Source organism: Diorhabda sublineata, chromosome 1 (assembly GCF_026230105.1).
Source record: "Diorhabda sublineata isolate icDioSubl1.1 chromosome 1, icDioSubl1.1, whole genome shotgun sequence".
Taxonomy (NCBI): domain Eukaryota; kingdom Metazoa; phylum Arthropoda; class Insecta; order Coleoptera; family Chrysomelidae; genus Diorhabda; species Diorhabda sublineata.
The window spans coordinates 35,027,063-35,315,420 of NC_079474.1; the positions used below are offsets into that span (position 1 = coordinate 35,027,063).

The 288,358-nt window shown below is 29.6% G+C and overlaps 25 protein-coding genes and 1 long non-coding RNA gene across 85 annotated transcripts; 10 read left to right on the forward strand and 16 right to left on the reverse strand.

The window, feature by feature from the left end:
* The first annotated feature begins 4,687 nt into the window (after window positions 1-4,687).
* On the forward strand, window positions 4,688-14,778 carry LOC130450243 (peroxidase). Its single transcript, XM_056788535.1, has 13 exons — window positions 4,688-7,645; window positions 7,706-7,782; window positions 7,850-7,943; window positions 8,011-8,202; window positions 9,120-9,316; window positions 9,373-9,625; window positions 10,783-10,928; window positions 11,209-11,450; window positions 11,509-11,641; window positions 12,320-12,650; window positions 14,055-14,186; window positions 14,245-14,391; window positions 14,450-14,778. Exons 1-13 carry the CDS (start codon window positions 7,440-7,442, stop codon window positions 14,559-14,561), a joined length of 2,262 nt encoding a protein of 753 aa, XP_056644513.1. The 5' UTR covers window positions 4,688-7,439; the 3' UTR covers window positions 14,562-14,778.
* Window positions 14,779-15,690: 912 nt separating this feature from the next.
* LOC130450234 (DNA replication licensing factor Mcm2) lies at window positions 15,691-24,558 on the reverse strand. The gene is made up of 13 exons (XM_056788526.1): window positions 24,457-24,558; window positions 24,242-24,396; window positions 24,060-24,182; window positions 23,693-24,005; window positions 22,297-22,508; window positions 22,047-22,239; window positions 21,555-21,990; window positions 20,359-20,609; window positions 19,099-19,355; window positions 17,208-17,415; window positions 16,958-17,140; window positions 16,740-16,895; window positions 15,691-15,932 (listed from the first exon to the last, which is right to left on the reverse strand). Exons 1-13 carry the CDS (start codon window positions 24,466-24,468, stop codon window positions 15,798-15,800), a joined length of 2,634 nt encoding a protein of 877 aa, XP_056644504.1. The 5' UTR covers window positions 24,469-24,558; the 3' UTR covers window positions 15,691-15,797.
* A 223-nt stretch (window positions 24,559-24,781) lies between these two features.
* Window positions 24,782-25,956, forward strand: LOC130448307 (replication protein A 32 kDa subunit). Its single transcript, XM_056785598.1, has 5 exons — window positions 24,782-24,961; window positions 25,017-25,115; window positions 25,168-25,476; window positions 25,529-25,737; window positions 25,798-25,956. Exons 1-5 carry the CDS (start codon window positions 24,866-24,868, stop codon window positions 25,877-25,879), a joined length of 795 nt encoding a protein of 264 aa, XP_056641576.1. The 5' UTR covers window positions 24,782-24,865; the 3' UTR covers window positions 25,880-25,956.
* A 490-nt stretch (window positions 25,957-26,446) lies between these two features.
* On the forward strand, window positions 26,447-27,916 carry LOC130448297 (uncharacterized). The gene is made up of 3 exons (XM_056785586.1): window positions 26,447-26,453; window positions 26,767-26,870; window positions 26,925-27,916. The coding sequence occupies exon 3, from the start codon at window positions 26,942-26,944 to the stop codon at window positions 27,872-27,874; it is 933 nt and encodes a 310-aa protein (XP_056641564.1). The 5' UTR covers window positions 26,447-26,453; window positions 26,767-26,870; window positions 26,925-26,941; the 3' UTR covers window positions 27,875-27,916.
* A 1,274-nt stretch (window positions 27,917-29,190) lies between these two features.
* On the reverse strand, window positions 29,191-32,090 carry LOC130440462 (cyclin-dependent kinase 2-like). Its single transcript, XM_056773620.1, has 5 exons — window positions 31,865-32,090; window positions 31,228-31,438; window positions 30,904-31,176; window positions 30,647-30,850; window positions 29,191-30,587 (listed from the first exon to the last, which is right to left on the reverse strand). Exons 1-5 carry the CDS (start codon window positions 31,987-31,989, stop codon window positions 30,456-30,458), a joined length of 945 nt encoding a protein of 314 aa, XP_056629598.1. The 5' UTR covers window positions 31,990-32,090; the 3' UTR covers window positions 29,191-30,455.
* A 794-nt stretch (window positions 32,091-32,884) lies between these two features.
* Window positions 32,885-112,018, forward strand: LOC130449791 (modifier of mdg4-like). 50 transcript variants are annotated; one of them, XM_056787833.1, is made up of 7 exons: window positions 32,890-33,082; window positions 33,195-33,559; window positions 36,105-36,414; window positions 38,704-38,847; window positions 55,151-55,265; window positions 55,321-55,539; window positions 57,520-57,704. In XM_056787833.1, the coding sequence occupies exons 2-7, from the start codon at window positions 33,203-33,205 to the stop codon at window positions 57,596-57,598; spliced, it is 1,224 nt and encodes a 407-aa protein (XP_056643811.1). In that variant the 5' UTR covers window positions 32,890-33,082; window positions 33,195-33,202; the 3' UTR covers window positions 57,599-57,704. The 50 variants fall into 50 exon arrangements, with proteins under 50 accessions (XP_056644046.1, XP_056643811.1, XP_056644110.1 ...); XM_056787856.1 differs by lacking the exons at window positions 55,151-55,265; window positions 55,321-55,539; window positions 57,520-57,704 and adding exons at window positions 48,348-48,423; window positions 49,113-49,328; window positions 53,754-54,065 and having other exon boundaries at window positions 32,898-33,082; XM_056787825.1 differs by lacking the exons at window positions 55,151-55,265; window positions 55,321-55,539; window positions 57,520-57,704 and adding exons at window positions 43,064-43,184; window positions 44,704-44,928; window positions 46,795-46,925 and having other exon boundaries at window positions 32,898-33,082.
* Window positions 89,175-104,915, reverse strand: LOC130450024 (uncharacterized). Its single transcript, XR_008910532.1, has 3 exons — window positions 104,791-104,915; window positions 90,701-90,801; window positions 89,175-89,242 (listed from the first exon to the last, which is right to left on the reverse strand). It is a non-coding gene; the product is annotated as an uncharacterized LOC130450024 (long non-coding RNA).
* A 986-nt stretch (window positions 112,019-113,004) lies between the features above and the next one.
* On the forward strand, window positions 113,005-114,761 carry LOC130450030 (leucine repeat adapter protein 25-like). Its single transcript, XM_056788191.1, has one exon. The coding sequence runs from the start codon at window positions 113,109-113,111 to the stop codon at window positions 113,607-113,609; it is 501 nt and encodes a 166-aa protein (XP_056644169.1). The 5' UTR covers window positions 113,005-113,108; the 3' UTR covers window positions 113,610-114,761.
* Window positions 113,750-115,554, reverse strand: LOC130450036 (mediator of RNA polymerase II transcription subunit 22). Its single transcript, XM_056788199.1, has 3 exons — window positions 115,363-115,554; window positions 115,096-115,309; window positions 113,750-115,049 (listed from the first exon to the last, which is right to left on the reverse strand). Exons 1-3 carry the CDS (start codon window positions 115,463-115,465, stop codon window positions 114,944-114,946), a joined length of 423 nt encoding a protein of 140 aa, XP_056644177.1. The 5' UTR covers window positions 115,466-115,554; the 3' UTR covers window positions 113,750-114,943.
* A 207-nt stretch (window positions 115,555-115,761) lies between these two features.
* LOC130445094 (organic cation transporter protein-like) lies at window positions 115,762-121,455 on the forward strand. The gene is made up of 10 exons (XM_056780597.1): window positions 115,762-116,083; window positions 117,167-117,338; window positions 118,461-118,680; window positions 118,739-118,845; window positions 118,901-119,055; window positions 119,109-119,223; window positions 119,277-119,531; window positions 120,643-120,884; window positions 120,939-121,120; window positions 121,174-121,455. Exons 2-10 carry the CDS (start codon window positions 117,175-117,177, stop codon window positions 121,333-121,335), a joined length of 1,602 nt encoding a protein of 533 aa, XP_056636575.1. The 5' UTR covers window positions 115,762-116,083; window positions 117,167-117,174; the 3' UTR covers window positions 121,336-121,455.
* A 240-nt stretch (window positions 121,456-121,695) lies between these two features.
* LOC130444930 (calaxin) lies at window positions 121,696-123,597 on the reverse strand. The gene is made up of 4 exons (XM_056780321.1): window positions 123,286-123,597; window positions 122,988-123,117; window positions 122,303-122,556; window positions 121,696-122,244 (listed from the first exon to the last, which is right to left on the reverse strand). The coding sequence occupies exons 1-4, from the start codon at window positions 123,528-123,530 to the stop codon at window positions 122,022-122,024; spliced, it is 852 nt and encodes a 283-aa protein (XP_056636299.1). The 5' UTR covers window positions 123,531-123,597; the 3' UTR covers window positions 121,696-122,021.
* A 2,584-nt stretch (window positions 123,598-126,181) lies between these two features.
* LOC130440493 (kelch-like protein 30) lies at window positions 126,182-129,724 on the forward strand. Of its 2 annotated transcripts, XM_056773679.1 has the most exons (6): window positions 126,182-126,448; window positions 126,504-127,215; window positions 128,438-128,515; window positions 128,728-128,970; window positions 129,029-129,310; window positions 129,364-129,724. In XM_056773679.1, the coding sequence occupies exons 1-6, from the start codon at window positions 126,305-126,307 to the stop codon at window positions 129,690-129,692; spliced, it is 1,788 nt and encodes a 595-aa protein (XP_056629657.1). In that variant the 5' UTR covers window positions 126,182-126,304; the 3' UTR covers window positions 129,693-129,724. The 2 variants fall into 2 exon arrangements, with proteins under 2 accessions (XP_056629657.1, XP_056629665.1); XM_056773687.1 differs by lacking the exon at window positions 128,438-128,515.
* Window positions 129,725-131,451: 1,727 nt separating this feature from the next.
* LOC130442429 (uncharacterized MFS-type transporter C09D4.1-like) lies at window positions 131,452-137,218 on the reverse strand. 2 transcript variants are annotated; one of them, XM_056776529.1, is made up of 7 exons: window positions 136,821-137,218; window positions 136,058-136,243; window positions 135,792-135,972; window positions 133,999-134,213; window positions 132,979-133,082; window positions 132,815-132,925; window positions 131,452-131,821 (listed from the first exon to the last, which is right to left on the reverse strand). In XM_056776529.1, the coding sequence occupies exons 1-7, from the start codon at window positions 137,100-137,102 to the stop codon at window positions 131,512-131,514; spliced, it is 1,389 nt and encodes a 462-aa protein (XP_056632507.1). In that variant the 5' UTR covers window positions 137,103-137,218; the 3' UTR covers window positions 131,452-131,511. The 2 variants fall into 2 exon arrangements, with proteins under 2 accessions (XP_056632507.1, XP_056632515.1); XM_056776537.1 differs by having other exon boundaries at window positions 131,689-132,701; window positions 136,821-137,212.
* Window positions 137,219-138,288: 1,070 nt separating this feature from the next.
* On the reverse strand, window positions 138,289-142,402 carry LOC130445781 (uncharacterized MFS-type transporter C09D4.1-like). 2 transcript variants are annotated; one of them, XM_056781643.1, is made up of 7 exons: window positions 142,052-142,402; window positions 141,185-141,370; window positions 140,465-140,645; window positions 140,007-140,221; window positions 139,669-139,772; window positions 138,951-139,061; window positions 138,289-138,891 (listed from the first exon to the last, which is right to left on the reverse strand). In XM_056781643.1, exons 1-7 carry the CDS (start codon window positions 142,280-142,282, stop codon window positions 138,594-138,596), a joined length of 1,326 nt encoding a protein of 441 aa, XP_056637621.1. In that variant the 5' UTR covers window positions 142,283-142,402; the 3' UTR covers window positions 138,289-138,593. The 2 variants fall into 2 exon arrangements, with proteins under 2 accessions (XP_056637621.1, XP_056637627.1); XM_056781649.1 differs by having other exon boundaries at window positions 138,380-138,891; window positions 142,145-142,402.
* A 2,340-nt stretch (window positions 142,403-144,742) lies between these two features.
* On the reverse strand, window positions 144,743-148,687 carry LOC130445788 (aarF domain-containing kinase 1). The gene is made up of 5 exons (XM_056781662.1): window positions 147,983-148,687; window positions 147,600-147,931; window positions 145,866-146,115; window positions 145,625-145,803; window positions 144,743-145,548 (listed from the first exon to the last, which is right to left on the reverse strand). Exons 1-5 carry the CDS (start codon window positions 148,415-148,417, stop codon window positions 145,197-145,199), a joined length of 1,548 nt encoding a protein of 515 aa, XP_056637640.1. The 5' UTR covers window positions 148,418-148,687; the 3' UTR covers window positions 144,743-145,196.
* Window positions 148,688-149,280: 593 nt separating this feature from the next.
* LOC130449630 (DNL-type zinc finger protein-like) lies at window positions 149,281-149,833 on the forward strand. Its single transcript, XM_056787579.1, has one exon. The coding sequence runs from the start codon at window positions 149,308-149,310 to the stop codon at window positions 149,746-149,748; it is 441 nt and encodes a 146-aa protein (XP_056643557.1). The 5' UTR covers window positions 149,281-149,307; the 3' UTR covers window positions 149,749-149,833.
* On the reverse strand, window positions 149,783-155,159 carry LOC130449621 (docking protein 2). The gene is made up of 3 exons (XM_056787567.1): window positions 154,959-155,159; window positions 154,049-154,626; window positions 149,783-153,967 (listed from the first exon to the last, which is right to left on the reverse strand). Exons 1-3 carry the CDS (start codon window positions 155,037-155,039, stop codon window positions 153,211-153,213), a joined length of 1,416 nt encoding a protein of 471 aa, XP_056643545.1. The 5' UTR covers window positions 155,040-155,159; the 3' UTR covers window positions 149,783-153,210.
* A 338-nt stretch (window positions 155,160-155,497) lies between these two features.
* Window positions 155,498-167,035, forward strand: LOC130441179 (5'-3' exonuclease PLD3-like). Of its 2 annotated transcripts, XM_056774743.1 has the most exons (11): window positions 155,498-155,998; window positions 156,058-156,377; window positions 157,641-157,738; window positions 157,987-158,151; window positions 158,865-159,045; window positions 159,985-160,242; window positions 162,170-162,238; window positions 162,295-162,426; window positions 162,484-162,681; window positions 165,076-165,183; window positions 165,246-167,035. In XM_056774743.1, exons 2-11 carry the CDS (start codon window positions 156,069-156,071, stop codon window positions 165,534-165,536), a joined length of 1,809 nt encoding a protein of 602 aa, XP_056630721.1. In that variant the 5' UTR covers window positions 155,498-155,998; window positions 156,058-156,068; the 3' UTR covers window positions 165,537-167,035. The 2 variants fall into 2 exon arrangements, with proteins under 2 accessions (XP_056630721.1, XP_056630729.1); XM_056774751.1 differs by lacking the exons at window positions 155,498-155,998; window positions 156,058-156,377 and adding an exon at window positions 157,269-157,458.
* Window positions 167,036-167,998: 963 nt separating this feature from the next.
* On the reverse strand, window positions 167,999-171,817 carry LOC130443535 (high mobility group protein 20A-like). The gene is made up of 4 exons (XM_056778246.1): window positions 171,569-171,817; window positions 170,754-171,519; window positions 168,438-168,729; window positions 167,999-168,338 (listed from the first exon to the last, which is right to left on the reverse strand). Exons 1-4 carry the CDS (start codon window positions 171,682-171,684, stop codon window positions 168,112-168,114), a joined length of 1,401 nt encoding a protein of 466 aa, XP_056634224.1. The 5' UTR covers window positions 171,685-171,817; the 3' UTR covers window positions 167,999-168,111.
* Window positions 171,818-172,525: 708 nt separating this feature from the next.
* LOC130452613 (structural maintenance of chromosomes protein 3) lies at window positions 172,526-180,962 on the reverse strand. Its single transcript, XM_056791963.1, has 14 exons — window positions 180,634-180,962; window positions 180,466-180,580; window positions 180,266-180,405; window positions 180,048-180,206; window positions 179,696-179,989; window positions 178,156-178,841; window positions 176,646-177,051; window positions 175,539-175,710; window positions 175,283-175,482; window positions 174,671-175,162; window positions 173,717-173,932; window positions 173,506-173,642; window positions 173,064-173,450; window positions 172,526-172,843 (listed from the first exon to the last, which is right to left on the reverse strand). The coding sequence occupies exons 1-14, from the start codon at window positions 180,646-180,648 to the stop codon at window positions 172,651-172,653; spliced, it is 3,612 nt and encodes a 1,203-aa protein (XP_056647941.1). The 5' UTR covers window positions 180,649-180,962; the 3' UTR covers window positions 172,526-172,650.
* An 858-nt stretch (window positions 180,963-181,820) lies between these two features.
* LOC130444211 (26S proteasome non-ATPase regulatory subunit 9) lies at window positions 181,821-182,821 on the reverse strand. Its single transcript, XM_056779272.1, has 2 exons — window positions 182,694-182,821; window positions 181,821-182,466 (listed from the first exon to the last, which is right to left on the reverse strand). Exon 2 carries the CDS (start codon window positions 182,461-182,463, stop codon window positions 181,864-181,866), a length of 600 nt encoding a protein of 199 aa, XP_056635250.1. The 5' UTR covers window positions 182,464-182,466; window positions 182,694-182,821; the 3' UTR covers window positions 181,821-181,863.
* Window positions 182,822-185,524: 2,703 nt separating this feature from the next.
* Window positions 185,525-194,650, reverse strand: LOC130448443 (CD151 antigen-like). Its single transcript, XM_056785832.1, has 5 exons — window positions 194,256-194,650; window positions 193,323-193,517; window positions 190,784-190,957; window positions 189,237-189,395; window positions 185,525-189,174 (listed from the first exon to the last, which is right to left on the reverse strand). Exons 1-5 carry the CDS (start codon window positions 194,313-194,315, stop codon window positions 188,983-188,985), a joined length of 780 nt encoding a protein of 259 aa, XP_056641810.1. The 5' UTR covers window positions 194,316-194,650; the 3' UTR covers window positions 185,525-188,982.
* A 737-nt stretch (window positions 194,651-195,387) lies between these two features.
* On the forward strand, window positions 195,388-204,152 carry LOC130449905 (uncharacterized). Of its 4 annotated transcripts, none has more exons than XM_056788107.1 (9): window positions 195,388-195,545; window positions 195,625-195,761; window positions 195,813-197,549; window positions 198,985-199,132; window positions 199,189-199,411; window positions 199,474-199,619; window positions 199,680-200,101; window positions 201,817-202,080; window positions 202,589-204,152. In XM_056788107.1, exons 2-9 carry the CDS (start codon window positions 195,663-195,665, stop codon window positions 202,736-202,738), a joined length of 3,189 nt encoding a protein of 1,062 aa, XP_056644085.1. In that variant the 5' UTR covers window positions 195,388-195,545; window positions 195,625-195,662; the 3' UTR covers window positions 202,739-204,152. The 4 variants fall into 4 exon arrangements, with proteins under 4 accessions (XP_056644085.1, XP_056644154.1, XP_056644205.1 ...); XM_056788020.1 differs by having other exon boundaries at window positions 195,426-195,545; window positions 195,658-195,761; XM_056788176.1 differs by lacking the exon at window positions 202,589-204,152 and having other exon boundaries at window positions 195,402-195,545; window positions 199,680-200,105; window positions 201,817-201,868.
* A 109-nt stretch (window positions 204,153-204,261) lies between these two features.
* On the reverse strand, window positions 204,262-237,103 carry LOC130449690 (protein unc-13 homolog 4B). 4 transcript variants are annotated; one of them, XM_056787756.1, is made up of 17 exons: window positions 236,979-237,103; window positions 226,394-226,658; window positions 216,553-216,744; window positions 216,347-216,498; window positions 215,968-216,175; window positions 214,582-214,761; window positions 214,183-214,518; window positions 213,790-214,088; window positions 212,222-212,442; window positions 211,951-212,162; window positions 211,042-211,116; window positions 210,651-210,974; window positions 209,277-209,486; window positions 209,040-209,201; window positions 205,967-206,235; window positions 205,714-205,907; window positions 204,262-204,469 (listed from the first exon to the last, which is right to left on the reverse strand). In XM_056787756.1, the coding sequence occupies exons 1-17, from the start codon at window positions 237,044-237,046 to the stop codon at window positions 204,372-204,374; spliced, it is 3,465 nt and encodes a 1,154-aa protein (XP_056643734.1). In that variant the 5' UTR covers window positions 237,047-237,103; the 3' UTR covers window positions 204,262-204,371. The 4 variants fall into 4 exon arrangements, with proteins under 4 accessions (XP_056643734.1, XP_056643816.1, XP_056643664.1 ...); XM_056787838.1 differs by lacking the exon at window positions 236,979-237,103 and adding an exon at window positions 234,086-234,303; XM_056787686.1 differs by lacking the exon at window positions 236,979-237,103 and adding an exon at window positions 232,534-232,883.
* LOC130450107 (glutarate-semialdehyde dehydrogenase) lies at window positions 227,089-231,101 on the reverse strand. The gene is made up of 2 exons (XM_056788339.1): window positions 230,377-231,101; window positions 227,089-230,321 (listed from the first exon to the last, which is right to left on the reverse strand). The coding sequence occupies exons 1-2, from the start codon at window positions 230,861-230,863 to the stop codon at window positions 229,297-229,299; spliced, it is 1,512 nt and encodes a 503-aa protein (XP_056644317.1). The 5' UTR covers window positions 230,864-231,101; the 3' UTR covers window positions 227,089-229,296.
* Window positions 237,104-260,999: 23,896 nt separating the features above from the next.
* Window positions 261,000-281,748, reverse strand: LOC130440464 (probable ATP-dependent RNA helicase CG8611). The gene is made up of 9 exons (XM_056773634.1): window positions 281,009-281,748; window positions 280,787-280,957; window positions 280,510-280,730; window positions 270,729-271,104; window positions 270,413-270,673; window positions 266,120-266,310; window positions 263,927-264,075; window positions 263,666-263,867; window positions 261,000-261,168 (listed from the first exon to the last, which is right to left on the reverse strand). Exons 1-9 carry the CDS (start codon window positions 281,633-281,635, stop codon window positions 261,039-261,041), a joined length of 2,328 nt encoding a protein of 775 aa, XP_056629612.1. The 5' UTR covers window positions 281,636-281,748; the 3' UTR covers window positions 261,000-261,038.
* Window positions 281,749-288,358: the final 6,610 nt, after the last annotated feature.

Sequence of the window (288,358 nt, forward strand, 5' to 3'; positions counted from 1 at the left end):
CAATTTAAGTAAATAATAATTCATTGCTTGAACAACTTTTCTTAGAATAAAAGATACAGTGTGTTCCATAAGTTATATTATACTAACATTCACATTATTTGATACCTTTCTTATTTTCAGTCAACTTTTAAAAACATTTTACACAACGTGTCAACATCGCGTTTTATAAACTTTGTTAGGCGAATGTACCTCGAATATTTGGACTGTTCCGTGGTTAGAAAATCAGCACTCATTTTGTTTTTTGCATAGAATTTATACTCGGTGTTATTTCTATGGTTTTTTACTAACACTTTTCGAAATAAATTCAATATCTTATAGCTTTATGGTTTTTATTTCTTACAGGACCGCACTAGTCCTTAACATATCAATTTATTTTCGATTCTAAAAGAGTTTAGTATAAGAAATATAAAAAATAATTATTTTGATTATTCGAAATGCAACGAAATTAATATTTAAATTCTTTTTTCAACCATCCTGTGATAAGATGTTATAAAACATTTATATTTACTAATCTTTCTGTAAAAGTTCGTCCATAAAACGATTTAACACAACTGACCCAGTTGGTAAATAGTTTTTTTTTTACTTTTACATAATATTGAATCACGCCCAAAAGAAGCGCCAATTACGTAATGTTAAAATGATGAGGACTGTGAGAAATGAGAGAAAGGTGACTAACATTAAGAACTTTAAAGTCGACGTTCATTTTTCAACTTTAAAATTTTAATACCCCGTTTATGAGTCCTTATATTTTCCGTAATATTCCCCATGGCGTACTGTTTGATTTTTTTCTATATACTTACAGCCATTGAAAACCATTTCGTATAATATGAACTCAGTATCTAACATATTTCGACTTTTATTTAAATGGTGCTCTTAATATTTTCAATAATGGATTTTTGTTGTCTTGAGTACTCGACTACCTACACTTGAACACGATTTTGATACATAAAATTTAAGAAAAAATATTAATGGCTGCATTAATTCAGTTGTCACAAAGTTGCAAAATCATATTTATGAAATTATAAACAAGCCGGCAACAGCGCGTAACTACTCGGATCACTACAACAGAGAAATAACAATACAAATTTAAGCGAAACGTTTTTAAGGAATACAATACAATTTAAATCTTTTTCAAATTTAACAATTTTAGCTATCGATATATTTATCAAATGGGAAATACCAATTTTGAATATACGAATAGACAAATCGAAAACATAGAGAGGGAATTGATTAGTGTACACTGTGTAATAACGTAACTTTACACCGTTCCTAGGGTTAATACTGTGTAAAAAGTCTGTGATACAATATATAGCGTCACACATTGTTGTCTAATTTATTTAATATTGTATTAATGAGAAATGTTTTTAAAGAATAAAAGTTTTTTTATAACTTTTCATAATCCAATTTTATCTTTGGAAATATTTATCAAATGAAAAATACAAATTGCATTTTAATCTCATTAAAGAAGTAGAGTTTTGACGTGGTTGGCAAAATAGACAAATCGAAAACATAGAGGAGGAGAATTGAATAGTGTACACTTCAAGATCGGGAGACATATACTATGTTTTTTTTTTGTTGCTATTTGCTATTTCAAGTAATTTCACCACAAATTTCAAAACTAAAATATATCATGTATTATTGGACTAGTTTTGTTTTATTTACATAAATTATAATAAAAAAGGTCAACAATGGATTATATAATTTGAAATATTCCGAGAAATTGCATTAATTGCTTGTGTGACTAATCTACAATTTAGGTGATCAAGTAACCTTTTAATAAGACAAAGCGGAACTGCATAAAGAACTAAATATTAGTTTTCATTTCTTTGTGTCAAAATGCATCATATAAACGACAGGGCAGGACTAGAACTAGATGTTAAATAAACAGCACCACGATGCTTTCTTGGATAGATTTTTAAATACGTAACCGAACTACTGTTAAAATTTAATGAATCGTGATATGCGGCGATCTTGAATGATTCTTCATCGTTAAATCAAATTGATTGATGAATAGTCCATGTCTAAAGTCATATGAAATCAACCTTTTTTGTGGATATCCAAATTTAATTTGATGTAAACAACTCATTTATCGTATGTCAAAAACATGTGATGACAATATGGGGACGACAGTTTCACTTGAAATCAATGTTGCCAAAAGTTTTTTTACAATTGACCGATAAATTATAAATAAGTTAATATTTAAAAATGCGGTCCTGAATTTTAAATTTCGCAATAAATACTCAGGATTTATTTTTGTTATGCTCCATGGTTAATTATGTTACAAGGTGTGTATGAAGGATTGTCGACAACTTTTAATTTGAAGCTATCGTATTAACAAAGTTCCTGTAAAATACTTGATTTATTGCTATAGCAAACTTAATATTACAGTCATCTTTCAATGTCAAAAAACAATTTAAACAAGATCCTCAATGACGTAATATATTATACACGTTTCTTAATCCAACTGCTTCTCTTATCTAATTTTTTATGGTTAAAACTTGCCTGATGGTTGATAATAATATTTTTAAAAACCACTAGATGTAATTTGAGAATGTTATTGTTCGAAATTCATTCCCTATTCGTAATACGACTTTCATTAATTAGCCGAAGCAATCAAAAATATTTTGTACAACATGGCAACGTGGTCTTCTATAATATAACGAACTTACCCGAAATATTTGAACTATTCCGTTGCTAGGAGACGAGAATATGGAACGATTAGATGGCGTGTTGTTATTTAATTTGATATTTTCTAAACTTTTCGAAAAAATAAATAAATGAATTGATCATTTTATAATAGAACTTACTATTTTTATTTCATTTATTATAGTTCATTTCCACACTATCATAGAAATAATAATGTATAGAGATTTGTTAAATAACATCCATGTTATTATTGACAGGACAGTAATAGCCCTTAGCACATTCAATAATTTTTTATTATAAAATTATAATTCGAACTAATATTAATAATAATAATTATTATAGTTTTTATTCTCAAACTCGGGATTTTTTTTCATCCCAACTAAATATTTCAATTCAAAAATTCCACAAGGCAAAAGAAAAACGTTCTCCTTGAATGTCTGCCGTTATTTAAGTAAATAATTTGAAGTACTTTCACTTTATTACGTTTATCACGTTGATTTTCGTTGTTTAGTCACTGGTTGAATTGTTAATTCCCAAACGTTTTATTATATATTAAGATCTTTAATTATTTACATTTCGTTGTTTTATGTTTTTACACATCATTCAGACAAAAAATCGAAATACATACTATTGGTATTAAAATTGGAGGGATTGAATCCTTTCCTCCCAATATCGTAAGGAAGAAAGTAACAGTTCTTCACGAAGCTAACGTGAGCCTAATTCATTTTCAATTCTCTTTTGCTGTGCGTGGTGGTACGACGTATTTTTTTTGTGATACTGACACTGATTATACGTCTGTGAAGAAATAGTGTACGGGGTTAACAATATTTCGATTGGTATGACGATATTGAGGTTAGTATAATTTTATTATTCACATTATTATATTTTTTCTGCTTATTTTTTATAAATATTCGTAATGTTTATATTTTATTTTTTTTTAATTATAATTTTATTGAATGGTAATCCAAAAACAAAATTTAATTTTCAAATTATAGCACATTTGCTTAGGGTGTTTAAAAAAATTGGTAATTTTGGTACTTACAATCATATTGTATCAATTTACGAATTTTTTGACAATTTGTAGAATTATTTAGTCCCTATTTCATATTCTTTTTGCTTTTATAATTAAAATGTATCATTTATTCATTAAAAAAGCTGAAATATTTAGAAATAATAATTCATAAAAACATTTCGGCAGTAAAAACACCTGTGTCTCAATCGATTTGAAAACAGGGGCGTATTTAGGAAAAAAGTCTATCAAAAAAATTGAATTTTAAATCAAATTGATATGTGATATTTATAATCTATTACAATAGAATTTGTTTTTTCCATATAATTAAAAAAAGCAACGTTTATAATCGATTACCGTCTTTCAATTGACCTATTTTATCATCATAAGCTGATAAAATCATTGTTTCATTATATCTTTAGCTATTAAACTAAGTCACGATTATTATAATCTCAAATAACAGCTTCTCGGCTACCAGTTACTATTTCAACTCATTGGTAATAATTGAGTCGTGTTATAAAAATAACTACCACTTAATAATTTTTTCAACTAATACGTAGCAAACAAAGTAAATTAAATAAAAAATAATTATTAAAATTTGTTGGAAATAAAATAAATTCCAAGTTCGTCTCTGTTCTCTCCAATATTCGCAATTTATTACATCATTGTTACCAATATAAAACACCAACATCTCATCTGATTCTGATCATTTAGATCACGATTAATACGTCAAAATTTAACGGTGTGATTTTCAACAGTGTAAGTCACGTAATTGTGCTTTTTATTACAAAAAGAATTCCTCTTACATATATGGTTATCCAATTCATCTACGTGTTGGTGAACAATTAAAAAAAAGTGTGCCAATGAATTAATATCTAGTTCGATTCAGAATGTATATACGTTCGTTTCATAAATTATCATAGATAATAAATTAGTCTATGGAATGTATCGATATGTAGTTACTCGAACACGGCGGCAAGCCATCGAAATCAATCATTTTATATCAATAGATGATTTATGTGAAACAGGGTTGTCAGATCAAACTATTTTATATTCAATATGTAAATATTATACGAGTTATAATAAATTGTTAATACTATTTTTAAAATTTTGTTAGTTCATTAATGTCTTGAAGTAAAATAATAGTTTTATTATTTTAATTATAAACGTGGCAACCTGTTTGTCATTCAAGATTTCTTCTATGCATTTATCATCTGCTATTCACTATGAATGTATATAGAGTATTTACTGCCCACTTTCACATTTCTGTGTATTTTTATTTCGAACGTAAATCGAAGAAGATACTTTTCATTTCGACCTAATGATATAATAGATTTATGTAAGTTATACGGTATACATGTAATGAGAAATATATAGTTTCAACATCAATAAAAACATCAACCGTTTACTTTCATTTTTATTACAATGTACTTATATTATCATCGCTCGATTTACTTTATTGTTTATGGGGGAGATAGGGACAAAATAAACAAAGATCTGTACTTGATTTTTATATTGGATACTTTAAGCAGGCCCGGAGTAGGCCTATTTGGAGTAAAATTTGACAAACAAAACACAAAAAAATATCAGGTTTCTAGCTGTGAATCAAGTGAATCTATTTTTAAATGATTGTAAAATAATTATTTTATAACTAATTTTTTTTCTTTTTTGTTTTTATTTAATATTTTAAACACGTGTATATGTAACGTGGCCCAACTTATTTATATGAAACTTTCTTATTCTTGTTATAGTTTTCTTTGTTCGTGTTAGGATTAACTATGGTATGTAAATTCGCCTACTACACACAAATAAAAACGAAAGTAGGTTAAATATATGATCTCATATTTCATGGCGAATGCATCAACCGTGTAAATATTGAACTGCCATTTTTATAAATGCATATCGTACTTTATGTTCCATTAATTTCATTAACATAAAAAAATTTTGTATTTGTTTGAATAATTTTAACAAAAACATGTCCAAATGTCTCAAGGTCATTTTTTAATAAAACACAATAGATCGCGCAACACTGTTGAGTCTAGCAGCTTGATCTCGTTATAGTCAGGACCGTATTCTATAATAAAATTTATTTATTTATTTATTCGATTTAGTGTTCAGCGATTAGATTTTTTTATCGTTGGTTTTTATAAATAAAGCAAAATTTTTAAAAACAATATATCTACGGTTACAAGCAAAAAATAGAAATGATCACGTGTTTATCATTCCTTTGAGACCAATACAAATACTACATCAAATTTTATTGCTTTATGTAGTAAAACATATTTTTATCAATGAAAATTTCGTAATAACACAATCGACGATTATTATATATATTTCTCTTGGTAAAACACTTAAAAACAGAATTTAACTATAAAAATAATTTGCCAATTTCAAAAAAGAAGATAAAACTAATAAGGAGCACTTAAATGAATCGACTATAAAGCGATACCTTGACCTACTGCAATTTAAAAACAATTCTCCAAGTCTTGCATCAGTTCAATATGTAATATAATGTGGTGCAATCCCGAACGCGTTTCTACAAGATGGATGGAAGTAAATAGATAAGAATCTGAGAATTTTTTACGTATTAAAATTCATTACTATTTCATAAAGAATACAAGAATTATGGCCGTTAAAATATTTTTTTAAATATTTAAATTTTTCTCAGTGTATTCTGTTATATACATAATAATTGTACGCGTCAACGGATTTTCGCCTCTATTGATTAGTGGTTCTATGACGATGTAACATAATCTTCTTTTTTTATTTGAGACAAAGGACAGTGGTAACTCACGATATTTAATTTAATGTGTAAAAATTTATTCTTGGAACTATCAATTAACAAGATATGTATTTATAAAATTGAATTAAAATTCCTTGAATGAATTTATTACCACAGACTATAAGAACCACAGATATACATTGACATTTAAGTCATGCTGCTAATTAATAGGCAAATTTTCGTGATCAACCCGTGGAAAAAACGGTGTTTTATGACCATCAATATCTAATATAGAAAAATGCGGGCCCGGCTTTTAAAAAAGTTGAAACGATGATAAATTTTAATTAATTTGAAAAATACCAATACCATGTATATTCGAGTTACGATATTTATACACCAATTCAATCTCTAAAAATTTTAGTTGATATAAATTTGTGGTTTAAGTGTGAAGGTAACAAACTACAAAAATATTCTCTAGTTGGGACATCCTTTATATCCTCGGTTATTTCCAAGGCGAGAGAAATGTTGCAAACCTTGTCTAGACTGCAGAACTGATCTTAACGATAAAGTTTTATTGTTAATACAATCATTAAACTCAATTAACTAGTCGTTAAAGTTGTTATAAAATTTTATAATCGATTCGGAATGTTTATAATTCCAATTAATTTATTTTATGAATAATTATTAGAAGATTTGACCTATTTATAGTTAGCTAGTTATTTCTAGTTTTTTGTTATACATTATTTTCATTCATTTGAAAACATCCTGAATTCAGTGGCGTAGTTATTTTTTTTATAAATTTCAAATTACTTTTAACTTAACTTCAAATTTTATATATATTTCGAATCTAAATAAATCACCTTGTATATCACTTTTATTTTTCCAATAAACAATCATAAATTCGTCAAATATATCAATTTCAGTGAAAACAAAATAAAGCGCTACCCAGAGTATTATTAATAACCACACGAATGAAGTAACTTAAATACAGTTCTACTATGTTGCCAATTTTAACTATCCATCAGGGATACTTGAAATAATTATTTCAAATGGATATAAAATATGTCTTATGTTTATTATAGGGCTACTATGCCTTCAATACGATGTTTTATATTCTTCTTTTTACAAATTCAATGGGTTTTGAGTATACAGCTGCAGTCATTTGAAATACCATTGCATGGAGACGGTGATTGCGCTTTGATATTAGAAGGTCCTGGTAGAAGTAGTAGTTTTGATTATTCTTTCAATCTATTACGTGGAAGTACTTCGTAAGTGATAAATGATTTCATATTTTACACTAAGAAACGTAATTTATTATAATTTTTTAGAAATTACGATGGTTCTAGTACGTGTATAACGTATCAAGCAGTTAATGCGGCTTATTTGGACGCCAGAAAAAGGATACGTAAGGATTTTTATCATAATATAACATTATTTTAATAATTTTCGTTATCTTAACATATATATTTCAGGTATCGCTCCACCAGATGATGCCGAGAAGAAGAATGAATATGTCGCAAGTATTGGTGAATTGGTTTTTGACATTTCTATGAATTTAGCAAAAACGTAAGTCAGAAAACATAAAACTTACTTTTATATGATACATTTCTTTGAAATTTTATTGAAATTCTAGTTACGGTTTGAGTTACGAGGAAATAGAAAAAGGTCTACCTTTGATAGATACTAGCAAAACTTTAATAAGTGAAGTATGTCCTGCATTTTTATCAAACGTAGAATGTAGGGCTGGTAAATACAGAAGACTAGATGGACTTTGTACCAACATCGAACATCCAACGTGGGGAGCTAGTCACACACCTTTCACCAGGTATATAATAAACAAATTTTAAAAAATGAATAAATCGTAAATTTTCATAGAATCATATTCTTTAAACACCTCGTGGTTGAAAATGACAATTTGATTCCCTTTTATGTGGCAACCGCGCAATTACCTAAATATAGATGGTCACAAAAGAGGGTCAAAGTTAATTAATGGCACCAAATAATTTTTTTCCTAAACACATTTATAAGTTGCTTATTTTAAATCTATATTATCACAAAAATAATTGTATCTTCGTAAAAAAAACGTTAAAATATACAAATACATATAATGATTTTATTATTATTAATAATGATAATACGAATGTAATAAGTTGTTTTTATGTGAATATAAAGATATAAAGCAAAAATGGAATATATAAAGTGAAACTTATAAATTTTCAAATGAGATATTGCAGATAAAAATGGTTAATTAAAATATTACACAATATATTTAATAATATATTACAAATACCTCAATTCATTTTATTGTTCATTGAAGCAGCCATCTTGTAAATCTTTCGGAACATGTTATGACAATTATTGTATCACATAAATGCACGTGAGTTATAAAACACAATAATTAAATATCACCAAACAAATTATCACCATAATACATGAAGTAATCGAAGCAAGAAATAATACCAACATAAAATCTATTTTCACGCACCAACTTTATTTCCATTTATACTAACAGAGCCATCTAGAGGTTCGAATGTAAAACAAAAAAAATAGCTTCACCTTGTTTGAACTACAAAGTTGAATAGTAGAACTCTTTTTTTTGTTGTAAAAACTAATACCACGTTAAAAATGTGTTTGTTTGGAATATATATATATATATATATATATATATATATATATATATACAGGGTATTTAGTTTTTTAATCGAAATAAATATTTTGAGAATAGTATTTATTCTTCTGTAGATTATTAGGTCCAGTTTATGCCGATGGTATCCAAGCTCCTCGTATAGGAATATCTGGGAGGCAGTTACCATTAGCCAGAGTTGTATCCAGAACCATGCATCCAGACGAAGGATATCACGACCATGCTGGTACAGTAATGATCATAGCTTGGGGGCAGTTTATGGACCACGATTACACTCTACAGGGTACACCGTTAGGTGAATAAAAAAAATTGTTGTGATAATTGAAATTATATAAATTTTTGAATATTTAGATCCTAAAAATAAGAATGATCCAGAAGAATGTTGCGGTAGACCACAGCATTTGAAACATCCGTATTGTAACGAAATCTACGTACCGAAAGACGATTTTTTCTATAAATTGTTCAAAGTGAATTGTATAGATTTCGTGAGAACATTCCCGGCCCCTAGACCTGGATGTAGATTAGGTTCTAAGGTTCCTTTCAACACGCTTACTGCCGTTCTAGACGGTAATACCGTTTATGGGGTTACAGAATACCATAACAAGTAAGTATTAGACCAATTTACGATTCATTTCCTTTGTCAAATTAATTTAAAATAAAAAAAAAATGTACCGATGTAGAAAAACTTATTATTTTATAATAAAAGCGATAATTATGTAGTTTTTATCCGCCATGTTGGTTAAAACATAAGTCATTCGATTAAACAGCGTTGCCAGGTCTTCTAATTCAACTTACATACTTTCTAAGATAATTTTAAATAAGTACTCGTATACAACACAATAAATTTGATGTATTATGTATAAATTTATTCACAAATTTTATTTGTAACAATAATTTGACTTATAGAAACGATTTTTTCATTAGTAATCTACTTAAATACAAATATATGTCTTGGCAACACAGTAGCAAGATAACGTCACAAACAGACAAGTGTAATTATTACGAATTCAAAATCTTTTTGATAAATGTTTACGAAAATTTCCGTCTTCCATCTGCGAAACATCGACAATCCGTCATCATTTATCCTTTGATAAGGCAACGATGCCAAGTCTATTAATTCAATCTACTACTAAATATGGACTCGTATATAATGTTATTAATATATTAAATCGATGTTTAAAGCGAGGATTATTTACAAATTACATTTATTTATTAGGAATAAACTACAATAAAATTATAAAATTCACTATTAATTTACTGAATTTGAAATATATAACTTGGCAACCTTGTAGTTACTTCCGTTGCAATTCTTAAAGATAACGTCACAAACAGATACGTGTAGTTATTTCAAATTTAAAATATTTTTGATAAATATAAAAATCGTTTCTTACATATAATTTACTGTTAGAAAATTTCGTTTTTCTCTATATAAATAACGAAATTCGATAAACAACAATCCGCCATGTTTGATAAAACATTAAGAAAACGTCATATTCTTTGTGTAGGCATCGATGCCGGTTCACAAATTTAAACTATTCAATAGTAATGATCTATTCTGTGAATTCTTTACACCCGATGATTTTTTTAATATCAAACAATTTACTTAAATCGAAATAAATGCCTCGGCAACCCTGTAATTACTTCGCTCCAATGTTTAGGTCACATGCAAATTTGTTACAATATGTTTTGAAAATAAAATCATCGTTAAACAGTTTTTTAAAAATTAATAATTATTATACTTATCTGGTTTTTTCCTTCTAGTAAATTGAGAACGTTTAACGGTGGTTTATTAAGAATGCATCCTGCTTTTGAACATTTTGGCCTTAAGGATCTGTTACCACTAAAACTGGAGTATCCCGATGAAGGATGTACTAGACCTAATTCTTCTATGTACTGTTTTGAAGCCGGTTGGTATAATTTGACGATAATATAACGAATTAAATTAAATAATTAATCCTAATACAAGTAATTTCACTAAATATTTTCACTAATATCATTTTTAATGATAAATACGATGAATTGAACACATAACGACATTCCATTGGCGATTCTAACCTGAAATTAAATAGTAGGCGGATGTGGTATATCAACGCTCGCGACGTTGCCAGATCATGTATTAAAATTGTATTTCTTTGAGGTTCTCCAGTGGCGGGGTGGATTTATATAACGATTTTTTAATATTTGTAGGTGAAGTTAGAGTGAACGAACAATTAGTTTTAACTTGTATGCATACTTTAATGGCTCGCGAACATAATAGATTAGCTCGCGGTTTGGCTGAAGTTAATCCGCATTGGGATGACGAAACTCTTTTCCAAGAAGCTAGACGTATCAATATAGCTTTTATTCAACATATAACTTATAACGAATTTTTACCTATTCTACTCGGAAAAGATGTAATGGAAAAATTCGGTTTGCTTTTGCAGAAAGAAGTGAGTTCTTTCTATTCTAATATAAATAATAATTACTTTATGTTTCTATATATTTTAGGGTTACTGGAATGGTTATGATCCCAACGTAAATCCAGGAGTTATCGACGCTTTTGCGTCGGCAGCGTTCAGATTCGGACATTCTTTATTACCAACAGCAGTAGAAAGATGGAGTAAAGCACATAAATTCATCGGTAAGATGTCATAGTTTCAATGTTTTTTTTCCGATATGACAACGTTGCTATTTATAATTTTATCCAGTATGGTGTCAGGTATAAATATTACAAATAAAATAATATTTAAACGAATAATTGTAAAAGACGATTTATTTAAAAAAAATAACAATAAAAAATTAAATTGATTGTGAAATAAATTCATTGTTTTGGTTGAGAAATAACAATATAAATTAAATGTGTCCTTGACTTTAACCTAGATAGTAATCGTATTGAGATATATGGGACACGTTGCCAGATCGCGACTTTTATATGAAAATATTTTATTCGAAGTATATACCGGGTGAGAAAATAAGAACGGCTGTGGATCATGTTATTTTGACCAAAATATAAGATATAACAAATAATTCTATTATAAACATGTTATTTATTTATATAATATAAAACTATCGTTATAATATATATCGAAATCAATTATTTTTTATAATTTTCACTGATAAATAAAATTGGCAACAATGCATTAATGCGAATTAAACGAGAATCTTTGGTGGGAGTGATGTTTCACCACATCAATAAATAAACAATTATCTTCGTAAACATACATTTTTATCAATTTTCGTAAACAAATTTTATATAATTAAAAAAAAATGGTTTGACATGCTTTAAATAACGAAAAATATTTCATATATCGTGCTCTAGCATCGAAACGTTTGTCCGATTTGATCCGAAGACCGCACGATCTGTTCCGAGCTGGTATATTCGACGAATACGTCATGGGTTTGATGAACCAAGTAGCTCAAGCTATGGACGATTCCATAACTCAAGAAGTAACCAATCATTTGTTCAAAAAAGTCGGAGGGCGATTCGGTATGGATTTGGTCAGTTTCAATATGCAAAGAGGCCGGGAATTTGGGATACCTGGGTATATGGAATACAGGAAATTCTGCGGGTTACCTTGGTCCGATAGATTCGAAGATCTTTTCGGAGCTATGCCTAACGACACCGTCAGAAAATATTCGTCAATATTTGAGTAAGTTCTAATCAAATCTATTCAATAAAGGAAAAAAATCATCTATTTTTAATTAACTTCAATATAGGAAATATCTCTAATGATTATTATTTAATTAATTAACATTTTTATGTATCAACTAGACTTAATATTGGATAAATTTTGTTTAAAATATTAATTCCCAATTATGTCTGAAGTAGAATTAAACTTGGCAACGTGGTATATGTTTTTTTATCGTCAAGGTTACTCAGATTGGACTACTACTCATATTACCGCTAGCATCTATTGTTAACTATTGTATATTTTTGTTTTGATTATAAAAATCGATGACTTTTATTTCATGCAATAATTCAACGAAGTATAAAAACATTGATTCTCATAGAATCGTTAAAAGTAGACAATGTAATATATAATCGTGTATAGTCGTGCAAAATCGTTTTGACGTTATTATGTCACTCTTTTCGAATGAAGTGTCAGTTCATGCAAAGATTGGTAGCCATTTTCGAGCACATTTTTGTTTTTGAGAATTGTAATTGATTATGCAGTGGTTTTAAATAGATTTTTTGTTTTGTGTATATATAAATATTCATTAGGATCAATTAGAATAGTGATTAAAGTGTTAATACATGAATCGATTACAAACAAAATTGTTGGTTATGTAGCTTGCAGCTGCTATAAAACTATTGAAAATAAATCTTTGTGTTTTTAGCAGGTTAGTTTTTTCTTTATTCAATTTAACTACTATTAATTTTAATTATAAAAATAAAATTTGATATTTTGATAATTGACAAAGTTAAAACATAGGCGTACCATAATGATTAAAATAGTTAAAATTCAAAAAAATTAGTTGTGGACGTTTTTTTTAATAAATTGAATGGGACAAGTGAATTATCTTCTTAATATTTCATTTATGAATGTTTTCATGATGTCTCCAATCTAAAAGTTGATAATTTTTTATTAAATCATAGATTTGCTATAAATTACGCTTTAAAAAGTATAAAAATTGGAAAAATGATTTAGGAAAAAATAGATACCTAGTAAATTTGTTAAAAACAAAAACTTACTAAGTAGGAGAATAAAAATTTGATTTCAAGACACTAAATAGATTTCTGAATTAATTTTTTATATAATTTGTTACTCTATAATTTTTATTCAAGTGTGTCTGAAAGTAAGAGAAATAACATATACCACTCTCTATTCTCTTTACTTTATTCTGATTGGATCACCTTACGTCACAGTTTCGAGTGAACGGAACGAAAAAGGAGGACAATAACAAATTTTGAGTTTATTGGCGAATAGAGAGAGATGGAAAGTGGGGCTCTTTTTCTCTCGTCCAATAGTACGATTTCATTTAAACGCCACTCTATTTTTAATATATTATCTATGGGAATGATCGAGAAGTTGAATGTGGTTATGTTCTTACAGACACCCAGCTGATGTAGATCTATGGTCAGGTGGGGTATCGGAAAAACCGTTACCGGGAAGTATGCTAGGCCCGACTTTTGCTTGTATAATTGCGACACAATTTAGTTATTCACGAAGGGGAGACAGATTTTGGTAATTTTCATATATTTAATACAAATTTCATTTATTCTTTAAATATTTATCTATCTAGGTACGAATTACCTAATCAACCTTCGTCTTTTACACCTGAACAACTACAGGAAATTAGAAAAGTCAAATTAGCGAGGATAATATGCGATAATACGGATCTGATAGACACCATTCAATTATATCCTATGGTGTTACCAGATCACGAAATGTGAGTTTTTTACATTTTTTTTTATTTATAACAATTTTTTTTTCATATTTTTTTATAGTAATCCACGCGTTCCGTGCAAATCTGGTATAATCCCCAGTTTAGATTTAGCGAAATGGGCGGAATTTCCACGTGAACACGCGTTTCCATTAAACGATATTTTAGGCAAATAAAATGAAAATTATGAAATTATTTAATTTAGGGTTTAAATGTACAGCTGCCATTGTAATTATTTATTTATTAACGTGTACCAGAGGATGAGAATCGGACTACCAGAACCACGAAACAGTGCCAAGAACAGAGTAGCTTAAGACGGTCCTGTAACTTGTTGCATTTTTGTAGATTCCAAGAAACTTTTATATATTTTTTTAAATAAATTGCAAATTTTCTGTGATCTTTCATTCATTTACTTCACCTATTAAATGAGAATCAATTAATTCTTAGATCCTTCTCATTGTTTCCCATCATCTGTCGAAATAGCGCGCGAAATATAAAAAAGAAGAAGCCTTTACCAGTAAATCATCTTGCTAACGAGGCACAGACAGTAGTGACATCTATCAAATATTCATAAAAATCAGGGAATGTATCTACAGGAATCTTCTTTATTTGATGTTTATTATTTACGTTGTTGCAGAAGTTAATAAAAATTATCACAGATGTCATATAATCAACGAATTCAGATTTATGGTAAAATAATATTTGAAATGAAAGATAATTAATAAAATAGTATTTTGTTATCAACGTTTCGTAACTAAATATAGAATTATTTAATACATTTGGCAACACATACCACACCAGCTTATAACAAGATGGAGAACGGAAGCGAAATATAAAAGAGAAGAAGAGGCCTTTACTAGTAATATGTCTTGCTAACATGGCTAGATAATATTAAAAAGGTTCTTTCATATGTATACAATAGTGAGATCTATCACAGATTTATTGAAATTAGTGGCTGTATCTACAGGAATCTTCTTTATTGAAAGTTGTTGAGGAAGTTTATGGTGAAATAATATGGGCAACCAGAAAAAATTAATAAAATTGGATAGAAATTCCAATTTAAAAAATTTGGTTAAAAATTTTTTGTATATTTTTTAAAGACATTGCAAGTTTTCTTTAGTTTCCGACTAATTCTCATCCAAAATAGCATTTTGTTATTGACTAGCTTCTATAGATTTATTTGTGAGGAGAAGCCTTTTAGTTACCGACTAATCAGTAACAAATGTATAAAAATGGATGGATATGAGGATTATAGGGACAGGTCCGGATTTACCTTTGAGGATTGCGGGGAAAAATAAAAAGGAATTTTTATTAAAAAAATATATTTACAGCTAAAAAATGGTAGCTAAAATTAACACTTAAATCTAGGAAACATGAAAGAATTAATATACGAGTTAATAAAATATTTGAAATTAATCTTCTGTTCCTATTGATTCAGGTACAGTGTGTATGATAACTTTACGTTTGGCGTCGTATATGAAATTATTCGATTCGAATATTTGACTTTGATAAAACGGTTTCAGATCGTGTATATCAATTTGTTTTGCCTGAAAATTAAAAAAAAACTAATTGACTGCCTGTGACGAAATTGATCTTATGATACAAGTCATTGAATATTGATCAAAATTTTTATCTAAACCCTGTATATTAATAAAATACAGTTAAAATATGTTTATTTATTAAATAAATATTGAAATATTTGAAATTTGATATGGTCCTTATTGCCTCATTATGGCGATTCATTAATGTTAAAGGAAAGGTTTGGAAATAAGTTTTGATAATGGGCAAGTTATTTTTGATAATAAACGGAATTATTTGTTAAATTAATGTGAATTTTGATAAAAAAAAAAAAAAAAAAGTGAAAAAAACATAATAAGGAGGCGACTTATCGATTATTAGAAATAAATTTTGGTAAAGAAGTTATTTTTGATTATAAACAAAATTATTTATTGAAATGATATAAATTTTGATACTAAACGAACTGGAATCGAATAAACAATCGATTTATCGATTATTAGAAATAAGTTTTGATAAAGGGGAAGTTATTTTTGATAATAATTGGAATTATTTATTAAATTAACGTAAATTTTGATAAAAAAAAACAATAAAATGAAAAAAATATAATAAGGAGGCGACTTATCCATTATTAGAAATAAGTTTTGGTAAAGGAGAAGTTATTTTCGATTAGAATCAAAATTATTTCTTGAAGTAATATAAATTTTGATACTAAACGAACTGGATTCAAAAAATGTGACAAATAAACGATTTAATAAAGGGGAAGAATTTAATAAAGGGGATAAAGAGCGAACTGGAGTCGAAAAAATATGAAAAATACAATCAAATTCAGTCGTTACCTTATCAATGAGATCCTTTTCGTCGATTTCTATGGTTAGAGCTTCCATATCGGTGGTATTCCTCTGGAAAGTCAACTGATCTTGAGTGAGCTGTCTCAAAATATAAAACAGCAACTCGCTGTGATCTTTCTTGAACAGTAAGTACCTCTGGAACGTCTGAAAAAGTAAAAACCGTAAATTACGCGGGGATTTTCGTATTCAACACGACCATATTTTACCTGTCGCATCGATTTCATGACACTGTACTTCTGAGTTTCCACGAAACTTTCCAGCATCATTCTCACGGCCATGTTGACGTCGTCCTCGTGTACATAGTCTCTGAGGTGCATTTTGGCGTGAGCCTCGCTCATTCTTATGATACTTTCGATGTGGCGGACCGTTATAGGCAACGAACCGGTGGCCTATAAAAAAAAAAAGAAAACGCCCCAAAATGAACGGGAAACGCGGGAGAATTTTTTGTTTTTTTACCAATGATTCTTGTCTGAGTTGACAGTAAATGTTAGCGATTTTGTCTTGATCGATGTTTTGTAATTTGGGGTGTATGTTTTCCCTTGCGTAAACTATGTATTTCTTCAACATCTCCTGTGGTATTTGCATTTCGTTTTCTGGTTCTTCGTACACTTTATCTTGGTCTTTTTTGGAAGGGTGGTGACGTATATGGGAACCGACGACGAACCTGCGCAAAGGGGTGTTTAAAAATTCGATCAAATTATTTGAAATTTACGGTTCGACATTGACAGTTATCGCGAACGAGAAATTTTTAGGTTAGATGTTTTGACATTGACAGTTATCGAGAGATTTTTAGGTCACATTCTTTTACAGTGTTAATTCTAGCAAAGATAAATAAGTTTTGACACGTGACAGTTCCGACAAAGATCAAGTTTTGGCACTTGACAGTTCTCACAAATCCGAAGCTTTTGGGTTTTGACAATGACAAGTATTACGTTTGAATTTTGACACTTGACAGTTCTTAAGAGTTTTTAAGATAAGACTATCAGTGGCGACATTATCATGAATAAAATTGAATTTTAGCATTGACAATCCTCGCAAATAAAACCAAGTTTTGATAAATGACAGTTCTCGCCGAAAAGATTAAGTTACGACACTTGACAGCTCACGTAGAGATTAAGTTTTGACACATGACGTTTCTCGCAAAAATTGAGTTTTGACACACGCCATTTCGAGCAAAGATAAGTGTTGACACATGACAGTTCTCGCAAAAATTGAGTTTTGACACATGACGTTTCTCGCAAAAATTGAGTTTTGACACATGCCATTTCGAGCAAAGATAAGTGTTGACACATGTCAGTTCTCGCAAGAATTGAGTTTTGACACATGCCATATTTCGCAGATTAAGTTTTTACACATGACTGTTTTCGCAAAAATTTAGTTTTGACACATGACAATTCTCGCGAATCCGAAGTTTTTAGGTTAAGATTTTTGACAATGACAAATATCACATTTGAATTTTAACATTTGACAGTTCTTGAAAACGTACCAAGTTTTTAGGTTAAGATTTTTGACCATGACAAGTAGCACATTTGACAGTTCTTGAGAGCGAACTAAGTTTTTAGGTTAAGATTATCAGTAGTGACAATTAACATGAATAAAATTAAATTTTGGCTTTGACCATCCTCGTTAAGAAGTTTAAATTTTGATATTTGACAATTGTCGTAAATATCAAATTTGGACACTTGATGGTTCTCATAACATTAAGTTTTGACACTTGACAGTTCACGCGAATGAGAAATTAACAGGTTAAGAATTTTGAACATAGCAATTATCGTAATTGAAGTTGGATTATGACACTTGACAGGTGTCACGATTAATTTTAGGTTAAAATATGATAATTGTCGTAAGTGAATTTAAGTTTACACATTTCTCGATAGTGAGGAAAATTTTTAGGTTAAATTATTTGACAAAGACAATTATCATGAAATAGGTTAAGTTTCAACATTGACAGTAGTCTCGATGGCGATAAATTTTTAGGTTAAACTGTTTGACATTGACATTCACGACGAAATAAGTTTCACTGTCAAATTATGACAAACAAAAAATAAATAATAGAAAATACATATATAAACAATAAATTGACTCGAAAATAAAATATAAAGAAATTAAAAACTTTCCGATTATAAGATAATCAAATTTTGAAAAAATAATTAATCAAAATCACAGCTTGTTATAAATTTCGAAACCGCACCTGTCTAATAAAACATTTCGAAAGTTTAACCGGTTCGACCGGTTTTATATAAAAGAACCACTTCAGCTCAGTATTATATCCTAAACGGACGCGATAAACGAATAAAACTCAACAAAACGTGATTACAAGCATAAATACAGTGTGTTAGCATCTTACTTGGCTAAATGTTGATCTTGTATGGGATCCACTTCGTCTCTAACAACGCACAGTATATCGAAACGGGAGAGAATTGGATCTGAAAGATTCACGTTTTGGGCAAAAGTCATACTGGCATCGTAACGACCGCCGATGGGATTGGCGGCAGCTATAACGGAACATCTAGCTTGAAGACTGGTCACTATACCCGCTTTCGAGACAGATATAGATTGTTGTTCCATAGCTTCGTGGATCGAGGTACGATCTTGATCGTTCATCTAAACAGATATTGATACGATTAGAAAATACGAGATTTGCAATTACTTCCGTAATCGCCCGGTTCGGGATCGTAAGTATACGTTAGTTTGGCGTTTTCGAATTCGTACGATCCATTTATCGAAGTTCCGTACGTCCGAAATCGGTACTTAAGTTGCAGTTCAGGTTCTTGAACTGCATTTCTGAATTACACCCAACAGCTTCTTTTGATGTAAACCTAATTAAAACAAAGCTAAAATAAACCTAATTTGAACGAAGCTAATCTAAACCTAACATAAATGAAGCTGAAGTAAACTTAACTTAAAAGAAGCTTAAGTAAATTCAACTTTGGAAACGTAAAGTAAATTTAACCTAAACGAAACTACTGTAAACCTAACTGGAACGAAGCTAAAGTAAACTTAACACATAAGAAGCTTCAATAAATTTAACTTTAAGGAATTTAGAGTAAACCTAACCTCAATGGAACTAATGTAAATCTAAATTAAACGAAGCTAAAGTAAATCTAACACAATCGGGGCTAATGTAAACTTAAGTTAAACGAAGCTAAAGTAAATTTAACTTTGGGGAGGTAAACCTAAACGAAACATAAATGGAGCTAAAGGAAATTTAACCTTAAGGAAGCTAAAGTAAACTTAACCTAAACGAAACTAATGTAAACCTGACATAACCTGAAAATGGATCAGTTTTTTGATTTGCTTAACAACATCGACATTTTAAAAATAGTTAACAAAGTACCAATTTCCGAGATCTGGGATATCGATAAATGGATTATACGAAGTCGAAAACGGACAGATGAATTTTATACCGTATGGAAAGTAAAGGGAACGTAAATAAAAAAATTGATATGGTAGTCAAAAACTAATATAATGTTTCTTCTAGGTTGATGTAAAAATACGGAAATATCCATTAGAAATATATATATACAGGGTGGATCATAATGTTCAGAGTGATAAATCATATTTGTTCATGAAAAATCGTGAATATATTGATATAAATTTTGCTTACTTTATCAAATTCGTCGATTAAGCAAACGCCCTGATCGGCTAGAACTAAAGCGCCGGCTTCTAAGGTCCATTCTTTAGTGGAGGCGTTTCTTCGGACGTAAGCTGTTAGACCTACGGCACTGGCGCCCTGGCCCGTTGTGAATACCGCCCTTGGAGCGATTTTTTCGACGAATTTTAAGAATTGGGATTTTGCGGTACCCGGATCTCCGCAAATAAGTACGTTTATGTCTCCGCGAACTTTGTGCTTCTGACCTAATCATTTGATAGATAAAACATGACCAATCATATTTGGTTCCATAAATTTTCTATTTTTCGCGAATGTACGGGGTGAAAATCGAAATAAATATTTTTTTTATAGTTTACAAGAAAAAAAATTTATATTAACTACGCCTATGGTAAAAAATTAACGCTATGATATATAAAAATCGATATAGAAAAGTTCGTTCATTAAAAAAAATGAAATTGAAAAAAAATTCCAGTTTTTTGCAATAGAAATTAGTTTGAATAGAAAAATTAAAAAAAAAAATCAAGAAAATTTGACTCTCCATCATAAAAAATTTAATAACTGAAAAACTATCACAATTGGATGATTAATTATCATGTCATTCGATAGATAAAACATCAGACTACATGACCAATCATATTTGGTTTCATAACTTGTCTATTTGTCGCGAATATATAGGGTGTAAATCGAAATATATTTTTTTTTGACAATTTCCTTAAAGAAAAATTGTACGAACTACGCCTATGACAAATAGATGCTGTAATGAGTAAAAACCAAAAGCGGGATGTTTATATTACGAAAAAAATTAAAATTTTGAAAAAAATTGATTATATTTTGAGAGAAATTAGTCACAATAAAAAATTAAGAGAAAGGAAACTAAAATTTGACTCGCCCCTATAAAAAATTTGATAACTTTGAAATTATGACAGTTTTAAGATTCATTATCACGTCATTCGATAGATAAAACTACAATATACATCATCAATCATATTTGGTTTCATAACTTTTCTATTTGTCGCGAATATACAAGGAGAAAATCGAAATCATATTTTTTTGGCAAATTCCTTAAAAAAAATTGTACGAACTACGCCCAATTCACAAACTTTCCATTAATAAAAAAAATCGGAATTACAAGACAATAAAGTCGAAATTTCAAAAACAAAAATCGCAAACAACATTTTCGAAATATTTACCTGGGTTTTTAGGTTCTCCTCCGAATAAAGCCAACGCCAGAGCCCTCTTGATATAATCATGTCCATATATCGACGGTGCTATGGAAGATACAATCCTTTCCGCTATCCTGTGATCCTTACTCATCTTGATAATTGAATTAATGTCATCATCGGTTAACGACTGCACGATCTGCTTGCAATCTTTCACCAACAAATGATTCGCGAAAATCACCGTCGAAAACACCGGAAAACCGTTATCTGTATTAAGGGAACCATCGTAGCTGTTGGTGTAGATCCCAGTGATATCGACTTCATCTCCGGGTTTGCAGCGATCGCAAAGATCGGCGAGGAGGATGCAGTCCTTAGACCTGGGGACTCTCCCGGCCGGTATACGTCCCGGCGATTCTTGGAGCGTCACTTTTTGATAGTTGCGGTACAAAGTTTGTTCCATGTTGATCTGGAATCATAAAATTATCGAATTGTTTCCGTTAAATGGAGCTAGGAAGTACGAACCATGAAAGGACCGTGACTTTGACATTGTGGACAGGCGTTCGGTTGAACTTCTGTTTCCTGAGTTTGAGTGAAAGGGCCCAAGATGAACCCGCATTTCGCGCAATCGAATTTAACTACTGACAGTTGGGGTAGTACTCCTGTGGTAGCCGTTACCACCCCTAACGTCCTTACCAGTTGATTCACGTGGAGTTTCCTAAAAGGAGAAAATAATTATATGAGAAATTTTATCGAATTTGATGATGAATTTTACCTGAAGGTACGAAGTTCTTCGATGAGTGGTAAATCCGAGATTCTCACGTGAATTTCATTCGTCACTCTGTCGTAACTGGGGTACATAGAAAGTACGATGTCTTTTGCGACGTCATCGAAAGTTTCCAGCATTTGGAATGGTGCCTCCGGTAAAAAATATGCCAGAACGTGTTCTCTGTGTGCCAGACTTGGGAAATCCACGTTGAAACTTGACTTAAAAATAATAATCACGAATACGGTTCAATATAATTCGCATCAAAAGAATTGTATTATTTCAAATTTAACATTATTTTTATTGAAATATTCAGTTTTACCTTCATTGAAAGCCTATAGATGTGTTCAATAGTATTTTTTGTCGAATTACGATACAGGGTGGATCAATAATCGTGTCATATTTGAAAAAATAACATAAAAATCGAATTATTTGGAAAATACGATTATTTTCATTGAAAAATACAGTTTTACCATCAATGAAAGTTTATAGATATGTTTAGAAATAATTTCCGTCGAATTACGATACAAGAGGCGATTAATAATAATGTCATATTTGAAAAAATTATATAAAAATCAAATTATTTGGAAAATACGATTATTTCCATTGAAAAATACAGTTTTACTATCAATGAAAGCCTATAGATGTGAAAGTTTTGTTAAATTTGTTAAATTAAGATACAGGGTGATTCAGCAATCACCTAATTTTTCAGAAAAAAGAAATGAAAATAGTATGATTTGAGAAAAATGCTCATTTTTATAAGAATATACAGTTTTTACCATTGTAAAGTCAATAAATATGCTCAGTTTTTTTCATTGAGATGTTATAGAAACATACAGGGTGAACCAGAAGTTACTCCATATATAACAAGACATAAAAATAAGAAAAAATCATTGTTTTTAGGAAATTTTGTTTAAATACCTGCAGAAAACGTTGAATGTGTTCATTAATACATTTTTGTTGATCCAAAAAGTTTCTTTTTACCAAATAATTAAGAATTTTTAAAATTTACCTTTTCCCCTGTATTGTTTTTAGAAATTATTTGCTTCCAATATCAACAATTAGAAACTATTATTGTTCTAATTTATTCAAAAAGTAGTTTTTTTGAGAATTTTTTCGGTTTTTTTCAAATTTTTCTATGTTTTAACCAAACTTTTGATCAACACTCTTTTTTATACGAAAAAAATGACTAAAATGTTGCTGTAATTTTGTAAAAACATATTTTGTTTACATATATTCAAAAAATCATGAAATTATCACCAAAATTGAAAAATTATACTTAAATAGGGTAAATCAATATTATTTACTCACACTGTATTACTAAAATTAGATAATAAACGTCATTTCCCGAAAAAATACATTTTTTATCTGAAAATAATAAAATAATTAAAAATTTTGAATTTACCTGATTATTTTCACACATTCTCCTTATTTTCTCTTTATAAACATACTGCCCTTTACTATTCGTATAAGTCCTTAGGAAATTTTTAAATCTATTTGCAATTTCAGTTTTGGGACCAATCATAACAACCCAATCTTTGATCGAATACCCCTTGGTATCCTCCAAATTTTCAATAGATTCAATCATTTCCGTATCGGCTTCCTCCCCGGCTGCTGCTTTTTCCGCTTCCTTGCGCCTCCTTTGCCGCGGGTCATCTTCATCATCTCCTTCATCATAAAAAAGTTCTCTATCGTCCCTTCTTATTATTCCCAATTCTCTGCAACGACAACAATTAATAAATATATTAAAATAAATTAAGTAATCAAGTTACCTGTCCCTTCTTCTTAATTCTTCTTCTGCAGCAAGACGTTCTCCTACTGACATTTGATCGTAGTCTTCTTCATCTAATATACGCTCATCGTATCGATCTAAATGAGGCATAGGGCGGTAATCGCTGAAATAACAACGTAAATTATATAAAAAATCTCCAAACTATCAATTTTTTCATGTTACTTTTCCATGTTATCACCAAATAACTCCTCTCCATCTTCCTCTTCAACATCTGGATCGATGTCTCCAATTAATTCCCCTTCGTCTTCAAATGGGGCCATGTTTGGCGCAGGAGAAGATACATTCGAACGAGGAGTTGGTAGAGGAGATTCTTCCGGCTAAAAATAAAGAATATTAAATTAAATAAGTCCTGATTATATTATTTAATAAATACTTACTACATCCGACATATTTATAATGTTTTCTCTAAATAAATAAACAAATTATGGAACACGCACAATTTACAATAAAACTGGCGGGAAATATTTCGGATTAAGGTTAACTGTCAATGTATATTATACAGTACGTTCCAATAGGATTCTCAGATTCACAACCGTCGCTTATTCCACTCCATATGTTTTTTTTCTCGTAATGATAATAAACGGAATTATAAAACATTATTGATATAATTCTGGTTAAATTTTTAATATTATATCATATCTTCAGTTGAACTAAAGATATGTTTTGAACATCGTAATCGTGTAATGGAACGCATCCGTGATGAAAACATCATGTTTGAAAGAGAAGAAGAAAAGTTCATTAAATATATTTCGCGCCTAATAAATAATAATTTTATAGATTTTTAGAATGTGGGGCGATTATAGAAGTTTTGGAAACGATTCAACTGCTGGTGGTTTTCTTAATACGACTACTAATCAAGATGAAACAATTTCCGAAAATAAGGTACCCATGTTATAAATCAATAATTACAATTTTTTATAAATAAATTTACTTTCAGCCGGTTCGTAGATCTCAAAACGTCGTCCCACTTGTAATACAACAAATTAAAAATTGCCATGAAGACGATTTTAAGCTGTTTGGAACTCCCGTTCAAATAGTAATTAATATTAAAATATTTTGGGGTCTTGTACCTAATTAATTTTTTATAGGTAAAGTTAGTTGGAATTCTTAAGAATTTTGAAGTACAATCGACTAAAGCTACGTATACTATAGAAGATCATACTGGATCCATCAAAGCAGTACTATGGCTGGAAAGTGATGGCGATACTCCTACAAATTTACCAAATGTTAAGGAGGAAAGTTACGTTCAATTGTTTGGTTCTCTAAGACACCAGAATGGCGAAAAAACAGTTATGATATTGAGGATGTTCCCTATAAGCGACTGTAATATAATCACTTCACATCTATTGGAAACTATTTACACAAGATTATCAGCCGAAGCCGATAGTAAGAGAGTTGTAAGTAATGTTTTTTTGTATTTATTTTGTTTTAGTACGAAATTATTTACAGCTTAGCGACATTAATGTGAATAATCCAGGTGCGGCTTTAGCTAATTCTATGAGTTTCGTTGATTATGAAATGGGCGGTGGAGGCAATTCTGGACTGAGCCCAATGCAAGAGAAAGTATTTAAAATATTGGAAACTGATGATACAATGAACGGTATGAGTCGGGATACTTTGTATTCTAAATTTCCCCCCAACCAACACAAACAAGTCAAGTGAGTATTATTATTTTTATTGTATGGAATTTTAATATTTTAATTTGTTTTTTTTTCCAGTGAAGCATTGCAGTTTTTGAGTAATGAAGGTCATGTATATTCAACCATAGACGGAGATCATTTTAAAGTAACCACTATGTAATCCCCTTGAAGTTTTCATTATTTGGTGTTGTATCTATATTTAAGGTGTAAAAATAAACTTTTTTTCTAAGTGTTTTATATATATATTTTTAATGAAATTCAATTAAAAGTCACCATTTTCTATCAAATTAGTAAAATCACATCAAAAACAGTGTCATTAATAGTACAAAGCACAATTCATAGATTTTTACGTAATTAAATCGTTCATCCCGTCAAACATTCTTCCCTAGCGTCAATATATTACTAAACATTACTAATTTCTGAAGTTTAAATTATAGCGTATTTGCCGACTTTATTTACCAATAAAAATTACATGAAAATTTTTTTATAAAAACCCATCAAATTAGAAATATCTTACACAATTTTTTATTATATGATTAATTAATATGTTTTTCAATACAAATATGTATTAGAAGTCGTAATATAAATCAAAATTAATTTTAGATAAATCACTAATAATGTACGAAAAATAGTAAAAAACAAATATATTCTCGTGAAGACGGCAACATGTCAAACTTCTTTATCTATCTAGTCAATAAAGTTATAATTACGTAGTTGCTAAAACAGGTATTAAGGTATCTGTAGAATTTTTTTGATTAATTTATTTATTTTATATTACATTTAAACAAATTAAGAACTATAAAATGTAGTTTTTAATATAATCACACAAATAGTTGATTTATTGTTAGACGTAGTCCTTAAAAAAGAAGAAGTATTGTTATATATTTTGATGTATTTTTTGGGTAAATTATCCAGAATATTAAAGAATAAGGTTAGAAATTTGTTGATGTATCGTCAATTAAAAATATTCTATTTAATGTAATATATTTTTTTTTGTAATAGAATGACTGAAAAAGAATCGATTATTTACCTTGATTTTAATAATAGATTAACAAAAGAAGTTTTTGAGGATGGAAAAGAAGCTTTCATACGTATAGCGAATTTACATAGAAAAAATCCTTTGGTACAAATTAATGATACAGTATTTCAAGGTACGTTAATAAAAACTCCAAATTGTTTTCTTATGTGTAATTTTAATTTTGTAGGTTCTTACGACTATGCAATGGGTACGAATTTGTTTTTCGAAACTATATCAGGCGCTTCTCCCCAAACGAACCCTTTTATAAAAAGAGGACCTGTTCAGTATGAGAATTCATTTACCGGAATGAAGACAATCACTTTTAAAACGATGAAAGTTCCACCTAGAAAAGTTAAACTACCCCAAGACGTTAATAAAATAGAATTCAATTTGGACTGGGACTATCCTACATTATTACAAAAAATTTCAGAAGGTTCAATAAAACTGCAGGACATTTTGAAAAAAGGGAAGCAAAATGAGGAAAATGAAGAAGAAGAAGTAGAGGAAAGTGAAAGAATGGAAGTTGTAAGTGAACCGGTAGAAGAAGAAGAAGTTATTGAAGCAGACGTGGAACAAAAAGAAGAAGAAGAAGATACAGTTCCAACAGAACTTTTAGAAGATTATCAGAAGCTACAAGATCTTGCATTTAGGCCTGTGAAAAGACGAGTAGTGCTTGATAAAATAGAAAATTGTGATTCAGTGTTTAAAGAAGAATATGAATATAAAAACTTGGAAAAACAGGTTTTACAACCTTGTGGATTATTTGCTACTGAACCTGTTGTGGATATAAACGAAAAAACTCTTTCTAATTGTGTGAATATTGATCGATGCATTCTGTACGGAATTATCGAAAAGTCGACAAAAAAACCGAGAATATTGACCACAGATGAAAAACGAAAAGTTTTAACTTTGGAAAATTTCGATAATTTATCGTTAGCTGGTCGATATTACGTTTTAAAAACACACGTCGGGGATTTGGAGGACTATTTATCAACTAAAAGTGACAGTGAATTGAACACGCGTGATAAATATGGAAGAACACCCTTAAAGACGCTGGAAATTTATAAAAAATTAACAGAAGCTGTGAAAAACCGAATAGAAGAAATCAAATTTGGTTTACATGAAAATATTGTGTAAAATATGTAAATATAATTTTTTTTAATAAAATATTTCATTTTTTTCAGTTATAATTTCATAAAATACCTAGTAAATGCTCATAAAAACACAAATTTCAATATACTGTTTCAAAACATTTTTCTTTAGTATCAATATGGTAAACGTTATATGGTAAAAAGTGCTTCAATGAACTTATTAAAGATAAAGCGTACATAATCAGATCTCGTAATTTCGAGATTTATTTGAATTAAATAGATATACTCAGTTAAATAATGACAATTTGTCATAAAACTGTTAGACGTTTTTAATCTGTGATGGAATTTTCAACAAATTGTTTCATACTTTAAACAATGTTTGAAAGTAGTATCAGAACCCAAGGAAAGTGAATCAACAAAGTTATGCTCATTAAATACAAAAGAATTTTATCTAATTTTAGACGCTAGAATATGTTTGTACTATTCCACTTCTTAAAAATGGTGCGCTTTTTATAATTAAAACGTGTATGTTATCAGATACATTTTTTTATATGTGAATGAACTATAAAATAAAAAATTTTATTCATACTGTACTAAATTACAATAAAATAGATAAAAATAAGATTCAGTGGTTTCGGGATATTCTTTTACGCAATTTGTTGATATTCGTTATCAGTATGTACCCAAATTAAGTTTTTTCATAGTGATATATTCAAAATTTTATAATCTCAATTATATACAAAGCCCAATTTGACAATGGCTTAAAAATTTGAAGTCTATAAATTTAACTGTCAATTGTCAGGTGACGCTCATAGATAAATTAAAACAACGGAGACTTGAACATTGGTGTTTATTATGGAATTTTATTGGAATCATAAACATAGTAATACTATACTACGCTTTTGGTGACATCCAATATTAAAACGATATGCTAAGGAATATAATAGATCAGACTTGCATTTCACTCTTTTTTTTCACTAGTTTCATTATTTATGTCTATAAATGTCATTGCCTTCATAAAACTTCTATAATTCGAATGTATGTCCCAATATTCAATAACGTTGTTCAATAATTTGAATTGACCACTGGTCACGCGTTTCCTTTATTGGAGCCGCCATTAATTTCTTAGAGCTAGGCCAATCACGTGAACGAACGCTCTTGTCCAGACTTTCCAATACACGCCCTTTAACATAATTTTATTGATAACGCTCTCTGATGGTGTCAATAGGTACTATACATTTCAGGGTGTGGCCCAACTGCACTTAATGGCTTCCACGGGATTTGTTTTAAAGTATTTTGGTATAAATTTGAAAATGGCTTTGCATCGATTGTTATGATACAGAAGGTATAAATAAAACAACGTTTTGATTTTTTTAGTTTTAATCTTAATCAGTATACAAAAATAAATAGTCATGCAAGATTGTAAATTAACCCCGAAAATATGATTATTAATATACAGTGTGTCTCTATACTACTAAAATCTGGTAGTGAAAATCTATAGTTAATTTAGTGGAAAAATTAAAGTTTTTTGTCCAATTACCTCGATATAATATAAATTTAAGTGTAAATAATTGCATATATTATTAGGGCCGATACACACGACAAAAATGTATCATTTAAACTGCACGAACAGTTTGTTTTAAGTTGAATGTAATAATAAGAATTTATGAATATTCGTTAAGCCCGAAACACACGACAAAGTTTTAGCCTTGCGAACAAATTAGAATTTTTTTTATCAAAGCGGTAAATTATTGATCCAGAAAATGACGTAATCATTCACATTCCAGATATGATGCTTAAGGCAACAAAACTATTAAAAATTAATCCAATAGCAACTTGAGAATGCTCGTTAAGGCCCGAATACACGATAAAGATTAATAGGAACGGTTAAACTGCACAAAATTTTCATAAAATAATCCAATTCAACAGTTGAAAATATTCGTTAAGGTGCATATACACGATAGGGATTAAATTGCACTAAACCATTAAAAATTGATCAAATTGCAACTCAAGAATGTTCGTTAAGGCCTGAATACACTATAAAGATTTAGTAGCAACCGAACTGCACAAAACTAGTAAAAATTAATCCAATAATAGCTGTTAAAAGGTCTGTAATTTATTTATGTAAATATAGAATAGAAATTTCAGGCAAGTCTATGAGATTTTAATAAAGTTTTTCCAATTTTTACTCACAAATGAAGAAAAAAAATAATAAACCTAATTTTTATATGTAGCAAATTCTGATACTTTTTTCAACAACTTAGCAACACTGCAATTTATTAGTCTGTAATTAAGGCACGTTTACATGAAGAAGATTTGTAGTAAGGATTAAGCTGCACAAAACTATCAAAAATTAATCCAATAATAGCTGTTGAAAGGTCAATTTAAATAAAAATTCAAGCAAATCTATGAATTATGAGATTTTAATAAAGTTTTTCCAATTTTCAATTAAAAATCAAGAAAAAAAAAATAATGAACCGAATTTTTGATAATTTTCATACTTTTTTCAACAACTTGGCAACACTACAATGACCGAGACTTTATTACGATTCATATTGTATCAATTTCAAAAAGTTTTTAGAATAAAATATATCAAAAACCTTTTGGTGGTGAAAAAACGTTTTTTCTTAATCTGATTGTTCGTCATCAGAGGGAAAAGCGCCCATTTCGGGTGCGGTGAGTTTAGTACCTTTCAAATAATTCAATTTCAACAACTCCTTGGCGGTTTTCCTTTTAGAAGGATTGTAAACCAGCATATTCTGAACAAAAACAAAATAATTAATTCAAACACTGTGTAAATTGAAAGGAAATAACTTACCAATAGAAAATCTTCTTCTTCTTGATTATGGAATCTTATTATATCGCATAAATCAACCGCTTTCCAAATGGGGAAACTAGGTTTGTAATCCGGGTATAAAGACACCCCATCCCACGTTTCCTCCACTGGGGTTCCCATTATTTTGAAAATCTTGTACAGTTGATCGATTTCGGAATCACCCGGGAAAAGGGCTTTCTTATTCAACTGAAAAATAATCATTTGTTGAAAAAAATCACAATTTATAACGAAATATTCACCATTTCGGCCATTATACAACCCAAGCTCCATATATCTATTCCGGGACAGTACATTTTAGCCCCAAGTAGTAATTCCGGAGCGCGGTACCAAATAGTAACCACTTCGTGGGTATACGTTCGAGTCGGAAGTGAAAATGATCTCGATAAACCGAAATCAGCTAATTTAATATGACCTTCTTTATCCACCAGCAAATTTTGGGGTTTCAAATCCCTATGGAGGATCCTGTGGGAGTGTAGGTAAGCTAAAGCTTCGATTAATTGTTTCATGTAGCTCTGAAAAATTATAATTATTCCAATACAACGACGGATATTGAAGATTCTCACCCTAACTAGCTCAGATTCCATAGGTCTCTTTGTTTTATCGAGATACCTCTTTAAATCCAGATCTAAATATTCGAAAACTAAATATAATTTATCGGTTGTTTGCATAACATCTAAAAGTTCAACGATAGACGAATGTCTAAGACCTTTTAATAAACTTATTTCTCTTATAGCAGTCGGCGGAACCCCCTCAGAATCTCCTTTATTATAAAATCTATAAAAATATAATTCATGCAAAGATACCCCGTAAAAAAGCCATAATAGTCGTAGATAATTTAATATTAGTCGAAATAAAGTTACTTACGATGTTATTAGTGATGATAGCGAGTTGAACTATAAGCTGAATCATGTGGTGCTACGAGTTTAAATAACGTAAAACACTCAACAGATTCAGCTCAATGTCCCACTAGAAATTAGTACCTTGTGCTGTGTTAGTTATAAAATGAAATAAAAATTAGTTAATTCAATGTTTGAAGCCTTAAAGTTATTTTAAAAAAATGCCACAAATAAAATTTTTATTATATTAGATCATGTTGTTACATCATTTACTAGTATTAATTAGACGAAATATAGTTCTGATTTTAGTGTAAAGCATAAATGAATTATTAAGGGTTATGTTAGGATATTAAAAAAAACTTACTTTTCTAATTTAATCCGCTTAAGTGCTACATTTTTACCCGTTAGTTTATTTTTGGCTTTGTAAACGACTCCGTATGTACCTTCTCCGGCTTTTGCTAACTTAATGAACCGATCTAACTTATCCATTCTTTGAAAAAATTCAACGATCGTACAACATTTAGGTTTCCATTTAAAGCGGGAAAAATAGTTGTTTTTACAGGAACCATTTTTGTTTATTAATTATCTGCGCATGTTTTCTACAATTTACGGTCAATAATCATGAATACCAACAATGAGAAATGGAAATTGGAAAATGATTATGTCTAAGATTACAAAACTCGGACAAGCATTTGCTGACTATATATTTAATTGGTTAGTTAAGTTATATTTTTTACTTTTTAGTCCTTTTTATATATATATATATATATTTTGACGTTTCGACTTCGATATATAATCAAAATCATGAATACCAAGATAAAATAAAAATAAAAATTTATTTTAACGAGAAACATTAGTTTTTGCTCAGTTTTCACCTCTCAAAATTATGTAGTAGCCATTAATTGAATTATTCATAGTTGCATTCGTGTATTTACTTTCATTTCAAGAATTTTTTAGAATCTCTATAATTGAATATAAAATATTTATGACCTTTCAATCTATTTTCTAAATACAGAGATTCTTAGCCCATTTATTTAGCGTTACAATTATTTCGAGATACTTAATACATAATATCGCTGCTTTTCTTCTAATTATATTATTATATTTTTAATCACAGTAATTTAAATAATTAATTACTCCTATACATATGATAATAAAATTAAGACTCGCTAGTTATATTTTATTTAAATGCAAGTAATCTAGAATCGTACTGAAGATTATAATAACATTTCAAAATTGAACCATTCTGTATACTTTTAACTGTTTAACGTCAGTTATTAAGAAAATACAGTAGGAAAGAATAATAAAGGGGTATGAAAATAACGCCCTTTGGAAATGTAGTCACTTGTTTTTGTTATTGATTTTTAATTTCGGTTATGTTGGTAATCCAGTTTCCTGTAGTGTTGTTCTATGCTAGCGTCACCAACATCCTTCCTCTTAACTCTACGTTAAGGTGATTGTGGTTGTTAGAAGGGTGTGTGCCGCAAGGTACAAAAATTTAAAAATATCTATTATTTTAAATAATAATTTTAAAGTTGTGTGTATACAATATACTCTAGTGGAAAGGGAGCTCTTTACAAAGGTGAATATTACAGATATCTTGTACTACTCGAAATATTGTTCAGTTAAATTCTCTAGTAGCCGCCATTATGTGGCGTCGGTCTGAATTATAACATTTGGTATTTTAATTCCAGTACCGACCATGGCGTCGGAACAATTCTCATTATGTTGGGACAATTTCCACAAAAATATGAGTTCTGGTATGAATTCGTTACTGGAAAACGAAGATTTAGTGGATGTCACGTTAGCCGTACAAGGAAAATGTTTAAAGGCCCACAAAATGGTTCTTTCAGTTTGTAGTCCGTATTTTAAAGAACTTTTTAAATCGAATCCGTGTCAACATCCTATTGTGTTTATGAAAGACGTTAGTTACGAAGCTTTAAGTGATTTATTGCAATTTATGTACCAAGGAGAAGTTCAAGTTAGTCAAGAAAATTTATCGACGTTTATTAAGACTGCAGAGGCCTTACAAATCAAAGGTCTCACCGGGGACGGTAATGTGAGTACAATTTTTTCAATTTGCGTTTCTTCTATCCTCTTCCGTCTAGTTTTGTATGCGCAATTCCATGTTTTTACGCATTTAACAGCTCGAAATAATAAACTTATTATTCATATTGAAATTTGTATGGATTGCGAGTTTCTTTATTACAATTAGGTTTTTTTAACTTTTTACATGTTTTTAGAGATTATTCGTATTTATTTTTGTTCTTTTTCTGTAGAAAATCATTATGAATCGATTTTCCATGAAAAGAAATCTAAATTGTAGCTAAATAATCACGAAATTTACATTAATTATTGCATTGAACTTCTAAAAACTCATTATTTTTATGTTTGTTGTGATTTTTATTGTTATTACGTAGGAAATGATGAAACAGTTACTGAATTTTATTGATGTATTTTCTGTGGACGTAATTCTGATCCTACGCTATGATAATTTCTCGTAATTACAAATTTTTAGTCAAAATTTTTTAATGAAATTAAAAAAAAACGCGCTATTTTAAATTTAGTTTTTTAACGATCTTACATGAGTTATTTTCAATTCCAACTCATTTATTATTTTTAAATAGTCTTAAATGCAAAATAATTGATTTTGATAATTTAGATTGATGTTTAGTGCGATGTTGTCGTACTTCTTATAAGAAAATCTGCTGTAATTTCTTATTGATTTTTCTGATTCTATAATAAATTTACGAGATTTTAGGGTAGTATGATGTTTTATAGATGATATTAACAAATTTTTGTTTGTTTTCTCAACTAAAAATTGAATATTTTTTTGTATTTCAATAAACTAGGACAAGTGACAACAACGCAGAAAGGACGCCGTCTCAATTTCAAATAATCAATACTTGGAAACTGATTTTATGTATATAAAATTATTTCCACTAACTTTTTGATAGTATAGAACTTTTTCTCTATTTGAAAATGTGACTTTTTTTTGTTTTTATTTGGGATTATTGACATTAATTTTTGAAAAAACAAGATTTGGAAATAGGTTTGGGATACACCATATCTTTGGTCATACAAATTAATATTTTCACAATTATTTATTATATTTTGCATTCGGTGTATTTAAGATATAAATAAGACCCCCATACAAAAGAATTTGTTGTGACTAAACTGCATAAATTTGTATAAATTAATCTTATAATTATTTCTGTATTTCAAAATCAAATCCTGTTGAAAGTTACAGTTCAAAGATATTCGTTAAGGCCCGAATACACGATAAACATTAGTAGGAACGCTTAAACTGCACAAAACTATTGAAAATTAATCCAGTAGCAATTCGAGAATGTTCGTTAAGGCCCGAATACACGATAAACATTAGTAGTAATGGTTAAACTGCACAAAACTATTAAAAATTAATCCAATAGCAACTTGAGAATGTTCGTTAAGGCCCAAATACACGATAAGGATTTATGATTTCGATCAAATTTCATATAATTTTCGTGAATTAATCTAATATTAATTGAAAAATATTCGTTAAGGTCCGTATACACGACAAGTGATTTTATGAAAAGTTTAAAAATCAAAATTTGAAGATTTTTTTGACTCGCATAAAATCCAAAAACCATAAATTCCATGGTTTGCTTCCAAAAATTTCCAGGTTTGTTTCCAAAAATTATACTTGATATTTTTTTTCTACTAATCTGTCATTTTTTCTAAAAGTACATACAAAAACGTAAAATTTGAAAAAACCAATTGAGTATCATAATTTGAACAATTATGAGAAAATTTTGAAAAACTTTGAACGTTCTAAAAATTTTGTGGCAAATTTTTCGTTCCGAAATTGGATATTTGGTTTTTGGTTAGGTTTTTAAATTTTTTATTGTCCCAAAAAACGTTATAACTCTGATTTTCAAACTTAGGTCTCATTTTTATCATAGAAATGGCGAATATTGATTTCTCGATTTTTTTAAAATAATACTTCAGAATAAAACCTGATTTTCTACAGCCATAATTTTTCTATCAATCAATATACACCTCAACTAACCTATGATCACGTGTCGGTCAGTCTATATCAAATTTACAAAAACTTACTCCACACCCCAACAACCAACCCCTTGTATGAAATATCCCATACTCCATGAAGCAAAGAAGTTAAATATCATTTTCAAGGTTTACGAGGTCGCTGATTACGAATTTGATGTCAAATTTACAGGAACTTACCCCCTTCACTCCTAAATAACCTCCACTTTACATTTTCGCCTATATTCCATAAAGCAATGAAGTTACATGTCATTTCCAAAGTTTTCGGGGTCGCTGATTACGAATTAGATGTCGAATTTACGAAAAATTACTCCTAAATAACCACCCCCTACGCCCCTGTAGGTTTACACGAATGTTTCACCCTTAAAGTCGGGCGCAGTTGATTAAAATAGGCCCATAAACGCATTCTAATGGATTTATTTACAAAGTCAACCCTTTAAAACGTTTAGATAAAAATATTTTTCCATAAAACACGATTTTAACACATCCTTTGGACTGATACGTCTTTCAACAACCAAGTTATCGTCGTCAGAGATCTATTAATTAATTAATTCCAGGGTTCGACCGATAACGACGTTACTGAAGTACCGGTGGAAAAACATACTCCTCACGTTGAGGAATACAAACCCATTCCCGTTTCTCGACCAAAGAAACAACAGCTCTCGTCCGCCCCACCAACGTCTTCACCTTCGGTTAAACGTCAAAGGTTAAGTTCCAACGACGCTCAATCCATACCGCAAACTATCACCAAAGTCGAACCCGTTGCCCCTTCGCACCAATCCATCAACGTTTCGACACCTGAACCCGCCGCCGTACATTTTAAAATGGAACCGTACGATCAATCGCAGAACCTCCTCGACGAAACTGGTGAGTGATAATTACTTGATGAAATTTTATTTGAGTGACGTTTAAATTTATCTTTTACAATTATTGAAATGGGAAATGATGATGCAGTTACTGAAAATTATTGATGTTTTTTGCCGTGGACGTAATTCTGATCCCATTTTTTTTTGTACCTTTAGAACATTTATTGATTCAGAAAGGGCTTATTTGTTTGTGTCTTATTTTTCTACAATGTTTTCAAGTGTATTTATAATCATTTAAATCTTGATTTCATTCTTTAGCTTCATTCCTTTTATGATGGGTTTTGTTTGGTACCGAAAATTCCATTTTTTTTTATTTCTGGAAGTTACACAAAAATTTGTTTTTTTCGATTCAATTTTAGATGTCTATTGAGGTTATAAAGCCTTCGTGACAGTTTAGGGCTTTGTTTTTGCTTTTTTTTCACCAGATATGTTGGAAACTTTGGCTATTGTTTTAAAATGAATTATTTTTCTTGTCTTGCATTTGACCTGATTAGTTCTCCCACTATAATCTAGAGGCATCAGATAACAAATTATTTGTTGGTACATTTGAACTACTCAAATTACAAAATTGTAAGGAGCTGAGAGTCTACTGACAATTCCACGTTTTGACTGACGCCGTATTGCCGTGTTGGTGTCGTACTTGTAAAGGGTTGTCTAAAAAGGGTTAAAATGGTACCTTTTATTGGTTGATTGTATTCTATGTTGATTTAATAGACTCTATTTGGTTCATGGTATGTTTGAACTACTTGCAATGCCGTACTTAAAGGACATGAGGATCTATTTGCAATATAATGTTTTGACAGTCGCATTGACAGTTTTTTTTTCATGGGGTACAAGTAGTAAGAGGTGGAAACAGTACTGATGAATTTTTTTGTTTCTGAAACTTGTTTGAATTTTTTGAATATTGGTCTTTACTTTTATCGACTGTACTGTAGATTCATCCAATTTAAGTTCCTTTCTGGTATATTTGAACTACTTTTGGAATAATTGAGACTTTTTGGGAAATTTAATGTTTTGACATACCAAATGAGGCAGTACTAGTTTTGTTCTTTTTGGATGGGTTAAAATGGTACTGATTGATTTGTTTTAGTTCTAACTGATGACATTTGTTGAATATTGATCTCTACTTTTATAGTTTGTACTAAAATTTGAATCGATCGACTCTTTATTTGTTTTTTGTTACATTTGAACTACTACAACTATAGAATTTGAAGAAATTGGAGAGTCTAGGCATTTTAACGTTGTGTGAACTAATTGTTCTTTTTGGGTGGGTACTTGTAAAGGGCTCTTTATAAAAAGGGTTAAAATGTTACTGACTCACATTTTGGTACTAATCCAGGGTATATGTTGAACGTTTTTCTTTTTTATTGATTGTACCATAAGACTCCATTTGTAGTACATTTGAACTACTTGAATTAAAATTTAGAGGAACTAGAATTTTGTAGGCTATTTAATGCTTTGATAGTCCCATTGAGGCAGAACTGACCATGTTTTGTAAATTATTTTTTGTGTGGTATTTGTAAAATTTTGTTTAAAATGGTACTTATTTGATGTGACCAATGAAATTTGTTTATTTCATAGTAAACTACTCAGAGAATTTAGAAAAACTGAGAATTTTTTTTGGAAATTCATTGTTTTGACATTTGGCAGTACTAATTGTGCTCTTGTAAACCAACTGTTCTTATTATGTGGTACTTGTAGAGGGTTCTGTAAAAAGGGTTAGATATTGATCTTTGTTTTATAAATAGTACCATAGTTGGATTCAAAATATTATTTGTTTTTTGTTACATTTGAACTACTTTATTTAACCCTTCGATAGCCCCATTGAGCCAGGCATTTATTGTGTTTTGTGTTGTAGATGTTTTTTTTGTTCGTTCTAGTTAAGGGTTGTTTAAATTGGGTTAAAATGCTACTGATTGACATTTTTTTGTTCTGTCTAAAGAGATTTGTGTTCCGAGGGACCGAGAATCTAATTTGATAGTTTTCTGTCATTCAACAGTACTAATAAAAGTAAAAATTAGTAATTTTTTTTTAAACAAATAATGTTCATAAAATTTGAATTAATTTTGAAAAATTTATATCTTAAATAATGGTAGTTCTATTTTGAAACCTTTTTATTTTGTTTTTGATAATTTAATTATATTTAAAAATTGGAAGTTTATAAACATTTTTTTTGAAATTTTTTATTTTCAATTATATTTTAATTTCAATTTATTTAAATTCTTTAGAAACAATTTTCGTTTGTTGTAAGGGTGGAATAAAGGGATTTCTTTTTATTTTTTTATCAAAGGTGATGAAAATTTCGGCGACGATACTTTGGATGAAAACGTAGGGGACGATACGGAAGATTATTCGATGATGGAAACTGGTACCGGTGGTCCTGAGGAAGAACCACAAGCCGGTACTAGTACGGACGGAGCGGGTGAAGGACAAGGTAGGTGGTTTTGTTTTAATTGTGAATATATTTCTGATAAAAATGGGACTAAGTTTATTAATTATTATTATTTTTTAATATTGAGAAATTCTGTCGTTAATGAAAATGTTAATTGAATTTAGGATCAAAAGCTACTTTCTTTTGATTTCTAAAAAATATAATTTTTTGATTACGATGGGATTTTGAAAAATTTATTTAAAATGTTGATAAAATTTTTGAATATATTCAGAATTAGGTGACAATTCATATTATATATTTTTTCGGGTTTTCTATTTTATTCGTTTTTTTTTGCAAAATGTTGATGTTGAATAATTTTTTCTTAGTCGCATTTTTACAGAAATATTTGTATATGGAAAAACTTTGAAATAAATATTTTTAATAAAATGCGAGTTTTTCCATTTCGCTTTTTGTGTTAAATTATTTTTTATTTTGTGCTATTTTAATTGTTGTTTAATATTAATGTAAATTGTTATTAATTTAACGTTTATAATAATTATTATAAACGTTTTTTTATATTATCGCATTTTAACACAAAATTGAATTCAGTTTTGTGTTTTATTTCTCGTGTGTTTCTTAATTTTGAATCATACTAAATATATAAAAATATGGTTAATTTACTATATTTTTTAATTTTTTCAATTATTTAATATTTATTAAATAATGTAACAGGAACAGTGCCAAATACAGAAAATTTTGTAAAATGTCATTTTGACATGTTACAATTATTATTTTTTCGAAAAAACACTTTTTTTGTAATATTTCATTTGATTTATTACAAAAAGTTTTTACTAAATTTATATTTTGAATTTAGTTAATTTATTTTCGCGATATTTTTTAGTGAACTACTTTTTCATTTTGAAATAAAGCGAAAAAAATTTTTGAAACGCTGTTTATACTTTTAAAGGGCGTTAAATTGTTTTTTTCTTAAAATTATATCATATGTAGTTTTTTTAACAAATTTATTATTAAAATCGCGCGCGTTTTACCATTGGTGTTTATTTTTGGTTTTGTTAACTAGAAATCTGCGAAGAAATCGATTCGACATCACCTAAGCGATTTTTTGTGTCAAATCCGATAGTTATTGACGGTTTTACGTATCATCAAAATACTACGAAAAATGGTAAAACGAGGTAAGAGAAATCTTAGATTGTTCCTCGTATTTGAATTACCCTCGTATTTGAAATTCTTCCTTATAACAAACTGTTATTTAAAAGTGACTTGGCAACGCCGCGTTTTAACGTGGATTCTCTTGAAACAAATCATCGATCGTTAATTTTTTTATATACAGGGTGGTATACTTTGAAATCCAATATTACTAATTTGAAAATTTCGAAAAATGTGGCTAAAGAGTGGAATTTTTTAAAATGTAACGTTACAGGGGAAGTTCTGGAATTACTGATTTCATTCAATTCAAAAAAATTAAAATATACTGGTTGGTATGCTTTAAAAACCTATATTGAAAAATTTCAAATTGCGATTAACAACTCGGAATTTTTTTATAACGTAGCGTTACAGGGGGAATTCTGGAAGTACCAAATTCACAATAGAACATTTTTTATATAGAGGGTGACGTACAGTGGAAATCACAATTATTGATAACAAGTCGAATTTTTTATAATGTAGCGCTACAGGGGAACGTCTAAAAATATTGATTCGATACAAGAAAAATTCTTATATACAGGGTGGTATGCTTTAAAAACCACTATTGAAAAATTTCAAACTGCGTTTGACGACTTGGAATTTTTTTTAAAACGTAGCTTTACAGGGATAATTCTGAAAGTACCAAATTCATTATAGAACATTTTTTATATACAGGGTGAAGTACAGTTGAAATCACAATTATTGATAAGTCGAATTCTTTATAATGTACCGTTACAGGGGAAGGTCCAAAAATATTAATTTGATAGAAAGAAAATTTATATATACAGGGTGGTATACTTTAAAAACCCCCATTAAAAATTTGCGTTTGCACACTCGGCATTTTTTTTATAACGTAGCGTTACAGGGGGAATTCTAAAAGTACCAAATTCGTACCAGAAAATTTCATATATACAGGGTGATGTATTTTCGAAACCACAATTATCGATAACAAGGTCCAAAATTATTAATTTTATACAAAGAAAATTCATATATACAGGGTGGTATACTTCAAAAACCGGCAGTTATAAAACCAATTTCAAACAATGGTTAACTAGTAGAATTTTTTATGAAGTGGTGGTCTACAGGGGATGTTCTAAAAGTATCATATTCACACGGAATTTTTTTTTAACTAGTTGATTTTGTAATTGTAATAAAAAGTCAAACCACATTTCAAATATTTCATTTCATATACTTCGAGTGATTTAAAATGTTGGAATGTTGGTTTACTTTGTTTTCAAATCGACAATATCAACTAACCAATCGATCGATATTTAACGGGGGTTAAACGAAACTTTGGTAATATTTAAATTCGAATTGGGCTTTACAGATATCTTGTTTGCTCCGAATACAAACGACTTGTTTGTAAAGCTAGGGCCGTAATGCCGGCCGATGGTACTTGCGAGGGATTCGTTTTACGTAAAGAACATTGTCACGAACCTTTATTGGGGGCTTCCCAGAAAGTTGAATTTATTAAACAAATCCGACAAGCCATTCTCAGTTATCCTGATAAATCGCCTAGAAATATATACGAGGATTTAGCCGAAGTGTAAGTAGGATAAATGAAAAATTTAATTTTTGCAATTTTATTTAAAAAAAAATTGGAATTTAATCAAAAATCTAGTCGAAATATAATTTTTTTTTATGAAAAATTTCCTATTGAGAATTGATTGGGGGTGACAGGTATCCGGAAGCATCGATTTTATGTCCGTTTACTAAAATACATTCGTCGATGAGAAGATGGCGTCGTTCGGCTAATATGGCAACGTGGCAAACGAAACGTGATACCTGAGGAGTGGGTATAATGACCGAAATGTATCCTCAAAATAATTTATTAAACATTTTTTTATTTAGAACTTCTTTGTATTATTTCCAAACCTATTTTTATCATTTTTTTTTCTGATTATACAGGATGTCTCAATTATAATATCGAGTTATCATAACGCATTTTAAATAAAAAATTTATCTGATGGAAATTAAAAAAATGAAATTCAAATTAGACGAGGTTGTCATTGAATATTTGTGGTTTAAATGGTAGTCCAGGTCCGGCTTTTGGGTTTCACTCGAACTCATAAATCGAAATTCCGAAGAAATTTTTTCGAAAATAAAACCGGTCAAGATATTTTTCTGTCATTTTGTTGCTAGGTTATAAATCGCGCGAAATTTGAAATTCATTCTCTACTCACAGTGCTCCGTTTTGTCGTTCCACTAAAACCGTTGCAATGAAATAGTGTCGGGCTCTTTTAAATCTAAAATCGTACCCCAAATACCAAAAAAAAACGAAATAAATTGAAAAACTTGAAATACCGTCCGATTTTTTTTTTAATTTTTAAATGGTACAGGCTTTTGTATAAAGATAAATTTGAGCTTTCTTCAACAATTACAGTGTTTCATTAACCAATTACAGTGTTTCATTAACCAATTACAGTGTTTCATTTACCAATTATCAATTACAGTGCTAAATTTTGTTTCGATACTGAATTTTTGCAAATTAATTGCAAGGGAAGGATTTTGGGGTGATTTAATGTTTAAACTAGCTTGATAAAGGTTTAAATGGATCTTATAAATTGAAAATCCCACCCCAAACAAAAGAATATCGAAATATGATGAAATACCTCCCTTAAAATATTGTAGGAATATTTATTATTTTCTATAGTGTTCAGAAATCTCCCAAAAAGATTTGCACTCATTTTTTTTCCTATTTAAATGGTACAGTTTTCTGTAAATCGTAAGTTTTGCTATTTACAGTCCTCCATTTTCTCCAAATTTTAGTTTTTGTGCAAACTAGTAATGGAGGGCTTTAGGGTTGAGTGACTTTTAGATATAGGGTTGAATGGAGCTTGAATCTCATAAAATCGTATTCTACATAAATAAATTAGGAAAATTTATTATGGCACTACACTGTGAGAGAGTAATAAAACTCGATTTTCCCTCGTTATATTTCGACTGTTTTTTATAATCCGACGTGAAAAAATAATTTTTGAGACATACTGTATTAATATGAGTGTAAATTGTATCTGCAATAGATATAAGGTCGATAATCGTACGATTGGAGAGTAAAAAAATTTATTTTTGTCAGATTCTATCGAGAAGGCGGACAAAAAATTACCACGTAAAAAGAGAATATCTTCGAGGACGAGATTCGTCTACCAAGGATTTGTCTATCATAATAATATTGTCGCGGGGAATCCTCCTTTGCGGTACGAAATTTATGTGGATATAATTTCCCTTATCAATTGTACCAAAAATATAGCACTTTTTATCACTTTGATTTGATGGGACAAATGCAATGAAAAAACGAGATATTTTGTCGAATTATTGTGTCCTAACCTAAAATTAACTTGTCAAAACAAAACTCTAACCTCAAAGTCTTAAGTCATTTGTCAAATAAGCTGAATTTAGTTGATTTCGTAAAACAAAAGTTAGTGATGAATTATCTTATATTTCATGCTAAAAGAACCTAAAATTAACTTGCCAATATAGGAGTCAGAAATAACCTAGATTGTGAATCGTAACCTCAAAGTTTTCAGTCATCTGTCAAATAAGTTGAAATGGGTAAATTTTGTTAAAAAAAGTTATCGTTGAATTATTTATTTCCGACAAACGCTACTGTGACGTCAAGTTTTTGAGTAAACCTAACCTCAAAGTATGAAAACGCGTTTTTTTATTATGTTAGGATATTGTAGACGTTTTATCAAATTATTGCGTCCTAACCTAAAATTAACTTGTCGATACAAAAGTCAAAAATAACCACGATGGTAGATCTAACCTCAAAGTTTCCAGTCATATGTCAAATAAGCTGAATTGAGTTGATTTCGTAAAACAAAAGTTGTTGAATTATCTGATATTTCATGCAAAAAGAACACTACTATGACGTAAAGTTTCTTAGTAAACCTAACTTAAAAGTATGAAAGTGCGTTAAATTATTGCGTCCTAACCTAAAATTAACTTGCCAATACAGAAGTCAAAAATAACCTCGATTGTGAATCTAACCTCAAAGTTTTTAGTCATCTGTCAAATAAGTTGAATTGAGTTAATTCCTTAAAACAAAAGTTTGATCCGAATCGGTAAGGAGGGGGGGGGTGGGGGTAAATATCTCAGTTTATTCGATTTGAGTAAAATTGAAAGAATTCAAAATTATTTGTTATTTCATGCAAAAAGAACGTTGCTATGACGTCAAGTTTTTTAATAAACCTTACCTAAAAGTATGAAAACTAGTTTTTCATCTGTTAGGAGATTGTAGACGTTCTATCAAATTAATGCATCCTAACCTAAAATTAACTTATCAATACAAAAGTCAAAACAACCATGATTGTAAATCTAACCTCAAAGTTTTCAGTCATCTGTCAATTTTGTTACTAAACCTAACCTAAAAGTATGTTGGTACGCCTTTTATCTGTTAGGAGGTTATGTTATTTTTTTCTGTCGTTGACATACTCTTCGATCTTCCTTTATATTAGGGCAGAAGTTCCCAAACTTTCACCACTCTAGGAAACATTCATTAGAGGTTTTGTTGCCTACTGAATAATTTTTAAAAAAAAAACGTTCTCATCGAAATTAGTCCAAATATAAATATTTTGCGATGTTGCCGCGTCGTTAATACACGAAAATCAGTGTATATTTCGTAGTTATCTTTGATTTTTGAATGGCATTCGACTTGGTACAATTGAATATCCATATAAAAAAGGGAAATAAATGAAAACGTAATGGGAGGTTTAGTTATTTAGGGTGTGCGGAGCATAAAAAATCGGGTTGTCGTGGTAGAGCTACGATCCCGGTAGACGGTTGGATCAACGAGCTGAAAATTACGAAACCTCATAATCATCCACCAGATTTGAATGCCGAAGAAAAAGAAGATTTTTTGAAGGAGTTGAAGTGCGCCATTCGATCAGATTCAATGGCGAATTCTACTATGAAAAAAGTTTACGAAATTGTAGCTTCAGCGTAAGTATCTAAAGGTTAATGATGAAAAAATTTTTGTATCAATTTTATAAACACTGTTTGGTGAAAATTTGGTTTAAATTAAAACATTTTCAATGTTTTTGACCGAAAGAATCATTCAAACGAAATACAGGTTCGGCGAAACAGTCAAGCTGCCCAAGAGTTTCGAATTCTTCGTCAGTTGCAGTTCGGAGGTTGGGAAATGTGCGCGCTCCTCTTGCAAAACGCAATCTTGACATACAAGATTATTTCAATCTCTTCAAACCGGTTTCATCGCTTATTGGAGCTCATACAAAATGATCTTTATGTGTACGATCAGTTTAATCGGTTATTGGAGCTCATTCAAGATGATCTTTATATCTACGATCATTTTATCGCTTATTTGAAGCTCATTAAAGTTGATCTTGATGTCTACGATCAGTTTAATCGGTTATTGGAGCTCATTCAAGATGATCTTTATATCTACGATCATTTTATCGCTTATTTGAAGCTCATTAAGTTGATCTTTATGTGTACGATCAGTTTAATCGGTTATTGGAGCTCATTCAAGATGATCTTTATATCTACGATCATTTTATCGCTTATTTGAAGCTCATTAAAGTTGATCTTTATGTCTACGGTCAGTTTAATCGGTTATTGGAGCTCATTCAAGATGATCTTCATATCTCCGATCATTTTATCGCTTATTGAAGCTCATACAAGATGATCTTTATGCGTACGATCAGTTTAATCGCTTATTGGAGCTCATTCAAGATGATCTTTATATCTACGATCATTTTATCGCTTATTGAAGCTCATACAAGATGATCTTTATGTGTACGATCAGTTTAATCGGTTATTGGAGCTCATTCAAGATGATCTTTATATCTACGATCATTTTATCGCTTATTTGAAGCTCATTAAAGTTGATCTTTATGTCTACGGTCAGTTTAATCGGTTATTGGAGCTCATTCAAGATGATCTTCATATCTCCGATCATTTTATCGCTTATTGAAGCTCATACAAGATGATCTTTATGCGTACGATCAGTTTAATCGCTTATTGGAGCTCATTCAAGATGATCTTTATATCTACGATCATTTTATCGCTTATTGAAGCTCATACAAGATGAACTTTATGTGTACGATCAGTTTAATCGGTTATTGGAGCTCATTCAAGATGATCTTTATATCTACGATCATTTTATCGCTTATTGGAGCTCATACAAGAGGCCTGCGCTTTTTTCTTTTCGAAACTCAAAATTCAGTTCATCAAAAGGTACTGAAGGCCATTCCAAGCGACGGTTGCAACAAGTGTATGGAAAATTGAACCAAGCATACATGTATTGACTGTTTTGAGGTTATGAAAATGTTGACATTGATTACGTCATCTATACATTTACAACAGCAGATTCTTGGCCATTATCAAAAATTAGATCAGAGCCTATGTTGCCAAATTGTATAAATAGTACGAAATTACAGTAAAAAGAAAATTTAAAATAAATCAATTACAAAATTCATAATATTTTTAAACATTTAAAGGCTAGTTTAGGAATTTTCGTAAACAAACAATCCGTGAAATGAATCAAAGCGTGAATTGATGTAATTATGGAACCGAATTTGAAATTAAATTATCGCGATCCCCTCTGCAGGATTGAAATTGTCACGATAGGGTTGTTTTTAACTATCAAAATGTAATTGACAGCTTCGGAAACTTCCCTGTACTGACGAGATTCACAATATGAGACAGCAGTCTACAGATTGATTGAAGCCAAACAATCTACAATTTAGTTGACATTGCAACGATGCCAAGTGTACCTTATTCGTACTTTATTATAATAGAAAGAAAGTGCGAAAGTATGATGAAAAAATAGATTTTTCTTAATTCCAGTTTTCCCAAAGCAGCTGCGGACGTTCCTTTTAAGTCTATCAGTTCTTCTTTACATCGATGGAGAAGGAATCCTTTAATGTAAATTTTTTGTCAATAAATTCGTATATAAATAATAATTTTTGTTGAACGCATTGAGTCTCGTCGAAAATTATTTTTTCCCTAGGAACCGTCATACCCTAATGGGGCGTAGTTCAATATATTTTGATTAAAACTTTTTCTTTTGATCTCTAACATTGAAAAGAAAGATCAGAATCGGGAGGCGAGAAGAAATTCAAAACAATATACAAGGTGTCTAAAAAGACAATTAATCTTTGTTGAAAGTAGCTATTCGGAGAGACATTTTTTGGATGTATCTCCTATAATACGATTCAAGTTCAGTGAAATTAATGTGAGATTATAGCGAGGAGTGCGGTTGAAGCTGCGGCGGGGGTTTCGTTGTGTTTTTGAATCCCTCTCGGTGATCGGCGTCAGTTCTTAGTTCGTGCATTTGAATCGAACTCTTACTAGTTTTTTCAGAAAAGTTTGTTTTTAAATGAGAGAAACGAAAAACCAGAATCGACGCGGAAAAAATTGAGTGAGGTTTTCGCTTCAGGTTTTGAAGGTCCATGGCCTGCCTCTTCTTCTAATTCTCTCTCCCTCCATTTTTGTTTCTTCTTTTGATAATTTATTTCTGCTCCATGACTCATTTGTTATTTTCCTGAGCTTCTCTGACTCATATCTAGTCGGCCTGATCATTGTTTTGTACAATTTTATCTTCAAGAACCCCAATCAATCTGCCACCCTTTGCTATCCGATTTTCTACCCCTTTAGTCTCATCATTCATAATTATAATCAACCATTTAGATAGTCGAATTACTTAATTTTTTCAAAATATGCTTCGTTTTTTGTTTTCAAACTGATTCTTCTCTTCACGTTAGATTTTCATATATTTAGTTTTTCGAAATTCACCCTTTTCCAATCCATTTTTTCTAATTGCCCCCGGGATTCCTCTAGTAACACAAATCATATCCATCTGGTGATGGATCAAACCTTGAGCCTTCCCTTATGATTACCCCTAATGTGAGGTTAGAAAGTATAGCTTCAGCCTTCTTTCTTCTTTTGATCTCAATGTTACCAACGTGGAAAATACTTTGAACGTACCGAATCGGAATTCGAAGGAAACCCCTTATCAATCATCTTCTTTAGATAGTCAACTCGAGTTTTCGTTTCAGCGCCATCTCTTGGTTAATTAGCAGTACTAAACGTACATGGAAACAACAGTTTCCTTTCTGATTTTTTTTAGAAGTGTCAGATTGGGTTAAATGAAGCATAGTTTACGAAAAATGAAAAAAAAAATAGGTTGAGAACATCGATTTTGGGTTTCGACATCAGTGATGTTCAATGTGTTGTTAATATACAGAATGTCTAAGATTTCGAGTTAAAATGTTAAATAGGAAAAAACTTAATGGAAATAAACGTTTAAAAAAATTGATAATATTTTTCAATCCCCGTTTTTTATTTAATTTGATTGTTAGATTTATTAAATTCCAAATCTAATAGGGGTTTTATTTTAGGGGTGATATTTAGTAAAAAATGCTTGATTATTGACGGATTTTCTTATATCCGTGGACATAAAACCGAAAGCAATATGTAAGTAATTTTTTTTTGGAAAAAATGACGTTATTAGAAAAGTTTTCGAATATTATCTATTAAAAATCGATAAGATATTGAATATTTCCCTTCTGACTCATTTATAATGAAAAATTAGTAGAATTCTTTTTTTTTCAATTAATTTTTGTGCACGGTAGCGATTTACGGCCTAAAGTTTGACAAAAATACTGTTTAATCGAGAAATATTTGTTTTTCTATAAATTTTGAAAACTAGATTTGCAAAAACTGAAACAATTCGTACACGAACTTCATAAAAACAGTTTTCGCTGTGGGATTTGGCAAAATTAAACACGAAGCGTACTAACTTTAATATATTTTCTTTCGATTACTTCATGTATTCATCGTCTGGGAAAAATTGCGACTTTATTTCTTTGAAATATTGACAAACAATCGATGAAAATATCAACACGACGCTGTTTTTGTTCCATTTTGAGCACCCAGCTTTCTCATGTTCAAATTTTCAGTTAATACGCACTTTTTGAAATGTCTATTAAGTCGCACTTTCAGTTGTTGCTGGGACTAAACTACAATCATGAACAACGAATGAATAATTCAACGAATGGTTAATGGAATTGGGTGAAACTTTTGACTGCCAGTGTTGTATTTATTCGAAAACTTTTCTCTCAAGGAAAGTCATTATTTTCCAAAGTACCGATAAAATTTTTTAGATACGTCACTTGCGCTCATAGTACCATCAACAATTGTCGTGCTAAAGGGTACGTGCCCTTAGGAAGCGACAAAAGGGATCTGGTTCTTACCATCCCTCATTCACACGACGCGGATTCGCTTATAGGAAAAAAAGCGGAAATCTGGAATATTTTAAAGCAATTTGCTTTGACTTTACCTGGAGGAAATAAACAAGTTTATAACAGCGTCGTATCGATGTGAGTGGTTTTCTAACCAATCTATTAATAAATCGAAAACTCTAATGTCTAATATTATTCCTTGGTTAGTTTTAATGATTCCCAATACGTTGTTTGGTTTACAACTTTTGTTTGGAACACACTCATAAATCGTTGTATTTCTAAATCGAAGACTTCTCACGTTAATCCTTTGAGGAAGCTTCTAACCTCTTCTTGGACTTCATTGTTGGGTCCATTTAGGGTCCAGCGTTGCCGTCTATTCCCTCAGTCTGTCGTTCTCTCTGGTGATTCTGGCTTACTCGCTGGAATTTGGTCAATATTTCACAATATCTGTTTGAGTTTATGGTCCTCCCAACTTGCATGGTATCGATGAGGAATATCGATACCCCTAACCTTTGCTGGCGACGAAACGGAACGAGATTTTTTTGGTTCGGAGGTGTAAAAACGTTTCTGTGAAGGTTTCCTCAGGGGAAATTTAAGAGATGCGTTTAGCAAGTTCACTGATAGTCTGTTGATCTTCTGGATGATTGCATACGAAACTGGTATGGAAAATTTCGGTGCGACCTTCAACAGAAAGCTTGGGAATGGAAAATTGTATGTCAATTTCTAGCTTGTTACAAGATAGACCAGGAGATGGTGACAGAAAATGGTCTCCCATTTTCTCCTGCATGCCTTTTTAAGAATTGATAACTAACCCTAAAATATGAAAGATAGAGGGGTTACGAGTCTTTGCGCGCTTGCACGTCATAAAGAAAATGGCTTCTCTTTGTGTAACGAATTTTAGTATTATTCCGTGACATTATATTGCATGCTTTTGTAATAAAACGTAGTTGGAACAAATTTAAGCTATAATCATTGATGGCATGCAATTCGCAACAGCCGACGGGGCTCAAAAGGTTACGTGGAAATGAAAAAAAAAAAAATAGCGCATTTCCGTGTTTACAAATTGCATGCCGTTGTAAAAAATTAGTTTTTTTCATCTCAAAAATACTCTACGAAAATTGGCATGCACCCCTCGTATGACCAAGGATGGGAAATATTAGGAAAATGTTGTGAAAATTCAATACGACTTTTCCGTGATATCAAACTGCATGCGATTTGAACCATACTTAATTTTTATAATTTATTGACGTTAGCAAATTTGGCATGCACAACAGGAAGTTGTAAAGTAGTGGCATGCATGACGAAAATTGCAAAAAACGCTGTTGCAATTTCCGTGACTTTATTTTGCATGCCATTCAATATTTCCTTAAAAAAACATTATTTCAAGTTGATAAAAAAATGGCATGCGTATTACACAGGCCTGACATAAAAAACTTGTGCAAAAATAAAATTAAAAAAAAATTTTGTAACAAATTTAAAAATAAGGAAAATTTCCCTGTTTTTTTTGCATGCCTTTTTGTATATTGTCTGTAAATATTATTTTAAACTTCAATAACAAATGACATGCATGTTTATTGATAAAAAATTACTTAAATAAACAAAAAAACCGGTGCCAATACATTGGTACGTGGCTTTCTTCCAAAAACTTTTTAGGTGGTTTAGGTACTTTTTTGGCAATAAAGTATAGATAATCCAAAAAACACGATTTTAATTTCATTATCGATGTAGTTCGTGATCGTTGCTACTCTTTCAAAATTATTACTATTTACAGCTTCTGTAACGACTGAATCCCACTTGACGCTTGTATTGATCCCTTCACTATGTCCTTTAAATCTTTTATTGTTACATTTATTGCAAAAAATACAAGCAAGATTTGTCGAAGAGCCCTTATTTCCTCAAATAGATTTTTTTACATTACTTTCATGCGCAACGTCATCCACATCTGACCAATTATCTTCATCAACATCCTCAGCAGAAATATTAATAGCAACATTCGGTAAAGGACTATGAATGAATGAAACACACAATCAATTCATTGAAAAATGTAATGGTGAATAAAAAATATGGAATGGGGAGAAACCGTGAAAACGGTACATTTTTATGTATGCAATTTTTATTATTTTATAATATTCACATTTCGAAAATTGTAACAAATCAACCAAAAACTTACACTTTGCTTCCCGACGGTTTGTTTAAATCGACTTTAAATTGGGTTTTCAAAGCATTAAAATTATTTCGACATTTCGAATGATACCCAATACTATCATCGATTTCCTTTGGCAGTTCTACATCACTATATTTCAGCGAATGCTTTTTTCTCTGCTCTAAAATCGCTATAGAAGATGCTAAGGTATCGGCAGTAAAAGAAATAATTGAAGCTGTAATAGCACAACCCAAAAAACATCTTTTTTTTAACGGTTTCTTCACCCTCATCATTGTCAGACATATTTGAGAAGTAGTCTCTAAAGAATTAAAATAATAATAAGAATAAAAGATATTGTGTTAGTTTATAAAAAAAATTACTTTTTGATACAGTGTGCGTGCGTAAAATGCGTTTTCGAACTTAAGTTAAACATTAATAATGAACTATTATTATTTTTTATATAGCAGAAGTAATTTAAGCATTTAAAAAGAATTTCTTTATAACATATATGATGTTTAAGATTTATTGTAAAACAATTGTATAATAATACCGTGATAATTATTCTACAAGACTAAAAAAAATTGATTAAAATAAATTTCAAAAAGTAGAAGTCTTTTAGAGTATATAAAAGAAACTGCTATTTAAATTGTTGAAAAGAACTCTTTAAATTCTACTTTTGACATTTAAGCTTTAGATTTGAAGCTCGCTTCAATTAAAAAATTGATTTTTTGAGTAAAAATTGCTTGACTGGCACATACACACATGCACGCATTCACTCACTCATTAAAAATACGATGGTGTTATTTAATACGATGCCATTTTCGATATATAATTAAAATGTTTTTATGAAATACAAAACGGCATGCAAATAAAAAACAGGGAAATGATTATTAAATTTTTTGCAACTTTTGTTATTATTTATAATATAATGATCATGTGCAACATGCATGCCATTTGTATTTCAGAATTATTTGGTCAAAAAATTAATATTTATCTTTATTAGAAGTAGTTTGAAATCACGGAAAAGTCGTATTGAATTTTCACAACATTTTCCTAATATTTCCCAATATTGTGAATCCGACATTGGAGAAACTACGGAAGATGAATCCGTAGTTTTAATACAAGTGTACAGTTTTGCAAATAAAAAGTTTTTGGAAGAAAGCCACGTACCAATGTATTGGCACCGGTTTTTTTGTTTATTTAAGTAATTTTTTATCAATAAACATGCATGTCATTTGTTATTGAAGTTTAAAATAATATTTACAGACAATATACAAAAAGGCATGCAAAAAAAACAGGGAAATTTTCCTTATTTTTAAATTTGTTACAAAATTTTTTTTTAATTTTATTTTTGCACAAGTTTTTTATGTCAGGCCTGTGTAATACGCATGCCATTTTTTTATCAACTTGAAATAATGTTTTTTTAAGGAAATATTGAATGGCATGCAAAATAAAGTCACGGAAATTGCAACAGCGTTTTTTGCAATTTTCGTCATGCATGCCACTACTTTACAACTTCCTGTTGTGCATGCCAAATTTGCTAACGTCAATAAATTATAGAAATTAAGTATGGTTCAAATCGCATGCAGTTTGAAATCACGGAAAAGTCGTATTGAATTTTCACAACATTTTCCTAATATTTCCCATCCTTGGTCATACGAGGGGTGCATGCCAATTTTCGTAGAGTATTTTTGAGATGAAAAAAACTAATTTTTTACAACGGCATGCAATTTGTAAACACGGAAATGCGCTATTTTTTTTTTTTCATTTCCACGTAACCTTTTGAGCCCCGTCGGCTATTGCGAATTGCATGCCATCAATGATTATAGCTTAAATTTGTTCCAACTACGTTTTATTACAAAAGCATGCAATATAATGTCACGGAATAATACTAAAATTCGTTACACAAAGAGAAGCCATTTTCTTTATGACGTGCAAGCGCGCAAAGACTCGTAACCCCTCTATCTTTCATATTTTAGGGTTAGTTATCAATTCTTAAAAAGGCATGCAGGAGAAAATGGGAGACCATTTTCTGTCATCATCTCCTGGTCTAAGAGAATGTTTTGGAGACCTCGTTTTGTCGAAGATATTTGCGAGATTCTGTGAAGGTTTTTTCCGTTTTGTCATGGGAATTATGGAACTGGAATGGAAAATTTCGGTGCGACCTTCAGCAGAAAGCTTGGGAATGGAGGATTGTGAGTCAATTTCTAGTATGTTACAAGAGGGTGTCTAGGAGTCATTTCTTTTTTATGAGGAGTATGAAGACGTGTTCCCGATGTCCAAATACCTCTTTCCATGGGGTTTATTGGATTTTTCCTCGTACAAATTTTTTGTATTTCGATTTATTTTCCTCATTCGAATGATTTCAATGAATGAATTTTTTTTTGATTAACTTGAATGAAAATTTTGCGATTTTTCAGATACCCGGAAACTGAGGATTTGTTTCCTTTTGAAAAAGTCGAAAATTTTATAAGAAAGTTTAGAAAACGTTTCAGAGAATTGTCCTAGAATCTAAATCATATTTATTTTTAAAATTATATGAATAATCTCGTTTTTTTTTTTAAATTTTCAAATTATTTTTAATTTTTTAATGATCCACTGCGTATTTTTGTAAAAACGGTTTAATGGGGTTTTCCCATAGGAAAAAAAGCCGAACTTTGAAAAAAACGAAGTTATTTTCCTAAAAATTTTATGTTTTTTAATATTTTATTCAATAAAATGATGAAAAGCGATTTTAGAATTTTTTTTTACCCAAAAATACTAGATAGAAAGTGTAAATTCAAAATTTCATTTCATAGTACAAGGAAAACGCATGAGAATTTTTATGTTAATAACGTACGACCACCGTATATATTAAAATAAAATTAATTACAGTACATTTTCCATTTAAAAAATTCAGAATACTATAACCACAAACGGAAAAAAGTACGAATTTTTTCAACACCTCACGCCTTTTTTTCTAAATTTAACTACGACGGTTGCCCGAAAAATTTCACCCATTCTGCAAATCGTATAAGTGAGGTTTTTTCCGAAAATGGATTATAGAGCTGTGAGTAAATAAAACAGGATCTAGACCTGTGTTTCCCCATGCCTCATAGCGGGGAAATTTGATTGTAAAGTTTAAACCTTTTGCTCTGGACAATTCCAATGCAAAGCTAAATTTCGATGCCTGATTGGACGAAAAAAAAGAATTTTCTTTTTATGTTTCAAGTTTGAAGAACATATGTTGTTTAGTATTCATTTGGCAGCCATTAATAGCGAACGTTGTCAGTGAATTACCAAACAAGATAAATATTGCAGGCCAAATCACCTGCGAAGACCAGCATCGCAAAAATCCAGAAATAGAGTCAATTGGAACGTTTTAGGCGAAGGCTTATTTTCAAAGATTTTCTAATAATGATCAGTTTAACGATCTTGGTTCTCATCAGAACAATAGTTATAATAATATACATTTTATTAAAAATTATTTTGTTATACCAGGTACTTTTAGAACCATCCTCGTAATCTGCACCAAACAGTTTCTTGAAAATGTTTTCGGGCGACTGGCCGAACCGTTTCGAGTTTGAGATTAAAATTTCTTTGTGCGCCGGTTAATTTATAATCTATTCCGAATTGGTTTGGAACCAGTTTAGGATCGCTGTAAAGCGCACACTTGAATCAACTAATTCAGAATGTGGTTTGCGTGATTAATAGAATAAACAATTCATCCAATTTCCTGTAATTATTTTCCCATTCCCCTAAAATTACGAATAGATTTATTGAATTTTGAGTTCAAGGTCGCTTAATCGCCGATTCTATTAACAATATTCCGTTGTAGATATAAATACTAAAGATCTGTTGCAAAAAATTCGAAGAAAACCGAATATGCCACGTTATATAGTCGACGGATTCGTTTTCCACGTGAATATAACTAAAGGAAAACCGCCGATGATGTGAGTATGAATCGAGAGATGGAAATGATCGAAATAATCGATTCGATTCTTTCAGTTATCTACGATGTCTCGAATACAAACGATTGGGATGTCACGCAAGGGCCGTCATACCCTACGACGGTTCCATACATGATATAAAAGTAAACAGACCCCACAATCATCCCCCTGATCATGACGCCGAAGAAAAAATCGTATTTTTGAGGGAATTGAAAGAAGTTTTGTTGAAGAATCCGAATGTACCCAGTCGTACCGTTTACGCTACTCTATCCGAAATGTAAGAAAATACTTTTGAAAAAAGTCGTTTCATTTCCGTTTTCCTTTTCACGCCATACTTTTAGTCGTCCATTGTAGTCTCTAGGGCGTTATGTAGGTTCGGTCAGTTTTATCCCACATTTGTTTTTGTACATTTGCACACGTTATTCATACACTTAACTATTCACTATCTTTATTAATGCATCTAAATGTTTTTGATTTTAGGTCTCTTCTGTTTTAAAATTGATTTTTTTTAATAATAAAAATCGAAACGTCAAATTTTATCTTTGTTCCAAAAATTATTACAAAAAAAACTAATTTTAAAATAGAAGAGATCTAAAATCAAGAACATCTAGATGCATTAATATATAAAAAGGTCTAAGAAATGAGAAATTGAAGAAATTCACTATCTTTTATACATTACACTATTCACTAATACTTCTACACTTAACTATTCACTATCACCTTTACAATTAACTATTCACTAACTAATTTATTGAAATTTGCGATTTATTTTTCACTATTCCGATGTTTTCACTACGATATCAAATTGTTTCATATACACTATGATCATTTTCTGGAATCCTCGATTTCCTGGTAATCTCAAATCATATTGAAACAGGACCGGTTTCAGTGAACTATATTAGTACTGAAATGTACTAATGAACAAGTTCCGACATGTTCTATTGAACTGAAACATGTTTGGTCAGTTCCCTTTATGCGTTTCAGTTTTGTGAGATGGAAACGGAAATTGAAATGATCGCGTAGAAGGCATTCATTGTTTTTGAATGTCCTGTGATTATTTCTTCATATTACGAGGGTTGCCTGAGAAATTTCCTACCTAACAATAAAAAAATGTTTTAGATTTATCTACAATCTGTTTTTTTTTTAATATACTTTGAAGTCTATACACTTTTTCGGCGACGATCTGAGCTTTTTAATCGTTCGAAGTAATAGATTTTGTTTTTATTCTCAAATACGCGTTCAAATTAGCAATAACGTCCTCGTCTGACGAAAATATCTCTACTACTAGTCAAACTTTAAGATAAGGAAACAAGAAAAATCGTGGGGGGTCAGATCTGGACATGGCGGTGAATGCGGAAGAGATTGAAACCGATTTCCATCGATTTGTGACATTGTGTATTGTCTAAATGAATCAGCACTTTTTCTTTCTTCTAATGGGATCGTTTGGCGTCATTTTCGTATATAGACTCAAAAATTCGAGCATTTCCAGATAATTTTAGCCCGTCACGTGACCCTCAAATAAGTATCGATCCAAGAGACTTCCCGCAGGTTTAATTCTTCAATACAGCGTTGCCGACTACAAGTACTAGAAACCTTTCAGATAGACCTTTCATTCTGAATGCGATCGAACTGACTCAAATTCGAGGTACCGCTCGCAAAATTCCAAACTGCAAACGAAATTATCCGCGTGAAGGAGACGCAGACGATAAATTTAATAGTCATGCGTTTTAGCATGGTTCGGAACGCGACGCGTCAGTAACAGAGCCCGTTTTTAAGAATTTGTGGTACGACTTCCGCCTTGTTGAACTATCTGGTGATTAGCTATCCACGATCGTACGCAGATACGACATAGTCAAAAAAAGGGGCCTACTCGACGAGCACGTGCTATAATCACACAGACTCAACTGTTTGAAGCACGAACATGCTTCGTTTGAATCTTTTTCGACAGCATCGCCGACTATAAGCGCTGGAAACCTTTCAGACAGAATGCGGATCATCCTGACTGCATCTGAGGTACCACTCGCAAAATTCCAATCTGCGATCGAAATCATCCGCGTGGAGTAGACGAGGACGATAAATTCGATAGTAAATGCGTTTCGGCATGGTTCGGAACGCGACGCGTCGGCAACAGAGCCCGTTTTTAAGAATTTGCGCTGGAACCTTTCAGACAGTCTTCACTGAATCGTTAGATATAATTGAAATTATATATTATTTCGATCTATCAGATTACTTGTTGAGCGGTTTTTTTCGTTTTCAGGTATCCGAATGCAGCTCGGGAATTCAATTTCGAAACGATTCGGCATAAAATGAATCGTTGGAGGAAATTGAACGAATAGTCACTAGTTGGGAGTTTGATGGTTTTTACCTTGTAAAGACAACTAAAAGTCTATTAATTTATGATTGTTTTCGCTTTTTAAAATTCAAATAAAGTATTTATTTGTATAACTTTTTTTATTCTATTCGAACTTCCCTGATGCGTAATCGTTTTGGGATTGAATTCGCCGTTTAAAAATTTTGGTTTTCTAGGCATGTTTGAATTCATTTTAACTAACAAGAAACACCCGCATTTGATTTGGCACAACCAGGTGTATGAATTTATTAAAGATGTCGACGATACGACAACGTGGAGATGCTTTAAGAAAAAATGCGAGGCCAGCTGTCAAACTAGACACGGGAAAGTGATTGTCCGAATGGGATTGCACCAACATTTGGTTCCTAAAAAGTATCTAGTGAGAGCTAGGCACGATAAGAGGGTGATCAAAAGAAAATTGAACTTTTTTTCGAAATTAAATGCTCAATAACACGTACTGCCTCGATCGATAAATTATAATTATAAAATAAACAAAAATGCCTTTCTTATTAAAACAAATAAAAAAAAATGCATGGTATGAATATAGTTTTACTAATAATTGTCCATGAGCGAAACAGGAAAACTCCAAGTTGATTCCGCAAACTTCCAATGATCGCCCTTGCGATTTATTTATGGTTATCGCAATGGCCAGATCACCGGAAATTCAAAAACGTTAAAAATCGAATGGTAAATTGAAATAATCGGTATATGCGACATCGAGACATCTTTCCATTGTATTTTCCCTGTATAATTGTTGCCCCAATGGCGTTATTCATCACTTTTTCGTAGCCACATTTGATCTAAAAGGACATATATGAAATATTGTATTAGGCAACCATCATGTTGTAAAAACATGTCACAACTAATGGCTAAAAGGATGTCTTTCGTCCTGATGTTGTTTTATATTTAGATAACGCCATCTAGCGGCAATTATTACGACATTTCTCCGTAACAATGTTCCCACTTTCCCCCACGTCTTATTTGAAAACAAACTAAAAAAATGTGTAAAAAAATCAATTTTTTGACCCTGATATAGAAGTAAATTCAATTTCAAATGAATGTACGGAACTTGCCTGGGTCTGATTTTAACCTGAAACACGAGATGTCGCTAATGTCTGCTGTTTTTTTTTTGGAAATATCCCAGTATCTAACCTCCTAACCCCATATCCTCCATTTTGTTTTTATTTAATTTTCTGATTGAAGTTGTTGATGGACACCCAATAGTTTTGACTGACAGTGTATATTATATACGGAAGATAATGGTGGAAATATTTTTGTAGGTATATTGTACGTCAATCGGGGTTACAAGCACCCAAAGATAATTTTCGAAAATTACGAATACATCGTACATCGAATGAAACAAGCTCAAACGACGTGGTTTTGCAAAGATAAAAAATTTTCTTGTAGATCACGCATAACGACAATGCGCGGACAAATTTTGAAAATTTCAAACGCCAATCACAATCACGCTCCCCATTATTCGGACGAATTGGTCAAAATACGGGGGTTTGCTAAACAAATTGTTCATGTAATTCGATAATTAAAACAAAAAAAAATTAACTGAAATGTTGATTTTCAAAAGAAAAAGTTTGTTTATATTTTTTTTCTCGCCTTTATTAAACGATTTTGCAAAATTTTCTACTGGCAACACCGCATTTATCATATGCTTCTACATGTCAATTATCGTAGATCAAGACAAAAATTATATCTGGCAACAACGCAATTATCTCAAGATCTAGAGATAAAATTACATTTGGCAATAGTGCAATCTTTATATGCTTACGTATGACAATTTCTTAATATCCCCAGATTTAATGAAAAAAGCTACGTTTGGCAACATCGTAATTTTCACATATTTCCTCATTTTAATTTACAAACTACCAAAGTCTGGCAACAGCGCAATTTATAAATGCATCTGTATAGTAAACTACGTTTGGCAACAACGCTTCTGTTAATCGTTGTCCAATTTTTGCGTAGATTTGGGGAAAAAGTTAGTTTGGCAACACCACAATTCTCATCTGTGTAGCAAATTATCATTATTATACACATTTAAGTAAAAAACTACGTTTGGCAATGTCGTAATTTCCACATATTTCCTCTCTGTAGTTTATCAAGTATGAAACAAAATCAGGTAATAGCGCCATTTTTAAATACGTCTGTATAGTAAGCTACGTTTGGCAACATCGCAACCTGTATAATTAAACGCATATTGAAGTAAAAAGTTCAACAACATCGCTTCTGTTAGTCGTTTTCCTATTTTTGTGGGAAAATTAAGTTTGGCAAGACTACAATATTCTTCTGTGTAGCAAATTATCACTTTATACACATTTAAAGAAAAACTACGTTTGGCAACGTCGTATTTATTTCCTAGTTTTAGTTTATCGAGTACGAAACAAAAGTCTGGCAACAGCACAATTGTTAAATTCATCTGTATAGTAAATCACCACTTTATACATCGTAATTTCCAGATATTTTTTCGTTGTAGTTTAGTACGAAACAAAAGTCTGCAACAGCGCTATTTTTAAATGCATCTTTGAAGCTTGGCAACATCGCAAATTGAATAATTTTACACATAGGGAAAAAGTTTAACAACGACGTTATTGTTTTTCAATTTTTCGTAGATTTTGGGAAAAAGTAAGTTTGGCAACACCACAATTTTTAAAAACTACATTAGAAGAAAGCATTAACTTTAGATTGAGCATCTTTTCTTCTACTTTTTATTGATAATAATAAAAAAATAACGTTCGCAGTTAAATTGAGTAACGAAATGTACTTTCAGAGGGCGTCATCTATTACGACAAAGCTCAAAAATACCCAAAATTGATACTGGAAATGTTCGAATATACCATAGAAAGAGTGAGTAACGAAAAAACGACTTGGAGTTGCGCATTCAAAAAGAGATATAAATGTAAAGCCAGATTAATTACTTCACGACCCGATGTTGTTAAAGTCATGAACAACGATCACAATCACGACCAAGTTAGAACACTAAAATCGCTCAATTCCCCACCAATCAAAGTTAAAATTATAAAAGCCACGAAATGAAATTGTTATTTATACGTTGGGATACAAATTTAATTCGAAAATGTTATCAAAATAAGACAAATATAAAGAAAAACGCGTCTAATTCATTTTCCCCAAATTTAGGAAAAAATTACGTTTGACAACAACGCAAAATTAATTTATTTAATACTGACAATAATTTAACATCCCCAGATTTGAGGAAAAATTACATTTGACAACACCATTGTGATTTCATATTTAGAAATTTTTTGTTTTTAATTTCAACACCCGGATACGAATATCAGAATGTTGCATTCTTAGTGTATCACACTGTATACTATTAAACACAAATTATAAAATGGAATAAAAATTTTTTCAGATAAATAAATTTTGTTTTATTATACCCACGGATTTAGTTACTGTTTTCTTTGTGTGAATTATATTGAAAATAACGTGAAAGATAAAACTAATTATCGACGAGTCGTTTATACTAATTATATTTAATTTTAGTTATCGTTTACAAAAGTTTCGAAGAAGGCATCCATAGTCGCTTAGTTTTGGACGGATACGAATATAAAATGAACAAAATGGGCTTACAAAGAATCCCATGGCATTGCGTCAAAAAACGAACTTTGTCATGTCAAGCTAAATTCACAGAAATCGACGGTGCGTTCGAAATATCAGCGCACATGCGCCACAATCATCGCCCGACTTTTCGCGGGAACTTAGACGAACTAACAGTTTCCATAGTCACTTTAAAAACTATCGATGACGTAAACGGAATAGGGGGGGGTTATTTAACCAACGATAGTTCCTCAGAAGATTTTTCTGAGGAAAGAACATTTCATAATCGGAGAAGCAAAAAAAAGAGAATGGAAATCTTACCGGAAATAAACGAGGATGAATCATGTGATTGATTTAACGCGTCATAATATAATCGGTGTTATTGTCAGGTCCGGCGTGGCTCTTTGCGTATCTATAAATTTTTAATTAATAACGTAATTTAAATAATTTTTTTTGGTATTTTAAGGTTAATCTTTGACTTTAGATAAGTGATAACTTTCCACAATAACATCTAGCGGGAAATTTTTTTGGCTTACGAAAAAAAAATTCATTGAAATTTTTTTTAAATAAAGGTGACGTTCTATTTTATTTGATTATTCCAGTGTTGCATTGAAAAAATTTATTAAAAATATGGTTAGAAAAAGTTTGACGAAATAATTTCTGAAATATGGAGCGTTGAAGTTAAACAAAGCACATCGTGAGTTTTCCAGTGTCGTATTAATTCGAAAAACTGTTGAATATTTTTTTCTTTATTAACAAATGTTAGTTATAATTAGAAAAATTTCCGTTTTTTACAATGGAGTATCAGCTAATCGATCTATTACTCAAGATTTCGCCAATATTAACAAATTAGCAAGTTTTTCAATAGTTACTTTGTATTCAGTTTCCAAAGCTCGATGTGGTGATAAATCCTCAGCTAGATACGACCCTGTAGATCTACCAATTTTTGTAGTCAAGAAAAGCTTTTTTTCAGTCTAGAATCTCATGATAATTCTTCAGTGTTCTTCTTCTACACCCTGCATTTCAGGAACGACTTTCGTTTAATCATTTCATTTTGATTTTTTTCAATAATAGATAGTGTGAAGTTTTTTTTATATTTTTTTTCGAGTTTGCAATTGTAGCATATAATAAATAAGTATTGTTTTAAATATAATTTTTTTTCAACTTGTACTTTATTGTAATATATACTTATTTGATATCAAAAAATGTGGTGTGCAGTTTTTCTCCACTTCGACCTCTTCAGTGCAATGCCTAAACAGTCCTTTACTCCTTTAAATTGCAAATAATTTACGGTTTTTTGGTTCAATCAAGTGGAAATTCTTTTTACGTCATTCTACTAGATTTTTCTGAAATTTTTAAACAAAATTGACCACCTTTTTCCACTATCCGTTTTTTTACAAACAATTCCATCTAATCATCTAAAAATAACATTCAATTACTTATTGGTGTTATCTTCATCAGAATAATCCTTATGGACGATCCAGAGCTGACATAAACTTGGATATCTGTCCTGTCCTGGTACTAGAAGTACCAAACTTGACCTAGAAATGGCAGTAGTTGTAGTAAACGATTTATACAGCGTTTGTTTCAAATTTGAAGACGCCTCGTTGTTTAGTATTCGTTCCATAGTCATCAATAGTTGAAGTTTCGTTAATTATTCTGTAATTCAACTGTAAAATATCCACAAACAACTGGTGGATGATCGTGGACTTTATTTTAAAGACTTTATCCCAACCAATATGTATGCTAATTGATCTACGAAGACCAAAATCGCAGTGGTCATCCAAATGAGGTGACGATTACAGAAATGTTGAAGAAAATCCGTCGACTGGAAATGCAGACTTAAAAGGCATTTCAAAAAGTGCGTATTAATCGAAAATTTGGACATGAGAAAACTGGGTGCTCAAAATGGAACAAAAATAACGTAGTGGGGATGTTTCATGGATGGAACGTGGATCCACCCAAACCAAAAGATCTGGACTAGACTCCAAAGAAAGCAAAGACCGTTTCATGTTGCCTGCAGGTCGGTTTTTTAGAATGCGCGTGGGAAAAACGACGATTATTGAAACGTTTTAGCGAAGAGATCAAACAAAAACGCATTTGGTTAAAAAGAAACTGTTGCAATTACCAAAATTGCTTAATTATACACCCTATTCGTCAGATTTAACCCTTTGGGATTTTATTTACTGTTACCAGACTCGTTGGTCGAAGCTTTCCCAACAATGTAGAGATGATGTTGGTTATTATGACATAAAAATGGTATGGAAGTCAATGAACATCGTTGGAAAGAGTCTTTAGAGCTAAAATAAATTATTTTTTTTTTCAAAATTGTTGCGTTTTCTTTGACCAATGTAATTCTGGTACCATCTGGTTCCTGTTTGGTTTTAAATCATTTCCAGTTTCTAATTCAATAATATTTCAGCTATTATCTTTAGAAACTTCGATGAAGGTTCAAGTAGACGTATAATTTTGGACGGATATGAATTTCGAATAGAAAAGAAAGGTATGAAAAAAGTACCTTGGTGTTGTACGCAAAAAGGGCGACGTCGTTGTATGGCTAGGTTCGTTGAAAACGAGGGTTGTTTGGAAATCACCAGAAGTATCAAACATAATCATTTACCTACGTTCCGAGGAAACATCGAAGAATGTAGTATATCTATAGTTGAAATAAGAAGAAGAGACGTTGCTCAAAAGGCACGAAAAAATGGTAAACATAGGAACGTGGTACAATTGAGAAAAACAAGGGTGAAACAAGAATTTCCGGTACTGGACGAATCTGGTTTACTGGAAATTAAAAAAATTGTTAAAATTAAAAAAGAAAAATTGTGATAATATTTTTTTTCCTACCAATATTTTTTGTCATATTTCTTTACAATAAACCACTTTTTTCAAAATTATTTTTCATTTCGTCATTACTGAAACCTATACGTTTATAATTTCGATTTCCCTTCAACCCGAATTGCCTTTTCGATAGGAAAAACTACCCAAAACGCGAGGAAAGTCAAAAAACGTTCGACTACGTTTTAATCTCTTCGATTTCTAGCAGAATTTGATCCTTTCAACGATCCACGTTTCTCAATTGATTATCTTTTGTCCACTGGTGGTAGGAACTGATTTTTAATTTAACCGAAAAGAATTAATGACGAAATTAACAATATCATTGACGAATTAGAATTACTGTCAACTATAGAATCATTTAATAATAAAAAAACAGCTTCGAAAAACGACAAACATTGAAAATAAACGTATAGTATTGATCAATAAACCTAAACGACAATTCAGAAGCTCAAAACAATGACTATGGTTTTATTTTGTGTATTTCAACAGTAGAAACGAGATTGGACGTTTCGGACCTGGTTCACCAACTGCAGTCCACTCGGATCATGATTTTGATTCCGGAATGAGGTGTGGATCCATGTTTCATCATTTATTACGTGTAAACATGATCAAACACGTTATTTTTAATCGACTATAATCCACTCCATAAAAAGTTTTCTCGTAGACGGTTTTTTGGAGTAATTACCTCGATTGGACGACCAGAACCTTCAATATCATCAACTTCTGTACGAGAACGTTTAAATTCAACAAACCAAAAAAAATGGTTGTTTTCGATGGATAACACTTTGGAAACCATTACTGAGCTTGCGCAGTATATTTTTTCATCAAAAAGCTAAATCAATACACGAAAGTTAATTTCAATTAAATAACTGTCACTTTTTTTTGACTAATGGAGATGTCGTGAAATTTTGACAGTTGGTACTTCGTAAACGTCATATGGATTTGACAATGACAGCGCCATCTGCGTGTCAATCGAATATCTTTATGTATTCTACCAGCGTCAAAATTTGCACCGACCAATATTTTCATCTATAAATTTCAATTTACAAGAAAAATTGAAAATTAAACTTTTTGTTTTATTAAATTGACTCTTTGTAATTTGGGGTCATTAAACTTTTAGAACAAATCTGTCAAAAGTCAGCTTAAAAATTGATCAGGTTCAATTTTACATCAGTATCTTTATTTTCCAAAAACCGACTCAAAAAGTAAATAAAATTTTAGTGCCTTATAGAAACCAGGTTGTGGCCCCCCATTTTTTGTCACGTCCAACGTAGACCCTCGTAGGGCTCCCCTTGGGCCCCTGGTGGTCAATATTTGGGAATCACGAATGTAGATTATAAATTCTTGCATTTAATACACGAGGTTTAACCAATGATTACGTAGTTTTAATCATTTTAAAACATTTGACTAAAAAATTTGTTTTAAAATGTGATTTATATAAAGGATTATGTAGTGGGTAAAAACCGGTTTTGTAGCTGACCAATTTCTTGTTTAGTTTGTTACAAACGATTATTAATATTTTAGATATAAATCCTATAATGTAATGGTAGTTTTTTTTTTAATTAAATATACGTTTTGCAGTAATTGTTTAACATTTTACGTGGATTCGAAGTGACTATAATATTTTTCAGATCTCTTGTACAAAACCTGTGCGTGCGACGAATTAATAATAATACACGATGGACACATATTCCGACAGGAGATGCAAAAAAAATCGATGGGAAAATTTTTCTGGGTGTGCGTCAATAGCAAAATCACCGGATGTAAATTCAAATTTCGTTTATTAGAAAATCGAATGGAAATAATAAAATTGTCGAAGCATAATCACCTCCCGACGTTTAGAGGGAATTTAGACGAATGCAGCGTCGAAATAGTCAACGTTTGTTACGTTAATAAATATTCGAAACTACCCCCGACTGTATGCCTAAAAACCCAAACTTCCCAAATGTTGACGATGTTACGAAAACCCGCAGCTCAAGATCTTCTGAGCTACTTAAATTTACAATTAATTTCCGATGAAAATGACAGTAAATCGGATGTAGGTAAAATAGAAATCTGTAATTCTGTTAATAATAAAAACGAGAAATTGGAAAGTTCCTTTAAAATAACGAATTGTCGTACTGTGATTGACGATGCCGAAAAAAACGGTTTTGCCGATATTGAAATTAAACAGGAAATCGTCGATTTAAACGACGTCCAGGTCAAAAAAGAACCAGAAGATTTCGATTTGGATAATACGTTTTTCTAAATACATTACCGGTGACAACTTATGTACTTTTGAATAGAGATGGGACGGTATCGGTACTATGGATACTCGAAAAAAAAATTTTTTCCAAAAATGAATATTTACCATATTTTGAATTTTAAACAAAAAAAAATTGGTAATTATGGTAGTTTCTAATTGATGATTTGGAAAAGTAACACGAATTGAATACTATATTTTATCTACGACTTTAGTGGAAAAAAAAACGAAAACAAATGAAAAAATATTGATTTTATCATTATATCGAGTACATAAGATTGTCCCACCAACTAGATTTCGTAGATAATTAAATAATTCATTTGAATATTGTAATCGGTATCGTACTTTTTTTTTATATATATGTATACATTAATAAAAAAATTCCAAGGAAATTTTCTTTTTTATTTGTCCTAATCCTCTCGATCATCCCCAGAAACATTTTTTTTTTGTTTCGTGACGTAAATTTTCACGAGAAATATCGAATTTCAAATTGGAAATTGAATGGAAAGATTTAGATTTGGTTTAACCACGAAATAAAAAAAATTCTGTGACCGAAACACGATCTTGGGCCGCAAAAGTTTTGGTCCAAACTATAGTTCACTTGTTGTATAACTTTTCCTGGCGATGTTCAATAAGTTCATTGTTGGAAAATCGTTGACCACCAAGTCTGGAAGCAGAAAACAATCTAAGGGGGCTAAATCTGTTGATTAGGATGCTTGTGGTAGCAATTTAAACTTTAATTTATCAATTTTGTCAATTGCAATCACGGATATTTGAGCTGGTGCATCATCTTGATAAAAAATCGTTGATAGTTTTTCTATTTTCAAGTTAGTCAATGGAAATTATCCCACGCGCAATCTCCTTTTGATTCTAAAGACTTTTCCCAGCGAAAAATCATTTATTTTTCAACATAATATCCTTTTGGTTCCAAAAACTTTTCTCTGCGATGTTCAATAAGCTGGTTGTTGGAAAATCGTTGACCACAAAGTCTGGAAACAGAAAATAATCTAAGGGGGCTAAATCTGTTGATTAGGATGCTTGTGGTAGCAATTTAAAATTTAAATCATCAATTTTGTCAATTGCAATCACGGATATTTGAGCTGGTGCATCATCTTGATAAAAAATCGTTGATAGTTTTTCTATTTTCAAGTTAGTCAATGGAAATTATCCCACGCGCAATCTCCTTTTGATTCTAAAGACTTTTCCCAGCGAAAAATCATTTATTTTTCAACATAATATCCTTTTGGTTCCAAAAACTTTTCTCTGCGATGTTCAATAAGTTGATTGTTGGAAAATCGTTGACCACAAAGTCTGGAAACAGAAAATAATCTAAGGGGGCTAAATCTGTTGATTAGGATGCTTGTGGTAGCAATTTAAACTTTAATTAACCAATTTTGTCAATTGCAATCACGGATATTTGAGCTGGTGCATCATCTTGATAAAAAATCGTTGATAGTTTTTCTATTTTCAAATTAGTCAATGGAAATTATCCCACGCGCAATCTCCTTTTGATTCTAAAGACTTTTCCCAGTGAAAAATCATTTATTTTTCAACATAATATCCTTTTGGTTCCAAAAACTTTTCTCTGCGATGTTCAATAAGTTGATTGTTGGAAAATCGTTGACCACAAAGTCTGGAAACAGAAAATAATCTAAGGGGGCTAAATCTGTTGATTAGGATGCTTGTGGTAGCAATTTAAACTTTAATTAATCAATTTTGTCAATTGCAATCACGGATATTTGAGCTGGTGCATCATCTTGATAAAAAATCGTTGATAGTTTTTCTATTTTCAAATTAGTCAATGGAAATTATCCCACGCGCAATCTCCTTTTGATTCTAAAGACTTTTCCCAGCGAAAAATCATTTATTTTTCAACATAATATCCTTTTGGTTCCAAAAACTTTTCCCAGCTATGTTCAGTAAGTTCATTGTTGGAAAATCTTTGACCACCAAGCCAGGAAACAGAAAATAATCTAAGGGGGCTAAATCTGTTGATTAGGATGCTTGTGGTAGCAATTTATACTTTAAATCATCAATTTTGTCAATTGCATTCACGGATATTTGAGCTGGTGCATCATCTTGATAAAAAATCGTTGATAGTTTTTCTATTTTCAAATTAGTCAATGGAAATTATCCCACGCGCAATCTCCTTTTGATTCTAAAGACTTTTCCCAGCGAAAAATCATTTATTTTTCAACATAATATCCTTTTGGTTCCAAAAACTTTTCTCTGCGATGTTCAATAAGCTGGTTGTTGGAAAATCGTTGACCACAAAGTCTGGAAACAGAAAATAATCTAAGGGGGCTAAATCTGTTGATTAGGATGCTTGTGGTAGCAATTTAAAATTTAAATCATCAATTTTGTCAATTGCAATCACGGATATTTGAGCTGGTGCATCATCTTGATAAAAAATCGTTGATAGTTTTTCTATTTTCAAGTTAGTCAATGGAAATTATCCCACGCGCAATCTCCTTTTGATTCTAAAGACTTTTCCCAGCGAAAAATCATTTATTTTTCAACATAATATCCTTTTGGTTCCAAAAACTTTTCTCTGCGATGTTCAATAAGTTGATTGTTGGAAAATCGTTGACCACAAAGTCTGGAAACAGAAAATAATCTAAGGGGGCTAAATCTGTTGATTAGGATGCTTGTGGTAGCAATTTAAACTTTAATTAACCAATTTTGTCAATTGCAATCACGGATATTTGAGCTGGTGCATCATCTTGATAAAAAATCGTTGATAGTTTTTCTATTTTCAAATTAGTCAATGGAAATTATCCCACGCGCAATCTCCTTTTGATTCTAAAGACTTTTCCCAGTGAAAAATCATTTATTTTTCAACATAATATCCTTTTGGTTCCAAAAACTTTTCTCTGCGATGTTCAATAAGTTGATTGTTGGAAAATCGTTGACCACAAAGTCTGGAAACAGAAAATAATCTAAGGGGGCTAAATCTGTTGATTAGGATGCTTGTGGTAGCAATTTAAACTTTAATTAATCAATTTTGTCAATTGCAATCACGGATATTTGAGCTGGTGCATCATCTTGATAAAAAATCGTTGATAGTTTTTCTATTTTCAAATTAGTCAATGGAAATTATCCCACGCGCAATCTCCTTTTGATTCTAAAGACTTTTCCCAGCGAAAAATCATTTATTTTTCAACATAATATCCTTTTGGTTCCAAAAACTTTTCCCAGCTATGTTCAGTAAGTTCATTGTTGGAAAATCTTTGACCACCAAGCCAGGAAACAGAAAATAATCTAAGGGGGCTAAATCTGTTGATTAGGATGCTTGTGGTAGCAATTTATACTTTAAATCATCAATTTTGTCAATTGCATTCACGGATATTTGAGCTGGTGCATCATCTTGATAAAAAATCGTTGATAGTTTTTCTATTTTCAAATTAGTCAATGGAAATTATCCCACGCGCAATCTCCTTTTGATTCTAAAGACTTTTCCCAGCGAAAAATCATTTATTTTTCAACATAATATCCTTTTGGTTCCAAAAACTTTTCCCAGCTATGTTCAGTAAGTTCATTGTTGGAAAATCTTTGACCACCAAGCCAGGAAACAGAAAATAATCTAAGGGGGCTAAATCTGTTGATTAGGATGCTTGTGGTAGCAATTTAAACTTTAATTAATCAATTTTGTCAATTGCAATCACGGATATTTGAGCTGGTGCATCATCTTGATAAAAAATCGTTGATAGTTTTTCTATTTTCAAATTAGTCAATGGAAATTATCTCACGCGCAATCTCCTTTTGATTCTAAAGACTTTTCCCAGTGAAAAATCATTTATTTTTCAACATAATATCCTTTTGGTTCCAAAAACTTTTCTCTGCGATGTTCAATAAGTTGATTGTTGGAAAATCGTTGACCACAAAGTCTGGAAACAGAAAATAATCTAAGGGGGCTAAATCTGTTGATTAGGATGCTTGTGGTAGCAATTTAAACTTTAAATCATCAATTTTGTCAATTGCATTCACGGATATTTGAGCTGGTGCATCATCTTGATAAAAAATCGTTGATAGTTTTTCTATTTTCAAATTAGTCAATGGAAATTATCCCACGCGCAATCTCCTTTTGATTCTCTAAAGACTTTTCCCAGCGAAAAATCATTTATTTTTCAACATAATATCCTTTTGGTTCCAAAATCTTTTCTCTGCGATGTTCAATAAGTTGATTGTTGGAAAGTCGTTGACCACAAAGTCTGGAAACAGAAAATAATCTAAGGGGGCTAAATCTGTTGATTAGGATGCTTGTGGTAGCAATTTATACTTTAAATCATCAATTTTGTCAATTGCATTCACGGATATTTGAGCTGGTGCATCATCTTGATCAAACAACGTTGACAGTTTTTCTTTTTTCAAGATACTCAATGGAAATTATCCCACACGTATTCCACGAACCGTAACCTGTAGTTAGAACGATCTTCTTTGGAACCATTTCCCCATTTTCAATCCAAAGTTTTGACGTGTGAAGCGATGGACCCACGTTCCATCAATGATTATCAAAAAACTCTTTTTCCTTTCATTGGAATTCGATGGAAACATCCCCACGACGTTGTTTTTGCCCAATTTGAGCACCCAACTTTCTCATGTTCAAATTTTCAATCAAAATGTGATGTCGCGCAACCAAATGAGTTAACCATCATTTGGTCGTGCTGAAAAATAAATTTTCTACCAATCAGACATTGATCGAAATGTAATTGATAGTCCTCATAGTCTTCTTTCTTCAAAATCCCAACACAGTATGGAGAAAACCTGACTTTTTGTCGGTTTCATAGTAGAATATTTGAAGGCCAAAGATCCTTACTATCAACATTCAAAATCACCAAAGGATAATTGTATTTACTTTGAACTTAAAACTGTACTAAATGTTCACAGTTGACTTGGTCTGCATTCTGCATGAACCAATGTTCATCCCAGTTCCGTTATAACCAGTTGTCGAGTTGAAATTTGGAATGGAAAAATGGAATTTCTTATTTATTTGAAAGAAGAAGTTATTTGGTGGGTCTGTACTGCAACCAGAACCATCTTGAAAGCTCCAAATCAAACCGCCGTATCAAAAACTAAAAGGGTTCTGCGTCCATTGGTGGATTTTCAGTTCCAAATATGTCCAACGACTAAAATTCGTTGTTGCCCGGGTGATTTGGCGCCCAAACGAACTATATCGTTTCAACATCACTCCCTAGTCTTTCTAAAATCTTCAGTACATCGTTTTAGCCCTATAAACAATTTTGGACGTTTGAAATTATTTTTCTTGTGGAATCTTTTCAAGCAGTGCCATGTCAGGCTACTACGATGCGTAATAACGTATTTTTTAGACTAAAAATGGAACGAGCAACAACATAATCCGGTACTACCAGTAGATCAATTGTCAGTAAGAGAAAGTTTTTAAAAATTTTCGACGAAATATGTTTTTCGTTGAAATAAACAAGATTGAATTGAAAAAAATAGCATACGAATCGAATAAACGTCGAAACTTACTAATAACACGCCACTCCACGCTACTCGACGACGTTTCATTTAGTACAACGTTACGACTCATTTTTTTGTATAATTTTGAAAAAAACAATTTCCAGTAAATTATAATGCGATAAAACTTTTTCATACAAAAGCAAAAAAGGGAAATTCACGCGTCGGTTATATCTGAGAATTATCATTCGTCCCGCGTGGCGTGTGGTGGGGTGAACGAGTACCAGACAATTGAATCAAATGGAAAGACATATGCGTGGCGTGGCATGACGTGTTGCTAGTAGATTTCGGGTGTTGGTACGATAACATTGAACTGAATAGATGGCGCTGAAGTCTGCAGGTGCTTTGTATATTAATTGCTTTCTAATGGCGTTTTTTTTTGTTGAAATTATTAATCTCAGTATTAGTTATGTCGTTTTTTAGATCAAGAAAATTGGGAATATTGGGAATTTTTTACGGAAATGACCAAAAATACTGAAGATGAAATTCTACTCGTTATGATGGAAAAAAGTAGAATCGTTTAGTGAAAAATTTCGATTATTTTTATAGGGAAAATCAATAAAATTGTTTAATCATGTTAAAAGGTGTTTTTAACCTTTTTTTTTAAGCTTCTGTTGTTATTTTAAAACATCCCCCTATTTTCGATAATACATGATGTGGTCAAAATTGATCCGGATTAATACGAGGGCTCGCATAACCTCACTTTTTAATAAACTCATAGCCATGAACGAAGGATTAGAGTCAGCGCTGTAGAAAAAATCATTTTCGTACACCGACGAGGTACTATACGCGAATTTAACATCAGCGTTGGTAATATCGAGCAATTGCCCGGTTAGAGCAAAATTACAACCAAAAGTTGTTTAGAACGATCTTAGTACCAAAAGTCCGAACTCTGAGCATTTTCCATTCAGTGCTATCCCTCCGTGGGCTTATACACTTTTTGCCTACACATTAAACTTCTATTTTCAAAATTCTAAAATTCTCTTCGGTAAAAATGCCGCGAACCCATTGAGATTTAAAACAACTGTATGGAAAATGGGATTGAACATTGACTAGTTTCCAATTTGCGTCTGTGAAATGAACGAAGCTCCATTATCCGTTAGTCCGGCGAACCATAGACGAGCGGCTCGATGTGCTCGGGTTGATTTGACACCAGTAGTTGACTCAAATACATCTGCTTCAAGTTTTCTGACTATCCAATCACTCCTGAGCTCTTGTTGGACTTTCTAAGTGATGTGGTCGCTTCTCGTTGACTCTAACCTTGACCAGCATACGTCAAACTGTCATTTCGACTAGTCCGGATCAAATTTGATCACAGGGGAAAGTCTATTGAAAAAAAATGGTAATTAACTTTTATTTTAGGAAAAAAACTAGTAAAAGTATACATTTACTATCGCAATAATTCTGCTAGGATAATTTTGGATGGTTATACGTACGGATTAAACAGAAGGTACCACGAAAAAACGTTTTGGTTGTGCAGCCATTACGCCAAGACCCATTGCAGAGGACGAGTGATTACTTTCAGTAACAAAGCAATGAGGAAAGGTCACCACAACCACGTCGAGGATAAACATCCGAATCTATTAGATCTCAACTACAAATTAATCGAAATACTAGATCCGATAAAGACTAATCAGAAATTGTATTAAACGCATTTGAATCGATCAAAAACTATTTAAAATTAATATGGTTATGGAAAAATAAACGAATTTAATTTGTCGATTGGAGCTTATTATTTATATCAACCATTTAAACAGCTCGGAATCGTTTTTGAGTCGTAGAATATCGCGAAGCGCTTCCTGGTGACTATCGACTCGAGTTTTTGCTTACAACATTCACTATCCACACTCTCTAACTCGAATTACTTCGTGGAGAGTTTAGATCGAGCGAATAGTTTCCAAATAAGCGAGCAGAACATTCTAAAGCCCGATTTAGACTGTCGTGAAGCGTTTCCTGGAAGTTCGACACGATGTCTGGCAAGCCAAAGTAGTGGAGGTCTTAACCAAGGAAAGATCCACTTGGAGGCGACGAGAGAAGGTGATAACGCACTGTCCACACTCTCTAACTCGCATTACACCGTGGAGAGTCTAGGTTGAGCGAACAGTTTCCAAATAAGCAAGCAGAACATTCTGAAGGTCGATCTAGACTGTCGCGAAGCGTTTCCTGGAAGCTCGACACGATTTCTGGCAAGCCAAAGTAGTGGAGGTCTTAACCAAGGAAAGATCCACTTGGAGGCGACGAGAGAAGGTGATAACGCACTGTCCACACTCTCTAACTCGCATTACACCGTGGAGAGTCTAGGTTGAGCGAACAGTTTCCAAATAAGCAAGCAGAACATTCTGAAGGTCGATCTAGACTGTCGCGAAGCGTTTCCTGGAAGCTCGACACGATTTCTGGCAAGCCAAAGTAGTGGAGGTCTTAACCAAGGAAAGATCCACTTGGAGGCGACGAGAGAAGGTGATAACGCACTGTCCACACTCTCCAACTCGCATTACACCGTGGAGAGTCTAGGTTGAGCGAACAGTTTCCAAATAAGCAAGCAGAACATTCTGAAGGTCGATCTAGACTGTCGCGAAGCGTTTCCTAGAAGATCGACACGATTCCTGGCGAGAAAAAGTAGTGGAGATCTTAACCAAGGAAGGATCCACTTGGAGGCGACGAGAGAAGTTTTAGCCAAGGAAGGAACCACTAAGAGACGACGAGAGAAGGTGATAGCGCACTATCCACACTCTCCAACTCGCATTACATCGTAGAGAGTCTAGATCGGGCGAATAGTTTCCCAATAAGCGAGCAGAACGCTTTATGCCCGATCTAGACTGTCGTGAAGCGTTTCCTGGAAGCTCGACACGATTTTTTGCGAGCGATAAGAGTGTTGGACATGGAGAAACGACAGAAGGTAACAGCGCACTATCCACACTCTCACTAAGCGCCCCCTAGTGGCTCTCGAGACGAAGGAACTGCTATACGAGGAGAATAAAGGCGAGAACTCATTTTCCACACTCTTGCGCTCGTTTTCCATCGTGTAGTTTAGAGTTAGACACTAAAAGGTAACTTTTTTTGGATTTTTGCGTATTTTTTTCAAATTTCATTATAAAAAAGTCTAAAAAATTCCCTTCTCACTATAAATCGAATTGCTCTCTACTGTATTCGAGTCGAGCAACCTCAGGTTATGCTTGGGATCCGAGCTCCAAATCTACGAACAATACTCCAAAGATGGACGATTCTGAACAAAACCAGAACCGAGCTGCAGTATCAGCCTTCTGTGTAAAATAGCAGCTGTAACCTGCATTCTACAAAGAAAAGTTTTTTTGTCGAATATTCCTCCTTGTACATTTTGTTATTTGCTGTGGAATTAAATACGCAATGAAGAATTTGTTTTTTTGGCATTGAAGTGCTCGAATATTTCCGGAATTTTGATTTTTCGTGTCGTGTATCATCAGACTGTGATCTCATGTAGAACATGTGAAAACAAGTCGATTCGTGTCCAAATCGTTTTACGTTGAAATGTAATTTGTTGAAAATCGGTTCAAAATAACTAATTTTCAGGTGTGGTGCATTTTTTGAAAGGTAACAAACATCCTAAAATGATCGTTGATTCTTACGAATTTATGTTAGAAAGAAGATTCACCGATAAAAGTATTTGGTGTTGTACCCACAAGATAAAATCGAAATGTAAGGCAAGGTGCTACACGTACGGTCAAGTAGTCGATGTAAGAGTCGGAGAACACAGCCACGGACCTTCCATGAATGCTTATTCGGCTAGTTTATTTTCCCAAACTTTATCCATTATTAGACGACCCAAAAGATATTGATAAATAAATTTCATTATAAAATCACCACGAGTTTTTTTTTCTTTTCTTAAAAATCGTATTGCTCTAATCCCTCAATCGTCCTACAAGCTGTTGCGTCCATAAATAATCGAATCTCCGGAAACGTCTTTAGGGTTTTCCTGAAAAAAACTGCTGATGAATTAGTGGTAGATGGATGTTCTTCATGGGTTGATGATGAGCTTTCACTGAAGGGTTTTGGGTCAAAATAGGATAAGAACTTCTTGGACTAAAGCTGCTGCTTCTAATTAGCGTAATCGGCCATTTTGTATTTATTCATAAAGTCTTAACTTTCTACTACCTCATTGTAGACTCAATCGTTTTAAGGTAACCAATGGAGAAAGGTTATTTGAAAATTTTACATATAGAATTGCCTCAAACGGTATGTCGAACAATTTATAATTTCATTTAATGGTCTGGAACAACTTATAATATCCTAAAATGATCTTAAACAACTCGGAAGTTTCTGGAATCTTTCAGGAAAAATTAGAATTGTCTGACGAACAAATTATAATTTTATTTAATAGTCTGGAACAACTTATAATTTCCTGAAATTATCAGGAACAGTTTGAGAATGTTCCTAAATCGTTTAGAAACTATTAGAATTGTCCCAAACGGTCTGTCGAACAATTTATAATTTCATTTAATTGTATGGAACAACTTATAATTTCCTGAAATTATCAGGAACAACTTGAAAATGTCCCGAAATCGTTCAGGAACTAATAGAATTGTCTAACGAAAAATTTATAATTTTACTTAATGGTCTGGAACAACTTATAATTTCTTAAAATGATCTTAAACATCTCAGAAGTTTCCGTAATCGTTCGGGAACAATTAAAATTGCTCAAACGGTGTATCGAACAATTTATAATTTCATTTAATCGTCTGGAACAACTTATAATTTCTTGAAATGATTTTAAACAACTCAGAAGCTACCGCAATCGTTCGGGAACAATTAGAATTACCTCAAATAGCCTGGAGAACAATGTATAATTCTATTTGATGGTTTGGAACAACTTATAATTTCTTGAAATGATCTTAAACAACTCAGAAGCTTCCGTAATCGTTCGGGAACAATTATAATTACCTCAAATACCCTGGAGAACAATGTATAATTCTATTTGATGGTATGGAACAACTTATAACTTCTTAAAATGATCTTAAACAACTTAGTATTGACCGAAATCGTTAGGGGATGATTAGAATTGTCTCAAACTGTCTGTCAACCACTTTATAGTCGTGATTTATTATCTCTTTCGCTTTTGGTACCTACGAAAATCCTTTTATCCCAATGTGCCTCTTCTTTACGTTCAAACAGCTAAATGATAAAGGATATCCTTAAATCAAGCTAAATATGTACGAAAATTTCATCTTAGAGATATTTTTTTTTTCATTAGGAACGTTTTTTTAGGTATAGTCTACTTCTTGAGCGCCACCAAACATCCTAAAATAATATTCGAGGGTATCGACTATAGTTTACATATAAAATACGCCCAAAGAACCACATGGCGTTGTACCCATTACTACAGATGCAAATGCCCAGTTAAATTATCAACGTCGGGTAAACGGGTCGAAGTGCTCGGTAATCACAATCACGTTCAATCGAAACTAAATTTAGACTTTAGATCGATGGTTCCGACTATAGTAGAAGTCGTTAGATTACCCAAACCTAAATAAATACATATATTAAATTCAATTTTTACCAAACTGCAAAAATTCGCTTGACCTTCAACAATGACGTGGAGATTGGAATCTACAACTAGGAAGTCAATTTTCTTGGAACTCTGCGAATTTCTGTGCAAAACACTTTTTTTTAACTTATTTTGAAGCTTCTATAATATTTTCTTCTACTTTTCTCAAAATATTTTCACTTAACGTCATTGATTTCGAAATATTAAAGCGATGCTTGCCCTATTAACGGCATCCCCTCGTAATGAACAATGGACTCGTCCGGACAGTGTCGTAGAATAGTTTGTTTATTTTTTAGAATCTAATAGAAAATTCGATTATAAACAATAAAATCTTAATTATATGATATAAAACCATGGTTATAATTTATATTCAATTTTTTATTCATTTCCAAGTTTATAAACCTGACAATGCTGCATTAACCTCAATCAAGTATGGCGGAAATGAAAATAAAATAGGCGCGTGAAATATTAACATCAGAACTACACGTAAAACACCATCAATTATGTTTATTTTTCTCAATCAATTTTGTGCTGATTATTGTCGTAATTTCCATTAACAAAATGTAAGTTATCGCTTTTTATGAACGTATAATATATTTGTCTATGTTTAATATATTTTCAAGTGTATACGTCTTTTAGATTCAACTGGTATTATATATTTCGACGTAGGTACAAAAAACCCCAAAATAATCGTGGATGATTACGATTTTAATATGGCTAGAAAAACGAGTACGAAAACGATGTGGATTTGTTCCGGGTATTATAAAACGAAATGTAGAACTCGTGCCACGACCAGTGGTAGAATGGTACACGTGACAGGAAAACACAATCATTTTCCCAAACATAAAGGAACTAAATTCACTAATATGCTGTCACAAGAAGTGACAATTTTACGATTTGATAATACATAACAGGTTAATTACAACGTGAATAAAAATCATTTTTTTATGTAATATGAATTATTTATTTTAGAATGTTTGTTAATTTGAAGATTGTCTTGGAATAAACATTTTTTTCTGCTTTAATCTTGTTTTAATGTGCGTATAAAATAATTCTTGGATGACTATTACCTATTTGGCAACGGTGCAAGTTATTTATAGTTGTAACTTCAGCTTGTGCCGGAAGTACGAAAGTAAATTCATCTCATCAATATTTTGGAACGGTTTATCTCAAAATTAAAATTTTATCAGTTTTGTTTTAGTTTGTAGATATTATTGAGATTGCAGATCTGAATGAAAAGCACATCTATAAAGAATTGAGTACCTCAACAACAGAATTTTACTTGTCACGTTACTTTTAAATGTGTCACGTGTTTTCTTACGTAAAGATAAGTTATAACTAAAAATTCTGTCTGATTACGATGTGCTGATGCTTTGTAATCTTCAAATCATAAACTCAAATTATAATTTTTGACGCTATTTAGATGATTTTTTTGTGTAAAAAACAGTAAGCACCACTTTCGAAATTATTTGGTCGTAAAATACCGCCAACTACGATCACTGTCGATGACCTATGACGTGAACCAGCTGTTTCTCGTGTCCGAACGCAGTGTTGCTGGCCAGTTATTTATTCTTGGAATTAAATAAAAATCAGTCAGTTCTTTGTGATACCCCCTCTTTTATACGACAATTTATTAATCAGTTTAATGTATGATAATAAAAATACTAATAAATTTCAATGTTTTTCTTTTTATTTAAATAAGAATGAGAATTAAATAAAGAGTAATATCAATAATTAATTTTGTAGATATTGTCTATTTTACAGTGGGAAAGAAATACAACGCAAAATTAATTTTACACGGCTACGATTTTACTAAAGAAAGAACAACCGAAAATAAGACGTACTGGACTTGTACTAATTACTACAGAACGAAATGTCGAACTCGATTGACCAGCTCCGGCCTGGCCATTGTTGTTAATCACGATCATAACCATCCACCTACTTATAAATCTTTCGAAGGAATGTATTGCAAACATGTAAACATTTTCAAAAATAAATACATGCGTACTAAATAATTGAAAAGTTTTTTTTTTCAAATACCGAACTTTTCAGCGTACACCATTCAGAAATTTATTCAAGGTCAACGCAGTTTTTTCTATTTATCTCGAAAACCAGTTTTATCGTTAAAATATATCAGACAAGATTTTTAGATCATAAAATTCTCTATAAAAATCATTCAGACACTTCTTTTCTTACGATTCACCGTTCACGAGCCAAATCTAACAAGTTGTTCGCGCGGGAACTTCAATTCATCCGCCATCTCTAGGCCAGGCCAGGTACTTCTAGGACAATCCTCGCACTTGATTAAAATATTGAAGAAATCGCGATTGAACTATTTTTTTTGTTTAATTTTTGAAATGAAACGATAAATAACAATTTTCGTTTATTTATTCTTATACATTTATTAAAAATTCCAGGGGTTATTTATTTTGATGTCGGGCAGAAGAAACCGAAAATAATTGTTGATAATCACGAATATCTGATGCGTACAAACAAAACAGGCGAGACGCACTGGTTATGCAACCAGTATTACCACCCTAAAACGGACGTTAGATGTAAAGTTAAAGTTATAACTAGTGGGAAAATGGCGTTGATTTACGGAAAACATATACACAAGCCTAAGATGAAATCTTTAAGGGAATATATGAAATCACAAAATTTCACAGTTATCTACAATGATTAATTCAATAATACAACGAATTTGGACATATTTTTTTTGTGAAGTAACAAGAACAAATTAGAAAAGTTCGTATCTAATTTCTGTATAAATACCGCAATTTTTGTTATAATATAACCATAAACTAATCATTGTTATATATGTAATTATTTTACTGTAATAAAATTTTCAACGTCCTAACGCCGACTCTGTTCTTTGCACCGCCGACTAGAACTATTGCCAAACCAAATTAACAATCATACAAACATGGCAGCGCAGCGTTGCCACAAGCACCTCGAAAGCGTCAGTTCTTGCTACCTTATTATATATACAATGTGATATTTATACTTTTTATTATAGTTTATATTATTTATAACTTAAATCATTTGACGGATTACTTATTATTCCTACTTAATTTGGGTTTGGAATTGTTCAGTTAAGTCAAAAAAAATATTTGATCGCCGGTTTTCAGTTAAAAAATTGAATTTGCTTCAATAATAGATATAAAAATATAAACTTTGGAAATAAATCAATGAATAATAATTAAAACTTGAATGATTATATTTAATAAATATTTTTCCAATTTCTCTGCCTCTAAATGAAAAAACCTGATGGCAACACTGTGGATTTATCATTTCGTTTCATTTCAAAGCACTGTTACCAGCTTCATTACGTTGCATTAATCTTTATCCGATTTGTAGAACAGGTCTGTACTGGCCAAATGCAGTAGCTATTTTTTGTATTAATTCATCATTCATTGTTTTACTTTTTATGTTTATTAATATAAAACTATACCAAGTGCATTAAAAAAGACTATACTAACTGACTTTTTGACACCAATTAAACCTGAAGAACTTAATATTTGACTACCGTTTGACTTCTAGTACGTTATGGTGTATATCATTTTTTACCATTGAAATTGATGATATTTAGGCTTATTTTCGATAGCAGAGTTATATATGTATACATATTTCGCCCTCGAGTCCCATAATAAATGACACAATGTTTGATAGAAGTAGAAGCAGTGTTGCCTTTTAATTTAATAAGCTGAAACATGCAAAAATCACCAACTCACTCCCTCTCCCTCGTATATTTCGTGATTTTCGCATATAACTGTCAAATTGACATGAATATTTCAATAAAAACGACGTTATTTCCATAGATTTAGTGATGGTATGGAATTTTTTGTTGAAATGATGAATTTTTTAGATATCGTTTATTTTCAAATGGGTGCCAAAAATCCAAAATTAATCGTGGACGATTACGTTTTCCTATGCGCCAAAAAAACAATGACTAAAACAATATGGAGGTGTTCATTCTATTATTGTTCCCAAATGGGAAGGTGTAAAACTAAACTGATCACTACCGGGTTGATTGTACAAGTTATTGGAGTACATAATCACCCTGTACGTCTTCGGAACGAAAAGAACATTAACATGCAGTCGCAGAAAGTTACCATAATCAGAACACCACAATAATGTTTTTGCTATATGAAATTAGAACACCCTGTAGTATATATAATATCGTTTATAAGTGTTACAGGGACATTTTACGATTTTTCGTTGTGAAATTTTTGTTTTGAAAAGAGAAAAAGTATCAAGTTTTAAATTTGAGACGTCTTGTATTTGTAGGACAATCTGTATTACTAGTTTGAACTAGTTCATTTTCCTAATCAAAACAATCTTCCCAATTATTTATTTTTTTTATTTAAACTTAGTCCTACCCTGTGTGTGAATTTTCTTTTTTTTAATTTTTATTTATTTTAGTTATAAGTGAGTCGTATATATTGACTGATCCGCTCCTGTATAAGCTTAAATATCGTTTTTGCTACTTTACCCATTCAACATTCTTTTCTTATTACTGTAACCTACGAAAATGATGAAATAAACGAAAAAGTATTATAGAATGTCTTTTATTATTCCCAAATTTTATATTAACCAACAATAAAACAAATATATTTGTAAAATTATCATTAAAAAAACAATTAGTTATTTAAAACTCTAATAAAAAATGACATTTGACATTGTTTTATTTAGAAATCTGTATACATAACACCCACTATTTACGTAGATAACATTTTGAATTCAATTCTTGGCGTTTTTATATAATCAAATTTGAAAATATGCAATATTGATATATTTTTAAAAATATATACTTCTAAATAACATCAAATATTAAATTAGTAGTAAGTTTCAACTCATAGATGACGTCAATTTTGTTAAAACAAATAACTCTATGGAATATGAGAGTTCTGTGGCTTTTAGCAACCAAGTTAAACAGCCGTGGTCACAAAATATAAATCATCATAAAAGAAACAAGACGTTGCCAATTTTAAGTTACTATAAGTTATATAATCATCGTGAAAATATGTTGTTTTTCTGTCTTATGTAGAATTTGTTTGCTGTTATCAAAATCCATTCTCAAACGAATTATGACCGTTGTTGTTTAACTAAGTAAGTTCAGGGTTGGCTTAGATACTTTCGTATACAGCGATTTAAATTTTTATTTTCTTCTAAATTAACCCAAAAGATTTGACTTTTATAAAGATAATTTAGTTGTTCGAAATAAAGGGTGCTCCGACTCATACTTATTTATTTGAAAATAGAAGGATATTTACGGGAAATTACCTCGTTATCAAAATTTTTTAAATAAATTTGTCAATACAGTTAAAAATTTTCATTTTTAGATGTAATATATTTCAATATGGCGACAAAAAATCCGAAAATTATACTAGACGATCACGATTACATAGTTTTAAGAAAAGAATATAATAAAACGATATGGATGTGTTCGAAATATTTTAATGTTCCGAAACAAAATAGATGTAAATCCAAATTGATAACCAGCGGTCGAGAGGTTCACGTCAGCGGGGAACACAATCATCCACCAAGAGAACAAAGAAATTTATCCAATATGTTATCTCAAAACGTTACTATCCATAGAAAATAAACGATATATTCCAAAAAAAATTTATATTTTTATAATTTAAAACAAAAAAAAAGGAAATTGTGCCTTTTTTATTCTGTAATTGGAATACGTTTACCATCTAGTTGTTATTTAATGACATATTTGTTAAAAGTAACAAATATAACTTTAATTCGACTAAAATCTCGAAAAAACGATTTTTCTTTTAGTCAAAGTGAAAAATTCGTTCATTACATGTCAATTTGGGACGGCTAAATGCTATAACATGAGCTTTTCCGAAAGTAAACAATCGAGATAATAGATAAATAAGTGAACATCCTCAGGGCTGAGCTTCCAACGTGCAAATTTTGATTAGTAGATTTAGGTGAAGAGGTTTGTATAAATATTTATGAATATTTTGCTTAGAACTGAAATTTTTTAGGTGTTATTTACTTCGACGTCGGTACGAAGTATCCTAAAATAATTTTGGATAATTTCGAGTACAGAATTTATCGTAAAGAATCCATGAGAACTCTATGGAAATGTCGTTCTTATTTCGGTTCGAAAGAAGACAAAAACGAAAGATGCAAATCCGCTCTAATTACAACTGGTAAAATGGTTAACGTGAATAAAGAGGCACATAATCATCTTCCGCCGAAAAAAGATAATTTCAAAAATACCTTGTCTCAAATAGTGACCATAATAAGAGATACGGGGCGAGAGGCGTAAATATCGATTTATAAATTTTAAACAAGTTATTATTTGCACAAAACGATGGTGGTTTTATTTTTATTCTAGTTATTTGCAGCGTTATTCACGATTCTTATGGTGTGTTTCAAATAACCTAACCTAACCTAACCTAACTTTTTGAAATAGATCCCAAAATGTCGCCATACTCACTAATCCGGTCTTACCTTGAAGCGTTATTCACGAAAATGTTCCAAGATGAAGCTTGAGCTTATTTTTGACCATAGATTCGACGCTCTTTCTGTGTTTCGCCCATTTTAAAACTTGAAAGTCTAAATTCGCGAGAACGAAAACAATTCTTATAAGAACTTCACAACAAGATGTCACTGACCAAAAATTATGAACCGCAACACGTTCTCGCGTCTCACTGGGACTAAACTACAATCACAAATACCAAAGAAACAATCAGTTTGGATAACCCTCGTAGTAGGAAGTCCGGTGATTCAACAATAAATTCGAAAACATTTTAAACAACCCTCGTAGTAGAAAGTACAGTTATTTCTTTGTCATAAAACTGTATACGATAAATAACAGCTCAATAATATAATCGAAAATATTTTGGAAAACCCTCTTAATAGGAAGTCCGGTGATTCAACAATAAAATCGAAAACATTTTAAACAACCCTCGTAGTAGAAAATACAGTGATGTAGCATAAAAGTTATGTGAGTAATTTTTTACTTACCCTCGTATTTACTTTTTAAACCCGTTCTGGGGTTGTCAAAATGTCATTTCACTGAATATATTTCTCGGTAATTTTTAAATCAATTTAATTTTAGGTGTGATATATTTTGACGTAGCAACAAAGAATCCAAAGATAGTTTTAGACCATCACAATTATCTCATTTACAGAAAGGAATTGAACAAAACAGTTTGGAAATGTTGCCGATATTTCAGGTGTAAAGAAAATCGATGTAAATCCACTTTAGTGACCACCGGAAGAATAGTCACTGTCAGTTCTGACGTACACAACCACGAACCGGACGCCATTAAAAAAGATAGATACAAAAGTATGCTATCCCAACACGTAACAATAATTAGAGAGAAATTGAGTTCGCAATAATAAATGTTAACAAAATTTGCTTTATTTTGATTGATATTATTTATAAAAAAAATTACAAAAGCTATTTACAATGTAAAAAAGAAGAATCGGAATTCTTCTTTTTTATATAGCCAACAAAGAACACGAAAAAGTTTTAATAGAGGTGTACAAGTTATTGTTAATATAATGTGTTATTATAAGTTATTTATAATTGAAAATTGTTAAATACAAGAACTCATGATAGTTCAGTTAAATTAAATATTGAAAAAAATGTTCTTTGTTGTTAGCATATAAAATAATTCTGTAATCGTTAATTTCATTGTTTTCCATATTTAATTTTTTATGTATCTAGTCCGACCCTGATCAAAAATATCAAAACGAATATCGTATATAATTTATTTGTCTCACAACCTATAAATCAGCGGAGCCTACCCTGTATCTAAAAACTAACCTTAAATTCCAGGTTTAATATATTTTGACGTTGGAACTAAAAATCCGAAAATAATATTAGACAATCACGAATTTCTTATATACAAAAAAGAAATAAATCAAACCACTTGGATGTGTAACCATTATTTTAATAAAAGAACCGTCAGGTGTAAAGTTAAACTGATTACCAGCGGAAGAATCGTCAATGTATACGGTCAACACACTCACGAATTTTCTAGAAACAAACAAGAAAGATATAAAAATATGTTTTCTCAAGCTGTAACACTCATAAGACATGATTGTGATCCGCGATTCGTTAAAAAGTATCAGTGTTAATCATTTTAATCAGAATATTAACAAATATTTCAATAAAAATTTTGAATATGTATAATGATATTGGATACCTTTCCATTTAGTTCACGTAGCGCCATCTATTAAACGTTGTTCATAGTGTTATAGCGATACATTTTATTATTTTTTAAAAGTAATTTAATAAAAAGCTTGTTATTTTTTTATTTTTTTTTGATATTGTATATGTTTAAAACACTGTTTATGTAAAAATCTAATCAAATAATAGTTAATTTCATAAATTTAAATCTACTAGCGTCATCTATTCATGTTAATGGTAACTACAATATGTCATTACGTGTCAAGGTCGTAACGAATTGTATTTATAGTTTTAAAATGGAATGTTTATATAAGATCAATAAATTTAAGCTATTTTATAACTATTTTATTTATTATTATATAATAAACTTCTACAATAATAAAAATCTTTTATTTCCATTATGTGAATCGTACTATAACAATTATTTGTTTTATTGTTAAATTAAAATATGAATCACCGTAATGTCATTTCAGGAATGATTTATTTTGATGTCGGGATTAAAAATCCAAAAATAATGCTGGACGATTTCGATTATCGTTTATACAGAAAATTAAAAAATAAAACAGTTTGGTTATGTTCTCAATATTACGTCATCGATAAAGAAAAACGATGTAAAAATAGAATAGAAACCACGGGACGGATGGCTTACGTTAGCGGACGACACAATCACGAACCGAAAAGAAGAAGAGATAGATATACAAATATGTTATCTCAAATGGTTACTATAATAAGGCACAATTAAATTTTGATAATAAAAAAGTTGATTTGTATTTATTAAAAAGTTTTTTTTTCATATTTTCCTATCATATTACCGAGTCCTGATATACATTCAAAACACGTGAAAACCCAATAGACATGAAATGAAATTCGTAAGTCAATATACAAAGACTTTAATAAATATTTTATTTCATCAACAATATAATATCGATTTTAAAACTTTATCATTGAATCTCCTATAAATCAAAATGATTTTATCACCTAATCTAGTGACCTTATAAAGTATTTACGAATCTTATATGTAACCTTGAATCGTCTATTTAAATTCGTCAAGAGATATCACCATATTTAAAATCTATGAAACCACGCCCTCTAGTATTCATGTTTCATAATAAATTGTTTGGAATTTATGTATTTTGTATTACTGGACATTAAGGTTATAAAAATCAAAATACGCTCCCTAATGGTGGAACTACAAATCTGATGTTTAAATATTTTTCCATATAAAAACGATCGATCGTTAACCATTTTGAATCTCGTTTGGAACTAACACAGCTATTGTAACATCGTAGTTGGCTAGCTAAACAACGTTGCCAGTTTTCGCTGAACTAATTGTTCTCTAGTAATATGAATTATTCACTGTATCAATAACAGTGTTGATTATTTTTTATGATGTATGTGAGCTATAGTTATTTAATTTCGTATTTTAGGTAAAGTTTATTATAAATGTGGCAGGAATTACGCGCCGAAATTGATATATGATAACAATACGTTTAGCAGAAATAAATCGTCGATGAATTACAGTATATGGAGGTGTAACTCTTATAGGAAAACGCATTGTTTATGCACGGCAACAACTACTGCGGGAAAATTGTCGATTAGAGGTTATCACAATCACAAACCGAATTGTTTACAAGAAAATTTCAAAATATTAGAATCGAAAATCGTTTCCGTGGAATATGGAAACAAAAGAAAATATTATTCAGTATGATTTCATTTAATATAAATTGTTTTATGTACCAAATAAAAGTTTTATTTTGAATTATATATAATTTATTAAATGAAAGAATACACCATTATTCATAGACAAACAGTAAACTGTCAGTTCCAAAGGATTTTTTTATTCCTAGAATGCGTTTTCTTCCATAGATAATTGTCAACTGTCATTCAATGTACAATCGATTTTTTTCTCTATAACAGATGAAATATAAATGCTTGTACGAGGTGTAATAAAAAAATATGTTAGATTATTTTAATATTTTAATTTTTTTCGATAGACGAACTGTCAGCTGTCATTCAATATACAATCGATTTTTTTTCTATTAAAAATGAAATATAGATGCTTGTACGGTATGAGGAATGATGAAAAAATACGTTAAATTATTGTGATAAAAGCAAATAAAAGGGGTTGAATACATACCTGGAAGCATTTCTTATAAATCGATAAGTGGAAGGCTTCTCTCGTTAAGGCTTTTTTATTATCAGAAGTCGTATATTTTATTACTCATATTTTTGTTCACGCCTCGTAGATTTTCCGATATATAATAATACTAATATCGTTTCAGGTAAAATATATTTTCAAAAATCGAGATTTAAATCTTCCCCTCGTATAATTGTTGACAGAAACGCGTACGCTGTCAATAGTATTTTAGCTGGTAAAACTGTTTGGTTATGTACGGAATATAGAAAAATTGGATGCAAAGCCAGAATAACGACAACGCAAAAAACGGCCATCACCAGAGGGTCGCACAATCACACTCCTAATTGCCTAAACGCTGATTTAAGTGTATTACCTTTCCAAAATTTCAATATAATCTTTAAATAATTGTACATTTATCTATGGCAGAGTAATATAATTGTAAAGAAGAAGAAAATTGACTTATTTCAAGAATAAATAATTTATTTTAGGTATTGTTCAAATAGATGGCGTAACCTTCAAATGTCATTGATTTCCATATTTTCATATATTATAAAATATTTATATAATATTTGAAAATCCAAGTATTGAAAAAGAAGAAGAAATTTAATATATATATATATATATATATATATATATATATATATATATATAAAGGAAATAACATAAATTGGATTAATGAAAAGATGGCGTAACCTTCAAATGTCATTGAATTCTATTTATTGCGTTATATTCATAAGTGACTGCGATAAATAGTTCCTAAGCTTTTATCTTGTATAAATACAAATATAAATAAAAATTTTTTTTATTTACATCATGTACTACACATTTGAAAAAAATAAGAAATGTAAATTCTTTTGAATTCTGTAGTTTAAAACATAGATGACGTTGCCGTCAAATGTCACTTGTGTTTACGAAAAATAAAAATGTTTATAATTTTAGGCCGGATATATTTTTGTAAGAAAAACAAACTTCCTCTATTGATATTCGACAAGAATGTATATCGAGTAAACAAACGACTTCAGAATAAAACATTTTGGTTGTGCCGTTCTTATATCTACACGAAATGTAAAGGAAAAATATCCACAACCGGAAATACAGTCACCGTATCATCAGATGACCACAATCATGCTCCGAATGCTATTTGTGAAGATTTAACCAACATGCCTTTTCAAAATGTCTTAATTAAAAGAAGATAATTCGATATTTTTATACATTTACTTTTTCAAACTTCTAAAAATAATTATAATCTTATAATTACACATTAAATGATTAAAATATAAACGTAACCTCAAAAAAAACATTCAATAATATCACTGTATGAATAATCGGCCATTAATTCGCAGTAGGATACTAAAGCAATGTTGTCAGATCAAATTTATTTTCCTAGTATTATAATATACAAAATAACTAAAAAAATATTCTGTATATATATATATATATATATATATATATATATATATATATATATATATATATATACATATATATATATTTTTATCACATCCAGCGTTTCTAATATTCCCCTTTTTTCAGCTATCATATATTTTGAACCAACCGCCAAAGGGAACGCGAAAATTATATTGAACAATTACAGATACGAATTCATTAGCAAAATAACACCGGATTCGTCGTCTTGGAAATGCGTTTCATATTACAAAACCAAATGTCCCGCCAAACTGAGAACTTCTGGAAAAAAAGTTAAAGTTAGTCACATTGGACACAACCACCCTCCTAATTGTTCCACCCCCATCGGTTTACCCAGTCAGATAGTTTCAATTGAAAAATATTATTGTAGGTTGAGAAATATGAGACGATAAAATTTGTTAAACATTTTCCTTTTTTTTTTATCAAATATATAAAAAATTCGGAAGCTAGTAGGCTTAGATAGAAATTTACAACGTGACAACAGTGTAGAAGGCGTTCCTCGCAGATGCCGTAACACGTCATAGAACATTTACCTCGCCGATATTTTACAGTGTTGTAGGATCGTCCAAATAGCCGCGAAAAATAAGTTTTGAAATTTTAATAAACCGTCAAATGATAGTGATTTTTTTTAGGTTTGATATATTTCGCTGTAGCGAGAATTAACCCGAAAATAATTTTAAATAACTACGTATATAAACTCGACAACAAATTGACCGATCGGACTTATTGGAAATGCGTCTCGTATAGTAAAACCCAATGTAAATGTAGGATAACAACCAAAGGGACTTTAGTCAGGATTAACGGTGTACATAATCACCTACCGTCAAACGAAAATTGCGAAGGTCTCAAATCGCAACAAGTATTTATTAAATACGACAGAGTTGAAAGATTACGCAGAACTTATTTTCAATAACTAATTTTTTTTTCTAGAACAAATTGGTTTTTCATCAGAAAATTTAATAAAAAAGTATGAGTTAATCTGTAACTCTCATTTTACGTTGATAGTTTTTATAATTATAACTTCGATAATAAATCTGGCAACGTCACTAATATTCACGTATTTACATATTGTGCCAATAAAATTTTTGATTTAAATTAATGATTTTAAAATTATTACAAAAAAAATTACAAATGGATTGGGAAAATATTAAGATGAATATACCAGTGATGTTGGTAGAATTCAGGTAAACAAATGAGGTTAAACGATAAAAATATGAAAATTTTCAGATACTTATTTATAAATTTGTTGATGATTAAATAATACTTGGAACAATTATATTATTATTTAATAATATTTACCTTGAATTATAGTACAATAAAAACGATCTATATAAAGATATATAACGATAAATAAAACTTTTATTATCACTTTGTTGTTTACTAACCTCACTTTCTATAAACACATAATACAGACGTTCGAACTACTTCGCGCTAATATGATGTTTACAATGTTGTCAAGTGTAATTATTATATTTTCCACGCTTCCATTAATTTTTATTTTAAAAATTTACTTTTTATACAATTAATTAATCGATGAATTTGTTTGGATTATATATAAAAATGAAATGGTTTTTTAGCTTACATATATTTTTCCAAGGCTCGCATCAATCCAAAAGTAATATTAAATAATCACGTTTACAAAATTAATTCGATTAAATTGGACAGGACGTATTGGAAATGCATATTAGAACTAAAAAATAATTGTAAATGTAGACTTACGACACAAGGAGCAGTAGCTAGAATCACCGGAGAACACAATCATCCTCCTTCTGTCATTAACTGCGATGGACTCAGTTATCAACTTGTTTCCGTTATATATGCTTCAAAAAATGATTCCAAATATATATTTAAAACGAATATAAACACAAAAACTAATCGTTATAAAACTGAATAAAATTTATTGTATATATCGAAATATTGAATTTATTGGCAACAATGTCGACAGTCATATTTTCTGACTGTCTACGTGTATACAATTTGTACTTGTTGCAATACTGTGGGAGGAAGTAGAATAATGTTTCATATTGTTAATAGTTTTATTATTTTATGAATAATTCACTTCATAGAGGGTAGAACAAATTCGAGTATGCTCGATATTGATTACGAATATATATTCAAATCGGATATTAAATTCAAAATTTAATCGTTATAAAACTGAATAAAATTTATTATATATGTCGCAATATTGAATTTATTGGCAACAATGTCGACAGTCATATTTTCTGACTGTCTACGTGTATACAATTTGTACTTGTTGCAATACTGTGGGAGGAAGTAGAATAATGTTTCATATTGTTAATAGTTTTATTATTTTATGAATAATTCACTTCATAGAGGGTAGAACAAATTCGAGTATGCTCGATATTGATTACGAATATATATTCAAATCGGATTTAAATTCAAAATTTAATCGTTATAAAACTGAATAAAATTTATTATATATGTCGCAATATTGAATTTATTGGCAACAATGTCGACAGTCATATTTTCTGACCGTCCACGTGTATTCAATTTGTACTGGTTACAATACTATGGGGGGAAGTAGAGTAATGTTTCATATTGTTAATAGTTTTATTATTTTAGGAATAATTTACTTCATAGCGGGTAGAACAAATCCGAAGATTCTCGTTAATGATTACGAATATATATGCAAATCGGATTTAAATTCAAAATTTAATCGTTATAAAACTGAATAAAATTTATTATATATGTCGCAATATTGAATTTATTGGCAACAATGTCGACAGTCATATTTTCTGACTGTCTACGTGTATACAATTTGTACTTGTTGCAATACTGTGGGAGGAAGTAGAGTAATGTTTCATATTGTTAATAGTTTTATTATTTTAGGAATAATTTACTTCATAGCGGGTAGAACAAATCCGAAGATTCTCGTTAATGATTACGAATATAAACTGCATACTAAAAAATACGACAGGACCTATTGGAAATGTGTTTCGTACAAAACTAAATGTTCGGCTTTAGTAATTTCTCAAGGTAGTACCGTAAGGATTGACGATAGTAAACACAATCATCTTCCTAAACAGCAGGACTATAGAGGACTCAGTTCTCAAAATGTTATCTTAATGCAGAAAAATAGATAAAAATAATGTGATTAAACAAATTATAATATTAAACACGGTTTAGATTTATTTAAAATTACGTCGGTTTAGTTTATTTTTCGGAATTAGTGGCAACACTGTGATGAAATTTCGGGCTTAATATCGATTGATTGTTAGTTTTTTGATAATTTTGTACACACCTACTTTTTTTAGGTACTATTTATATTGGAGCGGGTACTAAGAACCCGAAAATAATATTAGACGAAAACGAATTTACTATAAATACGAAACAGGGGGCGAGGACACGTTGGAGGTGTACGCAGTATTTCAAAAGCAAATGTAGAGCTTCTCTAGTGTCCTATGGTAAAATGGTGAAAGTTAATCAGTTCCACAATCACACCCCCACGAAACCATCCAAACAAAACTTGTTACCACAAATAGTAACCATACTCAGGAATAGAAGGGTTGTGATTAAATAGTCAAAAATTGAAATAATTAATTATTATACAAAAAAAAAACTCAAATATATCATTCACCACGATCCAAGACTCGGCAACTCCGCTATATAATCTTCTAAAGCAGTTATTGAAATTTCCCCAGTTTTAGGAAAAACTTCGTTCGGCAACGTCGTAAGACTTAATGATTAAATTTCCATTATTTGAGAAAATAATTCGAATTTTCCTAGTCTAGGGAAATAATTATATCGGCAACACTGCAGTACTTATCTCTTTGATGATACTGCTTTATTTGTTTCTGAAGCATCAATTCTTCAGTTTAATTTGGCACCATTGCAAATGGATTTCCCCACTTTGGGTTTGGCAACATCGCGATATCGCTGCTTATACCGAAATATAAGTTTCTCCGTATTTGTGTATATAAATAAAATTTCCCTAATTTAGGGGAAAACTAAATTTGGCAACATTTCAATAATTTTATTTTTACCAAAAGTTCAAATCCCCGTACCTCCGTGGAAACATCACAATATTTTTGATTAAACCAAAATATAAAATTTTCCAATATATATGTATATGAATTTAATTTCGTCATTTTAGAGAAAAACTGAACTTGGCAACATTGCAATATGTTCGTCATACCAAAATATAAAATTCCCCCAAATTTCTATATATGAATAGATTTCCCCAGTTTAACGAAAAACTGAGCTTGGCAACATTGCAATATGTTTGCTTATACCAAAATATATAATTTCCCCAATCTACCGTGAAACTTAGTTTGGCAACAACGCAGTTATAACTAAATTTATTGTTGGCGTTATTGCAATTTTTATATAATTCATTAAAGAAATTATTCAAATTTGTTAAATATCATTCGGCAACACTGCAATACTTTTACTTATACTAAAACCTCAACTTTTCCTATGTTTATAAATATATGTTGAAATTGCCTAGTTTAGAAGAAGACTTAGTTTGGCAACAGCGTGGTACTTCATACTGCGGACTATCATTAAGAATAAAACGGTAGTGATTAAAATGTGTGAAATATTTTAATAATTACATAATAAATGATTTTTCAAATATACTATTTATTGAGACACCTGGTATATTTTTTACATTTTAAAACTAAATCCCGTATTTTTTTATATAGCAATGTTTTTTTTTTCATTTAATATCTTCACATATTAATCAAAATAATAAATTTAAAATGAAAATTTTATCTGATTATTACTTTTCAATATCCCTCGTATCAATAACTAAAGCTTGATAGCCATCCATTAGCAATTAACGGAAGAGACGTTCAAAATTCCTACGCATCAAAAAATCAGTGCGTAATCACTGCCCTCTGTATCATAGGTAATAACTAATGACGGTTTAATTTCATTTTCAAAATATTTTTTTTCAGTTATATATGTAATACCCGGAAAAAAGAATCCTAAAATAATAGTTAATAATGATCATTACGTCATCAATCGAAAAATGGAAGGAAGAACTATCTGGAGGTGTTCTCAATACAGAAAAATATCATGCACGTCAAGAATTATCACGTTCGGTAAAAACGTTTGGATAAAATCAGCTCATAATCATCAACCCACTTTTCCTTCGTTAAAAAATGCCGTCAAACAATTCGTTAATTTCGTATATTGTAAAAATAAACAAAATTTATATTAAATACAAGAAAATATATAAATTATATTTCATCATACATATATTTAAATTGTTTTATTCAAATTACGTGTCTGTTAACGAAAATTTGACTGTTTTATGTTAGCTAATATTTACGATTTGGTACAGTAGATGGCAGCAAAAATTTATTTTTCAACTTTCTAGTAAAAAATACTCGAAATTGTGTTGAACTATTACCTCCATTTTGTTAAAAATAATCGTGTTTTATGAATTACTCAAATTAGTTTTTAATTAACATTTTATAAAAAGCATTATAAAGCCAATAACGCCATCTGTGTGTAAGTTTTATTATTTTTAGTTTCAATCCGTGACAAATACAATAGTTCTCTGTTTTTTAAGTTAAAACACTCATTTCAGACTAATTATAAACGTAAATATGGATAGTAGTAGTGTCATTCTTCTTCTATATCGTTATTTCTTCCTATAGGTATAATCTACGTGGTGCCAGGATTAAGAAATCCGAAAATACTTTTTGGTGTACGTGAAGAACAGAAATAAAACTAGATGGCGCTGCGCCGCCTATTACAAAACAAAATGTAAATCCACTTTGGTGACGTACGGTATAGAGATGTTAAAAACCAGTATTTTCTAGTAACAGGTACGTTCCGTTCCAGTTACTAAGTCATACCTGTGACAGATACCTGTTCCAAGAACGATTCGCTCCCGCCTGACTCGTTTCGTATCGTACTTTTCGGACTCGAAACCACAAAAATACTCTTTGTTGGAACAGCGCGCCGCCGTACCATGCGTACGAGAAGTTGCCAGGAGTCTGTAGATTATGAAATATGAAATACTCCCGCGCGTATTTCGATAATCATCGTTTATAGGTGGATTCCCGATTTGGTTCACGTCCAACGGTGGCGAAGTCTCATTAGTTTTGCATTTATGTTTTGAAGCCGTTGAACGTTGAAGCTATCATCAAGTTATATCAGTAGTAGGTGATTGTTGTTATCATTCGAGAAATGAATGTCCAGAATAGGAAGTCAAGTGTTGTGTGGAATTTTTTCTCGGTAGTTCAAAACGTGAAACAGATTGCAATTTGTGATTTATGCAAACAAAAACTTTCGTGTAAATCATCCGTTTCAAATTTGAGGAAGCATTTTCAAAGAAAACATCCTACCGTAAAAATTCCTGTATCTTCTAACACTATTAGCAATGTCAATTCAGATGAGACGGAAAATAAAGTACTGGATACAGATCATGAAAATACCGGAATAACTTCTACAAAACGAACGCTGCTACCAGTAAGTTATATATTGCATATTTATGGTATTGGAATATCGAATAATATTCCGAATTCCTCTTCTTGTATGGAAACAATTACACGAAGAAAAATAGAACAAACACGGCAAAATAATAAAATTGACAATTACATACCGAGGAAACTTACCGTACCCGTAAAAAGAAAGATTGATAATGAATTTGTCAAATTGTTTTACAGTCGAACTCCAATAATTCGAACTGCAAGGGACCGTAGCAAAAGTTCGATTTATCGAGGTGTTCGAATTATCGGAGTTGTGCACATTTACATACATACATATAACTTTTTTTTCTAATCCCCAATGTCTCGTAACTTCGATAAGTTCTCTGGTTAAGTTTTCGATAGTATGACTCTCATAAAAAACTGCACATTTCGAAAGTGCCGAATGTATCTCAAACTTTTCATCTATAAAATGCACAGTTATAGCCATAAAACTGTCATTATTCAATGATGTCCAACAATCAGTAGTCAGACAAACAAAGGGATCTATTTTTTTTTTTAGTATTTCACTCAAACTAATTTGACACTTTTCATACAAATTCGGAATCATTGTTTTTGATATTAGTTGTCTGGTAGGTAATTCATAACTTGAATTCAAAGCTTTCACGAAAAGTCTGAAACCCTTATCTTATCGACTATTCTGTACGGCTGATAATCCAAATACAGTCGAACTCCGATAATTCGAACACCGATAATTCGAATTCCTCGTTAATTCGAACTTTTGCGTCGGTCCCTTGACATTCCTATACTAACACATGTAAAAAAACCTCGATAATTCGAACTTTTGAAGTTCGAATTATCAAAAACATTCGTATTTTCTGTGTTAAAATTACCGAAAAATTCGAATTTTTGGCGTTTAAATAATTGAAAAGTTCGAATTTTTTATGTTCGAATAATTGAAAAATTCGAATATTTTTCTTGTATAAATTATGTATGTACATATGTATTAAAAAATTCGAACTGTTAGTGTTGAAAAAAATTGAAAAATTCTAATCTTCAGATTCTAGGTAAGACGACGATATTTTGTCGAATCACTCGATTTGCTTCAAAGGAAAAAATCGTCAGCATGAAGCAATCTAGCATAGCTGATTTCTTTACAAAAAAATAAATATATGTATTTTTTTTTATTTTAAGATAAATAATCGGTCCTTTTTAGGACCAAAAATTCTTCAAACGTATACAAATTATTATTTTAAATAAATAAATAAATAAATAAACATGTTATATACCCATAACATATTTATTTATTTATAAAATGGAAAGATGCATCGAAATGCATACATATACAGGGTGCGGCAGCATAACTTCCTTTTTTAAAAAGTTCGCCATTTAGTCGGTAGATGTCGTAACGGAGTGCTAGTGGTCTCGTTCGAGAGGGGGGACTATAAAGTTTTGTCCCGGCACAGTTCAGTCGCCATCATGCGTTGGAACAGTGAGGAGCGTGCGTTTGCCGTTGAGGTTTACTTTTCGAGCGGATGTTCTGTGATCGCAACCCAGCGCGCCTTTCGGAATCGCTTTAATTTAGCCCCCTTGGCCCCTGTCCCGGACCGGAAATCAATTGTTACGTGGGTCACTACGTTCAGACAAACTGCAAGTGTGACAAGACGAAGAACTGGAGTCCCTCGGCCCATTAGATCACCGGAGAACATTGAGTTAGTTAGAACTTCAGTGTTGCGATCACCACGGCGTTCTGCGCGCAAACATGCGTCTGCCCTTGGACTTTCCGATCGTTCTGTGAGGAGAATACTTCATGATGATCTTCATTTTCATCCATACAAGATGGCAATTGTGCAGGAACTTTCTGAACGTGACTTCAATTCTCGGAGGAACGCGTGTGAGGTTTTTCTGGAAGTCGTTCCTGAGGACGCTATTGTTTTTTTTAGTGATGAAGCCCATTTTCATTTGTGTGGATCCGTAAACAAACAAAACATGCGCTACTGGGCTGATACCAATCCTCGACAATTGCATCAACGGCCTTTGCATTCACCTAAAGTCACAGTGTGGTGTGCAATTTACTCACGTGGAATTATTGGTCCCTGGTTCTTTGAGGAAAATGAAGTCACAGTGACAGTGAATTCGCACCGGTATGTAAACATGTTACAGGAATTTTTTTCCCACGGCTAGATGAGTTGGACTTAGGGGACACTTGGTTCCAACAAGACGGAGCAACGGCACACACTTCAAGAACATCGATGGCTGTTTTGAGGGAACACTTCCCAGAGCGCCTTATCTTAATTAGGGGCGATTTGGAGTGGCCAGCCCGCTCTCCCGATTTGACCCCTTGTGATTATTTCCTATGGGGTTTTTTGAAATCCCGTGTGTATGTGAACCGTCCAAGGACCCTACAAGATTTGAAGACGAACATCCAGGAAGAAATTGCCAACATAAACGCCTGCTATGCTGGCAAGAGTCATGACAAACGCCAGAAATCGGTTTACTCAGTGTATGGAGAATGGGGGACGTCACCTAACTGATTTGATCTTCAAAACTCAGTAAAACAAAACTTTATGTATGTGCCTGTATTATAAAAAACGAATAAAAATTTTCTGATTCATACAATAAGTTTTATTAACTTTTGAAAAAAGGAAGTTATGCTGCCGCACCCTGTACTAGCTGTATCGGATAATGCATCTAATGTTAAAGGGGCCATTAACAGCACCGGATGGAAATTTTTAGGTTGTTATGCTCACACTTTGAATCTCGTTGTTCAAGATGCTCTCAAATTACCCACAATAAAACCTATTTCGGATAAACCTAGAACTATAGTGAGTCATTTCAAACGAGGTTCCAAGGCTACTGCTAAATTGAATGAAATCCAAAAAAATTCTGGAATTCAAGTTCCAAAAAAAAAAAAATACTTCAAGATGTGGTCACCAGATGGAACTCCACATTTTATATGTTCGAGAGATTTATAGATTTGGAAGTTCCACTGCGTTCAACAATTGCTCTACTTGATGCAAATTTACCAACAACCTCAATGGCAGAATGGGGTATAATGAAAGATATATGCAAAATTCTGAAAACGCTACTCGTTCTGTAAGCGGAGAAAACTATATGTCTTTAGTTATAGTAATTACCAACGGTTCACTAGATGTGTGCAATGAATTGTCACGTATTCCAGACTTGTCAGAGATATCGAAGTTTTGTTTTGAAAAAATGTGAAACTGGACTTCGAGAACGATTGGGCAATATGGAATACAGCAATACAATGGCTATTTGTACATTTTTGGATCCAAGGTTCAAAACATTTGGTTTTAAAAATGCAGATGCCGTGGAAAGGGTTCGTAAAAATGTTATTAGCGCTTTAGTAGAAATAATAGATTCTACGGAAAAAAAAAATAAAATTGATTCCGCGGAATCAAATAATGAAATCAATTCGTCCGACGAACCTGCTTCAAAAAAACCGAAAACGAATGAAGAAAATGTCATTGCTGAATTTTCTATTTGTTCTTCACTTGACAAGATAGCGAGTGGTCATGGTAGCATGAAAAAAAATTCAACTTCAAGGGCTCTAATGGAGTTACAAAGATATATGGAGGATGATCTCTTGGAAAGGAATAAGAATCCCATGCAGTGGTGGAAAGACTGTAGCTATATGTACCCTAATTTGAGTAAGCTGGTGAGGCAAAAATGTTGCCATGTGAAAGACTATTTTCCAAAGCTGGAAATTTACTGCATGAAAAACGTACTCGTTTAAGTGCGAAAAAACTACAACAAATGTTGTTTTTGAATATGAATAGTAAGTTCATGAAGTAATTATGAAATTATTCTTCAAAGGCATTCCCGCAATCATTCAGTTCCTTTTATTTCCAAAGAAGAGTTTTATTGTTTTAAATAATTATTTTTTTAAGAATATATTTTTATTTGTTACGAAGAATATTATAAGATAAGAAATTCCCAGATGTCCGTATAACTGTTCGATTCCATTCCATTCCGATATCTCCCATATTTCAGCGTACCCTGACACGAACTTATCCGAGCCCCACCGTTCTTACCGCCGGGTCCGGAGCGGATCGACTACGTTAACGTCGTACGCACGCGTTTTCAAATATATACCCGTCTACGCTAGTAATCGAGTACGAGTACGATCCGTACCTGTTACAAGTTGTTCCTAGTCGATACCTGTTCCAAGATACCTGTGACAGGTATTTCGTACCATCTCTAGTACGTAAAAGTTAATAATCAACATAATCATATACCGTTATTGAAAGGAACTAAAATGAATAATAAATTTATACAAACTGTCGAAATTATTAGATCAAAAACGAAAATATAAAATAAATAGCTTTAAATATTTGCGTGCTGGTTAGGATGACATAAACAACTATTCTTATTTGTCATTAACAATGATTCATCAGTATTATATATTTAACACTAAATCTAGTCTGAATTGTAACCAAAATATACTCAAAATTTTCATTTTCTATTTATTTTTTTGCCAAATTTGTATTTAAGACAATGTTAGTGATATTGTGTCATGAAAAGAAATTGAATCAAACAGGGTCGGACTAGATATGGAGGCCCATCTTTAACAAATTTTTAGCGGTACGCCCAACATGTTAAAAATGAAAAGTTTATTTTTAAGTAATTATAAAATGGAAGTTTCCACTATTTTTAGTGGATTGCACGATTGGCAACATCGCTATACTTTTCTCTATTCGCCTATAGTATATACGAAGTTACCCCAGGTTTTGGAAAAATACGTTTGGCAACTCCGGATTGAATCTATACTGAAAAAATTAACTTTAACGATTCAACCAAATTCAGGAAGCCCAATTCGGCAACACCACAAAACTTTTGTTTATTAATGATATCATTATATTGTCACGACATTGGGGAAATTTCAATTTGGTTGGGCAACACTGTTTTTCTGAAACAATTTTCCAAATATTCAGTTTTTGTTAGAATTTAGTTTGGCAACATTGCAATTGTCAGATTTTTCAATTTTTAGCGAAACTTTGGCAACACTACAAACTCGACACATGTCTCTAGAGCAGTATTTTCACGAAAATATCAAATTTTCCTATTTTGGGGAAATCGAACGAATTTCCCCAGTTTAGGGAAAAAGATAGTTTTTTAATTGCTTTACGGAAATTTGGCGAAACTGCTATCTTCATATGTTTCATTAAAGCAGTTATTCAGTATTTCAAAATCCTAATTTGGCAACACCGAAATAGTTTTATAAAAAAATCAATGTTTCTTATTTAGGTGAAAATAGATCAGATTTATTCAGAGATACAGTTCGGCAACACCGCAGTACTTTTTCACGAATTTTCTGTAATTTAGATTTGGCAACACTGTAATCTCTATATTTGATATTCTTGAAATGATAATATTAATTTTAAATGATATAGTAAATAATTTCTTTAGAATTTCAGTTGAAAATTGTTTTTAGGCATAGTTTATATAATCCCAGGAACAAAACACCCCAAATTAGTGGTAGACGATAACGAATACTCCGTATACCTAAAACACGAAGATAGAACAAGATGGCGATGCAGTTGTTACTTCAAAACGAAATGTAAATCTACGTTACTGACATACGGAAGAGTAGTTCGAATCAATCACGAACACAACCACGCGCCATCGATGTCAGGAAAAGATTTAAACAATCAATTAAAACAATTTGTATCGATTATTAGAAACATACAGAACCATTAATACTCGAATAAAATATCTATATCCCTATTTTTATAAATATCATTTATTTCTATGATTCAGAGCATGTTTGATAATCGATTTTTGTAGATTTGATCTTCGTTTTACCGGGTAGAAAGTATCCGAGAATAATAGTCGATGGTTTCGAATACAACGTACATAAAAAAGAAGAAACTAAAACTCGATGGAGATGTACGAACGGATCTAAAACAAAATGTACCGCTACAATATATAGTTACGGCAATACGGTCATTATGAAACGATTACACAATCATCCTAAAAATAAAATCGATAGTTTAAATAAAATCGGCGTACCGAAATTTGTGAAGATTCTAAGACAATAATCGTTTCCCATGATATTGTACGTTGTTGCCACGTTTTGTTTTTCATTTGTTAACTATATAGAATTTAGTTTGATTTATTTTAATGTTTATATTTTGGCAGCAATTGTTATTACAAACGTCACAGTTACCAACGTAAATACCTTTTAGTAATTTCATTACTATTGATAAGAAATAAATTAATACAGGGTGTCTCAACTTATATAAATTTGTTTAATGAATAAAAATTATTTTTTTTGTATAAGATTCGTTTATTAAATTTTTTTTTATCAAATGATTTTGTTCTTCCTTTCGTTTCTATTACCTTAATTTATATACAGAGTTTTCCTAAAAACGATAAATTTATTTTTGTATTGATGATTAATTTTTAGGTATCGTGTATTTCTGTCCAGGAAGAAAACACCCCCGTTTAATTCTCAATAATTACGAGTATAATTTCCATATTAAAGAAGCTACACGAACAAGATGGCGATGTAAAAATCAAACCTCAAGTAAATGCAGCGCCACACTGTATACTTCAGGATATCAAGTGGAAATAAAAAACCGCCATAATCACGAGCCACATAAAGTTAAACAAAGTTCTTTAATTATGCCACAAGCAGTTAAAATTGTAATATTGGATAATAATTACTGACAATATTTTTTATGTTGTGTTTCATTTCAACCTAATGAAATTGTTATTTAAAAAAAATTGATTAAACAATTTTCAGGTACTATATATTTCGGACAATCTCGTAAAAATCCAACAATAATATTAGACGGTTTTGAATATCTACTTCATTATAAAGAATCTCAAAAAACTAGATGGAGATGCAAACATTATTCGAAATTCAAATGCAAAGCTAGTTTAATGACAAGCGGTAGAAAAGTTGTCGTACATCAAAATATACACAGTCACGAACGAGAACCATTGGATTATACGAATAAAAGACAAATTAATATCAATATAATAAGGCAACAATAACGGGAAACGACAATTTGTATTCTAAATGTGATAAAATAAACTTTTAAAATTTCTGTTTTATATTTGATTATACTTAACCTCACATTTCCAATCAGTGCTACGCTTCCAAAGAATCCGGTCGTTGACCTTAGTAACCGACTTCGTATCGAATTTATAGTCCAGTCACTAATGGTTAAGAATTATTTCCCATAATATCCGATATCATGAAATTTGTCATGGTAGTAGTAAATACTTTAGGTTTAAAAGTTATATTGTGCCGATGTGTATTTTTCATCCCGTTTCAGGGGTGGAAATTAATAAGAAAAAACTAATGTAAGAAATCGAAGAACGAGTCATTTTTAAGTAAAAATGTTCTGTGCATATCTATAATTGAGTCTATAGATGGAAAATTTTTCAAAAAAATTTGTAAAAGTTTTTTAAAGAGCTTACAAAATGGATGGATAAAAACCTTTTGTTTAAAAATTGATTTATTTTGAAAATGAATATTGTTGAAACCTCGTATGCCTAATACCGTGACCCCAATTAACGTCATGATTTTTTTCAATATGCATTTAATCTTTAAAAAGACTTCTCTTAAATTTCAGCTCAATATCCTAATTATTTTGGCTCGAGTCATTTTTCAAACAAGCATATGTTTTCCATTAGTATTGGAACAAAATAATTATCAATAAGCAATCTTAGTTTTTGTATGAAAGGACAAAAAAATAAAAATTACAAGTCTTTTAGATGTTCAAATTGTATTAAAAATGATTTTTTAATGGTCTAGATAGCTTAAAAATTAATTTTCATACAAATCTATGTTCGAAAAAATTACAACAATTTATTTTTATAGTTAGTGACTGGACTATATGTGAGAAACCAACTTTCACTCTTAATCCTACTAATGAATGGTTTCTAATAGTTTTCTATTCAAAATTAATTATTCTATTAAATATTGACCATTTATTATTTTCAAATACCTTCATAAAAAAATATGAAAAAACTTCAGTAAGAAGTTTCCTTCTAAAGTCAAACTTTTTTGCTTCTTCTTTTTTATTTATCAGCTGTGTGGCTAGATAGTAAATCGCGACGTTGTCGGCTTGTACCTAAAGTTCATAAAACGTCGTTATACTCAAAGTTTATTTATAAATGGTATTTAATCTCAAAAAAGTATTATTATTTATAATAAAATAATTTTTAGGTACCGTATACTTTATAAAAGGACAGAAACATCCTATGCTTATTCTGAACAACTATTGTTATACCATGCATTGGAAAGATCGAAATAAAACAAGATGGCGTTGTAGACGACATAATACTCTAAGATGCATCACGTTCTTATATACAACCGGCAACACTGTTTATATTCACAACGAACACAATCATTCTTGCGAAACGATGAATATGGCGAATTTAAGTTCCCAAAACGTCACCGTTATACATAGGGCGATCAAAAATAGATTAACGACAAAATCAATATTGAGATGATTTGATGTACATGGAGAATCGATGAGAAATATGAATTAAAATTTCTAGAATGTAATTATTAACTTAAATAAAAACTATTTAGTTAAATTATTTTCTTCCCTATATCGTGGCTGTTTCGATCTTCATATACGTCCTCAGTGTGATTGTTGTCAACGAAAATAATGTTTTTAGGTACCATTTACTTTGGGAAGGCTCAAAAATACCCGAAAATCATTCTGAATGATCACGAGTATCATATGCATATACAGGATATAGATAAAACTAGATGGCGTTGTAAGAAACATGGTAGAGGGAACAAGTGTTCGGCTGTTTTATATACAAAGGGAAAAACCGTGTACGTTCATGGTAATCACAATCATTCTGCAGATACAGTCCAATATGAAAATCTTATACCGCAAAATGTACAAATCGTATATAAAAATAAATATTAAAAATTCCTTGTATTATCATTATCATACAAATAATAACTCCGACAACAACGCATTTTCGCTCGTTACATATTCATATTCGATATTTCATCAATTATCATTGTACCTTTTAATTTTATAGATAAGATTAATTTTTAGGAACAGTTTATTTTACTAAAGGTCAAAAATATCCCAAACTTTTGCTTAACAATTATTGTTACACAATGCACTGGAAGGATTCGCTTAAAACTCGATGGCGTTGTAGACGACATACCAGTCTTAAATGTACTAACTTTCTTCATACAACCGGCAACACTGTGTATATTTTCAACGAACACAATCATTTACGGGAAGAAATAGATATTAAAAATTTATTGTCTCAAAAAGTAACCATAGTTTATAGTAAAATTAAAAGGAGACCGCTTTTAAACAAACAACGTCAAATATTTATAACTAATTAATAATTAAAACTCAAAATGATTAACTATTACTTTAATATGTTTTTACTTACCCTGTGAGCTGTAACGTCATTTCCGAAATAATAATGGATTGAATTATTTACTTAACGTTTGTAATATTTTGTAACTACATACATGTAATCAAATTTTGCTAATTTTTGTTTATTTACAGGGAAACAGGTTACCGTTTACTTTGGTAAAGCATTAAAACACCCAAGATTAATAATGGATAATTACGAATATCAGATTCATTACTTTGAACCGAATAAAACTAGATGGCGTTGTAGATTGCATACTAAACTAAAGTGTAGAGCGATTCTATACACCACCGGAAATATCGTCTATCTACATAGTAACCACAACCATAGACCTTCAATTGTAAATTGCGAAAATATGGTATCGCAAAAATTCATATTGAAACGTAAATTTATTAATAGAATTTGAAAATGTAACCGTCTTCAATTATTAAATCGTTACCTGTAACACGGTATATTTTAATTTACGTTATAACCTGTTGTTACTGTAAATATAGAGATGGGATTTCCAATTTAAAAATAACCTGTTTCAATTTCAGCTATAATATATTTAACGAAAGCTCAAAAACACCCGAAATTGATACTAAACGGCCACGGTTACCACATAGCTTTGAGGCAGTTAAATAGATCCAGATGGAGGTGTAAAAAACATAGAAGTAATAGATGTTTAGCTTTTCTTTATACTACGAACGATGGACGTAATACGGTTTATATTTATAACGATCATAATCACTCTCCAGATGAATTTCCAAAACCCCATTTGCAGTCACAGTACGTTTACGTGGTGAAGGCGTCGAAGGGGAATATACCACCTTCAGTTGCATATAATGTACAGATACCTGGTTGAGGTTGACTATTTATTTGATTAATAAAATTGTTTATAAAAAATTATTGTTTATACATTATTTTCATTTAAAGTATGACATAGTTAATTCAGAAAGTACGTGCGGGAGATGAAAACATTTTTTTACTAAAATTCCAATGCAGATTGAAAAATTTGAAAATTTTGAATTAACCTGTAAAATTCGAAATAAAATTCTAACGTATTTGAAAAGTGGAAAAAATTGGGAGTATTTATTATAAAAAATGGAAAAAAATTAAAAATTGCTGGAAATTGAGAAAAATTCAAAATAAACTCGGAAAAATTCGGAAAAAAAAACGATAAAATATAAAAAATTTCAATGAAATTTCAGGAAAATCTGGAAATTCTATAATTCACAATATAAATAAAAAAAAGTAGAAAAGTGACCGAGATTATCAAGAAAATGTATTTACAATTCAAAATAAATACAAAAAAATTGGGAAAATTATGGAAATTTGAAATAGACAAAAAATTCGACAAAAATTTGGAAAAATTAGCAGATCCGAAAAAATCCATGGAGATTCTGGAAAATCAGAAAAGTTTATGGGAAAAATTCTCATAAATAAAAATAAATAAAAAAATCGTGAGAACTACTAAAAAAAGAGAAAAAAAACCCGATGGAAATCTAAAAACTACGAAAATTGGAAAAAATTCTGAAAAAAAAAACGATAAAATATAAAAAATTTCAATGAAATTTCAGGAAAATCTGGAAATTCTATAATTCACAATATAAATAAAAAAAAGTAGAAAAGTGACCGAGATTATCAAGAAAATGTATTTACAATTCAAAATAAATACAAAAAAATTGGGAAAATTATGGAAATTTGAAATAGACAAAAAATTCGACAAAAATTTGGAAAAATTAGCAGATCCGAAAAAATCCATGGAGATTCTGGAAAATCAGAAAAGTTTATGGGAAAAATTCTCATAAATAAAAATAAATATAAAAAATCGTGAGAACTACTAAAAAAAGAGAAAAAAACCCGATGAAAACTGCGAAAATTGGAAAAAATTCTGAAAAAACAGAAATATTTCAAAAATTGAAAAATTAAAAGGGTTCAAAGAAAAAACCAAAATTTAAGAAATTTCACAGAAATTTGAAAAAAAAAAGAAAATAAGAAGTATTTCTAATTCAAAATAAATATAAGAATTTCATTAAAAAATCAAAAATAATGAAAATAGAAGAAATCGAAATAAATCGGAAAAACAAATTTGAAGAAAATTGTTAACAAATAATTGAAATAAAAACGAAAAATTCGGAAAAATGTGTATTTGAAGAAATTTTTCAAAAATAGTCGGAAAAATGTGGGAAATACAAAATATCATAATATGAATTAAATATGAAAAAATATGAAAAATTATGAAAAATTGAAACAAAAAACTATAATAAATCAAAAAATTATAAAAAATCGACGATTAATAAAAAAAATTGAAAAAATTCGAAAAAATAACCCGAAAATATTCGAAAAAAATCTTAAAAACTACAACAAAAAACAAAAAGCACGAAAATCTCGGAAATTCTGAAATTTTTGTCGTATTGATAAAATAAATATTTTTTTCTAATTTTTTTGCTTAGAATTTCTGAATTAACATTCCAAAAAAATATCCATTTTTCACATCAATACTGATTATACTTTTTAGTATACCCGCCCAACCACGTACTTCTTCAGCTTCACAGTAAAATAATTTACAAACTGTCATGATTTTCCATTTGGAAAAATCACATTTCCAATATAAATAACCTAACCTTAAATTTCAGGTATAATCTACATTGGAAAAGGCTACAAACACCCCAAAATAATCGTAGATTCATACGAATATAAAATGCAAATGAAGAAAAAAGACAAAACAAGATGGACGTGTTCAAATTACAAAAAAAGCAGATGCAACGGCACGATATACACATACGGAAAAACCGTTAAAATCATAAACTATCACAATCATCAAGCAACTGTCAAGGACACAAAAGGAATGCAACTCATCTCACAGAATGTTACCATAATTAGGCCAGACGAACCCATTCAATTCACTTGGCCATTCAAACTAGAATAAAAATATTTATCATAATATTAGTAATGTTATGACACACGAAATACTCTTTTAAATAATATTTATTCCATCAACCAAACCATAAAATCATTAAAAGAAAATGAGTTTTTATTTAATAAATCTTTATAACATATATTTTCTACAACGTATGGTAAAAATGCGTCAACCACATCCCACTAAGTAAAACAATACGTGTAAAACAGCTGGAAATACCCGCGAAATTTAATTTGATTTAAACGAACATACTAATAATAGTTTAATAAAACTATTATTAATACGATTCGTTTTATTTATTTTTTTTTTCCTATTATTCAATTAGTTATAATAATTAATTGTGCTTGGTGTGATTATAAACAATAAATCCAGATATCCAAAGTTATAATAATAAAAAATTGACGGTTGAGTTGCCTAGTTACCCGGCGAAAGTTCTTTTATATATAGTAGGTAATGCATGACGTAATCTGGCGTGATTAAAATAAAACATAATTTCGTAACGGTTTGTTTTGTTTTAGAAATAATATACATCAGTAGAGGATATAAACATCCGAAAATAATCGTAGATTTTAACGAATATAACATACAATTACAAAATAAAAACAAAACGAGATGGACGTGCGGAAATTACAGAAGAAGTCGTTGTAAATCTATAATATATACGTACGGAAAAACCGTTAAAGTCATACATTCTCACAATCACGAATCTGTCATAACTAATATCGACGAGACGAAATTAATACCACAAAAAGTACAAATTATACGTCAAACTTGAAAATAAATATAAAAATAATAGTTTATACATTCGATTGTATCAGTTACGTAATTTATTTCAATGTATACGAATATTATACATTCTGTTTTTGTTGACATGTGTTTTTGTTCATGTGTTGCTTGATTAATGGATTTATATAAATTTGGTTCTGCGCATGGAGCAAGTGGATGATCAGTTACGATCTTAAATTTGTGAATAAAACATTATATATATATATATATATATATATATATATATATATATATATATATATATATATATATATATATATATATATATATATATATATATTTATTTATTTATATTGATAATAAAAATTAAATCAAAGTAAAGAAAAACAGTTCAACAACAACCCAATTTTAGATGTAATCTACTTCACCCAAGGCTTGAAGTATCCCAAAATAGTATTTGGAGACTATCTTTTCACCGTTCATAGTCGTAATCCGAAAAGTACTAGATGGCGCTGTAGACACGTAAACAAAACCAATTGCAAAGCTAGTTTATTGACATTTGGTAGAACATTGGAGGTAATAAACACGCATAATCACGCCCCCCCTTCGGATATCAAGGAGAAATTAATTCCCAGCGTGGTAAACGTAATACGAAGTATCAAATGATATATACGAGGGGAGGATACAAAGTAAATCGATATATTTGTTTGAAAATGAGTTGTTAAATTATTAATTACGCAATAAATTATATATTTTTGTTGCTGAAAATTTATTTTTCGTTGACGTGATGAGAGATTTATGTATTTATACGGTGTATGGTAAATCGTCTATAATTTCACACCACCCCGATTTAAGATCGTAATAAAACACGTTAATTTAGCATTTTCGATATCCACTTATCGAACTACCAGATAATATTTCCGGTTTTAATATTATTTAATTGACATCCGAGTGGACATTTTGAACTGAATTTAAGAAGTATACGAAATGGTAGTAAATTAATAAAACATTACGTGTAATTTATAAATTCAGTTAAAAATTACAAACCGGAAGTAATTAAAATGATATTAAAACCGGAAGTATTGATTTCTGACATTTGTGAACCAGGAAAATGGAGTTTAAAAGTCGAAAACGCTAAACTAATGTGTTTTATTATGATTCTATACCGGATAGGTACGAAAAGTGTTTCTTATTTAATCTCTAATATGAATATTATTGTTTCAGAGACAATTTATATTTGCCAAGGTAGAAAATATCCGAAAATAGTCGTTGATATGTATCATTATATAATGCAGAAACAAAGTAATCAAAGAAGTAGATGGAGATGTTCTTATTGCAATAAAACTAAATGTAAAGCCATCCTGTATAGTTTTGGAAAAAATGTTAAAACGATGTATCAACATAACCACGAACCCCCACCACCAGTACCAATCGAAGAACTAATCCCGCAACTGGCAAATGTTATACGACATCAAAATGAATGGATAAATATTTTACATAAAAAAACTATTGTCTATGACCACCCTGTATTATGAAATGTCATCTTCTTTCCCTTATAACTTGTTCTATATAAGTATGCAGCGTATAACTGTTTTGATTAATTATAAAAAAGAAGAAGAAAGTTTATATCACGAAACGTTATGATTTCAATATTTTTTCATTCCAATAATAAATATTTTTTCTAGAAATAATATTCTTTTCCCACGGTAGAAAATATCCTAAATTGATCGTGGATTCCTATCATTACGTTATGAAAAAACAAACTGACAACCACAGCAGATGGAGGTGTTCGTATTGTAACAAATCGAAATGTAGGGCCGTACTAGAATCGTATGGAAAAACTGTGAGATTAACTTACGCTCACAATCATCCTCCCCCTTCTCAAACTAGAAACGAAACATTAATACCACAAACTGTGAACGTTATTAGAAGAATGACAAAATAAAATTTTATATTATAATACTATATATTTATTTCACTCCTCGTATATAAACAAACTACGTCCAGATGTGAAGGTAAAACGGAATACTCGATCTCATTTTATCACGTATAGTATATACTTTTCTATCTCTTTTTATTGTTATAACGAAAATCTGTGTGGTGCTGACATCGATGCCACAGTTATTGATTTTACCTACTTTCAGAAATTTGTATTTACCACGTAAAAGGAAACAAAAATCCTAAAGTTTTCGTTGAAAATTATAGTTTCGGATTACAACGTCGAGGCGAAAAGAAAAGTAGATGGCGATGTAGTTCTGTGAATAAAACTAGATGCAGGGCATTTTTAAATACATTCTGCGATACGGTTATGATCATAAACGAACACAATCACCCACCTCCTAAGATGCCTCGCATAGAACATCTCATCTGTCAAATGATTACTTTGATTAAACATTCGACGTACGGAGATAAATCTCGTAATATCCTAGACTAATTTTGTAATTTAATAAATAAATACTTTAATTATTTATTTATAATGAAGTTTTAATTATTTATTGTAATATAATCATAAATTAACATAATTTCTTTATAATGTTTTATTATTAATAAAAGTATTTTTAGGTACCATATATATAAGCAGCGGTCGTAAATATCCAAAATTGGTACTTGACGATAATCATTATTGTCTTTTATCACAAGCTAAAGATCATACAAAATGGCGTTGTTTGTATTATTACAAAACTAAGTGTAGATCTAGTTTATCTACGTCGAAAAATATCGTAACTGTTATGTACGATCATAATCATCCTGTATTTAAAAACAAAGATGGCGACACCAAACAACTCATTCCAAAAATAGTCAAAATAGTAAGAATGGAAAATACACGAAAACTACCTTATAATTATTAATTAAAAATTGTAATAATTATAATTTGTATTGAAAAAAATGATGAATAATAATATAATCATGAGTAATCGAAATGTAAAAATTACCCTTTTCAATGGCAACACTGTTCTTAAACTTCAAATCACGAGATGTGGTTATTAGTGATAATATACCGTTAAAATTGACAATGTATTGTTGGTTGCATACTTTCTTTGAATTTAATATAAATAAATTTGTATTTAGTTTGAATTTATTCGATGTATTATTAAATTTTATTATAGTTTTAGTTACATACGCTGTGGGTAAGAAACAAATGCCGGTTTTATTACTGAACGACTTCAAATATCTCAAACATAGAAGTTCGCAAAGATCCACCTATTGGAAATGTTGCATGTACGACACGGGAACCTGTAAAGCACGTTGTACCACTTACGTCAATCAAACGATCAGAATTTCCGGAAATCACAGTCATAAAAGTTTAGAACCGATCGTCAATATGCAACTGATTAGTCAAGAAATTTATACGATTGTAGATAAATTAAATGACGGTTATTAAAATCTCAATTCCGGATATTGATTTATTTATATAAATAATACTTTCAAAATCTCTAGAGATGGAAACAACCGAGTTTTTATCTGTTCTAGTCGCTTCCAGATGGAACCAAAATTAAATAGATATAATAAGAACTAAGATTTTCAAAAATCGTCAGTTTTTTATAAAAAAATCATCTTTGAAATATTTATTGTTAGCAAATTTTAATAATAAATAAAATTGTTAAAACAGTTTAACTAAATTGAATCTGAATAATGCAACGCTGTCAGAAGTTAAATTTTACCAGGTGCGTTTGAAAAGTACTTACGGTAATTTGAATTTTAGATAAAACGTATTTGAAGGTGTTATTTTCCACGACAAGACGAGGTAGAAAGTGTATGATATTTAAAAAATACAGATATTACGTAAATCAAATACATAATAATAGAATATTTTGGATGTGTGCGGATTATTACCACACGAAATGTAAAGCAAGATGTGTTACTAATGCAGAAGGGACATCTATATTTCGTTATAATGAAATACACAACCATCCACCGGATACCAACGAAACACACAACTTTACGAAAATTTCGTAAAGATTTTAAAGAAACTTTTAATTTGATCAACGCTGTACCAAATAAAATTAATATATGTCAAACTAATATAATCTAAGAATAAATTTTCTAAAAATTAGATCATTTGTATAAATTCATGGAAAAATATGTTTTCTTAAGCTTACGCCACCACCAATACATCTTTTTTGACGTAAGTCACGGTAAATCATTTTCTCATATTTAATACTTTATCTATGGTGTAGTGACGGTCCCATAACTGACGTCAATTTGTAAGATGTTTCTAAACTCTCTGTCAATGACCTTGTTTCGACTTTAGATTTCAAAGGACACTGAAAGTATGAAATAAATGTTTATTAAAACGTGTTTAATTATTATTAACAATAATTCGCAGAATTATAATCAAATTATTACTATAAACATTGAAAATCAAAGAACTAGTTGACTGCAAGGATGGTTGCATATACTTCACTAATAATTATTGCATTAAACGGTTGGGGACAGGTTGAAAAATACGTTTTAGAGCACGATAATATGAATTTTTATACTTTTGTATTTTGTTTCATAGTTGTTGCATTGCATAAACGAATATACAATATAATAGAAAACAAAACGTCACTTACTAATCTACCTTGGCTGAATAACAATTTGTACCGGTCTGTCATAGGTTAAAAAAGAATTGTATTTTTATTCATCAACTTCAATACAAAACAATGTAAATAACAGTGAATATTTTCTAACGACTCCAAAGTTTTATTGTGTTTTAAAAATAATGTCTCTCCCCGGACTACCTCCTTTACCTAAAAGTCTCAGCGGTTTCAAACTCCAAGAATATCCTTCACACCTTCCTCCAACTCCAATTCGAACCTCGTCTATCCGCTCAACTGTATCACATTCCTCTAATCAAATGTTGTATCCCGAATCAAACGTACATTTAATACCAATCGGGGGAAGTTCTCGACGATCTTCGAATCTCGATACGAAATTAGCCGTTTTAAAACAAGAAATGTACAATCTGAGACAATTAGATCTTTCAGTTCTATCTCAATTATGGTCTTTAAACGAATCGATTCAAGACTATAGACAGATGCTACAAGAACAAGAGGATAGAGTGTTGTCTCCACCATCGCCTTCGCCAACTCCATCATCGGGAGAAGATATGGACGGCGAGGAGTTTTATATGTCTGCTACTTCTTTGAGCTTCAGATCCACGGCAGCCGTTCCTCCAGGAAGGAGAACAAGTAATTCGTCGAATACTTCGAGTTTAGGTTAATTAGTGATTATTGTATGCATTCCTGTTAAATGGTGTGTAAGATTAAGTGATAATTATGTAGTGACAGCTATTTTATTGGGGTATTTTGAGGAATATGAAGCGGAAAAAGGTATTTGATGAGATTATTCATATACTTAGTATGTCAGTTTTATTTTATTATTTGTAATTGTTATTTTGATACTTTATTATATTTTTATTTACTTGAATAAAGCTCAAACAACTGTTTAATTTTAATTTTCCTGAATAATATTGGATTTAAAAGAGGAAAAGATTATTAGATAGAGAATTGGACTAAAAAACTATGAAAATTTAGTGAATTTTACTATAAAAATTGAGTTGGTGGATTGATTAAACTCAATTTATGTTATAAAGACAATTAAATAATTTATTGCTGCCAAATTTAAACGAAATTAAGTAAAATCGTGTGGTAAAACCAAAACAACATTTGTACAACAAAAACGTATAAAAATACTGAAATTAAAAGCTCAAAATGATGATGTGAAAATGTTAGGTTAGGTATTTTCTTACTACTCATGGCCACAAAAATTGAATAGGTGGCTTAGTTAAATACAATTTTTGCTATAAACACAACTAATAAAAACTTTATTTCATCCAAATTGAAGCAAATTTACTTCAAAATCGTGTAGTAAAGACAAATACTATACATATAAAAAAACTGAAATTATAAGCTTAAATAATTGTTTCATTATAATTTTATAGTTTTAGAATTAAAAATCAATATATTCTCGTAAAAACATCTAATAGAAGATTAGATTACAAAATCTATTTGAAAATACATATTTAGGGACTTTAAAATGATTTAGATGTTTGTTATATGTATAATTAAATTAAGATAAACGACTGATTAAATATTATTTTTATGTTGAATTTTCGTATTTTACGAATTTATTCAATTAATTCATCTGGAAATGATGGTGTAAAAATGTAGGTATTTAGTTATGTACTATCCATTGCCACAAAAATTGAAAAGGAGGCTTTGTTATACTGAATTTTTGCTATTAAGATAACAAGTAAAAATGTTATTGCATCCAAATTGAAACAAATTTACTTTAAAATAATGTAGTTAAACCAAAATAGCGATTAATACAAAATCGTGTAGAAAAAACTGAAAATAAAAGCTTTGAAAACCAATTTTTTATTGAATTTTTTTTTAAATTGATACATTACCCTTCCCATTATTAAAACCAATCAAAATTCCAAGTGAATTTCCAATGACAAACTTCGTTATTAGAATCTCACTGAACAAGGTGAGTATTTTGAAAATAAAACAATATAAAAAAACTTTTACTAACATTAGAAAATATATAAAGTGACTATTTATTGATACTGCTGTAATATTCCTCTTCGAGATCGTAAAGATCAGCGGCCATATCGTCACGTAAAGACATCAATTTCTGATCGCATTCTGCTTGTTTTGACCTAAAAATTTTAATTAAAAACGAAATATTTTTACTGAAATACGTACCTGAATACTTTGGAATTGTGTGTTATAGCTTCGTTAACTGAAGGAAAATCGTTTAAAATAAGATATTGTTTGATGTCAGACACCAATTTCATCAAAGATTCGCCAGCTCTAACTATATTAGCGGCTCTAACGTGCATTTCGTATGTATCTTGTTCACATTGAGTCATTCTTGATAATTGTGTATCGTGTTCACCTTTCGATAGTTTTACGATTTCTATAATAAATGAAAAATTAGATTCACTTCATTGTTTACTTTTTTTTATTTACCTTCAAAATTTTCTAACATACTCTTTACGTCGTCTTTTAAACGCGTTCTATAAGATTTTAATAATGCTTCTTTACTTTGAGGAAGCGATCTAGAAATAGACATTATTAATATTAAATATATAAATCGTTTAAACAAAACAAAAATATAAATGGTTATGTATATGGATTTGTATTCTTCTTCTTTTTTATTTGTATATTGGCCTTTTACAACCTCAATTTGAGCTATAATATTAATATTTAAATTATTTAGATAAAGTATTTCCTTTTTTATAATAAATTTTTAAATTATGAAGGTATATTATATGAACTTATCTTTAATACAAATATACCGGAAACAAATTTATATTTGTCAACCTTGTTTTCATTACATATTTATCATTGAAAATACCATTTTTAAATACATGCAAACATGACTTTAAATAGAAAAGATACTATGTATATGACTGTTAAAAAATGTTTATTCACTTAACATAAACGACATATAATGTGTCCTGTTGTTGAAATAACTAAGTACCTACGTTACTAGCATATAAAAGACACACTTAAATCTTTTTCGTGATAGTTGAACTAGTGCATCGGCAAATGTGTAGCGGGAAGTATAAAAAAGTGGAATGCCTATAATTGTGTTTTACGAAATAAATTAAATTAAACGAAATTAGTGAACAAGATTTGAATTTATTGTTACAAAAGTTTAAAAATACTATATTTGTTTGGCTTATAAGTATGTATAAGTTTCATTTTATTTTAGAAAATGTAAATGCTTTTGAAAACTTAACTTTTTCGCTGTCAAACGTATTTTAGCATAGTGGATAATTTGTTTATTGAGGGATTATTTTTCATATATATACAGCTTAAAGTTGTTTATTAAAATAAATATCAATAATTAGTCAATTATTTATGGAGAGATACGAGGAACGTGAACTCCAGTGGCGGCGTGTAAATATTATAGTAAGGGATCATTTTAAAAACCCATATTCGTAAAAAATTATACAACATATTTCCTAGTTACTTTAAAATCTGCTTTTTAATTTAACGTATTACCAGTTTTAAAATGAAGATCACTTAATTATAACACGAAATGAACAAAAATAAATACGAGTATTATGTAAGAAGTGAAAAGAAGTATTGAAAAACACATTTTTCTTTTTTATTGTACACGATTTATGTACGGCAACAGCTTTTGAGATAAATTAGTTTATGATAAATGATCTGTATCAATTCAATCACATTTGATTTTTAATAATTTGGATGCACAATACTGTATTTATTTATTAACTGCTATATTTCAGTTCAGTTTGCATATTTTTTTAAATAAAACACTAAAACAAATTACCCCACTGTACGCTCATGAAAAAATGCCTAAGATTTACGTTATCTGTAAAATAAGGTAAAGTACATCGTTGCCAAATCTAATAATACTGAAATATCACTTACTAAAAAGGTAATGCTGACATTTCTGATTACGAATAAAAACAATGCTATTGAGTTTATACTAAATGTTATTTTATTTACATAATCTACAAATATTATTTCTTCATTTTTTTTGCAATCAAACTTGTAGGCAGTCTTTATTTTCACCTTATCGATATCGATGTCAAGGTCATCTTGACTTTTTCAATAAAACGTTGTTGTAAGCTTCGAAAATGATTTATTTTAATATAATGAAACTGAAAATTATTATACAGTGTGAATTAAGATGATGTATTCGTGAAAAAAAATTAATTATGCATGTTTTTCATGATAATTCACGATCTACATTTGTATTTTAAATATTATTTTTGTTTCTGAAATAATTCAACTGTAGAAAAGAAGATGGCGGAACTTTCTAAAGATCATACTCTCGATGACGTGTTGATGAAAACAGGTGATTTTGGAAAATATCAAATTGTCGTTTTTGCCGTGGTGAATGTTGCTGTAATGTTGCATTCTGCCGTACACAATGCATTCGTTTTTACTGCGTTAAACGTTAATTACAGGTAATAATAATTATTTACGAAATAAGTAAGTAAATAGTATTTAAAATTAAATTTGATTGAGAAATACCAAATTTACTATTTAAAAACGGAAAATTACGCGTTAAATTTAAATAATTCAGTTATTTTTGTTATTAACATGACTAACTAAACAATTGTTCAAGTGTTTATGTGATTATCTTATTTAGAATTTGCTATTGTAGTTCTACAAATGACCTACTTCCATTATCCCGTTGTAAAATTACTAAAAACATGTATTAACTTCCTTATAAAGTAAGTTAATTGAGAAAAAACATCGTTTCGTAATCATATTTACGTATTTACTATTATATATACTTTCGACCTTCACTGTGTAACAAATAATATATTTCATGTCTAAAGAGAATGTAAATAACTATTGATAATTTTTAATCATCCTGTATACGACAATTTTCCTTTAATTAAAAATCTTAAATTTATTTTTTATTACTGAATTAGTCGCGCCACCTCTACTTTTAATTAAAAACCTAAAAGCCTGTCCTAGTGAAGAAAACTGCTAGAATAATATTTTTTGACAGATAAACATCACAGACTAACTATATTGAGATAATTAATTACAATTTTATTTTTTATGACCAAATTGGCGCTATCTATAGATGAAGAAAGTCTGTGGTAATTTTATTGGGGGCGATAGGGGTATTTTTCGTATAAAGAAAAGAATAACTATTTTAGATAAAAAATTATGATAAACCTCAACTACTTTCAATATAATAAAAAATATATTTTGAAATCGTGTTGAATGGTTAAATGAAATATACATAAAATTTTAATTTAGAAATGTGTATATAAGCGCGGCCATCTTGTAAAACTAAAATAAAAAATAACTTTTTTTTGAATCATCGGCATAAAATTTTTATAAAATAAGTGATTTGTACTTAAAATATCATATAAAACGTCTATAAATAACACTCAAAAATATTAATACAATTTATTTTAACAAATTTGAAATCTTTTGAAATTATTATTTCATTTATAGTTGCCTATTTCACCAACGTCATAAAAATACGATGACATTTAATATTAGCGATGATACGAAATAGTTAAACTGTTATAGAAAAACTGTTATATAATTTCTAATTGTTATAGATGTGCTATTCCAGAATGTGATTTGAATTCTACAGTATTTGAACCAACGTGGTTATCCGTTGCAGTACCGTATAATGGTAGATACCCGGAAAAATGTAAAAAATTTTTCAACACAAACGATCGATTCGATTCCTGCACTCCTGATACTTTCGATCGTAATCGACAAATAAATTGCTCTTCATTTATTTATGAAACCACAGAATATAGTATCCTACATGAGGTAGGGGGAAATAATAATTTTAAAACTATTATTTTTATTAAGAATTCGTTATTTACAGTATAATTTACAATGCGAAGAAAACCTTTGGAAATTATCTATGGTAGGTACTGTCAATAATATCGGACAGTTCGTTGGGTTGTTTATCGGTGGATTTATTTCTGATAGGTTGGTATTTATTTAAAAAACGATACAACGTTGCCAATTTTTTTGACATTTATAGATATGGACGAAAATTCCTTTTGGTGTGGGGTATGTTACTTTGTGCAGTTTTCGGTCTTTCAAGAACATTCATGCCAACTTACGAATTGTTTTTATTATTTGAATTTTTAGACGCCGCTTTTAGTGCAGGAACTTATATCTGTGGTTTCGTGTTAGGTGCGTATAATGTCGTCAAAATTAGATCGTTTTTTTATAATTATTCGTTGAAGGGGTCGAATTGGTGGGTCCTAAAAAGCGAGTTATCACAGGGATTATATCTAGTTCAACTTATGCCGTTGGAGAAATGTTCACGGCTTCGGCTGCTTGGAGTGTCCAATCTTGGAAGTAAGTTTTGACTTATCACCTTTCCGGAGTTGTTGTTTTATATTTTGTTATAGAAAAATTATATATATTCTGTATACGCCGATATTTTTGTTGATATCCTATATTTGGATAGTACCGGAATCAGTACGTTGGTTGTTATCCAAAGGACGAACAGAAGAAGCCAAAAGTATATTAAGAAAAGCCGCCAAATGGAACGGGAAACATTTGCCAGAAGAAGTTCTTGAAAAATTGAGTTACATAGATGCCAGTGAAACTACTAAAAAAAACGAAATTCTCAATGCCTTAAAATCTAGAATACTATGCGTAAGGTATTATCTCTAATAACATATTATTCATTTATTTATACTATTAAACAATTTCATTGTCACATTCTTTTAAAAAAATTATTATATTATAAATAATTAATCATTTTCATGAAGTATATATACCATATTAATTACTTACTACTAAGTAATAATTTCACACAACGGCAACATTGTGTTTCATACGCATCGCACCCGCGCATACTTGAACTGTTATGGATACAATTTAATTCGGTTGATACCAGTGTTGCTGGCTTTACGTATCTTTACGTAAAAACAGGGAATTTATATCGATTATACAATTTCTTGATATATAATAAACTTCATTTTTTTAGTTAAGGAATATTAAATTGATTAATAATGAATAGTCTACAAGTTTCTCATGCAACTGATTTATTCTCTTAGACAAGGTGTTATTTTCAAGAAATAAATTCCCAAGCAATGTATTTCAGTATATAACATATAACATTTTTTCAATATTTTTTTCTTAAAATTGTTTTTAAATGTGTACTTTTTTTGAGACACTTTGTATAAAGCTTTGAGTGTCGTATAATGTACTTTATTAATAATTTAAACTAATTAACTATGTACAGGTTTTTCGATAAAAGTCTAAAGAATTTCTAAAAGTTTATATGGCAACACTGGTTGAGGTTGTGTGCTAGCCACTTTTTGTCTCTAGTCTACGTCTAATATAATAAAAAAAGTAAAAAAAAACGATCTCGTAAATTAGAAATTATTCGATTTGTGAACAGTTTTTTCTTAATTCAGTATCATATGCCCAATATTTAACAAGTTTTTAAAAATTTTTAACATACATTTCATAAAAAGGAAGTGGCTACGCTACCAATCACTAACATTATTAAAATAATATAATCAGAATAACGTCTGTTCAGCATTCATCTAATTCAATTGTTTTAATCATTCTATTTATGATATATGACTTACGACCTACGTTATTGCTTAACATTCTTTTGATCACTCAATCCATTCTATTCATTAATTCTATATGATTCAATTTACGATCTAAGTAATAGTTGAACATTCATTTAATCTCATTCTTTTGGTAACACAACCCATTCTATTGATAATGTATTTACGACCTAGGCTGTTTTTTCAGGTTAATAATATGTTCGTTTTGTTGGATCGTATGTGCGTTCCAATTTTACGGTTTAACATTGAATTCTGTGACACTAGTACACGGTAATAGTTATCTAGATTTCATGTTAACGGCTCTAATCGAAATACCCGCTTATATATCTTGTCGTTACATATTGGATATCTTCGGAAGAAAAAAATCTTTATGCGGATCTTATTTAATCACCGGTGTAGCAACCGCTGGTTATCTAATCATTCCCGAAGGTCGGTATTTGTTATATCGTATCGATTATAATAAAATCGATTAATCGATTACAGATTCTCGAGCTGGTAGTTTGGCGATATATTTATTAGGTAAATATGGCGTGACTTGCGCGTTTACGATTTTATATGTTCACACCAGCGAAATGTTTCCGACAAATTTGAGACATACTTTCATGGGTACTTGTTCGACGTTGGGGAGAATTGGGTCTATGGTTTCACCACAGACGCCTCTTTTGGTAAATTTTGAATATTTCTTTCAATATTTAATTTTTATTTAGTACGTTTTCAGGCGCAAATTTGGAAACCGTTGCCTTTCATTATATTCACTGTCACGGCTTGGTTGGCTGCTCTTTTAACCCTCACCTTTCCGGAAACGTCAAATATTAAGCTACCTGATACTGTAGAACAGGCCGAAAAAATATTGAAATTAAAAAGAAGAATTGAAGATTGACAAACGTGGTACAAATTGTGAGAAGAAGTATTATGACATCCAGTGGTGTTTATTTACGTCGAAATTTATATTATTTATATTTTTTTGTTATTTATTACATTTATTAAAGGGTTTTAATAACTTTGTTTTTTTTTTCGATGTCTCTATACACATTTCGGTCCACCTGGTATATCAAATTAATTTTCTTCAATCTATTTATCACGTCATATGGTTTATTTTCTTTATAACGCTCATAAATAAATATACAAATAACTTTTATCTCTATTTTTGAATAGCTTATTTGATTTCTTAAATAAAACAAATATTGGTTTCCATTAATCAGTAACTTTGTATTAAAAATGGTAATTAATATAACGAAACATTCAGTCAAAGAATATTTGTCTATGTAACAGAATCGATTCACGTTCCGTGAAATAATTACAATTTTTATTTAACACGTTATTAGAAATTAACAAAAAGAAGTTGTATCTAACCTACAAATACAGAAAAACAAATATTCAATCTTCAGTACTTTGAACAAGTTACTGACAAATACGCTGAATCCAGACTAAAGAAATAAAAAAAGAAGATTTATTTCTATTATGAGTCATGATTATGTCAAAAGTTAATTTAATTCCTGTTGAGTAGTGAAGTGAATAAATACATAATTTTATAACATTTATTTGAAAGTGAGTACTTACAACTATTTATGTTTTAAGTGTTGTTAAAAAAGTCATTTTAGATTCTTCCGAAGGTAAACATCTACCAAACGCTTCTAAAAGTAAAGGTTCCTCTCGAACGGTTACTCTAAAATCTTCCAAGCAAACTTTCCCATCTTTATCCTTATCTATTTTCCTCATAACGATGTCAACCAAATCCTTCACGCTTTCGTCAGGATCTTCTTCTTGAGGATGCTTAATCAAGCAATTTCTAAAAATTAATCATCAAAAAAATTTGTCAACAAAAGTGAAATTATTTCGATTCACACCTTAGTAACTGGAACATTTCGTCTTTGGTTATGAATCCGTCACTGTTAAGATCGTAAACAGCGAAACAATAATTAATTTGATCTTGTATATTTCCTTTTAGAAATAACGATAGTCCTTTAAACCAGTTTTCAACTGTTATGAGTCCATAATTTTGTTTATCCCAAACGCAAAAAATTCTATCCATCAACATATACTCTGTCACTATATCAAATGTATTGTGCATAACTTCTCTGAAAACTGTACGGTCAATGCCCTGAAATTTTTGTATTTTCATATATTCATTTTAATAGCTAACTTTCCAGTGCTATGATTTTTTCATAAAAAATGCGGCAACGTCGCGTTCTTACTTGTTATTTAAGGAATAATATTCGTCCTTTAAGAGTAAATGCTATTCTTCTTTTTTAAGATAAATCTTATTCATAGAGTTATTACGAGTAGAGTAGGCATACTATGAACGCAAGTATGTAAGTGGGAGTATCAGCTTATCAAAAAGAGAGAGGTGATAGTTGTATCGCAACGAAAGAAAGAGATAGAAATACCTAAATATTATTAATCGTTTACAACTATAAACATGCGTATATGTGATATCTCTATGATTCTCATTTCACCAGCTGCGTTGTTGTCAGATTTTCAAAATGTACACTTTGATTTGGAAATTGATTAATTATTAAAAAATATAATCACCTCTGTTGCTGTAGGCGGTTTTCCAATAATAGCAGCAGCATTTACATTTTGAGAAATTGCCCCTTGTGGGGTGATTTTGTTGAATGTAATCAATTTTTTGTAAATTCTGTAAAGCGCGTCGATTTCTTTCCTTGAAGAGAAAAAATATTTTTTTTGAATCATAGTATAATTAAATAAGCAATCGTTATTGTTCTTAGTAACAACATCCTGTGTTTAAAGACGTTACGTATAGTTCACTCTGTATATTATACATATATAAAAATCATCCCTATATAAGAAAATAATTATTTATTTTTACCTGTTTAACAAAGTATCTCTTTTGGTCGCCTCCATAACTTTGGCCGAACATTTACAAATATCCTTATCGTTCATTTTTTTGCGCCCTCTGCCCTTTCCGTCAGAACTACGACTGGGTTGATTGGAAGTTTTGGGAGTTTTAGCAGCTGCTAAGAAGAATGAAACACCCTTTATTGCGAAAACGCCCCCGCGCATGCTCAGCTTCTTACCAGGCGCGGGAAATTGTTGTGCTTGTTTATAAGACATACCTGGAATTATCACCTGCTATTGAACAATAGTTTCCACTTTTACAATCGAATCGATTCTTTTTTGTTGTGGGGTTTTTAAGTATGACAAGATAAATGAATGTGAATTTTCATTGTTATACGAAGGTCAATAACCTACTGCACAGTTTTTGAAGGAAAAAAACTATGAAATTCGTTTTTAATTATTTCCAGGAATATTGAAAATGACGAAATTTATTTCTTTTAATGGATTTTCGTAGCGCAAAGGGGTGTATGAAAACAATTTACTGAATTAAAGTTTTAAAATTGATTCAGTTCGTGTCAAGCATATTTTCAACGTCTATTTAAGGCGAAGTTGAAATTATTTTGTTGCGTGGAAATGGTGATAATCATTGAAAACTTATCTTAAATAATTAGAAACTTGATTAGATTTTCGACTATAACATCAAATCGATCCGACATTTGAAACTACACTGAGAAATCGATATTTGTAAAATATGAAGTAAAACCTTGAATTTATGCAACTATACAAGGTAATCATGTATTGATTATTTGTCTCGTCAATCAATCGAATAATTAACGTTTATTATTGTTCCTTTGTCCATGATTGAGTATCGTTAAAGCTTTGAAAAAGAAGAAAATTAGTTAAGTCATAGATAAATATTAATTATTAGAGGTTTCACAAGTTAACATAGCACTATTATAAATAATTTTATTGCAATTGATATTCAATTAATGTCAAATTTTAACATAAAGTAATAAGATGATAGCTTTTAATTTGTATGTCTTTTATTCAATCTTCCTTCATTTATGCTGTAAGTATCACGGAGGCTTTGAGAAAGAAGAATAATTATTTAAGTCATTGACAAATATGGGGGCATTAGAGGTTTCACAATGTTTAGTAAGTAATGTATATTCGAAAAGTTTAAATTGTACTATTTATTGTAGATAATTTTCATTCAATTCATATGAAATAAAAGTGTAAAGTAAGCATAAATGTTTTTTTTTCTCTTTTCCTTTATGTTATATCTTCAAAGTTTTTAGAAAGAAGAAAGTGTTTTCAAGTCATTAACAAATATAATGTTGAAGAGATTATACAAATATGAGTATATTTCGAAATCTAAAATGACACTGAAATAGAGGTTTTTAAAATAAAAGTACCTATGCTGTGAGACTCAACAAATTACTAAAAAAGAAGAATTACTTAAGTCATAGACAAACATGATTTCGATAGAGGTTTCACAGGATTCAGTATATATCAAAAGTTGCAATTGATATTTGATAAACAAATTGCGGTTTTATAAATGAACAACAAGATACACTTATATATTTTATTTCTTAATTTGAGAAAAAATAACGCCAAATTCGCTTCATTCAAATTATATACGTAATATGTGGTATTTTCAAATAAATTAATAATAAAAATTTTAATATTGTTTTATTGACCCAGTAAATGATGCAAATCATGAAAAACTATTTTATATTTCGAATTTTCTATATAAAACATCCCTATTATCGTATATCATTCATTAATTAAAAAAGCCACATGAACAATACTTCTAAATTTATCTATGTTCCAGTAATTTATGGTTTTATTTCATTACTACTTTCTAAAAGAAGAATACTATTTATTTCATAGATAAATTTAAATGCGTAGAGAAATGTAGACGTTCTACACTTAAGTTGAATTAAATGATGCAAGGAATAAAGTTTACCTATTCCTTGTCAAATTTAAGATTGTAAACTAATAAGTGTACATAACTTTGATTGAAGTAGTTCAGAATAACATAACAACAAAAGTTCTTTATATGCTGCTCTATTACCGGAATGTGTGAAATAAGTTTAAGATTCAACTAAATCTTCTTTTTGACATAAAGAAGCATGAGCTACTGAAGTTACTTAGCCCCTTTCTATATAGACGGTAAAAATATTAATAACATCATTTAATATTTATTTACACAGCGAGTTAAAAACGAAGAAGAACTACTATATCCATGATTTTAACATTGTTTTAGCGTAGTCATATGAAATGCATGTCTGAAAGTGATATATAAACACTAGAAATCTTTTCAAATATAAAATAACATGCAAATACCATATTTATTGTGTGTCACTCGGAAGAAAAATGCGAAAAAGATGATAAATACGAAAAAGTCTTTCGGGTTTATCACGCGATCACGCGTGTATACATTTGTCAATAAATAGGTAACTAGCAGAACATCGATAGAAAAATGTAAAAAAAATGAATAAGTTACCTTTTCCAGGTATATCACACACCCCTAAAATATCCCCTACACTCAGAATGATATGTAGAACAATAATTTAGTAAATGAAATGTCACTATGGCTACTATACGGAGTTTTAACTAGAATTACAAGTTTGGTCAATAATTTCTGGGTCGCGACAAATTATTATTGACTTTTCGTATGTAAAAGTCTACTTCTAGAAGATTATTTAATACAAATTTGTTTGTTTAAACAAAAACATTTTATTATTAAAAAAATCAACATAAATTATATACATATACTTTAATTTCTTATAATCATGATTTAAGTTTGTTTACAAGTTTTTCTACACGATTCCATAATATTCTTCTTATAAGTTATAAGACAACCATCATATGTCATTTAAACACCGTAAGATATTTTTATTTATCCTACAAGATCTAAAGTTGTAGTAAAAAAGAAGAATAACTAATGAAACATAACCCTTCAATACCAGCTGTCTTATTATTAGTTATAAATAGGTTTTAATGTCGTATTAATATTTTTTATTTGAACTTTTATACTGTTTATAATGGAATTGGAAGAAGTAGTTTTAGTTATAGAAAATACTGAGGTTAAGTGTAGAAAACGAGACTTGATTGAAAATAGTGATTACTTCTTAGCAATGTTAGAAGGTGATTTTATAGAAAAAACCAAGAGGAGAATCAAAATTGAAGTAAAAATATAAATATACTTAATTAGACTCGTCGGCATACAATTTTATTTTGTAGGAAATCGACTTGCAAACTATGAATTTGATTTTAACGCTAATACATGATAATAAATATGATATTGAAGAAGAGGATGTTTTAATGTTGTTGTACGCCGCATGTGTGCTACAATTTTGCGAAATAAAAAAAAAGTGTTTGGAAAAAATAGAAGAAATTTTCTGTCCGGAATATAGTTTAAAAATATGGATAATGACCGAACTTTTAGATTTGAAACCAATGTGGCAAAAAGCTTATTACACATCTTTAATGCAGTTCGCGAAAATAAAAGACAGTGACAGTATATTACAACTCAATTTATTACAGTTGAAAATGTATTTAAGTGACACGAAATTAAAAACCGATAATGAATTTAGCGTATTTGAAACTGTAATGAAATGGTGGTACCAAAATAATAACCAATACAAGCAATTGGATTTATTGAAGTTACTCAGTTGTGTGGATTTCAGAACTTTATCTGAACACCATTTTCATGAAATTATCACTTCTCCCGAAATCTTAAAAACTGAAATCTGTGATATAATAAAGTGTTGTTACAATATTGTATATAAAAGACAAATTGGAAGTTTCAAAGAAAATTGCATAAAAACTGCAGTTCTGTTAACTGAAACTAATAGTAGGGAAGAAAATAGTTTTCCTTGTTTACTAGTGAATTTAAAAAATAATCCCATCGAAAAGGGGCCCCAAAATGATAGTGAACAAGTTATTTATTATGGTAAGTATTTATTTTATAATCATTAATTACTATAATTAATATTAAACCATGTTTTTAATTAATAATTTCATTATGTTTAAAGAGTTTTATTAGGTCCCAACTCTATACTTACTTCTCCTTTTTTATAATGTTTAATAAGAGACTAGAAAGTGTGACATCATCAGCAATTTTTTGCACTATTAATATGTCTGGAATTTTCATTATTTAAATGTTACTAATAATTTTTAATCACATGTTTCTTTATACCTATCATTTTAAAAAGACTATTATTCATTAAAATCGACAATAAAAAACATTAACAAAAACAATTGTGTTACTAGCAGTGTAACCATCTTATTTTATGATGTCACATTTTTCTAATCTATTTCTATATTGTATTAGTACGGGGGCCCGAGGATTATATTGAAATTGGATTTTAAAATTTAAAAATAATAAAATGATTTTCATTTATAACTGTAAGGAGGCATGTACAAAATTTAAAAAGTGGAAAAAATTGATCTAATTAAAATATTTTAATATATCAAGATTTACTGGTTGTTGATAACAAAAATAGACTATAGTTTCGATAATCCCCGGTTTAGTATCATTAAAAATATGTTAATTTAGCGTTTTCGAGGTCCTCGAATCCATTTATCAAAGTCTTAAATGTCTTAAATAACCAATAATTAGATTTTGTCATTTTGAAATGGTTCTGTGTATGGAATGATAAGTTCTATTTTGGGAAGTTTATTTTTAGGGGATGAGAGAAAAGCTATACAGTAAGAAAAAAGTAAAAAAATAATTGTAGATCACGTTTTTATTTACAAATGTGAATTAGGAACTGACCCTTGATGTAAACTGACGAAAAGAAGAATTAGCATTTTTTAATTATGATTCCAACCTGGTAGGATACAGAATTACTAGTTTTCATTTCAAAAATCGAATGAAACTTCGTTTTTAGTCGATACGGCTTGTGAAAATTGACATATTTTATGTTTTTCTAGCTTCATTTCCTTAAAAAAATCACTCTACAAGATCAATGTAATGTATTTTGAACAAATTTGTGACTCTCCCTGTCTCTTATACTATTCTCAAATCGCCAAATTGTGAAAATTGATACTTTAAAACAAGTAATTAGTTTTTTATTTATATTTATCTGATGTGATGAATCAAATCCCTACTTTGGCCCCCATACTCTATTATTAAAATTATAGCAAAAAAATTGTTAAATCAAATATTTTAGATCAATTTCGAAGAAAACGAGTATATGAAAAATTAAATACAACTCAATATAATAGTACGTCTCACATTTTATATTATGGTAAGTCTAAAATCAAAAATAGAAGGAATATCCGCGAAGGATATTCAGTTATTTTGTCCCACCTCTATTTTTATTATTTATACAACTTACATAACAGATATATAATGTAAGTTGCATATATTTCCTTAGGGAATTTCAATTTCATAAAATGTCAAACTTGAAATAAGAAAAAAAACTAACCCAACTTTTTTATTATAAACAATTTATTTTAGATCATACATCGGATAGTTTTAATAAGCTAGTCACTATTACTGAAAAATTGGTAGGTTTTCAGATAATAAGTTATAGGGAATGTATATTTACGTTCGGAGGAGAATATATACTCGGTAAAGGTGATTGGAATAAGAATTTTTGGTGTTATAATTCACTAAAAGACAAATGGCATCGAAAGGAAAGGTGTATAACTAGAAGGCATTTTCAGACGTGTATAGTAGGATCTAAATTGTACATCGTAGGTTAGTTTCATAAATAAAAACAGTAATTTGTGAAATATTTGATTTTGTGTGTTAATAGGTGGAACAGGTATGTTTAGAAAATGTTTGGAAAACGTATTATATTACGATTTTCTTACAAATTGGCGTAGCGGCGAAATAGATTTCCCGGTGTTTATTAGACAAATGAAATGCTGCGATTTCATGGGAAATTTTTTTTTATTCAATATTAATGAAGTTTGTGGTTATTATTTAAACGATTCTGGTGGTTGGACTCGTGTTCCGATTAGAATAGAAAATAATTTATTAGATCTTCAGTTTGATTATTCGATATTTTCGTACAAGAATCGATTGTATATAAAAGGTAAAGTTAATAATCGAATTTGAATGAATCGAAGTGAAAATGTGTCTTTTTAGGGAAAAAACTAGTGGAATTTGCATTTGTTCATAACGAATTTTTAATATCATCCATAAAAAGTATTCCGAATATAAATTACGATAATATGGTATGTACAGTGTGTACAAATAATGTTTACACGTTATACAAACAACACATTGATGATAAATTCACTTTTGAAAAATATAATTTAGAAACCAGTGAAATTACTTATATTTTTAAAGATTTTTCCAATGATGTGATCAAAATTGATGAAGATGAATACACTATTGATTCCTCTTTAATATTATTCTCTTTCTGTCATTATAAGTTGGTCGAATTTCGTAAATTCGTCAACGAAAATTTTTGATATATGTCGTAAATAAATTACTATAATTTTTTTATCCTTTTACTTATTAAACCCTTCTGTTTTTTTTCTCGAAAACCAACATGATTTTAGGTATATTTTAATAGAAAATCAGTTCTAACTAACACATGAAATTGACAAAAAAATTTCGATAAAAAACCGAAAAAGTCAATTTTTTTGTTACTTTAAACTGATTTTCTATCAAAACAATTCATCACGAAAAAATAAATTATTATATATGATTAATTTGTAAGTGTAGTTTTATTTTTCCCGACATAATTCCTCGATTCTCCTCTTAGCAATACATATTTTATTTCAAAAACTATTTAAGTTTGTCCCTGGTGCACTGTTATCTAATTAGAATGAACAATTTATTTGTCAAATCTCATTGTTTCACTCATTCAATATAATCATCAGAATAAATATTTTATCAATAAACATTCTTCATATTATTTAATAATGTCAAAACTCTTCTATACGAGGTACGTTGTAGTCTCAGATAAGTAATTCGTTAACCAGTAACAAACATCCAATATAAAGTATAGATAGTGGAACTCTACAATCACTTGACATTAATAATAATAAAAAAAGACAATGATATAATCGATGTAACGTGAATAACTGGATTCCACCTGAGCTTTGTGCGTTTTTTAGGGAATTATGAGATTAAATATGTGTTGTATCGCTAAAATCATTTGTTTTAATAAGAAATTTGAATTTTTATCTAATTTTATAACTGGAAGTAAGAATAAAATAAACAAACTTTTGACATTTTATAATACCTAAGATGCCGTGAGACGGGAAGATTATTTTACTACTTATTAATGGTAAATAGTGTTTATAATTTCGTATAATTGTAAATCTCTATGAAATAGCATTAACCAACAGTTACATTAAGAAAATTAGTGGAAAAAAGCTTGATTTACGAGCACGGGGGTTTATTATAAATTTTATAAAATATTTTAAGATATAAAAAAATAACACTAGATGTTCTCAATCTCTCTCATCTGTTCAGCAGAAATTATGCTAAAATCAACATATGATTTTATTACATATTTGAAAGAGCGACAACCGCGCTGTAAAAACGATATAAATTTCTAATTATAAATTCGTAAAAGATCGATCTTTGGAATATTAGTCATAACGATTCTTTCTACTGATTCGAATTGATTCATAGACGTATAAGTCACGTGATGAAAGATTTCTATGGTATTTAGTGTAACTGTGTACTATAGACGGTAACAGTCCAAAATAGATTTTAATTTTGACGTATATATAATAAAGAAGAAAACTTCAAACATGTTAATTATGGTGGGTAAATGTGAAGGTAATAATAATAATAATAGGATTTAACAAAATAGTATTTGTTAGTAAACGAAAAATTATGTGAAGTATGCTATAAATAAATTTAAAAATTAGTTATAGTGGATATAAAGTGGTAATTAATATTTGTGAAGTGAAAGATTGTACATGTGGACAATATATACGAAATCCAAGTAAGGCAATGATTATTTCTCTTCAAGCCACTTGTATATTATAGTAATATTTTTTTATTGATCTTTATTACTTCCGTTTTATCTTCTCTTCATAGTTTAGCTCTTCATTTTAAAATACTTTCTAATGCACATTTGTACCCTCCATAATTTCAATTTATTATTGAATAAAGTAATGAATATTTTGTTTTATTCTAGTTTAAAAATCAAAAAGTTTGGCAACACTGATATTATTCATAATTTATTGACCTTGAACAAATAAAAAGACATTTTTCATTTTTTATTTATATATTTTGACATATCACAAATATTCCAAACAACACATATATTTATTCAATAAACATCAATTTCGAAGTTTTCCTTCCGGTTCCATTGTTTTGTTTACAAGCTTCTAAACGTAATTTTATATTAGGGACGTAAGTAGTTACTCCAGTTCCAATGAAAAGCAACACACTTTGAGTAGACAATGACCAAAAAGCTCCGTATATTTGGTTGAAAAACCCCAAAGCTACGACGAATATTACCCCTGTACATTGGGTACATGCGAGGAGAATACCCGCAGTAGTGCTCTCTTCTGAAGGAAACGTTAATTCTATCGCCAGTTCGAAACCTACCGGCATATACGCGTTCGTGAAAATCCTGCAAAAAATTCATGAAAATATCCTATTTTTATATCAAGTTTTTCAATTAAACGGCTCGTTTGGGGTAGCATGCAATAATATATAATCATGACTCACCCTGTATAAGCTTTAATCCTTAAAACACGAAAAAACTTGTGTACCCTTTGTAAAAATCACTTTAGACAATAATTCGATAAAATTAATTTATTTAAAACTAAATAATCTGATGTAGATGCAATTTGCAGCGTTGCCAGATTAAAAATTATGCTTATTGCTATATACTATATGCTATTATGCTCTATAAGTATTTTATATGGAGTTTTACACTTAGAAAATATCATTTTTGGTTTAAAAAAATTTGGTTATAAAGAAAATATAAAGAAAATTAACGCGAACTAGTAACTGAATACGGTCCTGTACAAGTCTAGACATCGGGGAGGTCGATGACCGATCTGTTCGTGGCGTAATTTTAAACAAAACTGGCAACGTTGTTCGAATATTTCGTAACAGGGTTAGTCGTATTATTTAATATCACAAAATTTAATACAACTTTTATTAAATATCATTTTTTGGTTGTGTAGAATTGAAGATATAAAAGAAATGTCTTTCAAATTAGTTTGTTTTCAAAATCTTTGCTTTCCATAAAAGCTTGTTGCCTCTTTAGTATATTAGGTACGAAAATTGTAACGAAGACGCCTATAAATAGAGAAATACTTTGGGTCACTAATGACCAAAATCCTCCCAATAACAAATTAAAATACCCCAAAGCAACGGCGAAAATAGTCGCTGTTAATTGTGTCATGGCGAATAGTATACCGGAAGTGGTACTTTCTTCGCAAGGATACGTAAGTTCCATGGCTAATTCAAACCCTACTGGCATGTAAGCGTTTAAGAAGATTCTGAAAATTATTAAAAATTCGTTTTGAAAAAGCTACGAACTGTAAAAAAAGTGCATGCTCCAAAAAAACGCGTTAAAAATATCTAGTTTATTTTTTTTTTATTAATTACTTACCCTAGTAAACAGCAAGAAACGTACGTCAAAACCCTCATTTTGTACTTCAAAGTAAACATCAAGCAAACTATACTTAAAGCCGAACAAAAATAAATGAATAAGGTTACTTCTCTGGAATAAAAAATATTTTTTTTAAAAGATCTTTATTTTTAATTCCCACATACTTGTATTTATGGGTTTTGTCTAATAGCACACCGAAAAATATCGATCCCACCATACCAGAAACCACCATTACGAACCCCATCCAACCAGCGTCTTCATTTGCTCCCTGGGTATATAAATAAATATTTTACACAGTGGATGTGTTTTAAATAACAAATGAAATAAATTTCGTTGAACAGTTTTCTTAAAACATTTTCTTTTCAAATATTAATACTTCATAAAATTGGTAAAGTAACTTTGGCAACATTGTATTATAATTAAATTAATGTCTCGTCTTTTATATAACAAAAACTCATTATTAGCAGATGCTATAATCTTCACGAGGTTATATTGGACCTAATGGTCAGATTTTTAATTATTTTAAATGGTACAAATTACTTTTCTCAGTATATAATATGATAATTGAATTGACTTATTTCTTGTATATGTATTATCAAGGATGAAAATAGTGATAAATACAAATAATCTTGGCAACGCCGTCGAGTAATTAAGAAATGTCAAAAGATAACTTTCTAGATAATACCTAATAATTGTTTTTCCGCACAAAATATGGATACAAAATCATAAATCTCATTATTTAAACCTAGAAATAAAGCAAATTAATTATATCCCTAAGTCGAACAAAACCGAAAATTGTCGATTGTTGATTTCAGTCACATAAAAGTACAATAAAAAATTATAATAACTGCGGGACTATAGGTCATTTCGAGTAACGTAATTTGAAAAAGAAAGTTTTATTACATTTGTGTATAAGGAATTAATTATTTCGAGCATTTTTTTCCAATATTAATAATAATTTCAATGTAAATAACGTAATAAATAAAACAATATGGCGGGTGGTTGTTACGTCATCCCAAAATAAATTCACACTCAGACAGTTGTGACTAAGATTACGAAGAAAGGGAAACTGATGTAAGGTGTCGTACCCCTTATAGACCTTTTAAATAGTTTATTCGTATTTATTATTTTAATTATTTAATGGAAAACTGCTCAATAAATGGAAAATAATAACAAAAACGCACCTCGAAAAATTGTAGAATGAATTGGTTAAGTAATGTTCCTACAGCCGAAAATACAGCTATATTTATACTGTACGCTACCATGTGGATTACGAAACCTCTGTTACGAAAAAGTTTGACGATAGAAGTGAAGAATAACCTTGTATCGAATTCTTCTTTTTGTCTTCTCAATTTTGCTTGGGCGTTACTTGGCGGCAGGGGGGGCTCTTTTGGGAAATCTAAAAGTATACGCAATCATAAAATTACAAAAAGGAAGAAAAAAGATGGGAACGAATTGTGGAAAAACTATATAAACAGTAAAAAGAAAATTTATTGTTTTAATTTACGAATTGTAGTACGAAGTTTCGCTATTATTTAATAATTAATATACACAGTGGTGTTGTCGAGCCATAGCATCAACGTCAACGTCAACAAGTACTTATAGTGATAACGATTCTGACGAAGTCTCGTGACCTAATATTTGGAGTGCGGAAATGTGGTTTGAAAAGAAAATACAGTTTCCTTGGTTACTTTCCGAATCCGGTTGCTCTTTTTATAATAAAATACAGCACTTAGGGGTACCTAAAACTCGTGGTGTAAATATTTCAAAGGAATGTAGTTCCATATCCGTTTCTTACTACGGTAAAGATAAAAAATCGCAGTTAACGTCATTAAGAAAAAAAATTTTTGAACACGCGAAAACAACGGCCAATAGAAAAAGGAATAGACAATTTAATTAAGAGCACGTCTTTAGTATTTAGAACTGCTTTTTATTTAGCCAAACACGACCGACCATATTCGGATTATTATAATTTATTGTAATTGCAAGAATTAAATGGAACAATTTTGGCACCTGGTTACGGTCCTGATACACCTGCACAAATATAATGAATCACATAACCAAAAATATGAAATTAAGAATTTGTTCAGAAATTATTAAAACAAATGGAAAGATGGATGGAAAGAAAAAATCTACTCTAATTATATTTTTAAAATTCGAAATAAATAAAATCAGCGAACCACGATTCCTTTTTTTTTTTTTTGATTTAATAGAATTGTCCGATCAAACAGCATCCACCATTACAGAATTCCTTTTAAATAATTTGGAAAAATATGGTTTCGACGAGAATTATTTGAAACAATTTTTAATTGCATTTACCAGTGACGGAGCAAGTGTAATGTCATATAATTAACTTGGCATTAATGTATGACGTTTTGTATGAACTATTCGCTATTTGGAATCACTAAAAGACGTTAAAAAAAGGAAAAAAACTGATAAAAGCATCAGAGGGTGTTCAAGTGATGAAATTAGGAACATTAACTTTAAAAAATAATAAAAAAATTACTATTATTGATTTGAAATCTACCCCCAGTCCCCGTCGTTATTTTTGGGACATGAGACCGCACAGAGCGGCCGCCTACCCTGGATCGGCCCTGTCTATATAATTATATATACGCGTTCCGGTAAAAAAAAATTAGCACAACACCACTGAATATACAGGGTAATGCACAATTGTGAATAAAATAATGAAACAAATGGAAAAGGAAGCTTTGGAAGTGCTATATACAGGGTATAATAAAAAGCTAAAATTCCAAAAAAAAGGAATGACTCATTTGGAAAAAAAAGGCGCGGGAGGACTATATATAGGGTAACAGTGTTAATATACAGTGTAACTCAAAATCTCAAAAAAAATAGGGAACAATTGGGAAAGGAAGTTGAGGAATAATTATATACAGGGTATGATGGTGTTTAGTACGTGGTTTCGCTGCGTTCAGAAGAGTTAATATACTTATTTATTTCGCTAATCAATCCTCACATATTATAACAGCTATGGTAACCGGAATCATGGAACCCGTCAAAATCCAACACAAAATTTTTATTTGATTCCCAATGCTTTCCATATCGTCGCTATCTTGTACAATCAAAGGTGGTAGTATATACCCGATGGCGCAACCCATCTGGGTACCGAACACCCCCAAAGAACATGCTGTAGAAACCTAAATATAAACCATATGCGAATTAAACGGTAAAATTGAACGAGCAAAGTAAATTTTATTAAAATATAGTGATTTAAGGTCTTACTTCACTAGCCTTGAACCAAATAGCCGCCAATTTCGGTGGTAGGCATACTATGACTAATTGTGATGAAGATACTATAGCTTGACCTAGTAGTACCACCCAAAATAGATCGTTTCGTATGGATACTACTTTTAGACTGGTACCGAGAAGGGTACCGATGCATCCTATCAAACCTGCCGCTCTTAACCCCTAAAACAACAACCCCTAATTTCCGGTTTCTATAAAAAATTCAATAGTATGCTATAGGTTGGTATAAATGTGAGATTTATCATATCAAGTACGTCCCTGTATGAAATTCTGATAGTTCCTAACTTATACGTAAATGGAACTTTGATATTTTCGAATTTTCTGTTGAAATTGGTGCATTTTCAAATTTACACCCTGTATATCTACCTACCTAAACATAAAATCTAATAAAAAACAAGTTCAATTTCCAGCCTCTATAGAAATTTCAATAATATACTGTAAGACGATATAAATTGGAGATTAAAAATATTGAGTCCGTTCCTGTATAATGTTTTGATAGAACCTAACTTATGATATGTGCCATATACGTAAAAAGAACGTGGCTATTTTCGAAAATCATGTTGAAGTTAATACATTTACATAAATTTACACCCTGTATATCAAAAACCTACTCATCCAAACATAAAATTAAATAAAAAAATTCACTAAAATACCGTTTAAAAACATTTTAATATGAATTAAGCGTAAACGTTTTGTGATTGTTTGACAGCTTCGCACATGCGCATCAAAAATGATTTACCTTTTTATCGATAATATAAGACGCTGGTATAACTAATACTGGGTAAAGGGCCATATAAATGGTGGAAGTCCAATCAACTGCTAAAGTACTAACATTATAATATTTAACAATGACGTACGTAATGCTTGAATATTCAATCCATTGTATGGCGTTAATGCAAGCATAATACATAAATATACACATTATCAGCCATCTTCGTTTATATGCTTTTATTTCTTGATTCTCTTCTGTTGGTTTTTTCAATAACTCCACTTCGTTTTCGTTAAATTTATCTATTTCCATTTTGGAAATTTCATTTAAATATTAATAAAAAATTCAATATGAACCGTACGTATTCAACAATTGTTGTTAACTACTATAACATTTTATTAACTTGAATTGAAATAGTGACGTATTTAATTGTATTTCAACATTTATTGACAGTGTGTGGTTATTATTATCTTGTATTCAAAAAGTTTAATCAAGATTTAAAATCAAATCCTTTGTATAGTTGAAACAATATAAATAATTTTCTACGTTTGTTATATTCAGTATATATTTAAAATGTTTTAGATTGATAATTAGATCAAAAACTGTTAGATAATTCACCGTATTTAATTTGAATTCATATTGCGTTTATAATGTAATACGTGGCAGTATTGCTTGTTGCCTACCCGGTTGGTTGGGATATGATTTCTCGTATCCGACATATGGAACGCAGTAGAATCGATCCAATCACAGATATCACGTATATTAACAACGCTTGATTATAAAATTCAATATTTGTTTTTTTTTTTATTTTTATTAATGAAGTATATTTTTCCAATTAAAGCCCACAATTGAACAGACCGAAAAATAGGACACAGGGCCGGATTATGCTTGGGGGGCTATAGCCCAGGTCCAAGAGGGCCCCATCATTTGGAAATCATTCTGTATTTTTTGATGTGTTGATACCACAAATCTAACCTATTGATATTATTTTGTGAATTTTTCCGGGTTTTCGAATTCCTTAAGGGGGCCCCGTCATTATTTTAGCCCCGGGCCTTATAAATCTTAATCCGGCCCTGATAGGACATCATTTTCTTAATTATATATCCATCACAAGAGGACGTATTTATATACGATAATCAAATTCTTCAACAAACTCCGCCAGCTTAAGTCTATGACTTCAAGTAATACGTCAGAGAGAGTGGGAAACTTGTTATGTTATTAAAAAGTAATAAATAAAAGCAGAAATTGATGCTGCTGTTCTATCCACTCGTCAGAGACTGATTTCTTATAGAGAAAAAATGATAAGGTACGAATTACGTAATTCGTTAATTCTTAGATTTATTACATGATTTTTTCAATAATTTATTTGTATTGTTAGTAATATTAGCTTTACATTTAGATAACCCCATCTATCGGCAATAATAAGATATGATAAAACTTTCCATCCACATTTCTCTAGATATCTCGGGACAGAAAAAAGATCAATAAAACATATCGAGATATTTAATTCAGTTTTTTATTTTCGAAAATTAAAAAATAACAATTTTCGTAAATATATTACAATATTAATTTATTATTGATGTGTTTTAGTAAAAAACTCGAAAAAATTATCTGTTCCACTTCGTGAATCACACAATAAATTAATAAATTTATTTACAAAAATGAAATTAAATAAACTATTGGCCGTGCCGGATCTGTACGTATATTGAATCATCGGTAGACGATGCCAAACGATGTACGGCGATGAAATCAGTTTAGGCGATTATCACGAGATGGCGTATCAGTCATTCTAAAATGTTTATTTTATTGTTTAATTAATATAAACTCGACGTTTCGTTCCCTAGTGAAAGCATCTCGTCTATTCAGTCTATTTGGTGTGAACAAAGTAAGCACTGTACCTATTACAAGAATAACTGTCATAACTATGACGCAAAACAACGCCCCATATTGGTCTATTATATAACCCAATGGAAGGATCATAACCACCGAAAGTAATTGCGAAGTAGCCATTAAAATTCCTGTAACTGTACTTTCCGGTGAAGGAAATGTTAATTCAGATGCAAATTCTACTCCAGCTGGTAAATAGGCATTTAAAAAAAATCTACAACACAAAATGTCTGCTATAGTGGTTTCGTTCTGTTTTGACAGGACCGCACTCACCCGAATATAGATATTGCTAAATATACCATCCATTTTGATTTCATTTCTAACGCTAATGCTAATCCTCCCATTGCTAAAGTACTTAGTAAAAATATAATGAAGGCAGTCTCTCTAAATATAAATAATATGAGAATTAGATACTATTATGAAAAAAAAATGAGTATGAAATAATTTTTTCGTTTTTAATTAGAAGTAAAGATGGTGTAATCATCGACAAAAGTTCAGTACGATAAATTATAAACGTATTTGTTAGTTCGTAATCAGAAATGAAGATGGCGTAGTTATCAATTATTTGATGGAGTTACTTCATATTGCTTCGTTTTTTGATAATTACGTAATATAAACTGTTATAAAGATATATAAAAATAAAATTCCATTTTTTAATCGGGAAAACTGACAGTTTCGTATTCTTTGTATTGCACTACTTGATAATCACATGCTGTGTTGCCAACTTCATCTTTATTTCATAGATAATTAGAAATTAATATTCCTGACGTAAATTGTTTTTCATTCTTACAGTAAAAATAAAATATATTTATGAACTAACACACAACAAAATTTTGTAATTTATAGATCGGCAATTTGAATCAGTTGTATAATTTTAAAGTAAGGTTATATCAAGATTAAATGAAAAAGTGTACCAATAATTTTTTTTTTCAAAATTGGAACGAATTTTCAAATAAATAAAAAGTATTCTTAAAAATTTTTTAATACTCACTTATATTTATGTGTTTTATCTAACACAAAACCTGTTAGAATAGCTCCAATCATACCAACTACGATCATAACCATCCCCATTCTTCCAGCATCTTCTTGTGCTCCCTAACATTTTCAAAAAAATCTATTAAAATTATTAGTGTGAATATTTATAAAAAAAAAAACGTAATGGGTCGTGCCGGATCTGTGCTTAAACGATAACAATGGTCGGAAACTCGAAGTGAACAACGAAACGACACGATCATATCTCGGTTAATTAATATACGTATCGAAAAACAGTTTATCATTATACAAAGGGATAATTTAAAAAATTACGAAATGATATATAAATTAACTTACTTCGAAATAACTTAATATAATCTGATTTAGTAATGTACCGATGGAAGTAAAAATTCCAATGCAACAGCTGTAAGCAATAGTATGTAACATGAAACCTTTATTTTTGATCAAAACTTTTATTGAACCGAAAAATCCAGACAGTGTGACTTCTTGTCTAACAGTTCTTTTCTCCAACATCGTTTGACTTGGAGGAAGAGGAGGCTCAACTGGAAAATCTACAAAAGTAAAAATTCATACTACATATACACCATTATTTTTAATGAAGGCTTTTAGCGCTGTCTTGTGAATGGTAGCAATAAGTCTTTAAAATTAATAATAACACCGCGTATCGCCATCTATTGAACGGTGACGATACTATAAAAAGTACAATTTTCTTCTTGCGTAATTGCTTTTGGATTGACAGGTCAGTTTGAGTTTTGAGGGAGATGAGTAAGTGAATTTACGAAAAAAATACTCACACACGATCACTGTTAATATAACTGGAGCGATCAATAGCGCCAATGCCCAACATAATATTTTGAAATCATGACCTATATCTTCTAATTTATCACTATCGTTGACCACCATTGGCGGTACTAAAAATCCCAAAGCGCTACCTAATGTTATCCCGAATAAACCCAATGAGCAAACTGTTGATATCTGGAAAAATTAAAAAAAAATTTCTAGTTTAAATCAAAACATTAGAAAATGGAGTAGCAATTTTCATTTCTAATTATATTAATGAAAATTGAAATACATATTCAATCTGTATTATATTTTTCAGTGTTGCCAGATTGTTTTTCTAATTTGCCTCGAACTAGAAAACAAAATCTTTCGTATCTACATATTTTGCGTTATGCAACTAATTGATGAAAATTTGTTCATAGAATTATAGAAATGTTTGTTTGATATATAATTTTGTCTCAAATCCCTTCTAATTCGGATAAAATCTATCAATTAAAATTTTAGTCGAAAATCTCTTAATTTCAAAGAAAATATTTTTATTCTGGCAACAGTGAATTTATTTTTTATTACGGATACAAGCATGTGATATTAAGTGTTTATGGCGCTGTTGTCGGCTTATCAGAAATATCCGTAAACTCTTAAAGATATCAATAGTGTTATACAGGGCATGATTTTGGACAAAAAATGTTGCTCATTATAATTATTATAAATGCTTTTATTGTGTAAATTATTACCTCTTGTGGTTTAAACCACGTCACCGCGATCTTGGGGGGTAAACTTAAAATAAACAACTGCGAAATAGCAACAATAACTTGTCCAATCATTACGACGTAAAACAGATTTTCCCCTATGGAAAAAACTTTGATTAGAGCACCAAGGCCGGTTGCGACCGATCCTATAAGCGCCGATACTCTCAAACCCTAAAAAAAATCATATGAAATTCATGCTAGGGGCAATTTCAACTTATCAATATTTATCTACGATGAGCTAGATGATATTTGACCACGTTTTAATTGATCCAGATTATGAAACATGCAGTAAATGATTAATTTCAATGTTACATGACATGGTAATTATAAATATTATAATTAATTATATCCTATATGACGTCAGAGTCACAAACTCACGAAATGAATGAAACGGTATGTCTACACAAAGTGTCTAAAGCTACTATCCCGTATACATAAAAACTTTTATTATGTAAATTTCTTCCTATAGCAAATATAATGAATATAAATCATTGTTAGTGGGATAGGCAATCAACCATACATATGTAATGGTGGTTGCATATAATATTCTAATACTTATATATTCTATTGTAAGCTAATAGATATAATTTTTTAGAAATAATGTAAGTTACGAAAATATAAATTTATTTTATTATTATAAGGGGTAATTAGTTTGATATTATCGCTCGTTTTATAACGTATTAATAATAAAACATTCTAAAGAACGTATGTCGTTTCTTAAAATTCTTACGTACTGTCAGTAAGAAATACAGAATGTGTTTATTGTGACGATGTACGGTAGAAATTAATTGAATGTAATTGTGGGTCAGTCTGCAATTGAAAGGTTGAAAATTACGTGTATAATTAACACACCATTTTATCGATAATAAATGAAGCGGGAAGTACAAAAATCGGCCACGCAATAGCGAAACACAAAGAAGTCATATTCACATCACTAGCACTAACATGGTAGTATTTCATCACAATATTTGTTATAATAGAGTATTCTACCCAATGCATTGTACTAAGGGTAGCAAAAGCTATGTAAGTTATTAAAATCAACCATCTTATTTTGTAAACTTTAACGACTGATTTTTGAGACATTATGATGATCGTTACGCGCCAATTCTGACAGAACAATTGGCAGGTGTGTATATAAATAACTCTTCCTAAACCGATTTTAATCCATTTTTACATTAAACGGATCGTATGGTAAATAGATTTAGATAATAAAATGTAGTTTCTTTTATTTACTACATTATTGTTCATAAAAAAATTAACTAAAGTTTATTAAGATATCAAAACAGGTGTTGCATACATACAATTTACACGGCAGTTGTATACTGCGGTGTTGCCGAATGTAAATAATCAACACGTTGTGAATAATAATGAGTACAGATTACGAATTGTTATTAATCAGTTTCAAGAATTATTAATTGTTTTTTGTATTTGGCAACACCCTCGTATCTGATATTATATATTACATTAAAGATTATGGTGTAATTAAATCCGTTTTTCACTTTATTATTATGTGTTGACGGAAAAATAAACTTGGCAACGTTACTATATCAATGACAATTGTTATCTGCTCTGTTGCCAAGCATAGTTTTTATTTGTCTCCGTATATAAAGTCGCTTAAACTTTATTATCTTTTGTTGATTATTGAATTTATTTTCTGATAATAGACGAATCAAATGTTGATATACGTGTCACGAATATGTCAATTGTTCTATACAATATAAAAATGTAAACTTATTTTAAAATTTATTACTGATAAATTTGTTTTACAGTCGAGGAATAATTACGTCTGACAACACTGTAATCACAGAACGATATAGATTTCGGTTAAAGATGACTCAATGCTGTTACATAAAAAAATTGGCGGTAATTAATTTGGAATTTAACAATTCAGTTTCACATAAAATTTACTGTTGTTTTTTTTTGATGAATTCTATGCTTGAAAATATTTCATTTGTACTTGGTTATATAAATTTTTACAATGGTTAATCCATGTTAGTCATGAAGATTATCTTACTGCGTGTTAAAAATGCAACTAATTTGAGAAGAATTTAATATACCTCATATTAATTTTATAGGGAGGAGCTTACCGTTTTTACGATTATTTTAATTGTTTCTATTATTACGTTATGTGATTTAAATCATGTATCATCTCTTTATTGACACGTAACGAGTCATTTTATTATTTAAAGGACAATTAACACACTTTCAATAACATTTTGACAATAACGCAAGCGCAGTGTGCTTTTACCTAGCGAATAAAGTTAGCGTTATTGCCAAATGTTATTTGGTTTTTCGGGCTTATTTTGTTCGATACCTGTTGTATTTATATTATTAACAATAAACAGCATTATGTTTTAACAAATTAATTTTTATTTTTTATAACCTAATACCGGCTATACAGTCATAACTGTACGTACTCGCAGCTAACTTTTACGTTTGGCAACGCCGCATTAATAGTATACTTCCATGCACCAATTGTAGATTGCGGTGTATAGTAGACTAGAATACGAGGAACGTAAGAAAATTTCTTCCATGGTAATTCGATTTTTATGTTGTTTAGAAGGAGCGAAGATTATAGTTTCTTAGAAATTTGATCTTTTACTTGTAGGAAACGATTTAGAACTTATCTTTTCATTAAAGGAATAAATATATATCTCCCATCCCCCTACATAAACAAAATTTCCCTAGATTTGCGGATATAAAATTACTGCTGGCAACGCCGTATTAACAATATAATTTGATTTACTAAATTTAGATTGCGGTATTGGTGAATTTAGACTAGTATACGAGGGACGTAAGTAAATTTCTTCGGAAATAATTCGTTTTTTAGATTATTTATAAGGAGGGATGATTAAAGGGGTGAAAAAATACAATTGTGGATAAAAATATTTGATAAATAATAACGATATAAAATTACAATAATTTAAATTCGTATTTATATGTATAAAATCAAAAATTTTGATAGGCTATAAAAAACTTTCAAAAATTTTGTTTATTGCTTATGAAACCTTTAGAAAATTATTTTTTTATTAAAAAAACATAAAACATATATGCCCATTTTACTCTATATTCGAAATAAAATTGAAATTAACAAAATTTCTTAATATTGGGAGACCACAAATTACGTTTGGCAACAATGTACTTACAGTATAACCGACCTTGTAAATTGAAGATCCCGGTGTTGCCACGTATACAGAAGAATCTCGTCACTAGCATAAACAGTTATGATCATGATATAGATAATCATATGAGGGTTGTAAGAAAATATACGAATTGTACGATGAGGTAAGAAATTTATTTAAAAACGCGTAAATGGTAATTTGTGAATCTATTAAAAAGGAAACGAATAATTTTCAAAACAAATTTCTTTGGATTTTGGCATAATATATTAAATTTCGCAACACCGCATTAACAATATAATTTAATGTACCGATTGTAGATAAACCTAGACTATGTTACGAGGAACGTAAGAAGATTTCTTTTGAATTAATTTTTAAGTTATTTATAAGGAGGGATGATTATAGGGACGAAAAAAAAACACAATTTTAGATAAAAATATATAATTAATAACGATATAGAATAACAAATAATTTAAAGTTATATTAAACAAATTAAAAAAAGAAGTTTCCTTTAAATTTCATCTCACACAACGTTTTATACAAAAACTAAAACATTTATGCCCATTTTTCCCCATACATACAAAAAAAATCGACATTAATACAATTTCTTTAGATTTGGGGACGATAAATTACGTTTGGCAACACAGTGCTTACAGTACAACAGAGTTTGTAAATTTAAGATTACGGCGTTGCCACTTATATAGAAAAATCTCGTTATTAGTATAGACAGTTGAGTTAACAATATGGATAAATCTACGAGGGTTGTAAGAAATTTACCAATTATACGATGAGGAAATAATTTGTGAATAAATAATTTTCAAAATAACAAAAAAAAATAATTTATCTTAAATTTACTAAACAAGTAAATTGTAAAATCGTCAAAATAGTAAATTGAAAGATTTCATTTTGAAATTGAGATAAGCGTAGTACAAATTGATTTTGAACAGTGCCCAAAATTCCGCCAGAGAAATTTTCAATCTGTCAAATTTTTTTTCAGTTTTCACATACCGCATATTATACACGGACTTGACGCAACATTCGGACATCACCCTAAACGCCCCCATCCTATCCCCGGTTTTTAAAGCGTGCTCTATACCCCTCATAAGATCGTTCGTCTTCAATATCAACAACAGCTGCGGGTTGACATTTTGCAAAACTTCCGAAATCTGCGGAAGTATACCAGTAAAATTTTGTTTCAAAAAATTTCTCTCCTCCTTCGACATCTGCTCCCTATAAATATACGCCACATTCACATCACAGTTAACTAAAAATAAGAAATAATCGCGCTCCCCTCGTATATACTTACTTGTCTATGCCTTTCTCGATACTGTTCCAAGATCTTCCGGTCACCATACAAGCAAATAAACCGTAAGCGTTTCCTTCGATACCCAAATTTTTACTGTGTTTTCTCATGCCATTATGGTCTCTGTTTAGTATACTCAACCACAAATTCGAATATTCGATTCGTATTTCTTCCTTCAAATCCTAAATATAACATTTTAAAATCGATTTATAATCGATTATCGTGGGGGATGTAATTGACTTACAGCGTATAATCCGTGATCTAATAACACGATATCACAATGTCCTTTTCCTGATTTTTTAACGAGAATATTACCAGGATGAGGATCGCTGTGAACGAAACCGTGGATGAATATCATTTTCGAATATAATTGACCTAATTTGTCTGAAACTTCACATGGATCGATATTATTTTCTTTGATATATTTCAAATCGTTTACTTGACCACCTTCTACAAAGTCCATAGTTAAGACTCTTTTTGTAGTTAATTCCCATCTGAAATTGTTTCACACCCTATATAGTACGTTCTTATAACATCTCTAATTACATTATTAAATTCTTAATTTTCCCAATCTCATTTAATTTAAATAAATATTGAAACGAGTTTTAATGTTTACATTTCTTTTTAATTATTATTTATAAAGACGTACGACAGATGTGTTACATAGTTGCCATGTTGTAATATTTTTCCTGCTGTTCTAAATGAATTAAATAGGTAATAGATTTAAAATAGCAAATAAAGTAATAATAAATTACTTTCACTAGAATAATAATTAATTATTTGTAATAGAATAATAACTGATTTGTTGTTGAATGACGATAAATGAAATATAAACAAAAAATTATGACTCAATTACTTGGATTGGTTGTAAATCTTACAACAACGAAGGCTGATGCTACACGGGTGACAACTTTAAGAATTCAATTTTTACTAATGTATTTGGGATATTAAAATGTTGTTTAAAGTCTGCAAAATAAAATTTATGTGCATGTAATTTGATTATTGGGTGAATACATATTATAGGGAAGGTTATATGTTATATCGAAGAGGATGTGAAAAGTGTCAAAAATAGAGAAAAAGTTAAATTAATAAAGAAAAAAATATGTGATAGTATAAGAAATCAAAATATTGTAAGTTATTTAAAAATATATATAGAATCTTTCATAACTTACGTTGAACAAAAAATTATCTTGTTTACATCACAATTACAAGTTGTATGTTGTACATGTTGTACAGGGTATGCCATAAGTTATAATAAATTGATGACGAAATTTTTAACAACGTCCTGCATTACTAAAAAAACTGGGTAATACTATAGTCGATTTTCTTCAATGTTTATCAAAAATGATAGGAAATGAGTAATTTTGCTGTGAATTATTAAATTTAATATAGGGTATGTCAAAATGTTACAACACCACTTAAAATGAAACAAAAAATCATAAAAGGGTAGAAAATGTATATAAAAACCAGTCTGTTTTTCTAAAGATACCAATTTGTGTTTATTTTATCTTTACACCCGAATAGAAGGTGAAATATGAAGTTAATTGATATTAAAATGAAGAAAAAGGGTAGAAACGAAATGAATTGACTATAAACACTCAAATAGGGGGTGAAAAATGAAGTTAAGTGACATAAAAACGAAGTAAAATGGTTGAAATAAAGTGAATCCATACAAAAATCAATCTGTTGATGCTCAGAGTCAAATTCCTGTTCATTTTATATCACATCTGTCGTTAAACTCCCAAAAAATGAGTTATATCCTAAATTAAATGAATAAATAACATTTTATATAAAAATATGGTATCTCGTTTCGCAGTTATATTACTTTTTATAACGCCCAATTTGTATTACTCACAAAAATGATCTTACTACGAAAAATAAATAGAATAATAATTTATTTATATACTTTACGATAGTATTTTTGAGTCATTTGACTAGTAATTGCGACGATATAATTTAATGAATTTCAAATATTTACCTTATTCTTGGAATTTTCAACCAATCGACATTCTCGAATAACTTTGCGATTTTTTCGGCATTCCTTCCTTCTTGGGAGAAATTCAACTCTTGGGGTATGTTTTTCTTGGATTCGTCCACCAGCCATTTAAATTTGAATTCGGGGAAGACGACGCCCATTATTTTAACGAGATATTCCATGGTTTTCATATCAACTTTGGAATTTCCTTGCACATAGGGATGTTGTACTTTCACTGCTACAGTAGTACCATCTTTCAATTTAGCTTTGTGAACTTGTGCCAGAGACGCCGTGCCAAGGGGCTGAGGTTCTATCGATTCGAAAATCTCGAAAGGCTGAAACCCCCCAACCTATAAAAAATTACCTAAAACTAAATTTGTACTTACATCTTTTTTGAGATCTTCTCTGATAACTTTATATACATCTTCTATGGAGTTTGTAGGGGCGTGAGAATGGAGGACTCGCATCGTTTCCACATATTCCACGGGCAGTAAATATTCCAAAGCAGCGAGATGTTGTCCTACTTTAATGTAAACTCCTTTATTTGTACAGCATAAATCTAACAGTTTTTCAGCACTTCTCTTGTGACATTGCGACTTTACAATTTTATATTCCTCGCTATTTGTATCTAAACGTTTGCCGTAAAGGTCTTTTTTGTAAATCACTCCTATTTGGAAAACTGTACAAGCTGCCCTACTTAACCTTACAATCCCTATTGAATCTAAATGATATTGATTCGTTTTTAAACTTACTGCCGTACCTCCGATAATACTAGTTAGAATAGAATATTTTAACAAAGGACGCAACTTAATTCTCAACATTTTGAAAATAAAAACTTTTGATAATATATTAATAAAATTAGGTCATTATTGATTTCAAATATACAATAAAGACTATAATTTAATACGTCATTATTATCACAAAAAAACAGTTCTACCTATTTTTATTTTCTTTGAAATAAAATATTAAAACTTTCATTTATTCGACATTGGCATTAACCTTTACCCTGTCAAGAAAGTTACGGAAGACCAACTTTCTTCTTTGACATTGGTCGAATGGTAGTTAAACTCTATTTTAAATATCCACCAATAGAAACGTTTTTACGAGCTATCATCATCATGAGCAACAAGAAGTATTTTGAAATAAAAAATATGTATAAAAAGAGTATAATTCATGACTTTCTAAATAATTAGTATATTATATGATAAAATTGCTGCTTTTTTATCATTATAGTTTTGCATAACGTATTAAAATAATGTATAACTAGTTTATCTATGTCAATTGACAGTTGTTAAAAAAAGAAGTAAATCGGAAATTGGATATTTGGAAAAAACTTTAATTTCTTCGATATTGGCATTAACATTCACCCTGTCAAGAAAGTTAACAGCTTTTTATTTTTCATGGTTCCAAAATAATTTAAATATCCACCAATAAAAACCACTTTTCTTTTCGAGCTAACATCATAGATAATTTAAAAACATAGAAGTGAAACTTCTAAAAGAATATATATAAAATTTATCATAATTCGTGATTTTCTCAACAATTACGTTTAATTTGAGTGAATTATATAATAAAATTGCTGTTTTTTATTTTAATTCTGTTTTACGTATAAATTAAGTTCTATGAAAAATTATCTACTCTTTCTTTATCTATTGTTCATGACAGTTGTTAAAAAAGAAGCAGATTAAATCAAATTTATCATGTATTAAAAATGTCTTTAAGAAATTTATCAACTTTAGTACATCGAACGTTAACAAGATCAACGTTTAATATAAGATATTGTAATACCAATAAGAAAAAAGTAAATTTCGTAAGATATTGCTCAAATTCTAATATAACAAATTCCAAACCTGCACTATCTCAACCTATTGGAAAAGTAGAAGGAAAATTATTTTTGTCCTATAAATGTAAAGTATGTAAAACTACTAATAATCATTTCATTACTAAAATCGCTTACGACAAAGGGGTGGTTATAGTAACATGTGAAGGATGCAGTAACAACCATCTAATAGCAGATAATTTAAATTGGTTTACAGACTTGAATGGAAAAAAAAATATCGAAGATATATTAGCGGAAAAAGGTGAAAGTGTACGAAAAATTGATGTGAATAAGTGTCTGGAAATACTCGAAAAAGAAGTGGTACAAAAATGATGTAATTACTGTGATAAAATACACAAAAATTGTATTGAAAATAAATTTATTATTTGTTCAAATACACTTTAAGTAACATGGCAAATTTCATTTCTCATTGGCACAAAAAACAGTAAATATAAGTAAATGAGAACCATAGAAAAACAAGTTATACTGTACTTATGAATAACAATAGGTAATATCAAGAGAAAAATAGATTATATCAGTTATTTTTGAGGTTATTTCGTATAATCGCGCTCCCCTCGTATTTTGGATATAGAAAATCGAAAAATGGAGTTTTTTTTTCAAATTTTTTAGTTTTTTGCATAAATCTGTTGTAAAGATTTAGAAAAAAATTCCGCTGGAATTGGTTAAATTAGGTTAGATTTTTCGATTTGTTACAATCAAAAAAAACAAGGGGATCACAATAATATACCACTTTATATATTTGCACCAAAAACTACAATTGCATCTTTGGCACATTTTAAATTTATACCGGTAGTGCACGTTTTGTTGAAGTTAAAATTACATCAACAATTTTTCGGAATGTTCTGTATACTAAGGATACAGTCTCGTATCGCTTTAATGCGTTTACTGCCGATAGTACGAAAATTAATATATTCAAATTTTATTTATTGTGATATAGTGTCACTTATACCACAATAGGTTTATAAAAAGTATACAAATATGGATTTTTTTTCGATTAAAAATATTTTTTGCTTACAATACTGTTAACATAATATATATATTTAATTTATAAAATGAGATGAGCACACACGAATTTTATAAAAATACAAAAATTAGGCACCTTTTATATAAAAAAATGACGTTTATATACATAAAAAAATGTGATGGAATATATAATATCACAGAGTTTGGTAAGTAATCACTTCACAATACGAAGTTACGTAATTTTTATTTAAACACAGAATGACGTGTTATAGACGTTCTTAAATGTTAAAGATAGTTCAATATGTTGAGAATGTCAAAACCATAACCTCACTTTTCTAATGTAGTTTATACTTGTAGATACACTGAAAAATGAGGTTTGTTCTTTTTAGCTGCACTGGTAGAACTAGTGTACACTAGAGTGTTCTTTGTAGCAAAACCAGCGCTAGTGTCGTTGTTCTTAGTAGCAGTGCAAGAGAACTAGTTCACCCAGTTCACTGTATTGCTTCCACTGGGTCGTCATTGGACCAATGTAAAATATCAAAAAGTACTAAATCTTTTCCCATTATTGTTAAGGCCTGAATCACATCAAATAATCTCAAATACAACAATCAACAAATGCTCCGATGGAACTAATTCTATATACTCATGAATTGGCCTTCACTGGTATAGTTCCAGTACAGCTACTAAGAACAAACCTATAACTTCTGACAGCTGACAGAATTTGTAGGTGCGCATGAGTGTTGAAATAACAAACAGTCGGCTAGGTAACAGAAAACACAAATTTAAGGGAGATTTGATCAACTAAAATGTCAACTAGTTGTCCAATCATGGTCTTACTACACTTTTTTTTGAATATCTACTATTGAAACTAACAAAATGTCGAATTTTTTCTAGTTTTTCAAATTGATAGTGGTAGTGATCAACTTTTGCCAGTTATCTTGTTTTATTTTTTATATTTATAGGGTTAAAAGCACCCTGTATGTTTGTAAATAATTAAAAAATTACGATTTATCATATTGTAAATAACTTTGTTCGATATATTTTGATGCTAAGGCAGGTAAAAACATTTTACCAAATATCTCCGAAAATATTAATTTTAGAAAAAAAAGTTTCAAATAAAAAACATAAAAAACTCTACAAAAAAGATTGTATACGTTTTTTACGTAAACCTACTCGTTTGGCTGTTATGACTCAAAATATCTCGACAGAAGTCAAATTGACCAAACTAACCTAACATTTTACCGAGATATTTTGAGTCATAACCTAACGAATAAGTTTAGGTAAAAAACGTAGAAAATTTTTTATGCTTTTCCTTCTTTATTGGAAACTGTTTTTTCTTAAATAAATATTTTCGGAGACATGTGAAGAGGTACGAGGGGCGAACAGAACTTTTTTGGTGAAACTTCTTCTAGGTATAATCGAGAAGTTTAGCAAAAAATAGTAACAATACTGGTAAAAATAATGAAAAACACGTTGATAGAAAGGAATGTGACGAAGAAAGAGTTTGTTAGTATATTAGAAACCTCTACTTGAAGTCGCTAGTACTACGACAGCTCAAAGTCGTTTGCGTTCAAAAATTTTCCTAAGTATCTCCTAAAATATTGATTTTAGAAAAAAAGTTTCCAATAGAAAATGATGCTTGAAAAGCTCTAGAAAAAAAAGGTGTGATACGTTTTTTACCTAAACCTATTCGTTAGGTTGTTATGACTTAAAATATCTCGGCAGGAGGTTAGGTTAGTTTTGATAATTTGACTTCTGCCGAGATATTTTGATTCATAACAACCAAACGAATAAGTTTAGGTAAAAAACGTATAAAGCCTTTTTTGTAGAGCTTTATATGCTCTTTATTTTTTATTTGAAACTTTTTTTTCTAAAATCAATATTTTCGGAGATATACGAACAGGTACGAGGGGCAAATGAAAGTTTTTGGATGAAACTGCTTTTAGGGATAATCCAGGTGAAATTCTGACAAAAAAATTCGGTAAATTCAAGGGTATCGTCATTTATGAATTAGAGCCTGGATAAAAAATATGAAAACCTGATTTCATGACGTCATAAACAGTTATGGAGGACTCTATATGAGATTTTTTATAAAACTTGAGAAATTATCATTTTTTTTTAAATGTTTCGATTTTTTATATAAATCTGTTGCAAACATGAATAATTTTGAAAAAAAAAACTTATTTAAAAAGTTCGATTTTATGATAAAAAAATCAGATGACTCTGAAATATGATTATCAATTACTTTTTTATAATTATTTAGTTTTCATATTTTTTCATTAATCTATATAAAAAAATGGAATTTTGGAAAAAAAATTATATAAAAATGTTTATTTTTCATGTTCATACAGTTTTTTCAAAAAAAGTTCATTTTAAGAAGCATTAAGAAAATTTAATTTGTAAAAACTTGAAAACTAAACATTTTTATATAATTTTTTCTCCAAAATGTTCATTTTTTATATAGATTAACAAAAATAAATATAAAAACTTCCTTGGACAATTTGAAAAAAGTTATGAGTCATTATACTCAAATACAATCCAATGGAATATTTTTTTCATAAATCCATTAAAAAAACATGAAATCAGATAATTTTTTGTACCCAAAAGAGCTCGGAAACCTCAAAATTCATAAAAACCTGTTAGAATATCAATGCAGTGCAATATTGCCATCACTAAACTCACTTCACCATCACTATTTCCCATCGAGCCATCCATAACAAAAACAATTGGTAAATAATGATGTAATCACTAAAATTGATCACCCTGTACACTGAATATCCCATATAACACGCTACAACGTGAAAAAAATGACTAGACCCTTTTTGGTTTACTGATGACGGCGTAAGCTTCCTCGTTGTGAAATTGATGATTAACTTTTTCATCTGCATTTTTCTTCTTTTCATTTTTCTCCGGGAAACACTGAACTTCATCGTAATCGTTAAACGACGGCGGTTCCACGACGACGGAAGCCACCGGAACCGGATATACTTGTTTATAAGGAGATTTCGTATTCAATTTACTAGTAGACCCAAAAAAGTTCAACTTATCGTAATACCCCGGGGTATTTTCCGTAATAATCGCTGACACTAAAGGTTTTTTAACTGTTTCTATTTCCTTTCTAACATCGCCCCACGACATGTAATCCTCCTCATCGACGTGCTGTTCCGTGTGATCCGGCGAATCCACCCCCAAAGTTTGCCAGGCGTTGTTCCTGAACTCGATCTCGTCGTACTTTTGAACAGGTTCATACTCCGGTTCAGGCTTATTCACCGGTTTGAACTTCCTGGGGGGTTTCGAAGGTTTCAACTTGTGCGCCATTTTCGTTTCGGGGGCTTTTAACGAGCACTGCATGTATTTGGAATCGGAATCGCTACTCGAAATACTGATTTGAGATTTACTTGATACTGATAGATCTGTGAGGGATTGTAACGTCGAGGAGGGTACTAGAGGTGTTCTAGATCGGGGCTCCATGAAGAACGCCGCTTGAAATTGCGCGTCTCCATCTAGTAATGGAGAATTTTCAGCCGAAGCCAATTTTTTCATGCATTTCATCTTGCTAGCTAAACATCTGAAATTAAACATAATATTTCCACCGCCCGCCAATCACTATAAATAAAAATATGAATTACCACATAGAAAAAGTACTTACCGGAATATTTCTTGTTGGTTAGGATGTTCTAGGTAAAATATTCCTTCCCCAGATTCGCATTTTCTTCCCGCTTCAAAGGTGAATCGACCATTTTTATAACCGTAACGTCGTATGTAATGATAAGGCCATGTAAATAATAATTTATCATCGACGACGTTCCTAAGTTGTAACGCATTCGACATCAAAACTAAAGTGTAATTTTTATTTTCTAATCCGCAACGGATAGAAACGGGAGAAGGGTGTAATTTAACGTTAAAAACCCCTTCGCCAGATGAACAATATAAATCGTTATCTTCTTCTACAGTTGTTATTTTAGATACGTCATCTGGAAATGCGACTGATTGTATAGCACTTACCCATTCGGTATTAGAATGTTCAGTTAACGTGTTAAATTCATACGAATTCGTTTTTGTTGTTATTACGAAAGTAGTATTAGATTTCGGATATACTTTTATACATTGTTGTAAAATTATTATTTTACTGTATTCTTTTGAATTCGGTGTATCGTAAACTTCTAACCTTTCAACACCGAATTTACTAGATTTAAAAAGCGAACAGTATTTTTGTTGCCAAGATTTCTAAAATTATAAAAAAACAAATAAATATCCTATATTTCATAAATATATATATATATATATATATATATATATATATATATATATATATATATATATATATACATAAACAAATTTATTTCCTTTTTATATATTTATATATCAACAAAGCCGCCCATCCCGTACTAAACGTCATAATTCCTAACCTAAACCAATGAATTGTCAATTTTTTGTTCGTAAAACAAATAACCAAAACATTTAATATAACAACAACATTGGAAGTGGATATAAAATTTTAAAATAAAAAATACAGGAATGATTCGAATGTAAAAATAAATTTAATCAACAGGTAATACCTTAAGCAGCTTTCCAACGGGTAACTGTAAAATTCCTCGGTAAATTGGTTCTTCATGTTCCATCTTGGCGGTATTAATCATAACATTTAACAAAATATGATCATTTAACTATAAATATCACGTCCACTATATTTATCAGAAGTGAAAAAATGTTTATCAGTTTACATTTTCGTTGTTCATTACACAGTTGTCAGATTATTTAAATTAGTTAAAAGTAGATATATTTCGATCTGTCAAATAATTGGAAGTAGCTAACCGTCCGATAGGAGGTATATAAAACATTATTTTTTAAATAAATATACAATTATCATTAATATATAATCAGTTAGAGCTATCACAAATATATATTTGTCATATAATATAGATAAATATACGTTAATATAAACAATAAAACAATTTAAATTAAGTAATATCTTATGTATACTGTAATACGTATTCATATTTATTTCTGTTTATTAAAGATATACTAGAATCTGGATTTATTAAATAGAAAAGTGGCAACGTCATATATTTTTATTTATACTTAGTGGCTAGTGGTTGACCGACTGGTGGTATGTCATAAAAATCGGAAATGCCGAAACATTATATCATATTCTGAATTTATAAAATTATTAATATACTACTATCTACTATCTCTTTTTATTTAGAATAAAAATCATTATTTATATTTAGATCAATGAAAATTTAAAACAATAGTTGTAATAGACAGAGTCGGCTTAGTTAAATTTTTAAAATATAATAAAATTGTTTATTAATTCGTATTAATTATTATTTGATCGATTATATTAACAAATGTAGTAACCTTAGAGAAAAAAGCTGCGCAAAATCAAAGAAATTATACACGTATATACTAAATATGACGTAGTAGTAACTACCAATGGAAATAATCCGCACCCTACAAACCCTATAAGGAAGGTAATCAATTGTGATATTAAAACTTCGTTAGTTGCTTCAGTTTAGCGGTAGAAGTCACGCAATACACAAATTTTCGTAGCACGTGAATGTTATGTTTGAACCAGGTTAAAATAACTAATACAAAGGTACAAAGTTTTCTTAAAACAATTATTTGGTATTGAAGGCGGTTATTTGCTTGTCGTAGGACTTCCTAGAATGCCACATTTCTGGGATTTCGGAAAAAGTCCACCGAAAGAAAGAAACCTACAAGACGGTTTGTTTCAAATAGCTTCCCAAACTTGTAATTTATTGGTACAGGTTAATAATACGAATAATATTAGTTATGGAAATAATAGTTCCAATATACATCTTAATAATATATCTACCGGTGCGAGAAGTCGAACTCCTAGTGCTGCACCAGGACGTAGTGGAGATAGAGAACAACTTCTCGTGCTTATACCACCAAATTCGGAAAGGGTTCATAAATATAAACCCTCGGGGTTGTTGGGAAAACCCAGGTTATCGGTAAGATGTCATTATTAATATTTTCATTTCATCACTGTTGCCATATCGCTAAACTCGTATTACAGATAATAATATACACATACAATTTATATGTAATGAGGGGTGGTTTTTGAGGGATGAATCTTTATAAATTAATCATTAATCTAATTGATTACCTTTAAAAAAGATAATATTCAATATCATTATTCTAATATTATATTTAAAACTATTCAAAACGATTTTTACAAATAATTAGTCTTAAAGGTGGATTTTATAAGGGTTATTCAATTGAAAAAAGTTATAAATAAATATTTATCTTGTATTATTTAATATTTATTTCATTCGTTTCATCAAGAAGGAGTAGTTTCTACCCCTCAAGGTAGGGAAAAACATATCAGGTATATACAGGGTGTCCCGCATAAATACCGACACAAAGCTGAGGATACCTTTATACCAAATTGCATTCCTGATGTGTTATAAGGTCTAAAAACTAATTTTTTCAACTCAAAAATACCAATAGAAGGCGATCGAAACATTCTGGACGGTTAATCAAGGGTGATATAACCTCAAATTTCACGGTATTTGATTTGAAAAATTTCATAATTATACCATGGAGAATTCTAAAACGTTTTTTACCCTTACAATTTTTCATAAAACTTTGTTACTTTCAAGTAAAAATGAAAAACTCGTTAAATTTAATTATTAGAAGAATTAGACAGGACACCCTGTATAACATCTGATTAGGTTTTATTTCAATATGATACAAATCGATGTTATTCGACAGCGACTGGTCTATCACACTTGTATTATAAATAATTCTTAAACCCGGTCCTGTTATAACACGTGAATATACTATTTCATTTTATTATAAACAATTAATTTTTATCAACAAGTCATTTGTTTACTTGTTTTATTTATCTAATTCTAAACGAAGTAATCGATACAAAAATACAATGTATCGATTATTAATATTAGAATTGTGACGATGTGCAACTAGTCTCACAGGTTAACCTCGTGTTTGACAGATAAGAATTTATAAACATTGCTAGATCTTAATTAAATGTTGTTATCAATCAAATTTAAATTGTTTTCTTTGGAAAAAGTAAGTAAAACTTGTACAGTATAATTTTTTAATAATATCTATTCAGTATATTTATATAAAACTATGTACGAGTGAGATACATCGTTAGTAAGCAATTTTTTATGAATTCGTTGTGAAAAAGTGAAAATTTCTTTGTTTTAACAACCGAAAGCTTTCTGATAAAAGTTAATTTTTATTCTAAGACTGTTCTTGAAACGTCTCCTGTTCAAAATGAAGAGGATACAGATATTTGGAGTCATGGTTTCATGATACCTTCAAATGGGGATGATACACCTGAAAGGTAAATATAATATCGACTTTTCTATAAAATGTTTCGACTTCATTCTAATATTTTTTTAATCATTTAAATATAGAATCGTTCTGGTTGTTTATTGATATTGATTAATTGTTTTAATGTAGAAATTAGGTCATTGATGACACAGAGAAAATTTAGTGTATTTAATACTAGAAATCGACTATTTAAGTGTTTTTAATAACAAATATTTAATTAATTTACAAGAAACAAACTTTTATTTCAAATATTTTCAGATGGTCAAATAAAAATAAATGGTGCAGACCATCATGCATACCAATTTCCATAATTTGCATTTTGATCTTCCTCGTAGTATTATTACCTTTATTAGATCACGCTACAGAACGAAATTTAGAAGAATTAAACAGTTTTCATGCAGATAACTGTAATAATACTTGCAGGTAATTATTTATCCAATTTTGTTATAGGAATTATATTTTTGTTGCCCCTGGTATAGTTTCGAAAAAAATATTTGTTGTACTTAACACGCAAAGTAGTTAAATACAGTTAAAAATATTTTATAGGTTATAAATTGGTTTTTAGTGAAGACTTTTTTTTATAATTGAATTTCGTAAATCGCTTTTTTTTTAAAAATCGTGCTTTTTATTATTCCACCTCCCTTGTAAATCTGATAACTTATCGATATATCATATTTTAAACTACGAGGTTTGTTTGAAAAGTTTCTAACCTCAACTTGAATATTTTCATATGTAAGTTGGGATATTGGCGCATGCATTATGAGATTCTTGTTAAAATTTAATCAATTTCGTGTTTAGTAAGGTAAAACTAGATTAAAAAGTTTGAAGTTTAAATTTTTTTTCGTAAAATTGTGCCATAAAAGTTGGGAAATTAATGTGGTTATGTTATATCTAGTTTCTTTGTTAGATAGCAAACTTTTCACATAACCCTCGTATATATTAAAATTATAAAATAACGCTGGAAAGTTAATTGCGGTGTTGTCAATAGCTCGATATAAAATATATCTTATTTATAGTCTGGAAAGTTTTCTTCGTTTTAAAACATTTATAGGAGGTTGATTGATGTTGTTTTTTTTTCATCAAATTCATTTTTCTTCGTATTTTTGTGTGAAATACGTTTTTTTATGGATTTTTAGATTGTCGTTAACTGAAAGTATTCCAGAAGGCTTGATATATTCGAACGGTTCAATCGTATATCCTTCCACTTTTGATACTTGGTTAGATTTGATTAATTCGGCTAACGAATCTATAGATATAGGGTCGCTTTATTGGACTTTGAGACAGTCAGAAGTTTATCCAGATCCTTCTTCATTACAGGTTAGAATTTTTAAAACTTTTATTTCCCAAATAATTCTATTTGATATTATTTCTAATTGTTTTAATCAAAATATTTATTCTATTCGTGTTTTTTTTCATTTCTTGTATATAAATTTTATAAATCACCAAATTAATATTATCTAAGTGTTAATATTTAGGTTTAAAATATTTTTCAACAATTATTTCTAAAGTTAAATTAAACGTGGCAACATAGTATATCGTTATATTTAGACTCCATGTTTGATGACATCAATTATAACCTACAACTTTATAATAACGTATGCAATATTTAGTGAATGAATATTTAGTTATAAAATGCAGTATTATGTTTATAATTTATGTCTTATTTCAAATTTTATTTTAAAATATAACGTTATATTATGTTTCCTCAGTTTATCTATATCCAATTATCTATATTTTGTGTTTGATTTGTCTTATTTCGGTAAGTACTGTCATAACCTTAAGTTGTGTTTATTATTGGTAAATTAACTTTTAATTATTGAATTTGTTGTAATTGATTTTAGTTTTTCTTAACTAAATATGATAATTGACACTTATAATTAAGCAAACTATTGAAAAAAGTATTTCGATTATCATCAGGAAGAAAAAAATTAACAAATTTGGTTTTTCTACACGCAGAAAACAGTTTCATTGATTAAGTAAAAATTAATTATCTTTTTTAATCATTTCAAGTGTTTAAATTATCAAAAAACTCGCATTAAATGATTCAATTTCTAATAGATTCTTTTTGATCGTTTTAAATTTAACGAAATTATCAAAATTGACAGTTATAATTAGGAAAATTATGACTGACGTAGTTTAATACACGATAAAATTATCAAAACAAGATACATTACGCGATTTAATTTCTAATATATTCGTTTTGAAATAAAAAAATTTTGTATAAAATATAAAAATTGACATTTGTATCGGAATTAGGGGGAAAAAATCTTCCAGTCGTTAGTAAAAGCGGGCGTGGAACGTGGTATTAAAATCAGGATAGCACAAAATGCACCATCGCAAAATTTTCCCAACATAGATACCGAATTGTTGGTGAAAAGGAAAGCAGCTGAAGTTCGTAGTCTTAATTTTGCTAAATTATTAGGATCCGGTGTTTTGCATACTAAATTATGGATCGTCGATAAGAAACATATATATGTAGGTAGCGCCAATATGGATTGGAGATCCTTAACACAGGTAAACGTTTCATTATTGATATCCTACACAAACTTTTATTATTTTCAGCACCCTCGTATATCTTCAAAATGACTATTACTTACTTAAATGATGATTTTTGTTTGACATTCACCTTATTGTTGTATTTTTTCTTATCGAAACTGTTTTTATCACCCTCGTATATTTCCAGAAAAAATTCTACTGATCTAAATGTTATTTTTGTTTGAAATTCACTTTCTTTCAGTGTGTTTTCAATTTAGAAATTTCTCTAACACCCTCGTACATCTGTGTAATGAATAATACCAATTTAAATGTTTTTTTCTTGAAATTAACTTTATTGTAATTGTTTAATGTAGACATTTCTTATCACCCTTGTATCTCTTTAAAATGACTACTACTAACCTAAATTTCGATTTTTTATTTGAAATTCACTTTCTTGTTGTAGTTTTTCGATGTAGACATTTTTAACACCCTCGTATCTCTACTGTATGAGTACTACTAACTTGACGTGATTTTTTTTGAAATTGACTTTTTTACACTGTATTTTCAAGTTCGAAATTTCTTTTATTGCCCTGAATAATATCAATTTAAATGTTTTTTTTTGTTGAAATTGACTCTTGTATTTTTTATCACCCTCGTATGACACCACTAACCTAAATGTCGATTTTTTTTTGAAATTCACTTTCTTGTATTTTTTTGGAATTAGAACTTTTTTTTCGTATTCATCATTTATGAAGATATAAAACATACAAATAAGGTTACATTTATAGGTTTGTCCTTGACCCGTGTCGGAAATCGATAAAAGTCTGTCACGTCTGTTAATCGTGACTATATACATTTTGTAGTAATAAATGAATACTGATGAGACAAAAGAAAATTATTGGTCTACGAAATTTTCCATAATTTTTTTTCTTTTTAAATAATTTTCATTGTTTTAAAATCTAATTCGATTTCATCGAACACGTTTTGTTGACAGTTCAGAAGACTATATAGACTAGGGCTAAAATCATAAAAACAAAATTAGAAAAAATAGCAGAATGAAACTCAATGGAAAAGGAAAATAATGTAACAAAAGTAGTGATCTGAGATCGGGAAGTGGAAGGGGTGGGATTTTAAGGGTGAAAATGGATTATCTTGATTAATTGTAAAACTACCAGTCCTATGAAAAAAGGTTAAATAGCAAAGTTGTAGATACGATCTACGAATTTTGTATTTACACTTTTTACATAACCTCAAAATTTAGGGGAAAAATTCGAAAAACCAAGTTTTTGGGTTTTTTCTTTATTTTATAATTAATAAAAAAAATTTTTTTTGCGCATAAGAGGTGTCCGCCATTTTGGATGTCAACGTCAACGGAATTGACATCAGCCGCATCGTCCGACATTTTGGATGTTAACTGTCATCAGATATACGAGGTTAAGTTGTTTTTATATCAAAACAGTTTCTAAAATTCTCGTTTTCATAGAAATCAAATACATACAGGGTGATACATGAAACATTTCTAGACAACTAGATTTTTATTAATATTGCAGTAATCGAATATTTACAGGGTGATACATAAATCGAATATTTACAGGGTGATACATAAATTGAATAGTTACAGAATGGTATATAAATTGAATAGTTTCAGCGTGATACATAAATCGAATATTTACAGGGTGATAAATAAATCGAATATTTACAGGGTGGTATATTAATCGAATAGTTACAGGATGATATATAAATCGAATACTTACAGGGTGATACATAAATCGAATGCTTACAGGGTGATACATAAATCGAATATTTACAGGGTGATACATAAATCGTTCAATATTTTTTTACGTCAATATAATTTGAAATTCTCGAAATTATTGCGTGTTATACCGAACTAATTCTTAAGGAAAGTCGAGATAAAATAAAATTTCGAGAAACTCGAAGTAAATTATACGTCGTTTCATACCGATAGGTGAAAGAGTTGGGAATTACCATAAGGAACTGTTCCTGTCTGGCGAACGACGTTCAAAAAATTTTCGAGGTTAGTAAACGACGGAAATTCAACAAATTTCGATTAAAAAATTTGATCTTTTGAAGGTTTATTGGACCCTCGGCGCCGATAACGCCAAAATACCACCGCAATGGCCGTCTAACTTATCCACGCAATACAATAACGATACTCCGTTCAATTTAATGTATGACAACGAAACTTTCCAAACATATTTCACCGTGAGTTTATCATAAATCGAATATTCGAAAGCGGAATTTGATTTTTTGTGTTTTAAGAGTTCACCGTTGCCTTTTAATCCGTCCGGCCGTACGAACGACATCGACGCCTTGACTCACGTCGTACTACACGCAGAAAAATTTGTTTACATATCCGTTATGGATTATTTCCCTTTGATGATTTACACTCCGAAAGTTAAATTTTGGCCGGTTATAGATGATGCTTTGAAAACGGCCGCCATCGAAAATAAAATCAAGGTAATTAACATGTAATTCTCGTACGTGCCAGTTTTTTATTGCTACGGGGGTGGTTCGGTAAGTTCTACTATTTGTTGATGGCAATTACGACACGATACGATTTTTTTTACAGTTAAATAAATATATGAGAAATTTTCGTCCCCCTTTTCCCATTTTTCTTTAATTTTGTTAGTTTTTATCTTTATTAAAACTTTTTCAAATCCCAATTTGATATAAGAGAGAGAACTTAATTTTCGAATCCACCTCGTAAAATTATTATTTTTTCAAATAATTTTGCGGATTTTATTATTATTTTTACGCAGTTTTTTCAAATATTTGTACCATTATATTGGATTTTTGTAGGTTAGCATGACAAATATTTTTCTATTTTTTTTTTTTTTTGATATTATTAGTGATTTAATGACATTATTATTTATATATAAAAGGTTTTTTAATGAAAAAATAGTTATTATGAATTTATACACACCGTGTATACGTAATTTATTCGTAATATACTAAAAACACTTAACTATTCACTAACACTTAACATGAATTTGTTGAATGTTTGTTGCTGCTTTATATATTAAAATCGCATTCTAGAAGTTTCGATTCCTGGATATCTTCAATTTTTCGTAAACGAATAAAAATGTCCTCTAAGAAACTGTATTTAGAAAAAAAAAGGTTTAGCAGAAAGATCGCATAAAATATCCTGCGCATACGCCAAATTTTAGGGGTTGTTTTCTTCTATTTTTTAATGCCCCTGTTAGTTTGAAATATGGAATAGTGCAAACCTTTTTCTTCTTCATTTTGTCATTAAATTATTGACTGTTTTGTGGCAGCTGAACTTCCGCTTTATATATTAAAATCACTTTCTAGAAGTTTCGATTCCTGGAAATCTTCAATTTTTCGTAAACGAATAAAAATGTCCTCTAAGAAACTGTATTTAGAAAAAAAAGGTTCAGCAGAAAGATCGCATAAAATATCCTGCGCATACGCCAAATTTTAGGGGTTGTTTTCTTCTTTGTTTTTAATGCCCTTGTTAGTTTGAAATATGGAATGTTGCAAACCGTTTTTTTTCTTCATTTTGTCATTAAATTATTGACTGTTTTGTGGCAGCTGAACTTCCGCTTTATATATTAAAATCACTTTCTAGAAGTTTCGATTTCTGGAAATCTTCAATTTTTCGTAAACGAATAAAAATGTCCTCTAAGTAACTGTTTTTAGAAAAAAAGGTTCAGCAGAAAGATCGCATAAAATATCCTGCGCATACGCCAAATTTTAGGGGTTGTTTTCTTCTTTGTTTTTAATGCCCTTGTTAGTTTGAAATATGGAATGTTGCAAACCGTTTTTTTTCTTCATTTTGTCATTAAATTATTGACTGTTTTGTGGCAGCTGAACTTCCGCTTTATATATTAAAATCACTTTCTAGAAGTTTCGATTCCTGGAAATCTTCAATTTTTCGTAAACGAATAAAAATGTCCTCTAAGAAACTGTATTTAGAAAAAAAAGGTTCAGCAGAAAGATCGCATAAAATATCCTGCGCATACGCCAAATTTTAGGGGTTGTTTTCTTCTTTGTTTTTAATGCCCTTGTTAGTTTGAAATATGGAATGTTGCAAACCGTTTTTTTTCTTTTTGTCATTAAATTATTGACTGTTTTGTGGCAGCTAAACTTCTGCTTTATATATTAAAATCGCTTTCTAGAAGTTTCGATTCCTGTAAATCTTGATGTTTTTGGATATACATTTGAAGTACAACGATTAACTTTTGTAACAATTTTCTTCTTCGTTTTTACTTTTTCTTTCGGTCTTGTCATTTTTAGTTGTTCTAGTCAAATTTTTCTCTTCTTCTTTTTCCAATTTCCTTTCAACTTAGTTTAGTATTTCTAACCTATTTTTTGTTTTCTTTTTCCTACTTTTCTTTAATGTTATTAGATTTTATCTTTATCACCATTTCAAATGTCATTTCTTCTTCTTTTTCGATTTTATTTCGTCTCGTTAATTATGAATTCAGTTAAAGCTGTTTATATCACAATACTTTATAGGCATATAATATCGATGATCTCATTTAAACAGTGTTTAATAATGAGTTTTTCTTCTTCTTTTCTTTTCTTTTGCTATTTTAATTTTTACCAACGTCCATTTTTCTTCTCCTTTTTCAATTTTCTTCTCGTCTTACTAGTCTTCAAAAACTAACTGAATCTCGATTGTCCAACTTAGTTAGTTTTTTCTTCTTCTTTTTCTCAATTAATTCGGTGTTTGTTCGTCTTATAATGCAGCGAAAGTAGTTCGATTGTTTTCTAGTACACTATGTACAATCCGATTTAGAAAAAAAATTTAAATTCAACAAATTCATCTGATTATTTTTATTTAAAAAATTTACATTTGCAAATAAACATTTTTCATTGTTTTTGAAGGTGAAATTACTGATAAGTTGGTGGAATCATTCCAGACCTTCGGAAGACAACTTTTTAAAATCCCTATCTGATATAAATAACGCATACCCTGGAGTTAGTTTGGAAATAGTGAGTTTTTTCAACTCGATAGGGGTGAATAACGATTAAATCGATATTTTGTGTTTTTTTAGCGTCGTTTTATCGTTCCCGCTAATAAAGATCAACAAAAAATACCGTTCGCTCGAGTAAATCACAATAAATACATGGTAACCGACAACACTGCCTTTATAGGCACTTCTAATTGGTCAGGGGATTATTTCACCGACACGGCCGGTATTTCTTTCATCTTGCACGACCCTGTATTCGACAGAAACACCAATCACACTACGATACGTAGTCAATTACAGGGGGTTTTCGAAAGGGATTGGAATTCACCGTATGCCCATTTTATGAATTTTTCCGAATACGAAGAAACTTATTAAATATACGACTTTTTTTATTTAAATAAATCGTCAAAATAATTATTATTTAGAAATTAAAAACAACAATTATTTCTCTCCTCGATACGTCCCTGTTTATAATAAATACTCGATAAAGTGTCTATGTCGTTGATAGTTTCACTTTACAGAAAGAGGTCACTGTTTACCATTCTATGGAATTTCTTCTTTTTTAATTTTTTGCAGTTTCCTATTATATAAAAAGGCCATTTATGTTAGTTAAAGCTCCGTTGTATTACACCAGAGACTTAACAAGATTTCTTTTGTTAATATTTGATTATAATTGTTAGTTCTCTTTAATACAATAATTAAAAATGTGAATTGATTAAAATTTACGGTAATATTTTAACATTTTAAATTAGGATTTGGTGAACAAAATGAATTGGATGTTAAACATCTATGTAAATATTTAACAGAGCACAGAAAATGTCGCAACAATTTTCATATGTATGTGCCTTGATTTGAAATCTCTACAAATTTCATGTGATGAAATAAAAAAACAATTTATTTAGAAATGAAAACCATTATATATAATTCTATTATTCCAATTTCGTCAATAATTTCCTCCTCGATGTGTCCCTGTTTATAAATAAACATCCTATTAAGTATCTATTTCTTCTTTTTTGTGTAAAAATGATAATTCTTGGTTGTATTTTTTTCTACGTTTGTCGTTGATAGTTTCACGTTTCAAAAAGAGGCCACTAATATAACGTTCTATGGAATTTCTTCTTTTTTAATTTTTGACAGTTTCCTCATTTATATTTTATTTTACCAGGGACGTGACAAATTTTCTTTGGTTAATAAATTATTATTTGTGTTAATTACGATTATTAGAATAGTTTAAATGCTCATTGATAGACTTTTATCTTAATATCTTAGCAATTTTAATTGGGGTTTATTAAAAAAATATGGATTTGATTTCAAGCAACGATGTAAATGTTTCAAAGCACTAAAAATGTTTGTCGTATATGTGTGTGCCTTAATTTTGAATATTTATAAATTTTATGTTATGTGTTGTGATAAAACATTAGAAAGTGGATGATATTGAAAAGTACCTCTAAGTTTATAAACGAAAATAAGGAATTTACTAAAACATTTTTATTTTTACGATTTTTCTTAATTTGCAACTAATAAATGTTCCCAACAAATTTAAAACATAACCTCTAATACCACGACAAAGTTGATTGATAACTCTATATTTCTTCTTCTTTTGAATACACCAAAAGTTACACAATTCTTCTTTTTCTTAATGTTAAGTGGATGTTACAACTTACCTAACTTTTCTATACCGAAATATATGACAATAAAGTATTTTAAAACCTCATTATGATTAATCAGGACCGTAATATATTTTATTTGATTGAGATATTTCGATTAATTTCGTAAACTTTTATGTTTTTCAACGATTTAGTGGTACTTTTTCTTAATCTATCACTTTCTATTTTGTAACTACGTTCAAGATGAAATAAATTGTATAAAACCTTTGTTTTTTTATTATTTACCTATTACACTTACCAATACCTAGGAATAAAAAATCTGAAAACAAATTTACCCGAAAATCATTGAAGATTGATGAATAGTAGTTCAAATGACCCATAGTCCCTAAATACAGTAGCAGTAGCAGCCCCTATATACCACATATTAATTTTATTGATAAAAATGAATTATTTTGTGTTATATATGGCACTTTTTGGTTATTTTCATTATTATTTACCGCTTTTAAAGAATAAGCTTAGAAAATGTCTTCTTACAAGTTATTTTTGGGCTTTTTACTTATTTTGCAAAATAAATCAAAAAAAGGTAATCAACGGGAGTATAAAGCCTTCTAAAAGATGAAATACAGCCTTCAAGTAAAAAAATCAACCAATTTACTGTAAAATCATTAAAGATGAAATAACAGTAGTTCAAATGACCTACAGTTCCAAAATCGAGTAGCAAAAGCAGCCCCTGTATATCAAATATTTACTTATTAGATAAAATGGATATTTTTGAGTTATATATATATCACTGGTTATTTTCAGAAATAAATGAACATTTTTCAAAATAATAATAACCATAAATCTCATAAATTCTTAAATATTCCACTTTTTCTTTTTAAAAACCCAAAAAAATTTGGTCCACAAGTTTATTGAGGTCTTTTTTATATGATTATAATTATCATCATTGAAATAATAAATCATCCAATTAACCACAAAATCCTTAATTAAAATAACAGTAGTTCAAATGTGATGGGTATAATATTCTGGAAAATCAAAGAGATTTTACAAAAATTTTCGAACCAAAAGAAAATTTTGTTTTATTCTTAAAACAAACAACGTTCATTTAATAAAATAAACATATAATTTACTTAAAAAAATTAACTCTTTTAAATATACATATATATATATATATATATATATATATATATATATATATATATATATATATATATATATATATATATATATATATATATATATCCATATAAACGTACATTTCTTAACAATAATTCTATATATACAGGGTCAATTTAAAAATGGTAATTTCATCTTTTCTTTTGATGTAACCAAATAAATCAAATTTAAGTGTCCGTAATGGAATCATTAGAAATTATAAACCAACTGGGGACTTGCCACAAATTAAAAACACGACTCTCAGTCTCTTTTTCCTTTTCTTTCAACAACAATAGATCTTTTTGTAATTTTTTATGTCTTTCCGTTAACTGATGAAGTTGATTGTACAAAGCCTGTTGTTGTGAAGCAAATTCCCGCTGTCGATTCAACATAATCTTCATTTCCGTTTCCCTTTCTTCCAAAAAAAAAACAAAAAATAAATTAATACCATTCATTTTTTAAACACAATCAAACGTTCAAAAATAGGGGAAATATAATAGTTTAATCTACTTACTGCTAACTACTGCCGTTAAATTTGCCATAGCATCACTGACGGTTACTGAGTTGGACGCTCCATTACTAGTAGACACTCTGATGCTAGGCATACCATCTAAGCTTGATTCGTCTAAGGAAGTGCTGAAAGTACTAGTGGTACCTACGGCTTCGGTGTCTGAACACAATTCCCTAGTAATATCACCGGCTACGGATTGCAAATGTTGTTTCCCTTGTAAATGTTCCCTCTTATTATGTAAATTATGGAACCATTGATCGCAGGTGCGACAGTATAATTCTTCGTTATCTTCTTCCTATCAGAAGAAGAATAACAGATATTAAAGTAGGGGAATTTGAACAAGGTTGTCAACGGATTGGAGATGTCAAATTAGTTTTACCTCACCCTGTAATTTCTGAGGAGTTGCATTTGGTTTTTTGTGTTTTACAAATAATGGAAACAAAAAGGGCCGTAAAAGGGACTAGTAGATAATAGAATGGATGATGTTGTGAGTATAGAAAGGAAAATTAGGTACAAAATTTCTATTTTTATATAAAAAAAAGTTTTTGACAATTTTTTAAATTGGAAACAGGATGAATAATAAAAAAATTCAATATGAAATTGATATTTTTCCTTTAATATGAAATTTTTTTATTATAGCAACTTTTTTTGTGGGTTTCGTGGAAAGAATAAACGTTTTTGATTATTTTTCTTCTTGAAAAACAAAAAGAATTGAAAAGACCTAGTAAGATATGGAATTGTCACTTTACAAAGAAATTCTGGGTAGAAACAGTTATTTTTTTGAAATTCTAATAAGAAGAAATAATTTTTGACAATTTTTCTTGCTTAGAATCAAAATGAATCATAAGAATTCTCGCTATAGAAATAAGATTTGTTGAATTCAAAAAAGAAACTGAGAGATTTTGATCATTTGTTTTCCCTAAAATCAACTAGAACCAAAACAGGACCTAGTTAGAAAAGAAATTAATAATATTTTCTTTGTAGAGAGAAAATTTAATAAAAAATGACCATTTTTGTGAAATTCGTAAAAGGAAAGACAATTTTTAACAATATTTCTTCCTGAGATACAAAAAACAACTGGTATTAAAGGGAATAGACATTAATGTTGCTGTGGCAAGTTGATCTGGACAAGAACAGTAATTTTTGTTGGATTAAAAAAAGAAAGTGAGGATGTTTGACCATTTATCTTGTCTAGATTCGACAAGAACCAAAGGAAGACCTAATAAAAAATATAATAGATGATATTTTCACTATAGAAAAAAGATTTAGGTAGAAATAGTCATTTTCGTGGGATTCTAAGATGAAAAAACGTTTTTCGCTATTCTTCTTTCATAGAAACAAAGAAAAATCAAAACACAATCTAATAAGACATGAAAAACACAATATTTTATATATTTTTGTGAGATTCGAAAGAGAAAATGACGGTTTTTCACCACTTTTCTTACACAAAATCAAAAACAGTTATTTTCCTTCCCAAAAATCAAATAGAACTAAAGAAAGCCCTATTACACGAAATAGAATAGACAAAATTATCGTAGGAGGAAAATCTGGACAAAAACATAATCCTTTGGAAGAATGTTCATTTTTGATTATTTTTCTTCTCTAAAGCCAACTGGTACTATAAGAAGACTGGGTAAACAGTTATTTTCGTTGGATTAAATGAAAAAAAAGTTTTTAACAAGACCTAGTAAAAAATGTTATAGAAGATATTATCGCTGTAGAAAGAGAATCAGGGGAAAAATGGTCATTTTGGTGTGATTCAAAAAAGGAAAATTCATTTCTGACCATTTTTATTTCCTAGAATTGACTGGAACCATAAAAAGATTGAGTAAAAAATAAAATAGACAATATTATCGCTGTAGAAGGAAAATTCGGGAAAAACAGTCATTTTTGTGGGATTCAAAGAAGGAAAGTTCATTTCTGAATGTTTTTCTTCCCAGAAACAAAAAAGGCTATAAAAAGACCTAGTAAGAAATTATAGACAATATTGTTGCTATAGAAAGAAAATTAGAAAAGGAAGGTGCTTTTAAATCATAAAAGGAAATACAAAATTTTGACCATATTTTAATGCAAGAACAGTAAAAACACTTAAAAAACTGAAATATACAAAAAAATACATGAAAAACCAGAAAATATATCAAACATCTAACATCTACTACTGGGATTAAATACATTTTTTCAGATCAAGTAGTAAATATAATAAATTCGTAATTTTTTTTCCTTTTTTAACCATTTTTTTACTTCTTAATTTACATTGGTAGACATTCAATTCATAATTCCAGTTTAATTCAAAGTTATTTTACTGTAATATCTACTTACATCAAAATCATCCGTTGCATCCATGTCACTTTCCGATAGCACATTATTCTGCAGTCTTTTTTTTCTCTTTTTGGTCAAATAAGTCCTATAAGCATCAGATTGTCTATATTGTTTCAATTCCTCTCTGTACCTCTTTTTATCTTCTTCAGCTTTTTCCAAATACGGTTTTTTTTCTTCCAAAGTTAAACTTGACCATTTATTACCCATAATTTTCGTAATTTCGTGAAATGCCAAGCTACTATCCTTGAATAGTTTCCTTTGTTCGTTGAGGTACAAAGTGTACCCCGTCGCGGGGGCTTTTGGAGGTAGATTAAGAAGCTCTGGTTTCCTTTTCCTCCCTTTCGGCCATCCTCCTCTACCTTTCTTTGGTTTAGTTATATCTATAGACATTTTAATAGGAACGACCACGTTTTCAGTTTCACTTTTCGGGATCAATTCAATTTTGATATCGGCAGGTTTTCCATTAGATTCCAAATTCGGTTTACTCACCGTTATGGTAGTTTCGTATTTTAAATTAGGATCGGTTATTAAGGGAGGGAGCGATTTGAAATTCGATTGTGCGATGGAGCCCGACGTTGTTGTACTAATATCGCTACATTCGCTGGAAAATCCGTCGCTATCAAAATTGAAATTCGTATGAGACGTTTTCGTCGGGTGGGTCACTACATTCTGCTCTGAAATCAATTTTGCAGCGACGTTACGCAAATCGTCTACTGATAAATTTAAATCCAACGATAGGGCGTCGTTCAACGACATACAAATTAGGCTGAAAATAAATTTGTTATTGAAATAAACGTCATTTTATTATTGTATACCCTTTGCTCGTTTCTACTAAAATCCCATTTCTCAATAGATTATTAGCTTCATCTGTTGCTTGGGTTTCCGAATTTGATCCTGGTTCGATTTTAATTTGTAAATCAGACGATTCCATTTTAAATCATATAATATATATGATGCTTTAAGAAAAAATATGTTACTTTTCCTTAAAGTTAATTTCACATGTTACAAAAATGATGAACATCAACAAAACGAAATGTAAAAATAAAACGTCATAATCTTCTTCTGTTTTTTAATTGAAACTATGACATTTCTCATTTAATTATATATATTATAGCCTTATGAATCTCAGATCAAGAATCTAATTCTTCTTTTTTATTATATTTTTTGTACAAACGTCTCTGTATTTTCACAAAATTCCAGGAATTAAAAATTATTGGAAAGGTAGCGCTTTTTCGTATAAAAACAAATTTATAGACTTAAAAAATCATAACGAAGATTCATCGATTAGTGATTAGATAAATCGAATGTATCAGTTCAAAACATAATTTTAATGAATAATAAAGAATTCATTTGATTGTATTAAGAAACTAATCGAAAATAAAAAGGTAACGCGGAAATTTTGAAATTGAGATAAATACCATTAATCGATTTTAAAACAGACATTGTCATTTTGGATAATCGATTGTATTTATCTCTTATTAGGGTACTAATCAAAAATTATTAAAAAGATAACTCTTTCTTACAAAACAAATATGTAGAAATAAAAAATCGTAACGAAAATTCATCGATTCGTGATTAGACTATCGCTTTGATAAATCGAATGTATCGTTTATCGATCAAAACAGGATTTCAATGAATATTCATCAGATTTTATTAAGAAACCAATCGAGAATTAATAACAAGGTAACGCGAAATTTTTTCCAATCTTCACAATTTGATTAAATATCTGTTAATTTAGTACCATTCCAATAAAAAAAAATAAACAAATAATTAAAAAACTTCTTTATTCGTAAAATAAACACATTTTAATAAACATTACAACTAAGAACGTATTTGTAACTCCAAAAAACTGAATTAAAAAAAAAACGAATCAAGACATTAACGGAAAGGATTTAACTCAAGCATGTGTTTGATCGTCCTCGACGAAATCCCTCGCCACCTCCCTGCTCACGCACTCCACGTGACTAACCTTATTACGGAATTTAACACCATAGAACTTATTGGCATGTTCGAGTAGTTCAGGTCTAAACGTCGTGGTGATAAACTGAGCTTCGCTCGATAATTCGTGAATCATATTAGCCACCGATCTCCTACAAAAATAAAAATCATTAAAAATATAGTTTCTAATGCAAGACTACAACTCTCGGAGAGTATCGTCGGGAGGAATTTACACGTTTTCTTGCTCCTATTTCCAGCTCATGTTCCTCGCTATGGGATACTTAACCTGTATTCGAACCAAAGAAATATTGATACCGGAAGACGATTCATCTTCTAACCTTGTCAAGTTTTATGTAACGAATATAAACTAACCTATAAGTCGGATCTAAAGCTTGGTCGATCTCGTCGAATAGATAAAATGGCGCCGGATCGCATTTCTGGATGGCGAAGATCAACGCCAAAGCTACCAGGGATTTTTGACCACCGGAAAGTTGATTCATCTCTTTCATTTCGACGTCGGCATCGGTGAAGGATATTTTAATACCGATACCGATGAAATTATCGGCGTTATTGTCGTCCGGACCGATTTCGTGGCCTTCTTCGTGGTCGCTGGTTTTCAAAACAAGCTTAGCTCGACCTGCGGGTACCAATTTTTTGAAAACTTCCGTGAAATATTTCGATATCTGTTTAAACGTGAATTGTATCGCTTCCATTTTACGTTGTTCCAACATCGATATCAACTCTTTGATTTTCTCATCTCTAAAATCAAATTTTATTTATAACAACAATACATTTATTCTAATTGTCTTCTCACCCTCGGTCTAATTCTTCTTTTCGCTTTTGGAGTTTTTCCTTTTGATCGGAAAAACTCATAAACTGATCCAAAGCTTTCTTATTCACGTGACTGAATTGTTTGAGTTTGTTATTCGCCTTTTCCAGTTCTTTAAATAGCTAAAAACAAAACAAATTGATTAAAACCAATATACACAACAAAAGTTGGTTTAATTTGTGCTTATTGTGCTTACGGATCTGGAAGACATCTTCACGTAATTGGAATACATCTCTTGGGGCGGTAGAGCGCCGAGTTGGTTGATTTTTTCGACGGATTCGGCGATTTTTTGTTCCAAAAGGTTCTGTTTCGAAGCGAACTTTTCTAAATGTTTGGCGTCCTCGTCGATCCTATCTTGGGCGTCTTTTTCTTTTTTCTTCCAGTTCTCCAATTCGGTCTGTTCCGTTTTCAACTACACAAATAACATGAAAAAATGTTACAAACTGTTGGGTAAATCAAAAGTTAGAATTTTCGAAACCGTTGGTGATACTTACTGAACTGAACTTATCAACTTCAGTGACTAAATCCTAATGACTTGACATACCTATTTTATCATAATTTTTCCACCAACAAACTTTCTCCCGCAAAAATTAATAATATTCACCTCAAGATATGTTAGTTTATGTTCGGTTTAAAACTAATTAAATCAGGATCGATTAGATTGAAGTAGGATTAAAAAAAATTTCCTTGATTTTGGATCTCCTTTAATTATTGATTTTTTTTGGTAAGAGATTCTTTTCGAAATTTCGGTAAAGATCACATCTATGCAAAAAAATTAATATAAAAAATTATCAATGGAAACATTTCAAAAAGGGTCTAAGAAGTAAGAAATTTTTAGGTTAGTTTGAGGTTAACACAAATTAGGTTAAGTGAGCTTAGGTTGGTGTGAAAAGTAAGAAATTTTTAGGTTAATACGAGGTTAAGACAAATAGATGAAAATCATATCTATATAAAAAAATCAATATAATTAGAAGAGGCCTAAAATCAAAAAAGATTATAAACGAAAACATTTCAAAAAGAGTCAAAGTAGGAAATTTTTAGATTAATTCGAGGTTAGATGACACATTAGGTTAGGTTGGTGTAAAAAGTGAGAAATTTTTAGGTTAGTTTGAGGTTAAGTAAGGTTATGTTAGTTACTTATGTTACTCACCCTTTTGGTCATATCTTTAACTTTATTCTCCACCATGGTCAAATCCACATTAATCTTATCGATTTTTTTATCTATCTCCTCCAATTCGGCTTTGCAATTAGTCAATTGCCTTTTCCTATCCTCCAACGATATCTCTTGAAGGGCGTGCAACACTTCGTCCCTTCTTCTAATCAAATTGTTTGTTAACAAATTTTCCAATTTATTTTTTTCTGCTTCCAATCTCATCCTCGTACTGAACGCCTCCTTGTTCTCCTTTTGCAATTTCTGTATATCGTCGTTCAACGAATCGACTTGGGCTTGATCGTGCACGGAAAGTTGAGCCAACAATTCCTGATGCAATTCCGATTCGAGACCTTCTTTGGTCGTTTGCATCGCCTCCAAACTGGATTTGCTTTGTGCCAAGGTGCGTTCCTTGTGACCGCGGGATCGTTCGATATTCGACAACTCCTCGCGCATCAATCTCAGCTCCGCTTTAACTTTATCGTAAATACCCTAAAATAATTTACAAAAATATCATTTTTTCATTCCCCAATCGACTTTATATATATATATATATATATATATATATATATATATATATATATATATATATATATGTAAAATTTTTTTTACTTTTGCTTTGCTGTTTTTCGTTTCGGTTTTCTGCATTTCGGAAACTATTCCGTTGATGGACGTTTCGGTTTTACCCAATTCCATCCTCAGATTTTTCAGTTCTTGTTCGCATTGTTTGATCTGTTCCATGGTTTCGCTTCGGGTTTTTTGCATTTCTAGTCTGCTGTTTGATGCGTTGAAGAAACCGCCCGTTAACGAACCTTAAATTGGGGTAGATTTGGTTAGGGGTGAATTGTTGTTTAGTTTCGGAAGTTACCTCTCGATGATACTTGATCGCCTTCGAGGGTGATGCAATCTAAGCCTGTTGTACGGGCTAATTTCGTGGCTACTTCCATGTTACGACAAATTAGGGTTTTGCCGAATAAGTAGCGCATGGCTTTGTCGAATTTCTGGTCGTAATTTAATTTTGAGACCATCGGTATAGCGTCCTGCGAATTTTTACCAAAATTAATTTATTTTATTATTTAATTTAATTGTAAGCGAAATAGGGGGATGAACATATTAATTTGTAAAGTTTAAAGTGATCATTTAGGGTTAGATTTAAGTTACGTGACAATTAATTGAAAAATATTTCGATTATTTCGAAAAAAAGAAAAATGATTTTATACGATAAAAACTTTTCTTTTTAAATTCAACATTGAGGGGGTTGATCGCGTAAAATTGTAATAATAAATTAGGGAAATTTTAGTTTTTTAGAATTTGAACATGGATTATTAAAAGCTTTGAGGTTATGTAAACAATTATTTATATTTTTCGACGTTTTACAACGCTTTTCAATATAAAATCTTGATTCAACGTAATTTATTCCTAAACATCGGAAAAAACAAAAATTTTCACCCCTTTCCATCCCCCTACATCAATATTATCTATCTAAGACCTTTCCCAAAAAATTTATTATTAAAATATCATGTCATTAACCCCCTTATCGTTGAATTTTGGAGAAAATAACCTTTTCCTCTAAAGGAAAATGGAAAAAAATCAAAATATTTTAAAAAAAAATTAGAATTGGAATTTTTTTAATAATTGCAATATATTGTTTTTAAATAGTTGTTTTTTCAGCAATTTCCAAATAATTTTTTATATTTTTTATGGGAAAAACAAAATAAAAAACTTTTCTGGCATTAAAATTTTTCAGAATTTTACCTAAAGGTCCTTTTTTTTCAAAAAATTAAGGGTATTCTTAAATGGAAATGAGATATTTCACAATAAAGTTTTATAACCTTAAAAAAATTTTTTTTGGACCTATATTCCTAATAAATTTTAGGCCAGGAAAAATTTATTCAAATCAAATTGAAAAAGAAGAAAAACAAGATTTTTTTTCACATTTTCTTTTATGAATTAAATTTTTTCGATCCGAACTCACCGAATCATTAGGATAATCCTGATCCCTGACGTTCAATCTATTCAAAGGCATAAAATTAACTTCACCCGGCAACTTTTGTCGATTCATCTCCTTCAATATTTGAGTACCGATCACATCGGTATCGACGACGTGATGGAACAATCTATTACCGGCGGTAACCTCCACCGATGTGTAAATACTTTTTTCGCAATCGAAATTTTCGATAACCGGTCCTCGATAATGTTTGGCGAACTCCGCTTCGCGTCCCCCTCTCGAAACGAAAGTTTCCAGTACTTTCCGGACGCTATCGCGACCGTTCAATATCGGTTTACCGACCATCGATCTCAATTTCTGATCGGCTTTCGCTAATTCTTCTTTCAACGACGACAAATTTTGTTGGACGTTGTTTTCTTTACGCCACAATTCGCTAGAAACAAATTCGTACACGAAACACATACTCGGAACAATACAAACAATAACATCGCTCAATAAATCGGGTGACTTGCGCACAGATGGCTCTGCCGTTGTCGATTCCGTATGAAGTACCAACTGTCAACAGGCTATGTGTACAATTTCGATCAGTCAGAAACAGCCACTTGTTATTTAAACGTGGTCGTACAATCACAGATGATGGTGAACGTTCTGGTCGCCCAATTGAGGTTAGGTTACTCCAGAAAACATCAAAAAAGTCCAAAACAACGTTTTGATGATTCCATTACTTCACTCCGGAATCAAAATTATTATGACCTGAATGGACAGCAGCCGATGAACCACGTCTGAAGCTTCCAAAGGTACAACATTGAACTGGGAAGGTTATGGCTTCAGTATTTTGGGATGCACAAATATTGTTCATTGACTATCTCCAAAAGGTAGGGAAAATCAATAACCAATACTAGATAGAGTTGTTAAATGGTTTTAATGCAAAAATCAAGAAAAAAAATGACCTCATATGTCGAAGAAGAAGCTACTGTTTCACCAAGACAATGTACAGATTCACAAGTCTATGATAACGATGGTTAAATGGGACAAATTGCTTCCACGTCCACCGTATAGTCCAGATCTGACCCCCAATGACTACTTATCTCAAAAAATGCTGTTCGGTAAGAAATTGATCTCAAATAAAGACGAAATTGATGAAACTGAGGCCAAATACTTCGACAAGCAGAGCTTCGAAAAATCAGAGAAGCGTTGAATTTATTGTATTGCTCTTGATGGTGATTACGTTTATGAATAAAACCCATTTTTTGCAAAAAATGTGTTTTTCTTAATTAGTCACACCAGTTATTGAGTGATATGTTATCTGATCCAATATGATTTTACACATTGTATGTGAGAATTGAAATCGCAAAAAAAATTCGTAAAATTTTTTTCTTCATTTAAAATAATAATTGATGAAAGTTGTTGAAGTTGATGTAAAATTGTAAAAATGTCATCTGTCGTGTCCGCCATCTTGCACATGAAAATGAAGAGCTGAATTCCGAATGTTTACCTTCGGTGACTTAACTAACAAAATAAAATAATAAATACTCACTTTCTGGTAGCTTGAAATTGATCCTTATTTTTCTTCAACTCATAACACTGTTTATTGTGTTCGTCTATGAAATTTTTCTGTCTTTCTAATTCTTGTGATTGTTCTTCGATTTTTCTAGTCAATTCCACCGTTTTATTGGCGTCCTTTTTCAATTCCCCTTCCAATTTATCGCGATAATCTTTTTTTTCTTTCAATTGTTTATTCAGGGATTTCAATTCGTTCTGTATCCATCTGTCTCTATCATCCTTCGAGGTAAACTGACTTCCTCTGCCTTGTTTCGCGTACAATTCCTTCCTTTTTTGTTCTTTGAGGGCTAATTCTCTTGAACATTCTTCTTCTCGCTTTTTCATTTGTTCATATTGGGGTTTCACCTTTTCCAGTTCGGCTTCTTTTTCTCTGATCGAATTATTCAATCTGGATAATTCGTTTTCGGCTCTTTCTTTCGATTTATTGTCTCCCAGCACTTCCTCCGACAAATCCTTTATGGTCAGATCTAATTTGGCTTTTTCTTTAATTAAATGCTGGTTGTCATTAATTAATATGTCGCGTTCTTCTTTTAAAGACGCCAATTCTTTTTTCGTTTCTTTCGTCTTCTTTGATAAAGTTTTTATATTGTCTTGGGCTTTTTTCAAATTCGCCGCCAGTTTTTCCTGTTCTGTACCGGATTCGTTCCGCTGTTTCTCCAACTGAAACAAATGGTAATTTTCCTTGTTCTTTTTTGGTTCTGGTACATCAAAAATCAAAGTCAAAATTCAATAATTTTATTTATTTTATTTATTTTTATCAAGATTCAAACTTTCATTAGTTTCCTTTCAAACGAAAGCCCCCCAAAAAGGATACAACGACCATAAAACAATCTACATTTAAATTTAACACAAGAATAAGGACAAAAGTTGATTATAAGGGTGTAGAATGGAGCACACACTAAAATTACCCCCAAAAAATGCTAAAACGACCCCCAAATAAATCACAATTTAGATTTAAAGCAACTATAAAGAGAAAAGTTCATTTTAAGGAAGTAGATTGCATCACAAGCTAAAATGACTCCCCAAAAAGCTAAAACGACCCTCAAATGAATCACAATTTAGATTTAAAGCTAGTTTAAAGATAAAAGTTGATTTTAAGGTTGTAGATTGTCTCACAAGTTAAAATAACCCCCCCCCCCAAAAAAACTAAAAAGACCCCCAAATAAATCACAATTTAGATTTAAAGCAGGTATAAAGACAAAAGTTGATTTTAAGGTGATTTTAACATGTTTTTTTTTTCAAAATGTTCTTTCTTAATGTAGATTTACAAAAATACATATATAAACTTCGTTTTGGTGCTTTTAAAAAAAGTTATGAACAAGTATATTCAAAATAGTAAGTTTATAATGAAATTAAGTCATAAAACAACAAGATATCTTCAAATAAGAGAAATCCCATATTTTTTTCAATCAATTCACAAAAAAACACAGTTTTTCGATTTTTTATAACCAAAAAACAAACAGATAATATACAGTAGAAAATTACTAATTATTAATACTGAAAACAACACTTACCTCCACTAATTTCTTTTTATTTTCATTTAACTCGACCTCATGTATTATATACTCCAAAGCCCTACGTATTTTATCATAATGTTGATACTGTTTTAATTCCTCCTTTTCCTCCTCCAAAGTACTCAACCTCTCTTCGATCGTACGCAAAAATTCCTCGATTTTTTGTAGTTTTATCTCAGTTTCCCTTAAAATGGCCATAGATTCATCCCTTCTTTCATCATACACCCTTGTACCTGCTACTTCTCTCAATAACTTCAGTCGATGGGCATCAGGAGCTGTTGCCATTTGGTTAATCTATATAAAAAAATCCTAATTTTCCTAAACTAAACTAATTATTTTCATATCGACTCACTTTTCCTTGTTTTACGATATAATACGGATTAGAATTTGAAAACCCTGCAGATTCTAATAGATTCATAACTTCACTTCTAGGTACCACTTTTTTATTGAGAAAATACTGATCTTTTTTAGCACCAATTACACGTCTTAAATATATTTCTTCATGTTCAATCTATCAAATGAAAATAGAAACATTTTCCAACTAAATACTTGAAATATAATAAAACTTACCGGAACTCTGGAATCTGAGTTATCAAAAATGATTTCTACATACGCTGATACGACTCGAGGTCCTGTACCTTCATGGAGAAGAGCCTGTCTTTGATCGGGTCGAAGATGGGAATATTCGTCACTTAATACAAATTGAATAGCTGAAAATAAATGTAATGAAATAATATAACACGAATATGTATAAATTTTATTGACCTTACCGTAGAAAAAGTTACTTTTTCCTGAGCCGTTACGTCCTACAACTACATTGTGCCTTTTGTCGAAAGGTTCCACTACTGTTTGATCCCTATAACTTTTAAATCCCTGGATAATAACCTGAAATTTATTGTAATAAGTATTTGTTGGGAAATTAAATCAAAAGTACGTACTTGTTTTATATGCATTGTTAAATCATTACTACTTTAATGAACAAAAAAAGTGATTTTGTTTAGCAATAGTTTATATTAACGCCATTTTCGAACTTTCCAATGACGAACGATTTTCTGTCAAAATTAGCGGCAAACTTGATCCACGTATAAAACAAAGTATTTATATACAATCTGTAAAAAATTACATTTTCTTGATATACGATATAAAATATATATATATTAGAATCATATTAATATATTTTGCAATCTACTAATAACGATTATTTTATTCTATTTAATATAGGATTTTTCGAAAGCTAACACGCTTTCTGGTAGATCACCGATCAGCTGATTGCTGATCCTCATCTAAAACGAGATTTAGCATAGTTTCCGAAGGTCTTGTTCTGTTTTCGATGGAAATTACAAATTTAAAACACAGTCTACAAGAGTTTTTCATTTTTATTACTTTTATCTTTTAAGGGAAATAAATAATTTTAATGCATAAAAAACCATAGACAAATGAAACATCCCTTCAGCTGTTCGCATTCATCCATCCTTGGTACGGTGACGATTATGCGTCAAATCAGGCAATTATCGTTATACGAACGATTCTGTTTCGTATTCCAGCCGATCGTTTGTGAAACGTTTCTGGAACGCTCTTTTCGATACTTGGTTGAAAGCAAGTACTCTTACCAAAACTGTGCATAGCAGGAAATCGCGTGAAAATATCATTTAAAGGCTTCTATAATCGTTCCAGCTGGAACAAAATTCATATTGCTACGATCCGATTAACTCTAATAGTTTCCGAACATATCATAGTTTGCAAGAAATTCTTATTGATGCAAAGTGTTTCACAAAATTCGAGTTACGCTCATGCATATGATTATTCTTTGTGATATATCGATTATGGACATTTTCCTCAATTTTAAAAATTTCGTGATACCTTTTTATTAATTCTTGATTAGTTTCTTAATACAATCGAGTGAATACTTAATTATTCATTAAAATATTGCTTTGACTCGATAATGGATACATTCGATTATCTAATCACTAATCGAAGAATTTTTTCGTTACGTTTTTATTAATGTGGTCATTTGATATTGTTTTCTCAGTGTATTTTCCTCAAATGACGCTATAAGTTTTAAACCCGTTCGCTAAAGATTTTTTTGATGGTTTTGAGGTACTTTTTTGGATAATAAAACAAATTACTGCGCTAATTTAATCATTTTATATATTTTGAACAAAAAAAAATTATAAACAAATTATATTACAGCCTAACAATCCTCTTCCTATCCACTTCTTCGGTGTCAACTGCACATTAACAAACCTTTCGCCCCTTTTAATTCTCACATTCAATGGATTCCCTTCTGAATGTTGTACAACTGTGGCGATATCATTGATATTTTTAAAATTATTCACATTCACAGACCCAAATTCCACAATTTCGTCGTTGACGTTCAACCCCGCGTAATAAGCGGGGGAATTATCACTCACAAACGTAACTTTGGCGAAAGGTGTCTTGTAAGTGGCAATTTCTATAGGTGTTGTTTCCATACTAACAGATTGATTACATTCGGAAGATGTCGCATTGTAATATCCTTGCAAACCGTTTTCAATTTGCTTCATGAGGTGTTTGTGATCGTTTTGGAGACAAATGATTCTGTGTCTAGCGTGTCTCACTTGATGGATGTTTATGGAATTTTTTGGAAATCCTTCTTCGTCTACCAAAGGTTCTGTCATACCTACCCCGTTATGCATTAATACATTTGTCAATTCTTTTATCTCGTTTTCTATTTTATCTTTTTCGTTCATTAAATTCAGCACCTGTTGTCTCACTTCTTCTCGAGACATTTTCTTAGAAAATGAAAAATTTTACACGTTTATAGGTAAGTATCAATTGAAATGGCTCATTTAAGACTAATGTTGCCTCTTTTAAATTAATTTCAAACACTGAATCACAACACTATCACTTTGTTAATCAATTAAATAATTTAAAAAATGAGCTATTTCAATTTATTTAAAATTCGAGACGTAAAATAAAAATCACATTTGCTATTTATTTATTAATATTCAATACACACCTTTAAATATAATATTAATTGGTTGAATTCAATTTAGATAGTTGATTTCAATTTCTTTAAACTTGTAACTTCAACTCAAAATTAAAATTCTATAGTTTCTATTTTTGTTATGTCATGTTAACTAGAAATTTCTTCTTCGCTTTTACTACTTCTAGGTCTACGATATAGTACATCAATAGCAAGTAAACCTCTTTTTAAATAGGATAAATAATTATTATATAATATCATTTTATGTTTCAACATTTTTTTAAAACAAATAGATTCTCAGTATATACAACATCTTAAGATCTTTAGTATTTCAAAATATCGTATAAAGTAGAAACATGGAGTCTTTTCCGATACTTCTTTAATCATAAGCATTAGTATTACAAATGACAGTAGTTTGACTAATATTCCTAAGTTATTACCAAGCTATCATTTTCTTATGTATTTTCCGAGAGTACAACAGTTTAAATCGTCTAAAGAATATATGTTTTCGATAATATCGTCACCTAAATTACGACTCGAAGAAGATTCGGCGTATAAATTACATTTAAATAACAAAAAAATCTCGTAATCCTACAAGCAAAGAAATTTTATTTGTAAACGTCACTTTATTAATCGTATACATTCGAATCGATTCTTAAAACATAGACTATGTTTTAATAATCGATTACAACTGACAGCAGAAATATACGTTATGACTAACATTCCTAAGGTCGGTATTTTTAGCAAATTATTATTTTCCGAATGTATAATAGCTAAAATGTATGTTTTTTTGGATAATATCGACAACTAAATCACGTATCAGAAAAGATTTAGCGATTAGATTATATTCAAATATCCAAAAATCTTTTATTTCTTCAAACTTTGTAAACGTCACTAGATGCTTCAAGAAATTTTAAAAATAAATCGATTATCAACCTCTACGCTATCACTGTAGTATTCCAGTGTGGTTATAGAATACCACCTTTAATCGATTTTCTTACAAAGTTTCGATGACATTTAGACTTCGATGATTTTCTTTGAATACTCAATATATTGTTGGTTTTTGATAAAGGAAAAATAAAAAACGGGTAAGTACAGTTATTCAAGTTTATTAAACAATACATAAAAAATAAATTTGTTAATTTATATCCAACATAATGAGTAAAACGCTATTTTCAATAATAAAATAGAACTCAGGTAAAAAATAGTTGTTTTTGCATACTATATATTTTTAATAGACAGGAAAAAACTTTCAGGTTAATAAGGTTTGTTGGAGAGCATTGTACATTGCGTTATTTTCAAACAACTTTTTATACAACAAATATCAAATTTCCAAATTTTATAAGGAATTTTTAATTTTTAAATATCAATGGCGTTGAAAAGTCATGGGTTTAACGTAAATATATTATTTTTTTATAGTATATTGTTGTCAATGTTCATTAGAACTACTTTCTTGTCTGGCATACATTCAATTTACGGTACATTAGAACTACTTTTCATTCTTGTCTCGCATACATTAAATTTATTGTACATTAGAACTACTTTCAACATTTTATCTGTCACTTTGCCAAAATTTAATGGGCAGAAGTTTTTTTGTTAAAATATAATTGATGTGAGTGAACAAAAACCATAGGGTAAATTAGAATGTCATTAATTATCTTTCAATTACCATTGAGTACCATACAAAAATAAATTCACGTTCTAAAGATTTTCTTGCAAAAATACAGTTTTTTTTTATAAATCCTTCATCCTTTATTCGTTTTTCTTTACCCACTTCGCCCTATGTACACATTTGCTCTTACAACTATACAGTGTGCGCAAAATATAACACGAATCTTTTAGGTTATATACAGTTGTGGTACTGTCATGGTCAGTCACCTAACCTATAAGACACACGAACTAACCTAACCTAACATAAATGACAGATGATTTTATCTAGTAACCAAAGAGTTTTACTTAGTCCGGAGATAAATGATTTTTGTGATATTTCTTAAAGATCTGTGGAAGCGAAATTATTGTTTTGTGATGGCAACACGCGACCGGGAGTGGAACTAGATAGATTTTTGTGAATATTTATTTATTTAAAAACTGTCAGGTTTTAATCAAAAAAGAAGATAATTGAGTGAAAAAAGTCTTTAAATGTTACGAGAAATTATTTTTTTTTTTTCGAGTAAACACGTTCAGAAGTTATTGAGTCAACTCAACATAACCTAACAAAACTTTAATGACAGATGATTTGGGGAGAGTAAATCTAGTCTTACATGCCACCACGCGGCTGGGAGTGAAACTATATCGATTTTTGTCAATATTTTTTGAAAACTGTCATGTTTGATTCAAAACGAAAATAAATAAGTAAAAAATTGATTTTTTACGAAATATCATTTTTGGACGTGAAGTTTTCGGTTAGTAGGTGTTGTAGGTGGGGATGTATGACGTTTTATGTCATTTTAAAGTACTGACGGACAGATTATGGGTAAACAATAAATAATTTTCATGAAATTGACGAAATCGGCATTTTTTAAATGTTTATAAGAACACGCTGTCAATTATCAATATAATTTGATCCCATTTTACGTAAAATATGGATAATCAATTGTCAAGTCGTTCGATATGGGGGTAATTGATTTTTTTTGATAAGTTGGCACAACTAGAACAGTCTTAATATCGGTTAAACACGATAAGCGATTTTTTTTAACTGGCTTGAGAAATTTGCTAAAATTTCCTTTTCGTCGAGCTTCAAATATATCTAAGCACAAATATGCTAAATACACATAAAATGAAGTATTGGTGGGGACGGGAATATTTATATATATATATATATATATATATATATATATATATATATATATATATATATATATATTTTTATAGTGTGAACACCTTTTAATTACGAGTATTTTCAAATAGGATATAAATGTCAAAAATTCGCTATTTTGACATTTAAAACTAGTTTTGAAAAAAGCGATGATTTATATTTTTTGGTGGAATAAACAAAAATTGTGATCTATGATAAAAAAACAGTTATTGGTGGAATAGACAATAATTTTAGTCTATGCTGAAAATATATTTTTGGTGGAATATACAGAATTTGTTGACTACGGAGAAAAAATATTTTTTTTTTTTGGTTGCAAAAGAGAAAATAATTTTTAGTGAAATAAATGAAATATTTTATTTATGGTGAGAATTTTTTTCATAGAATTATGGCGGTGTTTGAGGAAAGATAACTTTTTGGTGGAATCGACAAAAACGTTATAAATGTAGAAATATGATTTTTGGTGGAATGAAACCAATGGTCTACTCAAAAATATAACTATTGGTGGTATAAACATAAAATATGGTTTCCGATTATGACGAAAAATTGGTTTTTGGTGGAGTAAACAGAAAATGTAACTTTTGGTGGAATTGACAAACATTTTGGTTTATTACAAAAAAATTTTCTATCGTTAAAATTTTTTGGTGAAAACGACTAAATTTGTCAACTATGGAAAAATATTATTCTAATTTGGAGGAATAGACAAAAATATTGTTTCGCGGCGAAAATATTTTTTTTGTGAAATTGGTATAAAATGTAAAAAGATAATTTTGGTGAAATTAACAAATTTTGGTTTAAGACAAAAAATATTTTTCTATCATTTCTATAATTGATGGAGAATATTTTGTGGAAAAAACCAAAATTGTAATCTATGGCAGAAGATATTTTTTTGGTGGAATAAACAAAGATTTATGTCTATGGCGAATTAGATTTTTGCTTTATGACGAAAAAACAGAAAATAACTTTTGGTGGAATTATCAAATAATTTGATTTATGCCGAAAACACAAAAAATTACTTTTGGTGGAAAAGACCAAAATTGTAAACTATGAAAAAAGACAATTTTGTTTTGGTGGAATAGACAAAAATTTTGGTTCGTGGCGAAAATATTTTTTTGTAAAATTGATATCAAATGTAGAAACATAAATTTTGGTGGGATTACCAAATATTTCTTTTGTGAATTCGATTTTATAGAATAATGAAAATTTTATTATATGACGAAAAAAACCTGAAATTATTTTTTGGTGGAATGAACAAATAATTTGGTTTATGACTAAAAAACAAAAAAAATCACTTTTGGTGGAAGAGACCAACATATTTGGTCCATTGTAACTTTTTTGAAATTTTGGTTTATGTCGAAAAAATATTTTCGAATATAGACTAAAATTGCAGTCTATGAAGAGAGATAATAAATTTTTGGTGGAATAGACGCAATTCAATACAATCAGTTTGTTGCTAAGACGAAAAAAATCGTTTTTGGAATGTTTGATACAGCGGCATTCAAAAATGTCATGGTTCGGATTAAATTTTCGTCAACTAAAATTATTAATCTCTTTTAAATTATTCTCTAAAAGTTAATAGAAGGAATATTTCGAGTTAATCCCCCTTTTTTTGATAAATATTAACAATATACAATTAGGCGGAAAATACTATAAATAAATGAGATTCCCTCAATGCAAATTCGAATAAATCGTATTTATAATACTTTCCATATATATATTTTTTATATTTTTATAGAATATAGTAAACACTGAACGACGTTAGACTAAGCAATTAACATACAGGGAGGTTCAAAAAGTTTATTTTTGAACCCCCCGTATATCACATAAATATGGCACAAACATCAAGAACTCGTATTCGAATAGAGATTTTTTTTCCTATTTACATTTGAATGTAAAATGTTTTATAGAATATATGTAAATTTTTTTTCGATAATAAAAATAATGCGCGGACGTAAACAGCTGGCCATTGTAGAAAAATAGTAAAAAAACTCATAGTCGCACCCATCTTCAACATTTATATTAATAGAGGTGGCAAAAGTTTATAATCTATAGTGAATACGTAACTGTTATTATTATATACCGTTATATTCCAACTCTAATTATACACAAACAGATCGATACCAGAAAAAAGAATTGGGAAGTTTAACAGTAATTAATAGAGGTGGGCACTTCTCAGAAATAACGGTTTAAAAGTGAAAAATATAATACTGAATAAAGTTGGTATTTAAACAAAATTAAAATAACTGTATAGAGGTGGAATTTTTAAAAATTCGCAAATAACTGAATAAAGAAGCGAATATGAAAAATAGAGATGGATTTTGAAATATTTGGCAATAACTGGATAGAATTGGGACCGTTTTGGAAATAACTTGATAGAGATGAGATTTTGGAACGTTTGAGAAATAACTTGATACGAGTTGGAATTCTAAAAAATTCGCAAATGACTCAACAGATATTGAAACTTTCTGAAAATAACTGATAAATAAAAAAATATTCCGCAATAATTGAATAGAATTGTCTCCATTTCGGAAATAATTGAATAGAGGTGATATATTGGAAAATAGAGATGGGATTTTGAAATATTCGGCAATAACTGAATGGAATTGGGGCCGTTTCGGAAATAACTGAATAGAGATTAAATTTTGAAACGTTTGGAAAATAACTTGAAAAATTTGGAAAAAATGAATAGAGGTGGGGAAAATCGGAAATAATTAGAGATGGGATTCTAAAAAATTGCAAATAACTGAATAAAGATGGAAAAAATTCGTAGACAAATAAATAGAGGCAGTATTTAGAGAAATAGAGATGGGATTTTGTAACGTTCGAAAATAACTGAACAGAAATTGGACCATTTCGGAAATAACTGAATAGATGTGGAATTCTGTAACATTCGTAAATAACTGAATAGAGTTGGGACTTTGGAAAAACTGAATAGAGGTGGTTGAAATTTTTCGGAAATAACTGAATAGAGTTGGAATTTTGGAAAAATTGCAAATAACTGAATATCGAAATTAATAAAAACCTAAGGTTGAATCGAAAATAATGACAAAAAAAATTATTCCCTGAATATTTTCTCGGACAAATTTTCGATGATTCAGAAGATTAATTTAAAAAAATATCATAAATCTGTATGTAAATTTTTTTCGTACAATCGAAATTTTTGCAATTTTTTGTCGAAATTAATATACCAGGACAAGTTGATAAGTCACAGTCGAAGTTTCAAGGGTGAAAATTCAAAATTTCGACAATTTTTCCACAAAAAAAACCACCCGTTTAACAATCCACTTTGTACGTATAAATTTCCTTTGAACATTTTAGAAATAATAATAATACTTCGTTACAATACGGCCGATTTTCAAATACCGACAAATAAATATTGTCACCGATTTTATTTTTTCAGTCAATTCTCAACCGTATCGAGCAACTTATAAGTCAATAAATTTACACCGTTTCCTAATTGTCCGATATCGAAAACCAGCCGCACTAACAGAAATTTTTCAAATTACAAATCTAAGCTTTGTACCTGCGCGCCCGATTCACCGAACAAGCCAGAATCAGACCGAGGATTAAACCGACGACCTGTATACCCAAAACGACACCTCCCACTATCAAAATAATGCAGCAACTCTCTTTTATTTTGTCGTAAATCATCGTATAACATCCGTTGTCGTAAACCAAACTCTTATTGGGTTCCTTACCGATCTATCAACAAAAAAAAATTATTGCGTCTTAAATAGAAAAAAAAAAACGTCGAATTTTCTTACAGGGATGTCGCGGACGGCGCCCTGGCATTCCGTAGGGGCGATACCGGTTCGACAACAAGATTCGGGAACGTTGTAAGTTGTTATATCAGAAGAAACTCCCATTATGAACTCCTTACCTCTCACCCAGTCCATTGGTCTTTCAGCGCCGCAACAGTGCAACTAAAATCCGCAAATTCAAAACAAACTTTCTTATATCCCCGGTATAGGTTTAGGATCGTTACGAAAACACGTTTTAGCGTTTTCGTGATAGTGGAATCCATTAATCGAAGTCGTAAATTTTACGAATAATTGGATTCGTTGATTTCCAGATTTATGCGTTAATCACGAAATTTTATTTGTGGAGGGGATAATTTTTAGGAAACGGTGGTTTAGTTGGAGAGGGGGAAGACGTACAATAAGAAAAAAGTCAGAAATATCATTTGTTTATTGAATTTTTACTTTATATTCGAATTAGGAACTGCTTCTTGATGTAAACTGGAGAACGGATCCATTTTCTGGTCTCCAGTTATCCTAAATCACCTTCCTCGAAAGGAAACCACATAGGAGCGTCGCTTGTTGATTCCTGGTGGATCTCCAGTTATCCTGGATCTTCATACTCCAAAGGAATTCACATAGGAGCGTCGCTTATTGATTCCTGGTGGGTCTCCAGTTATCCTGGATCTCCATCCTCCAAAGGAATTCCCATAGGAGCGTCGCTTGTTGATTCCTGGTGGATCTCCATCCTCCAAAGGAATTCACATAGGAGCGTCGCTTATTAATTCCTGATAGGTCTCCAGTTATCTCTTTCTGAGGGGTCTCTAGATATGCTGAATCTCCTTTCTCCATAAGAATAACATAGGAGCGATGTTTATTGATTCCTCCTCTACTGAATCGCTTTCTGGGTGGCCTCCAGTTATTCTCTGGGCATTAGCGCTTGCCTATGGGTCCATGGTTTGTCTAGGAGGTATGTTCTTCTTGATGAGTTCCTCGAGAGTCCTACGACCGATTTATCTCGACAAACATGGCTTCCTTCCCCCAATAAATTCGAAATTTACCAATAAAATTATCGGTAAAACTGGAAGTACTAATTTTCGACATCTTTGACGTCGATAAATGGATTCTACGACCTCGAAAACGCTAAACCAACGTGTTTTTAATTTCGTAATAAAAGTTGTTTTTGACGTTCATTGTATAAATAACTATTGTTTTGATATAATCTTATTTTTTAATTTCTTAAACATTCTCATTATTTCGAGAAAAAATTTAATTAGACAAATTCGTTATGTCCTGAAACCGGCCCTATTAGAATCACAAAAACTTGAAATATTGTAAATTGGTTTCATTTTCATATAATTAAGTACGCCTTGCCCTGAATCCGGCTCTGTTTGAATAATAAAATATACAATTATAATAAATTTGTTCTAATTTCAGACATCCGGGACCCAAAAACTCTTTTAATAGTTCAATTAATTTATTATTCTAAACCGGACAGATTCGGATCTGTATTCACTTTTCACATTTACCTCTTCATTTGATAGATTATTTTATTTTTAGAAATATAACGTTACCTTGGTTTGTATGGTGTCGAATAACGCCTTAACGTTATCGTCTTTGTCGTATTCCTCCCCCACAGAATGTTTAACAGACGCTCTTATATGGGCCTCCAAACTATCCCGATTTATATAACCCCAAACACCAGCTGCTATTTCGGCGACAACTATTATCAGAAGCAAGCAGAAACTCTATAAAAATAATCAAATATTGCAGCATTTTTACGTTTATGTGAAATCAATAAACTTTACAATTAAATCCCCATGACTATCGAGATATTTCAAATTAGTTTCTTTAGCTCCCGTACTATAAACAAGTTTTTAGGTTCCCGCCTTCATTTCTATTTATAGATATATTAGGCAATCACAAATTTTAAAGTGTGATTTCACACATATCGGACAAAAACAAGATTTTATTAATTATTTTGTAACAAAAAATAATAATTTAATAAGCAATTATTTATTTATTCAAAACATAACTTATAATATCAATGGACCATTCCAGAACACGTGATTTTGTAAGTCGGCCATTTTGCCATTTGGAATGCTTGACTTTAAAGGTCCCCGTTTCAAATCTCTAATATTAGTCAAAAGGCAAGAAATTCGAAAAATCATAAGATTTTTCGTGCATTTTTTAATACATTTAGACAGATGTTTAGGATTTAAAAAAGGAAAAACTCGCCAATGTCAACACATGCAAAGATGACGTCATATTTGTATAAATATTAAGGTCAATTCATAAACTTGACTTTACGTTTCTTGTTACAAAATTAGAAACATTGAAATGCATAAATTTCATCTTTCGTTGCAATAGAAAAGAACCAATCCTTCCGTTTGCGTATGTCAAGTGATTTTGACGTATGACGTTGGAACCTCTGTTTATTGATCCCACTTTGAACCTTCTCATATTCTTTTTAATTTTTACTATTACTATTGTACACGTTATTATCTATAATATCGTCCATAAACACCAGATTACAAACAAAAACACGACAACAAATAGCAGTACACACGAAAAAAATAATAAAATTTTTAGCTTTTCGGTAGCAACTTCGAGTTTATGAATAGGGTGTAGAATTAAGTCAAGTTTATGAATCGACCTTTACGACGGTCACTACTTTGCAGTGTTGCCAGACTTGAAGAGTTTCCTTTAATATAAAGAGATTTGAAACATAAGTAAATGAAATACTGAGGGTTTTTATCTGATTTGAATAACGTGGTAAATTTTTAATACTTGAATAAAGTTAATTTATACATGTTTTTTTTAAACTAATGTTCTATCAAGAAAAACACATGAAAAGGTCTAAGAAAAACAATTTGAAAAAAAATTATTTTCCAATAACTTTTCTAATTGAAATTAGTTACGTAAAGTAAAATTCCAAACGTTTTATCTACGTTACTGACGTCAGTTAGAAGATGGAGTTTTTTTTATTTTTTTGATTAACAATTTATTACAAATTATGACATTTTAATATTTATTGAACTATGAAATTTGAATAAATTCTCTTTGTGTCACGAATCTAATTTAACCAGTAGATAAAAAGTCTGGCAACGCCGCTATTTTGATTCGCATTACTAGATCCGTTACATTTCGTGCGAAGTTGATCAGATTAACTGAATAGAGAGATAATGTAGAGACATACTTCTATTGGCTAAAAAAGTGTTGAAATTATGATTTTTTAAACAAAATAAAAAAATATTATTGAAAAAATCAATTTTTTTTTTACCAAAAACATTTACTTTCGCATATCCCAAAATCTAAAAAACAATAGTTAATTATCAAAATTTTTTAGTCGTATACGAGGTTTGTCGAAAGATATAATTTAATTTTAAAAATTGTTATTAAATATACTGATAACAAATAAAAAATGCGTTTTATATTATTTTTTTCTATTTTTATTATCTAAATATTGAGTCTATAGCATATTTATGTATTTTCAAGTTCTGATCAACTTTTTCAAATAAAAACAATTTTTTAACGAACCTCGTATATGACTGATGAAATTTGATAAATAACGATTCAATTTAGATTTCAGAACAAGCAGAAATGATCGAAATCGTTTTTTCTTCGTATCTTTTTTTGATAATCTTTTTTTCTGGAAATATTACTAATTCCCCCACTGATACATTTCTGTCAAATTTTCAAAAATTCGTCAAATAATACGAAAATGAATTTTAAAGGAATAAATTTACGTAGAGCCCTGTAGAGTTTAACGAATTGTCTAAATCAGTTGTTTCCGTTTTAAAAATGGCCGCTGTAAAGTAAACAACAGCTTTTACCATAAGTTTTCATGAAATTATTTGTTGAATTTTAGATCTTATAGAAGATTTGGTACTTTTAAGATTTCCGAATAAATCTATTATTACCCAACCATTCTTCTTTTTTAATAATACGACTTATATAACCTAACTGTCACTAATGGCCACTGACATACCAAATGTCGATAATTCGATAATTTAAAATATGTTTTGAAATATTTAATATCAAAAAATTGGTTTGAAAAAATTTGAAATATCATCGAAAATGTGGATTAAAAAAATATTATTAGCGACTTACAGCAACCAAAGCTTTTCTAGCTTCCTGACCTGCACCAAATATTCCCAAAAGAGATACAATTAACAAGATAATCGATGCTAAGAGTATGATAACGGTCGTTATCAGATAATCTCTCGATTCTTGAGTGAAATGAAGAGGAATTGTAGGATCAACAAACATCCATATTGATACTCCAATTCCACCGAGAGAAACAAGCTAGAAAGAAAAAAATCACGACTTTTTTTTTTCATTATATAAAAGCAATTGATAATAATTATGTTATCAGGTACGCGAATAATATACACTGCCCGTCAAAAGTTTTTACCCACCCCATAAACTTCTTCCATCGAATGTTGTTCATCACGCAAACTACAGTGTGGGCAAAAACTTTTGAATAGTAGTGTACATATTTCGTGGATACAAATTTCCAAGGACATTAATTTCCAATATAAAATTTAATTTATTCTTGTACACCTAATAGATAAACAGTCGTTTTTTTAGAGGTTAAATTATTTGATCTTGCAGAATATCTCAATATAGAATGAAATAAAATTATCTTTAATTGAACCTGATATACGATGTCAATTAATAAAAATATTTTTATATTTCGTAACAAAAATGAGTTATACAACTGAAATATTTATAAAATTGAAGTTAAACATTATTTAGTTTCGATCAAGTTAAGAAATTAATTTAAAATCTGTAAGTTACTAAGTACAACTGATATGAATATTAAATGCTCATAATAAACAATAACGTAGGCGGTAAAAATCATAAGCGTATTTATAGAAATATGATTTGTTTATAACGAAAACCGGATATTGCACAATAAAATCAAACTTTTTTATTAATTTAAACAAAATATAAGATAACGAGAATCAAAATTATCGATTGAGCATTAGGGCACTTGTGTAAATAAATAGCAAAATGGCTTCTAAACTAGCATATCCTTACCAAAAAGAGAACGTTGAGTAGTATGAAGAAGAATTTCATTACAGTATAACCAGCACCCATGTTTTTTATGTTAATAAATAACAATTTTTTACAATTCGTAGCACGATATAAACAAATCACATCAAATACGCGCGTAACTCGATCTCATATGCTACTTTTTGGTAAATGAACTACGATTTGGAGGGGGTAAATTATGTCGATTCCACTAAATTTGTGATATATTCGGAAATAGCCGAACGCGATTTCTGTTTAAATTTATAATTTATTTTACGTACATTAACTATATTAATTCATCTATTGTTAAAATAATTAACAAAAATTTATTTTTAAATATAAAATTATAAAAAGCATATCTCATCAATATTAAATTAAGATATGTTCGTACAAAATAAAATGTAATTTGTTCGGAAATAGATCGGATAAAAGATGCGAACAGTGTTGACTTGTGTTGTACGATGCGGTATTGATAGCATGATGTGATTTTTGTAATAAGGACTTTTCATAAACGGTGATCTAAATACTAACTCGGATCACGTTCATTGCTATTCGTAAAATTATCGAGTGAATCGGGTCGTAATCATATATTATCATCCTTTCCACTCCGATAGATCTGTGATAAATACAATCAGATAACAAATGGTTTTTTTGTCTATGGTTTATTGAATTTCAATTATATATTCCTTACAAATGGCTTTTTCGGCGTAAAGATAGATTTAAATTTAAATGCAGAATCCGTATATATAATTCATTATACAAATAAATAAATATAATACGAGAATTAACGCACTAAAAATGGATCAAAATAATGTTTCAAATCTGTGAGCTAAATCACGTTTCAAGTTAGGATCAGCAATCATCTGATAGGTGATTTATCTGAGCACGGTTTATAGTTTTCATGTGGTATATTAAAACTATTCTGTTTTTTGAAATGAATTTATTTCTTTTACACTTAATTAGTATACCTAAATTATAATTTGATATTGTATGGTTGAAACTATACATTTTTATAATAAAGTTAAAGGAAGCTTGGCAACAGTACATTAAAGAAAAGGAAATGACATAAAGTTTAGATACGCATGTTCACCAAAGGACGCTTTCTGTCATTTTAGTTTCATTTATCTCTTTTTAATACATTGAAAACAGAGTGGGAAAGACTATTTTGTTTAATTAATTATGTATAAAAAAAAGTTTTAGGAAAACAAAATGGCAAAGCATTATTTTTGTAAATTTAAAATTTTAAAAAAAATTCATATCGTTTGTTTTCCTACATTGATTTAAGTCGAATAAGTGGTAATTAACGTTTTATATTGTTTATTCATTGTTTTACAAGGTGTAATTGTTATGTCATTGTTTATTTATTTTTTTTTAGAAACGAGTATAAAATTTTGATTTAATTTTATAGAAAAAATGGAAGAGGAATTCGATTGTAAGTCCGCAATAGGACAGTTGATTCAAAATTTACAAAAATTGTACAAAAAACCTCAAATAGACCATCAACTAAGCACAGTAAGATAAAATGCGTTAATTAATATTTTATTCAAAACGATAAGTTTTTAGGCACTAGAAGCGTTTCAAGAAAAGGTCACTCGACAACAAGCTTATTTAAACAATGGTATTTTCAATATCAATTTCGCCGAAGCCGCTATTTTTCTACAAAGCTGTACAGAATTATATGGGAAAAAAGTTGATATGCTCTGGGATGAATTATTAGAGTTCCATACGAGACTTATCGAATACGATTGCGAACACGATAAAGAAAGTGGAAAACAATTAGATCAAAACGTGATAGATAAATTAGAAGAAAGGAGAAATCGTTACAAGAGAAAAAAGAAATTTAAATTGGCTTTGGACCAGGATAACAAGAAGAATTTTGAGGATTTTTTATTCGAAGGAGTACAACAAACAGAAGAAATCGTAGAATCTAACGAAGTAAATAACGATTGTCTCCAATCATGGAGAGATATAGAACACAAAAGTTCCTTAATCACAAGGATTCCCAAGGCAGTTTATAAACAACAGCTACTGAAATACAGGATTAAAAACTATCGTATAATGAGGAGCGAGGATTTCGATATATTTGATCCTGAAGATGGTGAGTTTAATACAAAATATAGTAGAGTCCCTGGTTGGCATGTCATAGAACATATTTTTGAATATAACAACAAAGGGTTGCTACCAGATAAAGATAATGTCATAGCTACTTTACGTTTGTCTTGTTATTTGAGGATAAAGTTCATGAAAGACAACAACATCCCTTTTAACACACCTTACAGTGAATATAAAGATCAATATTTGAAATTCAAGAAGAAATTCTTCGAAGAAGAAGCGAAAAAATGGCAGAACATGCCTTTGAATACTATAGCTGATCTCCGTAAGCAATTTGATTATCTCGCTAAAATGGAAAGGGAAAACGAAAAGAAAAATAAAATTTTTGATCCTTGGTTTGGAGTTTCTTCTATTTTGAATAACTGTTGTGATACACCCAATTGCCCAGATTGTTCAGATACGATTATTTTATCTGATGATAATTTGAACAATAACCTGATTGAAAACAATGCGAAAAAGTTACCTCAAGATATTGCGGATAAAACTAGACAAGATTCCGGTTATTTTGAATTGGAAGATAGTGAAATGGAATCTTCCGCATGCGGAAATATCGAAGATGGAGAATCTTCAATGTGCAAACTTGGAGATGATACACTTTCCAAGGATATGTCTCCAAAACAAGGAGAAACCTCAACATGTGAACTTGGTTCACCTGAAAACAATGGAGATTGTGAACTTTCCAAGGATGTATCTTTAGAACATGGAGAATCTTCAACATGTGAACTTGGTTCAACTGGAAACAATGGAGATTGTGGATTTTCCAGGGATGCGTCTTCAGACCATAATGAAAATGAAGTAAACACTAAAATTGATGACAAAACAAGAACGATTTTGAATGGAGAAGAAGTTGAAACAAATAATAATCAAGTTCAATCAGTGCCCATGATACTGCCTGATGAAAGTGGTGTTATTGTCAATTATACGGTTGTGGAGAATACTACTGAAGATATTGATAACGCGAATGATGCTGTTGAAGGAAATCCTACGAATGGTGATGATAACGATGATATTTTGAGTGTTATGAGTGATCATGATTATTGTGGTATAACGGATCAAGTAACAGTTTTGAAAGAAAATAAGAACATTGTTAATAAAAGTGATAAAGAAGAAATGGTTCCTTTGAAATTGAGATCTAATGTTGTTCCAAGGGTTGGTAATGTTAAAGTGGCGAAAAAAAACAGAGCAAAGGTGAGTTTTTAATGATTTTTTTTTTAATTTATAAATTGATATTTTATTTTCAATAATATATTAGCGAATGTTTTATAAAAAATGTGCCGTTTCTACCATTTTGTCCGTCTAATTAATTAAAAATTACCTAAAATGTGATTGTTTTATCCAAATGACATGAATCGACATCAATAAACATCGTAAGACATCAATCAACGTCAAATGACATGTGTCATCAATTGGTTTGTCACGAAATAATGGGGATTATAAATGAAATTAATGATATTTTTCATGGGAACTTCGTTTTATGGATTAAGTAGTTTGAATTTTTCTTTTCTTAAAAAGTTTATCTCGAATTCATTTTATTTATTTTACGTGTATGACTTGCCATACTAATAATAATCCTTATCAAATTGATTTATAATTAACCCTCGTATGTCAGTAATAAAATTTAGTATAAAATCTATGAAATCTATTTATTATACTACTTAATACATTTTTTAAACTATACTTTTATATATTTAAATATTACAATTAAAGCTGACCCCACACGTAAAATCTACAAGTTTTCATATTCGATTTATAGTAATATAACTTTTTTATCATTTATAGAAAAAATTGTTTCGGTATCTAAATAATGAAATATAACGTTTCTAAATCTTCAATACTTCTATAGGGTGTATCAAAATTGACGTTTATGAAATTTTACTACTACTAAAAGGTTAGCTTTTATCAATTTTTAATTTTAAGTTATTAAAAATGTCAATTCTGTTCTACTTAAATAAGTTTAAGTAACTTTATTTGTAAATTATTAATTTTTTTCAACATTTTCTCTGTTTTATTTCCTTTTGTTGACACTACTTTTGTGGATTTTTTCAGTGCATGGCAGACGCTTTTTTTAATCTGCCTTACGTACTTGTAAAATTGTTTCTATATTTTGTTAAATAATTTTTTCTACAGATATAGAAGGTAAATCAGGAAATTTTTTATGAAATAAGCGAAGTACTTCCTGGTATGTTCTAGTAAATAAAAAACGAAAACGAAGAGACCTTTCAAATGATATATCACAAGCCTAGACTTTTGCTTTAAATAATTGGGGGTTGTACTTGTCATTCGAGGGTAGTAAAGGGTCAAAAATATTACTCTGGTCGTAAATACTTTGTTAGAATAGAACTTTTTAAAGAAAAATTACCATTTAATTTTAAGAATACATCAAATGAATAATGAAAAAAAACATGTATGGTCATCTTTAATTCTAATGTATAGATATTAAAGGGTGTAAGTGGAAAAGGAAATTGAAGGTCGGATTACGTCGATTTAATAGTTTAATTTAAAAGTTTATTACGCATATAAAATGAAAAATACGAGGGGTAATCATAAATTGATATAAAAAGGATTGTTATTAGTATAGCAGACCATATTCATAAAAAAATTAATATTTGAATTTTTTTAAAAGAATGAATTTATGGGTCCACCACCATTAAAAAAAAGGAAGCTTTCCCAGAAACAGATACAAAATTTGGCCAAAAGCAAAATAAGTCCTGTTAAAGAAATGAAATTCGAAAAGTTTTTTTCTTTAAATTATCAACCCCAAATGGGAGAAGGTAAAATATCAATTTTCGTATAGTGGTTAAAATTTTACAATAACAATAATTTTAAGGTGAAATACAAGAAATTAATTACGAATCTGAAGAAGAAGAAAAGGAAATGAATGATGATAACGATGATACGCGATCAGTTATATCGGATCATTGTTACAGTAAATCATCGATTCAAACAAGTCCAAATCATGATAAGGATGATGTTTGTTCTCACATATCAGATCATAATTACTTTCAAGTTGATGATACAACTACACAGGACGATTCCGGATTTTTAGACCAGTAATATTTTTGCGATTTTTTTCTTACAAACTCATCTAGATTAATATTTTCTTTTCCCACAGTTCGGAACATAATTTGTCCATGGAAACCTCTGCTAATTCATCAAATCCATTATTGAGAGGTCTGGAACCGGAAGATGTGGAAGAATATGAAAGATTATTAAACCAAATACAAGAAGATAGAAGAATAGAAGGTGAAAATCCGGAGGGTGTGTGAATTTATAGAGAATTATTATTATTATTGTTTTGGTGTAATAATGTTTTTTTAGATGATTTAAAAGAACGCGAACGTCGTAAACGAGATTTATTGGAATCGAAAGCTCGCGTGGAGGAATGGAGGGAAACTATCATCCCAATTTTGGATAATCTAAAGGAGAACGATTTCGATATACACGAATACGGTGGTAAAATAATGGACGGGATGGAAATCGGTGAAACGAAATTATTTAAAAACGTCGTCGATGGTAAATCGTCAGCTGAAGTTGTGAGATACTTCATGGCTTCCTTACAATTGGCCAACACTTACAATATTGAAATACGGGGCGCCAAAAGTGGTGAAAAATCCAACGATACCTACGGCATTAAACTACTTAATAAGGACAGGTACCATGAACATCTGAAGGAATATCATGCTCCTTCAGAAGAAACCTTCCATGAGAGGATAAAAAGGATGAGGATGTTGCAAAAAAAAGTTAGTATTTCTATCGATATTAATTAAAAAAGTTTTTGTTTGGTATATATTGGGGTATAGTATAAACCGCAATCCGATGGATTTATTTCAGCCTCCTTTCTAGTAGGTTTACAGAGGATATTCAATATTTTACAGCTGTTGCAGTAATTCTACTCCTTTTAGAACGTTGGGAATGTAAAATGGACTTTAGCTATCGTCTTCTATTTCATACTTTTCCAGGTGTAGTGCTTTGGAGTTCCATAGTACTTCAAGGTTCTAAAGAATCTACATGTTGCATTTTCTGCTAATTCCAATATCTTTAGGTGTTCATTGAAGTGACAGTGCCCCGATAGGGCTCCTATTAGGTTCTTATTACTTTAAATCCAGGGAATTATTCATCATCTTTTCTAATGTTTCCTCTATTATTCTGTAACTGTTGGTACTGAACGGTTCTGGTTCAATGAGGAATATAGCAAAAGTACCGTTTGTAACAGTTTCTATTAACATTTGTTATTTTTTAAAACCATTCTTGTTCTAAATCTAATTTGAAAATAATTCATGTCATTTATCATTTTATATTTCAATAGTTGATGCAGTATACAGAGCGATTCAGTTTGTTAATTTATCGATAATTTTGATGTAATATTTTTAACGTGCATGGTCCGCTATATTAATAACTATTCCTTTTAATAAATTTCCAAAAAATGGTCGTTTTTTGGACTTTATCAATAAAATAAACTTTGTTACAACCCTTAATGAGTATATTTAATTTAATTTTCAATCCTTTTTCCTGCCACTAGGACATTAATGTATTAAAGCTGACCTTACACGTTTTTTTTCTACTTTGAAAATTTCCGAATTCGATTTAAATGTTTAATATTTTTTTTTCATTTTTAACACTTTAATTGTTGACCAATCATTAATTTTTGTTAATTTGATACATTCAACGTTAAAACGTAATGTTTTTTCAAAATATAAAGACGAACAAGGTATACCAAAAGTAACGTTTTTGATACTGTTAAGTCTTTACATGAAGTTATAAACTAAAAAATTTTATACTCTTCCATTAACACCGAACAGGAGCGGCTTCACGGTCCATGTCGTGGACGAGTTCCTAACAATACTTTCTAATAACACTTCCACATCACAAATTACTGATGATATATTTCAATATTTACTTATAGGACTCCCGCTAGTATTCAGAAACAGGGTTGATACGCTTAGCAGATCTTTTTTGGTTATAGTTTCCCAGAAGAATTCTCAGCCCTTGTAGATTGTCCCTATTTACCTTCTTTTCAAATGTTTTTATCTATTATTCTGTAGCTGTTACTGCAGAACGGTTCTGGTCTTATGAAGGGTTTGTCTACCCCTACATTAGCGCTTCTGCCACTTCAGTGTGTCCCGGAATTCTTTGCAGGTAACTTTAGTTTTGTCCAACAGTTCCCAAACCACAAAAGCTATAAATAATTATATTTATTGTCGTTAGAGTCACATCAATATAAAATAAAAGTGAATTGATACTTTGATGGAACTTTAAGTGTCCAAGGGACACATGGATCGCTTAATTGTGACGTTGGTTCCCCGAAAATTGAGTAATCCGAGACGTTAATGGAGGGTGAAATAAGAGACACTTTGTATCACTTAACTAAATAATTCTAATATAATTCTTCCGTCTCCGAACAATCCTTTCCAGTACCAAATCGGGAAATGGAATTTTATTTTGTTTGTAATTACAGAAAACAATTCACCGGGAAATAGAAGAACCGGTAACTAAACACCAAAGAAAAACGAGTAGTAAAAGAAGAAGAATATTTTCGACTGATGATGATGAATTAGAACCTTTTGGTATTTCTACTTCAACGGTTCCATATGGTAGTACAAAACGGTCGAAATTTGACAGTAGTTCAAATATACCATCGAATGTATTTGATAACGGAACTGATTTGAACATGGATACTGTCGGTTTTAGTACTCCATCATCTATTTCTGGTACTTATAGAGTAAGTAGTAAATTTATAAAAATTTGAAAAAAGTTAGTACTTGAGAATATTTTTAAAAATTTAATTTATTTTAACAAATTTATTTGAAACGATTTTAATACTAAACGAGCGTTTTTATAATGGGATTTTGCCAAAATTAAACACCAAGTGTACTAATTCTAATAAATTCCCCAGCTTTCGAATATAATAAAAGTTGCGGCGTTTTTAATTTCGTTTTTCTGTCAAAAAGGCTTTAAATTCATCGGTTTCAAAAATCAATATTCAATGCCGTAATTTTCAACTAAATAATTCCCAAATAATTATTCGAAGCTCGGAATATATTAGAGTTAGTATACTTTGGTGTTTAGTTTTGCCACAATCCCACTACGATAACTTTCCAATTAACATTTATTTTAGATTTATTGATCTGAATGAATCGTTTGACTTTGTACACTAACGGAAATGTGAAAAATTGCTATGAACGAGTTAGAGTATTTTAATTTATTTATAGAATTAATTTTCTGTTCAGTTGCCTTCGAGTATTGAACATTTCGAATCGGAATTGAGTGCGGCGCAGTATACGAAGCCCTTTATTCAGATACATTCGACTCCAATGTCTGCGAATATAACTAGAACGGTGGAAACCGATTTGTTGAATCAAAGAGTACTTTTTAAATAGTCAGATCTCACTTTTTAAAAAAATAATTTGTAGTTTATAGTAAAATCAGGGTTTTTCTATAGATTAAATATATTTTTGATGATAGGGTTGTAAATATGTAGAAAATTTTTAGGAGTACAACGATTTTTTTATTTTTTTGGATAATTCATAACACAAAAATGAGTTTTCTTGTTTTTTTTTTGAAGGGGGGGTTAAGTGAAACTACTTATTTCATATCAGTAATAAAAGTTAATTTCCACTTTTTTTGTAGATTTTTGTGATCCTAAATGAAAATTGTATAGTTGTAAATATTGATAATATAAAAATGTTTTTTAACTAGGGGGTTGTAAAAATGTACAAATTTGTAAAGAAAAAATTGGTATTTATGGTGGGAGGAGTATTTTTCGAATTTATTTTTATCGGAAAGTAGAATTTTATATGAAAACAAAAAAAATTTTATATTTTATTATTTTGAACGAAATAGTTGGGTTAAATATTGAAAAATTTTATTACGTCCAAATTAATCGGTATAATTTTTATTTTTATTTATCACACAATTCTAATCTGGTTTTTATTTTTTTATAGAATTGTTTTAAAAATATTTTGGATTTATTTTAATTTTTTTACATGTATGGTCCGCTATACTAACAACAATTCTCATTGATAAATTTCTAAAAAAAATTTTTTTACTTTATCAATTATAAACTTTGTTATGAACCTTAATTAGTATATTTATTTTATTCATTAATGATTTTTTCTGCTATAAAGACATTTATACTTTAAAACTGACCACACACGATTTTTTTTAAACTAAACAAATAACGATAAGAAAACAAAAAAAATGAGTTTTTGACACTGCAAATATCGAAATAAAAATAGCATTTTCAACTTAAAAAAATTACAAAACTACCAATTTTGGGGAGATTTTTGAGTACAAAAAGGTGGGATTTCCAAAAAAATTAGACAAACAACTATCTGTTACCTATTTCCACAAGACATGCAGTATTAATATAACGAAAACGTTTCATTTTTTTTACTTGTATGGTCAGCTATATTAATAACAATTCCTTTTAATATATTTCCAAAAAATGGTCGTTTTTTGACGTTATCAATAAAATAAACTTTGTTATAACCCTTAATGAGTATATTTAATTTAATTTTCAATCCTTTCTCCTGCCACTAGGACATTTATTTATTAAAGCTGACCATACACGATTCTTTTTATTTTGAAAGTTTTCGTCGTATTCGATTTTTAATAATTTTTTTTCCACTATTTTATATATTTATTGATAAAAAATAATCGATTGTAATTTTTTGTTGTTATAATTCCGAATGTATTATTTGTTCTATAACTTTGTTTAATAAATACCTGGATGTTGTTAATCAATGGGGTACAAAAAGTTTTTGAATAAATATATTTTTACACAGAAAAAAACTACTTTTTATTAAATAAAAATACGTTTTATTGCTTATAAAATACATCGAGTCAAATACATTTAAATACACATATTATAAAATGACAAGTTTTCGAGATGATCGCCAAAAAAAAAACGATAAATCTAAAATAATTTGGCGGTTAAATTCGAAAAATGGGAGTGACTCTGTCTCTTCTAAAACCTGTGAACCTAAAATTTAGCAGTCTGTTGAGTAAAGATCATGACCCCATTCTTTGTCTAATTTTTTTTAAAAAGTCTTTAGCCTGTTTATCACCCTGTCTATGTTCCAAGGCTCGTATTTCTAAACTTGATAAAACTGTAACAAAAAAAAATAAATCGAAAAAAATCCTATTAAAAAGAAATAGTAAAAAAGAAATGAAAATAAAATAAAAGCAAACAAACTACTATTAATAAAAATAAAAAAAAAAAAATTCTACTAATAAAAAATAATAAAAAAATGACAAAAAATTGAAAAAAAAAACAAAATCCTATTAATAAAAAATAATGAAAAAAATAAACAAAACCAAAAAATCAAAATAATATTAATACAAAAATAGTACCACAAAGTAGAAAAGCTACAATAAGAAGATTCCAAATTCCAACAATTTTTGAGTAAAATTACAAAAAAAGGGAACGAAACACAGAAAACAAAGTTTGTGCAAGAGAGTGATCGAACCAAAAGCAACACTTCTACAAATAGAATTTACAAAAAAAAAATACCAACAGGATCTCTATTAATAAAAAAATGAAATTAACAAAAAATTTAACAAACAATGATCTATCATCTATTTCTACAATAAAGGCAGTATTAATATAACGAAAACGTTTCATTTTCGTATAATTTTGATGTAATAGTTTTTTACGTGGATGGTCCGCTATACTAATAATAATTTCTTCCAATAAATTTCAAAAAAATTGTCGTTTTTTTGGCTTTGTCAATAAAATAAACTTTGTTATGAACATTAATTAATATATTTATTACATTCCTCAGTTATTTTTTCTTCAATTAAGACATTTAGACTTTAAAGCAGACCACACACGATTTTTTTTATAAATATGAAAGAGTGAAATTTCAAAAAAAAATTGAACACAACTATGAGAAAAAAGGAAATTGGGAATTTGACAAGGAAAATATCGAAATAAAAAATAGCACTTGTTACTTAGAAAAATACCAATTTGGGAAGATTTCTGAGTACAAAAAGGTAAAATTTCCAAACAATTAAACAAACAATGATCTGTCATGTAATTCCACAATAAAGGCAATTATTAATATAATGAAAACGTTTCGTTTTCATATAATTTTGATGTAATAGTTTTTTACGTGTATGATCCGCTATACTAATAATAATTTCCTCTTAATAAATTTCTAAAAAATCGCAGTTTTTTCCACTTTATCCTATGTCCTAATAACGATGAAAAAAATAAAATAAAAATAGTTCCTAGGAAGATAAAAATCGGAAGTAAAAATAGGAAAATATTTCGAAAAAAAACCTCAAATCGAACAAACTAACAAAAAAATTAAAGAAAAAACATAAAAAAAACGATTTTACGAACACTTACTTTGTTCAGTCGGTCTATTAAGCTGCAACTGTACTTGCGGCAACCCGGAAATATACTCGGTAGTATCCTTTAGGTCACTAAAGGACAAAAAAGCCTCCCCGATGTACTGGTTATTGTATCCCAACAGATCCTTGTCTTTGACGCTGAACAAAATCAGACCGTCGTGTATCTGCCTTTGGTCGCAGCTCAGGTCACTGAAACGAAACACAAAAACACTCGATGACCGATCCACCACCGGATATTCGGTACTCACAAAGTGAATTCTTCGTCGTATAGAGGAAACTGATTCCGGTTGTGGGTTTTCGTCTTCGGTTTGTCGATTCCGACGAATTTGTGTTCGGGTAGCAGATGGATCCTTACGAACGAATCGCAGGAACCGTTCGAGTCCATTGCGAGAAGATTTCGGCCGTTTAGTACTTTTACGGATAGGGTTGTATCGGAAAATTTGGCTATTACGGTGAGTTGCCCTAAAGGCGAATCAGCGGCGGCTGACTGAAATTTTTTATGCAGGTTTTTGTGAACCTGAAATGTGATAACAGAAAAATCGTAACACGGATTGAAAAAAAAGATTAGTTTCGAAATTATTTGGTGGATTGATAATTCTAACCGCCCCGTGATTGATATATTTGATTAATTTACGAAATAAGCGAAAATTTACAACGATTTGTTGGTTTCCAAATTGAACGTGTTGTTTCTTGAGCTGTATCTATTCAATTTACTATATAAAACAGTTTTATTGAATAAGAACCGTCTTAAGCTCAAATTGTATTGAAATTATAAATAAATAATGATTAAATCCACCATGTACTTGAATAATTCACAAATTATAAAAATTTAATGTTAATGTTAATTTACCGAAGTGTTAATTCTGAGTCCGAACCTGTTCTACTTACTTCAAATATCAACGTTTTTATATAAGGAACGTATTAAGCTCAATTTTTTACGGAATTGTATTGAAATTATGATTAAATAATCATAAAATTTATCACAAATGAAAGCAATCTATAAAAGAACAACAAAAAACTATTAAATGTACTCTACTCTAATCAAAATTACATTTTTTTATAAATTCATAAATGCAACCACCCCGTAATTAAAATAATTCACCGATTAAGCAAAAATTTTCAACATTTTGTTAATTTTCTGAAGCCGAACCTGTTTAACTTACTTCAAATATCAACGTGTTTATATAATGACCGTTCTAAAATTAATTTTAAATAAAATAATAACAAAATTGAGCATAAATGAATGAAACTTATATAAAAATGAGAAAAATATCACTTTTCTATGGATAAATTGATCCATTTGACCACCCTATAATTGGAATATTTAAATAATTCACGAATTGAGCAATAATTTTCAATAATTTGTTAATGTTCGACATTACTTACACCAAAATAATTTTTTTAGATATTAGACATAAATTTATCCACCCCGTAATTGAAATATTTTGATAAATCATGAATTAAGAGAAAAATTTTCAATAATTTATCATTTTCTAACGAAACCAATTAATTTTAAAGCCAGACCTGTTCAACTTATTTTAAACCTCGAAATTTTTGAATAAGGACCGTTTTAAGCCCAATTTTTCATGAAATTGTATAAAAATTGTAAGTAAATACCAATAAACCCGAGCATAAATAAATGAAATTTTTCAAAAAGAAGAAAATTTTCGACATTACACACACCAAAATAATTTTTTTAGATATATTCATAAATTTAACTACCCTGTAATTGAAATATTTCAATAAATCGGAAATTGAGAAAAAATTTCAATAATTTGTTAATGTCTAACGAAACCAATTAATTTTAGAGCCGAACCTGTTCAACTTATTTTAAATCTCGAAGTTTTTGAATAAGGACCGTTATAAGCCCAATATATCACGAAATTGTCAATAAATAATAAATCTGAGCACAAACGGAAATTTTGTGAAAAAAAATGTCAAAAAACAAAAAAATATTTTCGACTTTACATATACCAAAATAACATTTTTTCTTGATATATGGATATTTAACCACCCCGTAATTGAAATATTTCGATAAATCATATTTTCAATAATTTATCAATTTCTAAGGAAACCAATTAATTTTAAAGCCGGACCTGTTCAACTTCTTTGAAGTCTTAAAGTTTTTGAATAAGGACCGTTTTAAGCTCAATCTGTCACGAAATTGTCAATAAATAATAAATCCGAGCACAAATTGAAGAATTTTGAAAAAAATTACAAAAAATGAAAAATGTTCAACTGTATACCAAAATTACATTATTTGATAAATCCATAAATTTAACTACTACTAATTTATATTTACAATAATTCCTTAAGTTTCTACTGAAATCTGTTCGTTTCAAAGAAGTACTTGTGTAATTCAAATTTCATAGTTTCTAAGTAAAGACTGTTCTAAGCTCAATTTCTATTAAAATGATTTAAGTACGAATAAAATTAAATCAATTATTACTGAAATTAAATACTGAGTAATTATTTGTAGTTTGACACGCTGTATATTGATTAACATTATTAACATTCATACAGCAATTTTCTTGATTCCACAAATTAAATAATAAAATCCTTTTATTAAAATGTATTACTCCTTAAGCCGTCCCTATTCAACAGCAATGTTCTGAAGTATCATAAACAGGGGCGTATTCAGGTATCTTTTTACTTGACAATCATTTAAAAATAAAAAAAAATTACTAAATATAAATACTCAAATTATCCATTATCCACAGAAATGAAATAAATATACGTGTAATATTTCCATTTCGTAAAAACCATAACGCTCTATATATTAAATGAATAAATCAAGTATCTATACACCGAATTTCAATTTGACAATTTATAGCTGAAACCGTCTCTGTTTAATATCGTAACATTTAAAAGTCTACTAAATAGGATCGGTTTCAGTTAGAAATTGTCTCAATACAAGAACGAATTGTGAATGGATTTTTTATTTAAAAATTAATTTTGCGCCATTAAAAGAAAAATGTTTCAACGAAATTTGATTTTTTACTCAAAAACTATTAAAAGAATTCCAACTGTCACATCCTGTATATTAAACGTAAAAAATTATACCTAATAATTGTTTACACGGGAAAATAAAATTATTTTTTGTTGCCGAAACCGTCCCTGTTTGACTATATAAAACTCATGAAGTATATTAAACAGGACCAGATTCAATAAGAATTTTGTCCAAATAAAAATTTTTATTATTTGATTTTTATCAACTAATCGAAATATAATCATTTAAAGAGTCATTTGATATACAGGATGGACCACAATTATGTGTATATTTCGAAATATTAAATACGACAGTGATTTTGAATGACCCACCTCGTGTATCAAATCCGACGTTTCTAGTCCGTAAACTCGTAAAACATCCTCAGTTCTTTTCAGTGCGTCGCAATTGGTGCAATCGTCGGGATTTTTGAACGAACCCAACATTAGATTCAAAGTTTTATGAAGATTCGCGAAAAACGAAGGGGGTCGACGTTTCTATAGAAAAAAAAAAAAAAAAAAAAAACATAAATTCGATAAAAATCGATCGGCCACGGAAAAATATCGACTTACGTCTATGTTAGTCTGTATTATCTCGTCCAATGTTTCGGCCAACATGTCCCAAACCAACTCCAAAGTCCTATTGAAATTCTCCTCGTTCAATTCTCTATTCAAAGTACTCAAATTATTATCGACGTACATCATCAAACGATCGATACTGTTACAGTCCTGCTCGCACAATTCCGCGCCCTCTATCAGTAAACGTTTCATAGACGGCGCCATCTACGTCCGTAAAACACCATCAATAGTTAGGTTGACACATATAAGTTAGTTTGGAATATATAAGATTAGATTAAGTGGGGTTTAGTTGAAATTCAGTTAGGTTAGATTAGATTAGTTTGAGATATATAAAGTGGAGTTAAGTTGAGATTAAGTTAGATTAGATTGGATAAGAATTATTTGACATATATACAATTAGATTAAGTTGAATTGAATTAAAATTGAGTTAGGTTGAAATGGATTTGGTTAGTTTGGAAAATATACAGTTAGATTAAGTTGGATCAAGTTAAAATTAAGTTAGGTTAGACTGGATTCTGTTAAATTTTTTTATGTTAAGTTAAAATCGAATTAAGTTAAGTAGGATTCAGTTAAATTTGGTTAGATTAAGTTAAAATCGAATTAGGTTAAGTTAGATTCGGTTAAATTTGGTTAGATTAAATTAAAATTAATTTAGGTTATGTTGTAACAAAGTTAGATTAGGTGGAAATCCAAATTACTTTGAAATATTTTCGGTTAGATTGAGTTAGGTTATGTTAATTTGGCAGATAAACAATCGGAATAAGTTAGGTTAGGATCACAGATGTAGGATAGATTAAGAATGAGTTGGGTCAGGTAAGTTTGAAAGGTAAACATTTCGAATTAGTTAAGTTAGATACAGTTTGAGCTTAAGGTTAGATCTAGATAGGTTAGATGATGAATTACTTAGATCACATTAGTTTGACGTATTTTGTCTCGAATAATTGAGGATATGTAAATATTGAGTTAGATTAGGACAGGCTGTGAGATTTATTATTAGATCTAGTTTGACATATAAACAGAATAAGTTAGGTTAGATTTAGTTAAATTAAGTGAGGTTAGTAAATTTGACAGATGAACATTTTAGAATAAGTTAGGTTAGGGTTCGATTTAGGTTACTTTCACAAAAATACGGTTAGATTAAGTTAGGTTATGCTGAAATTAAGTTAGGTTAAGCTGTAATAAGTTAAATTAGATCAGTTTCACTTAAAAAAAGGAAGGTTATGTTCAAAATTAGTTAGGTTAAGCTGTAATAAGTTGAATTGGGTCAATTTCATTTAAAAAAAGTTAGGTTATGTTCAAAATAAGTTAGTTTAAGCTGTAATAAATTAAATTAGGTTACGTTGACGTATGCGAAAATGTATTTTTTACCTTTTTGACGACGATTTCCAATAATTCGATGATTTTGTTTTTGACGGTATCGACGGCATTGGCAATGACGTTATCCAAAGTGCGTTCGCACCTTTGGGCGTCGACCGGACTTTTAATTTCGCCGATTTTCCTTATCACTTCCGTCATTCCAAGATCTCTGGTAAAAGGTTCGAGCGTTTCTCTGACGTAATCGATGTTGTTGATGGCCAAACACCATTCGTTGGTTACTTCGAATTTTTTTTCGTAAACGTCTGTAGTATCGCCGAGACCTTCTACCCTAGCCGCCATTTTGTCAGCGTAAAAAACCGAACATCTACATATATCCTGGAATTTACACGAATAAGTATCGCTCCGTGTAAAAAGATTTCGACGAAGTTTTTTTAATACTCACGTCGATAATTTTCGCTATGAAACTATAACAACTTTCTACGTCCGGCCAATTCAGCTGTTCCCAGAAAACTTTCACCTGAAAAGAACGGATAAATATTCTTTTCGTATCAGTTCGATACCTTATTGACAACTAAAGTTTATAAATCACGAAGAAAAAGATGTAAAATGATCATTTTTCTTTCTATTTCCATCATTAACTGACAGTTGACGTTCACAAACCACGCCCATTTTAACAAAATTATAAAAATCACGAAAAAAAAGTTGCTATATCTTTCTAACAATTCGTTTTTATTATTAATTTCCTCAAAACTTAGAGACAGATGTAAAAGGATCATTTTTTTATTCATTTCCATCATTTATCGACAGTTGACGTTCGCAAATCATGCCCATTCTAACGAAATTATATAAATCGCGAAAAAAAAGTTATGTTATCTCTTTTTAATAATGTTTTCACCATTAACTTCCCTTCAAATTAAAGAGAGACGTGAAATTATCATTTTTTAAATAATTTCCATCATTAATTGACACTTGAAGTTCACAAAACACGCCCATTTCGTTTAAATTATAAAATCAGGATAAAATATTTGTTCTTTCTTTCTAATAACCCGTTATTATCATTAATTTCCATTAAATTCAGACAAAGATACAAAATAATATTTTCTCCAATCATTTCCATCTTTAATTGATAGTCAATGTTCATAAGTCACGCCCATTCTAACAAAATTATATAAATCACGAAGAAAATATTGTTATCTCTTTTTTATAACCCAATCTCCACTAAACCACTACACTTAGAGAAAGACGGAAAATAATCAATTAATAAAATCACTTTATTAACTAACTGACAAATGACATTGAAAACAACACGCCTACTGGATCTATTTGAAATTGGAAAAAAAATTGTTTTTACCTGGTAGAATATCGTCAAGGTATCAACGGCGGAAGAACTGTATTGAACGTTATGATCAACGTGCACCAACTGATCCAATTCCACGGCTTTTTCAATCCGCTGTAAAGCTTTAAAAACGGCGACGTCCAACCACCGAGCCACCCCGTCGTGGAACCAATTGTGGAAATTTTTTATATGAAAACTATCACAATCGGCCGGACATAAACCGACACCTATAAATTATCGAATTAGAAGAAAAATAAACAAGAACGCCCTGTATATAGAAATTTACCGAGTGTAGCGAATCGTTGAATAGCCAAGTACAATTCGAACAATGAAGTGCCTTCTAATAAAGGATCTACAGCGTCGTTTATGGTAGATTGGGTATTATACCCGGGGTAGTTGAGTTGTTTCATACTTTTACAGATTTCTCGTACTTCCGGTTCGCATATTGAGGATAATTTCGCTTGGTAAAATACGTAAATCGCTTTGGCGTATTGAAAATTCACAGTCCTGAGCAAAAATTATAAAAATTTGATCAAAAATAAAATTTATATTCATAAAATAATCCGTAGAAAATAAGATATTTATAATAAACAATAACAAAAACTTCTATTTGTTTCTAATGTAGCTTCCTTTTTTGTTACTATACAACTCTACCTCGTATATACAACGTTATTATGAAAATTTCGTTTTAGTCGTATATCAATATAATATTACCCCTAATACTTATGTATAGGTTTTATTTTTGAAATTTTCATAAAAATTTATCGTATTACCTTTGTTTTATTAAAGTTAAATTCCATTTCCACTTTTATTTATTTATACATTTCGTAAATTTGTATAATCAAAAAGATTTAAAAATTTGGATTAAAATACGCCCTAATTTTTTTAAACAAAACTTAAATCACAAAGAATATTGATAAGGCACAGACACAACTAAAAGTTTAAGGTTATATACGATACAAAGCCCGGCGTACTACATTTCGTTTACCGGCGTATTACAAACTAGATACCGATGTTGCCAGATTTTTTTTACGATCTTTAATTAAGTGACAAAAATAATTGTTTTTAAAAATACAGCGTGTTGAATAAATTTCTGTTATACAAAAAGGATAAATTCAATTTTTTTTTATTTTTATAGAAAATATAGTTCAAAATAGATGGATACGTCAAATTTTTTACCAGTCGTTTTTAACTGATTTACTATCAAAATAGAAGAAAAATCATCACGAAAAACATAAAAGGAAGCAAAAAGTTGGAGAAAAATTATAACTGATGATAATATGTTACTTCAAGTAACGTCATTTGAACAGTCGGCCATATTGTTGTGCTGGACTAATAAACATTTAATTTCGTTTGTAAAAATTGTTTCGAGCGTTTTTTGCACGGAAATTATAGATTTGACAAAAAAAATGAAATTAAATGACAAATACTAATAATTTTAATGTGAATAACACGATATTTATCCTCCATTTGGCAATATGGCGACCGTTTGAGATGTCATTCTGAAATGACTTAAAATGTCATTGTTGAATGTTCAAAAAAATAAAATTTTCATTAAATATACAAGTTTGTAACAAAAAATGAAATTCCGTTAAACAATATAAAAAAAATTTAGTTTAAGAAATTAATATTGAAGGAAACCTTTTGATTCTGGCAACACTGCTAGAAACAATTATAACACAAAACGAGATCGCAACCGGTCTTATCCGACCGATCAGATGTTATGAATAAAGAATAATTAAATATTTTTCGTGAAGAATTTACGTCACTGAGACGAATTCACACAAAAAAATATTGAGAGGCCTGAAAAAGTTGAAAAAAAATTCAAATATTTTGAATAAAAAATTTACTTACTCTTGAAACAGTTTATCATAGAACTCGATCGATTTTTGAAGATCGCTCCTGATCAAATTGATGATTTGTATCATATTTTGCATCTTTGTCACATCCGATACATCGGGTAGCTTGTTATTATCTAAAATGTGATTCAACCAATCGTTAGCGCCCTGCGTGACGGCATCGTTCAAAGTCGACGCGATGTCGTTATTCGGCTCGTCACCTCGATAACTTATCCAAGGGTAACTAACGACCGGAAATAGATCTAGAGATGGAGGAGGTTCCAACGAAATAACGTGTCGGAGTATTTTCAATACCTGAACGATCAAAACATAAACAAACTTCAGAATGAGTGATTTTTTTGAGAATTGTTTATTTATTTTGTGGCGTTCAATGATAGTTATTATTTACCTCGGTGACTTGTTTCATTTTCGTTTTTTCGTTGACGTTTTTCTTCCGGATCTTCCTGATAACGGCGAAGCTAGAGGGAAGCAGTTTTTTCGTGGCGTCCCAAAATAACTTGACGTCCTCTTCGGAAACCCCGCCGGTTTGTATGGGTTTGACGAGTTTATCCAGAAGATTAGCGAATAGCGCGAAACTCAAAGCGTGATTGTGATGAACACCCGCGAAAACGCAATACTGACAAACGTACGCTTCGGTGGGGGTGATGCGAGATTGCGCGATGTGTTGGGTGAGTAACTGATTACCTTGGGGAGTGAACGAACCACACCACCAATGGGGCGCTACCTGATGGACAAATTTCAAATTATTAATCGGATATTCGACGGTTGAATATCAAGAAAAACGCACCTTGGACGTTTCTAACTCGTGTAATAGAATTATCCTCAACAGGTGTCTGTATTCTTGTTCGGCTACTTGATTATTTTTTTCCGAACTGAACGATAACCTAACTTTCAATACACCTTGGCGCGCTAATTTGTTTTTTTTGTCCAAACTGTACCACATTGTCATACCCGAAGCTGGAATCGCCTGCAAAATTAAAAAACTTCACCTACCACATTTTTTTTCGATATTTACAATCAACCATATTGCATTTCCGGTTAAATACTTCCTGGTATTTAATAATGACTTTTTTACCCATTTTTACGCATAAAAAGTACCAATGAACCTCTAAATTGACTTATTTTGATCCAACCGAACTTTTCGAGCCTCCCTCGTATTAATTAAGTAACCTTTTATCAATAATTCATCCATTTTTCGAACTTCAACCCCCTACTACCAAAATATCAATGCATTTAATGAAAAAAAGTAAAAATAAACATTTTTTTTGATTATTCACAAGTGACCATATTGCGTTTCCGGTTAAATACTTCCTGTTGTTCAATAATGAGCTTGTTCCCAAATTTCTACGGATAAAAAGTACCAATGTTAAACTGTGAACCACGTAATGAAAAACTATGAACCGGCTATTCGCCTTATATTGCTCCTAGTGATTTTTTGAACTCTTCGATCCTCACTCGTATCGAGTGAATCAAATTGCATCAATAACCAACCATTTTTCGCACGCCAAACCCCTACTACCAAAATATTAATGCATAATGCATTTAACGAAAAAAAAGTAAAAAAAAACATTTTTTTTATTAATCACAAGTGACCATATTGTGATTCCGGTTAAATACTTCCTGTTGTTCAATAATGAGCTTTTTCCTAAATTTCTACGTATTAAAATTACCAATGTCAAACAATTAATTCGTCAAATAATTTTTTTAGATTTTTCGATCGTCCCTCGTAATAATTGGATCAACTTTTATCACTAACCAATGAATTTTTGCACTTCAGCCCCCCCCACCACATTAAATGTAAAAAAAGAATGTAAAAATAAACATTTTTTTTTTCATTATCGACAATTATCCAGATTTTTCGATCCCCCCTCATAACATTTATCGCATTTAAACCTAAAAAACCATAACCTTGAATCGTTCAATGAAAGAAAAAATGTGAAAATAACCATTTTTACATTATTTACAAGTAACCAGATGTTTGGTTGTTCCCTCGTATAAATGAAATTGCATACCAATTCATTTATCTCTACTACCATAACCTCAATAAAAAATTTTAAAACAATTTTCTTTAAATTATCATTTTACCAGCAATTTTCTTTATAATATATAAATATAACCTATAAATTCATTCATTATATATAACCACAATTTATTTAAAGAAAAAATAACTTACGCTTAACGGGACTTGTGCTTTTCCAATTAATTCGTTTTCGTGTTGTCCAGACGTGGCTGTCACAGCGATTTCTTTAACCAACTTCCTCATCCCTTTAAGACCCTTCACGTCAAACACTTTCCCGAGTTTTTCTTTTACCGATTCAGCCGGATCGAAATCCCAAACTTCTAAGCATAATGTGTCTTCAGAGGCATTTTCACTTATCGGTCTAAACGGTAAACATTACAACAGTTTTTTTGGAGGATTTAGAATTGTTTCCGAATCAGTTGGTAACGATCAATGTAATGCGCAAGCTACGAACGATAATTTTGAAAGTGCACATGCGATCTGTTACCAAACAGATTCGGAATCAAGTATGTAGTAGTTTTAGGCAACTTACAAAGCGAAATGTTCTTCCCAAATAGGATTTAACGTCATCGGTTTGACAGACGTATTGTATCTGTGAGTTGTATTCGATGCTAAATATAACGTGACGAACGGATCGCTGAATCCATTCGAATCTTTCGGTCGTAGATCTTTTGCTTCGATAACCTAAAAATATCGATTTATTTTGATGTGTTGGAATCGATATTTTTTTAGATTTACCTCAACGTTAATCAAGAGAGATGGCGCTTCTTTTTTTTCGGCTTCTTCCATGAGTAATCTGTGTTTGTCGTTGGAAATTTTGAAAGCGTCTTGGGCGTAAAAAAATAACGAAGTTTGGCCGATTTCGCAGTTGACGTCACAACCGACATTATGAAGGATTTCGTATAAGATTTCGCGATAGAGCTCGTCTATCTATTTATATAAAAATACGATTATTAATTAAAATTGGCAGCAAATATACGAGGTACATACAAAATGGAAGATTGTAGATTGTCATTTGTAAGACAATTATATATAAAAATTGACAAATGACAAATGTTGGTATACAGGGGCGTTGTTGTAAATACATGTAAGAGGAATTTCGATGATTAAATGATAAAAATAGTAAATAATATACGGAGTACGTATAAAAAGTGATTATTGAACAATGTAATATTTAAAAATTATACAAAAATATCGATAATTAAGAAGGGGTGATATACAGGGGGGTCGTCAAAAATAAATTCGAGAAAAATTTCATTTATAAATTATAAAAAAAGTACATAATATACGGGGTATGTACTAAAAATGATTATTATAAGATATAATTGTAGGAAATTACATGTTTTTTTTACAATAAGTCATAATTGGGAAACCGTGGTATACAGGGGCGTTTTTAAAAATAAATTCAAGAATTTCGTCATAAATGATGAAAATATTAAATAATATACGGAGTTCGTACAAAAAGTGAGTATTGAGAAATGCAATATTTAAAAATTATACAAAAATATCGACAATTTCAAAGAATTGGTATTCAGGGGCGTCGTCAAAAATAAATTCGAGAAGAAACTCATTCATAAATGATAAAGTTATAAAAATATAAAAATTTTTTGAAAATTTCAACTTGAATTGAAAAATCATTACGCAAATTCTTAATGCATTATACAAGGTGATTCATAAAGTATGTAAAAACTTATTATATGAGAAAAATTTTTAACAAGCTCAAAGAAAGTTTTCTTAAACTTTCGTGTTTAACGCCAGATGGCGTGACCAATAGCTTAGAGGATTAATCAACACTCATGAAAACTTCGATCAATATTTACGCAACTTCTTTTTGGTTTCTTTAATTGTTGTTCAACGTAAAAAATAATATTCAATTAACATTAGAAATTAGTTTTACCCAACAATAGAAACAATTTTTTATTGGAAACTGATTAATTAGATTACGTTATCTGGTGGTAAGAAATCAAATAATAAATGTTATCCAAAAAATTTATAAAAACTAAATATAAATGAACGTTTGTTGAAATGGACTTGACAAAACTTTTCCTTGGTTTTTTTAATCATTTTCCACGTAATATATTATAATTTTTGACACTGTTTTTTTATATGATTTATCAAATTTTTGTAAAATTTTGACATATTTGAACCTATACCTTCAAATACCCCTCGTATAAAGTAAATTTTTTTCCTCTCGATAGAAAATTAGTTGATTGATTAGTATATTTGATTTTCTATTATATGAGAAATATAAATGTGACGAAATATTTGAAAGAATGTATACCTTGGTTAAGTACTTTTCGAACCATCCTGCGTGTATCGTCATATTGTCCACATAAAAATCATGTCGCTAATTTTTTGAAATAATTACCTCAATAATTTATTGACCCCAGTCATATTAAAAACTCACCCCGTATATAAATTTTGTAATAAATTGATTTGATGTTATTTTCTTTTAACCGGAAATAGTTTTAACGTATACAGATTTTTCCGGGATGCATAAACGTATTTTCGATAAATAATCAAAATTTTTTTCAGAATTTCTCTTTATGAAAAATTTACGAATTTTGAACCATAGGACTCGAGCCGCCCCTGGCCTCTAAACAGTTGAGTTCACTCACTTCCGAATTTTTTGCATCAAAGAGAAAAGGAAAGAGAGAGAGAACGATCGCTAAAATATTAGTACGCCTATCTCTGACAGTTTGTATAATACAAAGTTAGCTGTTAATGGGTATAAGTAGATGAATTAATAATAATAATAATAAATTCTTTGGACGACAATATAAAATTATGTTGCTTTGTCGGTAACATAGTAAACTTTTTTAATGACAATAAATCTTAATTCCCTCTCTCTCAAATAACACGAACTAAACAATATGGCGGTCGTGATGTCACGTTTCAGTTGTCTATTCTAAGTTAATTTTCTACAGCGAACGTTTTTTTTAACTTCCATGAAACAAAAATCTTATACCTTTTTTAACTTCATTTTCAAAATACACTTCCCAAAACTACTTAGTTCGTTATACGAGTATATACTGACATTTCGAAATATTATGTTTACGAGATTAAAATTGATTTTAATAAAACCTTGATTTACTTTGTTGAACATATTAATAATAAAATAAAGAGATAATAACAATTGTATTTAAATTCTAGCACAAAAAAATGGAACTAGAATATTTTGAAATATTTGTTTATAGAAATAAAACTAGAAGTCACTTTTTCGTGGAATTGTCGGCGATTGAAATGATTACGTAATGCACTACTTGAAATGATCGAGATATTTTACATCATATTATGTTTATAAATATTTAAAAAACAAAGTATATTTACCTGTCTACACGTTATCATTTCGAAATAACTATATTTCGTACTCATTTTGTATAATACAAACACTAAACCCTATCGATTTATTTCTAAATCCAACCCTCAAGAAAAAACTGTTTCGCCAAATTACGTTCATACAGGGAGAGTCCGTAATTCGGAATAAATTCATTTTCGAAAATGTACAAGCACGTTGATCAATGTTACAAATCGTCATTCTGTATATATACTATAATAACGTATACAGATTGTCCCAAATCTAAAAGAACATAAGTATAATAATAGAGAGTTTTATTTTGAGTGGGACGAGAAAAAATTTTTTATGGTAAAAAGGAACCATTGGAATTGGTATAAATGGTTCTCTGCAGGGCTGGGTTGCGTGGATTTCTCTGATTCAGGGTGAAAAAAGAAATAACCAACACATATGGGGTTTGAAGAAATAAGTAAAAAAACGGTTCTTTTTCAGGATTGGCATTTTGAATTTTTTTTAAATTCTTTCTGTTTATTCTTTAACATGAAAGCGAGTAATTGGGGGGGATGGGTGGCTACTGCTCCCCATTGGTGCAGATTTTTTTACTGTGAACCGATTTGCATGAAATTTTGGAATTAGGCTCATCTTACTCTTAACCTCAAAAGTGAAAATGATCTGAAATCCGTACCCATCCTGGGGGTGGTTGCCACCCCTTTTCGGTGGTGTAATTTTTTTTTGCAAATCCCCTCGGAAATCGATAGAAGACCTAATTTTGAGAAAAAATGTTTCATGAAGTTATCCAAAAAACCCAATACTTTTCAAGTTATTGGCAATTGAAAATTTTTTCACGTTTTTCATCATTTTTTGCAAATATCTCCAAAAATATGAATTTTAACGAAAATTTCACGATGAAGAAATTGTAGCAGGTAAAAAACTGAACAAATCGGTTTTTTATAAAGTGTTTTAAAAGCAATATTAAGCGAGATATTAAAGATCAAAGTCGTTTTTTATTTTGTTTGAAATTTAATCGGTGTATCGGCTAGCGGATACATTTTATGCATAATAATGAAATAGGGTTTTATAGTGCTTGAAATAAGCTTTAAAATGAACACTGTCAAAAGTCTTTTGCACGTAAAATGAGTGAGCAGTAATGTAAATAAGAGGAACATCTAATTGTTTTTTTCTTTTAAATCAATGGGTTCCATAAGTCCCATTTCCACAAAAATCAAAATTAATAGTATTCCATTTATAAAGAGTTTAATGAATTCTAGCAAGTTGGTTGCTTTAAGACGGATTTTTTTCAAAAAAATTTTAGCTCTTTTAATTACCTTTAAAATGGTTTTTCATAAATTGTGATAGCATCAAAATCGAAGGAGTTATGGTCCAAAAACTAATCGTATTTTTTTCTAAAACAAATTTTTTATCAAGGGCTTGTTTTTAAGGGTCGAAACGGGGTTAAAAATTCGATAATTAAGATAGATAACATAAAATATCATTTACTTACATACTTAAATCTTTTTATGTCATAACAAAGTAATTTTTTGTGATTGTGTCAATTTGAGGGTTGTTTTCAAGGGTAGTAAGGTTTCCAAGGGCTTGAAAATGATTTTATTATGAGGTAATCGTGTTAAAAAACACTTTACAAGTTCATCCCTTAATATTAAACACGTTTTTTAGCGATAGAATGGCTAAATGTCAATTTTTCTATTAAGGGGTTGTTTACACCCCTTAAAAATAATAAGCGGAGCTCAGATCATTTTCACTTTTGAAGTTAAGGGTGAGATGAGACTAATTTAAAAATTTCATGTAAATTGCTTCACAGTTTACAGTGAAATAAACGATTTTCATACAGAAATTGTCATTAATTTTGAAAATGACAGTTTTAGTCTGATTTTGAGTAAAGTTAAAAGTGAAATTTTGTACATTGAAGATATGTGAAGAAAATTAAGTACCTCGAAATACAGGGTGTTTAAATTTGATATGATAAAAAGTTAATTTTCAATAATAGATACGATGTTTAAATTTTTCAAAACAAAAAAAAACGAATCCATTAGAACGATGTACCCGAATTTTCGTTATTCCCCAGGTAGGGGGTGAATAATGAAATAATAAAGTGTCTCTATAACTTCCCTATTACTCATATTTACTAAATTGGGGTGGCTACAGCTTGAGGGATGATAATTTACTAAAAAAATGCAATATTTCGTAAAAACTAATTTTGAATTTTAGATTAACCTTTTTATTCGATGAAATTTTCTAGGGGATGTCTCGTTTGTCATCTACTTATAAAAAAATTTCATCTCCCTCCCCAAAGAGATTAGCTCCGCAAAGCTGGTTTCATAAAATTTTTGTTTATCCTGAAATCCCTTATGACGTTTACCATACGAACCGAGTGCCTCATATGAATGAGTGAAAATACTAAAAGAAAGAGATAGAGCTAAATAAACTATTTTTAACCGATCATAACTCCCTAGGGAGACTACGAAAGTCTCACATGGAAGAGACGAATACAAACAAAAGTTAGGTTAGGTCAGGTCGTTTTTCTGGATTTTCTCCCTCGTATTATGAATGATGTATACAAATCAAAGTTAGGTTAGGTTAGGTAAATACGATTTCCATGTATTTTGGACATAATTCACTGTTTTTTTTTCTGGATTTTTTCGTTTCTACATTCTCAATCTTAAATATCTCGAGATCGGGGACCAAAATTTTCTTTTCCCGATCTCCACTAGGGGACTTTTCCGTAGTCAGTTTCGAATTTTGAGTTCCAGTAGTTGAAATCGAATTTTAAAATTTTACTTTATATAAAATCATAGTTTTTCAAACAAATGCGATTTTTTTCGAAGATAATCAAATTTGATCTAATTTTCCATGTAGAATTCAAAAATTTAAGGTGTTTCAATTGAAAATAATCGTACGTTTGATATGTTCAACTTCTTTTGGGACGTCGTGTATAACTGGGAACAATTTGAATCACCCCGTAATAGTTTAAAAACCGAACGTAATTCACGTTTACTTGAAATCGAATAAAAAAATTTGTGTGTATTCAAAATGACGTTTTCGTGTAGAAATACGGCATTTTAGAATAAAAAACGAATTTACGTAATAAATTTACTGTTCCACACTGTATATAGATTATACAATTATTTATAAATAGTATACTTGAAAAAATCATCGTTAATTAAACAAATTACGTAATTATATAGTACTCACTGTCATATTTGCTAAATACATATTAGTACGTCTCTGTAATTCTTCTTTTTTTAACCCCCTGAATTGATTCCTGGTAAACGATTTTTTCGTACGTGGTGAAGTCATTTTGAAATCACCGTTACCGAAATAATTTAAATTCGATTCCGAAACGCACGATCTCGTCAACAACATTTTTTAAAAAAATTCAAAACATTATTTCGAAAAAAACCTACCGACGAATTAACAAAAAAAATCAACTAAGTGGATGTGCATGTATTGAATCAGCTTGTCAGTGGGATTGAACTGTTTTTAGCCAATGTGCCAAAATCTATTCTGGTACACAACGTAAGAAAATTTTCACCTCGAAGGTTTTTAGTAAAAGATTTTTGTTTATCGACTGATTTAACCTAAGAAAATATACGATATATAAACAGGATATAATGTAACATAATTTAGTATGTAATATGATATACGAGGGGCGTACCAAATTGTATACGAAAAAATCTGGAATAAAGTGCAATAAATAAATCGGTGGCAACACCGATTTGAATCTGTCTAATTTAAGACAGAATTTGATGGTAAATAACGCGCTTGCTCACGATTTGCACTTGGAATTAATTGTTCATTTACCAGATCTGATTCCCAGCGATTCTGATAACCTCCCTGTAAAGTTTCGGTGACTACGAGGGTTGCTACTATAAATTTTGACATTTTTAATAGTGGAGTGTTGTTATACGAGTGCTATTCGAATTGTTTACACAAGTTTTGCGACTTTTTACACATCAGTTCAAACAAAAACGTTTTTGAACTCGTATATTGAATGCTTTATCGAACGACGACTCAATCGAAACAAAACGAAAGATGTTTACGAGAATTTGTGTCCATCATTTTTAACAATTAAAAATTCTAAGGGAAAGGAGAGTTCGTGCCAAAAAAGCATAGATCACGAGAAAAACCGAAAAATTGATGGCTACAATAATTTGGGACTGTTAGGGTTCGACTCAGTGGGTAAAATAAGTGGGTTTGCTTGAAGACTATACTCCAGTCCACAATATTTCGTTTTCCCAGGCTATACGAAGTTTTTTCGAGAAAAACCAAACTTTCAATAAATGATATAATGAACAATTCCACCAAAACTTATGACCTACGTTTATCTCAGTATTGAACCAAAAAAAATTTTTCGTGGCATCAATTTTTTTTTGAACGTTATCTTTTTTCAAACAAATTTGACTGGACTATTACATATTTGATAGGAGAGAGGCGGGGAAAAAATGTTTGTTTCATTGTTTAAACCTCCCTCGTATTATGAAATCGATATATTATCTGTATATAAAATTATAAAAAAATGCGTACGTCACTCGTAATATTAAAAAAAATATATTCCTGGATGGGTTTTTGGCACGTCAGAAAAACATAAATCAAGTCAAGTGGATTTTGAAGCGTTTCACATGAAACGAGAAATGCATTTTTTTATAATTCGTATGTCAGTGATAAAAATAGATCTACCGGGTATGTACGAAAAATAAATTTGAAATTATTTAAATATATAGTCGGTAAAAATTATACCGGAATATGTTTTTTGGGTTATATTTTGAAAATACGAGAAAAAGTTTCAACTAAAATTTGTAGAACGTAAAATTTTAGACTTACCTCATATAGAAGACTTTTTCCCTAAAACGCACCCTTTCACCCCTAAAACGTATTGTAGTACCAAGAAAATGAAAATTCGAACAAAAATATAAAAATTGGATTTTAAATTTAAATTTAACAATCATCGTACAGAACAAAAATGTTTTTTCATCCCTTTTATCGAAAAAGGGGTTTTGATATTGATATTTTATTTAATGTGAGTAATTTAAAATAAGAGTTTTTTTTCCCAAATTTTGACGTTGGATTTATACTTAACTAGAATATCAAAAAAAACCCCAATTTTTGATAAAATAGATAAAAAAAAGTTTTTTTTCGGTACATTGGTTCTTAACTTTTTTTTAAGAAAATATAAAAAAATTGTATAATTCGGTTTTTATATTTTTGTTTGAAATTTATTTTTTTTAATATAGGAACCGTCCTATGGGTAAAAGGATACATTTTAAGGAAAAAGTGGTTTCGATAAAGTAACACTTAAATTTTATGCTCTACAACTTTCATTCAAAACTTTTTTCGATATTTTCAAAATATAACCAAAAAATCGTATTTCGGGGTGGTTTTTTTAATTTTTTCATCCCCTTTTCGAAAGTATTTACTTTTCCCCCCTTCAAAATTAAATGGATTTTAGTCGAAAATTCGATTAAAACTTGAAAATTGTATTTCGAAGATTTTTTTTTTGGAAATTTTAATTTTTCTTCAATTTTGACGTTTTTTTTTTATTATTTCAACTTAAAATCCGTTTTAACCCTCTCATTTTTAATATGAGAGTTGGAAAAAATGTTCATCTTCTATGACTGTTTTTTATATTTTTCATTTTATCCATTTTTTTGGATTTTTAAATTTTTTATTATTATACACCGTTTTAGGGGTGAAAGGGTGTGTTTTACGGAAAAAGTGGTAGCAATGAAGTAGCCCTTAAATTTTATGCTTTACAACTTTCATTGGAAACTTTTTTTATATCTTCAAAAATTAACCAAAAAATCGTAAATCAGGGTAGTTTTTCAATTTTTTCATCCCCTTTCCGGAATTTGAAGTTATTTTTTACTTTACCCACATCACAATTTAAGGGATTTTAGTCGAAAATTCAGTTAAAACATCAAAATTTCTAGAAAAAAAAAACTGAAATACAATTTTCATTTTTTTTTTAAATTTTGACATTTATTATTTCAACTTAAATATCGTGTAAAATCCGTTTTCACCCTCTCATTTTTAATGTAAGGGTTGGAAAAAATGTTTTTCTTCTACGATTGTTCTTCAGATTTTTCATTTTATCCAATTTTTTAGGATTTTTAATTTTTTAACATTATAAACCGTTTTAGGGGTGAAAGGGTGCGTTTTAGGGGAAAAGTGGTTTCAATAAAGTAGCCCTTAAATTTAATGCTCTACAACTTTTATTCGAAGCATTTTTTGATATTCTCAAAAAATTAACCTAAAAATCATATTTCGGGGGTAGTTTTTAAATTTTTTCATCCCCTTCCCCTTATTTCCATAAAATTTCAATCACATCTGACAAAAAACCTTTCCGACTGGACTATTAAAAGCGATGATGGTAAATATTTTCAATAATAAATCATCTTTGGCACTGTTAAAAATTAAGGTTTATGTTTTTTGAAATATGGAGGATTTTAATGAAAATAATCAAAAAAAACTTCGTCATTAGATTTTGAATAAATATTGACTCAGTTGCTATACTCTCCATGTAATACAAGATGTCGATTACGTAAACATGCCAGTTAATTCGAAAATTAACTTTCTCTTTAAAACATCAATCAGCAATTTAACGATTAATTTATAAATAACTTAAACTCATTTCGTTCGATTGAATTTTCTATTAACAACAAAATTTCCACTAATATGATCGTCTACTGTTGAACGCATTCGGTTTTACGAGGGTAATACTATATTATACCAGGTAAATAATTCGTAAAAATGATTTTGAAACGGACTTTTTAGTATAAAAAAAATAACTCATATGATCATTGAAAATGTAATAGAAATTGACAAAACAATCATCACGAAAGACATTCTAAGATCTAACAAGGTAAAAATTTAAAGAAAATACGAATGTATTGAACGAACAATGTCAAAAGTGCTAAGCCGGACCTGTACCTAAGTATTACGTAAATTCTTGATTTAAAATCGACGATATTTATTATGAAGTGGATGTGAATCATAAAATTCGTTATTGATAAACTTCCACATCGACTTAAATTCAAATATTTGGGATATTATGTAATTTTATATCAAAATTAGAAGCGTAGCAGATAATTTGAAAATAAACAAAGAGGTTATAAACTCTTTTCGATGTCGATATTTTCAATGCACTACATTACCGATCAATAACACTAAATCAAGTTGTACAATGCAATAAGAGATGGCGCGCTCCGATCTATTAATAGGAAAGTTCAATTATTACGACAATATATACGGGGTCCTGTCAATACTTACATTCCATGCCGCCGCTATAAGTTCTGATTGATCTTTTTCTGTTTCTCCTTCTGAATCCGTCGAAACAACGGAATCCTCATCACTTTCTACAGTTGGTAGAGGTTGTTCCGAATCGATTTCTTCGTTTAATTTTTCAGGCGAAATTTCCGCTGCCGCTTCGGCAACTATCTTCTTTTCCAAATTTTCCTTTTCCGCCACGTATTCGGCGTGCTCTCTGAATAACGAGCCCCATTTCTCGAAAAATCCACCGTCCACCTGTACAATTCTGGAAATAAAAGAATCGGGGGGGAAATTATTTAAAATATACGAGGGCTGTGTCAAAAAGTAGTTGACCTTCAGTCTCTAAAGACAACTCGGTTATCGAAACGCGCGTCAGACAGTGTAATCGTGAGTGTTGGTGTGAACAATTCGAAAAAGTTGGGTTAGGATCCTCCGTTTCAGGTTAAACTGCCGTTTAAACTCCCCCAGACCGCAGGTAACGTTTAAACCGTAGTTTATCAGTAAACGCCATCTATAAAACGCGAAAACAAAATCGGTATCTGTAATTTGAGGTTTTAACTTCACTTATAAAATTGGATTCAAGAAAATCCTTTTTTAGTTTTGTTCGCGGAACTGATTCCGAATCGGTTTAATGGATCAGGGTACTCCATAAGAGAAAAAAGGGGGAAAATAAAGAAAAAATGCGATAATTTATTGACGTATGTCATTTATTTATGGAATCGATTATTTTACTAACAATTTTTCTACTTAATTATAAGTTTTTCAAGAAAATTCTGTCAAGAGAAACGACAACTGTCAAAACGTGTTTATTTGACAGAATTTTTCAGGAAATTTAAAATAAACAATTGTTCAATAAGTTTCGTCACTGTTCAAAAGTCAATCTGCCAATCCGTTCGTATTTCATGGATGATTCTACGAGTACCGAATGCGTCATTCGAGCGATTTTGTAATCGATTATTTTCGATTATATCTCTTCACAGATTAACAGCTATGTAAATCATTCGAAATACGACATGATTCGCGATGTTTTTTGTCTGTCACTTTTCGTTGTTCGAAAAATCACTTCGACAACCCGTTCGTTTATTATGAGAGATTCGAAAATAATCGATGATTCTACGAGTACTGAAAGCGCCATTCGAGCGATTTAATAATCGTTTATCGTACACGGTCGACATGTCGACTCAATCTGTAATGTCTCTATCCAAATTTGAGGTGATTTTGGGGAAATTTCGCGAAAAATTCAAAATTCAAATTAAAAAAAAATTAACTGGACTTGATTCACGTTGACTGTTACATTAAAAAGAAACTTGGGAAATTATTTTCATCGAACAGCCATGTATGCGTAATATAGTGTGAGTGAATAATAAAAATTTTCAAATTAGAAATCGCGTTTCCGTTACCGATCGACAAAACTTTTTGAACAACCGGGTATAATATTGCGAGTTACATTTTGGAAGACATTTTTGGAAGACGTATTTTCATATTTATATCACTACATTCCTAACAATTAATATTTGGAAAAAAATTAATGTAATTAGGTGTCTACAAGCTATCACGTGATTCGACTAAAATAAAACTAGAACAATATTTATAATTATAAATTATTGTAAGCCCCCAGTAATATCAGAAGCAATATCGATTTCAAATAATCCCAGATTTGTTCTAGACTTTATATGAATTACAATTTTGTATTTAATTATAACATAAATCGAAAACAAAATTATTGTAAGCACCCGGTAACATCGATTTTCATGTTGATATCAGATGTTCTAAGATTTATTCTAGGTTTGGTTAAAATTGAAATGTTTTTCTCGAAAATGTGTTATTTGAAGTATTATATATATATATATATATATATATATATATATATATATATATATATATATATATATATATATATATATTGTTGTTTTGATTGGTAAATGAAGCAGCTTCGAAAGTACGTTATTTTAGGTTGATTATGGGTATTAAGGGGATGAAAACATGAATTTTCAATTAACAACACGATTGAGCACTGTACAGGCTGAAATTATCAATTTTTTCAAGATGTATTGTTGTTCTGATTGGTAATCGAAGCAACTTGAAAAATAAGTTATTTAAGATATTTTAAGGGTTGATTTTGAATACTAGAGGGGTAAATAACATAAATTATAAAGTACAACAACAATAGAGCCCTTAATAGAGTAAATTAGAATAATTAAAGCACTTATAAATTGGAATGTTTTAGATATTTTAAGGGTTGATTTTGAGTACTGAAGGGATGAAAAACAAAAAATTTCTAATTACCATAACAATTGAGCCTTCTGTAGGGTGAAAACGCCCTAAATTTTTGTAAAATATTGATACTTGCATAGATATTTGAAACAGCTTCAAAATTGGTTTATTTTAGGAATTTTAACGGTTGATTTTGGATAGTAAAGGAATAAAGAATAAAGAATTTTCAATTAACTACACGATTAAGCCATCTACAGGGTGATATTACCTAATTTTTTTCAAGATAATTTGTTTTTTGGATTCGTAATCGAAGCAACTTAGAAAATAAGTTATTTTAGGTATTTTATGGGTTTATTTTGGATACTAAAGGGGTAAACAACATAAGTTATAAATTACCACAACAGTTGAGCCCTTAATAGGCTAAATTTGACTTTTATTTTATTTAATTTTTAAATAATATTGTTGTTTGTATAAATAACCAAAGCAGCTTATAAATTGGATTATTTTAGTTATTTTAAGGGTTGGTTTTCGTCGTTAAAGGGATGAAAATTAGAAATTAGGGACTACCATCAAACTTAACTTCTCTAAACATCAAAATTAATCTCTTTTTCAAATCTAATTACAACTTGATATATAAATAGATGCAAATTTCACTTAGGACATCTTGTATAACAATAATTGATATTAATTCATTCCAAATTACCAATACAAGTATATTTGATGTAAGTATACTCCTCGACGCCGCGATGTGAACCTTCCCTACCAATTCCTGACTCTTTGATACCCCCGAAAGGAGCTTCGACTGTCGAAATGAGTCCCTCGTTAACCCCAATCATCCCTGCTTCCAAACTCCTGTTCACCCTAAATATCTGCTTGATATCTTCCGAATAGAAATAAGCTGCCAAACCCCTATCCGTTCCGTTAGCTATATCCAAACTTTCTTCTTCTGTTTTAAATTTAACGATACCAATAACCGGTCCGAATATTTCCTCAGAAAACAACATCGTATTTTTATTAACATCAACGACGACAGTCGGCTCGTAGAATAATTCCCCGATTTTCGGAGCCGGTATACCCCCTATCACGACTTTAGCCCCTTTAGACACGGCGTCTCTTACTAAATTCGATATTTTTTCAAACTGTGCTCGGTTTATCAAAGGTCCGATTCGTACACCGCTATCGAAACCACAACCGAGTTTAAGATCCTTAACTCGATCCACTAATTTCCCCACGAAACTATCATACACTCCTTCTTGTACTAGAAATCTATTAGCCGCTACACAAGCTTGACCGCAGTTTCTAAATTTAGCCATCACAGCTCCTTCCACCGCTTTGTCCACATCAGCTGTGTTGTACACTATAAACGGGGCGTTACCCCCCAATTCCAACCCTAATCGTTTAACACCAGCAGAACATTGGTTATAAAGAATCTTCCCTACTTGAGTGGAACCGGTAAATGAAATACCTGCAACTAAAGGGCTTTCACATAATAATTTACCTATTTTTGGTGCGTTTTTTCTACCGCTGGTTACAATGTTTAAAACCCCCTTAGGTATCCCGGCTTCTTCTGCTAATTCCAGGAGGGCTAAAGCCGTTAAAGGCGTATCTTCGGCTGGTTTTATCACGCAAGTACAACCAACGGCTAACGCTGGGCTCACTTTTCTTGTTATCATAGCGTGTGGAAAATTCCAAGGAGTTATTAAAGCTGCCACCCCTAAAAAATATCGTTTTATCTAGTATAAATATCTAATAAATATAATTCTACATACCTATAGGATAATGTTCGACTAGAATTTTTTTTGTCGTAGTAGAACTTTGTATTATTTCACCTCGAACGTTTCTAGCTTGTTCTGAAAACCATTCTACAAAACTGTTACCGTAATTTACTTCTCCTAGGGCTTCGGGAAGTGGTTTTCCAGATTCTAATGTTATGATTTTTGCTAAATTATCGCGGTTTTTTATCAGTAGATTGTACCAGTTTCTTAAAAAATACGAACGTTCTTTTGGTGTTGTGTTTTTCCAAGTTTCGAAAGCGTTTGCGGCGGATTCGATTGCTTTTTGCGTGTCTTCGATATCCATATCGGGTACAGTAGAAATAATACTACCGTCAGCTGGATTTAGAACTTCGAAAATTTTGTTACTAGCAGCCGAAATCCATTGGCCATTAATGTACGTCTTGTCGTGTAAAAGATGCATTTTTCTTGTTTGTATCAATAATTTCATAATTCTACTTACTTTCACACTTTTTAGCAACATTTTTTTAAACTTGGTAAATAATTAATTTAATAGTTAATGTTACAAACTTAACAATCAACACAACATAGTACTCGACAATAAAATGTCATATTATTTAACGTGTGATTCTGCGCGAAATTTAATTTGTTAAACTCAATTAAATAATTTAATTTTTTATTAATAACAACTGCGTCAAAACTTTTAATCTCGAGGGTTTTGAGATTTCTAATATTATAACCTAACTTTTCGATTTGTTAATATTATTTTATCACTACTTGGTAGGCCACACAAATTACAAACGATCTTCTTTTAAGGTTAAAATATTAGATTCAATTTATAACACAATTGTTTAATTAGATAATATTATCAGTCACAAGTTTTATACGGTATTTTTATAACATATGACTCAAAAATTGCATGATTCGATAATTATATATTAGAAGTAAATATTGTTTTTAGCAGATAGCTTGTATGTTTCCGGAATTACATAATCTAGTTCATTGAACGATTTACGAAATTAAAATAACCTCTTTGATCTATAAGATCAAGGTTAAGAAAAAAAACAATAACAAAACCGTAGATATACATATATTTATATATATATATATATATATATATATATATATATATATATATATATATATATATATATATATATATATAAAAATTATTAGACATTTTCAATATTATATTACATTTTTGATATAAAAGAAGACCTTGGACGTTTTATATATATTTACAACCGTTAACTGATGTAACGATAAAAATCTGAGTATTATAATGTGCAACAAGGTCAAAATGAACAAATTGAGGGTTAAAACCAAGGACTTCCACATAGCAAAGGATGGTCTACTTAACCAAATCTGTGAGACATTCTTCTGACGTCACAGAATACACGAAATTACCTCTCTTTATAGAATACAAGCCATATAACAATAAATAATGTGGTTTTTTCATATAAATCTCACTTTATTAGGTAAATAAAATATGAGTAGGTTCTCAATTTTGAAAGAAATTTTAAGCGGATCATAATGCTACACGCTTGCTGTAATTTGTGACGTCACAAAATTGGATTGTGTGGGATTAATGAAAGTAGACCGTCCTTTGTCTTGTGGAAGAATTCTTGGGTTAAGACTGCCATATTTGAAAACGTGTATTGATGTAATACGGTTAACCATAGATGGCGTTAATATTTATTATTTCTATTATCGAACTAAATGCAGATGTAATAATAATACGTTTTATAAAATATCCGTTTATAATGGATTATTTTTTTAATTATACGCACTACACTATCAATTAGTATTATTTTCAAAGTTATATGATATAATGAATAGCGGATGCATGCGATGTTATTAAAATCGTGTCTATTTTTATAACATTGACTAATAACGGAATGTTTAAGGTAAAAAATGTGCCGGAAAACTCGAGATGTGCATTTTTCTCATACTAAAAGACAAACAAAGTCACAATAATGTGAAAATTTTTATAACAAAACTCTTCCCCGTTAAAATCCAGACGAAATGTAAACATAACCTATTCCTAATTATTTAAAAATCTCTGTTGCATAAAAATAAAATTGTAGTGAATCACTTTTTAATTAAATTAACTCAACACTGCGTAAATATAATTCGAAGGGTTATTCATTTTAATAATAAATCTGTCGATGAATTAGTTTAATTTTCGTTTACCTGAGTTCGTGTTCACTTTGTACATGTTCAGTACTTTTTTGTGCCTGTAATTTCTGATAAATTTGTTTCCACATTATATCTTCCATTTCCATGTCCATTTTTTTTACAAACGCCGAACTCTAATATTAAAAAAAGTACGCCGAAACAGAAATTTGTTTCTACACAAATTTATAGACAAATTTTTCCAACTGACCGATTTCACAATTACCACATAGTAGACTAACATAAATTGTGAGTCATTTGTACTAGGAGAAACATGAATAAACTGTATTTTTGTTTCAAAGAATAAATCTGTCATACCAAACATAAATCTCACGGCCTTGTAAAGACTCCGTGGAGGTGTAATCCATATTTATCGTATAATACAAGAATACTATCCAAACAAGAATACGAGGGTTATAAGATATAAGTTATGAGAAAGTAGTTGGTTTAGATTGATTAAATTTGTATATCAATTGAATTAGTTTATTTTAGTATTTATAACTACTATACGTACAAAACATAATTGTTACGCTAAGAGATTTATTATTTATTTTAAAAACATCCAAATAACTAATGAGATGTAAAATTGTAAAATAAACGGTCTATTGTATAACTAATTCAAGTTGAAAGCATAGACAAATTGCGATTGTACGAATGACGTCATTAATGATAATAGCTTAAACAATCTTATATATTAGGAATTTACAGGAAATGTTTTTCATAAAAAAATATGTACGCGTATATATATAATTAGTATTATTATAAAATGCGAAATATTTCGACATTTGTTAATGAAAGTTGTTAACGTATTTGCTTGGGACATATAAAAAGGTTGAATAGATAAGTTTCTAAATACCAATGTCGAAATAAGCAAAACGATGAAATGAACACTTTTTAGAATTTTTTTTTATTTAATTTGATTTTAAATACCTTAAAATTCCCGTTAAATAAATTTGTTCCAATTCATGTTTTCACAACACAATCACGAAAAACACACAAGCTGATAAAAGTAAACGATATTGACTTAAAGAACATTTGACACAGCAAAAAAGGCGGTATAGTAAAAAAAGAAGAAAAAGAGGGAAAAGTTGTTAACGTATTTTTTTGGGACATATAAAAAGGTTGAATAGATAAGTTTCTAAATAAAAAACCAATATCGAAATAAACAAACTGATGAAATGAACACTTTTTAAAATAATTTGATTTTATATACCTTAAAATTACCGTTAAATAAATTTGTTCCAATTCATGTTTTCATAACACAATCACGAAACACACACAAGATGATAAAAGTAAACGATATTGACACAGAAAACATTTGAAACAGCAAAAAAGGAGGTATACTAAAAAAAGAAGAAAAAGAGGGAAAAGCTGTTAACATTCAAGAATACTCTTGAGAATGTCTGGCAGTTTCATTTCGTGTATATTAGAAAAAGTGTTAAACGTGCTAAAATAGTTTGAACTCGAATAGAAGTTATAAATTATTTAATTTTATGATTTTTGAAAAGTGAAACCTGTGGATTTAGTGATGATTGACGATATAATTTAGGTATGTTTGACCTTCACTAACCTTTCGTTTTGAAAATCTGTAGATTTTTGTTTCTGAAATACGCGGTAGAGTTGTGGCCACATTTTCTTTACCACTCACAAAGAATATAACGTTTCAATTTCGATGTTACTTCAAGATTAACACACAATACACAACAATTTCCACATAATTTCTGAATATTCTACATAACGATAACAAGTATCTAATTATATTATAGAGTACGGCTCAGTACTGCAACTGAGATTATATTTGACGCTAATATAACATTTTAAAAGACTTGAGTAAATAATTAACATGTTTATTCAGCGTCTAGAAGGGGAATTCCAAGATTTTAATTCATACATTAAACCCCAGGATTTGATTGTTTTGAAATTAACTTGTATCCAGATTGCGTAATAATTCAGACAGAACAAACAAAACAAAAAATTCTTATTTCCTTATTAAATTAATGGTAAAAGTTACATTGTTCGAATTTTGCTGTTGAGACCAGTTGGAAAATTATAAAAAGACCATAATAAAATGTATACCAGAGGTTTCAAAACTATTCTTGATGAAAGACGAAAGTTTACGTAAAGTATCCCTTGGGTATCACTAATATATATATATATATATATATATATATATATATATATATATATATATATATATATATATATATAATGTTGAAAAAACAACTCATGAAACATAGGAATGGTAATAAAAACTCTTTCTTTAATTTTAACCAACTCACATCGAAACCTCCAATGAGGAGGCTTGAGTCGAATCTACAATAATGATGTTGTTAGACTGAGGAAGTGTTAGGTTATGTTTACTTTAAATTCATTTGAAAAAATTTCGAAAACTTTTGAAAAGTTATTCGGAATTGAAAACGTTTGTAATATACAATCAGAAACAAAAGAATTTTTTTCGATACACGTCGTACATACATTCCGTCTCACTCTACTACTTCGCCATTTTGAAATACATCAAAAAATGACGTGGCTTATTTAATAAAAAATTAGTTTGACAGAGGATTCGAACGTTATAACCGATTGTTCTGATTGTGATTTGAATGTAGTTCTTAATCATTTTGATCACGTTTTCATCGCGTGTTGCTGTGCTGGGACATTATTTTCATCGTCTTTGTTGATATTTGGCAAAATTTTTTGATCTAATTCTTTTGAAAAGTAAATTACGTGTTATATTAATGATGGCTGTTATATATAATACACCTTGTATACGTCTTGTTGTTATCTTCTTTGTTTTAAAATGATCTTAAATCGTATAAGAAATTATACTGACCTTTCATTTTCTAATTCAGCCGATTTTTGTGATTTCATTTGAAAAGCTTTTCAGAAGCACTGGTTTAAATATTCGATGTTTCGTTTTAATAACGAATCGTTCGAAAAAAGTGATTTAAATATAGCACAGACTCCGAAACAGATTTAAACAATAAGTGTTGTGAAAAATAATACTTGTCGTTACGTCGAATTAAATTCATATCAAAAATAGTATATTCTTTAAATAGAGAATTTAAATATAATTATTTATCAAATTTTATCCAATTATATTTAATTGGGCTTATTACCTTGAAAAGTGGTTGTATGAATTGTGCTATGATTGGGATATTTTGAGATAAAAAAGAAGAAAAAATGAATATTGGTCGATAAGAACGGAAATACATAAATAACTCGGGATCAATGTAATTGAATATACAGTGGGGTGTTAAAGTAAAATTATAAACATAATTATTGATAAAAATGATGATAATGCCACTTTTTATAGTAATTATTTAATATAAAAAGTCGTAAAGCGTGAGTTTAATTCACTAGAATCTTATATTAAGAACTAAAGCAATAATTTTTAGAATAACAATAAGTACTTTCTGAGTGTTTTCAACAGACGACAGGGCCGGTTTAAGATTTATAAAGTCCGGGATTAGAATAATAACGGTGCCTACTTAAGGAATTCGGAAACCCGGAAAAATTAAAAAAATAATATCAATACGTTAGATTTGTGGTATCAACACATCAAAAAATACAGAATGTTTTCCAAATGATGTAGCCCGGGGCTATAGCCCCCCCAAGACTGTAGCTTAATCACTGTTTATTGTAGGTTACGAAAAAGGGTTTTATTATAAAAATTATTCCACATTCGAATGCTCCCCTTCAATATAGTCCCCTCCCCTCGCCACGCACCTTTCCATACGTTTTTTCCATTGATCGAAGCAGTGCTGGAAGTCTTCTTTGGTGAGTGCCTTTAGTTTTTTACTTTACCGCTTCCATCGACTCAATTCGGAAACAAAAAAAGTCACACGGTGCCGAATCTGGTTAGTACGGATTACTGACCAAATATTGCTTCACAGTTAACGCGTTATGGACAGGTGCGTTGTCCTGGTGCAAAATCGGGTCGTTTTTTATGAACTCGTTTTAGCAGTGCTGCCAAATCTGCGTCTGGTTGACAGTTTGATCCTCTGGAACCCATTCAGTCATCAAGTTACGGTTAATGCCGAAAAAAAAAAGATCAGTATTACCATGAATTTTGATTTGCTGTTTCGGCCTTCACTAAACCGATTTCAGAACTCAAAAACGCGCGCACGAGATAGAGAATTGTCCCCATATGGCTCTTGCAACAATTTATAGCACTGAATCGTTTTTTTTTTCAATTTATAGCGCAACTGCACAAATACTAAATAGTGAGACGTGCATAGATAAAATATCTAGATATCCAATACGTCTAGGGCGCCCTCTAGGCGGGCTGTTTCGTTATTTAATAGCCAGACCTCGTAAATCAAATTAAAATGTGTATTTATCTCACAAACAACGAAAGAAATTGAATAAATGAATATAAAAAATCGATCTAAAACAGTTTTAAAAGCGTTTTTTAAACCATAATTCCAATTTTAATGATATTAAATATATTGTATAGCACGAACCTTTCGATATAACTCGATTTCCGTTTCTTTAATTGGAAATATACAATTTTCCACAAATCCTTTTTCATATTATTAACTAAATTATCAAAATATATGCGCGATCTTTCACTATGTATAAATTTATTCGAAAAACCTCACGACCGTTGATAAGAGACTGATCTAATCTCATTAAAAACATAAGTTGTAGTATATAAATCAACTTAACTACTAATAAATAATATATATATAAATATTTATTTATGTATTAACAATAAACTGCTAATAACAATTTACTATCTAAAATTTGCTGTATTTTTAATCCTTAAAAGTGTTTTGACGTTTTTTTTGGAAATGTTTCGTTTCTTGTATTAGCTCCAGTTATAGATGTATAGCTAAATCATTTTCTTAGCTAAAAGTTTTTTCTTAATAGTGTAGATATTTTCTTCAAACATTTTATTTTATTTTTCAACCTCAAACGTTTGTGCATCCAAAGAAAAATTCGTGAATTGAATGGCCTCGTCTAAACAAAAGGAGCCAGGCCAATGCTGGCTAGTCTGCAGGACCGGCTTCGTTAAAATCTGCTAACTGTTTTAGACGATCGATAAAACGTTTTAGATTTCAAATTAGTTGTGCATTAATCTGTTTTATCCAACGTTCGATTTCAAATCATTAATACCAAACCGCGTCTCAACTTCAATGATTAATATTTCTGTATAAAATACGCCGGTCAATGTCGTTCGTGTAGAATGGCCTTAATACTAAAGTTATGAATGGCGGTCGTGCAAGTCTTAAACATTTAAAATTTTTGTAAACTGTGTGGTTTTTATTGTTAATTTTATGTATTCTATTCTATATTATAAATTTAGTTCGGTTCTGTCTTAAATATTGGTTTAGTTTGTTTAATGACATCAATGACTTATCATTTTATTACTTAATTGGATTACGATATGACACATTTTTCTTTGAATTCCAGGTATTTATTACATTTTTAATAAAATATATAAATAAATAATTATAAATTATGAAAATTAATCAAGATTTAATTTTTAAAATGCCATATTTTGTACGGGCTTACAAAATTATTATAAACATCGGTATTCATAAAATAAATTGATACAATTTTCTAATTAATGACGTACCTTTTAATTTTTCTAATTTTCTTAATGATTGTACCAACGTAAACCATTTTTTTTATACAAATGACCACGCACTTATATTGAAACTGATCATTTAAAAAAGCTCAAATTTATTTATAATTTTTAAAGAATCTTATTTATCGAGTCCGGATACTCGAATTATTATAAATAAACAAATCGAAATGTGGTTATCTACCCATGTATATATAATATTTAAAAACCCTCGCGAAAACTACTTAATATCAAGTGTTATCTAATGGTCAAGCTGGTGAATATAATTTAGTCTGTGGTCATCGGTATTTCCCCTATAAATACTTTGTAAAATTGTCTAGAATATTCTAGAAATGTCGATTTTTAGTCTAGAACAATTGGTCGAATGTTTCAGTTTTAATATGAATACCACTAAAAATTTCATGAATCTTCTAGAAAAGTCGTTTTAGGGTCTAAAACCTTTGGACAAATATGAAATGTTCAAATTTCATTATGAATACTCCGTAAAATTCTCTAGAATCTTCTAGAAACCTCGATTTTTTTTGAGAACCTTTGGACGAATATAAAATGTTCGAATTTCAATACGAATTCTCTAGAATCTTCTAGAAACATAGAATTTTAGTCTAGAACAATTTGTCGAATGTAGAATGTTTCAATTTTAATATGAATACCACTAAAAATTTCTAGAATCTTCTAGAAAAGTCGTTTTAGGGTCTAAAACCTATGGACGAATATGAAATCTTCAAATTTCATTATGAATACTCCGTAAAATTCTCTAGAATCTTCTAGAAACCTCGATTTTTTTTTTTGAGAACCTTTGGACGAATATAAAATGTTCGAATTTCAATACGAATTCTCTAGAATCTTCTAGAAACATAGAATTTTAGTCTAGAACAATTTGTCGAATGTAGAATGTTCCAATTTTAATATGAATACCTCGAAAACTTTCTAGAAACGTCGATTGTGAGTTTAATACCTTTGGACGAATATGAATTGTTCAAATTTAAATATAAATACTTCGTAAAATTCTCTAGAATCTTCTAGAAAAATTTCTAGAATCTTCTAGAAAAATTTCTAGAATCTTCTAGAAACTATTACGTTTCGAGCCTCAGCTAACTCTTACTGTCCTCCTATCATGATTTTTGTCTGATTGTGAATCACTTTAGGCACCCATCGAATGCTAATTTTTCCCCCCATCGAAATTAATTCGGATTCAAATCCTTGAACGAAAAGCTATTCGTCTTTTAATAAGTCACGTGACTGACATACAGATGGCGCTGCTATTGTCAAATACATATGACGTTTATGAAGTACCAGCTTTCAAAAAACTATCAAATTTAATGACATTTCGGTTCGTCATAAACAAACAATTTCTAGTGTTGATTGATTTATGCACTTACCTCAAATCGCATACAGGGTGTATTTTTCTCTTTCTCCAACGTAACATCCAAGAAATTTCATCTCTATCTCTCTTGTCGTATAAAAGGTTTTTTCGAAAATTTATACGTTCATAAATATTGACTGTTTGAATCTTATTCTTCATATTTTTAAGAATTTTCACATTTTCTAGACGTTTCCAATACCTGACGAGAACAAACAATTGTCGAATTTTTGTGAAACAACAAAGAAACGCGTGAATTGATGTTGAAATAAGATACGGTTCAAAAAGAGGCAGGAATCACAGTGAATGGTCAAGATATAAAATAAATACGTATGCGTGTTTTACTCACTTTTCTACACATTCATTTTTCGTATTTACGGTTTTTTTCGAGTATTTTTCGATATTTTTATCGCGTCTCTTCGAAAAAGGACGTTGATGACTTTTGATTCTACGTCGTTTGATATCGCTTCTCTCGAAGAAGATTTCGTTTTCTTCGCGTAAAAGTCTTAAAGCTTCGATTCCTCTCGAAAGACAAAATATCTCTTGATGCATATCTCATAAATATATTCGCTAAAAACACCCATAGATATATATACAGAGTGGAAATAAAGTCTTTTAGTAAATAGGACAACAAGAATTCTTAAATACCGAGCTAGCAAATAAGAATTTTTGGTTTAGAACAATTGTTCGAATGTAAAATGTTCGAATTTTAATATGTATACCTCGAAAACTCTCTAGAATCTTCTAGAAACGTCGATTTTTGGTTAAGAACCTTTGGACGAATATAAAATGTTCGAATTTCAATATGAATTCTCTAGAATTTTATAGAAACATCGATTTTTAGTCTAGAACAATTAGTTAAATGTAGAATGTTTCAATTTTAATATAAATACCTCGAAAACTTTCTAGAATATTCTAGAAACGTCGATTTTTGGTTAAGAACCTTTGGACGAATATAAAACGTTCGAATTTCAATATGAATTCTCTAGAATTTTATAGAAACATCGATTTTTAGTCTAGAACAATTAGTTAAATGTAGAATGTTTCAATTTTAATATAAATACCTCGAAAACTTTCTAGAATATTCTAGAAACGTTGATTTTTGGTTAAGAACCTTTGGACGAATATAAAACGTTCGAATTTCAATATGAATTCTCTAGAATTTTATAGAAACATCGATTTTTAGTCTAGAACAATTAGTTAAATGTAGAATGTTTCAATTTTAATATAAATACCTCGAAAACTTTCTAGAATATTCTAGAAACGTTGATTTTTGGTTAAGAACCTTTGGACGAATATAAAACGTTCGAATTTCAATATGAATTCTCTAGAATTTTATAGAAACATCGATTTTTAGTCTAGAACAATTAGTTAAATGTAGAATGTTTCAATTTTAATATAAATACCTCGAAAACTTTCTAGAATATTCTAGAAACGTCGATTTTTGGTTAAGAACCTTTGGACGAATATAAAACGTTCGAATTTCAATATGAATTCTCTAGAATTTTATAGAAACATCGATTTTTAGTCTAGAACAATTAGTTAAATGTAGAATGTTTCAATTTTAATATAAATACCTCGAAAACTTTCTAGAATATTCTAGAAACGTTGATTTTTGGTTAAGAACCTTTGGACGAATATAAAACGTTCGAATTTCAATATGAATTCTCTAGAATTTTATAGAAACATCGATTTTTAGTCTAGAACAATTAGTTAAATGTAGAATGTTTCAATTTTAATATAAATACCTCGAAAACTTTCTAGAATATTCTAGAAACGTCGATTTTTGGTTAAGAACCTTTGGACGAATATAAAACGTTCGAATTTCAATATGAATTCTCTAGAATTTTATAGAAACATCGATTTTTAGTCTAGAACAATTAGTTAAATGTAGAATGTTTCAATTTTAATATAAATACCTCGAAAACTTTCTAGAATATTCTAGAAACGTTGATTTTTGGTTAAGAACCTTTGGACGAATATAAAACGTTCGAATTTCAATACGAATTCTCTAGAATTTTATAGAAACATCGATTTTTAGTCTAGAACAATTAGTTAAATGTAGAATGTTTCAATTTTAATATAAATACCTCGAAAACTTTCTAGAATATTCTAGAAACGTCGATTTTTGGTTAAGAACCTTTGGAAGAATATAAAATGTTCGAATTTCAATACGAATTCTCTAGAATTTTATAGAAACATCGATTTTTAGTCTAGAACAATTAGTTAAATGTAGAATGTTTCAATTTTAATATAAATACCTCGAAAACTTTCTAGAATCTTCTAGAAACGTCGATTTTTGGTTAAGAACCTTTGGACGAATATAAAATGTTCGAATTTCAATATGAATTCTCTAGAATTTTATAGAAACATCGATTTTTAGTCTAGAACAATTAGTTAAATGTAGAATGTTTCAATTTTAATATAAATACCTCGAAAACTTTCTAGAATATTCTAGAAACGTCGATTTTTGGTTAAGAACCTTTGGAAGAATATAAAATGTTCGAATTTCAATACGAATTCTCTAGAATTTTATAGAAACATCGATTTTTAGTCTAGAACAATTAGTTAAATGTAGAATGTTTCAATTCTAATATAAATACCTCGAAAACTTTCTAGAATATTCTAGAAACGTTGATTTTTGGTTAAGAACCTTTGGACGAATATAAAACGTTCGAATTTCAATATGAATTCTCTAGAATTTTATAGAAACATCGATTTTTAGTCTAGAACAATTAGTTAAATGTAGAATGTTTCAATTTTAATATAAATACCTCGAAAACTTTCTAGAATATTCTAGAAACGTCGATTTTTGGTTAAGAACCTTTGGAAGAATATAAAATGTTCGAATTTCAATACGAATTCTCTAGAATTTTATAGAAACATCGATTTTTAGTCTAGAACAATTAGTTAAATGTAGAATGTTTCAATTTTAATATAAATACCTCGAAAACTTTCTAGAATATTCTAGAAACGTTGATTTTTGGTTAAGAACCTTTGGACGAATATAAAACGTTCGAATTTCAATATGAATTCTCTAGAATTTTATAGAAACATCGATTTTTAGTCTAGAACAATTAGTTAAATGTAGAATGTTTCAATTTTAATATAAATACCTCGAAAACTTTCTAGAATATTCTAGAAACGTCGATTTTTGGTTAAGAACCTTTGGACGAATATAAAACGTTCGAATTTCAATATGAATTCTCTAGAATTTTATAGAAACATCGATTTTTAGTCTAGAACAATTAGTTAAATGTAGAATGTTTCAATTTTAATATAAATACCTCGAAAACTTTCTAGAATATTCTAGAAACGTCGATTTTTGGTTAAGAACCTTTGGAAGAATATAAAATGTTCGAATTTCAATACGAATTCTCTAGAATTTTATAGAAACATCGATTTTTAGTCTAGAACAATTAGTTAAATGTAGAATGTTTCAATTTTAATATAAATACCTCGAAAACTTTCTAGAATATTCTAGAAACGTTGATTTTTGGTTAAGAACCTTTGGACGAATATAAAACGTTCGAATTTCAATATGAATTCTCTAGAATTTTATAGAAACATCGATTTTTAGTCTAGAACAATTAGTTAAATGTAGAATGTTTCAATTTTAATATAAATACCTCGAAAACTTTCTAGAATATTCTAGAAACGTCGATTTTTGGTTAAGAACCTTTGGACGAATATAAAACGTTCGAATTTCAATATGAATTCTCTAGAATTTTATAGAAACATCGATTTTTAGTCTAGAACAATTAGTTAAATGTAGAATGTTTCAATTTTAATATAAATACCTCGAAAACTTTCTAGAATATTCTAGAAACGTTGATTTTTGGTTAAGAACCTTTGGACGAATATAAAACGTTCGAATTTCAATACGAATTCTCTAGAATTTTATAGAAACATCGATTTTTAGTCTAGAACAATTAGTTAAATGTAGAATGTTTCAATTTTAATATAAATACCTCGAAAACTTTCTAGAATATTCTAGAAACGTCGATTTTTGGTTAAGAACCTTTGGAAGAATATAAAATGTTCGAATTTCAATACGAATTCTCTAGAATTTTATAGAAACATCGATTTTTAGTCTAGAACAATTAGTTAAATGTAGAATGTTTCAATTTTAATATAAATACCTCGAAAACTTTCTAGAATCTTCTAGAAACGTCGATTTTTGGTTAAGAACCTTTGGACGAATATAAAATGTTCGAATTTCAATATGAATTCTCTAGAATTTTATAGAAACATCGATTTTTAGTCTAGAACAATTAGTTAAATGTAGAATGTTTCAATTTTAATATAAATACCTCGAAAACTTTCTAGAATATTCTAGAAACGTTGATTTTTGGTTAAGAACCTTTGGACGAATATAAAACGTTCGAATTTCAATACGAATTCTCTAGAATTTTATAGAAACATCGATTTTTAGTCTAGAACAATTAGTTAAATGTAGAATGTTTCAATTTTAATATAAATACCTCGAAAACTTTCTAGAATATTCTAGAAACGTCGATTTTTGGTTAAGAACCTTTGGACGAATATAAAACGTTCGAATTTCAATATGAATTCTCTAGAATTTTATAGAAACATCGATTTTTAGTCTAGAACAATTAGTTAAATGTAGAATGTTTCAATTTTAATATAAATACCTCGAAAACTTTCTAGAATATTCTAGAAACGTCGATTTTTGGTTAAGAACCTTTGGACGAATATAAAACGTTCGAATTTCAATACGAATTCTCTAGAATTTTATAGAAACATCGATTTTTAGTCTAGAACAATTAGTTAAATGTAGAATGTTTCAATTTTAATATAAATACCTCGAAAACTTTCTAGAATATTCTAGAAACGTCGATTTTTGGTTAAGAACCTTTGGAAGAATATAAAATGTTCGAATTTCAATACGAATTCTCTAGAATTTTATAGAAACATCGATTTTTAGTCTAGAACAATTAGTTAAATGTAGAATGTTTCAATTTTAATATAAATACCTCGAAAACTTTCTAGAATATTCTAGAAACGTCGATTTTTGGTTAAGAACCTTTGGACGAATATAAAACGTTCGAATTTCAATATGAATTCTCTAGAATTTTATAGAAACATCGATTTTTAGTCTAGAACAATTAGTTAAATGTAGAATGTTTCAATTTTAATATAAATACCTCGAAAACTTTCTAGAATATTCTAGAAACGTCGATTTTTGGTTAAGAACCTTTGGACGAATATAAAACGTTCGAATTTCAATATGAATTCTCTAGAATTTTATAGAAACATCGATTTTTAGTCTAGAACAATTAGTTAAATGTAGAATGTTTCAATTTTAATATAAATACCTCGAAAACTTTCTAGAATATTCTAGAAACGTTGATTTTTGGTTAAGAACCTTTGGACGAATATAAAACGTTCGAATTTCAATATGAATTCTCTAGAATTTTATAGAAACATCGATTTTTAGTCTAGAACAATTAGTTAAATGTAGAATGTTTCAATTTTAATATAAATACCTCGAAAACTTTCTAGAATATTCTAGAAACGTCGATTTTTGGTTAAGAACCTTTGGACGAATATAAAACGTTCGAATTTCAATATGAATTCTCTAGAATTTTATAGAAACATCGATTTTTAGTCTAGAACAATTAGTTAAATGTAGAATGTTTCAATTTTAATATAAATACCTCGAAAACTTTCTAGAATATTCTAGAAACGTTGATTTTTGGTTAAGAACCTTTGGACGAATATAAAACGTTCGAATTTCAATACGAATTCTCTAGAATTTTATAGAAACATCGATTTTTAGTCTAGAACAATTAGTTAAATGTAGAATGTTTCAATTTTAATATAAATACCTCGAAAACTTTCTAGAATATTCTAGAAACGTCGATTTTTGGTTAAGAACCTTTGGAAGAATATAAAATGTTCGAATTTCAATACGAATTCTCTAGAATTTTATAGAAACATCGATTTTTAGTCTAGAACAATTAGTTAAATGTAGAATGTTTCAATTTTAATATAAATACCTCGAAAACTTTCTAGAATCTTCTAGAAACGTCGATTTTTGGTTAAGAACCTTTGGACGAATATAAAATGTTCGAATTTCAATATGAATTCTCTAGAATTTTATAGAAACATCGATTTTTAGTCTAGAACAATTAGTTAAATGTAGAATGTTTCAATTTTAATATAAATACCTCGAAAACTTTCTAGAATATTCTAGAAACGTCGATTTTTGGTTAAGAACCTTTGGAAGAATATAAAATGTTCGAATTTCAATACGAATTCTCTAGAATTTTATAGAAACATCGATTTTTAGTCTAGAACAATTAGTTAAATGTAGAATGTTTCAATTCTAATATAAATACCTCGAAAACTTTCTAGAATATTCTAGAAACGTTGATTTTTGGTTAAGAACCTTTGGACGAATATAAAACGTTCGAATTTCAATATGAATTCTCTAGAATTTTATAGAAACATCGATTTTTAGTCTAGAACAATTAGTTAAATGTAGAATGTTTCAATTTTAATATAAATACCTCGAAAACTTTCTAGAATATTCTAGAAACGTCGATTTTTGGTTAAGAACCTTTGGAAGAATATAAAATGTTCGAATTTCAATACGAATTCTCTAGAATTTTATAGAAACATCGGTTTTTAATCTAGAACAATTAGTCAAATGTAGAATGTTTCTATTTTAATATGAATACCTCGAAAACTACCTAGAATCTTTTAGAAACGTCGATTTTTAGTTTAGAACCTTTGAACGAATATAAAATGTTCGAATTTTAATACGAATTCTCTAGAATCTACTGGAAACATCAATTTTTAGTCTAGAACAATTAGTCGATTGTAGAATGCTTCAATTTCAATATGAATATCTCGAAAAATTTCTAGAATCTTCTAGAAGCGGCGACTTTTAGTTTAGAACAGCTGTATATGTAAAATAACGAAAAATTACGCATTTCACTTCGTTAGCCTGCAAGACGTTCGCACAAAAATTCCCGCCATTTACACATTTCTCAAGACATCTCGAAACAGAAAAAAGATATCGACAAGCGGTTTGAGCTATCTTAATGTTTAATTAGCAATCACGCAATCATATTAAAATTGTTATAAATATTTAATGATACTCACTTAAACTGAAACACTAAAAAACATCCTGCACTTGATTATTCAATCTGTAACACTTTTGATTGAAGAATAATCACAGTAGTTGTTGATGGGTTCGGTCGATAATGTTTAAAAAAAAATTGTGGACTTTAACAAAGCCATTTCCGCTAGGCACGTCTCTTCATTTTTTTTTCAAACAATGCTTGTATTACATGTACTTTATTGTGGAAAATAGAGCGATCGTGTTGGTTTGAAATAGTGATGGGGCAGGAAGAATGGCCTTGTACGTAAAATACTTCGAGTGTAGAAATAGCGATGTCAATGACTCTTGTTTTTGTTGATAGCATTATCTAGGGCTCTGTGTATTACGGTTATTTTCGTATTTACATTTAATTCAGGAATTGTTGACGTAATATCTAATCATTTCTTTCTATAGTATACGAGGAAATTAAGAATCGAATCATTTTAGTCACTATAAAATTTAGAGGTAATGTAAATTTACGTACAGCCGATAAAAAAGGTAGTTAAAACAAAATATTTACTAATTCACTTAGTTTATTATTATCAATCATATAAAATTATTAAACTAGATTAATATTATAAATTAATAATTAATATAATTAATTATTATAATATTATAATTTTCTTTTAATCAATTCAATTATATTCAGAATATTTCGTTTTATTTATTTAATGACTTGAACGCCATCTAGGTATTGTTCCCTTAGTCTAGAAATCAATATTATGCAATAAGGAATCTGCAAAAATATTTTCTAATTAACTTCAATCATATAAAATTAACAAATCAAGATTAATATAACATATTATTATTATTCATGCTAATTTTCTTTTAATCAATTCAATTATATTCTGAATATTTCAATTTGATTTATTTAACGTCTTGAACGCCATCTAGGTATCGTTCCACTAGTATAGAACACAATACTATGCAATAACGAATCTGCAAAAAAGTTAAAAGCATTCTATTTGTGAGAAATTAATAATTTTTTCGATTTTGCCGATAAGTTTCTCATTGTAATCATTAATATATGATATTATTTTAATTATATGAATGTGAATAAAATTAAACATCATTTAATACTATTAGCGCCATCTAGTCATTAGTATCCAATATAATAGATGTGTTGATAAAGAAGAGTGCAATCGATAAAGAAGGTATTGAAAAAATCAAAATTAATCATTTTTGTTAATTACAATATATTTCAAAATGTATAAATGTTTCGAAACGATAATAAATAAAACAAAAAAATGTAAAATATTATTATAGTAAATATATCAATATTGGAATCAAATCATTTAATGTTTACGTCACCATCTAGAGTTTATTTCGGTAATCTAAACACATTCCCAAACTAATTAATATGAAAATAGAATGAAAATTTAACAATATGGAATAAAATATTAATAATAATTTTAATGGTGACCATAAATTCTTTATTTAATCATATTTAGATATGAAATTCTGAACTAAATATGATTTAATATTAACAGCGCCGTCTAGTTTCTAGTAGCTGAATTCACCACGTAAAATATTAAAGAAAATTAATCACGGTTTTTAGACGTCACTAATTTAAGAATACTTATTTTTTTTATTTTATAAATTGATTCCATCATTATGAATTAATTATTTATCGTAATTTCAAAATCAAATTCAGTATTTTGATTAGACATTTAGATTAATAATTTTCAATTTAGAATATTGAGTTATACATACCACGCCACCTACTCATTTTTACTTGAACTTATAATAATTCCATCTAATTAAACTTAAAGATGCCTGTAAAAAGCAGTTCGAGAATATTTTTGTTTATATAGTGTAGATGGCATTAATGACAGATGGAATGAAATAATGATAGATATTTGAATAATTTTTAAAACTTGAGATCATATTCATAGTCGTGTGGTAATTTAGAACTGTTTATATATAATTTTTATCGTAAAATTTTTATACGCTATCAATTCTCGTTAAAGTAGAAGTTTAATTTATTTTCCTGCTTATTGTCCTCGAAGTTCAATAAAAACGTATCCTGCATATATCAAAATGAAGTAAAATCAAATATAGCAGCATTAAAAAAGGAATTTTCAAATTACACGCCCCAATCGACGTTAATACATTGTCGCACAAGGGAATTTAAACGCAACACAAATTAAAGCTAATTTTTTCCAGTTCAATGAAAGATGATTACTTTTCGAGTTGATTCTTTGATATTTAAAAAGCCATCAACGGTTAAAAGTGCGCCATTTTTTATTTCTAAATATACGACTTTGTGAAAAATATTTATAAAGACGACGGGAAACTGTTAAAAATTAAACGTAACATTTCTAACCTATAATTCAACTGTCAATAAAACGGTTACGTTCATAGATTAATAGAAAGCTTAGAGGTTTTCATATAATTTTGACACAAAAGTTAAATTAACGTAAACGATTTATTTTTTGTCTATTTTTTCATTTGGACCTAAAAGCAAAGAGTACGTCGGGACTAGAAGCAATATATGGGTAAAAAAAAATAATAAATTACTTCTGGTAAATTGCATTTCACACTTGTTCGTGTAATAATCCAATAGCAATGGTGTTTAATGGTCGACCTGAGGCATTTTGGCCGCCATTAACAAGTTCCGCCGAGTTATGATTGGGTGACAAGCAACTGATTGATGACGGCCGACGCGTAATTACACTCGACCTTCATTAACTATTCACATACAATCTCAAAATATATACATTCACATCGATAATTCTTATATTTTAGTTCGGAATAGAATTTTATTTATAATTTCGTAGCAAACCCTATTTAAAATGAAATACACAAAAACTTTTACGATTAACCTCGTATATACGAAAATATATTTCGATGAATTCTTTTTCTTGATGAGTTACCGCCTTCGAACATCTACCACAGTCATAGAGAACAGAAAGAGACGTTAATTTAATGTTTGAATCATTTAATATTTTTTTATTTTGGCGGCTATCACATTAGAAACGAAAATTTTTCTCTACCCCATAAAAGATGTCTTTTATTGAAGTGGTTCCACCTCCGGGGTATTTATCATGTCACCTTATACGTTATTATTGATGTCTTAATGTTAATTTCTTCAACGTTTAACAGTGAGATGCTACCAAATGGAAATTAAGTTGTTAGGACTCGGATTTTTGAGATGCGCTTGATTTATGTTGTCGATATGTATTCATCTAACAAATTACTTTTTCGTTTGGTTTTTCGAATTGGGTTTTAAGAAATCTGTGAAAATATGTAGGTTACATAGGAAGCTACTGAACAAAGAAAGAATTTGAATAGAATTTATACAGAGTTGATTCTAATTACGTAAACTTCGTTCAAAAATTAATCTTGACTCTTTATCAATAAATGGAAACTTTATTTGATGTTCTGATGATATGTATCTCGAAAATAGGTTACGGGTTTTTCAAAAAATGTCATTTTGCAACTAGGCCAACTCTATCTCAATCAATAGAGACTTTATTCGGTGTTTTAAATTGAGTTTATTCGGAAATATGAGACAAAAGTCAAACTTTGGAATTTTAGAAAACTTTGAGGCCTTGTATCTTGGAAATTGATCACTTTTATTTGAAAAATGACCCTTTTCGAATAGAGCAGCTCTTTCTTAAACTATGGAGACTCTATTTGATGTTCTAAGTTCAGTTTTCAAAAAAATATGAGACGAAACACGTAATTTGGGTTTTAGAAACCTTTCAGGCCTTGTATGTTGGAAATTGATCACTTTTATTTGAAAAATGACACTTTTCGAATAGAGCAGCTCTTTCTTAAGCAATGAAGACTCTATTTGATGTTCTAAGTTCAGTTTCCAAAAAAATATGAGACGAAAGACATAATTTGGAATTTTAGAAAATTTTGAGGCCTTGTATCTTGGAAATTGATCACTTTTATTTGAAAAAATGACACTTTTCGAATAGAGCAGCTCTGTCTTAAACAATGGAGACTCTATTTGATGTTCTAAGTTCAGTTTCCAAAAAAATATAAGACAATAAACATAATTTGGAATTTTAGAAAATTTTGAGGCCTTGTATCTTGGAAATTTATCGCTTTTATTTGAAAAAATGACACTTTTCGAATAGAGCTGCTCTTTCTTAAACAATGAAGACTCTATTTGATGTTCTAAGTTCAGTTTTCAAAAAAATATAAGACAATAAACATAATTTGGAATTTTAGAAAATTTTGAGGCCTTGTATCTTGGAAATTTATCGCTTTTATTTGAAAAAATGACACTTTTCGAATAGAGCTGCTCTTTCTTAAACAATGGAGACTCTATTTGATGTTCTAAGTTCAGTTTTCAAAAAAATATGAGACGAAACACGTAATTTGGGTTTTAGAAAACTTTCAGGCCTTGTATCTTGGAAATTGATCACTTTTATTTGAAAAATGACACTTTTCGAATAGAGCAGCTCTTTCTTAAACAATGGAGACTCTATTTGATGTTCTAAGTTCAGTTTCCAAAAAAATATAAGACAATAAACATAATTTGGAATTTTAGAAAATTTTGAGGCCTTGTATCTTGGAAATTTATCGCTTTTATTTGAAAAAATGACACTTTTCGAATAGAGCTGCTCTTTCTTAAACAATGGAGACTCTATTTGATGTTCTAAGTTCAGTTTTCAAAAAAATATGAGACGAAACACGTAATTTGGGTTTTAGAAAACTTTCAGGCCTTGTATCTTGGAAATTGATCACTTTTATTTGAAAAATGACACTTTTCGAATAGAGCAGCTCTTTCTTAAACAATGGAGACTCTATTTGATGTTCTAAGTTCAGTTTCCAAAAAAATATTAGACGAAACACATAATTTGGAATTTTAGAAAATTTTGAGGCCTTATATCTTGGAAATTGATCACTTTTATTTGAAAAAATGACACTTTTCGAATAGAGCAGCTCTGTCTTAAATAATGGAGACTCTATTTGATGTTCTAAGTTCAGTTTCCAAAAAAATATGAGTCGAAACACATAATTTGGAATTTTAGAAAACTTTGAGGCCTTGTATCTTGGAAATTTATCACTTTTATTTGAAAATTGACACTTTTCGAATAGAGCAGCTCTTTCTTAAACAATGGAGACTCTATTTGATGTTCTAAGTTCAGTTTCCAAAAAAATATTAGACGAAACACATAATTTGGAATTTTAGAAAATTTTGAGGCCTTATATCTTGGAAATTGATCACTTTTATTTGAAAAAATGACACTTTTCGAATAGAGCAGCTCTGTCTTAAATAATGGAGACTCTATTTGATGTTCTAAGTTCAGTTTCCAAAAAAATATGAGTCGAAACACATAATTTGGAATTTTAGAAAACTTTGAGGCCTTGTATCTTGGAAATTTATCACTTTTATTTGAAAATTGACACTTTTCGAATAGAGCAGCTCTTTCTTAAACAATGGAGACTCTATTTGATGTTCTAAGTTCAGTTTCCAAAAAAATATAAGACAATAAACATAATTTGGAATTTTAGAAAATTTTGAGGCCTTGTATCTTGGAAATTTATCGCTTTTATTTGAAAAATGACACTTTTCGAATAGAGCAGCTCTTTCTTAAACAATGGAGACTCTATTTGATGTTCTAAGTTCAGTTTCCAAAAAAATATAAGACAATAAACATAATTTGGAATTTTAGAAAATTTTGAGGCCTTGTATCTTGGAAATTTATCACTTTTATTTGAAAAATGACACTTTTCGAATAGAGCAGCTCTTTCTTAAACAATGAAGACTCAATTTGATGTTCTAAGTTCAGTTTCCAGAAAAATATGAGACGAAACACATAATTTGGAAGTTTAGAAAATTTTGAGGCCTTGTATCTTGGAAATTTAACACTTTTATTTGAAAAATGACACTTTTCGAATAGAGCAGCTCTTTCTTAAACAATGGAGACTCTATTTGATGTTCTAAGTTCAGTTTCCAAAAAAATATAAGACAATAAACATAATTTGGAATTTTAGAAAATTTTGAGGCCTTGTATCTTGGAAATTTATCACTTTTATTTGAAAAATGACACTTTTCGAATAGAGCTGCTCTTTCTTAAACAATGAAGACTCAATTTGATGTTCTAAGTTCAGTTTCCAGAAAAATATGAGACGAAACACATAATTTGGAAGTTTAGAAAATTTTGAGGCCTTGTATCTTGGAAATTTAACACTTTTATTTGAAAAATGACACTTTTCGAATAGAGCAGCTCTTTCTTAAACAATGAAGACTCAATTTGATGTTCTAAGTTCAGTTTCCAGAAAAATATGAGACGAAACACATAATTTGGAAGTTTAGAAAACTTTGAGGCCCTGTATTTTGGACATTGATCACATTTAATTGAAAAAATGACACTTTCCGGGTACAGCAACTATTTCTTAAACAATGGAAACTTTATTCGGTCTTATAACTCAAGTTTTGTATGATATATAATCTATAACATCTAACTTAAAAAAAATAATTTCGTAGTGAAATAATGTCAGACTGGATATTTTAGATTGTTAAAACAAGTTGCCTACTGCGTAAAAGTGTAGTTGTTTTCTTAGTGTAGTGTATTTTACGTCAAATGACATAATGACCTACCAAGTGCTTTCGAAAGCATTTTGTGTGTGATTTTCTTGAGTTTCGTTCCACGAATCAATTAGAATACGACAAATAAGGCTTTTGCTCGTTCGTATGCACATTAACGAGTTATAAAGGACGGTTAGTTAAACCCATGCGGAATCTAGTAAATCTAATTAGAAGTTGAACATGGCCGACTTTATCTTTCAAACGTATGATCCTCGATGAGTCTACAATTAACTATAACCTCATTCACTTAATGAAATTTTGAAAGTCATCGTATAATAACGAATAATTGGTTTTTTTAATTCGACTTTAGAAAACAATATACATATTCAGATACCGAAATTACGTGAAATGTTATTATTGAATTTATTTGGTAATCCGCCCCCCGTCGTGTTTTCCTCGCATCCGGAACAGAGGTTCAATAATAGTAAGGGCATTAATAAAGTGACTGCTTATACGCAGCTAATGGATGAGCGTATTAACTGAGTTAGAGGGTTACAAAGGCAGATTTTGTTGCCTTCGGAGGTTGAAGGGCTTTTCGTTCGAGCGGTAGACATATTACAGCTTTGATGTGATATCGCGGTTTGTTAGGTCGCTTCTTAGACCGCCTCCTCCTCCTCCCTTTGTGTGTATATGTGTTGTGTGCTTACTCCAATTCGGAGGAACATTAGGGAATGAGAGAATCGAAAAGGAAGAATCGATTTTTCTATACAGCCAAAATTAAGAACAAAAAAACAAACTTACAAAGTAATTTGTCCAAGTAAACGCTTTTTCTGCCAACAAAAGCTGAAAAAATTACGAAAAAGCATGTTGAATTTCAATTTTTGAGTGTACTAGTAAATCCAGATTTCATTTTCAGTAATGTATCGATTAAATTATGACCTGGAGAATGTTCATTCGAAAGCACTTTTGATGGAAAATGAAACATCGCGTCGTCCCAACGCGCAGAAGTATAAATCATGTCAGTATAAGACAGACGCGTTCTTTTGATATGTTGATGGCGTAGTCCAATATCCTCCAATACAATTTGAAGAACTTTTTCTATTAGAAACCTTATAATAACCGTGTATATCACAAAATTGATGAATTTAGGTATGAATCGATTAATTTTCCTTAAACCGCCATTAACAAAACCTGGAAAATGTTCGTTCGAACGCACTTTTGTTGGAAAATGAACCATCGCGTCGTCCCAACGCGCAGACGTATAAATCATGTCAGTATAAGACAGATGCGTTCTTTTGATATGTTGATGGCGTGGTCTGCCTATCCTCCAATACAATTTGAAGAACTTTTTCTATTAGAAACCTTATAATAACCGTGTATATCGCAAAATTGATGAATTTAGCTATGAATCGATTAATTTTGCTTAAAACGCCATTTATAAGACTTGTGAAATATTCTTTCGAACGCACTTTTGTTGGAAAGTCAACCATCGCGTCTTCCCAACGCGCAGACGCATAAATCATCAGTCAATCTACTACAACAGATACGTTCTTTTGATATGTTTGGTCTATCTTTCATCTAATACAGGTGATTCACCGTGTATATCGCAAAATTAATGGATTTCGATTATAGGCGATGATGAAAAAATGATCATAATTCAAATATTTTTGGAAAAGAACAAAAAAAAACGAATAAACTTTCAACACAATCACGGTTTAAAAGCTAATAATTAGTTGGCTTTCAGAATTTTCCTGACACAAATAACGAATGATGGTAAATCTCTGCAGGAGTCACGGCCATTTCCATTCCACTCGCCAGCCACCCCAATTACGTTTCATTAGCGGCCCACTACCTGTTTTTCATTGTGTTCATCACAATAGTAATTTCATTGTTGGACCTAATTGCATATCAAAAAATTTCTCACTCGCCCTGCGCATGTATACAACTCGGTATGTTTTATAATTGACACGTTGATTATTAGGTTATGTGGTATTCACATTTTTTATTATACAGGCGTGGATTTTATCACTAAAGAATTTTCAAAAACGGCGGTTCTCTCTCGTATTACAGGGGAGATCAAAATATGGCGATATGGGGAAATTTACGTCTATACCAAATTTCGTTTTTTGCAACTAAGGGCGTCTTGAATCAGGTCCAAAGTAATAAAGCGAAAAAATTGTTAAAGAGATTTGTTAATTTAGAATTTTAGCTCCGGAGCAAGTTCATTTTGGTCCAAAAGTGGTTGAAATTACCACGTTTCTAGCTGTCAAAATGAAAAATTGGCCCACATCGACATCATGGAAGATGGAGCAGCTCTGCGTGACTTCTAAAAAGAAGAGAAAGGCCCGAATAGTCCGGATCACATGCGCGAACTTTCAAACGCATTTTTCGAAAATACGACCACGATATTTTAAAAACTACCAAACCCAATTTATACAAATATGTTATAAACAAGGGATTTTCATGATTGCCTCCATAAATTTTTTTCTACGAGCTAAAAACTTTCGAGATTAAATTGCCGTTTGGAGTTTTGATTTCGAATAAACAGAACAGCTACGATCTGTCATTGTCAAGCACTTCCTGTCGGCCATTATTATTCTTATTTCAAAAAATTTGTTTAAATATTAATGAAAACTATGAGGTTGATCTAGAAACTGAAGGACTTCTTTAAACATACAAATGGTAAGTGGAAGGCGATTCAACTATTTCTGCGGGTTATTAGGAGCGACCTAACCTAAAAACTTCACGAAAGATTTTTTTCTGTCATTAGATTTCCAAGCAACAATCTTTCGAAACAATTATCAATGTTCTTGGGTTATTACTGATAATAATTATTTTCTCGTGCAATTTACTTATTTGGATACGTAAATCCGTGGATCAATTTCGATTTTCCGAGTTCTTGATGTGGATTTTAGCATGATTAACAACATACTATAATAGAGCGTATTTATATATTAATTAAATCGATCTAGCTTGAAGTTTATTTTGTTTTACTTCATTTTTCAAAATATATAGATATAGTAGAGTATCTAATCGCAATTTTTTTATTTTTATAGTTTATTTTCAACTATTGTCAGCTTAGAAACTCATTTTTTTCTATTTTTTCTTTTCTCGTAGCAATTTATTAATTAATCCCCTGAGATTTGGAGTTTTTTCATCAAGACAGGGTAAATACTTTCCCTTAGTAGTTTCTTTTGTTGTAGGGCTGTCTCTTTGACATTTTTTTCTGGTACCACTTTTCTTTGGTTCCAAATTGAATATATCACAAATTTAGTGTATTTTGAAAGTCGATACTCAAAAAAGTAAAAGTTTATATAAAATTTAATACGTTTAAAGTTATAGAAATATTTTTAATTCATAAAAATCTCCACAATTTAATCAGAAACTTTTAAATTGGATATTATATCGTAGAAAAAAAATGAAAAAACAAAACGGAACAGGTGTTTTTAATTGCCGACGAAATTTTTTTTTGTTTGAATTTTGATAATTAGTGAGGATGACCCTCCGGATCTTGGAAGCAAACACTTTAATACATTTTATTAAACCGTGACTAATTTTAAAACAAAAGATCATTAATTCCCGACCGACTGTCTGCTTCTTATGAAATTTTTCATAATGCGTGAGAAAAAAAATTGACTTTGATTGAAGACGAAATCAAAATAACATTAAATTCACGAATGAGAAAACTAAAACTCAAATCCAGTTCACAAAACCAATAAAATTAATAGAAAATAACTACAAACACCTAACCAGATCTGATCCCCATCGACTTTTTTCTGATTGTTGGATCGCTACTTTCGAATATGTCAAATCTGACAGTACCATTTTTAATGGTGAACGTGCGTTATTTGAATTGTTTACGATTAAACTAACAGAAATGTGATAATCAACTCGCTTCTATTTTTGGCGATGAAGCCTTCGAGCTGGTTTACGTGAAGATCGTTCAAAATCGCTTGTTGCACCATAAAACATCTTAAACTGTCATGTGTCATGGGTCTATGTTTGAACCTAAAACCAAACAAAAATCGACTTTTTAAGTCTTTTAAGATCCAACAAAATGTGTTTGGACGAATCATTCGCTACCACGAACAACAATTCGAGCTCTGAGACATAACAGACATAACAAAAAAACGGTTTTAAAAAGTCATAACATACAATTAATAAGTTATCCGCCGTTTGTCAGATTAAATATAAATATAAAAATAAATAAAGACGATTTTTGTATTGGAACTTCCCTCGTATGTAATTTCATTCGATATATTATATGATTGATGCAAAATAATAATTCATCAAGATAAATTATTAATTTTTCTTTTGCATGACTACTATATTCGAAAGGAATTTTGCAGGACAAAAACTAAATAGGTTTTTGCGAGTTTAAACGCCATCAACTGTTCGCTCATTGTTTGATATTTACAATCGGCACATAATGGATCCGTTTTCCAAGAAACGAATTATTTTCGATCTTTTTCTTTTAATGTCAGATATGTGATTGTTCAAGAAAATCGATTAAAAGCGACAAACGTTGAATAGGTCATAAATCAAAATGGACGAGAAATTCAATTACTTTTTTACAAAATGTCTTCCGACATTTTCTATACATGACTTCGACCGATGACAGCATTTTCATTTACATGTCGTATTACTTCAATCATATGACTTAATTCACTAAATTCAAATCTAAAACACGAAAAAACAAAAGAAATAATATTATATATTGTAAACTTCTTTCTTGGATGGCCAGAATAAATACAAAAAGACTTTTTGAAAATGATCTAATGATTTTTATTGTGTTTAAATCTATCTGACGCAAGTCTCGATCCGTGTTACCAACCTAACCTCTCAAAATTCCCTTACTAGAGCGCGAAATTCGAATTAAAATGTAAAAATGCTCACAATATCAAGTACCTTGTACTAATTGTGGCGCTGTTTACATAGGACAGACATCTCAGTATTTAGAAAATAGATTAAGAGGTCATCAAGCGATAAAAAAAATGGAATTGCATTAACGAACTATGAAATATCAAAAAAAAAACAAATTCAATTATAAATATTCAATAATTCTTGAAACGGAATTTAATACACGAAAAAGAGAATTTTTAGAAATTTTTCACATTCGTAAGAACGAAAAAGCTACAATGGATAAAAAATTTAAGTAAAATTTACAAATAATTTAATATTTGAAATGTAAGAACTAAGGAAAAATTAATTTTTCATATTAAAAGGAAGTTCTAGTTTGATTTTATTCTTATTTTGATATCATGATCAATATAAATACGCAAATTGTCAATATCATACTTTGACAAGGACCTAAAGAAAAGTCGAAACGTCAAATTTTAACTATCTTTCAAGGATTATTAAAAAAAACCTAATTTTGAAACAAAAAGACCTAAAATCAAGAACATTTAAAAATATCGACCACACGAATAAAAATCTAAACAAACTTAGTCTGGTGATCTGGGTGGCTAAAAAAACGTCCACATATGTAAAAAATTTCGAACGTATATAAAATAATCAAATCATTATTGTGACAGTTCCATAGAACATGGTGGTTCTTCGGCACGCGTTTCTCAACGCCATTTTTGTTGTAATTTTTTTCCCTTTAATCTGTAACTCATATAATCTTGAATTATGGCGAATGACCATCAATAATAAATTTGTAAACATGGGAAAAATCTTCGTTATCAACAGTAAAATATTTTATAGTAAAGTTTAAACGAAGCCGTACGGCCTGCAAGGACCAGCATCCCGGTGGTCGACCAAATTAGGTGACGATTCCAGAAATGTTGAAGAAAATACACTCAATGGAGTGTTTAGCAATGAATTGAAAAGGGAGAACTCGATCCTTATGACGTATTTGATCAATATAACATATCCGTTATTGCAATAGCCAAAATTGATAAATTAAAGTTTGAATTGCTATTTAATGCACCCTATTCGCCAGATTTAGTCCCCCTCAGATTGTTTTTCTACAATGGAGAAATTATTACGAAGAAGGTATTGAACTAATCGAACATCGCTGGGAAAAGTTTTTTCCCTAAATTTTCGTGTTGGATGTTGGACCAGGTACTTTCGGAACCGTCCTCGTAATTAGAATTTTTGAGAGAAAGTATTTTACAATTAATTATTGAAATTTTTGGGTTGTAGTGAGCCATCGAACACTGAATGAAGCAATTACGAAGAATAGTCGGTCTTCTTTGGAACAATGGAAAGATAATGATGGTTAAGGCTATATATACATATCAGTGGCGTATAACAAACAATTTTTATAAATAAAAAACATTTTATATATAAATAGTTTATCACTACAGGTGTTTTGAACCTTAGCTTCAAAAATCTTGTCCACTGAATCCTTCCAACTTCATCTATACCGCACATCTCGCTTGACTTCTTATAACCATAATTTGATAGTCATAATTATTTACTTCTTCTTTTTTTGTTGGAGTTTCTACTACATCATATCGATGAACATCTCGTTCGTTTTCGTATCCATTTGATACGTTTCTTATTTATATAAAGTTATATAGTGAAAATTATTTTATTTAGATCCGCTACTGAAGTAAGGTTATCAGTGTACGGCAGCTAAGAAGCTATTAGACTCCCATCAAGTCAAAATTGACCGCCATAATTAATTAATGTCGACATACAACACCGCCTGCCCGCCCGCTGCACAAAAGAACGCACGGTAGTAAAAGAACGGATATCTGAACGCAGCATGAACCTCTCAATAACGATCTTCTTTTTTAACACCGCGCCGTCTCTACCGCGTATATAGAAAACTTTATTATACATCCACTTTAATTATTTTAGATGTAGAATTACGCTGATATTGATTCAGGAATCGAATATTTAAATAAATTTTAAGAAATAAACGTGTTTTTAATAACGTAATAATAATTTACTGTATTAAATATCCATATATAATACTAAAATATTCATACGCGGACTTTTAACTTGTCACATGTCACAATTGAATAGACATTATTCTGTCATATGTCACAAATACAACCAAAGTTTTGTGGATATTTTCATTTTTAAGAAAGTTGTATGTACCCTCTGAAAAAATACGAGAAAATGTTTTCGAAAATAGCCCAACAAATTTGGAAAATAATAATAATAGTTTTTGTTGTAAATAGTAAAACTATGAGGGGTTGTCAATATCTTACGAAAATATTATAGTTTGGATTATTAGATAGAAAATATACGAGAAGCATTCGAAAATTTGTTGAGCGATATGGAATTATTTATAAAATAATACCAGGTTTGATCAAAAATTAACAAAATATATTGTAAAACTGAAAATATCGTATAACGATTGTTGAGAAAAAATTATAATACAGGGTACGATCAGAGATTTGACAAAATATTGATAATTCGAAAGATTATTCCGAAATTAATACAAGGAGTGATCAAAAATTTAATAAAATATTTCCAGTATTTAGAAAATCTTGCTTTAAACTATCATTGTGCAAAATTTCGAACAAATAGATCAAAACTGATTCCTTTTCTTCTACCTTCGGGGATAGTTTTGATAGGGGTGGCGCGTTTTGGAATTTTGAGTCCATTGAGACTTTTGATCAGAGTCGGCACAATTTCCAAATAGTTTGAGCGGAGTTTTTTGGACAAATAACAAAATTTCGATAATGAAAATACAATTGAAAATATGTAAGAAAATGACGTGCGAATCGATAATAGAATGATCGAAAAAAATAATACGAGGTGCGATCAAAAATCAAAATAGTTTATTACACAATTATTAGGAATAAAATTTTTTTTAAGAACTTTTTGACATAAAAAAAGTTTGATACTTACCTTGTGTTGAATTACTCATTTATATACACAGTATACGAGGGTGAAATGGTTTTACGTTTATTGAATTTCAAAAATATAAATGAAAAAAAAACACGAATCAACATAAAATTATTTATTTTGTTGTTGATAAAAAACATTAATCGTCATTATCGAGATTCTTCTTCTTTTTCTTTTTGACCGGTTCCAGTCCACTTGAAAATTCGGAAGTCGATAAACTGACAGATTTGATCTTCTTCTTTTTCGGCGGTTTCTGTAGTGGAATATCGCTAAAACGATACCAAATCTACGTGTATTCATTCATCGGTTTTGGTAATTAGAGTGAATTTGAATAGACCCGCGCAGGTGTCAATGACGTAAAACAACAATTTATAATTCATTGTTGCCACCAATATAAATTGGATACGAACTCGATAAAATACAAAAAAAGTGATAAATCTAATTAAGCAGCCGCTTTTTTCGTGAAATGAAAACCAACTATTAATCATACGAGGTCATTAATTATAGCTTTCATACGCGTCGGACGTACAGGTCGATTAGAAGATGTTAAACAAAAATATAATACGAAAAAAAAGAAGAAGAGGAACGCTGCTATTTAAATAGATCAAAATATTGGAAATACGCCGCTTCGATTTCTGTTATTATTTTCTGGTGGCTACTGGTAGTTGAAAACCATCACAAAATCATGGGAGAGATCGATGAATACGAGGTGTTGAACAAAAATTTGCGATTAAACACTTTGGTTTGTTTGTTAATTGTTTCAAATAAAACGAGGTGTATTCGACATATCGTTATATTTTTTTGAAAAAATTATACGAGGTATTCTATAAATTTGGAATATACGACGTTTTATTAAAATGTTACGAGGTGAGATCGAAGAATTTGTAAAGGGATCGAAATTTATAAAAAACTACTAATAGGTGAATGAAAAATTCGAAAATTATTGTAGTCATCGGGAATTATGAGAGAAAAAATAATACGGGGCTTATTACAAAGTTTTGAGTTTGAGTATGATAAATATTTTGTGAAAAATGTTGGAAAATTATTGGAAAAAAATTTGCGAAAAAATATTTCGAAATAGTTGGAAATTATAAAATAATACGAGGTTCAATCAAGAATTAGTGAAAATATCGGAAATGGTTATTATGTGAGAAGATATGAGGACTGGACGAAAATTTATAAGAAACATCGACAATTTACAAAAAAAAATTTTAGTTCAAAAACTCAAAAATTATAGTAAAAGATACGAGGATTTAACGAAAATATATGAAAAACATCGTTAATTTGAAAAAAAAAATTTAAAGATAAAAAATTCTTAAAAATTTACGAGGTTCTAACAATAATTTAGAAACAGTAGATCATAAAAAATATGAGGTTCGAACAATAATTAGAAGAAATTATCATGAAGAAATATGAAACTATGAAAAATACGAGGTCCGATTAATAATTTTCAGGAAATCATAAAAGAAATAGAATTTCATAGAAATATAAAAAATCATAAATATAACAAAAGAAAATATGAGGTCGGTTAATAATAGGCAGAAAATATTTCAATTCAATCATAAAAATACGAGGTTTGGTGAATATTATGCATAAATATTTTAAAGACGTACACAATCGAGAAAAATACGAAGTTCTATTAATAATTTGCAAAAAATATCGGAAAACGATACGTAATTATACAGAAAAATACGAGGTACGATCGGTAATTGGCTAAAATATCGTGGAATTATAAAAAAATTCGAGGATAGAACGTTTTAGAAAAAAATACGAGGGGAGAACGAAATTTTAAGAGACATATCGTTAATATGCAAAAAAAATAGATAAATAATTCGAGGTACGATCAATAATTGGCTAAAATATCGTTAAATTCTAAAAAAATTAGAGGACAGTTCGTTTTAGAAAAAAATACGAGGGGAGAACGAATAGAAATGCGATGTGTAATTCAAATGATGCGAAAAATGTGAGAAAAATAATACAACAAACATGAAAAATTGTATGAAAAACGTTCGAAAAGTGATAAATAATTAAAAAAAAAAAAAAAGATCAACGATGTAGAATTGTGCAAAAAATCAAAAACAAAACGTGCTGATTTTTGTGAAAAAATACAAGGACCGATCAAAAATTTGTCGAAAAACTTGAAGAATATCAAGAAATTATGGAAAATTTTTGTGAAAAAGTGACTAAAAACATTAAATAACAACGTAATTTTTCACTTTATCATATTCGAAAAAAGGGTATCGACGCAATAACTTTATTAAGCACCTTTTGTGATAAATAATTTTAACAATTTTAAATTATCAAGCTCGAACTGAAGATTCCAAAAAAAAACGCGCCCTGTTCAAAGGATATTACCGATTGACCGTGAAAAAATCGTTATCGAAATAAAAACTTCCTTACTCGATTTCAGCGCAATAATATTAAGAAAACTAAAAAAAAAAAAAAATAAACATATACGTGTATAAAGCCCTTTTGTATATGCACAGCGCGTTTCTATTGAAAGTAGTCGCGGTTTAACATGATAATTAGACCTCGACATCAATCAACGACGCACCGGTTGCTTTTTATGGAAAAACTGCCCTTTATACGAGGGTTTCGATAAATTCAGAAATACTAAAAATACGAATTAATCAACGCCCCAGATAGATTTAGAAATAAAAATTACGTAATTTAACGAGAATACTGAAAAGAGTTAAACCTTTCGAGATAGTGTATAATTTAATAGCTGAAAGAAAACAATTTTTTTGTCGAAATTTTAAAACTTACTTTTCGTGATTTGCTAGTTTTTTGTTGAGCCTGCGGGGTTCTTTTTTGACGAACTGTCCTTTTACCAATCTAGCGACGGCGGTGGGGGTTTCCTTTAGAGCGAAACTAGTGACGTAATGACCCAAATTTGCTTTTTTGAAATCGAAAATCGGTCGCATTTTATTGGAATACGTATTATAAAAACGCGACCATGACGAATACGCTACAATAAAAAATAATAATTTACGAGGACGTTTTCGTTTTAATTGTGAAGTGATTTACCATTACACGCGGATTTGTGTAGCTGTTTGTCGTTTTCTAATGCCTTTTCGTAACGTCTCTGGAGGGCCGTAGCTGCTTGTTCGCGATCTTTTTCGTCCATTACGTCGCTCAAATTCGACAAAAACGTATCCGCTTCCTGCTTTTGTAAACTGAGAAAAATTTTGATAAATACGTCCACAGTTTGTGAATATTGATCAAAAGTACAAGGCGCATCCAATATAAAATGATTTACAGCGATACGAAATAATTAAAATATACTAAAATATACGAGGTTCGATCAATAATATGGAAACAAAAATCGTCGGGAAACGATTTATATAAAAAAAAATTGGATTACAGAACATAATAGAATAAAATATAAATATAGATATAATAGAAATATCGTGAAAGGGTAGGAAACTTTAGGAAAAAATACGAGGAGAGAAATATGAAAAAAATATTTTAAATCTGGAAAAAAATTTAAAACGAGGTTCGATTGATAATTAGGAAAAAATATCATAAAACGATACGAAACTATAAAAAATACGTGGTTCAATCAATAATTATAGGAAAAATATATGAAAAACATCAATAATTAGAAAAAAAAAATGTTTTTAAGCTAAAAAATTCTTAAAAATTTATGAGATTCCAACAATAATTTGGAAACAAATGTTTTGAAACGATACGAGATCATAAATCAATATGATCAATAATATGAAGAGAAATAACGTGAAAGGGTAGGAAACTTTGGGAAAAAATACGAAGATGTAACGAAACTCTATAAGAAATAAGAAAAACATATTTTAAACCCGAAAAAAATTTTAAAACTTTACGAGGTTCGATCGATAATTAGGAAAAAATATATTATAAAGCGATACGAAACTATGAAAAATACGTGATTCGATCAATAATTATAGGAAAAAATAAGAAAACATTTATAATTTGAAAAAAAAATGTTTTTAAATTGTTAATTTTTTTTATACTTTCGAGGTTTGAACAATAATTTGGAAACGTAGATTTTGAAACGATAGGAAAAAATACGACGAAAATATATGAAAAACATCGATAATTTGAAAAAAAAATATTTTTAAGCTAAAAAAAATTATAAAAACTTACGAGGCTCGATCAATAATTTCGAAACGATAGGAAATCATAGGAAATACGTGGTTCGATCAATAATTTGCAGTAACATATCGGAAATATAGGAAAAAATACGAGGATAGGTCTAAAATTTATGATAAACTTTGATAATTTGAGAAAAAAATATTTTAAAGATGAAAAATTCTTAGAAATTTACGAGGTTATTACAATAATTTGGAAACAAATATTTTGAAACGGCGAGAAATTATAAAAAAATACGAGGTCCGATCAATACTTTGGATAAAATATAAGAAATTATAAAGACAAAATAAGAGGACAGAACGCTCTAGAAAAAAATACGAGGGGAGAACGAAATTTTGAAAGATATATCGATAATATGCAAAAATCATATTTTTAACATATACAAAACAAATCATATAAAATACGAGGTACGATTAATAATATTCAAAAATATTTTTTTGAGGCGATACGAATAATAAAAGAATACGAGGTACCATCAATAATTAATAAAAAATTTGTACGAGGAGTGATTAAAATTTTCATATAGCGATTATAAATATATGATAAAATACGAAAATTGAAAAAAAAATGTTTTAAAACCACACGAAATCATAAAAATATACGAGGTTCCATCAATAAGTAAAGGAAAAAATCATAAAAGGACACAAATCATAAAAAATACGAGTTCCTTGAATAATTTGGATAAAATATCGATCAACGATAAGAAAATATACGAGGTTGCATCATAAGTACAAAAAAATATCATAGAAGGATACAAATAATAAAAGTATACGAGGTTCGATAAATAATTTGGACAAAATATCGATCAACGATAAGAGAATATACGAGGTTCCATCAATAAGTAAAGAAAAATATCATAGAAGGATAAAAATCATAAAAATATACGAGGTTCGATTAATTATTTGGAAAAAACATTCTGAAATGTTAAAATTAGATGAAAATGTCATGAAAAGATATGGAAATGATATGGAGGAAAATACCGGTAAAGGGTGGGAAAACTATAGGAAAAAATACGAGGAGAAATATGTATAAATTCTTGTGAAAACTTATAAAAATAACGAAATCGATCTAAAATTCGAAAAAAAAACTTACTATACTCGATGTTTTTCCATATGGGTAACGAAATCTTGTTCTTCGTGCGTCAAAAATATGAACGAAGTACCAGATTTACCTGCCCTACCGGTTCTTCCTACCCTATGAAGATAATCCTCGATACTTTGTGGACCGTTATACTGAACGATGCAATCTGCCGCCGGTACGTCAATACCTCTCGCCACAACGTCCTACAAGTACCCACCAAATATTTTCAAATCACTTATCATTTATTCGTTTCAAAAATTTAGTTTGCCATTTAGCGCGGATATCACAAAATTTCGAAATATTACATTTTTAACCGATTTCTTTTAACGTATTGTCAAAAAGATGATCCGCGTTTCCGTTGCACTTCGTGTACCCAATTTTTATGTTCCTCGGCCCACTAAAACCTCTTAATTTTATTTTAACATCTTAAAAGCGGTTTTTTTCCCAATAATGACATTTTTCCCCAATCTGCTTTTCACTGTAGAAGTACTCCAAGTAAAAATCTTTAGATCCTTTGATCTGAACTACTATTTCTGGTCTCCTGAGTCATCCATCACGTTTACTGATCAATACCATAAGTTTATCTTCAAAGGTTATGGTTTTCCGAGGCCGTCCTGAACGTTTTCCATATCGCCAAAGCTCCTGGTAGATGCAGTCCACGGTACTTGGACTTATTTTCAATACTAGACTATGAAGACGATTTTCAACCGATAGATTTTACTCAATTTACAAGTCTGAATTTGCGAAAACGAGGACAATTCTTACCCTAGCACGTGCTTGTTTGTCACTAGGCTAACTGTGTCTAAATTTTTTAAAATCGTTTAGAAACCGATTTACATCTACAGCAAGGTTACCACTCTCCCCCAGTTATTATTTGCGACGTAAAACAAAACTTCAAATAGAAAATTCAATTATTATATTTAAAATCGGGAAAATTACATTGTTTTCCCACAAAATTTCATTTAATGAAAGTACGTTTCAAGGTTATAATTAAGAAATTCCATTTATAAATTGTTTACGTTTGATTTCGATTCCCGATGAATTTGTATGCACAAAAGACGTGAAATTCCACCTGCAGCGATGAAAATGTAACTTTTCGATTCTATCGACTAGAAGATGAATAAGATACGATGTTAAGTGCCGTTCTTTTGATGGCGGGATGATACACATTTAATATGAATTGAATTCGGTCGTTGAATGGAATAAATGACTAAACGAATGCGATTGTCTCGCAGCGGGAAGTAGATAAGAAGCTCAGTAAGAAAAATTACCGATCATCGTTTTTTTTTTACTTAATCAAAATATTTGGAAAATTTGTTTTAACTTCACTAATTAACGCGTTATAAAAGAAAACGTAATCGATTGTTGTAATAATCCACTTTGTCATTAAGTCTTGAAAACGATTTTTTATAATGATTATTAATATATTTAGTAGCCATTTCCATTCAAAAACATTCTAAATTTATTGATTTTCATCTATTTTTCGGAAATATTTCATCAATATAATGGATTATTCCGATAATCCATTTTTTCTATAGTCCTTGGATTGGTCAGAAAGAATCAAACTACGAAACTTATATACATTTAACAATTTCTAAGGGCTGTAAATCATCATTTGCTTTGGAAAACGTAGGAAATGTACAATTTTCATCTTTTCCTCGAAAATATTTCATCAATATAATCGATTATTTTTATAATCCTTGGTATATTTAAGAAGTACAAGATTTCTGTATATTTAACGACTTCTAAGTGATGCAAATCGTCATTTGTATTTGTATTTTTCAAAAATATTTCATCAATATAAACGATTATTTCAATCATCCTTTTTGTCTATAATCCTTGGATTAGTTAAAAAGTACGAAATTTCTGTATATTTAACGATTTCTAAATGTTGCGAATCGTCATTTGTTTTGGAAAACATTCAAATTGTACAATTTTTTCTTTTTCAAAAATATTTCATAAATATAAACGATTTTTTCAATAATCCGTTTTGGCTATAATCCTTGGATTAGTTAAAAAGAACGAGATTTCTGTATATTTAACGACTTCTAAGTGATGCAAATCGTCATTTGTTTTAGAAAACGTTCATAATGTACAATTTTTTCTTTTTCGAAAATATTTCATCAATATAAACGATTATCTCAATAATCCTTTTTCTCTATAATCCTTGGATTAGTTAAAAAGTACGAGATTTCTGTATATTTAACGATTTCTAAATGTTGCAAATAGTCATTTGTTTTGGAAAACATTCAAAATGTACAATTTTTTCTTTTTCGAAAATATTTTATCAATTTAAACGATTATTTCAATAATCCGTTTTGGCTATAATCCTTGGATTAGTTAAAAAGAACGAGATTTCTGTATATTTAACGACTTCTAAGTGATGCAAATCGTCATTTGTTTTAGAAAACGTTCATAATGTACAATTTTTTCCTTTTTTTTCGAAAATATTTCATCAATATAAACGATTATCTCAATAATCCGTTTTGTCTATAAACCTTGGATTAGTTAAAAAGTACGAGATTTCTGTATATTTAACGATTTCTTTATGTTGCAAATCGTCATTTGTTTTGGAAAACATTCAAAATGTACTATTTTTTCTTTTTCGAAAATATTTCATCAATATTAACGATTATTTCAATAATCCTTTTTGTCTATAATCCTTGGATTAGTTAAAAAGAACGAGATTTCTGTACATTTAACGACTTCTAAAAGTGATGCAAATCGTCATTTGTTTTAGAAAACGTTCATAATGTACAATTTTTTCCTTTTTTTTTCGAAAATATTTCATCAATATAAACGATTATCTCTATAATCCTTGGATTGGTAAAAAAGTATCATACTACGAGATTTCTATATATTTAACGATTTCTAAGGACTAGAATCGTCATTTTTTTTGTAAAACGTTCATAATCTACTAATTTTCATTCATATTAAAAATATTCTATCAATATAATCGAATATTCCAAAAATCCATTTTGTCTTCAATCCTTGGATTGTATAAAATGTATCGAACAACAAATGTAAATCTAACGAATTATGAAGACAACAACCGTTATTTTCTTTGGAATATGCCCAAAATTTTTTAAATTTTGATCTGTTTTCCGAAAATATATCATCAATATAATCGATTATTTCAATAATCCGTTTTGTCTATAATCCTTGGATTAGTTAAAAAGTACGAGATTTCTGTATATTTAACGGCTTCTAAGTGAAGCAAATCGTCATTTGTTTTAGAAAACGTTCATATTGTACAATTTTTTCCTTTTTTTCGAAAATATTTCATCAATATAAACCATTATTTCAATAATCCATTTTATCTGCAGTCCTTGGATTGATCGAAAAGAATCAAATACTATTTATATTTAACGATTTCTAAGAGCTGCAAAAGTTATTTACTTCAGAAATCGTACAAAATGTGCAGTTTTCATCTTTTTTTCGAAAATATTTCATCAATATAATCGATTATTTCAATAATCCGTTTTGTCTATAATCTTTGGATTGGTTACGAAATTTCTATATATTTAATGATTTCCAAGGACTAAAATCGTAATTTTTTTTGTAAAACGTTCATAATCTACTAATTTTCATTCATATTAAAAATATTCTATCAATATAATCGAATATTCCAAAAATCCATTTTGTCTTCAATCATTGGATTGTATAAAATGTATCGAACAACAAATGTAAATCTAACGAATTATGAAGACAACAACCGTTATTTTCTTTGGAATATGCCCAAAATTTTTTAAATTTTGATCTGTTTTCCGAAAATATATCATCAATATAATCGATTATTTCAATAATCCCTTTTGTCTATAATCCTTAACTTAGAATGTATCTAATAATGTCATTGAATATTTTTATGATCCACTTTTTCTACGATCCTTCGGTTGATAACAATTTATTCCACTATGGAATTTCCGCATTTTCAACGATTAATAAGGAATGTAATAATGAAAAACATTCAAAATTCCTAAAATTTTTTTTATCAAACATATCCAAACAATATAATCTATTATTTCAATAATCCATGTGTACTCGTCGCTGTAATTTTCTCTCGTAATTTCATTGAAAAATAAAGGATAATTTCACCAAGTTAAATTTTATACAGGGCGATCAATAGTTTTTCAATATTAGTAATATAAAATGTAAATTTTATAAAACTCATACGAAAAAACTCATTAGATAATTATGTATTCCAAAAAATCGATTTTTTTATAAAATAGTAAAGAGAAAAGTGTAAAATTCGAAATTAATCATGACATTTTCAACCTGAAATAGTTTTATAAAAAAATTACTTACAGTACATAATAAAATTCCCTTTTCGGCCGCCCTGAATCTACCGAAAACATCCTTCCTAGCACTCTGATCCATATTACCGTGCAACTTGAAAAATTCCACATCAACAACAACTTCCTCATCATCACTATCGAATTCCTCTCGGTCCAACACAAGTTGTTGTCTATTCAATTCACCCCTAATTCTAGGCATTTTAACCAAAAATCTCGTAAACAACTCGTAATGATAATCCACCATATTACTAGTACCCATAAAAACGAAAACCTAACAAAAACAACACCGTCAATCACGAATTAAAAACCACAAAGTTTCGACGAACCTTCGAATTGATCTTCGACTGGTGTAGCAACAAAGCGGATAAAGTGAATAAACGATGTTTGACGTGAGTTACGATAAACATCTGCTTCACCGTTTCAGGTATCACCATCATTTCAGGATTTTGTGTCGTAAATTCCTCCAAAGCGTCCACATACACGTGATCCTTCATTGTAAAATCGGCCAATTCCGCTATTCCTTTAGTTAAAGTGGCCGATAGTAAAACAGTTTGTCTTGATTTACAAGAAACATTCGCAAGAGGCATTTTTTCGCTATTAATATCTTCTTCGACTTTATTATCTTCATCTAACGTCTTTTTAAGTAACCCTAAAGGGTCGTATTCCGCGTTCTTTTTAGCTCTATCGAGCTCCTCTACTATGCTAATAAGAAATATTACAAATAATATGTAAATATGGTTAATACATTGACTGCCAAGGTGTTTTTTCGCTTTATAACATTACAAATACTAATTTGAATACGAAATTACCACAAAAGTGTGTAACAATGGAGGGTTTTTTATTTATTACTGTAGAACATCGTAAATCCGGAATCGCTGGGATTTTATTTTATATATTTTGAATACAACGTTTCGGTATCACACTATGAGTTTTCTGTACATTTAACGATTTCTAAGGGTTGAAAATCATCATTTGCTTTGGATAACGTGCCAAATGTACAATTTTCATCTTCTTTTCCCGGGAATACTTCATTATATAATCGATTATTTTGATAATCCTTTTTGTCTTCTATCCTTGGATTGGTTAAAATGTATCACACTATGAGTTTTTTGTACATTTAACAATTTCTAAGGGCTGCAAATCATCATTTGCGTTAAACAACGTGCGAAATGTACAATTTTCATCTTTTTTTTTTGGAAATATTTCATCATATAATCGATTATTTCAATAATCCTTGGATTAGTTAAAAATTACGAAATTTCTGTATATTTAATGATTTCTAAGTGATGAAAATTGTCATTTGTTTTGGAAAACATTCAAAATGTACATTTTTTTCTTTTTCAAAAATATTTCATCAATATAAACGATTATTTCAATAATCCTTTTTGTCTATAATCCTTGGATTAGTTAAAAAGTACGAGATTTCTGTATATTTAACGATTTCTAAATGTTGCAAATCGTCATTTGTTTTGGAAAACATTCAAAATGTACAATTTTTTCTTTTTCAAAAATATTTTATCAATATAAACGATTATTTCAATAATCCTTTTTGTCTATAATCCTTGGATTAGTTAAAAAGTACGAGATTTGTGTATATTTAACGATTTCTAAGTTATGCAAATTATCATTTGTTTTGGAAAACATTCAAAATGTACATTTTTTTCTTTTTCAAAAATATTTCATCAATATAAACGATTATTTCAATAATCCTTTTTGTCTATAATCCTTGGATTAGTTAAAAAGTACGAGATTTCTGTATATTTAACGATTTCTAAATGTTGCAAATCGTCATTTGTTTTGGAAAACATTCAAAATGTACATATTTTTCTTTTTCAAAAATATTTCATCAATATAAACGATTATTTCAATAATCCTTTTTGTCTATAATCCTTGGATTAGTTAAAAAGTACGAGATTTCTGTATATTTAACGATTTCTAAATGTTGCAAATCGTCATTTGTTTTGGAAAACATTCAAAATGTACTATTTTTTCTTTTTCAAAAATATTTTATCAATATAAACGATTATTTCAATAATCCTTTTTGTCTATAATCCTTGGATTAGTTAAAAAGTACGAGATTTCTGTATATTTAACGATTTCTAAATGTTGCAAATCGTCATTGGTTTTGGAAAACATTCAAAATGTACATATTTTTCTTTTTCAAAAATATTTCATAAATATAAACGATTATTTCAATAATCCTTTTTGTCTATAATCCTTGGATTAGTTAAAAAGTACGAGATTTCTGTATATTTAACGATTTCTAAATGTTGCAAATCGTCATTTGTTTTGGAAAACATTCAAAATGTACATATTTTTCTTTTTCAAAAATATTTCATCAATATAAACGATTATTTCAATAATCCTTTTTGTCTATAATCCTTGGATTAGTTAAAAAGTACGAGATTTCTGTATATTTAACGATTTCTAAATGTTGCAAATCGTCATTTGTTTTGGAAAACATTCAAAATCTACAATTTTTTCTTTTTCAAAAATATTTTATCAATATAAACGATTATTTCAATAATCCTTTTTGTCTATAATCCTTGGATTAGTTAAAAAGTACGAGATTTGTGTATATTCAACGATTTCTAAGTTATGCAAATTATCATTTGTTTTGGAAAACATTCAAAATGTACAATTTTTTCTTTTTCAAAAATATTTTATCAATATAAACGATTATTTCAATAATCCTTTTTGTCTATAATCCTTGGATTAGTTAAAAAGTACGAGATTTGTGTATATTTAACGATTTCTAAATGTTGCAAATCGTCATTTGTTTTGGAAAACATTCAAAATGTACATTTTATTCTTTTTCAAAAATATTTCATCAATATAAACGATTATTTCAATCATCCTTTTTGTCTATAATCCTTGGATTAGTTAAAAAGTACGAGATTTCTGTATATTTAACGATTTCTAAATGTTGCAAATCGTCATTTGTTTTGGAAAACATTCAAAATGTACTATTTTTTCTTTTTCAAAAATATTTCATCAATATTAACGATTATTTCAATAATCCTTTTTGTCTATAATCCTTGGATTAGTTAAAAAGTACGAGATTTCTGTATATTTAACGATTTCTAAATGTTGCAAATCGTCATTTGTTTTGGAAAACATTCAAAATGTACATATTTTTCTTTTTCAAAAATATTTCATCAATATAAACGATTATTTCAATAATCCTTTTTGTCTATAATCCTTGGATTAGTTAAAAAGTACGAGATTTCTGTATATTTAACGATTTCTAAATGTTGCAAATCGTCATTTGTTTTGGAAAACATTCAAAATGTACAATTTTTTCTTTTTCAAAAATATTTTATCAATATAAACGATTATTTCAATAATCCTTTTTGTCTATAATCCTTGGATTAGTTAAAAAGTACGAGATTTCTGTATATTTAACGATTTCTAAATGTTGCAAATCGTCATTTGTTTTGGAAAACATTCAAAATGTACATATTTTTCTTTTTCAAAAATATTTCATAAATATAAACGATTATTTCAATAATCCTTTTTGTCTATAATCCTTGGATTAGTTAAAAAGTACGAGATTTCTGTATATTTAACGATTTCTAAATGTTGCAAATCGTCATTTGTTTTGGAAAACATTCAAAATCTACAATTTTTTCTTTTTCAAAAATATTTTATCAATATAAACGATTATTTCAATAATCCTTTTTGTCTATAATCCTTGGATTAGTTAAAAAGTACGAGATTTGTGTATATTCAACGATTTCTAAATGTTGCAAATCGTCATTTGTTTTGGAAAACATTCAAAATCTACAATTTTTTCTTTTTCAAAAATATTTTATCAATATAAACGATTATTTCAATAATCCTTTTTGTCTATAATCCTTGGATTAGTTAAAAAGTACGAGATTTGTGTATATTTAACGATTTCTAAATGTTGCAAATCGTCATTTGTTTTGGAAAACATTCAAAATGTACATTTTATTCTTTTTCAAAAATATTTCATGAATATAAACGATTATTTCAATCATCCTTTTTGTCTATAATCCTTGGATTAGTTAAAAAGTACGAGATTTCTGTATATTTAACGATTTCTAAATGTTGCAAATCGTCATTTGTTTTGGAAAACATTCAAAATGTACTATTTTTTCTTTTTCAAAAATATTTCATCAATATTAACGATTATTTCAATAATCCTTTTTGTCTATAATCCTTGGATTAGTTAAAAAGTACGAGATTTCTGTATATTTAACGATTTCTAAATGTTGCAAATCGTCATTTGTTTTGGAAAACATTCAAAATGTACTATTTTTTCTTTTTCAAAAATATTTCATCAATATTAACGATTATTTCAATAATCCTTTTTGTCTATAATCCTTGGATTAGTTAAAAAGTACGAGATTTCTGTATATTTAACGATTTCTAAATGTTGCAAATCGTCATTTGTTTTGGAAAACATTCAAAATCTACAATTTTTTCTTTTTCAAAAATATTTTATCAATATAAACGATTATTTCAATAATCCTTTTTGTCTATAATCCTTGGATTAGTTAAAAAGTACGAGATTTCTGTATATTTAACGATTTCTAAATGTTGCAAATCGTCATTTGTTTTGGAAAACATTCAAAATGTACATTTTATTCTTTTTCAAAAATATTTCATGAATATAAACGATTATTTCAATCATCCTTTTTGTCTATAATCCTTGGATTAGTTAAAAAGTACGAGATTTCTGTATATTTAACGATTTCTAAATGTTGCAAATCGTCATTTGTTTTGGAAAACATTCAAAATGTACTATTTTTTCTTTTTCAAAAATATTTCATCAATATTAACGATTATTTCAATAATCCTTTTTGTCTATAATCCTTGGATTAGTTAAAAAGTACGAGATTTCTGTATATTTAACGATTTCTAAATGTTGCAAATCGTCATTTGTTTTGGAAAACATTCAAAATGTACTATTTTTTCTTTTTCAAAAATATTTCATCAATATTAACGATTATTTCAATAATCCTTTTTGTCTATAATCCTTGGATTAGTTAAAAAGTACGAGATTTCTGTATATTTAACGATTTCTAAATGTTGCAAATCGTCATTTGTTTTGGAAAACATTCAAAATGTGCAATTTTTTCTTTTTCAAAAATATTTCATCAATATTAACGATTATTTCAATCATCCTTTTTGTCTATAATCCTTGGATTAGTTAAAAATTACGAAATTTCTGTATATTTAATGATTTCTAAGTGATGAAAATTGTCATTTGTTTTGGAAAACATTCAAAATGTACAATTTTTTCTTTTTCAAAAATATTTCATCAATATAAACGATTATTTCAATAATCCTTTTTGTCTATAATCCTTGGATTAGTTAAAAAGTACGAGATTTCTGTATATTTAACGATTTCTAAATGTTGCAAATCGTCATTTGTTTTGGAAAACATTCAAAATGTACATATTTTTCTTTTTCAAAAATATTTCATCAATATAAACGATTATTTCAATAATCCTTTTTGTCTATAATCCTTGGATTAGTTAAAAAGTACGAGATTTCTGTATATTTAACGATTTCTAAATGTTGCAAATCGTCATTTGTTTTGGAAAACATTCAAAATGTACAATTTTTTCTTTTTCAAAAATATTTTATCAATATAAACGATTATTTCAATAATCCTTTTTGTCTATAATCCTTGGATTAGTTAAAAAGTACGAGATTTCTGTATATTTAACGATTTCTAAATGTTGCAAATCGTCATTTGTTTTGGAAAACATTCAAAATGTACATATTTTTCTTTTTCAAAAATATTTCATAAATATAAACGATTATTTCAATAATCCTTTTTGTCTATAATCCTTGGATTAGTTAAAAAGTACGAGATTTCTGTATATTTAACGATTTCTAAATGTTGCAAATCGTCATTTGTTTTGGAAAACATTCAAAATCTACAATTTTTTCTTTTTCAAAAATATTTTATCAATATAAACGATTATTTCAATAATCCTTTTTGTCTATAATCCTTGGATTAGTTAAAAAGTACGAGATTTGTGTATATTCAACGATTTCTAAGTTATGCAAATTATCATTTGTTTTGGAAAACATTCAAAATGTACAATTTTTTCTTTTTCAAAAATATTTTATCAATATAAACGATTATTTCAATAATCCTTTTTGTCTATAATCCTTGGATTAGTTAAAAAGTACGAGATTTGTGTATATTTAACGATTTCTAAATGTTGCAAATCGTCATTTGTTTTGGAAAACATTCAAAATGTACATTTTATTCTTTTTCAAAAATATTTCATGAATATAAACGATTATTTCAATCATCCTTTTTGTCTATAATCCTTGGATTAGTTAAAAAGTACGAGATTTCTGTATATTTAACGATTTCTAAATGTTGCAAATCGTCATTTGTTTTGGAAAACATTCAAAATGTACTATTTTTTCTTTTTCAAAAATATTTCATCAATATTAACGATTATTTCAATAATCCTTTTTGTCTATAATCCTTGGATTAGTTAAAAAGTACGAGATTTCTGTATATTTAACGATTTCTAAATGTTGCAAATCGTCATTTGTTTTGGAAAACATTCAAAATGTACTATTTTTTCTTTTTCAAAAATATTTCATCAATATTAACGATTATTTCAATAATCCTTTTTGTCTATAATCCTTGGATTAGTTAAAAAGTACGAGATTTCTGTATATTTAACGATTTCTAAATGTTGCAAATCGTCATTTGTTTTGGAAAACATTCAAAATGTGCAATTTTTTCTTTTTCAAAAATATTTCATCAATATTAACGATTATTTCAATCATCCTTTTTGTCTATAATCCTTGGATTAGTTAAAAAGTACGAGATTTCTGTATATTTAACGATTTCTAAATGTTGCAAATCGTCATTTGTTTTGGAAAACATTCAAAATGTACAATTTTTTCTTTTTCGAAAATATTTTATCAATATTAACGATTATTTCAATAATTCTTTTTGTCTATAATCCTTGGATTAGTTAAAAAGTACGAGATTTGTGTATATTTAACGATTTCTAAATGTTGCAAATCGTCATTTGTTTTGGAAAACATTCAAAATGTACTATTTTTTCTTTTTCAAAAATATTTCATCAATATTAACGATTATTTCAATAATCCTTTTTGTCTATAATCCTTGGATTAGTTAAAAAGTACGAGATTTCTGTATATTTAACGATTTCTAAATGTTGCAAATCGTCATTTGTTTTGGAAAACATTCAAAATGTGCAATTTTTTCTTTTTCAAAAATATTTCATCAATATTAACGATTATTTCAATCATCCTTTTTGTCTATAATCCTTGGATTAGTTAAAAAGTACGAGATTTCTGTATATTTAACGATTTCTAAATGTTGCAAATCGTCATTTGTTTTGGAAAACATTCAAAATGTACAATTTTTTCTTTTTCGAAAATATTTTATCAATATTAACGATTATTTCAATAATTCTTTTTGTCTATAATCCTTGGATTAGTTAAAAAGTACGAGATTTGTGTATATTTAACGATTTCTAAATGTTGCAAATCGTCATTTGTTTTGGAAAACATTCAAAATGTACTATTTTTTCTTTTTCAAAAATATTTCATCAATATTAACGATTATTTCAATAATCCTTTTTGTCTATAATCCTTGGATTAGTTAAAAAGTACGAGATTTCTGTATATTTAACGATTTCTAAATGTTGCAAATCGTCATTTGTTTTAGAAAACGTTCATAATGTACAATTTTTTCCTTTTTTTTCGAAAATATTTCATCAATATAAACGATTATCTCAATAATCCTTTTTCTCTATAATCCTTGGATTAGTTAAAAAGTACGAGATTTCTGTATATTTAACGATTTCTAAATGTTGCAAATCGTCATTTGTTTTGGAAAGCATTCAAAATGTACAATTTTTTCTTTTTTTGAAAATATTTCAATATCAATCCATATAAACGATTATTTCGATAATCCATTTTATCTGCAATACTTGGATTGGTTGAAAAGAATCAAAGACTTTGTATATTTAATGATTTCTAAGAGCTGCAAAAGTCATTTACTTCGGAAAACGTATGAAATGTGCAATTTCCATCTTTTTCCCGGGAATATTTCATGATCGATTATTTCGATAATACTTTTTGACTTTTTCTGTACATTTAACGATTTCTAATGGCCGCAAATCATCATTTGCTTTGAATACGTGCGAAATGTACAATTTTCATCTTTTTCTGAAAAATTTGTCTTCAATATCATCGATTATTCCTATAATCCTCATACTAATAGTATAGCATGTAATTATTTTAATAATCTTCTTTGTCTATGATCCTTGGTTTGATAATAACCTATATCACTCCGAAATTTCGACATTTTCAACAATTAGTAAAATAGGTTCAAAATTCACTGGATTTCATTCTTTTGACAAAAATATTTCATCAATATAATCGATTACAACGTTTCGGTAATTTTGAAAAATTCCGGGAATTACACGCATGCCTAGCAAACATGCGGTATATTAAGTATATTATGAACATTTAAAAAAAGTTGTCGAACCAAATCACCTCTAAATGCAACAACAAATACAGACAAAAGACTCTAAAGAATGTAGTTGCATTCATTCAATACTTCACCCCGAAAAATATTAAAAATTTAGTTTAGATTAGACATTTTGAATGCATTTATTGTGGCGCCATCTGTCGCACTAAAGAGAAATCATATCGCTTTATGTAATAATGTAAACAGAGGCAGACAGAAACATAAAATATAATAAAATCATAACAGCAGTTAAAATAATATTAATAAAAGTAATAATGAAGAAATAATAAATAAAAAATATGGTGTCGCCATCTAGTTTCAAATACAGAAACTAAAAATTACGATATGAACGGATTTGAAATATTCTCCTTTTTAGAAGTCCGGATTTACGATGATTAACTGTATTATTAAAAAACCTAATTTAAATAAAAAATTACCACCAAATATTTAGTTGAATAGGATTGTTTTCACTAAGATTAAATTGGATGGTTTAGATATTCTAATGATTAACTATGATAGTAAGTAGACAAAAAAAGAAATTTTCTGTTAAAATAATAAAAGATTAATAATATCTTTCGAAAATAAAATCCATAAAATTAGACGTTTAATCACGTGACGTTCAACACTAATCATAGAAACATATGGAAGCGTGACGTCACATCTCGCGAACTGCCGTATTTTTAACTGTCATTTTCTGCCGTGTTTTTAACTGTCATTTTCGTACAAAGTGGACGAGTTTTCAACAATTGAGTTCGTTTTTAGTTTAATCTTGAAACTTAGGTATAATTTGGCATGGCATTAGGATTTAACAAAGCAGTAATTAGTCCAAAATTGACGCCGTTATGTTTGATAAATTGTTTAAAATGAATATCGACTTTTGTTTATCGGAATTCCGCGATGTTAAAATTTATATGTAAATATTACACTAGGAATGAACAAATTCTTATTTAATTCTTATTTATCAATCAGAGAATCGCGAAAATTGTATTTTAACTCAAATCATAAAACCTTAATCGAGTCGTAACATTTTATAGGTTATGTGTGATATATTATGGTAAATTTTGCAAAATTCATTTCTTTTACTTAACATTTATAAACAGATACATCGAAATGATATACTCAAAAATAAATTGTAAAACAGTTTATAAAGTTTGCCTCCTTGCTACTATTAACCACTTTTTTCGTATTTTTTTATTGTTTGGAACGTATATAAATAATTTTTTGACGTTTTTATCATTGTACTTTCATATTATGGCACTATACACTATTTATAATAAGAAGAATTCATTATTTATTAAAAAAAAAACAATCGACTATCATAAACAAATTCACGAGGTATGACGTCATTAAAGACACCATGACAGTCTCGACCATTTACGCGGTAATTTCTTAAAACTCAAAATACTAATGTAAAAGGCGAATTTTTCTCAAAATATATTTTTGCGATGAAATAGTTAATAAACTATAGTTTTAAACCAATTTCCAAATTTTATCAACTAGCTTATTATGTAGAAAAAATAATCCAGTAAATTGTGATCATAATTGGCAGTTAACGTGTTAAAAATTATATATATTATATTATTTTGAACTAATACCTTACAATATCTTTTTTAAAACCCATATCAAGTAGACGATCTGCTTCGTCTAAAACCAAACAACGTACGTTTTGAGTTTTAAATGCGTTTGTATGTAACATGTGATCCAATAATCTACCGGGTGTTGCTACAAGTATATGCACTCCTTTTCTGAGTCGATTTTTTTCCGTATTTCTGTTTTCACCACCGCATAAATTACCGACGACGATCCATTGGAAAGTCTACAAGTTACAAGAATTTTTTATAACAAAATAATATTGAAATTTTGGAAACTTACGTTTATTTTTTTTAGTAATTCTTGCGTTTGGAGCGCTAATTCCCTAGTAGGGACTATGATTATAGCTTGTACTCCGTCGGTTCTTTGTAATCTGGGGGTTATGGATTGTACGGAATTTAGAATTGGAACGGCATACGCTAATGTTTTGCCCGAACCAGTTTGAGATCTAATCTATTGATTAAATGTTGATAACAAATAAATTATAAACGATAATGTACTTACCAATACGTTACGTCCTTTCAGAATAACCGGTATAGCTTTCTCTTGTACGTTCGTTAATGTTGTAAAATTATGTTTTTCTAGGTTAGAAACTATATATTTGTGTATTTCCAAGTCACTGAAAGATTTGCTTGTACTAAATACTTTTTCTACAACCGATTTACCTTTTGAATTTCCTTTAACATATATATCTTTACGTCCGACGTTGAATAGCGAATATTGTTGAGGTGTTTTCGTAGATTCACTTGATGGTATTGGATTACCTTCTTTTGCTGCTTTTTTGGCTGCTAATTTGTCTTTTTTCCATTTACGTTTTATAAATGTTCTCGCAGTATCTGTTTCTTTAGTCGATTCCGCTATTTTATCAACTCTAACCTCACTTTTATTAAACTTTTTCTTATTAAACTCTTTGTTTGAAGTTTCGGCTTTATCATCACTATTACTTACTATTAGTTCACGTTGTTTTTTCTCATTTTTAACACCTACAATGCTAGTTTCTAATATCTCTGTGGTTTTCGATAACTTTTTAGATATATCCACATTTTCATTTTGTTTTTTTCTTTTTTTGGCTACTATAGCGCTTTTGGGTGCTTTGCTATCATTATTCCAAACAAAATTAAAAGAAGTCATACCACTAATATAAATACGAGATATAAAAATAATTAGATTACACAAACAATATTGTTTACGAATTGTGAGGTTATATTCTTTTAGTGGCACATGTCACATAGAACCATAGATACAAATTTATAAAATTACGATTACTATTCTCATCTCTTTCTATATTCATTTATAAAAAAGAAATATTACCATAATGGAGGGAATAATATATTTTATTGATACAAAAGAATGATTTATTTTTAGAGCCTAATAGTCCATATCAATGTATATTTCGTGTAATTACAACAAATTATTTCTAATTTTTAATTAATTTCTTATTTAAATCTGCAATGTAAGGAGTTTATTTTGAAAGACGAGAATGGAATGATTTAGAAGTATATATACATCACAAAGCAGTGAACTATCAGTTTTTTCTTCCCTCCGATACTCAATCCTCCCTTAGGGTATTATAATTACATTTTAAAATTGATAAAAGCACTGATAAAGTTACAAAGAATAAAAATATGTTCGTGTTTCTGATCTAATGTGGAAAATTCGACGAATTCATGAATTTGGTCTCTTCGGGCCGTTGACAATAAGGCTTTAAAAGGACGGATTTAGGGATATCAATCACTTTTAGTAGCTTTAGGGTCAAGGGATCACGTCGTCCTTTACTTTTACTCTATTCCCCGGCACGAGGGCACTTAATGGAAAGCTAATGTGCTACTAATTCCCGCAATCCTATTCAAGTGTAACTTCGGACCCTGTTAAATCGATTTATCTTTACAGGATGTTGGGATTTTAGTTAGAATGATGATGATCGTCGGCGGATGGGTTCATCAATAAATATTATCGAGAGTGATTTAAAATCGTATCACGAATATGAGTTTATCTATGATAAATTCTTCGTTTTCATTTGCAGTACTTTTTCTTAAATAGTTATATACGAGGAATACTTAGTTTGTAAAAAGTTAATTGATTAAATTTATAGTTTTAGGAGATTAATTGGATTGAATTGATTTTATTTTATAAAAATTTCTTTTTGCAATTAGCTTTAACTCTTTTTTCATTCAATATATGTGTAATAAAATATGTACGAATCCAATTCAAAAGTAACGGAGGGCTATGAACAGATATTATATAGAGATAAGTGGGAGGGGGCGTCCCTAAAATACGCCCGCTTCGTTTGCGAATTCCCTGAGGATATAACACCTTTAACCAAAGCGGTCCCGCGTTGACATTAGTAACGCTCCGGCGCCTGGGATTCACCGCATAATGTATAATTCATTTTTTTGTTTTTCTAATTTGTTTTTTTTTTTTAAATAATCTACGGGGTGATCAAGAAGATGAAAATTCCAATGTTTAGAATGTTTAAAGAAAATTTTAGTACAATTTTTAGTATATATCTCCGAAAATATTTATTCTAGAGAAAAAAGTGTTGGACATAAATTGAAGCTTCTGAGAAGCTTTATAAAAAAGGTTATATACGTTTTTTACGTAAATTCGTTCGTTTGACTGATGTGACCCCAAACATCTTGGCTTGATTAACATGTATCGGAAAGTTTGAGTATCCGGGACAATCTGTATAATCATCTTGCTTTCAGCATATTTGTTTCGTATAAATACATCAAAAAATTTTGTATTTTCAGTTTTTTTTATGATAAATGCCCTATTTTTAGGGTTAGAAGTCAAACTGTAAAGTTTCCAACAATGGAATCCATTCAAGCATAAATTGAACCATCCAAAATGATTTACAGAAAATTGATCTTAACAATACAAAGAGAAAAAAGTTCGCTAGTCATAACACATATTTCCGAGCTATTTGAATCGATTTTAGAAAACCATCAACTCTAGATAAATATTCCACATTTTCAATTTGAATTTCTAAAAGTTGGGAGTAGATCCATTTATCATAACAGAAAAAAGTCGCGTTTCAAAAAGAAATGAACCCCTACACTTTTATAACAATGAAATAGGATAATTTGAAGGTTAGTTTTCAATACTAAACGAAAAAAAAATTACGATATCCACATTACTAAAGCACAGTTGTTATAAGCATTTTTCTGTGCTTTATTTTCCTAAACTCGAAGAAAAACCCGGTAGTTTCCAGTATTTATTTCTTATTTTCTTATTTCTTGTTACTTTTCATCTACATTTTCATTATATTTTAGTACATAACCTCGAAAAAACTCGAATACAATACATCAAAAGATACAAACAAACAATTTTATGAAAAGTAACAAAAAATTTTGTTATATATAAAAATACGTTTCTAGGGAATTTATTTCTGGTTAAAATCTTCGTCCAAATGTCAAACGTTGTGCACACAACATTCATTATACGGCTCGAAAGGTATTCTACGTGATGGCTGCCATTTTTCTGGATATTTTCTTCATGTGGAGACTAACTCAAGTAACTTATCCTGGAAATCAATTTACCAAAAGAAATTTCACGAATTCCTGGTAGAGTTCAATTGGACAAGTGTGAAGTAGCTTCGTCTTGTTGGAACCATGTTCTTTGGTCATAACTGTTGAAATCTTTCAGTTCAGGCACTAAGAAATCGTCTAATTTTGCCCATAAAGCTCTGAATTCACTGTTACTTTGCGTCTTCATTTTCAAAAAGTGTTTCGTATTAGTCGCACCCCATTTTGATTGTAGACGTGTCCATTAAGATAAATTCGAAAATAAGATGTTGGTAAACGTTGAAAAGCGCTCAATCATTTTGAGGATTCACCAGCACGTTTCCTAATAGATAATTCAGGCTTGTCACGAATATTTAGATCTAGAAGACATAGAACGCTTGGATTTTGGTTTATCCGTTGTTGATCTAGTCTCTTCTGGACTTAGGAACCAACGCGAGATTACAGAGGAAAAAGTCGTGTCAAATCTGGCGAATATAGTGGCTGAACGATGATTAGCATTTTCGACTTTAATGTTTCTTTTTCTGTTTTGGGTCAATTTTGGATTGGTAAAACCAAGTTTCGTTGCAAGATTATCATTTATCATCAAAACGAATTTTATTTTCATAACTTTGACTCAACTAGAATCGCTTCGTACGCTAGATTAATGGACTATAATAATTAGCAGATACGGAAATAATTTTATGCAAAAGAAATGATTGTCAAGTTTTCGGAAAAGTTTTTCTTGGAAACCAATTAAATTAGCGTTTTTTCCGTTGAAGAATATATAGATATAGTTATAGCTATAGCTGTAGACCGTCTTCGTAAGGAACTTTATAATCGAATCGGAATGTCTGGGTATCAAATACGTTCACCATTATCAGAAACTTCGATAACTATCACCTTGATTGGAACTTCGTTAATTACCGATGAAGGTAGTATCCTCCGAAATCTAAATCAATTAAAATCAGTGGAAGGCGTATTTCAATTCGCGTCCTTTGACGGTAATTAAGTTTATTCAACTGTTCCCTTTGAGGCTTTAATTAGTTATATAAAGACAACAAGGAAACGATGATACCTTTGAACGTGCCGAACGTTTAATTTAAAGGAAACACCTTTGAAATATCCGATTATGTGTTTGGGATGTTCAATTATGCATATTCCAAGCACGAGAAAGTTATTTTTATTTGTGTGATAAACCTTGGGATCAATTTTATTTCAAAATAGAGATTTCTGCACGCGAATCGTTAGATTTTTCCTAAACATTGAGGGAAATAAGAAGGATAATAATCACTTTCGTTTAAATCAATTACAAGTTCGTTTAAAACTGGTTCGTTTCTCCAATTCTTGGTGCTGATGTTTGAAGGTATTTCGGAAAATGTACGAAGTCTGCACTTTTCGTGTTTTTATCGGAAATATTTCATCAATATAATCGATTATTTTAATAATCCGTTTTGTCTATAATCCTTGTATTAGTTAAAAAGTACGAGATTTCTGTATATTTAACGACTTCTAAGTGATGCAAATCGTCATTTGTTTTAGAAAACGTTCATATTGTACAATTTTTTCCTTTTTTTCGAAAATATTTCATCAATATAAACCATTATTTCAATAATCCATTTTATCTGCAGTCCTTGGATTGATCGAAAAGAATCAAATACTATTTATATTTAACAATTTCTAAGAGCTGCAAAAGTTATTTACTTCAGAAATCGTACAAAATGTGCAGTTTTCATCTTTTTTTTGATAATATTTCATCAATATAATCGATTATTTCAATAATCCGTTTTGTCTATAATCCTTGGATTAGTTAAAAAGTACGAGATTTCTGTATATTTAACGACTTCTAAGTGATGCAAATCGTCATTTGTTTTAGAAAACGTTCATATTGTACAATTTTTTCCTTTTTTTCGAAAATATTTCATCAATATAAACCATTATTTCAATAATCCATTTTATCTGCAGTCCTTGGATTGATCGAAAAGAATCAAATACTATTTATATTTAACGATTTCTAAGAGCTGCAAAAGTTATTTACTTCAGAAATCGTACAAAATGTGCAGTTTTCATCTTTTTTTCGAAAATATTTCATCAATATAATCGATTATTTCAATAATCCGTTTTGTCTATAATCTTTGGATTGGTTACGAAATTTCTATATATTTAATGATTTCCAAGGACTAAAATCGTAATTTTTTTTGTAAAACGTTCATAATCTACTAATTTTCATTCATATTAAAAATATTCTATCAATATAATCGATTATTCCAAAAATCCATTTTGTCTTTAATTCTTAGATTGTATAAAATGTATCAAACAACAAATGTAAATCTAACGAATAATGAAGACAACAACCGTTATTTTCTTTGAAAATTTTTTAAATTTTCATCTGTTTTTCCAAAATATTTCATCAATATAATCAATCATTCTAATAATCCCTTTCATCTATAATCCTTAACTTGAATGTATCTAATAATGTTATTGATTATTTTATTAATCCACTTTTTCTATAATCCTTGGATTGATAATAACTTATTCCAATACGGAATTTTCGATTTTTTAACGATTAATAGGGGATGTAATAATGAAAAACATTCAAAATTTGTTAATTTTGTAATCCTTTTTGTTTCTAAAACCTCTATTACTTACTTTTTTGTCTTATGCGCGATCATCTTAGTATCGAGGATAGTAGAGAGTTCGTTAACTTAAAAATTACTATAATACATCATTAAAACTATGCACAACGAATGATTAAAGTACGTCGCGCGAGCTGAATCTCTGGAAACGGCGTATATTCAATGACATCTCGGCGTTCGAGATCTTCGATGTCCAATTCCAAAAGTCTCGCTTCGTCTCGTGTAAAGGTATATTGGTTTTTCCTAAAAAGTGTATCAGGCATGTAGAAGAGGATCAATTTAATCATATTCTATTTGAACATCAGGTATAGGTCAGATAAAGAAGCAAGGATCATAATTTAAATGCAAGGTAAATATTTTATTGGACTTTTCCGATTGAAATGATACGATGCGTTATCCAATATAATTAAACTGTTTGTTTGTAGTACTGGTAACAGTTTTGAAACAAGACACGAAAAGGGCCCCAGTAAATTTTCCAAACGCTCGTACCACAAGAATAATTCTTCTTCTGAATTACACTATTTGACGTGCGTTTCGATAACCAAGTTATCGTCTTCAGAGAATGAAGGTAAACCTTCGAAACGCGAGTCGAATAGTGTAATTGGTGTAGTAATAATGTAAACAGTGTGTTCACTATGATTATCACCAACGGTTCTAGCAATTACAACTTATTTGGTTTGTCATTTATTGAAATTTTACATTTTTAGGCATTTTTAAATACTCTAAAGTTAAAATTTCAAATGGATAATAACCAATTTCCATCTGTTAATGGCGATTCGAGTTTTCGTATTTAAACTGTAGATTTTTTCACATATTAACACTTTTTGATCATCTGTTGATAGATGTTGTCGTGTTTTTTCAACTGTTTGGTCTTTCCCTCTATACCAGGCTCTAGTAGGTTGATTAAAAACTTTTATTTAAGAATAGTTTGATCTTCAATACACCAAACACTCGCAGAATTCACAACTAATTACTGATTGTGAATCGAAAATAATATAATCGATTTTGTTGTTGTTTATTTATACTTTTGAATGATTCTGGAAATTAAATATTGTAATGTAGACTTGGATAAGTTGATAACTATTAATTTTAATAAGAATTTTGTCAACTAGATTTTTTAGATAAACGTATATCTATGTTTTTATTTAAAAATGTCTCGTATCCTTTTTAAATCTATATCAATTTCGACCGTATATTACCTTCTAGTCTCTCCGTTTTCCCCTTGTCGACATCGAATCTAAGAGGACGGAATCCACTAAAAGTTTTCAAAGAGTACGTATTTTCCATTTGGACTAAATCCAATTTTTATCCGTCCATTATTCAAATACGCAGATTTATGTGTACCAGCCTCGGTATATAAATCCACTGAAAATACGAGAAAATGGTTCGACTCGATCCTAATTTATTGGCCGAAACGCTCGGGTGCCAACCAAATTGTTACAAAACTCAACGTCGTCGAAATTAGACTGAAAAAAGAAAAATAAAACGACGGGGAAGGAACGAAATTATCTATAATTCAGATGAATAATTGTTTATTTATTTAATAAATAGCCAGATTGAATCATAAAAAAGAAGAAGAAGCAAAGACTGTACGTCCAGTCAATTCGACCGTTAATGTCAAACTTCAAAATGGCAATGTCATATAATTATATTGATATCAGTGTTGCCAAATCTCAAAACTTATATAGCAACCCTCGTATAGCAAAGTTTGGCCTTAT

Coding starts and splice junctions, on each gene's coding strand:
- LOC130444930 (XM_056780321.1), bottom strand. CDS start 123,530: ATGTCTTATAAACAAGCACAACAATTTCCCGCGCCTGGTAAGAAGCTG. Junction 123,118..123,285: donor AGAGATACTTTGTTAAACAG/GTAAAAATAAAT, acceptor TTTCTCTTCAAG/GAAAGAAATCGACGCGCTTT. Junction 122,557..122,987: donor AACCGCCTACAGCAACAGAG/GTGATTATATTT, acceptor CAAAAATTTCAG/GGCATTGACCGTACAGTTTT.
- LOC130448443 (XM_056785832.1), bottom strand. CDS start 194,315: ATGGGTGCTGGTTATACTGTAATGAAATTCTTCTTCATACTACTCAAC. Junction 190,958..193,322: donor CTAGAAAAGCTTTGGTTGCT/GTAAGTCGCTAA, acceptor TTATTTTTATAG/AGTTTCTGCTTGCTTCTGAT. Junction 189,396..190,783: donor TCGACACCATACAAACCAAG/GTAACGTTATAT, acceptor TGCGGATTTTAG/TTGCACTGTTGCGGCGCTGA.
- LOC130444211 (XM_056779272.1), bottom strand. CDS start 182,463: ATGTCTCGAGAAGAAGTGAGACAACAGGTGCTGAATTTAATGAACGAA.
- LOC130440462 (XM_056773620.1), bottom strand. CDS start 31,989: ATGGATAAGTTAGATCGGTTCATTAAGTTAGCAAAAGCCGGAGAAGGT. Junction 31,439..31,864: donor AAGCGGATTAAATTAGAAAA/GTAAGTTTTTTT, acceptor ATATTTTTATAG/ATTTTATAATAAAGGAGATT. Junction 31,177..31,227: donor TGGAATCTGAGCTAGTTAGG/GTGAGAATCTTC, acceptor ATAATTTTTCAG/AGCTACATGAAACAATTAAT.
- LOC130442429 (XM_056776529.1), bottom strand. CDS start 137,102: ATGGAAATAGATAAATTTAACGAAAACGAAGTGGAGTTATTGAAAAAA. Junction 134,214..135,791: donor TACCATAGCTGTTATAATAT/GTGAGGATTGAT, acceptor GTATACTTTTAG/ATTTCCCAAAAGAGCCCCCC. Junction 131,822..132,814: donor GTTTCTTGCTGTTTACTAGG/GTAAGTAATTAA, acceptor AATTTTTTGCAG/GATTTTCACGAACGCGTATA.
- LOC130440493 (XM_056773679.1), top strand. CDS start 126,305: ATGGAATTGGAAGAAGTAGTTTTAGTTATAGAAAATACTGAGGTTAAG. Junction 126,449..126,503: donor AGAGGAGAATCAAAATTGAA/GTAAAAATATAA, acceptor TTTATTTTGTAG/GAAATCGACTTGCAAACTAT. Junction 128,516..128,727: donor GTCTCACATTTTATATTATG/GTAAGTCTAAAA, acceptor AATTTATTTTAG/ATCATACATCGGATAGTTTT.
- LOC130449905 (XM_056788107.1), top strand. CDS start 195,663: ATGGAAGAGGAATTCGATTGTAAGTCCGCAATAGGACAGTTGATTCAA. Junction 199,620..199,679: donor AGAAGGTGAAAATCCGGAGG/GTGTGTGAATTT, acceptor ATGTTTTTTTAG/ATGATTTAAAAGAACGCGAA. Junction 202,081..202,588: donor CTATTTCTGGTACTTATAGA/GTAAGTAGTAAA, acceptor TTTTCTGTTCAG/TTGCCTTCGAGTATTGAACA.
- LOC130440464 (XM_056773634.1), bottom strand. CDS start 281,635: ATGACTTCTTTTAATTTTGTTTGGAATAATGATAGCAAAGCACCCAAA. Junction 266,311..270,412: donor AGGGAATTTTATTATGTACT/GTAAGTAATTTT, acceptor GGGTACTTGTAG/GACGTTGTGGCGAGAGGTAT. Junction 264,076..266,119: donor ATGGAAAAACATCGAGTATA/GTAAGTTTTTTT, acceptor AATTTTTCTCAG/TTTACAAAAGCAGGAAGCGG.
- LOC130450243 (XM_056788535.1), top strand. CDS start 7,440: ATGTCTTATGTTTATTATAGGGCTACTATGCCTTCAATACGATGTTTT. Junction 8,203..9,119: donor AGTCACACACCTTTCACCAG/GTATATAATAAA, acceptor ATTCTTCTGTAG/ATTATTAGGTCCAGTTTATG. Junction 14,187..14,244: donor CGAAGGGGAGACAGATTTTG/GTAATTTTCATA, acceptor TTATCTATCTAG/GTACGAATTACCTAATCAAC.
- LOC130445781 (XM_056781643.1), bottom strand. CDS start 142,282: ATGTCTCAAAAATCAGTCGTTAAAGTTTACAAAATAAGATGGTTGATT. Junction 141,371..142,051: donor CATTTATTATCGATAAAATG/GTGTGTTAATTA, acceptor GATTTTTTTTAG/GGTTTGAGAGTATCGGCGCT. Junction 140,222..140,464: donor TATATTAACAGTGATCGTGT/GTGAGTATTTTT, acceptor TTACTTTTGTAG/ATTTTCCAGTTGAGCCTCCT.
- LOC130449621 (XM_056787567.1), bottom strand. CDS start 155,039: ATGATTAATACCGCCAAGATGGAACATGAAGAACCAATTTACCGAGGA. Junction 154,627..154,958: donor CCGTTGGAAAGCTGCTTAAG/GTATTACCTGTT, acceptor TTATAATTTTAG/AAATCTTGGCAACAAAAATA. Junction 153,968..154,048: donor AACCAACAAGAAATATTCCG/GTAAGTACTTTT, acceptor GTTTAATTTCAG/ATGTTTAGCTAGCAAGATGA.
- LOC130450036 (XM_056788199.1), bottom strand. CDS start 115,465: ATGTCTATTTCTAGATCGCTTCCTCAAAGTAAAGAAGCATTATTAAAA. Junction 115,310..115,362: donor TATGTTAGAAAATTTTGAAG/GTAAATAAAAAA, acceptor CATTTATTATAG/AAATCGTAAAACTATCGAAA. Junction 115,050..115,095: donor CACAATTCCAAAGTATTCAG/GTACGTATTTCA, acceptor TAAAATTTTTAG/GTCAAAACAAGCAGAATGCG.
- LOC130449791 (XM_056787800.1), top strand. CDS start 33,203: ATGGCGTCGGAACAATTCTCATTATGTTGGGACAATTTCCACAAAAAT. Junction 33,560..36,104: donor GTCTCACCGGGGACGGTAAT/GTGAGTACAATT, acceptor AATTAATTCCAG/GGTTCGACCGATAACGACGT. Junction 38,848..65,648: donor CGGAGCGGGTGAAGGACAAG/GTAGGTGGTTTT, acceptor AATATTTTTCAG/ATCTCTTGTACAAAACCTGT.
- LOC130441179 (XM_056774743.1), top strand. CDS start 156,069: ATGCCACATTTCTGGGATTTCGGAAAAAGTCCACCGAAAGAAAGAAAC. Junction 160,243..162,169: donor ATTGGAGATCCTTAACACAG/GTAAACGTTTCA, acceptor TCATACCGATAG/GTGAAAGAGTTGGGAATTAC. Junction 162,427..162,483: donor CTTTCCAAACATATTTCACC/GTGAGTTTATCA, acceptor TTGTGTTTTAAG/AGTTCACCGTTGCCTTTTAA.
- LOC130450030 (XM_056788191.1), top strand. CDS start 113,109: ATGTCTCTCCCCGGACTACCTCCTTTACCTAAAAGTCTCAGCGGTTTC.
- LOC130448307 (XM_056785598.1), top strand. CDS start 24,866: ATGTGGGGCGATTATAGAAGTTTTGGAAACGATTCAACTGCTGGTGGT. Junction 24,962..25,016: donor AAACAATTTCCGAAAATAAG/GTACCCATGTTA, acceptor ATTTACTTTCAG/CCGGTTCGTAGATCTCAAAA. Junction 25,477..25,528: donor AAGCCGATAGTAAGAGAGTT/GTAAGTAATGTT, acceptor AATTATTTACAG/CTTAGCGACATTAATGTGAA.
- LOC130445788 (XM_056781662.1), bottom strand. CDS start 148,417: ATGTTGAGAATTAAGTTGCGTCCTTTGTTAAAATATTCTATTCTAACT. Junction 147,932..147,982: donor GAGAAGATCTCAAAAAAGAT/GTAAGTACAAAT, acceptor GGGGGGTTTCAG/CCTTTCGAGATTTTCGAATC. Junction 146,116..147,599: donor TTGAAAATTCCAAGAATAAG/GTAAATATTTGA, acceptor AAACAATTTCAG/ATGGGAATTAACTACAAAAA.
- LOC130443535 (XM_056778246.1), bottom strand. CDS start 171,684: ATGGAATCGTCTGATTTACAAATTAAAATCGAACCAGGATCAAATTCG. Junction 171,520..171,568: donor TTAGTAGAAACGAGCAAAGG/GTATACAATAAT, acceptor ATTTATTTTCAG/CCTAATTTGTATGTCGTTGA. Junction 168,730..170,753: donor ATGCAACGGATGATTTTGAT/GTAAGTAGATAT, acceptor TTCTTCTGATAG/GAAGAAGATAACGAAGAATT.
- LOC130450107 (XM_056788339.1), bottom strand. CDS start 230,863: ATGTTGCTAAAAAGTGTGAAAGTAAGTAGAATTATGAAATTATTGATA. Junction 230,322..230,376: donor AGTCGAACATTATCCTATAG/GTATGTAGAATT, acceptor GATATTTTTTAG/GGGTGGCAGCTTTAATAACT.
- LOC130445094 (XM_056780597.1), top strand. CDS start 117,175: ATGGCGGAACTTTCTAAAGATCATACTCTCGATGACGTGTTGATGAAA. Junction 118,846..118,900: donor GGTGGATTTATTTCTGATAG/GTTGGTATTTAT, acceptor TGACATTTATAG/ATATGGACGAAAATTCCTTT. Junction 121,121..121,173: donor CACCACAGACGCCTCTTTTG/GTAAATTTTGAA, acceptor GTACGTTTTCAG/GCGCAAATTTGGAAACCGTT.
- LOC130450234 (XM_056788526.1), bottom strand. Junction 19,356..20,358: donor TAATCGACGAATTTGATAAA/GTAAGCAAAATT, acceptor ATATCTGTTTAG/ATGAACGATCAAGATCGTAC. Junction 16,896..16,957: donor TCATGAAATCGATGCGACAG/GTAAAATATGGT, acceptor TTACTTTTTCAG/ACGTTCCAGAGGTACTTACT.
- LOC130452613 (XM_056791963.1), bottom strand. Junction 175,483..175,538: donor CGATCAAGTATCATCGAGAG/GTAACTTCCGAA, acceptor CCCCAATTTAAG/GTTCGTTAACGGGCGGTTTC. Junction 173,451..173,505: donor AAAGAAGAATTAGACCGAGG/GTGAGAAGACAA, acceptor ATTTGATTTTAG/AGATGAGAAAATCAAAGAGT.
- LOC130449690 (XM_056787686.1), bottom strand. CDS start 232,631: ATGGACATGGAAATGGAAGATATAATGTGGAAACAAATTTATCAGAAA. Junction 216,176..216,346: donor TGGGAAGAACATTTCGCTTT/GTAAGTTGCCTA, acceptor TTTACCGTTTAG/ACCGATAAGTGAAAATGCCT. Junction 214,519..214,581: donor ACGAGTTAGAAACGTCCAAG/GTGCGTTTTTCT, acceptor TTTGTCCATCAG/GTAGCGCCCCATTGGTGGTG.
- LOC130449630 (XM_056787579.1), top strand. CDS start 149,308: ATGTCTTTAAGAAATTTATCAACTTTAGTACATCGAACGTTAACAAGA.
- LOC130448297 (XM_056785586.1), top strand. CDS start 26,942: ATGGGTACGAATTTGTTTTTCGAAACTATATCAGGCGCTTCTCCCCAA.